This window comes from Cricetulus griseus, chromosome 2 (genome assembly GCF_003668045.3).
Source record: "Cricetulus griseus strain 17A/GY chromosome 2, alternate assembly CriGri-PICRH-1.0, whole genome shotgun sequence".
In the NCBI taxonomy this organism is placed as follows: domain Eukaryota; kingdom Metazoa; phylum Chordata; class Mammalia; order Rodentia; family Cricetidae; genus Cricetulus; species Cricetulus griseus.
Window position 1 is genome coordinate 395,050,701 of NC_048595.1, and position 220,756 is coordinate 395,271,456.

The 220,756-nt window shown below is 47.6% G+C and overlaps 10 protein-coding genes and 1 long non-coding RNA gene across 24 annotated transcripts; 5 read left to right on the forward strand and 6 right to left on the reverse strand.

Moving 5' to 3' along the window:
• The first annotated feature begins 598 nt into the window (after positions 1-598).
• On the forward strand, positions 599-19,603 carry Tex49 (testis expressed 49). The gene is made up of 4 exons (XM_027396462.2): positions 599-834; positions 14,804-14,926; positions 18,371-18,515; positions 19,079-19,603. Exons 1-4 carry the CDS (start codon positions 753-755, stop codon positions 19,125-19,127), a joined length of 399 nt encoding a protein of 132 aa, XP_027252263.1. The 5' UTR covers positions 599-752; the 3' UTR covers positions 19,128-19,603.
• Positions 19,603-40,373, reverse strand: Adcy6 (adenylate cyclase 6). Of its 3 annotated transcripts, none has more exons than XM_027396457.2 (22): positions 40,308-40,373; positions 33,876-34,734; positions 30,881-31,030; positions 30,369-30,490; positions 30,160-30,271; positions 29,917-30,044; positions 28,890-29,048; positions 28,663-28,804; positions 28,415-28,543; positions 27,839-27,864; positions 27,461-27,608; positions 27,105-27,202; positions 26,882-26,969; positions 26,550-26,666; positions 26,185-26,343; positions 25,721-25,899; positions 24,733-24,768; positions 24,520-24,649; positions 23,932-24,195; positions 23,080-23,284; positions 22,229-22,353; positions 19,603-22,029 (listed from the first exon to the last, which is right to left on the reverse strand). In XM_027396457.2, the coding sequence occupies exons 1-22, from the start codon at positions 40,346-40,348 to the stop codon at positions 21,904-21,906; spliced, it is 3,543 nt and encodes a 1,180-aa protein (XP_027252258.1). In that variant the 5' UTR covers positions 40,349-40,373; the 3' UTR covers positions 19,603-21,903. The 3 variants fall into 3 exon arrangements, with proteins under 3 accessions (XP_027252258.1, XP_027252259.1, XP_027252260.1); XM_027396458.2 differs by lacking the exon at positions 40,308-40,373 and adding an exon at positions 39,493-39,566; XM_027396459.2 differs by lacking the exon at positions 40,308-40,373 and adding an exon at positions 37,277-37,515.
• A 20,639-nt stretch (positions 40,374-61,012) lies between these two features.
• Cacnb3 (calcium voltage-gated channel auxiliary subunit beta 3) lies at positions 61,013-73,369 on the forward strand. 6 transcript variants are annotated; one of them, XM_027396469.2, is made up of 13 exons: positions 61,013-61,152; positions 68,636-68,758; positions 68,926-69,048; positions 69,474-69,589; positions 69,793-69,857; positions 70,067-70,086; positions 70,282-70,362; positions 70,495-70,553; positions 70,701-70,810; positions 70,982-71,133; positions 71,373-71,468; positions 71,561-71,710; positions 72,107-73,369. In XM_027396469.2, exons 1-13 carry the CDS (start codon positions 61,147-61,149, stop codon positions 72,419-72,421), a joined length of 1,416 nt encoding a protein of 471 aa, XP_027252270.1. In that variant the 5' UTR covers positions 61,013-61,146; the 3' UTR covers positions 72,422-73,369. The 6 variants fall into 6 exon arrangements, with proteins under 6 accessions (XP_027252270.1, XP_035296747.1, XP_027252269.1 ...); XM_035440856.1 differs by having other exon boundaries at positions 61,132-61,152; positions 68,621-68,758; XM_027396468.2 differs by lacking the exon at positions 61,013-61,152 and adding an exon at positions 62,116-62,269.
• A 702-nt stretch (positions 73,370-74,071) lies between these two features.
• Positions 74,072-98,236, reverse strand: Ddx23 (DEAD-box helicase 23). Of its 2 annotated transcripts, none has more exons than XM_027396463.2 (17): positions 98,084-98,236; positions 90,450-90,655; positions 88,445-88,555; positions 81,384-81,477; positions 81,108-81,173; positions 80,528-80,666; positions 80,048-80,181; positions 79,834-79,946; positions 79,468-79,611; positions 79,153-79,378; positions 78,739-78,884; positions 78,025-78,202; positions 77,169-77,411; positions 76,409-76,560; positions 76,091-76,199; positions 75,224-75,398; positions 74,072-74,916 (listed from the first exon to the last, which is right to left on the reverse strand). In XM_027396463.2, the coding sequence occupies exons 2-17, from the start codon at positions 90,653-90,655 to the stop codon at positions 74,693-74,695; spliced, it is 2,460 nt and encodes an 819-aa protein (XP_027252264.1). In that variant the 5' UTR covers positions 98,084-98,236; the 3' UTR covers positions 74,072-74,692. The 2 variants fall into 2 exon arrangements, with proteins under 2 accessions (XP_027252264.1, XP_027252265.1); XM_027396464.2 differs by lacking the exon at positions 98,084-98,236 and adding an exon at positions 90,765-90,911.
• A 5,496-nt stretch (positions 98,237-103,732) lies between these two features.
• Positions 103,733-110,986, reverse strand: Rnd1 (Rho family GTPase 1). Of its 2 annotated transcripts, XM_027396471.2 has the most exons (5): positions 110,701-110,986; positions 109,937-110,024; positions 107,150-107,259; positions 106,052-106,186; positions 103,733-104,747 (listed from the first exon to the last, which is right to left on the reverse strand). In XM_027396471.2, exons 1-5 carry the CDS (start codon positions 110,818-110,820, stop codon positions 104,502-104,504), a joined length of 699 nt encoding a protein of 232 aa, XP_027252272.1. In that variant the 5' UTR covers positions 110,821-110,986; the 3' UTR covers positions 103,733-104,501. The 2 variants fall into 2 exon arrangements, with proteins under 2 accessions (XP_027252272.1, XP_027252273.1); XM_027396472.2 differs by lacking the exons at positions 109,937-110,024; positions 110,701-110,986 and adding an exon at positions 109,245-109,513.
• A 6,227-nt stretch (positions 110,987-117,213) lies between these two features.
• Positions 117,214-118,376, forward strand: LOC118238256. Its single transcript, XR_004768048.1, has 3 exons — positions 117,214-117,346; positions 117,488-117,780; positions 118,007-118,376. It is a non-coding gene; the product is annotated as an uncharacterized LOC118238256 (long non-coding RNA).
• Positions 118,377-142,075: 23,699 nt separating this feature from the next.
• On the forward strand, positions 142,076-151,797 carry Ccdc65 (coiled-coil domain containing 65). Of its 3 annotated transcripts, XM_027396473.2 has the most exons (8): positions 142,079-142,326; positions 142,815-142,982; positions 146,680-146,849; positions 147,461-147,599; positions 149,080-149,277; positions 149,444-149,662; positions 151,091-151,258; positions 151,345-151,797. In XM_027396473.2, the coding sequence occupies exons 1-8, from the start codon at positions 142,195-142,197 to the stop codon at positions 151,654-151,656; spliced, it is 1,506 nt and encodes a 501-aa protein (XP_027252274.1). In that variant the 5' UTR covers positions 142,079-142,194; the 3' UTR covers positions 151,657-151,797. The 3 variants fall into 3 exon arrangements, with proteins under 3 accessions (XP_027252277.1, XP_027252274.1, XP_027252276.1); XM_027396475.2 differs by lacking the exons at positions 146,680-146,849; positions 147,461-147,599; XM_027396476.2 differs by lacking the exons at positions 146,680-146,849; positions 147,461-147,599; positions 149,080-149,277; ... (1 more) ...; positions 151,091-151,258; positions 151,345-151,797 and adding an exon at positions 143,375-145,627 and having other exon boundaries at positions 142,076-142,326.
• A 1,022-nt stretch (positions 151,798-152,819) lies between these two features.
• On the reverse strand, positions 152,820-156,441 carry Fkbp11 (FKBP prolyl isomerase 11). Of its 2 annotated transcripts, none has more exons than XM_027396477.2 (6): positions 156,210-156,441; positions 155,912-155,977; positions 155,348-155,435; positions 155,030-155,063; positions 154,591-154,661; positions 152,820-153,135 (listed from the first exon to the last, which is right to left on the reverse strand). In XM_027396477.2, exons 1-6 carry the CDS (start codon positions 156,336-156,338, stop codon positions 152,858-152,860), a joined length of 666 nt encoding a protein of 221 aa, XP_027252278.1. In that variant the 5' UTR covers positions 156,339-156,441; the 3' UTR covers positions 152,820-152,857. The 2 variants fall into 2 exon arrangements, with proteins under 2 accessions (XP_027252278.1, XP_027252279.1); XM_027396478.2 differs by having other exon boundaries at positions 152,820-153,075; positions 156,210-156,439.
• A 9,203-nt stretch (positions 156,442-165,644) lies between these two features.
• Arf3 (ADP ribosylation factor 3) lies at positions 165,645-187,119 on the reverse strand. Of its 2 annotated transcripts, XM_027396480.2 has the most exons (6): positions 186,929-187,119; positions 186,095-186,171; positions 170,363-170,603; positions 169,248-169,358; positions 168,917-169,041; positions 165,645-168,434 (listed from the first exon to the last, which is right to left on the reverse strand). In XM_027396480.2, exons 3-6 carry the CDS (start codon positions 170,508-170,510, stop codon positions 168,273-168,275), a joined length of 546 nt encoding a protein of 181 aa, XP_027252281.1. In that variant the 5' UTR covers positions 170,511-170,603; positions 186,095-186,171; positions 186,929-187,119; the 3' UTR covers positions 165,645-168,272. The 2 variants fall into 2 exon arrangements, with proteins under 2 accessions (XP_027252281.1, XP_027252280.1); XM_027396479.2 differs by lacking the exon at positions 186,095-186,171.
• A 9,295-nt stretch (positions 187,120-196,414) lies between these two features.
• Wnt10b (Wnt family member 10B) lies at positions 196,415-200,817 on the reverse strand. The gene is made up of 4 exons (XM_027396020.2): positions 200,744-200,817; positions 200,371-200,633; positions 197,769-198,142; positions 196,415-196,873 (listed from the first exon to the last, which is right to left on the reverse strand). Exons 1-4 carry the CDS (start codon positions 200,815-200,817, stop codon positions 196,415-196,417), a joined length of 1,170 nt encoding a protein of 389 aa, XP_027251821.1.
• An 11,974-nt stretch (positions 200,818-212,791) lies between these two features.
• Positions 212,792-215,699, forward strand: Wnt1 (Wnt family member 1). Its single transcript, XM_027396021.1, has 4 exons — positions 212,792-212,895; positions 213,544-213,797; positions 214,459-214,724; positions 215,211-215,699. The coding sequence occupies exons 1-4, from the start codon at positions 212,792-212,794 to the stop codon at positions 215,697-215,699; spliced, it is 1,113 nt and encodes a 370-aa protein (XP_027251822.1).
• The last annotated feature ends 5,057 nt before the right edge of the window (positions 215,700-220,756 follow it).

Consider the following 220,756-nt stretch of genomic DNA (forward strand, 5'->3'; position numbering starts at 1 on the left):
CTGACCTAGCCTTACATAATATGTTCTGTTCGAGCTTGAAAAACAAGAAATGCAAAATCTGGAAGCATCAGAACCAGGTACTCATGGTGGAATTTTGGGATTTCAGATTGGTAATTTAAAATAACTTGTTAAGTAGGTGGGGCATAGTGGCACTCACCTTTAATCCCACCTCTTGGGAGGCAGAACTGGCAGATTTCCGTGAGTTTGAGGCCAGCCTGATCTACACAGTGAGTTCCGGGACAGCCAGGGCTACACAGAGAAGTTAGGAAGGAGACAAGATGGCGGGCACTTGGGGGGAGTTGAAAGGAAGCAGTATAGGATGTGTATGACCCATGTACATTGTACAGATGGATGAAATTTTCAAAGAATAAAAAATATTGGTTGTTTGGTTTGGTTTGGTGTTTTTCAGGACAGGGTTTCTCTGTGTAGCTCTGGCTGTCCTGGAACTATCTGTACACCAGGCTGGCCTTAAACCCACAGAGATCCGTCTGCTTCTGCCTCCCGAGTGCTGGGATTAAAAGCATGAGCCACCACCACCCGCAGAAATACCTTTTTAAAAAGGTAATCGTACTTGATTCCTCAAGTTTCCTGGAATTATTTAGCCCACTCAATTCCAACTCCACGGTGACCTATAAATCCTGTGCCTCATTGGACAAAGCAAATGTCAGTCATGGTAATTCTTCAAGACATTACCATGGTTACTGGAACCCAGCACTATGGAGTAGACATTCTGAAAAGAAAGAGGCACTGAGATGGCTTTCTTCAACTTATATTTATTGGGATATCAGAATGCCCTTCGAGATAAAAAAAGAAGAAACACAACTGAAGAAACGGGTAAGGAGAATTTAGTGCAGTGGGATAAAGGGTCATGCATTTCCTAGACACTTCCTAGACATTTCCCTTTCTGGAAGGCTTAGAGATGTATCATTCATTTCAACTATTACCATAGTGAAATTTACACAGCAGGGACAGTAGCCATCCAGCTTCACTTTCAGCTATTTCATATTCTTATTAAGATATATAACTGGTTCAACCAAATAGTCTAATTGATTTAGCCAGCATTCACCACTCACTAATCATGGGTCTATGCCTTATGTTGGTGATTGAGGATACAAAGATGGATGGAAGAAGGCTCCTATTATTGTATATTAGTCAGAGTTCTCTAGAGTCACAGAACTTACAGAATGAATTGCTCTATATCTACATATATAAAGGGAATTTATTAGAATGACTAACAGGCTGAAGCCTGACTAATCCAACAATGGCTAGCTATGAATGGAAGTCCAAGGAGCTGCTCAAGCCCATGAGGCTGGATGTCTCAGTTGATCCCAAAGCCAGTGAAGAAACAGACATGCTGGGAAGCAGAGGGCAAGCAGGAGACGAATACATGAACCCTTCCTTCTTCCAATGCCCTTATTATAGGCTTCCAGCAGGAGGTATAGCCAGATCAAAGGTGTGCTTTACTACCTCAGGATCTGGATTAAAGGTGTCTGTCATCTGGATTAAAAGCCTGTGTCTTCCAGCCTCAAGATCCAGATCACAAGTGTGCCCTCCATTTCTGGACTGAAGTTCATTCCAGACATAGTGGAGTTCACAACCAAGAATAGCCATTACAACTATAGAGTAGCTGACTATCTGATGAGGAAGATAAATGATCATACAAAATTTGTAATATACATAGTATATGATTAAATTAAATATGGTCTTTTAACCACAAAGGAGTAAATATCTGATACTATAGGTTTTGGAAAACAAAGTAGGGAGAGTTCAGAGACATTCCCACAGGAAATGTCTCCAGAACCAAGTGTAAAAGGTTGAATGAAGTTTATCAGGTAAACAAGAAGGGAATTAGCACTGAAAAAGAAATAGAAATTTAGATCCATATTAAGTAAAGTCCAAGGACTTGGACACAAAAGAAAGGTAAAGTACTAGGAAACAGGCCTTAAAAACAAGGTCAAGGCCATTGCGTATGCTACCAACCTTGAGAAACATTTTAATTTTATAGGGAATTGATGAAGAATTTGAGTGTATATTTTATTTGCATTATATTTATAATGCCTGCCATGCCTCCTAGAGATGTTGCAGGATTTTTTTTATCACATTGTGAACCCCAAAATTGTGTTATTTACTGGAAAACCCTGTTTCTAGTTGTGTTGTGGCTCAGCAGTAGCAACACACCTTTAATCCAAGAGCTTTTTGCTTGAATATTATAAACAGGGTTAAATAAAGTCAACCATAGTTCAAGAGGCAGAGTAAGCAACCAATTGACAGGAAGTGAACAGACAGGCAGGTGGATCTCTGTGAGTCTAAGCCCAGCCTGGTCTATAAAGCTAGTTCAGGACAGCCAGGCTACAGAGCTAGTTCCAGAAGAGCCAGGGCTACCAAGCTAGTTTCAGAATTACAGAGTTAGTTCCAGGACAGCTGGGGCTACACAGAAAAACCCTGTCTCAAAACAACAACAACAACAAAATGGCACTCCAAATCACCAATAAACAAAAAAACATTAGGCACTCCAACTCATGGCACAACAATACAGAGAAATCACACCAGCTGTGGACAAACTGAGAAGCCATCAGATTTAGTAATACACCTGCAAGTCCTCAAGTAAGTAGTATTAAAAGGAAAAATCTTTCCCACATCAAGGATGGGAAAAATCACAACACAGGGTGTTAGGACCCTGTATAATACTATTTTGGATGGCTTTAAAATAGAAGCAGGAGCCGGGCGGTGGTGGTGCACACCTTTAATCCCAGCACTCAGGAGGCAGGCGGATCTCTGTGAGTTCGAGAGCAGCCTGGTCTACAAGACCTAGTTCCAGGACAGCCTCCAAAGCCAAAGAGAAACCCTGTCTCGAAACCCACCCCCCCAAAAAAAAAATAGAAGCAGAAAATGAAAAGATAAATTTCTTAACTGAAATTGACATAATACCAATTATAATTACTATCAGTCTGGTAATTCATATTTTATCCCTAATAGCCATAGTGGCTTTTTGTGCCAAATATGAAAAGTGGTTTGATAATTGTGGCAAATATGAAAAGTGTATTGACAAGATACAAGCCTTAAAAAGACTTATAAATGAAAATAAGAAAATTACTCAGACACAGACAGAGGAATTTAGACAAGAACCTACCACAAGATAAAACTGAAGAGGGAGGCAGGTCCCAGGTTATTAGAAAACCAACTTTAGGAACCGGGCATTGGTGGCACATGCCTTTAACCTCAGCATTTGTGAGGCAGAGGCAGGGGGATCTCTGTGAGTTTGAGTCTACAAAGAAAGTTCCAGGACAGCTAGGACTGTTAAACAGAGAAACCCTGTCTCGAAAAAACAAACAAACAAACAAACAAACAAAAACAGGCTGAGCAAGCCATGGGGAACAAGCAAGCCAGTAAGCAGCACCCCTCCATGGCCTCTGTATCATGATGTTCCTGCCTCCAGGTTTCTGCCCTACTTGAGTTCCTGACCCAACTTCCTTCAGTGATGGACTGTGATAAGAAAGTGTAGACCAAATAAATGCTTTCCTCCCTAAGTTGCTTTGGTCACGGTGTTTCATCACAGCAATAGTGACCCTGACTAAGACAGTCCTCTATGAGATGCTCCTATTTACCCACTCTGGTGTTGTAGCATCAGAGGCCAGAGCCTTGGCCAAATTGGTGACCTAGATAGAATTTAAGGCTAGAGTAAAGACTGGACTTCAAATAGATTACTCCTGCCCACTGCTTACTCCCCCCAGCTCCAATTTTATACATTCCAGCTGGCTGACCATGTTAAAGAGTTGCTGTGAAAACATGAGGAACTGAGTTTGAATCCTCAGCATCCATATAACACAATGAGGCAGAGCACAACTATAAACCCAGCATTGGAGGACATGGAGACAGGCAATCCGAAGGACTCACTAGCCAGCCCTCACCAGAACGGTGAGGCCCAGGTTCACTGAGAGACTATGTCTCAAAATATTGAAGTGGAGGGAACTGGAGAGATGGCTTAGAGATGCTCTTGCAGAGGACCTGGTTGGATTCCCAGCACTCACATGGCAGCTCTCAGCCATCTCTAATTCCAGTCCAGCAGATCCAACAGTCTCTACTAGTCTCTGCAAGTGCCAGACATACAAAAGGTGCACAGACATACATGCAGGTACATCACTCAGACACATAAAAATTTAATTTTAAAAGTCAAGGTAGGAGCTGGAGAGATGGCTCAGAGGTTAAGAGCTCCGACTGCTCTTCCAGAGGTCCTGAGTTCAGTTCCCAGCAACCACATGGTGGCTCACAACCATCTATAATGAGATCTGGTGCCCTCTTCTGGTGTGCAGATATACATGGAAGCAGAAATGCACATACTCACATGTGTGCACACACTTGCATACATATGTATATATCGAATACACACAGATACATGGACATATGAAACAGGTGTGGTGGCTCATACCTGTAATCCCAAAATTTAGGAGACTAGGCTGGAGGCCACAAATTCAAGGCCAGCCTGGGCTACAAAGTGAAGCTTGGCCAACAGACTGACCCTGTCTCAAACAAACAAAAAAGATATACAGATAATTTTCCAATTAATAATTTTCTTTGGTTTTTATTTTATGGGTATGAGAGCTTTGCCTATTTATACATTTGTGTGCCAGAGGTCAGAGGAAAGCATTGGGTTCTCTAGAATTGGAATTACAGACAGTTCTTAGCTACTGTGTAGTTTCTAGGAACTGAACCCAGGTCCTCTACAAGAGCAACTAGTTAGTGTTTAATAAGTAATTATTTGCTTTATGTGTAAGAGTTATTTTTATGAACATAGAGTGACTTTCTTCAAGCCTCATACATAGTTTCTCCAGACGTAGAATTCTAGGTTGGAAATTTTGAAGGGGTAGCTTCACTACTCTAGTTTTCAGTTAGATGCCTTTTTTTCCTGAAACTTCTTGATTTTCATTCCCTAGTGTTCTGAAATAGTGAAATGATAGAATGTAGTGCAGCTCTTTTGTCATGCATTGTGACAGACAGTCATGGTTCTTCCATCTTAAAAGCCCATGCTCTTCCTGCCTGGGGAATATGGTTTCCTTTTTTTTGTTTCCTCACTCCTACCTTTTTCAAGTTCTCATTTGTAAGCTATAAAATCTCCTGAGTTGTTCATCTAACTTATTAAATCTTCCTACATATTTTTATTATTACTTATTTGTTAGGCTTCTTCAATATCATCTTTCCAACTGTCACTGTTTACTATCTATTACTGTGTAACAACTTACCCAAAACAGACCTAAACCTAAAACATGTCTTTCCCCAGATTCAGAGTCAGGTCTAGGACAGCTTAGCCGAAAGCCTGTGTGTTAGGGTCTCTCTTACGGCTGCAGACAGGGTATCAGGAACAGCAATTATATGTGGCCAGTCAGGGCCACTGTTTGAATGGAGGCCAAAGCCTCTCTAGCAGTTAACAAGACAACTCAGAGTATCTCTGTATGGGCCACCCCATAGACTGCCTAAATGTTTCTAAGATAGATAGATAGATAGATAGATAGATAGATAGATAGATAGATAGATAGCAGATAAATAGATAACAGATAGATGATAAATACACACACAGAGAGAGAGAGAGAGAGAGACAGAGACAGAGAGAGTACACAAGTGGATTTTTATGATCTAGTCTCAGAAATACCCACTTTTATCTTTTCTATTGTACTGTTCTTTTGGTCTTAAATGTCCCTCTCTGAGCTCCATGGGCTTAAAGGCTTAGTTTTCTGGGTGGCACTGTGGAGAAACGACTGAACCTTTGGGGTGACTAATAATAGATCTTTAGCTCATTGAGAGTGCTCAAAGGGATTTTGGGATCCCTGTCTCTTCCTCTTTTGCTCTTTTTACCAATGGGTAAGTGGTTTTGCTACACAGTGCAACCCTGCCATAATGTATTGCCTCACCAAGAAGATACACAGCCAAGTAATCATGGATCAGAGCATCCAAACCTGAGAGCCAAAATAAAACCTTTGCTCTGTATAAGTTGATTACCTCAGGCATTTTATTACAGTAGCAGAAAATTAATTAACCCATCTTCTTAGAAGTCACTAAACCAAGCCTCAAGGGAAGAGGAAGTAAACACACCTTTTGGATAAAAGATTATCAGAAGGTGTCAGAGCATCTTGGCTTGATCATCACTGGAGTTTCATTTTTTAATCCGATCCCATCATAGATGGTTGTGAGGCACCATGTGGTTGCTGGGAATTGAACTCAGGACCTCTGGAAGAGCAGTCAGTGCTCTTAACCACTGAGCTACCTCTCCATTCCTTCTGTAGCTTCTAATTATCTAGGAGGTGATATCTCACTCAAGGTCTCTAGTGAAAATCTAAAAACTAGAGAGTGTCAAACCCTACATATGCTGCTTTTCCCCATACATACATACATAAACTTTACCTGTTTTAAATGTTTCTTTATACGTTCATACAGTAAGAGATTAATAATAACTAATAAGAATTAACAATTACAGCAATACACTATAATAGTTACTTAAAATTTTTTCTGGGATGGGTGGTGGTGGTGCACACCTTTAATTCCAGCACTCGGGAGGCAGAGGCAGGCAGGTCTCCTAGTTCCAGGCCAGCCTGGTCTACAGAGTGAGCTCTAGGACAGCAAGGGCTACACAGAGAAACCCTGTCTTTTCATGAAATGGTTCCGCTGCCTTTGTCTCGTGGTGCTGACATTTCTGTAGAGTACAGACATTTTGCAGAATGTTCCTTCATTTGCATTTGTCTGGTGTTCTCATAATTAGATCTGATCTAAGCCTTGGGTTGGGGGCTGAGAAGTGATGTCAGAACATCCAATCAGGAGACTCATGATGTTATTTTATCCCATTACTAGTGGTGTTAGCTTTGGCCACTAAAGGTTGTGGTGGCTTTGTACTGTGTCAAGTCACTACTATCCTTTTATGAGGAACAGTACTTTTTGTTTGTTTGTTTGTTTGTTTGTTTGTTTGTTTGAGACAGAGTTTTTCTGTTTAATAGCTCTGGCTGTCCTGGAACTTGCTCTGTAGACCAGGCTGGTCTCGAAATCACAGAGATCTGTCTGCCTCTGCCTCCCAGAGTACTTTACTGCTGGAGTAGTAAAGGTTACTACTCCACCACCACCACCACCACCACCACCACCACCACCACCACTACCACCACCACCACCACCACCACCCCTAGCGGGACAGTACTTTCTAGAATGATAATTATGGTCTCTAGAATGATAATTAATTATGGATTCTAGGATGATAATTAACTATGGATTCTAGAATGATAATTATGGATTCTAGGATGATAATTAATTATGGATTCTAGGATGATAATTAACTATGGATTCTAGAATGATAATTAACTATGGATTCTAGAATGATAATTAACTATGGATTCTAGGATGATAATTAACTATGGATTCTAGGATGATAATTAATTATGGGTTCTAGGATGATAATTATGGGTTCTAGGATGATAATTAATTATGGGTTCTAGGATGATAATTAACTATGGGTTCTAGGATGACAATTAATTATGGGTTCTAGGATGATAATTATAGGTTCTAGGATGATAATTAATTATGGGTTCTAGGATGATAATTAACTATGGGTTCTAGGATGACAATTAATTATGGGTTCTAGGATGATAATTAATTAATTATGGATTGTTTTGGAGACCATGCTGAGGAGCTCTCATATACACTCTACCACAGAGCAACATCTTTAGCCCCGGGTTGATACTTGAAGAAAAAGGAGAAAAATGTAATAAAAAAAACCCTTGGGAGAATAGGTGACTAGACAGACAGATCTATCTATAAATTAAGAATAAAAAATGGGAGCCAGAAAGACAGATCATGAAGAAAAGGTGCTTGCCTCCAGGCCTCACTACGTGAGTTTGATGTCTAAGGCCCACACAGTGGAAGGAAAGAGCAGACTCCCTCCATTGTCCTTTGACCTCCACACATGTGCAGTGTATGTGTATGTATGTGTGTGTACACAAATAAATATTGTTCCTGTTTCATTGTTGGTTATGGGTTTCCTACTGTGCATACTCTGTAAGTCCAGGTATGTATCTCCAGGAAAAAGCAAGGCTGCCCAAAGCTTCAGGCATCTACTGAGAGTCTAAGAGCATACTTCCTGCACATAGACAGGAAAGAATGTACTTCTACCCAAGCAGCCTGCCTGTTGTCCTGCCTGCCTGCCTGCCTGCCTGCCTGCCTGCCTGCCTGCCTGCCCTCCCTAGCTCTCCAACCTGTTCTACAAGCTCATATCAGCCACATTCTGCCTCAGCCCCTCAGCCAGCCCTTCACCAACAATGATGTAAGCGAACCTATTCATAGTCACTCTTCTTCCCCAACACTCGTACTACCGTGGTATATTTTTATCACAATTTTTCTTTGAAGGATGGGTTTTTTCCTTTCCTAGTGGGTGTGAGTGTATTAAACATTCAACTCAAAAGAGCTTCCTCCATGTTCCCTTGTTACAGTCATAATGAAAACTCACAGAGGTGAGTCAACCCATAGAGTCAGACATTCTCCCAGTCCCTGAACCCTTCCCCTTTTTTCCTCCTGATTAAAAGAACAATATAGAACTTGGAGAGGTGGCTCAGTGGTTAAGAGAACTGGCTGCTCTTCCTGGGGACCTGAATTCAGTTCCCAGCACCCACATGGCAGCTCACAACCATCTTTAACTCCAGTTCCAGGAGATCCCGATGTCCTCCTCTGGCCTCCATAGACACTCATGGTATACACACACTCAGGCACACACACATATATATATAAAAAACAAAAATAAACTTTTTTAAAGATATGCAAACCAACGAGGAAAGGGGATGGGGAACATTCTTCCATCTGTGGTGATGTTTTGTTTATGATCTAACAAATAAGTTTACTTGAAGTCAGAGTGCAAAGCTAGCCACAGCCATAGAGGCCAGGCAGTGGTGGCCACACTAATCCCAGCACTCAGGAGACAGAGGCAGACAGATCTCTGTTAGTCCAAGGTCACACGAGACTACAAGAAATTGATCCAATCGAAAAGAGAAACAGCTCACACAAAGGCGATCTCAGCACTTAGGATCCCACACCTTTAATCCAGGCACTAGAGAGGAATATAAGGAGGGAGGAGACAGGAGCTCTGTGAGTCTGAGGAGCAGTGCAGTTGGGAGCAGTCTGAGGTTTGGTGGATCACCCCTTTGGTCTAAACATTGGTAGAGGTAAGAACCCTCTAGTGGCTGGCTGCTTTGCTTCTCTGATCTTCAGCATTAATCCCAATATCTGACACTGGATTTTTATTATTAATTCCAACTAGAATTCATGCTACATTCATCTATCCTTAATGGCAGAGCCCTGCTTTCATCAGTGTGTAGTGTGAAAGAACTAACTCTGTGCAAATTTGCAGTGCTTCCGTTCCCTCACCTGTAAATGCAGATAACATCTACCTTCTTTGTTGTAGAGATTAAATACTATGAGCCATGTGTGATGATTGATGACTCATGCCTGTAATCCCAGCACTTGGGAGGCTGGGGCAGGAAAGACCGAAAGGGCAATCAGGGTATGCAGTGAGTTCAAGGACACATGTAACTTCATTATTTAAATGTAGAATATAAATGGACTGGTGAAATGGCTCGGTGTGTAAAGCACTTGTAAGGAAAACCTAATGACCTGAGTTTCAATCCCCAGATGGAACCCACATAAAAGTCTGGTGCAGTCAGTGCACCCTCCTATCGCACCCCTATGGCAGAGACAGGAGAATCTGTGGTAGCACATGGTTCAGTCAGCCTGGTGCATGAAGAGGTGAACAAGAGAGACCTTGTCTCTAACAAAGTGTAAGGCAAGAACTGACACCCAAGGTTGTCCCTTCACACACACACACACACACACACACACACACACACACGGGGGGGGGGAACAGAGAGAGAGGGAGGGAGGGAGGAAAACAGAGAAGGAGGGAGACACTTTTCTAATCCTGCTTGCAATGTCCTCTACTTAAGCTTCTAGGCTTCTTGGTCTCTCTGAGCTGCCTGGGTGGTGACAAGATATTGCTGGTAGACAAACTATGCCACTTGTCTACTCCAGCAGAGGGCACTATAGTTCTAGCTTTATCAAACAGGAGCACTTAATGGCACAGTTGAGCCAACCATGAACTTGGCCAGAGACCCTCTGCTTTTGCAATGTATAGAACAACCATGTGGAACTGTATCTAGAAAACCTAGACATACTTGTAACTGCTATGGACCACCAAATTTCATCCCCACGAAACTAGATGGGGAGATATTTATGCTAATCACAACCAGTGTTGAAACCTCGAGTGGGCCCACCTCCACAGTGGTGACGATAGTGACTTTGTCTATAGACAACAGACAGGCCATTTTTCCTACAAGGGCTCAACCTTTTCACACTGCTCTTGCCCAGTAGGGCTGGTCCAACTCACTGCAAGAGTGACAAGTCCCAGCCCTTCCTGCTTCCAATGCTGACTTTAAGAAAAACTCAGAGAGCTTGGGCTCTCCCTCTGGATCAAAGCAGTGAGGCCATATCCCTATCCAACTCAAGTCTAGGCAAGCAGACATGCTTGCTGAAATCCTCCACTCAGCTGTGCACATCTGTAAGGAGAATGATGTTTTTAGTCTAATTGTCCCTCTCTCCTGGAAGCCTCGATGGAGCTATTTTAAGGAGCAGTCAGGAAGAGTCAGTTCCCCAGAGCTACTCAGGACAAACTCATGTTCCTGCCACATGTGAGTTTGTGGCCTCACACAAATGACTAAACTTCTCTGTGTCTCTGGATCCTTTTGTCAAACGATAGAGCTCTACTTTATAGAGCTGTGCGGGGCACATTAATATTAGCAATCTTTATCTCTAGAAAATCCACTTTACCTAAGTAGTTTGAAGCACTAAGTCCCTGTGCTGCTCAGGCCCCATCTGTTCTCCCTACACTCAGAGCCAGCAGGCATGCCACTGAAGACACAAAGGCAAAGAACTGGCCCCATATGACAAACATAGCCAAGGATCTGGTTCCCTAGGCTCATGTCCACTTCTTCCCAAAGCACAGATAATTCCCTTGCATCAAGGAAGACAGTAAGTACAAGACAGCCCTCCAAACATACTTCAGCAAACCATCTTAATATGCCCAGGCCAATTTCAATGGTTAATAGTACCATCTGATATGATCTGTAGATAGGGGTCATTTTTCTTTTTTAAGTTATTTATTTTTATTTTATGTGCATTGGTGTTTTGTCTGTACATATGTCTGTGTGAGGGTGTCAGATCCCCTAGAACTGAAGTTACAGACAGTTGTGAGCTGCCATGTGGGTGCTGGGAATTGAACCTAGGTCCTCTGGAAGAGCAGCCAGTGCTCTTAACTGCTGAGCCATCTCTCTAGCTCCCTCACTTTTCAAATTAAAAAATTGCATACATATGTGTGGTCTATATATATATATATAGTATGCGCACATATATGTATGAATGAGTATGCCTGTGCTCACACGGAAGCCAGAGGAGGGCACCAGATGTCCTATCTCTACCTTGTTCCTCTGAGACAGAGTCTCTTGAACTTGGAGCTCCCACTTCTTTACTAGAATTGCAACCAACAGTGACCTGGTTTTTGTCCCCTCAGTGCTGGAGTTACAGACATTCATGGAGCTACATCTAGCCTTTTCATGGGTGTGAGGATACGAACTCTGGTTCTCGTGTGTTAACACAGCAAGGGATAGCACAGCAATCTAACACTCATAACTGCTGGGCCAGCCAGGCAGCTCAGGAGTCATTGTATTTTTATGTACAATACCATAGCATTTTTTCTCATCCTAATCTTGTATGGATTTCTAGTCAACTGCTATTACTGTTTGTAAACCAGCATGCCAAGACAATTGCAAATAATGTATTGGATACTGTCATCATTATGACCCAAGAACTTGGAACCCCTCAATCTAGAAGTCAGAGTTCAAGGAGTCACTGAGTCTGAATTCTTCAACTGGAAATACTGGACCCAACCAGCCTGGGTTCCAAAAAAAGCCTTGAGCCAAGTGGTGGATAATTGGACTCGAGGACCATTGATGGCTCAAGGACAGCCTATAGTACTGAAAACTCTGCCTCATTAATTAGGATGAGTGCAAGATCCACCCAGGTGCTCTCATATCAGCGAGGGTGTTTTCAAAATGCAGTCAAAGCATTAAATGTGGTTTTATGGAAAACCCCAACTTATGGCCCAATTCTAAAAGCAGCTATTTATAGTCATTACTAGTTCCCAAGCACCATTCAGGACAGGGCATCACCACCTGTGTGAAGAACTTCTGTTGTGTCATCAGCTCTCCCATCACAGCGGAATTGACTCATCATCGTGTCCTTTTTAGAGAACATTCCTCAGTAACCATGACATGTTTCTTTTTTGTTGTTGTTGGGGTGGTTCGTTTGTTTGTTTGTTTGTTTGTGTTTGTTTTCAAGACAGAGTTTCTCTGTGTAGCCTTGGCTGTCCTAGAGCTCTCTCTGTAGACCAGGCTGGCCTTGAACTCACAGAGATCCTCCTGGCTGGTTGATTAAAGGCGTGTAACACTACTGTCCAGCTTGGCATGTTTCTTACCCACCCTTGCTACCCTTCATCGCAGGCACCTTTTCAAACCTGGGCATTTTGGAGGGAAGCTATAAGTTACCAAGAATATCTCCCAGTTTGACCAAAAGAAAAATGAAAGACAAAATCAAACCAACCCAAGGAGCAAGGTATATGCTTGACTCAAGTGGCAGGCATCCAAGTGGGTGAGACTGTCGAGCAGACTCCAGACGTAGCTGCCATCCATATGGGAAGCTGGGAGCCTGCTGCTTGGACTCTTTCAAATAACAGAGAACATCATCTGGTTGTATCTTAAGCACAGTCTGATGCCTAAGGACCAGACGGCACTCTTGCTGTATCCTGCATTTAGAACCACAATTTACTCTCAACCCAGATCCAGACACCCACTAGAAATACGCCTGCTATTACTCTTCAATCCACCACTATTTGTCCATGGACATATTACTACTTTTACCTTGCCTAAAATTGATCAACCAGGCTCAAATGATACCATTTCCAGAAAATGACCCCTCATTGCTGGAACCTACAATTAAGTACAGATCATCACCTGCTTTAGACCAGCATCCCAGAATGGCACTCCCACAAAACTTTTGAGACCTCTAAGCCCTCTTATGTCTCCAGCTTCACAGAGGGGACATTCAAATTACACCTCACTCTGGAGGTGTCATATCAGTTATCAAACATTCAAGATTTCCTTTGGAGGACAGAAAGGAGAAGGGAGGATAGATGATGAATGAGTGAGGCCAGGGGAGGAAAAAGGGAAACAGGAGTTGGAAGAGAACACCACAACAAAAGAAGCACCCTCACCCTCCAGATGAGGCATCGATCCTCAAAGGTTTCCACTGATCTCATCCTTGACAAGTATTAAGAAGAAGGAAGAGTGAGATCTGAGGGGGTGGGTCAGAACCACGGCTCTGTGAAAACAGAACAGAGACACTTAGAACAGAAGATGAAGAGCTGGGTCTTCTTAGGGGCCTGGCTGGGAGAGAAGGGATAAGGGACCTAGTCCCTCTATATGGCATGGGTGATACATGGGTGGGACAACCAAAAGAAATCTTGGAGCAACCCTGGACAATACCCTTCTTTTCACCCCCTGACCAAGCCATGCTGTTCTACATCTTGAAGCTGTCACAACCCACTCCTCTTCAAGGTTCTGAGGTGCAGACAGACATTACTGCACTGGACATTAGGGCGGGCACCGCTGGCACCAAGTACACAGTTCTGTGTTCTGAGGGAGAAACAGGATGCCATGCTGCTGCTCCCAATCACCATAGCTAGCAAAAGCTCTATCTGCACCCTGCCCTTGCAACCTCTGACTCAGGAGGCAGAAGCAGGCAGATCTCTGTGAGTTCCAGCGCAGCCACAACTACATAGTGAGATGCTGTCTCCAAAGAAAATTTAAAATCTAGATGTGTTTAAGCCTATCCTGTTACACATTGCCTTGAGAGGCCAGGAGGGGGAGAGCTGTCATTTGTGACATGCCAACTCTGTTTTGTAAGTGCTAATTTCTGAAAATGATGAACACTACACAACCTTCCCAGCCCCCCACCCACCCCTGCCCTTCTCCATATCACCTAGCATTCCAGGTTCCAATCAACAGAAAACCTCCCTCACTCTCCTACACTTCTGTATTTTTTTTAAAGATTTATTTATTATGTATACAGTGTTCTGTCTGCATATATGCTTGCATGCCAGAAGAAGGCACCATATCTTAATATAGAAGGTTGTGAGCCACCCTGTGGTGGCTGGAACTCAGGACTTCTAGAAAAGCAGCCAGTTCTCTTAACCTCTGAGCTATCAATCCAGCCTACACTTCTGAAGCGCTAGCCATCCTGCAGCCTGAAGCACCTTCCTTCAGGCCCAGAAATTGCTTATCTTCCAGGATTTAACAAGCACTTCTCCTTTCAGCCCATTTGAAGTTCTACAAACATGTCAGTCTCGGGAGAATCTATGTCCAGATAAGAGGCCATTTTTTTTTCCCCTGCACTAGTTCTAGATATCTGTTCAGAATCCTGAGTCCAGTGGGAAGCCACTCAAAATCTGGGAGTCAGAGAGGAGTGGTGAGGGATTCTTGTAAACACTGAGTTCTTCCTCCCTCCACTTTATCTCAGCCTTGATAACTTGACTCCTGGGATGCTGAGAATTGAGTGTCTGAGTGTCTGGGAGCTAAGAAGGATTCCTGCTATGTACCTCGTTGGCATGGAGACCAGGAAATCAAAGACTAAAGTAGTCCCGTTTGCCAAATACTCAAAACAAACCTTCTCATTTCAGACAAGAAGGATGCAGTGTCCTGTAGGTTTCCCCCAATTGTCTCAGAAGATGGTAATTATTCCATACACCAGAATAGCCACTCAAGATACCATGAAGCTGTACGGAAGGTGTTGTTAAAAACATGTAAGTACCTTGGCGTGGGCAACAAGAAATAAGCCTAAGTACCTAAAGAATGACTAGGATGTCACATGGTGATTGGAAGAGGGGACACTGTGCTGTTTTATGTTCATACTCCCAGAATTGTGAGGACAATGACACAAAGCTGAAACAATTAAAGTACCTGGTGTATTGTCACACTGCACTTTGGAGGAGTAGAGCCAACACCAGTAATTTAAACTGAGCTTAAACACCAAACAAGTTGGGTGACCTTGGGGACATTCCTTTGGTCATTTAGCTTCTACCAACCACTTGAAAATGGGAGCTCATCAACTTTTTCCAGAAAAGAAAGTAGGACAGACTCAATGCATACAGTATCATGTAGGGACCTTCAGGGAATTGTGCTCTCTAAAGAAAGCCATTCCTGGGGCTGAAAAATGACTCAGTGGTTAAGAGCACTTGCTGCTCTTCCATAGGACCTGAGTTTGGTTCCCAGCACCCACTGGATGGCTCACAACTGCCTGTAATGCCAGCCCCATTCTTCTGGCCTCCACGGGCTCCCACAATGTGGCAAATACTCAACAGACACACATGGATATACAATTTTTTTTTTAAAAAAAGAGATCTTTGTGAGTTTGAGGCCAGCCTGGTCTACAAAGCTACACAGAGAAACCCTGTCTCAAAAAACCAAGGGAGGGAGGGAGGGTGGGAGAGGGAGAGAGAGAAAGAGAGAGAGAGAGAGAACACAATTCCTCAGACTACCCTCCTTCCCTCCCTCTTTTAGTAACTTCCAACTTTGCTTCATTAGAAAAGGACAATCCCTAAAAGAGCACGATCTGCATTCCATTTATGTAATATTCTTATGATAACAAAAGTACAGAAATGACCAGATTGCTGTACCAGAGGCTACAGAACAGCAACTCTGGATGTTTGGGAATTATCTCTTACAATTCTCATCTTGTATATTAATGTCCCAATTGTGGCAGGGTACTATGGTCTTATAAAATGTCACCTCTAAGGGTCAGGGAGTCTTCCCCAGTAGTATTTTTTTTTCCCAGTAGTATTTCTTATATCTCTGTGACTGTAATTACTTCAAATTAGCCCCCCACAGAAATGGGGTGGGGGGACCCAATGTCTTTTAACACATTTCATTCTACCACTGGGTTATACATATCATCAGCCCTTCTTTATAGTCTTATTTTGAGATGGACTTTCACTAAATTGTTCAGGCTTGAACTTGTAGTCTTCCTGCTTCAGCCTTCCAGGTAACTGAGATTAGAGGCCTGCATCACAGGTTAGGCCAAAATTAAACGAAAAACTTTTAAGATCAAAATAGGTAAAGATAAGAAAAGGGGTACTCAAATTATTTTTTCAGGTTATTTATTTATTTATTTATTTATATTATTATACAGTGTTCTGCCTGCAAGTATCCCTGCAGGCCAGAAGAGGGCATCTCATACAGATGGTTGTGAACTACCATGTGGTTGCTGGGAATTGAACTCAGGACCTCTGGAAGAGCAGTCAGTGCTCTTAACCTCTGAGCCATCTCTCCAGCTCCTCAAATTATTTCTAATAGCGAAAAATAATTTAGAACTTATGATTAACTAATAGGAGAACAACTAGGTAAAAATGTAACATCTTGTCAATGGACTAAGGACTTAATTCTCAAGACTACAGAGCAAACCAGAAATTTGATCTTAAAAATAGGAAAATTGGTGGGGCATGGCAGCTCATGTCTTTAATTTCAGTATTCGGGAGGTAGAGGTAGGAAGAGGATCTCTGTGAGTTTGAGGCCAGCCTGGTCTATAGAATGAATTCCAGGACAGCCAGGGTTGTTGCACAGAAAAGCTCTGTTTGCAAAAACAGAAAGGAAGGATGGAAGGGAGGAGGGAGGGAGGGGGAGGGAGGGGAGGGAGAGGAGAAGAAGAGGAGGAGAGGGAGGGAAGAAAACAGAGGAGGGGAGAGGAGAGAAAACAGGGGAGGGAGAGGAAGGGAGGGAGGGGAGGAAAGAAAAAGAGAGGGAGGGGAGGGAGCGAGGAGAAAAAAGAGGGAGGGGAGGGGAGGGGAGGAAGAGGGGAGGGGAGGGAGAGAAAAGAGAAAGGGAGAAAAGAGGAGGGGAGAAGAGAGAGGGAGAAAAGAGAGGGAGGGGAGAAGAGGGAGGGAAGGGAAAGGAAAAGGGAAAAAGGGAGGGAAGGGAAAGGAAAAGGAAAAAGGGGAGGAAGGAAGGAAGAGAAAATTTGCAAAGTACAGTAGCCCACATCTTTAATGCCAGCACTTGTTAGGCAGAGACAGGCAGATCCCTGTGAGTTTGAGGCCAGCCTGGTCTACATAGTACATTCCAGGCCAACTAGGGTCATGTAAAGGGATCCAGTTTCAAAGACCAAAGTTAACTAATTAATTAAAACTTTAGGTGGAAAGCAATAGAGGAAGACACTCAGCATTGGCCTCTGGCCTCCACACATACACAGAGAAAGGAGGGAGCACACCTGCACACTCATGCACACACTCATGCACCCGCGCGCACACACACACACACACACACACACACACACACACACACAAATACCCTAAGGAGATAGCTCAGTTAGGAAGGTGTTTATATTGCAAGCATAAAGACCTGCATTTGATCCCCAACGCCCACGTAAAAAGCCAGGTTCCAAAGTATACACTCATGACTCCAGAGCTGTGGAGGGACAGGTGTACCTCTGGGGCTGGTTGGCTGCCCTGCCAATGTGGCCTAATCATTAAGCCCCAGGTCCTAGTGATGGACTTTCTGGATGGCTCTTTGGGAACCTCTGGCCTCCACGTATACCTGCACATACATGTACCTGTATAGGTGCACCTTCACACACACAAACACCTTATACAATATTTTGAGCAAGAGGAACTTGATAACATCTATGTGTGGTATCTCAAAGTGGGGTGGTGTCACTGGTTAATTTCAGGGAATTCCCTAGAATAAGCAAAGGAAAGCATTAGTTCAGGCAAGGGAAATGAAATGGAAGAAGATGGTTCAGAAGAGGCACACACCTTTAATCCCAGCACTCAGGAGGCAGAGGCAGGAAGATCTCCTGAGTTCAAGGCCAGCCTGGTCTACAGAGTGAGTTCCAGGACAGCCAGGGCTACATAGAAAAACATTTTCTCAAAAAACAAAAACAAATGAATTCTACCACTTGAATCAGTAGACCCATCTTGTAGACTTCTCAATGGGTCTACTACTTATTTTTCTCACCATCTTGGCACATCCTAAAGGAGGGCTTACTTAGCAACAGGAAACACCAAGACTAAACCATCTGACCATGAAATGTGTGAGATGCTGGAATCCGGAAGGGAGGGAGGGTGTGGTGAACACATTCCCAGACTTCTGACACTGTTCACAGCAAGTTGCTGGACTGTGCTTTTCATCCTAAGACAGAAAAACAAGGGAGTCTGGAGAAATTCAATAACCTGCCTTTCTTTCAACTGAACCAGTCCCCAATGAGGTCTTCAGAGTCCCAGTGACAGATGCTCAGAACTTCAGCTTCTGGTGGACCCACAATCCAGGCGTGCGCCCAGAGGAAACAATACCATGGATCCGGACTCCACGCCATTGTCTCATTAAAAGCCCAATGACCAGGTTAGGCTGAGAAGGGTCAGGGTAGGAGACCAGAAGAAGTTCTCTCCTTCTGCACTGAATCCCATAGTTATGTTTCGGCTCCACATAAGAGCTGAGAATTGACCTGGGGTAGTGATGCAGCCTTTAATCCTAACACTCAGGAGGCAAAGGCAAGTGGATCTCTGTGACCTGTGAGTTTGAGCCCAGGTTAGTCTACACAGAGTTCCAGGACAGTTAGAGCTACATAGAGAGACCCTGTCTCAAAAAAAAGGCGGGGTGGGGGGTGGGGGGATGGTATCAGACAATAGAAGAGGTTTGAGTCTTATCAGGGAGAGTGGGCCTCAGACCCTGGGCAGTGTGGTCTCCAGTGTGGGTGACACAGAATCAACGTCTCCAGCATTCCTGTGGACTCCTGAGGATGCGTCTACTCCAAGCAGCATCCATCAGCAGCAGTCTCCCTTAGTGGTCTACTTCATCACCCTCTCCCATTCTGCGCAGAGGCAGTCCTGAGGACCATTTGTAAGGATGCACCCTTCCCTTTGGCCTGGCCGGGCTGAATGTGAGATGCTTCCTCTCTTTTCCAGATACATGGACCATTCTATTCTCAATGACAAAACCTTCACTCTATACTGAGGAGGGCACGCTTGCAGGAGAAGATGAAAACTGGAACGAGGGCAAGAAGGGGTGAAAATGGCCAAGTCTTCAAGTTGAGAGGGGGGAGGGGGAAGACTAGAGAAAGCAGAATAAGCCAACGGAACTAAAGTCACTTCACACCGGGTGCGGGAGGCAGTGGAGTTATTCCAGCGCAGGTGAGATTCCTGATGAGGTCACATGTTGGTATGAGAAGTGTGAAGGGGCTGGAGCACTGGGAGGACTGCCACAGAGGTCCTGACCTAAAGCATGACAAGGGTCATCTATCCTCATGGGGCTGAAGGGCCCCGAGCAGTTGTGCTCTCTGCAGCTTTATCCTGACAGGCAGAAAACCACAGGAAGCCATTAGATCACAGATGAAAGAGGGCCAGAGATCCAGGAGACAAGAGCTTGCTAGCTGCGCCAGGCTTTGTCACTTCTGACACAGACCCAGTGCCCAAACAGTTGCAGAGGAATAGGCTTTTTTTTTTTTTAAACAAAGAGTTTGATTTTATTGATATTTAAATATATTAAATATTTCACTGAAATACATGGTACACCACCCTCCCTCGCTCCCACAGTGGTTACATTATAAAACCAAAGCCCATGGCCTCCCATTACCCCAACTCCTCCACCAACCGGTGAGGAAAGGGGCAACGGTAACTCGGGAGAAGGCCATGGCTGGCACTGTGGTACAGGGAGCCAGGGTATGGACAGGCCCCTCCCACCTGGCAAGAAACTGACAGATCACCCAAAGCTGAGCTCTTCCCATTCTGGCTTATTCACTCCCACCCCTTCCTATCCAGCGAGGGAGATAAAGTTTTCTGTCTGGACCAGCTAATCTTCCCTCTTCTGCACCTTGGATAATCAAGCGCCCATTGGTTCATCAACTGAAACATGGAGATTGCTGGGAAGGCAGTACCAAGCCAGAAACCAGGCTTCTGCAGAGAACTGGTGGCAGAGGCATGAGGAAAGGCAAGAATACTGCCTGCCCCTTCGGTACCCCCATGAAACTTTCCTCTCTGCCTTGTCAGAGTCTAAGACAAAGTGGTCTCCAATCAAAACTGAGGCATATGCCTCCTGCTTAAATAGGTACAGACAGACAAACCAAGGCACCAACTAATTCAGGCCGAGTCAAGGAGGCTGCAGGAGTAAAAGGAAGGCAAGGACAGAAAGAGACTGGAGTCCAACCCTTGCAGGCTTCATGAGGATTGGGAGCCAGGACTAGAGTCTAGCCATGCTAGATTCAGGCTGAAGGCTTGGGAAAGCCAAGTTTAAATTTCCCAGGCTCCATCCCCTAGTACCAAAATATGGGTCCTCAGAGGGACCCCACACTACCCAGTCAGAAAGTATACCACACCCCAAGACACAAGCTGAGGAACCCAGGGAATGCCTGAGCTTCTACCTCACAAACCTTCAACAGTTCAAGTGCAAGGAACACTAGAAACTAAGCAGGTGCTTGGGCCCCTGCTCTAGGCAGGGAGACAGTCATACTGCACATGTGGCCCCCAAATGGCACTTAGGGATTTGGCACAAAAAGGACTCCTCTCCCCAGAGCACTCTTCATTTTGCTACCATACCCCACCCCACTCCTGTGCAACCTGGCCATTTCTCTCCATCCTTGATGGAGACCCTGTCTTGACAACAGAAGGCAGAGGCCCCCAGGAGAGAGGCAGCCCTGAGTGGGGATCTGAGGAGCTGGGGCACATGGACACACAGAGACCTAGAAAACATACACACACAAAAAGCAACATGCACACACAATTACACAAATGCACAGGCCCTCCCTAGTGCCGGACTTAGGAGGCCAGGTTTGGGGTCAGGGTCATCTTTTTTGGAACCCTGACTCTTTTCTATTTGGCAATACAAGGGGTAGAGACACTCCATGCCCCATTGCCAGCAGACAGCAAGGGAGATCTGGGTCAAAGGAGCCAACTGCAGCCACACTGGGGCCTCAGGTCAGTGTGGCACCATCCTCCTCCCTGGCCGCCTGCACTCTTCGGCACCTGCAGGTGAACATCCAGTTCCTGATCTTCTGATGTCCCCACACACAGGTTTGCTCTCTGGCTGGTCATTTTCACAGTACCAATGAGGCCAGATACCCCTGTTCCTGGAACGTGCAGGAACCGGGGCTAACTCTTCGCTATCAGAGGTCCCTTTGTTCCCCTTTGGGGACAGATCATGGGACTAGGATTTGGCAAATGGAAACATTCCCCTGAAATGTGGTCAGAGCTAGGTCCCCACAGCACCTCCTTCCTCTGCCTTGTGCCCAGGAAGGAGACTTGGCTGGGGCTGGGAATGCCCAGGACCAGTGCTGAGGACACAGTCAAGCAAAGGCAAGCATGGAATAGGCGTTCCTCATGCCTGCCCCAGGCTTTGTACAAAATAGTCCCCGGAAAAACAGGGAAAGGAATGACCCAGCCCTGAGCCTGTTGCCCAGACAGGGAAACAGTAGGCATAGGGAGTTGCCATTTGGCTCCCTCATACAAGAGGGCTACCTGGCTCCTGCTGTCCCCCTCTTCTGCTTCCAAAAATGAGGAGAGCAAACAGCCCCTACCCCAATTGAGAAAGTCACTTGGATAATCCTCTTGGTGTCCCCTCTTCCTTCGCCATTCTGAAGGCAGACGAACGTGGTCCAAGCACAACCTGCTGGGATGGCCCCTTTTGCTGTCAGCGAGATCTGGAGGCTCAGTGGCCCCTGCGGCAGCTCCACCCATTGAGCAGAAAGTCCACTCAATGGCCACCTTGGTCCCTTCAGCTGAATCTCAGCTGCATTCTGCTAACTGCTAGGGCCCCCATTGAGGAAGTAAGTGGTCATCTCCCCCTTGCCCTTCACCTTGACCACCCCTCGGCACTCCAGTTGGTAGCCCTTGGCAGCTAGAACCTGGTATAGGTCCGTGGTCACCTGGGGAAGTGAGAAGGGAGCCTTGCTTAGCCTGGAATCCTCGGTGATATATTGGCAAGCCCAGTAAGAGTTATCTATCAGGCTAATTCTCCTCCCCACAACCCTTCCCCAACAGCCATAGAAGACAGCCCCCTGCCCCTGCCCTGCAGACAGACCTGTGAAAGCCCTCTACCTCCACACTCCCCCGACATCCACTTACCTGTATTCGGTCAGGAACCCCTGTGCTGTCCATACGACTGGAGACGTTCACTGTATTTCCCCAGATGTCATACTGTGGCTTCCGGGCCCCAATGACACCGGCCACAACTGGACCCATGTTCAGTCCTGAAGCAGAGATAATAGCAAAAGTAGAGAGCAAGAGATTGAGGCTAGGATCCTCCAGGGTCCCTCCAGGGAGTCATCTTCCCTTGCACCTTGAGAAGGACCCAAAGGGAAAAAAATAAGTGGAAATTGGACAATTTTTCTGATAGTTTTAAAAAGGTCTGGGCGTGACTGCTAAGGTAGCTCCCTTGAGTTCAGACAACTACTGTTCTACATGCTGACTGTGTCTCCGTGCGCTCACTGCTCATATTGCTGTGCCCCTATCTTACAGACAAGATATTGGGGTAACTTCCTGAGCCAGTAAACAGAGCTGTGGGAAGTCAGGCCAGACTCCAGACCTATGCTACTAATCACTGCCTTCCACCAGCACAATGGAGAAGTACCTCTTCAGACTGACCACACACAGAGATAGCAGGCAGGAGGTGTTAGACAAACCTGCCTACTAGTCCTCCAACCTTTGCCAAGTTAATCTCTAGGTGTTATTCTCATCTTAAGGGGGGGGACACTTAATGTGAGAATTAAAATGTACTCAAAATATCTAGGACAAGACCCCAGCACATAGGAGACTCAAAATAAATGGTCTTTGTCATTAGTATCAAACTTGACACAAGGGTGCGAAGGAGAAACCCTAAGAAGTCCTGATGGAAAACCTGTAACCCTACCCAAGCCAGACCTTCGGCTTTACCCACGAACTGTCCCAGTAAAATGTGCCAAGACTCAGGCCCTCACCAATCTTCATCTGGAAATTGTTGAAAGAGTGTTCGTTGATATGTTTCATCTGCTCCATGAGCCTCATGGCATAGTCTGCCAGGGCAGTGATGTGGGAACGGCCCACCTGATCATAGGTGCTGGCATTTAGCCCAGAGGCAGCCATGTAGGTGCTGCCAATTGTCTTGATCTTCTCCAGCTGCCGGAATCTCTCCTCACTGATGATCTGGACAATGTGGGGAAGGGAAATCTGTCAAGCCAGACCCAGGTCTTTTCAAAGCTCACTCCTCGTCATTCCTTAGCGCTCTTCCCACTCCTCCCCTCAACAGCCCCACTGTTTTAGTGGGTGAGCCCCCTTCCAATTGCTATTCTCAGTGTAGGTCCAAGAAGCCAAGAAAACAGGCAGTTCAGGACCCCGGGCAAGGAGCTGGGTATGTGGCTTCAGAAGCTTGACTGTGATGGACCCTGCAGCAGAAATACTCTGATATGCTTTGAGGAACTGTGTCCCAGAGTGAGGGGGGGGACTTCCCTTCAGAACAGTGGACAGCCCATCACTGACCTGGGTGCTAAGAACACTTCCTCACATTTTGCTCTCATTTTCATGATTCAAGAGACCATCATGCTTGCTTGCAAATCCATATGGATTTGCCCACTGACTGCTGTCCCCCTCTCCAATGACATCAAATGATGCTTACCCTGTCAGCACCCTCCTAGAGTCTCATGTCCTCTTCTGACTTCCCATAATGATGACCACCTTGCTGCCTCTGACAGGGCAAGGGACACTCACCCCATCTAATCTATGGCTTTTTCACCCAAAGTCTGTTCCATCTCCCTGGTCCCCAAGTCTGCCAGTGCTAGCTGATGAGCAAGTACCTCATCAAAGTCGGCGATGATCTCATTGAGCAGCCGAAGGCACTCGACACCCTCATTGTTTGCCTCAAGTTCCACATAGAATTCAGAGAAGTTGGCAATGGAGGCAAACATAACAGCCACACATTCACATGACTGGTAGTAGAGCTCATCGTTGCGGCGTTCTCGGGCCAGGAAGTGGGCAGCCACGTCCTTGGGCAGAATGTTATGCAGCAACCGTCGGTTGTATGCCTGGAGCTCCTCCATCTCTTCCTTCTCCCCTGTTGCCTGTGGGCACCACATCCATCACCCACTGCCCAACAATCACAAGGGGTGGGCCAAGGCCTGAAGATGGGCATCAGAGGGAACCACGTGGAGGAAGAAAGGCACGAGCAGAGAAGGCCTAAATGACAGGCAAAGGAGTGAAGGGGCAGGTACAAGATGGGAAAGGGGACAGGAGATGGACACAGAGAAGGCATGGAACCAGGGTGGACTCTGGCAAGCTCAGGCTCAGGCTCAGCCTCAGCCAGGTAGCAAGAGATGCATTTCTGGCTTGGCCAAGGTTCGTGCCCCCAGAAGCCTCCTCTTCCCGCACAGGTCCATCCCAATCACCTGCAGTTTCCAGAGGAAGTCCAGGCGGGCAGTTGATTCCACCTGCTGTGCATGTAGATACAGTGCCAGGGCAAAGACCAGCAGAATCACAGGGGTCATATATTTGAGTGCCACCCTCCCTACAGCTGGGCTGAAAATAATCAGAGACCTGCTTGGTGTCCGAAGGGAACACTGACCAGCCTCATCCATTGCTGTCCCACGGCCCCCACTTACCAGTTCAGCCCATCAAAGGTCTCATTGGAGGAAGCCCTGGCAGGAAGATACAAAAGTCAGTGGATGCTGGCTGCTGTGGGGATGGGACTGGGGTGCACTGTGGGGGAGTCAGGGACTACATCTTTAACCCCGATCTCTAATCAAGCCTGTGGGAGGCACCTTTGCTCATATAAATGAGCTCAACAAGGGCAAAGGTTAGACCTTTCCTGAGTAGGTGCTCCTCATTGAGCAGCTAAATGGGCCAGGACAAGTTGCTTCAAACCCTTGTCAAACAGGGGTCAGACCTAAGTACCACATCTGAAAGATTTAGCGTGTGCCTAGGATGCTTAACATCAGGCTCTAGAAGTGTTTGTTACTGTAATCATCACCACTGCCCTGAGATACAGGTGATACTGACATTTACTGGTGAGAAAACCCAGGCTTAGAGAAGTTAACTACTATCCAAGGTTACAAAGCCAATGAGAAGCAGGCCTAGGACTCAAACCCAGCAGACTCTTACTATCCCCAACACAAGCTACAGCCACATATCACAAGGGGACAGAAGGGTGGGCTTTTTGTCAGAGTTCTGCCCGCACACAACTCAGTGAACTATATGTGGTAAACCAGGTGGTAGGGCACACTTTTAGTCCCAGCACTTGGGAGGCAGAGGCAGGCTGGTCTACAGAATGAGTTCTAGGATAACCAAAGCTATACAGAGAAACCCTGTCTCAAAAAAAAAAAAAAAAAAAAAAAAAAAAGAGGGCAGGAAAGCACCACGTAAATGGGGATTTTTTTTTTTTTTATTTCAGTTTAGCCTAAAAAACCAGGAATTTTACACAACTGGAATTTTGGGGTATAACTACCTGAGGTCACGTGTCATGAACTCCCCCCCCCAACTCCCCTTCCCTTTCTCCCACAAGTGAGTTGTACGTCCCAAGGGCCTCAGTACCAGAGACTCTGAGTCCCGAAGGGTTAAGGGAGGCATGAAAAGGGCTGACAATGAACTTACAAGCCATGGACACCAAGCAGTAGATCATAGTTGTCAAAGATGGTGGCCGGGGGACCCAGCAAAAGCAGCACCAAATAGATGAACCCCAAGACAAAGGTCATAGCCAGCTTGCCGATGCTGCTGATATGCAGGAAGACAGAGCTGGCCAAAAGACTCAGCAGCACATTCCCGACGAAGTACTGGGGAAGGGGTGACAACAGAGGTGGTGTTGGGTGACATCAAAGACCACGGCACCCAGAGAAGGAAGAACCCTGCATCCCCCTGCCTCTTAACCTCCCTCCACCACCTTCCAGCCCCGACTCCCTTTACAGTTCATGCTCAGCTACAGAGGAGGGGCCCTGGTTGCTCCTAGAGTTGGGGAATACTTTGCGTTCCCAGCTCTATGGTGCCATCACTAGGCCTGGCACAGAGAGGCGAGTAACTGTGCCAAAACAACCCCCTCTGCCTGAACACTGCTCGGACACCTCAGGGAAGCTGCAGGTGGGTGCGGCGCCCTCACACAGGGGAGCATCCAGTCCCAGAGAGTAATTGAGCTGTTGCAGGTGGCAGGCAGTGACATCAGCTGGTGTTAAATTCAGCATGCGGGCTGCGCAGGTCCTTATTGGGGTGTGATTACAGGTGAACTGCAAAGGATAACCAATGAGGGAAAGGGTTACAAGGGCCATACCCAGGTGCCTTATATTTGATGGACTAAGATTCTCAGGGATGACAAAAGAAAGGGGAAACAGAGTGAGAACAAGAGTTGCCCCACAAAACAGGTTCCCCAAAGGTTGAAAACACTTTCAGTTCTCAGAAAGGGCCTGGCATAGGGTAGAGATGGGAGAATTACCATGTTGGCAATGGCAGAGATGAACACAAGCAGAACTGAAAAGGTGCCAACTGCTGTGCTGTGTGCTCGTGAGCGGACAATACTGCGGGACAGACGTTGCAAGGCCTTGGGGAAGAGCTGCAATCACAAGAGACCAAGAGTTAGAAGTGACATTTGCTAAGAAGGAAGACCAACCAAGAGCAGGGTCTACCAAGAGACATGGCCTCCTCCTCCTCCTCCTCCTCCTCCTCCTCCTCCTCCTCCTCCTCCTCCTCTCCTCCTCCTCCTCCCTCCCTTTTCCATGGGAACCCCCCTCCTTCCCCAACAGTCTCAGGGAAAGTCCCCCTACTCACAGAACCACAGGAGCACACAGCACAGATCAGCACAGTGACCAGCAACAGCAGGAAGATACTGACATAGATCCCAAGCATCATGGTAGAGCTGCAGCAGGATAAGGCCAGGGGGAAATCAGCAAAATCTGGGCAGCCCTGTCCCATCCCTGGAACAGATCTGAGACCAGTGGCTTGCCCAGGTGTTTAGGAAAGTTCGGGATGTAGTGAGAGGGACGGGACTCACTGTGGAAATATGAGGAGCTGGATGAAACAAATGAAGCAAAAAACCAAAAAGGCACAGGCGACATAGGCTCCAAAGCGAGGATCTACTTTCCGTGAATACTGAGGGAAGACAGGAGAATGAGCTGAGCGCTGGGTCCTGCCCTGGCGGGGATGGCATGGATGGCAAGAGCAGGACAATCCCAGGGCCTTGTGGGGAACAGCTGGTCCAATTTATGAGTTCCCACCTGTGCCATGGTCTCTTCCCATCCCTAACTGGTCCTCCTGCTTCTTCAACTTGTGTTCAGCCTCCCAGCCAGGCCCTTCCTCCCTCTCTTCCTCCCTCCAACCCTCATTCTTTTGCCCTTGTATCCCCCAAACCTTCTTCTCAAGATCCTGTCTCTGGAAGGTGAGCAGGAACCGGCGCACGTGGTCCTTACGCAGTTGGTCGATGCTACGGGCATCAATGGCACGGCCCAGGAACTCGTCCACCTCATCTTCAGGGTTCAGAGCATCTTGGGCACCACGGCTGATAACAGGACACAGGTTTCACCAGGTGCATGAATAATGCCACATGATAAGCAATGAGAAGGGCAGGGACCAGGCAGCAGCCAAGGAAGGCTGTGTGAGCTACATGTGTGGTACCTGCTCCTCCTACACATTATAAGAAATGGGAAGTTTCAGCCCCCACAGCCCATCCCAGGCTGCAAATGCCTCTCCCTCCCTCACTGACCCGTCCTATCCCATAGACCAACTTACTTGTCTTTGCTAGAATCGTCAATGCCCTGGAGAAAGAAACAGAATGTGTGAGGGGGGAGCGGCACTAACGACAATCTCCTCCATTGCCTTCCCTATTCCAATACTAGGTCGAGAGTGTCCTCCCACACACTCTGGGAGACTTGGGGCCCATTGGGTGAAACTATTCCCCCTGCTTCCAACTTTAGAAAACATACATGGAATTGGCAGCTATAAGAAGAAGGGGGAGCAGGGCGTTGGTGGCGCACGCCTTTAATCCCAGCACTCGGGAGGCAGAGGCAGGCAGATCTCTGTGAGTTCGAGACCAGCCTGGTCTACAAGAGCTAGTTCCAGGACAGCCTCCAAAGCCACAGAGAAACCCTGTCTTGAAAAAAAAAAAAAAAGGAGGAAGGAGGAGAGGAGGAGGAGGAGGAGGAGGAGGAGGAGGAGGAGGAGAAGAAGAAGAAGAAGAAGAAGAAGAAGAAGAAGAAGAAGAAGAAGAAGAAGAAGAAGAAGAAGAAGAAGAAGGGGGACAGAACACTCCCTCATTTTGAGAGAGACCAAAATTTGAAACCCCCATGGTGCAGAGAGCCCTCTCACCATCTGGCGGAATGCCTTAGAGTCCTTGGTCCGGGAGAAAGCACGGTCAGGCGCCCAGCGTGGCATCAGTCCTTCCATGGAGTTGGCCCGTGTCCGCTGCAGCTTGGCCAGCATAGCTTTCTCCTCTTTCTGTATGAGCAACATAAACGCAGGCTCAGACGTGGAACCCCAAGAAGGCCTCTGCTAGTACCCCCCTGTTTGCTCCTTTCCCCCCTGTCCCTCCCAGAAGCCCTGCCCTGGCCCCTGACCCGTTTCTGGCTGGCGCCCAGGATGAGGAAAGTCTCGATACACTGCTCCTTGAGGTACGCGTTGCGCTCACCACCACGGCCTGGTTCCACCTCATAGTCCCCATTCAGGTACTGCAGTGTGGCCCGAGTGATGTGGATGCGACTGCATGGAGCCAGGAGGTTAAGACCTTGGCTCTACCACCCTCCCTCCCACCCACCCCTGCCACAAACTGGACACTTCCACTCACCCAGCTCGGCCCCCAGCCTCCATGTGGTTGGCCAGGGTCACATCGTTGGACCATACATCAAACTGCCATTTCCGCAGGCCAAGGACACCGCAGTGCACGCGTCCACTGTGGATGCCCACACGCATGTTTACATTTACACCTGTCACTTCACGCACCAGCCTGGGAAGATGCAACTCTAGATCAGCTCTAAGCTGTCTTCTCATCCTCTAGTCAAGAACCCAAGCTGAGGCCAGCAAGATGGCTCAGTGGTAAAGGTGTTTGCTACCAAGCCTGATGACCTGAGTTTGATCCCTGGGACCCACACATTAGGAGAAAATTACATCCAAGTTATCCTCTGACTAGAATACATGCACCATGGCAGGTTCATCCACACATACATACATACACAGAGAAGAGTGAATAAATAAATGTGATTTGATTTTTTTTTTTAATTCAAGCAGTGCAGTCAAAGATAGAAACAAGCCTGGACAGAAGCTCAGCTTTGACTAGACACAGGCAGGAGGCTACCTGGAGTTCAAGGAAAAAGGCTTGAGAGCTATGTCCAACAGGAGCTGCCACTGTCCTGCAGGACTGAGCTGTTGCCAGCTACAGCCTGCCAGCTGGCATTCTCTGCAACCGCAAAGCCCTACTGCTCCAGCTCCCTGCACCCTTCAGCCAGGGGTCAGAAGGAACACAGGGGTCACAGCACAAACTGGGGAAAGATCCATTCCCTTCCCCATTGAAAAATTCATCTCACCAGGCGTTGGTGGCACACGCCTTTAATCCCAGCCCTCGGGAGGCAGGGGCAGGCGGATCTCTGTGAGTTCGAGGCCAGCCTGGTCTACAAGAGCTAGTTCCAGGACAACCTCCAAAGTTACACAGAGAAACCCTGTCTCGAAAAAAAAACAAAAAACAAAAAACAAAAAGAAAAAAAATCCATCTCAAAGATAAAGAAAGCTATGAACACTGGGGAAAATTCCTACACATCAGAGTAGGCGCAATCTGGGAAGCCACAGGTCCAGAAGGACTGGGGAGGGGCACTACTTACGAGATGGCCTCGATCATGTCCACTCCCATCTCCACACAGCAGTGGGCGTGGTCTGCCCGGGCCTCGGGCAGCCCCGACACACAGTAGTAACAGTCCCCTAGGATCTTGATCCTCAGACAGTGGTTCTCCTAAAGGGGGAGTAGTGGAGGATCACCTTCACTCTCCTGATCACCGGGCACACCTGGCCCACCACCTTCAACCCCACCTCTGCCCCCACACACCCCACAACTGCAGCACCCTCACCGCAGCCAGCTTGTCAAACCGGGCAAAGAGCTCATTCAAGGTCATGACCAGTTCCTGCGCAGTGCACTGGGAGGCCAGGCTGGTGAAGCCCTCGATGTCCGCAAATAGGATGCTGTGGATAACAGCAGAAGAGAGATGGGCCTTCTAGCCCTCAAGGACTCTTTGATACCCGACAACCCTCTTGGCATCGTCCCCTACCCCCATTCTACCTGACATTATCATGCTTCTGGATGTAGATCTTATGGAACATCATGTCTTCTTTTTTTGTGTTGATGTCTTCTTTCATCTCCATGGCAACATGCTGGGGCAACACCGATAGCAGCAGCCGTTCCTAGACCAGTGGTTCCAACCACTATCCTCTTTGCTTTCCATTTTGATCCTTCTTGTTCCCTTCATATTACCGGAACCCTCCCATATCTCTTTGACCTGAGTTTTCCTTCTGGACCTTGGCCTGACACTGCCTAACACTGCCCTCAGAAGTCATCTATCCTAGCTCTCTTGGACCAATCTCCACTTAATCCCCACCCTCTGAATGCACTCCTATACACTCCCTCCCACCCTTGAACAGGACAGGAGCCCCAGGGGCTTTTGTGATGCACAGTTCTTGGGGACCACTCATACTGTGTTCCATAGCCACAGCATGGACAAGGTGACAGGTCTGATCTACAAGGTACTGAGAGAAAAGAAAAGGAATACCCTAGCTAAGGGAAGTGGCCCCCACCTGCTGGCGATTCTCATGCTGCAAGTGCAACCGGGCCTGGATGTAACCTCGGGTCTCCTGAAAGGCTTGGCGCTGAGACACTTCAGCAGGGTAGTGTGTGCAGATGCCGATGACATTGGTGCAGAGAAAGAGCACCACATTAGCACCGAGCTGTAGGATGGCACAGGTAAATGAATGGCCACCTCACGCACCCATGCACCCACACACCCACGCACACTAGCTCCTGGGCTCTCTCAGGACATACTTTGAGCAGGAAATGAAGTCCTGCATGATGTTTGTCCCCAAGCTGTTCCATCTCTGTGAAACACTGTTCTTCCCTACAGAACTCCAGATTCCAGCCTACCTATATTATTCTGTGACCAGAAAGATGAACTTTTCACGGCTTCAGGAGCAAGAATACAACAACCACAGCCACATAGGTTATGGGCCCAGCCCCAGTACCCTATAATCTCCCCCCCCCCTGCCCTGCCACAAACAACACTAACAAAAGACCTCTTCATGTGGTTCTCCCCACAGCACAGCACCAAGGAGGTCTGAGCTTCCCATCTTCTTCTGGGTGAACCAGATGAACCAGGACAAGTCACTTCCTCTCTCTAGGCCTCCATTTACTCAACTACAGCCCAAACAGGAGGAATAATATCTCTAAAGCCACCCCTGCCTTGGTCCTGCAGACTGACCAACACAGAATGACCACTGTTGGGTTTTGTTGTTTACTGTTGTTTGGTGGTTGAATTTTTGAGATAGGGTCTCACTATGTAACCCAGCCTGGCCTCAAACTCATGGCTATCCTCCTGTTTCAGATTCCCAAATGATGGGCTTGCAGGTGTAAGTTACTATAGCTGTTGTTGTTATAGTAGCCAGTTTGCTGGGCACTTGCAATGACTAGGATTCTAAGGATGTGTTCCATATACCAACTGATGGACTTCTTACAAGTCTATGAATGAGGTAACAGTATTCTACTCCACAATTGAACGAGTCAAACACAAAGGAACCCAGCTACTTGCCCAAGATCCCATAGTTGGTTATGGCTGGCATGAGACTCGAATCCTGGACAATCAGACTCCAAAGCCTGTGTCCTAACCCCACTGTCTAATATATTCCAGATTTCTGAAAGATCTTTCTCCACTGACCCTTACTCTTGAAGGCCAGCCTCAGAGCACAGGCATGGCAGCCATCAGCTCTACTAGTAGAAAGAACGCATGGCCACCCCTACCATTAAGTATGAATCTCCTCCTCCCCTCTCCCCTCTTCCTCCTCCTCCTCTCTCTGCCCTGCCCTCCAACTCTTACATACATACCTCTTCAAGGCCTCATGCCTAAGCCCTCACCCTCAGCATAGTCAGTCCCAAATCACCATCACTAGAACTGACTAGACAGCAAGTCCGAGAGAAGCCTGCCTCAGCGTTGCTGGAGACTCAGGGGTTAACATGGCACTGGGCCTCCACCCAAGCTGAATGGGGCAGGGCTATGGTTAGGGAGAAGGGAGGGAAGGCACACCAACTGCCCTGAACCAGAACTAGCCCTGCAGACTTGGACAGAACATTTAATCTTTGATTCCTTGGTGTAAAACTGAGGTCTGTCACTCCTAGCTCCTAACTCCAGCACTGACCCTCAGCTGCCCTTCCCAGTCCACGCAGCTCCCAGAGAGCCTACGCAGAGCTCCCCCTCTCAGTAGCAGGGGTGAAGAGGGGCCACTCTATCTCCCTTGGGGGCTTCTAAGAATAGCCCCCCGGGGGGGAGTAGGAGGGGGGCAATCCAGGCAACTTCCCTTCCTGGCCCCAGGAGCCCAAGAGGAAAATGTGAGTCACAGTGGAGGGAAGGAGAGTGAAGAGGGACTGAAATAACCACACACACCCCTATCTACCGTGAGAAAAATGGGTGCCAAAGCTCTAGAGGCCACCCCAGCCTAAGCAATGTCACTGCTCAGTGTGTCTGCATGGGTGGATTAGGAAGAAGAGCTCTTCCTAGGAACATGAATGAGGCTGCATTTGGGAAGGGGCTGCCCAGGGAGGCGACAAGCCCCTACTCCATGCAGAAACACAGGCCCCAAAGGGCACATGGGATTGTTTTCAGTTCCCAGAGGCTGAATGGGCAGCCGAAGCCACACAGATGGGCATGAGCAGCCCAATATTCTCTACCATCCCAGGAATGCATCTGCAGAGACCCCACGGGGTGAAACTGAAGCCAGGAACCTTGGGGAGGTAGGAGGTTGGCAGTTCCGGGCCTCCCAGGCTCAGCCTCCCCATAAGGCACTGGGCTGGGCCCTGGGCACCAGGCCAGCTGAGAGCAGGGAAGAGCCACACACCCACCTTCTGGCAAGTATGGCAGAAAGGGGGAAGGGAGGCCCCAATCCTAAGCCCTAAGCGTCTCCTCTAGAAAAGCAGTTCTTCCCAAACCGCACCGCACAGGCAGCCTAGAAGAGAACCTAGGAACTAGCAGATATAGGTCTGTCCCTTTAAGAGGTCTGATACTGCCCTGTGGGCACTTGCTGCACCACTAACTAGCTATAAAGTTACTTTTAAAAAGGTATGTTCTGTTCCAGGCTAAGACAGGCACCATGCCAGAGCACCCAGCTTCTCACCCCAGGAGCCTCAGGCAACTTTCTGTTTGTGAGGCCATCGTGGCCTATGGGCCACAGCCTTTGGCAAGGAGAAGGGGTCTCGCTTGTGGGAACATCACACATAACCACCTACAGCTGTATCTTGGAGCTGACACCAGAGCTTGAGTCTCAGGGGTCAACAAGAGGTCAGAGATGCAAGGCCTGCACACAGCATGTCTACAGACTATACTACCTCCCCTGACCTAGGCCAAAAAGCTGAAGACTGGCCTATCGTGACACACTACAGACCTGGTCCTGGGACTCTCCCACTGACACAAATCCCAATCAGAGGCCAAGCCCTGAAACCCCAGCCTGACAGACCTAGATGTCCCTATATGGTCTCCCTCTTCAGCAAGTCCCCTTCCCACTCCTACCCAGTGCACCCTACGGCACCTACCTGATTCCAGAGGAAGGGGTCATCACGGTTGAGCTGCCAGGCCAAAATCAAATGCAAGGCGGAAAGGCCCAGGCCACTGAGCACTGCGGCTCGCATGCGGATGGGAAGAAGCGTGTAGGTGATGTAGACAAAGAACACAGGGCACCAAAGGCCTGCTGAGGGGCTGCGTGGGTTGGCTGCCAGGGCACCCCCGACTTGCACAGCTGCTAGGATGCCCAGAACCACATAGCTCACCACCCACATGGAGTCCTGGCGAAAGCTGTGTCGGTTACACAGTATCATGAGTGCCACAAACAGGGTGGCGGCACAGGTCAGCAGGGCCACATAAGCAGGCTGAGGCGGGGCAGGTGCAGCGTGGAAAGCCAAGAGCACAGCTGTGAGTAACACGAGCACCGCCATGAGGAGCGTGAGGCTGCTCTGGTTCATCTGGAAGAAGTACCGCTGGTACAGACGCTCCAGCTTGGCAGAGCGGAACTGCTTAGACTGGAAAACCTGCACCAGACGGTGCCAGCAGGAGTGACTGCTCCTAGGCGATGTATCAGGTGCCACTTCAGCTGTCCCCACTGGTGTTGTCACCTCAGTGTCATCAAAACCCAAGGCCACTGACCGCAGCCCCAGCTCCATGCCCCTGCCTGGGCCAGCCCTCCTGAGGAAGGCCTCATCCTGCCAGGGGCACCGAGTGTGAGCCGCAGGAGTGGGGCTGGGTGGCTCTGCATCCTTCAGACAGCTCATGTAGCGGGGTGTGCAGAAGCCACCGGCCCGAGTCCCATGGCGTGGGCGCTTCTGCCCGTTGCGTTCTCCCCAAGCTGTCTTCCGTTCATCCACTTTGGGAACCAGGAGGCCACTAAACCATGACATGCTGCTGGGAGGAAGGGCGTGGGATGGCATTAATACCACTGTTGGGGTCACAGCCACCACAGTAGCTTATTTCCTACAACCCCGTTTTCCATTCCATCCCCCCTCACCCTCCACGCCCACCCCCGTCCCCCTCCTCCCACCCCCGCCAGAGACAGTAACATCCCCACTCAGCAGGTAAGGAACTGGGACAGACGGGTGGAAAGGACACAGCGGCCATACAAGGAAAAGAACCAAGATCCTAAGGGCTGGAGAGATGGCTCAGAGGTTAAGGGCACCCTTTGCCCTTCCAAAGGACCTGGGGTTCAATTCCCAGCACCCACATGGCAGCTCACAACTGTCTGTGAGTGAGATACAGGAGATGTGGACACCCTCACACAGATATGCATGCAGGCAAAACAGCAATGCCCATAAATGTAGATTTTAAAATTAAAAAGTAAGATTCTCAGCTTGACTGACCCCCAAAGCCAGTACACTTAATAATTTGCCCTTTCCCTAAAGTGAATACTGCTTTTTTTTTTTTTTTTTTTTTTTTTTTTTGAGACAGGGTTTCTTTTCGTAGCTCTGGCTGTCCTGGAACTCACTCTGTAGACCAGACTGAACTCACAGAGCTCCATCCATCCTCCTGACTCTACCTCCTGAGTGCTGGGATAAAAGGCAGGCACCACCACCACCCACTAGTATGGACTCCTTCATCACCACAAGTTCAGGTTCCCTTGTCAAGGACATAAGAACACATCCAGCAGACTGAGACTTGGGGACAGGAACCAACTAGTGCCAGTTGACCAGTGCCATTGGTGCCCCAGTGGGGCATGAACTTCTGCTTTTTTTTTCAGCAGAATTCTAAGAAAATCTTGGATTTCAATGTGACATCTTCCAATTTTTAAATGTTGTTAATTTATATATAGTAATAGTACACAGAAGCCAAATAAATCCAGTCAATTGAATGAATTCTGCTGTGAACCACCAATCGGTGGCCTCTATACAAAAAGCACTCTCTTTTCACATCCTTCCTACACACACACACACACACACACTTGCAGTCACACATGCACACACTGACATACACACATTCGAGAACACACACACACACGTTTGCAGTCACACATGCACACACTGACATACACATACACACATTCGAACACACACACACACACACATTTGCAATCATGCATGCACACACACTGACATAAACATACACACATTTGAACACACACACAAACACATTAGCAAGCTGAATCCAATTTCTCCCACAGGTCACAGCTCAGTGTTAATTCCTCAGGGAAGATCTCCCAGCCCCTCTAGACAGTTTCACCTCTGTTCATTTCCTCCATAGTACTTATTGCAATTTATAATTAAACCATTCCTTGTTTAATGTATGCCTCTGTTCCTAGGACTATAAGCTCTGTGAGAATAGAAATTACACATTTTTTGCCAGCATTTTATCTCCAGAGCCAGGTACTAGGTCTGGATAACAGTAGATAAAAAATGTACGACAAAAAAAAAAAAAAGACAGATAGGTAGGATGGGCATGGAGTGGAGTCCGGTAGTAGAATGCTTATCTAGAATCCTCAAGGCCTCGGGTTCCATGCCTAGTGTAACAGACAAATAGATGGGAAGGTGACAAGGAAGCTAGGGAACAGGGTAGTCAACATCCAATTACCGCTAATGACAATCCTCACCTTCCTCATTGCACCTGTCACATTAGCTGGTCTGCTGTTCCCCTGTACACTGAGTTCAGCCCAGTCTAGGACCCTGGTACTCACTGTTCCCAACTGGAACAAGAGCTCCTTCAGGTCACAGCCCAAGTCCCTTATCAGAGCTACTCTTACCAGCCTATTAAAATAGCAACTCCCTTTCCTGGGGCTCCCTATCTCTCTTCCCAGCTTTATAATTTTTCTCCCTCCATGGACCTTATCAGCAACGGCCATTCTATAATTTTTCTTATTTGTTCATTGTCTGTCACTCCTAACTGGAATGCCAACTTGTTGAAGGCAAGGATTTGGGTGGTTTTGGATTTGTTTTGTTTTGTTGTTGATTTTGTTTTTGCGTACTGCGGTGTCTACCACTCCTACGTGTTTGCTGACAGGATGGACGGCCGTTAGCAATAGTATATGTTCTCTCTGTCATAAACTTCCAAGATCCTTTCACATGCTTATTTTCATCTGTTCTTCGCCAAAAGCCTGTGAAACCACTCCTAAAAACCAGGGGTCAGGGGGAGAATGGGGCATATTTGAAAGAAAAACAAAGGGTGACATCCAGGACAATTTTCTATAGCTCACTCACATAGAGGCCCCTGGACAAGCAAATCGGTTTTAGATTCTAAATTTCTGGGAAGGACAAGCATTGGACTGAAGGGGATGACTCTATGACCTTGCCATGTGTCCTAACTGTGCCTGGACACAGAGATGAGCATGAAAGCCATGTCATCCGTGGATGACACCACCACCAGAGCCATGCCTCCACGCCTGCAGGGCAACCTGAGGGGCCCACTGAGCTGTCAGCACTGACATTTGTACTCACTAGGGAACTAGAGAGCAACTTACATAGCACCTGCCCCAGGTGGCCACAGATCCAGACACTCAGGAAAGAAGAACAATACTCCAAACAGCTGCTGGGGGAACCCAAAGCAGAACTTGAGCTGGGGACTTCTCTGCACTCCATCTCTGGGTCTCCCTCAGCCAAGTTCCTCCAGTGTCCCCTCTGTAGCCACAGGGTAGCATGCCCTTCAACTTCCTTATGCCAAAAGCACCATCTTGAAGGACAAATCAGAAGTATGACTTCTGGTCAGGCTGGCATTTGGAAAAGGTCACCAAAGAAACCCTGGCTCTTCAAAACACTTCACTGGAAGCAGGATCTCTGTCACAAAGCCAGGTTTCAAAGCTTAAAGTGATTTACCATCCTGCTGGGACAAGCTATCTACCTGCCCCTACCCTATGTCAGTTTTTTCACCTGAAAAGTGAGTGTAATGGTTCTGAGGAGAGACTCTAATACTCCCTGCCATGTCGTACACTGTAACTATTAGTTCTTCCCACCTTACAAACCTTTGAGTGCAAAGCTCTGCCAATGTACAAGAGATGGAAAGACAACAGTCATAAGCAAGAACATGTATTCCTCCAGCCAATCAGATGCCTGGTGCTATTAAGCCCTATGTCCCCTGCTGTCAGTCTCCAGAGCTGCTGGGGACAGAACACAGAGCGCACAGTTTCCCACTATGCACCCCCTCCCATTCTCTAGTCCCCTTCCCTCTCTTATCTCCGTTCCCCTGACCCCACTGGCCCAGGTCTCTGTTCCCAAAGGACCTGTTTCTGGCCATGTTCCCAGCCCCTAGAAGCTCATCCTAGCATCTGGTTCATACCCACAGAGGAAGGGGCAGACACTATCAGGGAAACATATGACCCTTCAAGAACACACTGACTCCCCAAGGGGATAGATAGCTTCAAAGCTCTGTTCAACCAACTGTGACCATCTCACCCTGGGCTCTACTCAGGCACTGCCCACCCTGGAGAACTTGCAGGGCTCTCGGCACTCCTCTACGCCACGCTAGTGTATCAGAAAGCCAGAAAGCATTGTTCCAAGCCACAAAACTTCTCTATAGTTCCCCCAAACCTCCCTGTTCCGGGACCCCTCACCATGAATTCCAAAAGTACAGACCATGTCCCTCTTCGGCCTTCAGGCTCTTGAGCCTAGTGCCTCTCTGACCTCCTCCTCCCCTGAGTCCTGGTCCCTTTGCTCTCTCTCACAGATCTGCTGCTCCATATACAATCTGCTCCCACAGCCAAAGCCATATCCATTTAGTGCCAAGTCCCACAGTCCCAGGCCCAGTTTCTCCCAGACCTCAAGTCCCTCCCAAACCCTGATCCTGCAGCCTGAGCCCAGGGTCTGGAAGCCAGGGCTTGGCCTCAAGAACGGCTCTGCCCACTCTTTCACCAAACCCTCTTCCTGGCCACCTCTCAGCCACCTCATCCCCAGGGTCTGTCTGCCCCCTTATTAGCAAAATGGTTTAAAAGACTTCAGAAAGTTCACATAGGAGACTATGCCCAGGGGAAGGCCTGACACTCACCATGCTGGAACCCAGCCCTCTCAATTTCCAGGCCTTTCCAGATGGAGAGGAACCTCCCCGGGGCCTGTAGGTTCAGCACAGCCTACCCCAGCTCTGGTTCTCTCGAAAGACCAAAAAGGGCTCCCATAACCAGCTCCAACTATACAACACCCTGTCAGGCCCTCTGGCTACAGAGTCACCCTAGGGACACAGGTACACGGAAAGGCTCTCCTGCCACCTAGTCCCACCTCTGGCTTTTCTGTCAGGCGGCTGGGCCTACTCTGAATAAAGTCTGCCCACACCCCACCCCACCCCTGCCCACCCTGCAACAGGCCTTGGTTGGGGAAGTAGGCACTGACACTACCCTTTCATTCCAAAGGTTAGGGTGAGGGCAGGGAAGGGGCCTCCCTCTCCTCCCAGCTCTGTCTCCCACACTCCAAACTCACTCCCCCATCCTCGATGCCAACCTCTGGGGGCATCTCCTCCCCTCGAGCATGCCTGCTTTGCTTCTCTGAGCAAGCCTGGAAACTCTGGCGAGTGCAGGAAGGAAAGCTCGTGGCATGGAAGAAGGGTGGAAGCCTCCAGACCTGCCCCAGGAGCTCCGGGTTCCCATCTCCTCCAGCACTTCCCTCGACCACTTCCCAGGCGCCCCGCAAACTGCCGAGACTCCCCCGTCCCCGCTTCGCTGGCCTCTCTTGGAGCCCGCTCCCCCACGCTCACCTGCCGGGGGTCGGCGCCTGCCCCGGCTTGCCGCCCCGCCGCGCCCGCCGCGGGCTCCGGCCGGCCGGCCGGCCGTCCCGCCGTCCTGCTCCGTGCCCGCGCGTCCCTGCTGTCCCGCCCGCCGCGCGGCAGAGCCTCCGGCTCTCGCCCCCTCCCTTGTTGTCCAGCGCAGCCGCCCTCTACCCCGGATCCAGAAGTCCCCTCCCCGCCGGCTCCCGGACTCCCCGCCTTAAAGGCACAAGCTCCTTTTGTCTGGGCACCCCCTCCCCCGCCCCAGAGGCGGGGGCACAGCTGCCCACTCCCCTCCCCGGGACCCGAGACGTGAGAGCCAGGCCAGAGTCCCGAGCGCCCCCTCCCCTGTCCGCTGCGTCTTCCCCGGGTCCCCGCCGAACAAGTGGCCACTGTTCTGGGCTTCAGACCCCGCGGGAGGGTCGGGGCGCCCGCCCGAGCTCCCGCCTCCACCCAGGGCGGCATCCTGCAGGGTGCCCTCCGCCCTCACCCGAGGGTCCTCGGAGGCCGGCGAAGCCACCCACTGGCTGCGAAGATGCCCGCCCCGCCCAGAGGGTCTGCTTCCTTCCTGTCGGGGTGCTCTGCGCCCCCTCCTCACCCCACCTTCCTCCCAGCCCCAGCCCCCACCGCTCCCGCTCGCCCTCCCTTCCCACGGCCGCCCGGCTCCCTCCGGCGGGAGTTGAGTTTAATAATTAATTAAGATTTCATTCCACAAGGCGCCAGGTGTGTGCGCCTGGCACCCGCTCGCCCGCACCCCACTTCTTTCCGCTTCCCCAACCCTCTGGGGCGCCCGGCCCGACGCAAACCTGCTGCGCCCAGAACCGGATCGGGCCGCGGGCAGGGGCATTCTCGGTGCCGCCCTCTGGCCCCACGCTCTCTGGGGTAGCCCTTCCCCCGCACCTGCCAACTGGCAGAGTCCCTCCCCCGGCACCTTTTACCCAAAGGGTTGTGCTTCTTTGATGTGGGGGGCTGGGGTGCACTGCCAGGTTCATGAACTGAAAAATTGTTCCGGGATGTTTATTCATTTCCCTCGCAAGCAGCTGCCCAAGTTACCTGGGAGATGGGAAAATCATGTGAAAGCTACTTTAACCCTTTGAGGAGTAGAGTGATGGAACCAGAAAGTAGAGAAGGACCCATCCGTTCCCCAGTCCCTCAGCCAGACCTGGCCTAACTGATAACCATTCTAGGTCCCATCTGGGGTTCTTAAACCCAAGACATTTGCGGTAAGGAGGCGGACCTTGCACTAATCCGACGTGTACCAGAAAGTCTGTGGATGCCTGGCATAGTGGCACACACACCTTTAATCCCAGCGCTCCGGAGGCTGAGGCAGACCGATCACTGTTAATTCCAGGCCAAACTGGCCTACATATAGAGTTCCAGGGCAGCCAGGGCTGCGTAGAGAAACTCTGTCTCAAAAACAAAAAACTACCATAGATAAAACATCCCTTACTGTCTTGGATTCTCACCAATAAAGTGGGTGTGATCCTCCTGGTCTTTCTCAGGGGAGTCTCAGGTTCAGATAGGAAAGTGCTGGTTGTCATGAAAATGACAATGGGAAAGTGAGGGGGGTGGGGATGGGTCAGTGACGACCCCTTGCATCTCTTCTAGACCGCCTGAGTTTGGTTCCCAGCGCTTATTCCAGCTCCAAGAGATCCAACACCCTTTTCTGGCCTCCCAAAAGCACTGGAACACTCATACACACAAATTAAAATAAACATTTCCTTTTAATGAGAAAGTGGTCATCTATTCTGCCATATGTGATTCTCAGTTGGTCAGACTGGCCAGTGACTTAACTTTTGAGGTCTCGCTTCAAGTAGCCAGTGCTTCCAACACTATCAAAATTCCCTTCCTGCTACTGGGCAGTGGTGGTGCATGCCTTTAATCCCAGCACTAGAGAAGCAGAAGCCAGTGGATCTCTCTGAGTTCGAGGCCAGCCTGGTCTATAGAGTGAGTTCCGGGACAGCCAGGGCTGTTACACATAGAAACCTTGTTTTGTTTTATTTTGTTTTCCTTTTGGTTTTTCAAGACAGGGTTTCTCTCTGTAGCCTTGGCTGTCCTGGAACTCTGTAGACCAGGCTGGCCTCAAACTCACAGAGATCCACCTGCCTCTGCCTCCCAAGTGCTGGGATCAAAGGCATGGGCCACCAACACCCGGCTGAGAAACCTTGTGTAGAAAAAAATAAATAAATAAAGTAATATAGTTTGGGATCGTGTGGGGAAATGCAATAGGCAATTGAGATAGAGAAATGTGGTCTAGGGGCTAGAGAGCTGGCTCAGCAATTAAGAGCACTGGCTGCTTCCCAAAGGCTCCAGTCTCTGTTCCGAGCACGTACATGGCAGCTCTCAACCAACCATAGCTCCTCTTCTGGGGGATCTGAGGGCCAGGTGGGCACCAGGCACACATTTGCTAAACAGACATCCATGCAGGCAAAATAGCCATACACATAAAATAATTTTTTTTGAGATAGGGTCTCTCTATACAGCCCAGACTACCCTGGAACTTGATATATAGGCCAGGCTAACCTTGAACTCACAGAGATCCTCCAGCCTCTGCCTTCCAAGTGCTGGAATTAAAGGTGTGTGTCACCACACCTGGCCAAAAAAAATAATTTTTAATTAAAAAAATGTCAGGGGCTAAAGAGTTGGTTCAGTAGCTAAGAGCACTTGTTGCTCTTTCAGAGGCCCCCAATTTGCTTCCCAGCATCCTTATAGCAGCTCACAACCATCTGTAACCCACTCTCAGGAGATCCAACACCCTCTTCTGACTTTGGGAGGCACCAGCACACATGTGTTATACGAACACACATGCAGGCAAAACATTCATATAGATAAAGTAATAAAACATAAATAAATATTTTTTCAACAGAAAGAAAGGCAGGTGATCTAGAATGGCGGTGCATTCCTATAATCCAAGCTGTCTGGAGGCAGAGGCAGGAGGATCAGAGCAAGTTTAGAATCTACCTTGTCTACAGAGTTGGTTCTCATGTCCCATCCCATGGGTCTCAGGGACTGAGCTCAAATCATCAAGCCGGCACCCAGTGCCTTACCGCCTTACCACTCAGCCCTACCACCAGCCCTCACTTCTTCTTCTTCTTCTTCTTCTTCTTCTTCTTCTTCTTCTTCTTTTATTTGTTTATTTATTTATCATGTATACAGTGCGTGCCAGAAGAGGGCACCAGATCACATTACAGATGGTTGTGAGCCACCATGTGGTTGCTGGGAATTGAACTCAGAACCTCTGGCAGAACAGTCAGTGTTCTTAACCCCTGAGCCATCTCTCCAGCTCCTTCTTCTTCTTCTTTTTTCATTCTTCCCTACTACAATTAAACACAACAGTCATGGAGTGTTCCAATGCTTTCCTGAGGTTTTTCTCAGAAAGCCCCGGCTCCACTTGGCTGTGGGGCATACAGTGAGCTATACCTCGGAAGGACCTTGCTGATCGCCAGCCTCCCTGACCAGAGCAATGTGAGAACTGCTGTTGTTAACCAGCATCAGATGCAGGGAATCTTCAGACCAGCAGGTTAGAGTCTGGTGTTTCAGTCAAATTGTCTGTCTCTGAAATGCACCAAGTCTGTTTGTAAAGGTTTGCATGAGGATGCTGGGTGGGTGGAAAGGGTCTCTAAGCATGGCTCCCAGGTTTACCCCAAGCCCTTCTGAGAAGCAGGACCCTTGGGTAGACTATGACAGAATGCTAACATACTGAAATAACCCAATACAGATGTGTGCTATAGCAGCTAACAGTCTAGACCAGCAGACGCCACAGTTTTAGGAAACAGTGAGGAAAACTTAAAATGGAGAACATCCTCTTCCTTTTCCTCTGAACTGGAAGCATCGGTTATTAGCCCATATTCACAATAGAACCCCAAGACCCAGCTTGTGGACCACGGGGTCCTGCCAAGCCTTGTAAGAAAAACCCCAGTAGTAACTAATCCATCTGGGAAGGGTTAACCCTGACAGAGAAGAGAGAGGAGCCAGATGGTCAGGATAGACTGTATCTAATACACCAGGTCCAGCCGAGTCTCCGTGATCTTCTCGGGTTTATAATGTGAGAGGGAGTTACTCTCTACCTCTAATTTTCTGAAAGAGGAAACTCCTACTTGGAGAATATATTGTATACAAATGCAAGCTCCATACAACTATAAGTGTACCTGGATAACGCTAAGTACACAGTGTTGAAAACAAGATAGTATATCACAGATAAGTTTGATTTTTCTGTGCCTTCCCTTATTTATTCAGGTACTAGCCAAGCTTTAGAACTATAAACAACAATTTTCTATCACTTCTGGCTTGAAGCTAAGGTTTCCACACACTTTATCTTTTGAAAGTATGAAAAATATAGGGGCCGGGGCTATAGCTCAGTGGTAGAGCACTTCCCAGCATGCACTAGGCCTTGAGTTCCACCCCAGCATTGCAAGAAGAGGACGAGGAGGGAAAGGGAGGAGGAAATATAAAATTCACCCACATTCATTCAACCCAGAAGACACACTGGGTTCATTTCACCACCCCTAACCATGATCGGTCAAAGGCTCAGTGTTTCCTTTAGTGCCCAGAAGTGGGGCAGGTCTTCGCCCAAAGTCAGTTCCACAGCCAGTAACCATGGGAACAGAATGATTAGCTGTCAGCTTTAAATTAATGTGAACATCTTTTCCTTATCCACCTGGACACCTGCCCCCCACTCACGCATATGAAAAATATTTGTTTGCCTACTGTGTGCTTGGCACTGTTTTGTTTTGTTTTGTTTTGCTTTCAAGACAGGGTTTTTCTGTATAGCCTTGGCCATCCTGGAACTCAATCTGTAGACCAGTCTGGGCTTGAACTCACAGAGAGCTGTCTCCCTCTGCCTCCAAAGTGCTGAGATTAAAGGTATGTGCCACCACTGCCCAACTCTTGGCACTGTTCTATTAATAGGTGCTGGGGCTATAGTAATTGAACTAAGCAGACAAGGTCACTATTGTTGTGGAGTTTCTCTTCCGGAAGCAAATGAGACCTGGGCATACTGACAAGCTCCTGTAATTCCAGGACACAGGAGGCTGAGGCAAACAGATGGAAAGTTGAAAAACAGCCTGGGTTAGATAGCAAGATGGCAAAAAAACAACAAAGGGGTCTGGAGAATGGCTCAGTGATTCCAAATGTGGACTGTGTGTGCTGATCTTGTGAGGACTTGAGTTCAGATCTCAGCACTCATGTCAGGAGGCTCAACCACCTGTAACTTCAGGTCCAGGGGAATCTGAAGCCTTTGACCTCCAGGGGCACCTGCATTTACACAAACACATCCCCATACACATAATCAGAAATAAAATCTTAAAAATAAACAAAACTAATAGACAAGAAGACACAATAAGCGCTAAGATCACTTTCATTTTTAAAAATATTTATTTAATATATATGAGTGACCTGTCTTTATGCACACCAGAAGATCAAATCAGATCTTATTACAGATAGGTGTAAGCCACCATGTGGTTGCTGGAAATTGAACTCATGTCCTCTGGAAGAGCAGCCAGTGCTCTTAACCACTGAGCCATCTCTCCAGCACTAGGATTTAAATGAGGAATGGATTTGATGAAGTGGCTGGGGAAGAAACCTATGTTGCACTGTCAAGAGCTGTCTCTTGGGGGAAGTGACATTTACATGGCAACCTAAATGATGAGGAGTCCTCCAATCAGAGCATCTGAGTAAAAAGCATTCCAAGCAGAAGGAACAGTTAATGCAAAAGCCCTCTGGCAAAAGCCTACTAGCTCACTGGGCTCTAGATAGACTAAGAAAGCCAGTGCAGCTGAAGAAGTAGGAGATGAGGTCAGAGGCAGGCATGCCCTGGCTGGCGCAGAAGCCCACAGCCGGGGAAGGAGTTTGGATTTCATTCAGAGTGTACTGAGAAGCCTTTCTGAGGTGTTAAGCTTGGAAGTGGCACATTCTGATTTATGGTTTTAAAAGATCTCGCTGGCTGCTGGGTGAAGAATGAACTGTGGGATGAAGGGATTGGAGGGTAACCACTTGGGAAGCTATTATAGTGGTCCAGCAGGAAGAATCGTGGTTTGGGCGAGGACAGCAATAGTGACTGTGGGGAAGTACAAAGACTCAAGCAATATGGCATTGGAGCACCCTATACCTGCTGTGGTTCCTTTGGCAATATTTATTCGTGTCAAATAATTATCAGCAAGCAAATACTTGTCAGACACCTACTCAGTGCCAAGCACCGTACTGAGAACTGAAATGCCAGTCCCATAGGAGAAGCTGCACTCCGTGTCCTTCTGCCCAAGGGCTGCAGGAGTGTGCCTCTCCCTGCTCTCCTTGCCCTGCACTCCAGTACTAAACTGGGTTGAACGGGCAGAGGTGGGAAGTGGGGTGTTTACAGTTGGAAAATTGATGCCATAAAAAAGAAGAGTTCAAAGTCCTCTCAGATCTCAGAGCAAAGACCAGGAGAAGCCAAGCTCCCGCAGTCAGGGGAGCCCCAAGCTCCCACAGTTAGGAGAGCATGTAGCCAGTGCCAAGAGAACAAAGAAGCCTCTTGCTACTCACACTGCTGTTTATCTTCTCTGAATTCCCACGGCCTGACAGAGCCCCACTCAATCCATATTTTCTCCACCTTCACCACTGGTTTTTGCTCTCTCGCCACACCCCACGCCCATGCCTTTGGTAAATTTGTTGGTCTCTTATGCCCCCTGGTGGCATATTGTTGGTACTGCTGCCCATAGCTGTCCCAGTTTCACTATTCAAGTTAATTTGAAGGCCTGGAAGGGAAATCTGAAAGAGCAGGAATGTCATTGTACTGGGGCACAAGACTACATTAGTTTCCTGGAACTGGAGGCAGAATCTAGCTCTCCGTCTACTCAGTACACAATGTCAGAATCGCCTTTTGTCTATGAGTTGAATAAACCATTTTGAGCTCTTGATTGCGAGTCTCAGTCACCTACCTAAATGTTCAGAGCCAAGCCCTGATATTTGGATGTTTCCACCAAGTGCTTTGCATATGAAGCTGAAAACATCAAGTAGGGCACTTGGAATCCACTGTGTCGCTGGTCACAGGAGCCTCTGCTTCTTTCTCATCATTCTGTTGCTGCTTGGTTTTCAAACCTGACACTGGCTTTTCCAAGCGCTGATCAAGTGTCTCACTATCATCCTGGCAAATGTCTCCCATACCCCTCTAGTTAGAGTCCAATTCTATTTTTTGCAGCCAAGAAGATGCCTGGGATGTTGGACAATTAGGCAAGTCTCTCTGAGCCTTCAAAGAAGGAACTCTATGACCTCGGTGTGCAAGGCTGTTAAATGAGTGTGGGCATTATATATCGCTGTGCACAGAATCATCACAAAATTAATATATTAAAACTGACATTTATAATTAAATGGTTCTGCCCATCAGGAGGTGGAGGATGACTTATCAGGATGGCTCTGCCTTAGGGTAACAAAATTACAAGCAAAGGGCCAGTTGGGGATTCAGGCTTGGTGGCTAAAAGGATCCAATTCCAAGTTCATGTCATAGCTGATAGGATTTAGTGCTGTGGAATATTGTTTTAACTACTCAAAGATTGTTACATTTGTTTATGCTGCAGAATATTACTTTAACTGTGTAAAGATGTGTTGCAATTGTTTCTGCTGCATTGTTTAATGATGTAAGGGTGTGTTACATTTGTTTCTGCTGTAGAAATTTTGTTTGTTTTTTCCAGACAGGGTTTCTCTGTATTGCTTTGGAGCCTGTCCTGAACTTGCTCTGTAGAGCCGGCTGGCCTCGAACTCACAGAGATTTGCCTGCCTCTGCCTCCCTGAGTGCTGAGATTAAAGGCATGTGCCACCATTGCCCAGTTACAAGCCCTCATTACAGACCGTTGTAAACCACCATGTGGTTGCTGGGAATTGAACTCAGGACCTCTGGAAAACCAGCTAGTGTTCTTAACCACTGAGCCATCTCTCCAGCCCCGTGGAATATTACTTTAACTGTGTAAAGATGTGTTGCATTTGTTTCTGCTGCATTTGTTTAATGATGTAAGGATGTGTTACATTTGTTTATGTTGTATTTGCTTCATTATGTAAAGATGTGTTGCATCTGTTTCACCTTGCCTTCCTAAGGCACTTGATTGGTCTAATAAGAAGCTGGACAGTCACTAGCTAGGCAGAAGAAGGGTATCAGCCATCAGCCAGCAGACACAAGAAGCAGTGAAAGTAAGATATACAGAAGAAAAGTAAAAAGCCAGGTTAAGTTAAAAAAAAAAAAAAAAGCTATCCAGAAACAAGCCAAAGCTAAGCTGAGCCTGCAGCAGGCTTTTTCCTTTGGGCCACGAACCAGCTCCCAAATCATGACACAGAGACTTATAATTAGTTACGAATGCTCACCCTTAGATGCCACAGAGAGCATCAAGTCCCCTGGAGCTGGAGGTACAGGCTGTCCTGAGCTGCTCTACATGGGTGCTGGGAACTGAACTTGGGTCCTCAGGAGGAGCAACAAGCACTCTCAACTGCTGAGCCCAGGATTCAGTTCTTTGCCATATGAACTGTAGTCCTTGTCATGCAGGACTTTCCAACATGGCAGCAAGGGAAACCTGTGAGCAAAACAGGAAGTACAACCTTGTAGACTAACCAAAAGGCCACCATGACTTTTCCTGTCTGCAGCAAATCACTAGGCCAACCTTGCTAAGGGGAATATCGGTATACAAGGGTATGAAACCAGAATGTAAGGGGCATTACAGCCATCTTGGTCTGCTTGCCACAGTAAAAGGACTGTGATCATTGGTCAGACCCTGTTCAAAATGCTATTTCCTAGATGAGTATTTTGGCACATGTCTGCAATCCTGGAACTCAGGAAGCTAAGATGGGGGGATCACTGTGGGGTGGATGGTAGCCTAGACAGCATATAAGATCTTATGTAAGAAGAAGAGTAAGGAGGAGGAGGAAAGAAGGAATACTTCATTTCCTACCTGGAGTCCTCAGAGCTTAAGTCCTTCCCAAATCTGAAACTGTTGCAGTGAGTATTCTTCTATTGCTGTGAAGGGATACCATGACCAAGGCAACTTAAACAAGGAAGTGTTCAACTGGGGACTTGCTTACAGTTTCAGAGGGTGAGTCCATGATGTTCATGGCAGGAAGCAGACAGGCATGGCAAGGGAGCAGAAGTTGAGAGCTTTACATTCTGATCCAAAGGGGGAGAGAGGGAGACACACATACACACACACACACACACACACACACACACACACACACACACACACAGAGAGAGAGAGAGACAGAGACAGAGACAGAGAGACAGACAGAGACAGAGACAAAGACAGAGAGAGAAAGAGAGACAGAGACAGAGACAGAGACAGAGAGAGACAAAGACAGAGAGAGACAGTCAGAGACAGAGACAGAGAGACAGAGAAACAAAGAGAGAGAGACAGAAAGACAGAGAAACAAAGACACACACACACACAGAGGGAGAGACAGAGACAGAGACAGAGAGACAGAGAAACAAAGACACACACAGACAGGGAGAGAGAGACAGAGAGACAGAGACAGAGAGACAGAGAAACAGAGAGAGAGAGAGAGAGAGAGAGAGAGAGAGAGAGAGAGAGAGAGAGACTAGGCCTGGCATGGGCTTTTGAAACCTCAGAGCCTACCCCCAGTGACACACTTCCTCCAACAAGGCCACACCTCCTATTCCTTCCCCAAAAGTTCCACCAACTGGGGACTAAGCATTTAAATGTATGAGCCTATGTTGGCCATTCTCATTCAAACCAGCATAAAATTAACCCCTTTTACAAGCGGGAGAAGTTGAAGATACAGCATACAGCAGCTGTATTGTTTGTTTGTTTGTTGTTATGCTGGGGACAGAACCCAAGGCCATGTGCATGGTAAACGAGCAGATGATAAGCATCTACCATTGGAACACACATCAAGCCTTGAAAATGATCATTTTGGAAACTACCCTATGGTATGGCTACGGCTGGATATGACGGCGCTTGCCTATAGCACTCTAGCAACTCAGAAGACTGAGGCAGGAGGATTGATTTTTTTTTTTTTTGGAAAAAAAAAAAAGCTAATAAAAGAAAGGGAGGGGGCGAGAGAAGGAGAGGAACTATTCCTGAAACACTTGGTGGTAGAATACCACATCCCTGTATTTCTCTTTAAAATGCTTAAAGCCATGAGAAGACAACAGGACAGTCCCTTTTGTTTCCCAATTCCCCTGACTAAGCAGCTGCTTTGGGAAAAATTAAAGTAGCTTTTTATCAAAAGTGATCTAAGAAGCTAGCATTATATGTCAGAGGCAAGAGAGAGTGAGAGGGTTGTTATTTAAAAGGCCTAAACTGGAGGTGCACGCCTTTAATCCCAGCACTTGGGAGGCAGAGGCAGGCGGATCTCTGTAAGTTCAAGGCCAGCCTGGTCTCCAGAGTGAGTGCCAGGATAGACTCCAAAGCTACACAGAGAAACCCTGTCTCGAAGAACAAAACAAAACAAAACAAAACAAAAAAAGGCCTAAACTGGGAGCTGGAGGGATGGCTCAGAGCTTAAGAGCACTAGCTGCTCTTCTTGAGTTCAATTCCCAGACTTACAACCATCTAAAGTGAGATCTGGCGCCCTCTTCTGGCCTGTAGGCATACATGCAGGCAGAACACTGTATACATAACAAATAAATAAATAGTTTTTAAAAATAAAATAAGAGGCCCAAATCCCACTGTATAACTTCCAGGTCTGTCCAGGATCTGAACACAGACACCAGAAACCAGATGTCCCCCTGCTCACATCCAGCATGGCAGAGATGTTAGGGGTCAGACACTCAAGACAGGATGTTATTTTCAATTGCTTTTGACCCAGATGAATCTCAGCCTTTACTTTAGGATATGAGTTCCAAGGGAAGGCTGGAGAAGGGGAGGACACTTTTTGGCTTGGCTCAGACAGAAGAGAGGGTTACTAACTCCTGAGAGGGAGGAATCTTCTAGAGGTGGACTTGTCCGCTGGCTTTTTGGCCGTAGGAAAAACTCAGAACAATGACTGCCTTTCCTTTTGGGGCCTCTCCAAAGTCTCCAGAGATTCCACCATTCTTCCTGGCAACTCTCTTCATTTCTCTCCTTCTGAGAGTAACACCCTGATTAAGAAAAATTCTGTGAGAGAGGCCTTGACCAAAGAACTAAATTCAACAGCACCAAAGCTGGACAAACTGAAATCATATGACCTCAAAGAGACTGAGTAAGAAAGACACAATGTCACCAAGGTGATATTTGTACCAGAGATGTTCAGCCTGAATCCAATCATGAACAAACAGACGGGGAGGGGCACTTCTAAGGCAATTGGCTGCACTCCAAAAATATCAATGTTAGGGAAGAAAAAAAGATGAGGATTAATAGTTTTAATGAAAGTAGAAGGACGTAACTATTACATAACGCTTGATCCAGGTTTGTTTATGTGTTTTGTGTGAGTAGGTATTTTTATCTGAATGTGTGTCTGTACACCATGTGCATGCCGGTTGTCCTTCTGGGCCTCTCTCTCTGGGAGGTCAGAAGAAGAAGTTTGTGTTCCCTGGAATTAGAGTTCCTGGCAGTTGTGAGCCACCACGTGGTTGCTGGGAACTGAATCAGGTCTGTCTAAGTAGGAGACTGAGGCAGGAGGATCACAAGGCCAAGGATAGCTTGGGCTATTTGCTGAGACTGTCTCAAAACAAATTTAAAGTTTAAAAAGAAAAAAGGAATGGCCACAGTGCTGAATAAAAGCTTTCCTAGCAACATGTGAGGCTCTGAATTCAAGCCAGGTAAGGTATGGTAGAGTATGGTAGGGTAGAGAAAGGGAGAAGGGGAAGGGAGGGGGAAGGGAGGGGAAGGGCCTCTCACTGTAAATGCATGGTGACATTAGGGAACCCAGTTGGTATTTGCTCTTACACTCTCATGTGGTTCTGCAGAAGCACACATCTGAAAGTGTCAGCAAGTGAGAAGACTCTGAGAGCCAGTCTATCTAGGCAAGATGTGTGTACAGTCACTGTATCTTTCTGGCCATTTCTCTGTAGGTTTAGAAATTATCAAGATGGGAAAATGCCAGGTTTCCAAGATTAGGTAGAAACATAAAGACACCTTCAATCCCAGCACTCGGGAGGTAGAGGCAGACGGATCTCTGTAAGTTCGAGGCCAGCCTGGTCTCCAGAGCAACTGCCAGGATAGGCTCCAAAGCTACACAGAGAAACCCTGTCTTGAAAAACAAAAACAAAAACAAAAAAAAAAAACATAAAAACACTCCAGGTGAGGAAATAACAGAGTGCCATGGTCTCTCTAAACTCCCTTCTTCCCATAGAAGTACAATTGGAAGTGTAGGTGAAATCCAGGTACAGGGTACCAACAAACCAGGGTCACTGAACAGTATTTATTTAAAAAATGATCCCATATTTGACACCCCCCCACCACCATCAATTTGTTATGGAAATCTTCGAAATTTTGTTTGCCTTCTTAATGTTTTTACAATTGAAGAGTATTTTTGGGGGGGGTTTGTTTGTTTGTTTGTTTGGGTTTGTTTGTTTTGAGCCAGGGTCAAATCAGGCTATCCTCAAACTGGCCATGTCTGATGATCTGGAACAGTCCTCCACCTCCCGAGAGCTGGAGTAATAGACCTCAGTACAGCACAGCAGGGATAGTTGAATTGATTTTCACTGCATGGGGTCATCAGAATATTTCTAGTGCTCACTGTATATCTGAGTCCTAAGTGTCCCCACACCACCCCCACACAAATAGACAGGAGGAGCTGGGAGTCCAGGGAACCAGGAAGCCACACAAGGGGACTGTAAAACTGTGGAGAAGCCCTTTGGAACTGGTAGCAGTTGCCTGGGAAGCAGGCAGAAGGATGGGGCTCCCAGACAATCTACACTTCAACCTCCTCTGAGTTGGCTTTTACTGTTATTTGTTTGTTTTAGGCTGGTATTTGTCTGTTTGTTTGGTGCAAGGGGTTAAATACCTCAAGTCAAGTGAGAGTTCATGAATTTCATTGTTTATTTTCATTCTGAACTTGATGTTAGGTAAAGCTATTTAGTTGTTTATTTCCTGTGTGTCTAAGAAGACATTCTGGACACAAAACAATGGAGTTGGGGGGGAGAAAGGATGAGAGGGTTTCTAGTGGAACCGCTGGTGTGGTGTGGTGATGGTGTGCACAGTAACATCCTGCACACACGAAGCCTGCACTGAGAGTGAGCTCTGACACAAACGTAGACTTCCCAGGAGGCGATACCTATCACTGGGTTGCTGGGAGTTGGGAAGGTTGTACAAAAGGCACAGGAACACAGGAAGTCTGTTCTGCTTAGTGCTGCTGTGAATTTTGTTGAATTTTGAGGTTTTTCTTTTTTTTAACACGTATGTGTGTGTGTGTTCATGTGTATATAAGCATGTGTGTGCATGTACCCATGGAGGGAAGAAGACATCAGATCCTGTGGAAGCCGGAGTTGTAGGCTGTTGTGAGCCGCCTTATACGAGTGGCGTGCTGTGAACTGAACCTAGGTCCACTGCAAGTGCAGCAAGGGTTTCTAACCACTGAGCCATCTCTCCAGCCCACAGCAAGGGTTCCTAACCACTGAGCCATCTCTCCAGCCCACAGCAAGGGTTCCTAACCACTGAGCCATCTCTCCAGCCCACAGCAAGGGTTCCTAACCACTGAGCCATCTCTCCAGCCCACAGCAAGGGTTCCTAACCACTGAGCCATCTCTCCAGCCCACAGCAAGGGTTTCTAACCACTGAGCCATCTCTCCAGCCCACAGCAAGGGTTCCTAACCACTGAGCCATCTCTCCAGCCCACAGCAAAGTTTCTAACCATTGAGCCATCTCTCCAGCCCACAGCAAGGGTTCCTAACCACTGAGCCATCTCTCCAGCCCACAGCAAGGGTTCCTAACCACTGAGCCATCTCTCCAGCCCACAGCAAAGTTTCTAACCATTGAGCCATCTCTCCAGCCCACAGCAAGGGTTCCTAACCACTGAGCCATCTCTCCAGCCCACAGCAAGGGTTCCTAACCACTGAGCCATCTCTCCAGTCCTTTTTGCTGTGAATTTTAAATTGCTCAGAATAAAATGTTGGCTTTCTGTTTTGTTTTTGGTGTTTGTTTGGTTTATGTTAGTGTGAAGAAGGATAACCAAGTGATAGATTCCAAGCAGGGAGCAAAGGGAAGCCTGAGGCTGTCAAGTCCTGGGGAAGATGGAGGTGAGGAAATTTGCCTTCACAGCATTGTTGGTCATGTTGGTTTTGTTCTTCAGTGCTGGGGGTTGAACTCAGGGCCTCGGCAAGTGCTAGGCAAGCACTATACTACTGAACAACACCCTGGCACTGCAGGGATGTTTTAAAGGTGAATAATAAATACATGATAGTGTCTCTCCCATTTCTTGTGTCTTCCCCTGCTGGGCAGCTGCAACAACCACAGGTCCTGCAGGCATCTCTACAAGGGTCCCCTCTGCGGCAACAACCTCTGCCTCCTTGGGATTCAGACACAGGTGTAACCCCATACTCTCTGTGACTTGAACCTCAGGGTTACTTCATAAAGAGTATAATGCAGCTAAAGATGAGCTATCCCTTTTCAAAATTAGGTTACAAAAAGCTTGTGGCAGGGGCTGGAGAGATGGCTCAGAACTTAAGAGCACTGGCTGCTCTTTCAGAGGTTCTGAGTTCAATTCCCAGCAACCACATGGTGACTCACAACCATCTGTAATGAGATATAGTGTCCTTTTCTGGCCTTCAGGGACACATGCAGGCAGAATACCACATACATAATAAATAAATCTTAAAGAAAAAAAAAAAGCTTGTGGCTTCTACTTGCGTCCACAAACTTCCCCCTCACCACCCCCAGGAGTAAGCTGCCATGTTATAGAGGAACTAGAGAGAGATTCAGATAGCAAGGAACAAATATATCCAGCCAATGGGCTGCCAGGACCTGAGGAAGGCTTGTCAACAGTAGAAAAGCCTGTCCACCATATGCAAGGAATTGGGCCTCTGAGGGGATTTATCAGCATTTGTAAAAGATACTTTGGGGTGAATTAGGTATTGACTAAGAATAGATAAAATAAAAATCAGCAAAATGTAAAGGTAAAAATTACTGAATGAAAAAAGACAATTGGGCATGATAGTACACACCTTTGATTTCAGAACTCAAGAGGCAGAGGCAGGAAGATCTCTGTGAGTTCAAAGCCAGCCTGTCTACATAGTGAGTTCTGAGACAGTGCTGTTACACAGAGAAATCCTGTCTCAATCCTCTCCCCACCCCAGGAAAAGGCAAATTCCAAACAGCATTTTCATTACAATCTCATTTTTCTAGAAAACAAAAGCATTAGTGTATGTGTATGAAAAGAAATAAATTTTATTCTGTAATTCCATTTCTAGCTCTATATCCAAGAGAAACATGTTCATGTGATTACCAAAAGACATATTCAGAATGTCCATAGAAACTTTATTTATTATAGACCCTATTGGAGTCATCCCTAAACAGAAGAATGGATAAATTAAATTGTGGGATAGTCTAAGAATAATCTACTGCAAAGTAGTAGACCACTCCAAGATACTGATGAGGACCAATCTCAGAAATACAAGGCCAAAGGGGTTGGAACGAGGATCCAGCAGATAGGAGTGTTTGCTGCTCTTGCAGAGGACCCAAGTTCAGTGCCCAGAACCCATTGAGGGGCTCACAACCTGTAAATCCAGCTCCAGGAGATCTAACACCCTCTGCTGACCTCTGCAGATGTCTGGACAAATACAGCATGCACACACGTACATATAAACAAAAAAAATTAAACCTTAAAAGATAATGCCATACATCCTGAGAGGATGGGTGCTGCTAAGAGGGAAGAGGCAGAAGGAAGCTTTTAGTGAGAAGTTAATGCCTAAATATTGACTTGCTTAAGGTTACACAGGATCAGAGTCATATACATAAATGCAAAAAGGCTACTAAATTGTGTGTTTGATATTTTCAGTTTATGCAATTCAATTCTATCTCTTTCCATTCAATTTACTTTTTCCTTTTTTTTTTTTTTTGTTGTTGTTGTTTGTTTGTTTTTCAAGACAGGGTTTTTCTGTGTAGCCCTGGCTGTCATGGAACTCACTCTGGAGACCAGGCTGGCCTTGAACTCAGAGAGAGCCACCTGCCTCTGCCTCCCAAGTGCTGGGATTAAAGGCATGTGCCACCACGGATTTACTTAAAAGCAAAACTAAAGTCCAGAGGCTGGAGGTGTAGGTCAGAAGCAGAGAGATTGATCTGCAACACTGCAAGAAGAGAAGAACCTGCCCAGATTGGAAATGTTAGCAGCAGTCATTTCTAGGTGGTGGGAATACACGTTTTGATTTGTTTTGGTCCTGAGCTATATTTTCTTTGAGGCGGGGTGTGAAACAGGACCCCACTCTCTAGGCCAGGCTGACCGGAAACCCATTATTGAACCCAGGCCAGCCTTGGACTTGCCGGTAGCCACTTACCTGCTGATGTCCGGACTGCAGCTGTAAACTACCCCACCCGCATCTGATCTTCAGTTTCCTTTTTTTTTTTTTTTTTTTTTTTTGCAACATATAGGCAACACTTGTATAATAATCAAAGGTTATTTTGAGAACTACATTCCAAATATTTGATTCATTCATGCTGCCTCGGGGTGGAAAGTCAAGAAACCTTACTTGCACCATTCCCGAAGGAGAGCGGGGTGTGGCCTCGCATAATAGGAATGAAGGGCTAATCGCCTTGGCATCTGGTGGGGGTGGGGGTGGGAGTGGGGGAGGCGGGGGAGGGGGTCCCGAATGCTGAGCGAGTGCGAGGAAAGTCCCAGTGGACCGAAGCATCCGGCCATGTGCAGTAATGGAAAGTAACCGGGAGTTGGAACTGAGAAGATCTGGGTCCGAATCCAGATCCAACTGTTGGTTAGGTGTGGCTTTTAAAAGTCATTTACTCTCAGAAGTCCCTCCGTGGCGGCTTAGTCACAAAGCAAGAGCTAAAAGTCCCAACTCTGCCCCTGCACAGGTTCTTTCCACTATGCACCACTTCTCCGGTTTCTGGAATTCCTGGTCCTCGCTCAAAAAGAGCAGTTTACACTTGGTGAACCACGAACACTCTTGTTCAGTTAGTTCTCACAGAGCTTTGTGACAAGCGATACTGCTCTTTCTGTGTTTTTCCTTGTGTGGCTTTTTCCTTGTGGCTTGCTTGGCCTTGAGACAGGGTCTCGCTCTGTTGCCCAGGCTGGCCTCACTTTCTCTAGCCTCTTGACTGGGCTTTCTAAATGCTGGAATTACAGGTATGCATCACTGTGCCCAGTTTTATTCTTTGCCCCATGTTTTGCCTACATGTATGTATGTTTATTACTTGGGTGCCTGGTGCCCTTGAGGGCCAGAAGAGGGCGTCAGGTCCCCTAGAACTGGACTTACAGAAGGTTGAGAGTCACTATGTGGAAGCTGAAAATCAAACCCAAGTGCTCTGGAAGATGAGACAGTTCTCTTAACTGCTGAGCTCTCTGGCACCTTTTCCCCTTTATTTTATTTTTGACAGGGTTTCATGTGAACCAGACAGGCCTCCAACTTCCTGTATAGTTGGTTATCTTGAACTTTTGATTGTCTTGCCTCCACGTCCAGAGTGCTGGGATTTAGGCATGTGCCACCATGCTGCCATTACTTAGGGCTGAGGATTTAACCCAGGGTTTCAGAGTCCCTTGTGCTAGACAAGCATTCTTCCAGCTGAGCCACAGTCTCCTCCATTGCCTTTCCCTTTCTTTTAAATTTTTATTTATTAATTTTGTGTAGGTACGCTTTGCCTACACATGTCTGTCATGTGCACACCTGGTGCCCAAGGAGCTCAAAAGAGGGAGTTGAATCCCCTGGAACTGGAGTTACAGACAGTTGTGAGCAGCCACATGGGCGCTGGGAATGAAACCCAGGACCTCTAGAAGAGCAGCCAGCATATTTTTACCCCTAAGCCATCTTTCCAATCTCTTTTTTCCTTTTTGTATTTCAAGACAGGTTTCTCTGTATAACCCAGGCTGTCCTGGAACTCACTCTGTAGACCAGGATGGCCTTGAACTCACAGAGATCTGCTTGCCTCTGCCTCCCAAGTGCTAGGATTAAAGGCATGCGCCACCACCGCCCAGCCTGGTCTTTATATTCCAAATGCTGCCTTCTTCCCAAGATTTTTCTGGATGGCCTTTCAGAGCCCCAATGTTTAACTTCCCACTTCTACACACACACACACACACACACACACACACACACACACACACACAGAATCTTGTGTGTAGGGACACACTGAAGCTGCACCCAGAGCCACCCTCAATGCCGTCACTGTGATGTCATCACTGTGCTAATTTCTTGTCTTTTCAAAGCCCAGACCCCTGGCTCTATAACCCCAGAGGTCTATAGGAATCCTAACCTGCAACTTCGGGCAGCCACTAAGTTCAGGGTCTTCCATTTCTAGTCCCCAGCCTGGGGCTGGAGAGATGGCTCAGAGATTAAGAGCACTGGCTGCTCTTCCAGAGTCCTGAGTTCAATTCCCAGCAATCACATGGTGGCTCACAACCATCTGCAATGAGATCTGGTGCCCTCTTCTGGTATACAGGCATACATGCAGGCCACTGTATACCAAAAAAAAAAAAAAAAAAAAAAAAAAAAAAAAAAAAAAAAAAAAAAAAAAAGGATTGGGGGTGACTGTCAGCTCTTTCAGTCCTAAGACTAGCTCCCCTCATCTGGATACACACTATCATCCTACCTTCCTTTCCAGAGAAGTTCTTCCCAAGCCCAACAGCCTGACTCCCCCACCCCTATCCAAGCCCTGCTCTTCCTGATATCCTGCCTCAGGCCTCAAAGTCCCTCACAGCAGTGAGACGCAGAATGAGAGGTAATGCTGGGCCCAAGAGGCAGCAGCAGCTCGCAGCTCGCACTACACCCTCTTCAATAATTCATTCTCCAGCAGGCTGCAGGCACCATGCCCTCATTCTGAACCAGAGATGGCTGCTGTAGCTCAGAGCCTTCTGTGGGGTGCCTGTCAGCAGCAGAGAGCTGGGAGAAGAACCAGCAGAATGCACCCAGCCTCTAGGTCTATGCTGCACATGGCCTGCTATTCTCGGTGAAAAGGGGGCCTGGGAGACACTGCTGCGGGGGGGGGGGAGGTAAAAAGAGTGCCTACACCCCACTCCCTGGAGTGCATGTACCAGGGTCCCAAGGTCAACGCCTGGCCTGGCTGAGCCTCTGCAGGCTACCTTTCTAATGGATGTCCAGACCCTCTGTCCCCTGACAGGTAGGTCTGAGCTGTCCCCACTTCAAGAGTTCTGCTCTGCTGGAACTGCCACTACTTAGACCAGTAATCTTAGTCAATATCCCTGAACCTCATCTCTCCAACCCTAGCTTCTCTGGCTAACCACTGCTGGTGTTCATAGAGCTTGTACACTGTTAGGGTGAATGATCTGAACTGACCCCACAGGTGGCAAGAGGATTTAGAATCCTAAATGTTAAGAGTGGTGCCAAGACATTGTGTATCGAGGAGGAATGGTGGTAAGGTCCAACCCATGTCAGGGACTTTTCTTTCCCATCGTTCCCTCTCCTTCACCAGGGACAGCCTGGATTCTACTCATTTGCTAGTCCTGTTCCAACTGCAATCCACTCTTTGCAAGTGGTCACCCAATGCATGCAATGGCATTTGAGGGGAAACTGAGATCAAAGACTACAACCAACATTTATAGAACCCTAGATTGTACCCAGCTGACTCAGACTCCGACAGACAGGAGCCTGGAGCCAAGCACCTCTGCCTACTTACTCTCCCCTTCCAAGCATGTACAAAAGAGATCCACTGTCTGCCCCAAAGTGGGCAAGAATTGGGTCTGGAAACTATAGCTTAATACTCACTCCCTCTCAGGTCCTGGCTTCGAGAGGGAAGGAGCAATCATTCCGGGCGCTGTCGGCAAGAAGCTCTTCAGACATATTTATAGCAAATGCTGCATCAGGGGATGGAGCCTAGAAGTACCTCAGAGCATCAAATAACTCTATAGGCTCTGAGGCGGAGCCCAGGGAAAGAATACTGATTGCAGCAAGAGAGACTGAGGTTTGATGCTGGAGGAACTTCCCCAGAGTAATATTTAGAGGTGACCATGGGAATTCCCTGTAAAAGTTAATTCCACAGAATTTTCTCAGGATTGGGCATCTCTTTGGGTCTAGTAGATACAAAGAAATGGATATGGTAGACCACTGGTTCTGTCCTGGTAACACCCAGACTTACAATACCAGGGTCACTAAGCAGAGTTGTCCACATTATGCCATTTGAAGAGGCAAGTGGAGGTTGAAAGCCATTTCTACATTACCAGGGCAGACTAGCCAGGATGGTTGGCAGGGGCCCTGCCCAGCACCCTTAGTCCTGAAAGGGGGGTTGAGGGGGGGACACGGACGACCTGGGACGGGAGCTCCAGAAATGTAGGCATGCTAGGAGCCTCTCTTAGGTAACCTGCTCCTAGACTCCTAAAAGACCTTAAGTGGGGAGGTAGACTGTGTGTGTGACCTGCCAATCACCTCACTGGGAGGGCCTTTGACAGGGACTTCTAGGGTCCCTCATCCGGTTCTGATGCCTACCTTCTTGGCATAGCAGAGACCAGGTATGTGCTCCAAGTCCCACAGTGTGGGTGAAAATGAACAAACGGGGATGTGGGCTGCCCCTGAGAGCCTCAGATTCCTTCCGATAAACTCGGAGAATTGATATTTTATGTTTTAAAGAGGTGGCCATGGCTTCTGGGGTGTAGGTTCAGGCAGAGGGAGGAGGGAAGCCGGGCACAATTTCTTCTCCTGTGAAAACTGAAGCGCCCCAAGGCCCAGAGGAGCTAGTCCATTAGCTGTGGTCAGCAGGGGAGGCAAGAAGGGAGGGGGATGAGCGGGGGGGGGGGGGGGGGTTGTTACTTCTCTCCCTCCAGGTTTTATTGCCTAAGCAAAACTTCAGTTCCCTCTATTACAACCCCCAACAAAAACAAAATGAAAAGAATGAATATCCTCCTACCCCTCCTCAAACCCGTGTTTCTTCTGAAGGGTTGATGCTATGTAAGTTGGGGTGGCCACATCTGTGGGCAGGAACAAACCTCACAGGAAGAGGAGGCAGTGGCCTCCCCAGGCACTTTCCAGGTTAAAGCCAGCCCAGGAGGAACCTGGAATGGTGTACTCTGAGAACGGATGCTCTTCCACCTTAGCTCTGTCTGGGATGGGACCAGTGGACAGGCAGCAGCAGAGAGGGAAAAACAGTCTCCAGAGATCTTCAGAGAATAGGGAAGTGGAGGGGAGGGCCCCAAGCCCCCTCTGTCACGAGAAAGTAGGTTTGAAGAAGGGCTGAGAAAGGTTTTGTTTTGGTTTGGTTTTTTCCGGTTGATGCTGAGTTGAAGTTGGAGACTTACCCTGGCCATTAAGGTCTCAGTTCTGTCTCCATGAAGGGTCTGCTCCCACCCGCCCCAGGCCCAGGCGCAGCCAGCCACCGTCTTAAGAACAGGGAAGGGTCCAGTATTGAAGGACCAATGAGAGGTTGGTCCGCTTAGAAGGGTGTGGGAAGCGAGCAAATTGGGATTACACCCTCGCATTCCCCCCTCCCCCGCCAGAACTTGGGCTTGTCCGCTTTGACGTGCCCGCCAGAGGGGACGAGAAGGGGTACTGACCCGAGAAGCAGTCCTGCGACTTTGTGCTCTCTGCTGCCCAGACTGAGCTGGGATGCTGCCTGGCTTGCCTGGGCTCCCCCTGAGACCAGGATGGAGGTAAGAGCAGTCTGGGGCTTTGGGGGGGTCACGAGTGTCTCTCAAAGGACCCCCACAGGGGTGGGGACAGAGTACAGCCTGGGGTTCTCTCCTGGGGGCTCTGGAGATGCGATGTGGCTCCTGGAGAGGGGGGAAAGGCTTCGCTGGGTCTAGATCCAGGCTGCGCCCTCTCCGGCAGCGCCTCCTGCTGGCAGGAGATAGCACGTGCGGCGGGTGCCGCCACCTGGAGGGCGGGTGCGGACACCGGGCCATCGAATCTAGGGGGCGCTACAGCGGGTAGGGAGACAGCCGCCTCACCTCGCCTTGACCTTCCCTCTGCCGGATCTGAGACCTGCGGCGCACTCACCGACACAGGAGGCGTCCCTGCTGGGCTGTCTCCCTAAGGATTCTGAGAAGCCACAGGGACGGGACCTGGAAGGGGTGGATGGACTTGGCATCCCCGGAACTCAGAGGGGCGTCTTGAGGCTTGGGCAAGTGAACCGAACACCAGCACTCTTCCTTCTCGGTCTGTTACCCAGCGGAGGTGGGGGCATAGTAGGGCCTTTCTTTCTGGGGCTCTGGGGGGGAAAGGGGGCACTAACTGCACCGAGCTGGAGCCTGGAGGGAGCCGAACTTCCCCCTTAAAGCCCCGGTGCTGCGTCTGCCTTTGAACCTTTCCCGCCCTCTGCCTGCGGTGGCAGAGCTCCACAGACCCAGTGCTTTCCGGAGACCTGGTGGAGGGGGAGGGGATGGCAGGGAGGTGGGGGTGAGGTGAGGGTGGAAGGACGGTGGGAAACACCAGATGAATAGGGAACTGGGGTGGTAGAGAGGAAAAGACTGGAGTGGGAAGGGACTGGACTGAAAGGCAAGGGGAGTGCGAGAAGGATTGGAGGAGGAGGCTAGAAAAGAAGAGGGGAGGGGAGGAGGAAAAGGGGTGGAACCAGGAGCTAGGAGAGGGAGCTGGTGGCTGGGGCTGGGCGGGCGTGGGGCGAGGCTAGGCGTGCAGGCTGGAGCAGTGTGCAGAGCCGCGGCTGGGTCCTGCTCCCGCCTCGGAGCCCCTGGCCCGGGGGAGGGGGAGAGGCCGTTAGCCCGGTCTATGTCTTTTTCTGACTCCAGTGCAACCTTCCTGCTGAACGAGGTAACCGCTGGGGCCCCCTCCCCAGAGGGGTGGGAGGAAAGCTCCGGCATTCGGGAGAAACTGCAGCACCGGGAGGGAGAGAGGGAAAACAGGAGGCGAGACCTTTGGGTGAGAAAGGAAGGGGAAGGTTGGAACTGGCGGCTCCTCTAAAATGTGCAGACAGGGCTGACAGAGAGATCCAAAAGGGGCTAGATTGGAAAGAGGGCTGTGTCAAGCTCCCTCTGTGACCCTCTCTGAGTTCCTTGGGGGGAGGGGGACAACCTAAAAGCTGGAATGCAAGTGGCCTCCACCTGGTGTATTATTCCTAGCTCCTGCCTCAGTTTCCCCGTTTAGTGCCTAGGAATTGGGATCTACCCAGCTTCCTGGCACACTAGGCTTCCCTCCTTGATCTTGCTGCCAGAGCTAGATTAGCATGAGGACTGGAATAAGCAGGTGTGACTGTAGTGAGGCATGAAGCAGGCATTGGGTACAGCTCAGAGGTATAGGTGGAGGGAGGAAAGATCAAGTGCCTGCAGGGCCCAGGGGATGCCTGTAGGTATGGGGAACTTGAACCCATCTCCTGGGGAGGTGGTTGGCATGGCAACGAATTTCTTGGAAGCAGACTTAGATTCGTTGTCCCAGCTGGGGATGGAGACAACAAAGTGTGAGGAAGGGCTGCAGCTGGTGGTAAATCCACAGCTACCTACAGTCCCAGGACCCTCTATGGGTGGCGAGTCCTTAAGGAGAAGAGATTCCAGATGGGAATCATCTCCCAGGAGAAGAGAGCTAAGAGGGTCTGACTCCTTGATACCTGAAAGAAAGGGACTAAAGAGACCACGAAAAAGAGGTACAAGGAAAAGACAGTGCTTGCTTGACAACACGTCTATTTTACTAATCCCTAACAACATGCAGGACTGGAGCCCTGAAAGCTGTCTGCCCCCCAATCTCAGCTGCTGCCCAGTAGCAAGGGCTCCAATAAAGTTGCCTGCCAATCTTTCTATCAGGAGACAGACTAGGGTATCATAAGATGAGCCCCCCTCTCCCCAGCTTTTTCTTGTCAAGGAAACAAGAAGATGAAACATAGGTGAGAAGCCAGCTGACTTGGGTGGTCTTCCTTTCCCCCACACACTAATAGATCTCATTAACCCTTGTAAATTGTGGAAGGGGTGGGCAGAGTCCTGAACTTACCCTCCTGGGTTTGAGGAACTAGGAGTGGAAAGGAACTGGACTGAGAGGGCGAGACAACAGGCATGGCTGATGATGTCCGTCTTATAACCTCTTGGGATGCCCAGGCAGTTGGTCAAAATTCACAAAGGCAAATTTTGGTGGGGGATGAAAAAAGGAGGGAGCTCAAATGGGGAGGGCTTCTGGGAGGACTGCACTCTTTTCCTCCAACCTCAACAGCCCTTCCTTTAAAGGGGGCTGAGTCTCAGAGCTAGGAGCATCCTGCCCACTTGACCCTTTTTCTTTCCCAATCTCAGAGTCAGGATCCCACCTTCTGCACGCCCCCCCCCCCGCAGCCATTCCCGTGCCTCCACCCTCTGATTTCATCTCTCCCTTTAGGCACACCTAGAGCAGCCCCTTTCTGCCCCAGTTCCCACGATGCCTTGGCAATGTCTGGCACAATCCTTGGCAGGGAAGTGAGGAAGAGAATCTCCTTAAACCAAGTTGGATGAAATCTGCCCGTGCAACAGGTGTGGGGAGACCTAGCCAGTGTACCCGAACTTCCCCCTTCCCAAGGGTCGGCCCTTTGCTGCAGCCCAGAACACAGAGGGCCGGGCACCTGTTGGGGCAGGAGCTGCTTTCATGGCACCTGTCTGGGATCTCCAAATGATCCCTCCTCAGTACCACCGTGAAGCTTCCTTTGGGAGTCTCTTGGACATGCAGGCAACCGACACTGCACTATCACCTGAGATCTCGCCCTATCTGCTGCTGGTCCCCCTCTAGCTCTCCATTTTCCTGTCTTGCGCGTCCTCTCTGCCTCCAGCCCTCCTGTCTCTCCATCCAGCCTCCCCGCCGCCCGCACCCTCTTGATTCTCTGCTGGGGTCGCGTCTGGCAGCAGCGGCTCGCTCCTTCCCCTCCCCCGCGCGCCAGCCCTTTGTTTCCCGGCGGAGCAGTTCCTGGGTTGCGAGAGTCCCGGTCTCCGCATCTCTCCTCGCCCCGCCTCCTCCCCGCCAGGATCCGCCCCGCCTGCAGCCTCTCCGCCCTTCTTCCCTGCCGCCCCGGCCCCAGAGGTGCCGGGGACCCACCTTCCCGGCTCGCGTGCGCCCGGTTCCGCGGCCCCGGCGTCCCCGCCGCCCGCGCCTTCCCCGGGAGGGGGGTCAGGTGGGCGGGCACTATTGTTGTGGGAGCCGGCGGCAGATTCCTCAGCCGCGCTGGCGCGCTCGGGGTGGGACCGACTGGGCTGGGGGGTGGGGAGGGGAGCGGTGATCTGAGCTGCGAGCAGCTGGTCTTCGCGGCTCGCTCCCTCCTTCGCGCTCGCGCTCTTCGCCGCCGCCCGCAGGGCTGCGCGGCTCGGTGGCATCTCGGGCGCGGCCCGCCGTCCTCGCCCCCGGCGCCGCTCGCCCCCCCCCACCCCGGACTCCCCCATGTATGACGACTCCTACGTGCCCGGGTTTGAGGACTCGGAGGCGGTGAGTGCCCACGGGGAGGGTGGGGGTGGGGGAGTTGAGATGACACCTCTCTCTTCAACCCTTCCCCCAGTTGAGGACTTTGAAAAACGCCTTGACAGCGGGGAGAGCGCGTAAGAGGGGGGCTCTCTAGGAAAGTGAAGATATGGGCTTTCACGGCCAGGTACTCGGGTGTGTGCACAGAGGGACACTGTGGGGAAAAGGCTCGAGCAGGTGGCCCCAAAGCATAGGACATCAGGGACAGAGGGAGGAAGGACTGAAGGCCCTGGCACCATGGTTTTAGAGGGAACTCAAGTAAATGACAAATTGGGAAACTGGAGGAACATTAGAGAGTACCAGTTTCTGCAGACAGGAATCCTAGAACTTGACAAGGGCTGTTACCCCTCTCTACCTGCCACCCCTGAGCATGGCCCTGACTATAGCCCAGCTTCTTCCAAAGGCCACCAGCCACCCGGGTGGGTCATCAGACTGAGTTCAGTCCCCCCCACCCCACCCCCAGCCCCTGCTGAGGATTCCTCTGAGCTCCCGCTCAGCATGGAGGGCCTAGGGATGAGGCCAGGGGAGCTCAGGGCATGGGGATGGAAAGGAAGCTCTTTGCTGAGAGAACCAGGCAACCAATAAATATTTAATTCTCCTCTTTGCTTTTATCTCCTGACCCACTGAGACAAATCAGCTCATTAGGCAGTGATTCCCGGAGCTCAGAAAGCAGAGTGTGCCTGGAAAGATGGGACAAGAGTGGGGAGCAGTTTCAGAGCCCCTTGGAGTTGCCAGTGTTCCCTCAAACCATGCCACATGAAGGCCTTGGGAAAGGACCACTACATGGCTTGAAAACATCCCTGATAGGATTAGGTCAAGTCTCCTGTCTCAGGTCCAGGATAGATGAGTAGTAAGGCCCAGGACAGGCATATGTCAGTCGATTCTGGGACCAGGCTCCTTCCGGGCCCAATTTTCCATGGGGCTCTGGGGCTAATTACATTGCAGTGAGAGCTGACAGATGATTTTCAAGGCTCTGGTGGACACCTCTTTCTGACAGTTGAAGGGACAGCTGGTGTAGCCTAGGATGCCAAGATGAGCTTGGGAACAGACCTCTCTGTGAGGCCGCAGGGCCTTGGGTGCTCCCTTCTCATCCCCGGTGAGAAGTTAGGCCAGAGACACTGACATGTGGATGCTATTTGAGGGCAGCCTGCTAACCCATTGCTCCCTGCTGACCCTCTGTTTCTTGGATCACTTCCCCCCATTTCGCTTCCTCCTGCCAGCTCCTTGCTCTCCCTGAGGCCCCCTCTGAAGCAGTAGGAGGGAGATCAGGCTCTAAATAAATCCACTGGGCTCATCTCCCTCCTCTCCTTCCCCCGTGCCAGGCAAGAGAGGAGCTGCAGCCTGCCCACACACTCACCAGGCAAGGGGGGCAACCACCAGGGCACTGAGCCAACTCTAGCGACTCCAGAATACTGTGACTTGGGCTGTTTGGGCATCGGGGAACTAATACCCTAACATGTTCTACAGGGTGTTCCTACCTTCATAATTGATACCAGGCCAGCATGGGTAATCCCTGAGGACATGGGAATTATGGAAAGTGGTTTCCCATTCAGAACACAACTACAACTTAGGGAGAGACCCTGTTGTTCTTGCCTAGCCAGGGTTAAGAGGCCATCCAGCCTAAATACGCCAGATAAAGGCATCCAGAACTAAATTAGGCTGAGAGCTAGCATCAGTAGAGGTCAAAACCACACTTCTCCCAACACCTGCTGGGTACCCAGGAAGTATCTGATACATATACAGCAGGTGGTCATCCTGCCTGGCCTCCAGCCTTTCTCACCTGCTGGTCTCTATCCCCATAGCCAGCTCCACACCCTGCAGCTAGCCCTTACGTCTTGGGAGTGAGGTCCCTCACTCCACGTAAAGGTTTTTTTCAGGGACTCATCTTGTTCTGCCTTGGCTGGAGAGATGTGGTGCAGCAGACAGCCTCTACTTGTGCAAAACAAAAGTCCTTCCCAGTCTGGTGGTGTCTTGAGCCTTTGGTTTACAATGACACAGTTCAGATTCCAGGGCTGGCAGACAACAGCCTGACCAGCCCTCCACACAGGCAGGGCTGGACAGAGGCAGGGTCAGCAGCAGGGAAGTATTTTCTTCTCCAAAGAGAGTCTGGCTTCTGCTGCCTGTGGGGTTACAGCCCACAGGGACTGTTCTTCAACCGGAACACTCAGAACACACCTTTTCCTTACACACTTCTTTTTCCCTTTTCTGGGCCGCTGGCAGTCAGAATTGAAGGAAGAGTCCCTCTGGGTAGCTGCACATAAGGAGAAACTGAGTCGGAAGATTCCCTTTTCCCTAACCCAGTTGCCATAACTTTCAGCTGCTTGTCTCAAAGTTGAACTCCCCTTATTTGTTTGGCATTTTCCTCAAGGCCTTGAAGATGAACTCTGCAACCCTTCATATGTACACTCCTTACCCCAAGACCCTACTATGAGCAGGACTCAAACACTGTCCTTGTTCACATTACCAAAGGCACCCCATCCCCAAGGTCCTGTATCTCAGCCGGGTTGCCTGGCACCAGTGCAGCCTCCCTCCAGGGCCTGCTATCCCCTGGGCCCAGGGGAAGGATGGGGAGCTACAGGCCAGGTGGTAGGTGTGATGGCTTCACCTGTACCTGGGGAGATAGCTTTGTATTGCTCTCTCGTTCCCTGTCGTCTTGCTGCTCACACCTGGCCAGTTTCCTAGCAGGTGTGGGAAGAAAGAAAGTAGTGTGGGTGTGGATGTGAGGGGGTGTGTGTACAAAGGAGTGGTAACTTCTAAGAGTCTGCAGCTTTGGGCCCAATCTTCACACTGCAAGGCAAGTGCTCAAACATTTAACAGATTTCAAAACCTTGTTAGAAGCCTGCTGTGGTTGGCACACCAGTATCTGGGAGGTAGAGGCAGGCAAATATCTATGTTTGGTCTATATAGAAAGTTCTGGGCTAGCCAATGCTACATAGTGGACCCTGACTCAAATATGAAGAACAAAAAACTTTGATAATCAGAGTCTTAGTGGTCAAATGGCTACATCCTGACAGGGCCAACCAGCGTGAGTGTGTGTGCCTGCCTGCGTATGTGAGTGCATGTGTGTAATCGGGAGAACAACTTTAGACATGGATTCCATGGATTTAACGCAGGTCATCCTGGTTAAGCAGTAGATGCCTTTACTTTCTGAGCAATCTCACCACCTCCTACCCCATCTGGCTTCTTTTTTTTCTTTCTTGAGGGTCTCAAGTAGCCCAGGATGGCCTTTAACTCCCTCTCTAGCTGCAACTGAACTTGAACTCCTGATCCTCTACCTCCCAAGTGCTGGAATTACAGGTGTGCACCACCATGCCTGGCTCTGACTGGCATCTCTTGGCATCTCTTGTAATCCTGCCAGTTGTCTTAAAGGGATAAGGTCCAGGCTGCTTCAGGCTAGCATGGATAAGAGGGTCTGGTTCCCTGGATTCAGCGCCATTTCAAATACATCATCTGTAGTATCTCCACCTTCCCTCTGCTTCAGAGGACACAAGCAGAGTGGGAGGGGGGAGAAAAAAGTGGAGATTCTGTTCAGAGTTAAGGTATGGATAGGTATGTGGAGCCAAAGGAACCCTGATCTTTGCACATGTGGACTGGGCCAGCCTCCCTGTAGCCTCAGAGACACTGGGAGGCACACAAGCAGCTTAGAGGGTCGAATCACCCCCTAGAAGGTGGAGAAGTGGCACCTATGTGGTCCCTTTTACACAGACTCTCCAATCCCAGGGTTCAGCTGATTCCTACACCAGCCGCCCCTCTCTGGACTCAGACGTCTCCCTGGAGGAGGACCGGGAGAGTGCCAGGCGAGAAGTGGAGAGTCAGGCTCAGCAGCAGCTGGAGAGAGCCAAGGTATACCTGCCGGCAGGGGGCCAAGCTGGGTGCAAACCTGAACAGGATCTTGGGTCTCCAGGGTCATGTCAGGGTGTGCTTAGGTGTAGAAAAGTGTGTGTGGCAAGCAAGAGGCTTCTCCCATGAGATGTCTCAAGGTGTCTCTCACTGATGATCAAATTTCCCAGCACAAACCTGTGGCATTTGCTGTGAGGACCAATGTCAGCTACTGTGGGGTGCTGGATGAGGAGTGCCCGGTCCAGGGCTCTGGAGTCAACTTTGAAGCCAAAGATTTTCTGCACATTAAAGAGGTAATCAACTTTATTCTCCCCAGAAGCCTACTCTAGCACTTAATTCTCCTGTTGCTGTCCCAGGCTCCAGTGCCTCTTTAGTTCTAGATCTAAAATAAGCCCCCAGCTCCTCCAGTGTCATCTGTTGTGCACACCTGTATACCCCTCATACATAGACCTGATTCCAAGGGTCTCCATCATTCTCAGCCCTGATCCTAGTTCTGTGTCTAAGTGGGAAGTTAGAGTAACCAGTGGTCTCCTGTGACATCCGTGATGCCACACTGCTTGTGGCTTGAACCCTGGCTGCACTGTTCTGAGATGTCATCATACTCTCCTCGGCCCTTCCTCTGCCTGCCTTCCTTACACCAGCTTCCCAGTCTTGCCTGGCTCAGAAGCCTGGGTGAGCGCCTCCCTCTCACAGCTCCTGATCATTCTCATCCATTCAGAAATACAGCAATGACTGGTGGATCGGGAGGCTAGTGAAAGAGGGTGGAGACATCGCCTTTATCCCTAGCCCCCAACGCCTGGAAAGTATCCGGCTCAAACAGGAACAGAAAGCCAGGTGAGGACAGAGTTGAAACTCAATAAACACACAGCCCAAACACATACACCTGACCACAGAACACAGCTGCACGTTTACACCGTGCAAGTCCACACGCACACGGAACATACAAGCTTGGCTGTCATAAAGGTAGTTACTGATTTGTAAAATATTAAGTAACTGACAGACACATTCATGTTTTATCACCCCCCTCCCTTCTTCAGGAGATCTGGGAACCCTTCTAGCCTGAGTGACATTGGCAACCGGCGCTCTCCTCCTCCATCTTTAGGTAGCATCCCCTCAGCTTACCCTCCTTGGGTAGATGGGCAAATAAGTCACAGTGGAAAGGGGTCCTCCTCAGTGAACTTTATGGGAAGGGGCTGATAGAGGGATTGGAAAAGCAGGGAGAACCATCATCTCCCCTGGGGAAGGGACTACCACACCCCCAGGGCCTTTTCCCTTCACCAACTTTAATCTTTTATTTCCTTTTCCAAAAAGCCAAGCAGAAGCAAAAGCAGGTAAGTCAGAAGGGGACCTGGGCCAGGGGTGGGGGCCATGGATTTTGGTTCTGGGGACCCTTCTGGTCAGTCACTGCTGGCATCTGCAGAACAGAGGGGAGGGGACCCAGAACTTTTGACTCTGTCCCCAGAGCAATCAGAAATTAAGTGGGCACCAAGACCAAGATTTTGTCTGACCTCCTGGCCATTCTGCAGGCGGAACATGTTCCCCCTTACGATGTGGTGCCCTCCATGCGGCCTGTGGTGCTGGTGGGACCCTCTCTGAAAGGTTATGAGGTAAGAAGTCTCTTCTGAGTCACCAGAAGGTTTCAAGGGCAGTGGGAAGTGTCTGTGTGGAGGGTGTGACCTCTACTTAGGGACACTGCCGCCTCCTGGAGTTCTCTGTCAGTGCCACACCCTCTCCCCCAGGTCACAGATATGATGCAGAAGGCTCTCTTCGACTTCCTAAAACACAGGTTTGATGGCAGGTAAGCTGCCCTGGACTGGAATGGAATGAGAATCAGGAAGAAAATAATTTCTTCCTCATGCCCAGAGCTGGTCTCCTCTCAAGGAGAATTAAGAGAGCTGGGGAAGGAGGCCTTGGGTTTGAAGGCAGCTGTGCCCCTCCATACCAGGATCTCCATCACGAGAGTCACAGCTGACCTCTCACTGGCAAAGCGTTCTGTGCTCAACAACCCTGGCAAAAGGACCATTATCGAGCGTTCCTCTGCCCGCTCCAGCATTGGTGAGGACTCTTGTTCCCACTTCTAGTCAGGATGTCTCCCTTCCTTTCTTCCCCCGCCTGCCCCAGGGCTGCCCTCTTGCCCGGCCCACTTCCAGCCCACCATATAGCAACCCTCAAAGCCCTGAATTAAGCAGTGGGCAGAACCCCTGGTGAGCTGCTCCCCTTCCTCAGCTGAAGTGCAGAGTGAGATTGAGCGCATTTTCGAGCTGGCCAAATCCCTGCAGCTAGTGGTGTTGGATGCTGATACGATCAACCACCCAGCACAGCTAGCCAAGACCTCGCTGGCCCCCATCATCGTCTTTGTCAAAGTATCCTCACCAAAGGTAAGTGAAACTGGAGTGAATTGGGGTCCCACAGAAGATGCCCCCTAGAAAATAGTGCACTTCTGCTTGGGCCCTACCTGGAGTGACCATTTCCTTTGCGCCCTTAACACCACACTGAGTCATCCTCACCTGCTACTTACTAATGTCGTACGGCAAGTTGGGTATGTGCCTAGTTCCTTCCAGGCCCAGCTCTGCCCAAGTCCCATGAGACTCTAGCCTATCTCTGCCCTCCTACTCAGGTACTCCAGCGACTCATCCGCTCCCGAGGGAAGTCACAGATGAAGCACCTGACTGTACAGATGATGGCATATGACAAGCTGGTTCAGTGCCCCCCGGTGAGTGCCTGGGTCAGCAGCACCTATTCCAGGGTGCAGGAGCTGCGGGGCTGCTGCTGAGGAGCCAACCTCCCTGTCTCCTTCCTCTCCAGGAGTCCTTTGATGTGATTCTGGATGAGAACCAACTGGAGGACGCCTGTGAGCACCTGGCTGAGTATCTAGAGGTTTACTGGCGAGCTACCCACCATCCAGCACCTGGCCCTGGACTTCTGGGTCCTCCTAGTGCCATCCCTGGACTTCAGGTAACCCTTTCCCGTGGTCACAAATGTGCAGGCTTATGCAAGGGATTGCTGAGCTGTCAGCTCTGCTTCAGCTTGCTCTACAGACCCAGGGCATGGAGGTCAAGAACTTCCTGATTGAAGAGCAGTGAATGAGATGGGCCTTCCAGGGTCAAAGGAAACATTCTCTCCACACCTTTCTCCCAGTCACTTTTTCAGGGAGAGCCTAAGTTTGCAGGAGCCCAGACTCCAGCTTTATCTGGCCCAGAAGAATGTCCCAGCTTACTTCTTCCTTGCACTATATAAAACAAAACCTGGGAATTGAGAATAGAGGGGGAAGAACCCCACCTCCCTGCCAGAGTCCTAGGATCAAAGGCCAGGTCTGCCTCACCTTACTCAGAGCTATTGTGTGGCCCCCAGAACCAGCAGCTGCTGGGGGAGCGAGGTGAGGAGCATTCACCCCTGGAACGGGACAGCTTGATGCCCTCAGATGAGGCCAGTGAGAGCTCCCGCCAGGCCTGGACGGGATCTTCACAGCGCAGCTCCCGCCATCTGGAGGAGGACTATGCAGATGCCTACCAGGGCCTGTACCAGCCTCACCGCCAACACACCTCGGGGCTGCCCAGTGCTAATGGGCACGACCCCCAAGACCGGCTCCTAGCCCAGGACTCGGAGCACGATCACAATGACCGGAACTGGCAGCGTAACCGGCCTTGGCCTAAGGATAGCTACTGACCACCTCCTGCCCTACCCTGGCAGGCACAGGCACAGCGGCTGGGGTAACCACCTCAAGCAGGTTGGAGTTAAACTGGCATTAGGCTGCCACTAGGTTCAGCTCCCACAACCCCCTGCCCAGCCCCTGGTCCAGGGCTGACTGTGGTCCCAAGGTTCTGGGAGAAGCAAGGGGCCCCCTCACCTCCTGGGCACAGTGACCCCGTAGGTTCTCATCCCAGGTACTAGCTGTGATCTGCATCCTCGGCACCTTCCTCACCTGCACAAGAAGCTGCCCCAGTGGGCAATGATCTCAGGCCAGGATCACTTAGCGGGGAACTTCCAACCAGAATGGATGCCCCTCTAATAACAGGAGAGTGGAAGTAATGGCAATATAATCTAAGCCCTAACAAGGTACTCCACTCACCTCACTGCCACACATCAGAAATGAAACAATCAGAGCTCAACATGGTGGCACTCATGTACCATCAGCTGGGGTGGGCATTTACACCTAAGACAGGAGCAGTGTAGGTGAGGCTGGACAGACAACTCACAGCGGAAGCTCTGGTAGAAAAAGGCCCTCCTCTCCAAACCAGGAAGCTTAGCATCTGGCAAGACTAGGGAACTGGAGCATGGTGAAGCCAGAAGCCAGCCTGGACTGCGGGGGAGGGAGGAACAGCTTCCGGCCCCTTGCCTTTCTCATTCATTTGCCCTTGCATCTGTCATTTCTGTTCTTTTCCCTCCATGCCTCCTGCAAGATCAGGGCTCCCTGACTCATAGCTGCCGCTTGTTAAGTTAGGGTTAGAGAGGATATTAGGACACAGTGGATGGCCCCCAGAGGCTGTCTGCCTGGCTACCCTTGCCTTATGGCTCTAGCGTGTGACCCACAGAGCATGCTCCATCGAGAACCTGCCCCACCTCATTGTCATCTCCAATAAAACACCATGCACAGTCCCTTGCATGTCTCTGGTATGTTGGCTTGTGTGGCTCTATATTACTGTGTGGCCTAAGTCTGCAGAGTTGAAGTATTCTGGCCCCTTCTCTCCAAGGATTCCTGGGAAGGGGAAACAGCAACTGCAAGAGGCACTGTATTTGTGGGCACACCACACCCCAAGCCCGATGTCTGGAGGGAGGGAGGTAGCAGTACAGAAGAGACTTGCTCTGAGAAGTGAGGAAGCATCCTAGTCAAAGCTTCCTACTGCCCCCGCCTCAGGCCAGAGGGCTCCACAAGTAGCTACAACTTGAATTCACATGCTTGCCTACCTTTGAGGGGCAAAGAAAGTATTTGCCTGAAATGGAGGGCAGGGCTCTGTGGTCCTCTTCAGACCTAACTCAGCTGAACCAGCCCTTGAGACCGCAAATGCTGACTCTTCTATCACTGCCATCTTACCATGAGCAAGGGAAACCAGGATCAGGCACAGGGTGGCTGAAGTGTGGCTCCAGGTATCCTGGACAAAGCCCCAAGTTACAGAGAAAAGACACTGAGATCCTGCTGCCATGCTTTCCCATCTGCCCTGAAGTGTCACCTACAGATAAATCTACTAGTGGAGAAACTAGGCCTTTCCTTCATTGCGGGTTTCTTTCATTTTCTCAGCCAACCCGTGTTCAGCCAATTCTGTTCTTGCTGACTTCTGTGGTTCCCAGAGAGAGGATTAGCCAGAACTAGACACAACCTTAATTAATATTCATGGATTTATTCTCAGAACATACAAACTTATCTTCTCAGAGAATAGAAAACAGAAATTTCACTCAGTGACGTATGATGGACACAGTCAGCTCATCCTGTCCCCATATCTAAAAAAGATTCCCTGGGGGAGGGACGCCTAGAGTGCACAGCACCCTGTGGCATAGGGCTGTGCACAGCTCTAAAGGCTCTCAACCTGTTGTCAGAGTGACAGAGAGTCCAAGGTCCACAATTCTCATGATGCCAGATCCCCTGGGTCAGTTAGGACAACAACGTATTGCAGTGCACAGTCACACATGTGCTGAAGGAAGTCCCCTCCAGGTGGCCAGGTGTTTGTTCAGGCTGGGGGACAGTGCTAGACAGCTGCCCTGTAACCAGGACAGCAGCAAGGCTGCAGGGGCAGAACTGGCCAAACCTGACATAGTCTGCTCCTCCTGCCTCCTACATCTCCCTGTCCCTATGGAGCCCACCTCACAGGCTTCCAGACCAGGGAATCCGATTGTTTCCTAAACCCCCAGAATACAAGAATAAGAGCCTGGAGAGAGGGGTGAGGGCTTAAAGGAGCAGGCACCCGCTTCAGGGCATGTCTTTACATCCAGTCAAGAGCTGTGTCAAGCGAAGATGGTCTCTTCCCTGCGCTTCTTGGTGAGGATGGTACCTGGCTTGTGCTGGGCATCTGGGTGATTTGCTAGCTCTGGAGGGCAAGATGACACTGGACTCTCTAGGATAGCTTGCTTCAGTTCATAGAACACAGCTGAGTCCTCTTTGGTGAGGAAGGTGATGGCTACACCACTCTTGCCTGCTCTTCCCGTGCGGCCAATTCGGTGAATGTAATCTAGGGAGCAAAAGGATGTCACTCCAAACCAAGCCAAATGTCCTGGTGAGTGGTATCCACTCCACCCATGTCCCACAGCCTCCATGGGCAAGCAACCCACCTCCTGCTGTCTACCCAGTGAACCCATAGTATTTGCCACTCTGTCTCCCATTCTCACTGCTGACTCATCACATGGCAGTGTCATCCTAGACACTGGGACAATATCATTCCAGACTACAATAGTTTTTCAGTGCACCCTGACTCTCAGGAGGAGTATATAAATAGTCTCTCCTTACCCCGAACTGAAGCCACCTTCACTGGTACTCACCTTCAATATTTTTGGCCATATCATAGTTGACAACCATAGACACGTCTTGGATATCAATACCACGACCAGCCACATCTGTAGCCACCAAAATATCCTTGGCTCCAGCCTTGAGATTGGACAATGCAAATTCTCGCTGCTCCTGGCCTTTTCCACCATGCAGTGTACAGGCATTGTACTGTTGGAACAACAACGGTGAGGTAGAACGCAATGGGCTCAGGGGAGACGGAAGGAAAGAGGGAGTGGGAAGGAGGAAGACGGGTGTGGGGGGGTAAAAGATAGAGCACAGGAAGCTAGAGAAGTTCAGTGAGGAAAGAACACGTGAGCTACAGCAAAAAAATGAAAGAAAACAAGGAGAGCTGCGGAGGGGCAGACAGGGTAGGGTGAAAGAGAGCAATCTGGTGAGATGAAGAGCCGGTGGGTGACAAGTTCTGAAGGAGAATTCCGGCCAGGGACTCAGCCTGGAAACCAACCAGGAAGATTAAGAACACCAAGAGCTGAGTGGTGAGGCCACCTTTGCCTTATTAACAGTTCAAGGACTGGTCCTCAGCACCTCCTCCCCTCACCACGCCCTCTCAGACAGCTCAGACCCACTCTGTCCCACAGCCTCGAACTCAGCCAGGGTGTGTCGCTCTGGCCCCACCCTATTACATGGAGACCCACAGGGGTTTTGGCCGCTGTTGCTGGAATAGAAGGGATTCCTAGTAACTGATCAGGTACTGCCTTCCTCAAACCATGCTTTTCTTTTGGTTCTGATTTGTTAGATGCTGCAGAGATTAAACAGTGAGGAGAGCTGACATTGCCCATTCCCTCCTTAGTGTCAGAGAGCAGCAGCACCAGGTTAGCCTTTGCTCTGCCTGCCAGACATACCCCCATCTTCTCAAGAGACTTGGCCAACACGTCACAACCCTTCTTCTGGTTGACAAAAATGATGATGGGTGGATCAAAACCTTGTTCCAAAATTGCGAGTAGCTTTTTCCTGGGGGAGGAAGGGGAAGAAAAATGAGATGCATAGTACCCCAGACCTAGTGAAACACTCAACCATAGCAATGAACAAACTCCAGTGTCCTCAACAAACAGAAGCTCCTCAGCAGCAAAGCAACCACCCCACAGCCGCCCCACGATGGAAAAAAATGTCAAACCAAAGTCCCCTTTCCACCCAGGGCTCCCAGCTCTGCTGCTCCATACCTCTTTTCTGATTCTGACATGAGGAAAACTTTCTGTTCCACTCGCTCATGGGGCTTGCCTGCAGAGCCAATGTACACCACAGCAGGACGCCGAAGATAGCTCCTGGCTAGCCGTTCCACCGCTGGGGGCATCGTAGCCGTGAACATGACTGTCTATAGAACAGGAGGTTTAGCCCTGGGCCCAGGCAGATGGAACTACATACCCTACTGTCACCACAAGCAGCTTGTCTCAGACTTAAATCACTCATGAGTCCTGCTATAAATCTGATACTTGTCACTTGGGAAACTGTTTTTTACCTTTTTATCTATGGAATGAAGGAAACATTTGCTACCATCTGTGATCCAGGTAGCATTGTGATTCCTTACTCTTGCTTAGCTTTTTTGAGACAGGATCTTGATATGTAGATCTGACTGGCCTGGAACTCACATGTAAAACAAGCTAACCTTAACCTCTGGCAATCTTTCTGCCTCCACCTCCTGAACACTAGGATTTTAGGTGTAAGCTACCATGCCTGGCACTCTAAATAGCATGATTCTCTAGAATCATCTTTCTAGGGTAAGCTAAATGGCTCTACCCCTGGACTGTCAGAACTGTACACAGGCATCATTAGCATGCTGGAAGCATGTGCACTAGACCCACAGAGGACTACAGTGGCGCTGTTAGCATGCTGGAAGCATGTGCACTGGGCCCAATCTTCACAAAGAGGGTCTGAAAACAGACTTGGGAACTGGCCCCACTTCTCCCAAAGAAGTTTCCTTACTTGGCGGTACTTATGTTTTCCTGACTCAAAGTTGGCCAACATCTTCTCTGGGTCCTCAGCCTCATCTGTGTCCGGCTTCTGGTTGCTGACAGGCATGTGTTCCAGGATCTTCTGCACATCTGGCTCGAAGCCCATGTCGATCATCCTGTCTGCCTCATCCAGAACCACATAGGTACAGCGGCTCAGCACCAGGTAGCGGTTTTCCAGCACATCAATGAGACGTCCTGGGGTGGCGATCACAATCTGGGAGATACAGTGTAATCATATATGGCCTTAGCAGGAGACTTCCCTCTTTTCTCCCTGCTACGAACTATCTACCCACTCAGCAGCAGACCTTCAATGCTAAGGAGGGTGGACCCCAGCCTCCAGTCAGATTTGCTACTTAAGGCTCCCAAGAACTGACATGAAGTCATATGCTACCTTCTGTTTCCTTCAGGAATGAATGGGGTTCCTGAGTAAGATCTAGGGGTTAGACAGGTGGCATAATCAAGAGGGACTTCCTTAGACAGAAAAGAGGCTAATGCTGTGGAAGGAGCTACATGGAGGGATTAGGCTGAAAGTCTACACAAGGATCACTCCACTCTCTTAGCAGACACTTCAAAGGATCTCTTCATCTATGGTTTGACTATGAGTAATAAGAACACAGGCTTTGACTATGAACCATTCCCTCCTCCATATGGCCACTGACAGCCATGTGGGACTGTAGACAAGTTACTAACCTCATCTTCATCTATAAAACAGTGTACAATCTATATCACTACCTATCCTCATATGGCTGTTGTGATGTCCATTAGTTATTAGCATTACTAACTAGTATATATTACTATATTAATTAATGCTCATTTGAAAAACAAACCTCACAACCCATGCGTAGCCTGAAGCCTTGATCTTCTCTGGAGATGCCACCAATGACAGCCACAGTGCGGATACCTAGTGGCTTCCCAAATTTGATGGTTTCTTCCTCAATCTGCTGAGCCAACTCACGGGTAGGAGCCAGAATGATGGCATAAGGGCCCTGGTCTGACTCTTCGATCCTGTGGTAAATGGAGCATCCCACAGGTTCATAAGGTTTGGTCTTGTCCAACCACAGCACAAGCAAGACAAAGTCACTCTTCAGGGCAGCTTTGGGAATGGGCAGGCTGCTGATCCCATGTCAAAATCAGATTACAAGATAACCAAGTTCTCCAGGGAGATCCTTGCTCTTTGATAAGATCTACTGGTTGCCTAGTATCCAACCCAGAATAAAGAGTTTCTGATTAAAAACTTTATAAATTTTTAAAAAGTAGCAGTTTGGGGAGGGGAGGCACACTGAAGGTATCAGAGGTAAGAGCCTTGCCTAACATGTATGAGGTTCTAGGTTTAATCCCCAGAATGGCACAGAACTGGGTGTGGTGGTTCACAGCTGTAATATCAACCCAAGGTGAGTGTCGAAGGCAGAAGGATCAGTTAAGATCATCCTGTTAAAAAGGGATTCAGGCCTTGCTCAATAAACAGCAAACAACCCCTACTGACTCTTTGGCTCTTCTTTCCTACCCACCAAATCCACCCAACTAGTAATGGCTGACCCTACCTGTCAATTTTGGGAAGTGTGGTGATCCAGACCAGTAATGGGATAAGGAAGGCTGCTGTCTTGCCACTGCCTGTCTCAGCCACACCAATGATGTCACGATTCTGTAGCCCAATGGGAATGGCCTGACGCTGGATAGGTGTTGGCTCCTATAGTGATCCAGAACAAAAGCCATGGGTAGAGAATCACATTACCTGGAATAGTGCTAACAGTGGGCACACATGCTATACCATGTACCTGAGACACATGGGAAAAGGGAACACAAGTAGAAACACAATCCCCAAAGGCCCACACTTCCCCCAGGGACAGAGAAGACATAGATAGGGAAGGAACAAAGTTTTCCAATTCCAACTATATTTACAGTCCTAGAATGTAACAGAGGAAGCACAGCTCTCCTGGGCCAATCTTCCCCTTTACCTTGTAGCCACACTTATCAATGACTTCCAAAATATGTGGGGGCAGAGATGAATCTTTCCAGGACCGGATGGGATTGGGGATCTTGCCACCTTTGGTGGTGATGCTATAGTCTTCCCGGAAGATCCTCCAGTCCCTGTCTGTCATCTCATCTAACTTCTTCTGGGACCAATGGCGGTCATCCCAGCGTTGCTTGGCTTCCTTCTTACGAAGTTTACGGAGTCTTGCCCTGAAGCAAGACAGATGAAGTGAAATCAGTACAATCCTTTCTGTAGACTCTTGCCCCCCCCCCCAATCACCCTAAATCCAATTACTCACTCCTCTTGCTCCTTTTCTTCCAGGGTTCGCCTCTTTTCCATTAGGTCTCCATAGAAACGTGACTGTTCTCGTTTCTGCTGCTTTAGGTCAATGCCTGCAATGAAGCCTCGCCCCAACAACTGCACCTGGTGCCGTTCTTTGTACCTGGGATGGAGAGACGGGGTAGAAAAAGGAACTGTAGGAGGCAAGGGCAGACTGCCAACATGCTCCAGTTCTCCACTCCAACCAGCATCTTTCCATGCCCAGAAAGCTGGGTGGATGCTAGTCTGTCAATCTCTTCCTAGCCCACCTTACTTTTCCTGTCATCAGCTCTTCCTAGGACCATCCAGTGTCCAAGACCCCGCTTGTGAGCACAAAGCTACTCACAGAGGGTTGTAGTCAATGGAGGTATCTTCAGATGCATCCCACTCAAAGACAAACTTTCGGTCATTGAGATGCCTTGTTCGGCGCCGTTTTTTGATGCCACCCAGATAACGTTCCTGCTCAGGGAGGGAACACAAAGTCCGTCAGTTCCAAGGCCTGGACCCAAGACCAGAGTGGAAGATAACTAATGCCTGTTTGTGGGGGCCAAGGCTAGCACCTTAATAGCGTGCAGTTCCTTGCTCTTATCCTTTTCTTCCCGGATCTTCTGCCTCCCTTCCTCATCCTCATTTCCATTGGTCTCACGCTCCATCCTCTCTCTACGTTCCCGACGCTCCCGTTCCTGAGGATCTTCTGCAGATCAAAGAAAGAAAAGTTACAAAAAGAGCTCAGTGGGAGGAAGAGGTTATAAAAGGAATCCAGCCAATAGGTACAAATGAGGAAAATGAGTGGATGCATGAAAGAAAAGGGAATCTCGGAGATGGTCCCATAAGTTTTTACTGTTTTTTCTTTTTCCAAATCCTAGAACAAACAAGTTCCGATCCTCCACCCCACCCTACCTTTTGCAATGGCTGGGGATCAAACCCAGGACCTTACATTCAGTAGGCAAGTATTCTACCCCTGAGCTACAGCTCCAGTCTATGTTTCTCTCTTTCTCTATGATTTCAGCCCCATCCTTTCTATAGGATAGAAAACAAACCTAGCATCTTCCTGCCCAAATCCTGGAACTGTTTTCTTTTCTTCCTCTCTTCCTCCAGCATCTTCTGGCGCTCTTCCACCTCCTGCTGCCGTCGCTTCAGAGCCTCAGCCTCCCGCTCTGCTTTGGAGAGGAACTTGGGCTTCAAGACAGATGGGAATGATTATCAAAGGGCCTGGGGCAGGAACAATCACATCATCCTATAGGAAGCCCCTAGATACTTGCTTAGATATTAGCTAAAGCTTCCCCTCATCATACTAGAAAGCAATAACCACAGACACAGTTGGGTGCCATGGCGAGAACAGCAGTTGCTTAGCATGGTAAGTAAGGTCTTGTGTTCAAGCCCCAGTTCCATGAGAAACAAACCAGAGGATAGATCTCTGGGGAGACAAGCACCAAAGAGAGGACTGTCTGTGTTAGGACATAAAAGGCATCTCCATCTAGAACAGGGGCCTCAGAAGACATCACTACTGCCACAGCAGCTGAGACTTATAACTTCTAGAGCTCTGAGGTTGAAGCTGCTCAGTCTGTGGTGTTCTGTTAGGGCAGCCAGAACATATACACCCAGACCCCAAACTCTTACCTTTGCCTCAGCTTCTTCCTCAGCCTTTTTCTTGGCCAGAAGTTCCTCCAGGGACAGTGGCTGGATCTGAGCATAAAACATAGAAAATTGGTTCAGAAAGATTCTCTCCATTAGCCAGGCAGTGGTGGTACACGTCTTTAATCCCAGCACTTGGATCTCTGAGTTTGAGGTCAGCCTGGTCCACACAGAGAAACACTGTCTTGAAGGAAAAAAAAAAGCTTCCCTCCCTTGAGCTGGAGAAGACAAAATACAAACAGACTCACGAGACTTCTTTACCTTAGGTTTCTTGTCACCATGCTCATCCTCATCGCCCTTCTTGGAGTCTCTGTCCTTTCGAGATTTGAAATCTTTTCCTCGACCAGGAGACAAGCTTTAAGGGAAAAAAAAGGAGAAGTGTCATAGCTTTCTTACCCTAGCCTGTGGATGAGACTCAAGCTGAGCCCCCAAAACAGTAGAGACATTTTCCTATTAGTCAAGACATGGTTATCCATTGTGTCCTAAAGCTCTCTTAAGCAAGGCCTAATCCCTCTGCCTGCTCTGAAACCTAACTATGCCCTCTTGTCCCCACTCTCTCTGAACCTCCTTCTGACTAACCCCTTCAGGGAAGTGGGTCTTCACTACTGTCATCAAAAGTTCTAAACAAGAGGCCAGGAGCAGCATCAATGAGAGGTCCGAGCATCAGGCCAGAAACAATGCCAGAGGGAGGCCCCAGCCTCAGGCCCAGGAGCAGTATCAGAGGGAGGTCCCAGCCTCAGGCCTAGGAGTGAGGGGCGACCACCAGGTAAGATGACAGCAGAGGTTTCCAGCAGTAGCTGCCAGAAACTATCGCAACAAGTTCCTCTGGCAAAGAGCACCTGTGTCCCAGCCAGCATCCACTGCCATTTCTTGTTTGGAGATACCCCACTGCTACATTGACCATTGGGCCCTCAGTCCCACCTACACTTCCAATGGGAGGAGCATCTACCAGAGCTGTAGCCCCACCTGCACCTCAAGGAGTGACCACCTGAGCCTTGGACCCACTTCCACCAGGAGGAGTGTTCATCAGAGGCTCTGTTCTGCTTGTGTCTGAAGGAGCAGTCAACAGAGCCACAGCCCCCAACTATACCAGTTGAAGAAAGAGAGACCCCCCTGAAGCACAAGCTCCACCTATACTGATTAGAGGAAGAGATGCACAGACAATAAGGTAAGAACACTCAACAATATAAAGAGGAATATAGCACCACTAGAAACTGGTGGTGCTATAACAGCAAGACCTGAATATCCCAATGCAGATGAAGCAGAAGAAAATGATCTATAAAGTAACTTTATGAGGATGATTGAGGCCCTTAAAGAGGAAATGAAAAATTCCCTTAACGATATGGAGGGAAAGAAAGACAAACAAAAAAAAATTGGAAGATATTGACAAATCCCTTAAAGAAAACCAAGAAAAAGCAACCAAACAAGTGAAGGAAACGATTCAAGACTTGAAATCTGAAATAGAGGCAATAAAGAAAACACAAACCGAGGGAATTCTGGAAACGGAAAATCTGGGTAAACAATCAGCAATCAAAAATACAAGCATAAACAATAGAATACAAGAGATGGAAGAGAGATTTCAAGCATTGAAGATACTACAGAGGAAATAGATTCATTGGTCAAAGAAAAATTTAAATCCAACAAATCCTTAACACAAAACATGCAGGAAATCTGGGACAACATGAAGAGACTGAACCTAAAAATAATAGGGATAGAAGAAGTCCAACTCAAAGGCAAAGAAAATATATTCAATAAAATCACAGAAGAAAACTTTCCCAACCTAAAGAAGGACATGCCTATGAACGTACAAGAAGCTTACAGAACACCAAACAGACTGGACAGAAAATAAAAAGTCCCCTGGTCACATAATAATCAAAATAATAAACATACAGAATAAAGAAAGAATATTAAGAGCTGCAAAGGATAAAGTCCAAGTAACCTATAAAGGCAGATCTATTAAAATAACACCTGACTTCTCAATGGAAACAATGAAAGCCAGAAGATCCTGGACAGACATTATGCAAACACTAAGTAAGGGACCCTGGATGCCAGTCCAGACTACTTTACTCAGCAAATAACCATAGATGGAGGAAACAAGATATCCCATGATAAAACCAAATTTAAACAATACCAATCTACAAACCCAGCTGTTCAGAAAGTACTAGAAGGAAAATGCCAACCCAAGAAGTCAGCTACATCCACAAAAACACAAGCAATAGATGAGCTTACAGCAGCAAATCCCAAAGAAGGGAATTTAACACACAGTGCCATTATCAAAAACAAAAAGCAGGTACTCACAATCACTGGTCATTAATATCCATTAATATAAACGGTCTCAATTCACCTATAAAAAGACACAGGCTAACAAAATGGATATGAAAACAGAATCCATCCTTCTACTGCATACAAGAAACACGCCTCAACCTCACAGACATTACCTCAGAGTAAAAGGTTGAGAAAAATTTTCCAATCAAATGGACCTAAGAAGCAAGTTGGTGTAGTGATCTAACAAATATCTAACAAAATAAACTTCAAACTAAAATTAATCAAAATTAATCACAGGCAAAATCTATCAAGAGGAAATCTCAATTCTGAACATCTATGCCCCCAAACACAAGGGCTCCCCCTGCATTTGTAAAAAGAAACATCACTAGGGCTGGAGAGATGGCTCAGAGGTTAAGAGCACTGGCTGCTCTTCCAGAGGTCCTGAGTTCAATTCCCAGCAACCACATGGTGGCTCACAATCATCTGTAATGAGATCTGGTGCCCTCTTCTGGTGTGCAGGTATACATTCAGGCAGACAGCTGTATACATAATAAATAAATAAATAAATAAATAAATAAATAAATAAATAAATGTTAAAAAAAAAAAAAAAGAAACATCACTAAAGCTTAAATCACAAATCAAGCCCCACACACTAATAGTGGAAGATTTCAACACCTCACTCTCACCACTGGACAGGTCTGCCAGACAGAACTTAACAGAAATAAGGGAATTAACAGCAGATATTATGATTCAAATGGTCTTAACAGACATCTATAGAACATTCCACCCAAACCCAAAAGAATATACTTTCTTTTCAGCACCTCATGGAACCTTGTCAAAAATAGACCACATACTCAGTAACAAAGCAAACCTCAACAGATACAAAAAAATTAGAATAACCCCCTGTATCCTACCGGATCACCATGTTAAAATTCAACAACACAAATTGCAGAAAGCCCACAAACACACGGAAATTGAACAATGATTCACTGAATCACCACTGGGGCAAGGAAGAAATAAAGAAAGGAATTAAAGACTTCCTAAATTTAATGAAAATGACAGACCACATAGCCAAACTTATGGGACACAAATGAACGCAGTGCTAAGAAGCAAGTTCATAGCACTAAATGACTACATAAAGAAGCTAGGAAAATCCCATACTAATGAATTAATAACTGAAAGTGCTAGAACAAAAAGAAGCAAACTCACCCAGAAGGAGTAGATGGCAAGAAATAGTCAAATCAAGGGCTGAAATCAATAAAATAGAAACAAACAAAAAACAGTACAAAGAATCAATGAGACAAAGAGTTGAGAACCTTTATCCAAACTAACCAAAAGACACAATATCCAAATTAACAAAATCAGAAATGAAAAGGAGGACATAACAAACTGAGGAAATCCAGAGAATCATCAGGTCTTACTTCAAAAACCTGTACTCCACAAAATTGGAAAACTTTAAGGAGATGGACAATTTTCTAGATAAGTACCACATACCAAAATTAAATCAAGAACAGATAAAAAACTTGGGTAGGGGGTGACACACATCTTTAATCCCAGCACTCGGGAGGCAGAGGCAGTGGATCTCTGTGAGTTCGAAGCCAGCCTGGTCTACAGAACGAGTTCCAGGACAGGCTCCAAAACAATACAGAGAGACCCTGTCTCGAAAAAACAAAAAACAAAACAGAACAAAAAATTCAACACCCCTTCATAATAAAGGTTTTAGAGAATAGGGATACAAGGAACATACATAAACATAATTAAGGCAATATACAGTAACTCAACAGCTAACATAAAAACTAAATGGAGAGAAACTCAAAGCAATCCCACTGAAATCTGGAATAAGATAAGACTGTCCACTCATCTATTGAACACAGTCTCTAAGTTCTACCTAGAGCAAAAAGACAACAAAAGGAGATCAGGGAGATACAAACTGGAAAAGAAGTCAAACTCTCACTCTTTGCTGATGATAGTTTACATAAGTGACTCTAAAAATTCTACCAAAGAACTCCTACAACTGATAAAACACCTTCAGTAATGTAGCAGGATACAAGATTAACTCAAAAAAAAAAAAAAAAGTCATTAGCCCTCCTATATACAGATGATAAATGGGCTAATAAAGAAATCAGAGAAACATCACATTTGCAATAGCCACTAATAAATATAAAATATCTTGGAATAACTCTTAACCAAACAAATGAAAGATCTGTATAACAAGAACTTCAAGTCTTTAAAGAAAGAAATTAAAGAAGCTATCAGAAAATGGAAAGATCTCCAATGCTCTTGGATAGGTAGGAACAACATAGTAAAAATGGCAATCTTATCAAAAGTAATCTACAGATTCAATGCAATAACCATCAAAATCCCAGCAAAATTCTTCACAGACCTTGAAAGAACAATACTCAACTTCATATGGAAAAACAAAAAACCCAGGACAGCCAAAACAATCCTGTACAATAAAGAATCATCTGGGAGCATCACCATCCCTGACTTCAAGCTCTAATATAGAGCTATAGTAATGAAAACAGCTTGGTAATGGAATAAAAACAGCCAGGTGGACCAATGAAATCAAATCAAAGACTCTGATATCAGACCACACACCTATGAATACCTAATTTTTGACAAAGAAACTAAAAACATAAAATGGAAAAAAGAAAATATATTTGCCAAGTGGTGGTGGCACATGCCTTTAATCCTAGCACTTGGGAGGCAGAGGCAGGAGTTCAAGACCAGCCTGGTCTACAAGAGCTAGATCCAGGACAGCCTCCAAAGCTACAGAAAATGTCTCGAAAAACAAACAAACAAACAAACAAAAACAAATAAAAAAGAGAATATATTCAACAAATGGTGTTCGTATAACTGGCTATCAACATGTAGAAGAATGCAAATAGATCCATATCTATTGCCATGCACAAAACTCAAGTCCAAATGGATCAAAGACCTCAATATAAATTCATCCACACTGAACCTCAAAGAAGAGAAAGTGGGAAATACATTTGAATGCATAGGCACAGGAGACTACTTCCTAAATAAAACACCAGTAGCACAGACACTTAGAGCAACAATTAGTAAATGGGACCTCCTGAAACTGAGAAGCTTCTGTAAAGCAAAGAACACGGTCAACAAGACAAAACGGCTTCCTACAGAATGAGATAAGATCTTCACCAACCCTAAATCTGACAGAGAGCTGATCTCTAAAATATACAAAGAACTCAAGAAACTAGACATCAAACTACCAAATAATCCAATTAAAAAATGGGGTACAGATCTAAGCAGAGAATTCTCAACAAAACAATCCCAAATGGTGGAAAGACATTTAAGGAAATGCTCAACATCCTTAGTCATCAGGGAAATGCAAATCAAAACCACTCTGAGATTCCATCTTATACCGATCAGAATGGCTAAGATCAAAAACACCAATGACAGCTTATGCTGGAGAGAATGTGGAGAAAGGGGAACATTCCTCCATTGCTGGTGGGTGTGCAAACTTGTACAGCCACTGTGGAAATCAGTATGGTGATTTCTCAGAAAATTAGGAATCAACCTACCTCAAGACCCTGTAATACCATTGTTGGGCATACACCCAAAGGAGACACATACACGCCACAAGGACATTTGCCCAATATGTTCATAGCAACATTGTTTGTAATAGCCTAACCTTGGAAACAACCTAGATGCCCCTCAACTGAAGAATGGATAGAGAAAATGTGGTATATTTACACAATGGAGTACTACTCAGCAGTAAAAAAACAATGACATCCAAAAATTTGCAGGCAAATAGACAGAACTAGAAAAAACCATCCTGAGTGAAGTAACCCACAACCAGAAAGACATATATAGTATGTTCTCACTCATAAGTGGATACCAGACAAAAAGCAAAAGATACCCAGCCTACAATCCACAACCCCAGAGAAGCCAGAACCTTTCCAGAAACAGATGAAAGCAGATGCATATAACTAACCATTGGGCCAACCTCCTGGAGTACAATTGAAGAGAGTACTCTTAACCACAAAAGCCCCCCTCCGGCCCCCCAAATTAAAAATTTTAAAAGATATTCTATTAAATTTATTGTGTAGCCTAGATAAGAAATTGAATGGTATAGTGAAGCAATAGAAATATTTGATTAACTGGCAAGCTTTTCAAATTAATTTATAAATTCTAAGAATAATCAGACCCTCGAGATGTGACCTTAATTATTTAACGTTCCAATTTTTTGTTTTGTGAATGGCGGTGGGTGCATGTGTGTTGAATGTGTGTGCATACATGTACACAGAGGTCACAGGAAGAAGAGCCCCAATTTCTACCTTTCAGTATAGTAGCTAAAACATGCCATGCCCTCTTTATTTTTCTTTCTCTCTCTCTTTCTTTTATTTTGGTTTTTCAAGACAGGATTTCTCTGAGTAGCTCTGGCTATCCTGGAACTAGTTCTTTAGACCAGGCTGGCCTGGAACTCACAGAGATCCGCCTGCTTCTGCCTTCCCAGTGCTGGGACTAAAGCCGTGTGCCACAACCACCCAGGGTGGATAGCACAATTTAAAGTGACATCTTTCAGATACCTGGTGGCTTTTTAGATGTGCCACCTTGATGGCATTTAAACAAGTGTTCTTAAAGTGAACATGAGATTTGAACTCCTTGATTTTCTTGATTGTGTAGGGTTTTCTGAATCAGGACAGTAGTCAATCATTTCCACAGGCCACAGGCTGCTTAAAGAAAGAGCCATTTTACTTTCTAAAGAAGATAAACGCTGAGCTAAACACAGTGGCTCATGCCTGCAATTCCAACACTTAAAGGCAGAGGCAGGAGGAGCAAGAGTTCAAGGCCATCCATAACCAGATAGTAAGTTTAAGGCAAGCCTGGTCTACATGGGAAGTTGCAGGCCACCCAGGGCCAGTAATATACTGATTAAATAAACAAACTAATGGAAAAGATACAAACTTTCTTTGTAAGTCCATTCTGTAGAAACTATCAATAGTATCTGCTAAGAGAAATCTACTTTTTCCCATGAAGCTGAGCTACAGAGTAGAAAAGATGGAAGCATCACCTAAAACCCACTCTGTTACCTGGATCTTTTTCGGTCCTTGTCCCGCCTGTGTCCATCCTTGTCACGGTCCCGCTCTTTCTTATTCCGATCCCGTTCTTTATCTCGCTCTCGTTCTTTGTGTCGCCGTTCTCTGGAAGATGAAAAATTTAAAAAAATAACTTGCTATTTCTAGAATTTCTTCCTTCACTGAGGCCCTGAGAAGGTTCCCATGTTTCTTTCTCCTTAAAGTAATGTTTAACAAACTGGAAAATACATTTCTCAGGGAAACTGTGAGGAAATTCTAGAAAGATCTATGTGTGTGGTGTATATAGATACACGTACCCTGTACACATGTGAGGAGGCTAGAGTTGACATCAAATGGTTTCTACCACACTCCATTTCATTTATGTGTGTTTGTGAGTTTGTGTGTGTGCATGGTGTATGCAAGGCAGTATGCAGGTGCAAGCACCCAGCATCAGATATCTTCCTCCACTGCTCTCAGCCTTAGACAAGGTCTCTATGATGGCTATACTTGGTTGTCACTGTGACCACATCTGGAACCAAAACCCATCTCACACATCTGTGCACATCTCACACTTTTGAGAGGGTTTTACTTCATTTGAGGTAGGAAGATCTACTTCTTATCCAAATCTGTGAGGTAAGAAGATCTAACCTAGGCCACACCTTCTGCTGGAAGTCTATATAAGGACAAGGAAGAAGGAAGCTTTTGCTGTTTGTTTGCTTGCTTCCACCTTGCTACCAAGTCCATTCCTTCAGTGACCTTAGAGTCTACTTCCTCAGGATTCTAGTATATAATGAAGACCAGTGGAGACACCTACCCTTGTGGATTGAACAACTACTGGATTCTTGGACTTTCTGTTCACAGCCAGCCATTGTTGGACTAGCTGGACCTCAGTCTGTAAGCCACTCTAATGAATCCCCTTTCTCTGTATATAGCGATACACTCTAAGTTCTGTTCCTCCAGAGAACCCTGACCACTAGTCTCACTGGACTGGAAGCTTGCCATTTTGGCTAGGCTAGCTGGCCAGTCAGCTGGTGGCACCTGCCTATCCAAGTGATTACTGGCACTCCTAGCTTCTTACTTGGATTCTGGGGATTTGAACTCAGATCCTGATGCTTACCACCCAGCCATTTCACCAAACTTTGCACCTTAAAAAGAGAAAGTTGTTTTATGTGTGTGTTTTCTTGCATGGATGTTCATGTACCACATGTATGCCTGTTGCCCAAGGAGGCCAGAAAAAGGTATCAGATCCCCTTGAACTAGAGTTATAGACAGTTGTGAGCTACCATGTGAGTGTTAGGAATCCTAGGAATCACACCTGGGTCCTCTGGAAGAGTAGCCAGTGCCCTTAGCCACTGAGCTGTCTTCCTCATCTTTTTTTCTTTTAAAACAGGACCCCTCACTGAATCTGGAGCTTACCAATTGGCTAAGATAGCTGGCTGACTATGCAAGCCCCAACTCACCTGGCTTTACAGGTGCATGCTGCCACACGTGGCTTCTTACATGTGTGCTCAAGATCCCAACTCAGGTCCTCATGCTTGCATAGCAAGCACATTACCCTCTAAGCCCAGGCTTGTAGTTAACAGCACACAGTTCCTTAGTAAGAGGTTCTTCCAGAGCACTGCTGTAGTGCTCTTCAGTGCAAGCTAAGATCATGGACTGGGAGAACAAGTGAGCCATCTTCCTTTCTTTTTCCTTTAAATCCATTATCCTTGACCTCTGTACCTTCACCTTATAAGCTCATGTACCACATTTTAACCTGCAGGAACTGGTCACTCAGCTGCGTGCCATGGAAACACCAATAACCACAACATCCAGGAGGCCAGGACAGAGGAACGCCATGAGTCCTGGTTCACTTGGGCTACACAGGGAGACTACATTTCAGAAAAAAGGAACAAGAAAACTGAAAGTACTTGCAGGTCCACCTGGGACAAGGTAGGCTACTATATGAAAAGCTGCTTAGTGCTGGAAGCACCAAATGTCTTCCCCCTTCCTGTGTAACAGACATGCAAAGTGACTTTACCTCTCTGTAGACTTGGAACGGGACCGAGAGCGAGAACGGCTACCTCCTCGCCGCCTATCCCGTGACCGATGCCGCTTCCTGTCTTTAGATGGGGAGGACTTCCGGTCTCGGTCTCTATCTCGCTCTCTATCAGGAGTCCGTGATCGCTTCCTTTCCTCCTTGGGTGATGCGTCTCGGTCCTTTTTGTCAGCCAGTTCTCCTGCCATCTGTGTGTGAAAGGCAAATAATTACTATGCACAGTTCAGTAAATCTCAAAACAATACATGCATTAGTATACCTACTTCATAGATGAGAGAACTGAGGCACAGTACATACCCTAATTGCTTGAGGTAACACTAATGCTAGATAGCAAGCCCATTCGAATGCTGGGATGGTTGGCACATGCCTTTAATCCCAGCACTCAGTAGGCAGAGGCAGGCAGATCTCTGTTCAAGTCCAGCCTGGTCTACAGAATGAGTTCCAGGACAGCCAGGACTGCTATACACAGAAACCCTGTTTAAAAAAAAAAAAAAAAAAAAGTCCATTCTTATTTGTTCCACGATATTGTCTCCCTGTGATTTCTTTTTATATATTCATTTATCCACTTGTTGAGGCAGGGTGTCACTTTATAGCACAGGCTGGCCTTTAACCCAAGGTGATCTTCCTGCCTCAGCTTCCCAAGTGCTAGGATTAGAAGCCATCACCACACCTAGGGGTAGACTCTAAATATGCACAACAAGTATACCATGTATTTGGAATTAAACTACAAAGAATTATTATTAAAAATATGTGCTAGAAGCCAAATGTATTAGCTTACACCTGTAATCCCAACACTTGGAAAACTGATGCGGGGCAATAATCACAAATTCAAGAGCAGCCTGGTCTAAGTGGTGAGTTCTAGGACTACTCTGGGCTACTGTTTGGTGTGAAAGAGAAGCATTAGTAAACACCATCTATTTCTACTTCTAGCTATCTATTAGATATGCTAGTCACCATTTAATATGAATAAATTTTCTTGGTCTAGCAAGATGGCTCAGGGGTAGGATGGGGACAAAGCTGCCTGATGCCAAGCCTGATGGCCTGCGTTTGAGCTCTAGGACCCACATAATGGAAAGAGAACCAACCCCTGGCAAGTAGTCCTCTGATCTCTACACATACCGTATGGCATGTACATTCCCTTTCTTTCTCTTCCTCTGCACTTATCTTACACACACACACACACACACACACACACACACACACACACACACACACACACAGGCCATAAAAGAATATATACATATCTCACTATGTAGCACCAGCTGGCCTAGAACTCACTATGTAGACTAGGATAACCTCAAAACAAACAGACAAACAAACAAACAAAAACACAGAAATCTGCCTCCTGAGTGCTGGTATTAAGAATGTGTACCTTCATGTCCAGCCATGAAAAGATTCTAGAAAATTCTCTTGAGCTCATAGGAAAAACATTTAACCAGACATTTGGATTATAACACATAGAGCTAGATGTGGTGACACACTTGTAGCTGTTATTCTTTTGTTTAAATTAGAAATAAAGAAGAAGGCGCAAAATGAGACATAAGACTATGAGACATATTAACCAGTTTATTATAGGCCCAGCAGAATAGAGAGACTAAGAGAGAAGAGGAACAGGGGTAATGGCTGACTGCCAAGGCAGGTCGAGAGAGAGAGAGAGAGAGAGAGAGAGAGAGAGAGAGAGAGAGGGTGGGAGAAGAGAAGAGAAGAGAGAAGAATAGAGAGAGAATAAAGAGAGAGCTTAAATGGGCAGGGATCTGTCTTTTAAAGGGGTCCTTTGCACCTGCCTGCAGATTTAGTTCCCATGGAACCCTGGGCTGACCCGGATACTGCCTGAGAGGATTCCGCCAGGTAACAGAGGCAGGCCAGCATAATGCCTGAACCTTTCAGTAGCCTATAATCAAGGTACTCAAAATGCAGCAGGCAGAGAACCTGTGCAAGCCTTTAATCCCAGAATTTAGGAGGCAGAGACAGGCAATCTCTGTGGGTTCCAGGCCAGCTTGATCTACAGACTCCCAAGAGGATTCAGGGCTACACAGAGAAACCCTGTCTTGAAAAACAAAAATAAATAAAATGCAGAGGATGATTGTAGTTCAAGACCAGCTAGGTTAGCCGAGACTACTGTCTCAAAAACAAGCAAAAAGTAATCAACACCATTTTTTAAAATAAAACGCTAGAGAAACAAAATATTCAGGTTTAAAGAAATGTACCTTTAGAACAGAGATTCTCAGCCCCCTTAATGCTGTGACTGTGTAATACAGTTCCTTATGCTGTGGTGACCCCCCAACCATGAAATTATTTTTGTTGCTACTTTGTAACTGCATTTGTTACTGTTATGAATCGTAATGTAAACATTTTTGGAGACAGAAGCTTGCCAGAGGGGTCTCAACTCACAGGTTGAGAACCACTGTTCTAGGGGCTAGGAAATAACTCAGTCTGTAAGATGCCTACTGCATAAGCACAAAGACCAGACCTGGATCCCAGTGCCCACATGGAAAAGCCAGGTGCATGCATCCATGACCCCTGTGCTATGAGGGCAGACAGGCGGTCTCTGCAGTCAATGGCCGGCCGGCCAGCCAGCCAGCCAGCCAGGTTCAATGCAAGACTTTTGTTTCAAAACATAATGTGGAAGGCTGGTGGGATGTCTCTGTGGTGAAGGTGCCAACTACCAAGTCTGAGCCCTGAACCTACATAGTGGAAAGAAAGCACTGGCTCCTAGAAGTTGTCCTCCGCCCTCCATACCTGTGCTATGGCAAGTCAGTATGTCTACACAAAAGGAAGAAATGTGAAGTGTCAGAGATTTTTAAATAAGTAAAATAGGTGACAGCTGATGTCAGCCTCTGACCAATGCACACATACGAGAATGCACATATCTACATACACACTGGAGGGGTCGGAAAAGTAGCAGCAGCTCTAGTTAAACAATGGGGAAAATGTGGTAAAGAGTACACAGGAACTCGAAGCACACTTCCTAACTTCCTAGCAAAGTGGAGTTATTCCAATATAAAGTCCCAACCAGAAGTCACAGGATGCTGCCTGACATTCTCTCCTCAGACCGTCACAGCCTGATGGCTGTCTGTATATCCTCCTCCTGAGAGGCCTGAGCAGGAATCTCATCTAGTCCCCCTACCTGATGTACACTGCATAGCACACTACACTGCCAACTGTTCTTGGACTACAAAAACTAATTCAGCCAGGGGTTAAAGAGACATGCAAGTCTGACATGATTCCATCATCATCCCTATGACTTAGGAGTTTATTTTATTCTCAAGTGAGTCAGCTGAAATATCAGTCTCCTAAACATTTTGTTGCAATTCTCCTTTCCCATGCCAGTAAGTGCCATATGCTTAAGAAGGGGAAAATGTTAAGGATGAGAAAACCAAAATGAACAAATAGCACTTTCTAAAGGTGAAGACAGCCTATTTTTATCTCATAATTAACAACAACAACAAAAAAAAAGACAGAATATTCCAAATCAGTACATCATACATTTCCCAGTATGTCTCTCCTCTTGCAGCCCTAAGAAAATAATCCAAAAGGTTGTTTTCTCTATAAAGCACCCTGGGCCTTGTTCATTCTTTTTTTGTTTGGTTGATTTTTGTTATTGTTTTTGTTTTAGGACAGGGTATTTATATATGATCCTGACTGGCTTGGAATTCACTATGTAGATCAGATGATCTCTAATTCACAGCAGCCTACCTGCTTTTAATCCTAAATGTTGGGATTAAAAGTGAACAACACCATATCAGGCCTCATTCTTTCAACAAGTATGTACTGAACACTCATATAGTGGGTCCTGGAGATGAGACAGTAAACACACAAAGCTTCTTCATTTATACAGTCTAAACTCAGTGTAGCACATTATTTCAAATACTCAGAATGAACACCAAAAAAGATAATAAAACAGGGTGATAGGAGATGGAGATCTGAACAAGAGAATGCTCAGGGAGAATTCTTAGGTTGACATTTACTGAGATTAATGATGGAAGAGACAGCCATCAAGATCAGAAAAAGAGTCAACAGACAGACAGCACTAAGGCACTGGGGCAACAACCAGCTTAGAATGCCTGACACTTAGAAGAAACTGAGGCTGACCCAAAGGGAAGCTAATTCCAGATGAGGTCAGTGTGAGGTCCACAAGATGGCTCAGGGGGAAAACATGCCTGCTGACAAGACTGGCCATCTGTTAGATCCTTGAGACCCACTTGACAGAGGAGACTGATTTCTACATGCTCTGACCTCTACATGAGGCACTGCGGCACACACTCTTCCCACACCACACAATAAATACACAATTCTTTAAAAGGTAAGATGGGGCTGGAGAGTGACTCAGTGGTTAAGAGCACTGGCTGCTCTACCAGGGGACATAGGTTTGGTCCCCAGCATCCACATGGTGGCCCACAACCACCTGTAACTCCAGGGAGTCTAACACCCTGTTTTGACTGCCTCAGGCACCAGGCACCAGGCACCAGGCACTCAAATGGTGCAGATATAAATGAACACAAAGCTCCATACATACCAAACAAACAAATAGATAAATAAATAAATAATTTAGATCATTAGACCAATGAGTAGAAATCAAATCATGAAACTATTAGAAACCAGGGGAAAGCCACTGGATTTCAACTTAAAACCAATGGAAATGCTTGAAGGGCTTTAGAAAGAATATAACACCCAGTATTACATTAGAAAAGAATTCCTCAAGTGACTTAGAATGCTATTACAGTACAGTGAGCCTTGTGCACCCATTAGTACCCACAGATCCAACCATGAATCAAAATCATTCAAGAAAATTCTATACTGAACTTGTAGATTTTTGTTTTTGTTTTTCGAGACACGGTTTCTCTATTGCTTTGGAGGTTGTCCTGGAACTCGCTCTGTAGACCAGGCTGGCCTCACAGAGATCCGCCTGCCTCTGCCTCCTGAGTGCTGGGATTAAAGGCGTGCGCCACCAACGCCTGGCTGAACTTGTAGATTTTTAAAATTACCATTCCCCAAATAATGCAAAACAACAATTTACAAAGCCATTTGTCATTTATAATTAATCTAGAAAATCTTTTAAAGTATGCAGGGGGATTATGTAGTGTATATGCAAATATTGTGACATTTTATGGAAGATACGTGAGCATATGCTGACTTTGTTATTCACCTAGGGTCCTAGAACCAATTCTCCTCAGATAATCACAAGGGGCAACTATATCTAAGCAGGAGATGACAGTGGCTTGTTCTAGGGATGCAAAAAGAGACAGGCATACTTTGGCAGTAGAGCTAACAAGACTTACTGATAAAGGGAAAAACTACAGAGGAGACACAAAGACAGCTCCTGGGGCTGGGGAGATAGCTCAGCAGGTAGGAGTGTTTTCTGTACATGCTAAATTCCCAGTGCCCATGTTAAAGCTAGACATGGTTAAATATACCTGTAACTCCAGGGCTATAAGGAAGGTGGAAGCAGGAGGCCATCCCAAGTTCAAGGGGAGACCTGTCCCGGGGGAATGAGATGATGGAGCAGGACACCCAGTGTCCTCCTCTGTCCCTCCCACAACACATATACTATGTATTCACCACTCATACACACACATACACAATTTACAAAAACAAAACTTCTTTTGCATTCTCTATTTGATGATAAAATAAACATGTTACTGTCAAAGTTTGGGGAAGGGATGAGATAGCGGAAAACAGTTCCTAAATGTACATACAGTTTGAGGAAACTACTGGTTTTTGTTACCATCAGTGAAGCAACCAGAGAAGACTAGGGAAGGAACAGAACAAAAGTGCCATTTTTGCCAGCTTGTGGGATATTAAGAAAGCAACCAAAGAGAAATCTGGAACTCTAAAGAGACACGGGAAGACAAAAATATGAGTACAGAGACAGCTGTTAAGTCATTGTGTCTTAAACATCACCTAAGCAGGCAGAAGAGGAGATCCACAGTGCAGCTCTAGCACACTAACACTGAAGGGTGCCTAGAAGAGACAAAAGAAAAGACTAGAAAAAAACAGCAGCAGGGATGGGGGTAGGGGTGTAAACTATAACAATGCAGAAGCAAAACACATTTCAAAGAGAGAATAGTCAACACAGAACCATTGAAGATTTGGGAGGGGAGGAGATGACTAGTGGCCTTCACAAAAGCTGTTTGAATGGCAGGAAAGGGGAAGAATACAAACTTGGATGGAGTGGGTCTGGAAGAGAACTGAAACTGACAATAAAAGCAAAATAAACTGTTAGGGTCCAGGGCAAAAGCACCTGAATTTCAACTTAATCTCACTGAGAACATTAAAAGAGCTTTTTTCCCCCCCCCCCATTAAAAGAGCTCTAAGTGCCGGGTGTTGGTGGCGCTCGCCTTTAATCCCAGCACTCGGGAGGCAGAGGCAGAGGCAGGCAGATCTCTGTGAGTTCGAGGCCAGCCTAGTCTTCAGAGCGAGTGCCAGGATAGGCTCCAAAGCTACACAGAGAAACCCTGTCCCGAGAGAGAAAAAAAAAAATTCCTGTGGTGACTTACAAGAAAGTGTGTGTGTGTGTGTGTGTGTGTGTGTGTGTGTGTGTGTGTGTGTGTGTGTGTGTGGTTTTTCCAGACAGGGTTTCTCTGTGCAGCGCTGGCTGTCCTGGAACTCATTCTATAGACCAGACTGGCCTCAGAGAGATCCACCTGCCTCTACCTCCCTGCTGGAATTAAACGTGTGCACCATCACCACCTGCCTGAAAACATTGCTTTTATTCTCTGTCTATTGATATCTAACTACAATATATATATATACATATATATGTATATAAATATATAAACTAGGAGAAATGCTAAGTAGTCTACGACTGAAATCTTAGCATTAGGAAGGTGAAGGTAGGACTAAGTTCAAAGTCAGGACAGACTAAGCTGCATACTGAGTTCAAGGCCAGCTTGACCTACAAGAGACCCTGTCTGCAAAACCAAAAATGCAAATATAGGCAATGATTATAGAAGACCCTGGCTGTGCTTCCCAGTTCTGCTGTAGGGCAAAGGCGAATTATTTTCATTTAACTGTTGCTACTATATGTAAGACTCGGTCCTAGGCCCTGTGGTAGTTACAAAATGAAATTCTGCCCACAGGAAGCAGAAGGCATGAGACACGCCAAGGTAAAGACTAATCAGATAAGTATTGCGAGAATCCAAAGTAGCAGTTTCTTTCCATTCGTAAGAGAGGATATGGAAGGATCCACGGAAGAAGTGTATCCTGAGCATTTGAAGATGAGGGTGAGGGTTAGAACTAATTTCCGGCAAAAGCAGTAATACTGGCGACGCCGTAGCGGGAAAGCACAGACTGGTTTCTGGAAGTACATCAGAGGTCCAGTCTGGTTGAAGTAAAGGATCAGGAATAAAGTCAGACTGAGGTATAGCAAGCGCGATGTCCATGGGCCAAAATCTTGGCTCATAACATCGTCCTGGAGGTGGCCTGTGCCCCAGACAGCCAACACTGCTCCTGGGGCCCGCGCCCCTTCGCTCCTGACCGCCAGAGCTTCCCGGGCTCGTGCCCCTTCCCTGAGGCGTTCTTCCCCGTCTGGACCAAGAAGCGGAAGCCAGGGCTATCTCCCCGCTCTCGCCCACTTTCCAAACTCATAGGAATCACCTCCGCCGCCCAACACTCACCACCCCGCGTCTGAACCGCCTAACGCGGCCTCAACGTCGCCGAGCAGTCGCCATCTTTCGCGTTTCCTGATCGCGGAGGAGCACCCTGGCCGCGCGGGTAGCCGGGAAGGCGAGTTCCTGGGCCCGCACCGCGCGAGCTGACGAACGGGCTCCAAAAACTACCAATCCCAGAATGCACGCGAGAGGGCCCCGAGCCACAAGGTCTTCTGGGTAGTGTGGTCCGCGAAGGTTCGGTTTCTGTGGGAGAAAGAATTTTCCAAGTGTTGTCTTCCCAGCCTGCAAGGTTCTCTTGTGGCTCAGGCTCTCTGGAATCTTCTAGTAGACACTGGAGTTAATCGCAGTCATAGCTGGCAGCGAGGGAATTTTTGCGGCAACAAGTAATTTACTGTTTTTTAAAAAATGTTTTTATAAAAATCGCGAGAGAGATTATTGCCTCCCTTTTACAGCTGGATGAACTAAAAGTTAGTTAACTGGAGCAGCCTATGAAGGTAGTACAGTTTTCATGGTAGAACTACCCCAATCGTAGGAAGGTATTTTAACAATCTTGAGCCCCAGCCCCAGTAGGGTGAATTCCTTAATGCTCCAAGCCCCCCCCCCCAATAAATAATAAACCGACATTCCAAAGACTTCCCAGGAAGGACTTTCTCCTAAACTCTTACTGCTGACTCAACATCCCAGATGGGACCCACGAAAATTATTTTCTTCAGGATCATTTGGGCTGTTTGGGCCACTTGTTATTGTTGGTTTCTTCCTTCAGGTTCTCCCTCCATCGGTCCACTGAATTTTTCTTCTAATCACATACCCACTTTCTTCCTTTTTGGTTCAAACTGCACCATCAGCACCCGCCAAAACAAAATGAAAGTTGTACCTGCTAAGATGGCTGAGAGAAACTGGGGTACCCAGCACTTCCTTAAACAACATTTCCCCATCAACTTTGCTTTAATCCCACAGAGTTGTTGGCCTGGTTTGCCTTTTTATTTGTTTATTTTATTTTTATTTAATGTGCATTGGTGTTTTGCCTGCATGAATGTCTGTGTGAGGGTGTCAGATCCCCTGGAACTGGAGTTACAAACAGTTGTAAGCTGCCATGTGGGTGCAGGGAATTGAACCTGGATCCTCTGGAAGAGAACCCAGTGGTCCTATGGCTGAGTCATTTATTTCTCCAGCCTCCAGTCTCTTTTTTTTTTTTTCACTCTATATATTCTTTCTGTTCTCAAACAGGGTCTCTGAATATATCCCAATCCAAAATCTCAGCTTCACAGACAGTGCTCTGTGTAGTTTAGGAGACTTTAGGAGAGCTCTAGTAACCTTATACATTGCAACTTCTAGCACAGGGAGGGCTCAGTCAGTCTGAGATCTATTGGGAATAATGAACACTAGAGGGCTCTCCACTCACAGACTGAAACCCTAATGCAAAAAAAAAAAAAAAAAAAAAAAAAAAAAAAAAAAAAAAAAAAACCCTACAGACCAAAGGTGGCTGGGAGTTTTAGAACCCTTCAGCTGTTGACAGTCTTCCTAATGCCAATCCCTTCCAGCTCTGGCTAGACACTTAGGCTGCTTGTCTTACTCAGTTGTCATATCAGTATGACATGGGCATCCTTTGGTTTTACTGATAAGGAGTGTGGCCTAATACCTATGCCTTCCAAGCCCACAAAGTTAAAATATGGAGATCTGATTTCCTCAGGTTTGTTTGATTTGAGAGTTCCTATCATTCCCTATTTTCAGAATACTATAATAATAATGATGATCTCTTTAGATTTGTTTAATTTTATGTGTATGGATTTGTTTGTTGTTTTTATTTATTTTTTGTTTTGTTTGGTGTGTGTGTGTGTGTGTGTGTGTGTGTGTGTGTGTGTGTGTGTACACCACGTTATACCTGGGACATAAGGAAGCCAAAAGAGGGTGTCAGACCTCTGGGACTGGAGTCACAGATGGTTATGGTTATAAGCTGCCATGTGGGTGCTGGGAATCAAACCCAGGTCCACTAGAAGAACAGCCAGTGCTCTTAACTGCTGAACCATCTCTTCAAGCCCTAAATGAACAATTTTTAAAGAGTAAATTGAGACTCAGAAAGATGAAAAGACTCATCAGTGACAATTCCCTAGTACTCTGTACTCTCTTGACACATGCAAGGAAGACACTGACCTTCAAGACACTTGTTGACTTTGCTCTTCTAGCTCTCTCGAAAACATTTATTCTTGTGATTAAGGACATAAAGACTAATGCGGGAATGTTTGTATTGGGTGTGTGTGCAATGAGTGTTCATGTGTGTGGGCACAGGCTTACCACTGTGGGAGGTCACATGACAATCTGTAGTCTCAGTCCCTACCTGTCACCTTCTTTCTACCTCCCATCTTGCTGAGGAGCCCTGGGATTTATAGACATTCGGCATATACAGCTTCATATGGGTTCAAGGATTTGAACCCATGAGTACCACTCATGTTTGCCACTCTCCAGCCCCCAGATTATATTTGGTAAGTATCAAAGCTAGTCTCCTATTTAGCCACATGGCTAATAATAAGGGGTATGTGCAATATGGTTAATAGTGAGATTTGGTTTGAATGCTAACTAAGTATGCTATTCTGCTTGTTATATAGTATACACATTAAATGCATATTATATAACATGCATATCATTAAAACATAATTACATAATATATTATATATACTGTATAATATGCATATTGTTGTATATTATATAGGCTTTTCTATTTCCTCACTTATAAAACAGAAATAAGAATATTCCTTGTCTTACAAGATGGGCTAGCAAGGCAGTTAAAAGTGCATATTCTGCCAGGCATGATGATGCGTGCCTGTAATACCAGCACTTGTGAGGTGGAGGTACAAGTATCAGGGGTTTAAGGTCACTCTTAGCTACTAAGTAAGTTCAAGGCCAACATAAACTATATAAGACCCCTGGTGGTGGTGGTGGTGGTGGTGGTGCACACCTTTAATCCCAGCACTTAGGAGACAGAGACAGACGGATCTCCCAGTTCCAGGCCAGCCTGGTCTACAGAATGAGTTCCAGGACAGCATGGGCTACACAGAGAAATTCTGTCTCAAAAAACTAAAAACAAAGCAAACGACCCAGATTGAACTCTTGCCCTCCTCACAAAATAAGTAAATAAATAAGCATATTATGTTGCCAGATACATGACAAGTGCCAACTGCTCAGGAGGCTGAGTTGAAAGGATCATGTAAGCCCAGAGTGTGAGTCCATTCCAGGCAATTCAACAGAGCACTACCTCAGAGAGAGCTCTAGAGAGCAAGACTAAAAGCGAGAAGCTGGGAAAGAGGAGAAAGGACAGATGGAAAGAGAAGCAAAAGAAAACATGTTTCAGTGCACATTTAAATGCCAGGCTTGGTAGGCAGACATTGTGGCACAGCCCTGCAATCCCTGCAATCCCAGCAATCCCAGCACTTGAGAGGTAGAGGCAGAAGGATCAGCTCAAGGTCATCTCCTGATATGTAGCAAGTTTGAAACTATCCTGGGTCTCAGCAGTGGGGCATGCTGGTGCATACCTTCGATATCAGCCCTCAGGAGGCAGATCTTTGTGACTTCCAAGTCACCTGTGGTTATACAGTGAAACCCTGTCTCAAAAAAATGTTCTAGAGCCAGACTTCCTGAATTTATATCTATGTTTGTTTTTGTTTGGTTTTTGAGACAGAGTTTCTCTGTGTCTCCCTGGCTGTTCTGGAATTTACTCTGTAGACCAGGCTGGCCTGGAACTGGGAGATCCGTCTGTCTCTGTCTCCTAAGTGCTGGGATTAAAGGTGTGCACCATCACGGCCCAGCTGTATCCATGTTTTAATACTCCACATGCATGGTTTGGGTATATGAATCTCTCTGGACCTCCTTGCCTGTATAATGAAATAGGTAATAACTGAAAAGCTTATCACAGAATATAAAGTGCTCTGACACATAGCAAGCATATAACAAATATTAACTAGTTTTGTTTTATGAGGTTAAATTTGATTATTTAAAGCAGATGCATAGGATGGGGCTGGAGAGGTGGCTCAGCAATTAATAGCATCTTTCAGAGGACCTGACTTCAACTCCTGCCACCCACATCATACATAGGGCAGCTCATAATTAACTTTTAACTCCAGCTCCAGAGGGTCTGATGCCTCTGGTCTCTAAGGGCACCTGCATTCACACATGAACACACCTATACACAGACACACATACACACATGAATGAAAATAAAAAGATCCAGGTGGGGTGGCACACACCTATAATCCCAGCATTTGGGAGGCAGAGGCAGGTAGATCTCTTATGAGTTCGAGGCCAGCCTGGTCTACAAAGCAAGTTCCAAGACAGCCAAAGCTGTTACACAGAGAAACCCTGTCTCAAAAAGAGAGATAGAGAGAGAGAGAGAGAAAGAGAGAGAGAGAAGAAAGAGAAAGAAAAAGAAAAGTATTTTTTTTCAAAAGCAGAGGCATAGTAACTTCTTTTAGAGACAAGGTTTTCCTACACCATACCCCACTGTCCTAGAATTCACAATTCTCCTGCCTCAGCCCCTCAAATACTGGGATTCCAAGTACGCACCATAGTCATAGCAACTTTTTTTAAAAAAGATTTTTAAATTTTATGCATATAGGTATTTTGTCTGTATCGCATGCATGCAGTATCCATGGAGGCCAGAAGAGGGCATAAAATCCTCTGGAACTGCATTTACAAACAGTTGCCAGTCACTGTGTGGGTGCTGGGAACAGAACTGGGTCCTCTGTAAGAATAAGAAGTGTTTTTAAACCTTGGGCTATCTTCCCCGTCCCCATAATAACTTTTAATTTCTATTACTATTCTATGAACCTTGGAAAAGAGCTATAAGAGATGTTAAAACTCCTGAGCTACCATCAATGAACACTAGAATTGGAAAATCAATAACAAAGAGCACCTCTCCTTGAACACAGGAAATGGTAACCCCAGGAGCTTTCAATGGGCTTTGAACTAGCCTATGTAGCACCTGCTGGGAGTGGGACTCAGCATCTTGAGCCTCTATTTGAGGTGAGCTTTCTTTCTTCTTCAGTGTCTGTAGGGCAGTGGTTCTCAACCCCTTAGTGGTCACACATCAGAGATCCTGCACATCAGATGTTTACATTGTGATTCCTAACAGTAGCAAAATTACAGTTGTGGGAGAGCAACAGAATAATATGGGTGGTTCCCACCAAATGAGGAACTGTATTAAAAGGTCTCAGTGATAGGAAGGTTGAGAACCACAGCTCTAGGCCAATTGTCCTCAACAGGAAGTGATTTCATCCAGAGGACATTCAGCAATATCTAGAGACATTTCTGACTGTGACAACTGGAGCATGCTACTCTCATCCAGAACCAGGGACACCCAGGCTGCTGCTGAACATCACACACTACAGAGGACAGCCCCTTACAAAAAACTATTCTCCTGTCCAGTGTCAGCATTCTGAGCAGCAGAAGCCCTAACCCAGGGCTAAGGAGCTCTTCTTTGACTTAGGAGGGTGTGAGTGGGATTGGGACAAGTGGGACAAGGTGCTAGGGAACCACGGAGACTGCCACTCGAACCTACAGAACAGCATTCAAAACAGCATTCCCCTGATCATCAGTTACCAAAAATCAAAGAACAAAAACAACCAACTTCTTCATATGTTATATTTCATTAATAAATAGGTTTTCTTCTTTAAACACAGAACATATAACAGATTGAAACACTCCCCCCTCCCCCCAATTCCAAAGACAAGTCTATAAAACAAATACCAACTGTACCGCCCTACGGGCAGGAAAGTCTGGTAACCCCCATCAGTCCTGCCCCTGCAGCACCACCACCCCCACATTCTGCAAGAGAAGGGGGTCTGGGGCTTCTCCCTTGGGCCCTGGGGACTTCGGTGAGAAGCATATGAATGTATGATGTCACCTCTCCATGACGCATGGGCTATGAAAAGATGAGGATTCCTTACCAGCTCTGATCAGCCCTTGCCCTCCTGGTTTCAGTTATGAAGCACCTGAGCTAAGCCCCCAAGGGAGCTGCCTCTGGGCTTTCCCACTGTCCAGTCCCCTGCCACTTCTTTAAGGGGAAGGGGAGGGCTCAAGGGCCCCTCCCATCCCCAGTCTGCACGGGAACACTGTATGGAAGAGGCATGACGCTGAAGATGAGGCCAGCATGTCCCCATCCCCCCAACACCCTTCCTTTCTCTGGAGTAGGGGGACACTGGGCAACTGCTCGTCCACAGCCTGGCTTGGGGTGTGATGGTTCTTGCTTAATGTCAGGCCCTCCTGCCAGGCCTGGCTTCTTCTTCCATCCCATTCCTGTCTCCTAAATCCTTACTGTGGCCATCTGAAAAAGTCACATCCAGGGTCTTAAACCATCTCATCCTCCCTCTTCCCGTGCCTCTGCACCCCAAGGGAGGAAGTGGGGGGGCTGTCTCCCCCGCCTCCGGCTCCGACTTCACATGATGGAACAGCTTTTGGCCTTTTCTTTCTTGAAGGTAGAAGAGATGAGTTCAGAGCGACTGGGGAGGTGGAGAAGCCGCTTGGAGAGGCTTCGGGCCGGGCTCTTCGGGGGCACTGGGCTAGGCTTGTTCAGACACACCATGGATGCCATCCGGAAGATGCTGTGGATACTCTTCTCTGAAGTAAAAGCTGAGCCCTCCAGGTAGATTTCTGCACCCAACTGCTTGGCTATTGCACAGCCCTATGGGAAGAGTGCGGTCATTAATACAGTGGTCTATAAAATGCCTAGGAAACACCATGACATCCCACGTGTCACTCCTCAGGGCTATTCCAGATGACATCCCAACTGCCAGTTATTCATAAAAGTGACTGCATGCCAGAATCACCTACAACATTTTAAAAAGAGTACTGATTTCAAACCAGGTACAGCAGGATGTCTGGGGATGGCATAGGCATTAGGTCTTAGGTCTTGGTACTGGTGATGGGACCTAGGACTTCATGCAGGCTAACCATGTATCAACCACACCCCCAGTCTTGATATTATCATTAAAAAACTTTTACATATGCTTATTTCGTGTGAGTGTCTGTGTGTATTTGGTATTTTAAAGAGTTCTCCCAGGTGACTCTCATGGGAAATCTTAACTGTGTAACAGCCCTGGCTGCCCTGGAACTCACTTTGTGGCCATCTGAAAAAGTCACATCCAGGCTGAAAAGGTCACATCCAGTAGACCAGGCTGTCCTCAGACTCACAGACTCACTTGCTTCCCAAGTGCCAGGATTAAAGGAGTATGCCACCACTGCCCAGCCATCAGACATTCTTACACTCCTATGTGCATTAAAAATTATCCTTGCAGCTAGTGAGGTGGCTCAGCTTGACAACCTGAGTTCAATCCCAGAAACATACATGGTGGAAGGAGAGAACCAACTCCTGAAATGTGTTTCTGACCTCCACACATGGGCATGGCACACACCACACACACCAGAAAAGTTAATAATTCATTAAAAATTATCCTTGGGTCTTGTTATAAAAATGCAGATGTCTATATCTTTCTCCTGGAGTTATTTTGTAGACATGGAGCTTGGAATCCAAAAATTCTATCATTTACTCCTCTTTGTTTGCCAGTTTTTGTTTTTTTGAGATTGAGTTTATTATGCAGCCAGGCTGGCCTCAAATTTGAAATTCTTCTGCCTTCAGGAATCCCTCCTGAGTTCTGGGATTACAGACTACATCCAGCTCTAACAAGTATCTTTAATGAGTCTGATGCATATGGTTTACAAAAAAAAGGAACCTTAAAAGCTGGCACACAGGAGAGGCTTGAGAGCTAACCTGCAGCAGGAATCTCAGTTAACAAGTATCTGCTACCCCAACCCACATGACAGTTTGCTATTTATAGCAGCCCCCAATATCAATTCTATCTTGTCATATAGAAAGAGTTTAATCAAGAGCTATATCTAAGCCCTCTGCTATAGCCTTCTCTACCTCACCCTCCAGCACATACACACACACACACACACACACACACACACACACACACACACACACACCTGCTCATAGGAGATGGGCGCCTGCTTCTGGTGGGAAAGCTCCATTAGAGTGCTCAGGTCTGTTCGCAGATCTGTCTTGCAGCCAATAAGCAACACACGGGTGCTGGGACAATAGTCCAGGATTTCTGTTCTCCACTGAGGGTTGGGGCAAGAGGGGAAGAGGAAGGGGAAGGGGAAAGGAGAGAAAGTCAGTGGCGGATAGATACTAGGAGAAGTCTGGCTGGCAGCATGGAGCACGTCACTCAGTATCAAAGCTGAGTCCTTGTCTGAGTCACAGTATCCCTGCTGCACTAATGACATCATCTTCCTGCCCATGAGGCCTTTGGTGGCACCAGTGTGCTAACCCAGGAGCCTGTCCCTTCAGTCAACAGCACAGTCACCAAAGGGAAACATGACAAGTCTCCCACTCCCTGCCACACAGGGAAGACATGGTCTGTCTTCTTTCCCCAGTCAAAAGGCAAACAAACCCAGGATGCCAGTGGGGGTGTGTGTGTGAAGCAATCTCTTCCCTGAGGAGCTAGGCAAGTCCCACACCACTTCCTGCAGGTCTGTCTCAGTGTCTTGTAGGCAGATCTCAGACCCAGGCACCTCCATCAGCTGATGACCCTGAACTGCCTGGGATCACGGTCCACAGAAGCTGCTTCTAAAACTCCTCACATTACCAGAGGATTCTCTGAGCCCTCAGTACATCCCTTTCTAGCTGGACCTCTGGAAGAGTAGTACAAGGTAAGGAAAAAGCAGAAGGCTGGGAGGCAGGAGACCCGGATTCAACCCAGAGCCACAGCTGACGGTGAGGCTTCTTCAACCACAACACTGCTTTCCTGGCTTACAGGCAGGAGGATTGGAGGACAAGGGGAGAAACTACAGATTATATTTTCACACCCCCCACCTTGCTTATGTTAGGGGAGCATTCACTACCAACTAAGATTCATCCTCAGCCCTATTTTATTTTGATTTGGAGAGAAAGTCTCACTAAATTGCCTGTCTTGAACTGGCTCCATAGCCCAAGCTGAACTTGAACTTAAGATCCTTTTGCTTCAGCCCCCACCCCCAGAAGCTGGATGACTACATGCACCCCTACCTCAAGCATAGCCTTACCTTTTTGAGTGCACTATCCATAGTCTCTGGACGGCTGATGTCAAAGCACAATAACACTGCATCCGAGTCGCTGTAGCAGAGTGGACGCACATTGTCATAGTAAGGAGACCCTGGTGTAAGGGGAGAAGAGCTGAGAGTGGGTCATGGTATCTTCCCTTCTCTACAGGCCTAAGCCCAAGGATCCCTGGGGAATGTACTTCTTAAACCCTTAACATGCATGTCCCACAGTGGTACTGCATGGAAGCTTGGGACATGACCACCTGCCAGAATACCATTTCCCTTGGTCCTAAAAGAGCAGAAAGCAAATGTGGGTAAAGTAAACTCGGACCCTGTCCGGGTTTCCCACAGTGGGTTTAATTCGAGATCTACTCATATTCAGAGTCCCAGAAGAAGCCCTGGTACCTTTGGAGAGACAAGGGTTTGTTTCTGGTACCCTTCACATCATCTAAGCCTGCCTGCTGCCCAGCCTCCGCTCCATTCTTCCACTCCAGGGTCTCCCAGGGAAGAAATAACCCTGCCTGTTACATAACTGCCTGCTCTGATTCCTTACCTCGGGGTCAGACCTTCAGGAGCTTATTGGGGCGGGCGGGAGGGAAGGCATCCAGGATTTATTTAGTGTTTTACTCCTTTACCCACCTAAGTCAGCTTACACTGAAAAGGGCAGAGGGAATACTGTGACCCTCACCCCTTAGATCTCAGGGAGGCAATCTCAAAGACAGGAACACTGATCAGCTGTGGAGTTAGTGTGAGAGCAAGATTTCTTGGTGGAGGGAAGGCAAGGGCCTTGGGGAAAGCAACCCTGACCCAGGGTTTGGTGGGGTGAAGACCAGGAGCTGAGCCTGGCCCCCTCCACCCTGAGGAAGGAACAGTAGCAGATTTGGAATCCAGACAATCCGTGCTTAGAATAGCAAGCAGCCCCTCTCCCTGTACTGCAATCACCATGGAAACTGGGGGGAATCCAAGCTGAGGTGGGGGTGTCCGTCATAAAAAAAAGAAGTAAGGGGGAGTTGGGATAGCTGCCTGCTCCTTCAGCAATCCACCCCCATCTCTTTTGGGGGTGCGGTGGGGATTGGATCACAGCAGCACTGAGGCAGGGGAGCGCTGCGGTACTGGGGGAGGGGGAGGGGAGTAGGTCTCCATTTTGGCTCCAAGCAATCCCCCTCCCCTAAGGCCAGCAACTGAATAACAGAGACAGGTTCAACCATGGCCCAAACGCCACTGTCCTGACAGGAACCTAATCTGAAAGAAGGGTGACTGACTGCCTACAACCGTGTGAAATGAAGGGATAGGGTGTGACCTGGGGTAGAAAGATCATACTTGCTGATACTCCATCATCTGGGCTTGGGATTCAAGGGCTGGGGGGGGGGGGGAGCAGAGAGGTTGGTAATGAAGAGATGAACCGCAGCAAGGTTCAGGAACGACTGGAAGGTGGGAGGGTACAGCAGGAGAAAAACCATACATCAAATCATGCAGCCACGCTGCATTCTGGTCCGATCCAGCCAGCATAGCACAGTCCAGGATAACCAGAACCCTGCCTCCCTCTCCTGGAACTGCAACGGAGGAACGAGTAGCAGCCTGAGGAATTTTGATTGTGGAGAGAGATAAAGAAGTAGCTATCATTTTCTGTTTACCCATCCCTCATCTCCAGACCTCAATACTGGAGAACAGGAACAAGGTTCCTTCAGAGAAGTAGGGTGGCATATTTCACACATGTAGAAAAGCCTTAGTGATTTACAATTCCTCTTCAAACTCAGCTTAAATATGTAAAAAAAATATTTTCTGGTAAAGCATGGATCTTCTTTTCTTTCTCATTTTGCTGGCTCTTACTCCTTAATTATGTCTGAGATAGACTTAAAAAAGAGGGACTGGGTAGAGAAAGTGGGAAGGGCTCAGAAGCAAAGCAAATGTTAGCTGAGCTCTAAGGGCTTTGGGTGGAGAGTGGGGAAACACTGACAACATTGCTTTCTACATTTTTGAAAGACGGGGGTGGGGGTGGGGGTCTCCAACCTCATCCCAGTACGGGTAGAAATGAAAACAACCAAACCCATGCACTCTCCTGGACACTAACCCCGATGTGACCATGCCCTACATTTACCATCTTCTCCACCCTCCAAAACATCGATGATGTATCGCTTCATCCCTGAGCCGCAGCCTCTGACGGGAAGGGCTGAGTTGCGGCAAGCAGACAGCAGTGGCCGGAGAGGGAGAGCAATATTCCCTCCAAAGCCGCCGGCGGCGGCGGCAGCGGCGGCGCGTCTGTGCCCCAGTACAGCTGCCTCTAGCAGCAGCCTCCTACCGCTCATTTAACTTTGCTCCAGAGAACTAAAGGCAGAGAGGCAGAGGAGAGGGAGAAAAAGAGAGAGAGAGAGAGAGAGAGAGAGAGAGAGAGAGAGAGAGAGAGAGAGAGAGAGAGAGAGAGAGAGAGAGAAAGGGAGAGGGGGAGGGAGGGAGAGATGGGAGGGAGGGAGAGGAGGGCGGAGAATGTGTGTATGTGTGTGTGAGAATCGGGAAGACCTGTCTGGTGCTCCCGGGAGTACTCAGAGGTCCCTTCCGCAGCCCTCTGAAAAAAATGGAACTAGACCAGAGAGAGGCATAAATGGCTCTTGGGGTTTGTTCACCACTTTCCCGAATCATCCAAGAGAGCTAGCTAAAGAATCTTTACATACCTTCCTTCTCTTTCCCGGCAAACACTTCTATCCTCAAAGGGGGATCCCTCCTTCCCCTAAAAAAGCAGCCGCCTCAGCTGGCCAGTGGAGTAGCATGGAGCCTTTGCAGCTCCAGTCTTACCTGAAGTATCCCAGAGGCTGAGCTCCACTCGCTGTCCTTCGGTCTCCAAACAGGCTGTGTAATTCTCAAACACGGTAGGTACATAGGTCTGTGAGGAGAGAGAAAACATTCGTACCCGGGCTCGCATGCCCTCAGAACCCCAACAAGAAGCCACTCACACATGCGCTGGAACACTAAAGCGTCAGGTGATGCAGAGCCAGAGGAGGGGGGTACACGGGGCAGGAGGAACTGTGTGAGACAGGAGGGAAGGACCTGAGGGATACTGGCCTTTGCTCCCCAGCCTGGGACAAGTCCCCCACATCCTGGCTGGTCAGAGAAACCTACATTCACATTTTCTTCTCGTCCCTAGATTTGTGTCCCATTTTCAGAGCCACAGCCAATTCTAATCTCCGTCTCCTGCCCTCTAGTCCCTTGGCACAGGTGATCAGCGGAAAGCAACAGAAGCCTGCTGCCTAGGGCCACCCTCACAGAGCTTACAGGAGGGCCAGGCAGGTACTGCGTCAAGAATAAAAGCCCAGGTTCTCCAGAAACCTCCAGGTCCCAGGAATGAAGCGAAGTGGGAGGGGATATAATGGGTATAGAGGTGAGGAGGAGCCGACCGGGCGACAGAAGTGGGTCAGGTCTCAGGGGAAGCAAGGCAGGGCAGTCCTCCAGCCAGAAGGCAGGCAGGCAGGGTGGGTCGGCCTGCGGGGGGGGGGGGACGGGGACGACAGACGGCTTTTCCGGGCAGGTGGGAATAGACCCCGTGCCAGCGGGTGGCTCACCTCGGGATAGCAGTCCTTCGCTAACACCTGTAACATCGCGGTCTTCCCACACTGCACGTCCCCCACCAGCACGAGCTTACATCTGACCACCACTGGCTGCAGCGCCCGTCTCTCCTTCATGGCTGCAGTCTCCAAGGGACTTGGACTCGGGTTCAACGAGGAGGAGGTCGCCCCCGAAGTATCCGCACGGAGACTGGGTGCCGGTTCCCTGCGTGCCTCCAACTGAGGCGGAGGCCGAACGGCCCCGTTATATGATCCAGGCTGAGCCAATCACAAAAGGAGGCGGGCTCTGCAGCGACCAATCCCTAAGGTGGGATCCCCAGCAGCAGCCAATAGTAAGAGACTCTGAGTCAGCGCCCTCTTCCTCCCTTCCCTTTCTGTTAAAGCTGCACCGTTGCTTCCTTCTGGAAGGGGATTCCCACGCTTTTTGTATGGCTGTCAGGAGGTCGGGAGGGGGCTGCGAGTAAAGCCAAGTGATCTTTGAATGTCCACGAATTAGTGTCAAAACCCATAAAGAGCTTTGGAACCAGAAAGTGAGGATTGTAGGATCTATCCAAGGAAGACAGCAGAATCTGCCTAAACTGTGGACAGGTGGCATCTCTTGGGGAGAGAGTGGCCCCAGGGACCTTTGACTCCTTAATTCTATTCCAAAACTGGTTCCACTTTTGGAATCTTCTAAAAAGAAGCCCCTACGGTCCCTCTTTTACAGCCCGACTCCCTTCCTCAGGGATCACCTAAAACAAATCAAGGAAACAAAACTACAGCTCTTGACCCAGAGATAGGCAGAGGAAACAAATGAAGGAGCCCTACAAAAAGGAATAGAAGAGAGACCAAACAAGCGGCTCTCTGCTTTCTGTTGGGCAGGGGCGGGGGGGGGGGCTTCTCACTCCAGGCCTCCTAGGAGCCGGTGTTTTGTTCTGTGGCCTGGCTTAGCTTCCTGAATGAATCAGGCTCAGGGCTAGTTCCAGGCTGATACCAGCTGACTCTGACGTACTAATGTGTGTCACCTGGTGAAAGTCCAGCCTGTAAGACAAGGTCTGGGCATTAGGGATAAGAAACAGGAAGACAATCTAAGATCGGAATAAGCTACCACACTGCCTACTGATCGTAGCCTTCAGAACCTCCATGGCTTCTGGGGACCCCTCTGCTAACTATGGAGATACACAGCTTATATAAGTCACTGGCTCTGGCAACCAAAGAACTCCAATAAGGCCTCCAGGGAACTGGGGACCAATTTTGGGTACATTGGAGAGCAATCTAGGGTCTGCCACCTCCCCTTCTTGTTTTGTTGGTATGGTTTATTTTTGAGAAAGGGTCTCACACTGGAACTCACTATATATAGCGCAGGATGCAATTCCTCCTGCCTCAGGCCTCAGGCAACAACAGCCCTGGCTCAGGGTTGTCTTGAAGTCCCTTCACCATGACAGATCCAGACCTTCTGGAGTAAACATCTCTCTCTCTCTCTCTCTCTCTCTCTCTCTCTCTCTCTCTCTCACACACACACACACACACACACACACACACACACACACCTTTGCCTTTAAGTCACAGTCATTGCTGCCTACCCCTTTTCCCTAAAATAAAGGACATTTCAAAGGCTTCTCAGGCCCATGGACAGATCTCTCTAACAGGACAGATCTCCTCAGGCTCAGGCTCACTGTAACAGAGAATGGAGTCATCTGGGAAATGCAGCATGGCCGATATCTCTCTAGTCTCCTCAGTGGTTTCCAGGCTTCTTGGTAGGCTCACAGGCTGCACTGTCCTCTGCCCTTGTCCTGCCCATCACTTCCAGGGATGGGGTCACCCAAGGGCAGGTAGTTCACCGTTAGTGGTTGTCCTCTTCTCCCAGGCTCTCTGGAATTTTCTTCACCTTATTTTCCCCCACACTTCATCCTCAGCTTTCATATACATTTTCACCTATGGAATTTGTCCCCTTTTTGTCCTTTCCAGCATCCTGATAGCTTCCCTGAGCTGCCCATAAGTGTGGTTTGGAAGAGCTCCAGGACAGCTGGGAGACTGGAGTCCTTCCCCACAGTGTGACCATCCTCGGTACCTGCCTTTCCCACACTCCGACCTATGTCTAGACCTGTCAGTGGGGTTCCTGTGTGTTCCTCCTTTTAATGATTTACTTATTTTTATTTTATGTACATTGGTATTTTGCCTGCATGCATGTCTACGTGAGAGTGTCAGATCCTCTGGAGGTGTTCACACAGGCATTGTGAGCCGCCATGTGGTTGCTGGGAATTGAACCCAGGCCCTCTGAAAGAACAGCCAGTGCTTTTAATCAATGAGCCATCTCTCCACCCACTCCAGCTCACTACCTCACCCCACTTCCACTTTATGTTCTCTTATCCCTCCAACTACAACCTGAGAAAGGTACACACACACTCACACACTCATGCATACATGCACACCCTTTGACAACCACTCCAAATGAACATTCAACACAAGTAACCCTGCTCCGATATGCAGGTAGCTGCCTCTGGCTTTTAACAAGGTTGCCATTCCTGAGCTGCTCTGGCATTGACATTCTGGGAGTGTGTGCCAACACTGATTCTTCCTGCATGACTGCATCTTAGCAGCAGATCTGTGATGGGGCAAGCCTCCTCTGTGGCTCTCAAGATGTGTCTCCAAAGCCGGGTGTGGTGGCGCATGCCTTTAATCCCAGCACTCAGGAGGCAGAAGCAGGAGGATCTCTCTATGAGTTTGAGGCCAGCCTGGTCTACAGAGTGAGCTATAGGAAAGCCAGGGCTGCATAATGAGACCCTTTCTAAAACAAAACAAAACAAAACCGAAGATGCATTTCTAAAGGTATCGTGTGGGTCACATGCTTAGGAGTTGTGGTGGGGAAAGTATATTCACCAGGCCCGAGTTCTGGAGCTAGCTCTGTGTTAGAATTTAACTAGAAAAGGGGTTTGGGGACCTTTGCTTTGCAGTTAGGTTCCATCCCCAACTTTTATTTTTGTTTGCTTGTGGTTTGTTTTTAGACATTTTCTCTCCCGGTAACTAGCTGGATTGGAACCGAGTGCTAGGGCCAGAATGGCTTGGTTTTGTTTTAGTTTTGAGCCAATGTCTCACCATAGCCCAGACTGGCCTCAAATTCATAGCAATTCTCCTGCCTCAGACTCCCATCACAGATTACAGTCATTCTCCACCATGTCCAGCAATATATATATATATATATATATATATATATATATATATATCCACCTTTTACTTATGGATGTGCTTGGGGAGGAGAAGGGCTCACTTAGGCCATTACATGGAGGTCACAGGGCCACTTGCAGAAGTTAGTTCCTCCAGTCCTAGGGATGATACTCCTTGAGCCATCTTACTACTCATCAGTTCCTGTCTTTGTTTTAAACTTCTTCACAACATCTTTATTTAAAACTCTATAGCCAGAATTTTAAGTTTATGTTTATGAGATGGATGTTCTCTCTTGAGACTAGGAACATTTAAAACAAGGTAAAAATTGAAAACAGTGGCTGAGCAGTGGTGGTGCACACCTTTAGTCTCAGCACTTTGGAGGCAGAGGCAGGTGGATCTCTATGAGTTCTAGGCCAGCCTGGTCTACAGAGCAAGGGTGGTTACACAGAGAAAACCCTGTCTCGGAAAAAAAAAATGAAAACATTAAGCCAGGGTGAAAGAAATCAGTTACAAAATACAATATATTATGTAGAATATACTATGTAGTTGGAATTTTCTTTGGGCCTCCACCTAGATCCCAAATAAAGACATGGAGACTTATTATTAATTATGAAAGATTGGTCTTAGCTTAGGCTTGTACCACTAGCTCTTTTAACTTAATTTAACCTGTTTCTCTTCATCTACATTTTGCCTTGGGGCTTTTTACCTTTCTGTATGTCCTACTTTCCTGCTTCTTCCATGTCTGGCTGGCTGGGCCCCGGCGTCTCCCTGTCATCTCCTTTTTCTTTCTTCTCCTACTTACTCTCCCTGCCCAGAAGTCCCTGTCTATACCTCCTCGCTCGTTATTAGCTGTTCAGCTTTTTATTAAACCAATCAGGTACCTTAGGCAGGCAAGGTAAAACATCGACACATCTTTGCATAATTAAACAAATGCAGCATAAACAAATGCAACACATCCTTACATTTCCACAACATCAACAAACGCACAGTTAAGCAAATGCAACATAATTTCACAGAGTTAAACAAATATCTGCCACAACATTATGATGTATTCACATGAAATCTTCAGAATAGGTAAATCCAATGAGATGAAGAGCAGATGGGGCCAGTAAGATGCCTCAGAGATTAAAAATTCTGCCAAAGAGTCTGACAACTCGGGCGTGTGCTGCTGTAGCTGGCCATGGCTTTTATATCATTTGTAGTTCCTATCATCTTTTTATTTTCTCCTTGAAACTTTTATGTTCTGATTTCCATTTTTTTAGCATTTTTATTTTATAAACTTTTTTTTTTTTGGTTTTTTTAAGACAGGGTTTCTCTGTGGCTTTGGAGCCTATCCTGCAACTAGCTCTTGTAGACCAGGCTGGTCTGGAACTCACAAAGATCCACCTGCCTCTGCCTCCCTAGTGCTGGGATTAAAGGTGTTCGCCACCAACGCCCGGCTTATTTTATAAACTTTATGACTAAAACAAAAAATCTTGCAAAAAAAATTACACACCAAAATTAACCAGACCAAGGCTGGAGAGTTTACTCAACAGTAAGAGCACCTGTTCTTACAGAGAACCCAGGTTTGAGTCCCAGAACCTACATGGTGGCTCACAGTCATCTGTAGCCCAGGTTACAGGCATCCTATGCCCTCTTCTGACTAGGTGGGCACCAGATGCACATGTAGTGCACATACACACATACGGACATACATACATACATACATGCATACATACATGCATACATATGTACATACATACCTACATACATACATACAGACAGACATACGTATAGACATACATGCAAGCACAATACTCATGTATAAAACAAAATAATTTTAAAAGTTAGCTACATCTTAAGTCTATATATACCTTTTAGTGAATTTCTAAAGAGTTAGAGCAGCACTGGGGATGGAAACTGTGCAGCTTCACATTGGATTTTACACTTTCACTAGTGGATGTATTTTTAGACACTCTCCACTAAAAATGAAAAATCCATGGCAGAGTTAGAACTAGAAAAATAGTTTAGCTTTATATCCTTTCCAATAACTCATGTCCATTATCTGCATTTGGTTCTCTGTCATCTCCTAGTACTTAGCCTTTCTTGTTCTCTTTTCTACATGCTATGTTGTACCCACAGGTACATTTGTTTACATTTACATATGCATATATGTATGTGTATCTATTATATATTCTGCTATGGTCTGCATTGGAGGGAGAACATGAGGTTATTTTTCTCTCTGAGATTAGGTGAACTTACTTAATATTTTACATCCTAAGTCCATCCATTTTCCTGCAAATTTTGTGATTAGCTTTTTCTTTAGAGCTGAATGGTATTGGGGGTGGGAGGTAGGGAATGTCACAGCTGCCTATGGAGGTCAGAGGAAAACTTGTGGAGGTTGGTCTTCTCTTTCTATTATGTGGATTCTGGGCATCCAGCGCAGGTTGCCAGGCTTGGCAGCAAGTGCCTTTATCTGCTGAGCCATCTCACCAGCCTGCAAGTTGTTGCTTTGCTGTTGTTGTTGTTTGGGTTTTTGTTTTGTTAAAGAAGCCAGGTGGGGGGCTGGAAAGATGGCTTGGTACTTAAGAGCACTGGGCGCTCTTCCTGAGGACCTGAGTTCAGTTCCCAGCACCTACATGGCAACTCACAACTGTCTGTAACTCTTGTTCCAGGGGATCTGACACCCTCACACAGACATAAATGCTGGCAAGACACCAATACACATAAAAATAAATAAATTATTTTTTTAAAAAGAAACCTAATCTCCAATATCCCAGGCCTGCTCTCCTCACCACTTAAACCCACAAGCTAATTCTTTAAAATGAATTTTATAAAAAGCCTTAAAGCATAATGATGGAAATGAAACTTCCCTTAGTTGAGTTAGAATTGGGGGTATGCTGTGGGGCTCATTCGGCCCCACAGTCCTCCAAGGGACAAGCCCCAGAGAACACAGTTTAAAATCACTAAACTGTGCAATACTCCTACAGATAGAGAGAGAAGGAGATGGGGGAGAGAGAGAACCACATGCTCTTTTTTGGGTTCTGATTACTGAGATAAGGTCTCATTCTGGGACAGAGGCATAATACACAAAGATGTTCTGGGCAGTAGCAAATAAAATTCACCCTGAATTTACCAGAGAGTTCACAAGCTCAGCACCTTTCCTGCCCTGGGAACTCATGCCAAGGGCCCCCAGGAACCTTCCACCTGTGTCTTCCAGGTATCTGAAGAGCGATATCCCTGAATAGAACTCAGGAGCTACAAGTGGGGAGTTGTCACTTCTCCTTATCCCAGAAGTCTCTGCCCTTTCGAGGAATAAACATGCAAGGGGCCTGCTGGGTACGTAGAGCACCAGAAGAATGGGGGATGGGGATCTGGTTAGGGGACCATCAGAGCTCATGGTTTACCTGAACCTCAGTTCTGACACAGGACAGGCAGAGGCGGGAAGATGTGGGATGCTCTGAAGTGCTTGAAGCATAACTGAGTACTGGAGAATCCTGTCAGAAGCAGACGGTGCAGGGTAGGGAGTAGAGAAGTTTGCCTAAGAATACCTTAAATACCATAAAATACATTTCACAGGCAAAGATGTGGGAGTTTGCTCCCCAGAGAAATATACTTACTCTTGTTTTCTTCCTTCCATCTTTTCCACCCATTGTTCTAGACTGTGAATGTCCTCTAGCCAAAGGCAACCAGCAGACACCGGCAAAATGCACAAAATTGGGTTTATTGACTCAGTGCAACATGGGCATACATCACAGAGAATATGGTACAACCAATGTTCCCTGTAAGGAGAGACTGGGAGTTTGAACTTAACTTTGATTATCTGAGAGTGAAACTCTGATTGGACTCTGTCAGAAAGCGAAGCATCACACTAAGTTGTATTGAGAAGGCGGTGGAATGAAGCAGGCTAAAGATGTGACTCACGGAGGAGGCTCAACCACACTAACAGGGCAGGTGCGTGTCTTCTTACTCCTGTGGCTTGAACATGTCCTTTTGTTTGCTTGTTTTTGTTTTTTGAAACAGGGTTTCTCTGTGTAGCCTGACTGTCCTAGAACTCACCCTGTAGACCAGGGTGGCCTGGAACTCACACAGCTCTGCTTGCCTTCTTCCTGGGATTAAAGGCATGCACTGCCACTGTCCTTGAATGTGTTCTTATGTTCTTATTTTTGCTTCTATTCAGATCTGATTACGGAAAGATCATCTTTCCTGTCTTCATCTATCATGGTCTTGCCTAATAATGGTCTTATGAAATGGCTTATGTTCAACTGGAGGAAAGCAAAACATTGCTCTGAGTGCCTGCCTGCCTGCCCAGTGCCCGGATGCCAGAGGCTGCACCTTTCCCCTCAGCCACTCCTCTGCTCTCTTTCCTGGGAGTTGGGCCTATTCCGGACATCTGCTGAGTCAGCAGATGGAAAACCGATCCAGAGGAGAATCTCCCAGGAAAACACCCTGAGAGAAATAGCACCGAGCTATGATGTAAATAAGTGATAGCATGCTGGGAGCTGCTTGGAGTAAGGGGAAAGTTCTAGACTCTAGAATCTAAAACACTAACATGGCTTGGAAGTAAAAGATAGAGGCCTTGGGAACAGTATGTTGGTGTGGCGTGTGTGTGTTTGTGTGTGTGTGTGTGTGTGTGTGTGAAGATAGGTCTAGAAGGAGAAAAAAATGAAAATAAGAATTGCATGTGGTGGCTTGTACTTGTAATTCCAGCTACCCAGAAGATTGAGGCAGGAAGATAAATGCTCAAAACCAACTTGGACTACAGAGACTACAGAGTTCAAAACAGTCTAGGTGAGAGAGCTAGACTCTCCCCCCCTCTTGTTTTGTTGTTTTCTTTTGTGTGCTGAGGATGCACCTCAGGTAGAATACTTGTTTAGCTGTACAAGGTACTGAGTTCAATTCCCAGTACCAGAAAAAGAGAGAAGGAAGGGAAGTGGGGGAAAGAGAAGAGGGGGCAAGGGAAGGAGAGAGAAGGGAGAGGAAGGGAAGGGAAGGGAGAGGAAGCCACTTGAGGCTGACCAGGAATTAGTGGGGAAGTACAGAATGTTTGAGGATGGGGCTGGAGCAGAATGACGGAGGTGCTGAAGACAGTGGTCATGAAGAAGCCTGTGTCCTGTCCCATTAGAGCTAAACTAAGGGTGCTACAGAGGCAGAGAGGGGTAGACAGCAGCCAAGGACACTTGGGGGTAGTCATCCCTGTGGCACCACAGGAGACTGGAGAACTGCACATGTTTGAGGCCAGCCTGGGCTACATATCAAATATTGTCTCAAAAAGAAAAGAGGTAGGTGGGGGCGGGGGGGTGGACAGGTATGGTGATTGACACCTTTAATCCTCAGGCAGATCCCTGTGAGTTTGAGGCCAGCCTGGTCTACAGAGCAAGTTCCAGGCCAGCCAAGACCCTGTCTCAAATCCAAAGCCAAAGCCAGGAGGTGGTGGAACATGGCTTTAATCCCAGCACTCAGGAGGCAGATATAGGTGGATCTTTGTGAATTCAAGAAAAGCCTAGTCTACAGATGGAGTTCTAGAAAGGCTGGAAAACTAAAGAGATACCCTATCTTAAAAAACCAAACCAAAATGAAAACAACTTCACAAGAAACCTTTGAACATCAATCTGGGCTGACAGAAGTGCTGTCTACCCTAGTCTGGTCATTTCATGCTGTGTCCATGTGTGGAAATGTCATACTACAGCCCATGGCTAAGCTCTGGAGTGAAGGCAGGAGGAGGCAGGAAGACTCACTCTCTGTGGTCTCTCCAGTCTGTCCAGCATGGCTTGGTACCAGGATCCAGACTGGGGCAATAAGAGGATGAAGACATGGGCACATCACAGAAAAGCAGGGGATCATGTGGGCAGTGCTTTCTCTGATGGAGTGTCACCAAGTATACAAGAACCTGGAACCTTAGTGTGTTTATTATGTACAGTATGAGAAAGAGGGCCTGGCTAGTTTCTGTGGGAGGCCTCTGTAGGGGAGCAGCAGTCTCCGGCTGCAAACATACTGAAAGGAGAAAGCTGTGGGAGATGTTCTCTGTATACTCTGTCAACATTCATATTCTGACCCTATGGAAGAAGGTTTTTCCAATTCCCATGAGTCTGAGGCAGCCTTGTCTGTCTTAGTCAGTGTTCTATTGCTGTGTAGAGACACCATGGCCTTGGTAACTCTTATAAAAGAAAGCATTTAATTGGGAGCTTGCTTACAGTTTTAGAGGGTTAGCCTATTGTCATCGTGGTGGGAAACACAGCAGCACTCGGGTAGACTCAGTACTGGAGAACTAGCTGAAAGTTCTACATTTGGATCCATCCTCAGCAGGAAGAGAGAAAATCTTTGAAACCTCAAAGCCCACCCCTAGTGACACACTTTCTCCAGCAAGGCCACACCTCCTAATCCTTCTCAAGTAGTGCCGCCCCTGATGACCAAGCATTCAATTATATGAGGCTATGGGGGGGGTAGTATTCCCATTCAAACCACCACGTTGTCCACAATACACATTTACTTAGGACGTCATTCCTCCTGACACATTCACTCAAGCCTTCCTCCTCTCCCACTTCTGCCCTTTACAGTGTTGCTTGATCGTCTTCATCTTTCTCCCTGACAGGTGCAGACAGCTACCATGCTTGTCCCACCATCATCCAGGCTTTTCCAAACCTGCCTATTTCTTTCAGCTCTAGTTACTTTCCTCCCCTGGTTCCTTCTTTTAAAATGTTCCCTGGGGCCAGCACCCAGGTGTACATCGTTCCCACAAAGCACCCTACTGGGTGGAAAAAAATAGGTCCATAGAAAGAAGAAGAAAGGGTTTCTTTCTCATCGTGTAACCATTTACATTTCTCTAGGAAACAATATTACTATTTGAGGCTCCAGGCTTGTCTTGGATGAGATGTACCTCTGTCAGCTGTATTCTGGGTCAAGTGGCCTTTCTGGGTCCATTTAACATTTTTTTTTCTTTTTTGCCTCTGAAAAAAATGTGTTTTTCTTCCAAGCAGTCAAGTTATACATAAACTCTTTAAATAAGCAGCTTAGAATTGGGAACTGCTTCTACAGAAGTATTTAGGTAACACTGAGTGGGAGCCGAAGGAATCAGAACAGAGTGGGCCTGCTCACAAGCTTCCAAGAAGCTGGTGAAGCAAAGCAAGAAAAGTGACCAAGTCAGACAAACCTGGCTTTAAATGCCAGCTTTGCCACTTTCTGGCTTGAGTGCTGTTTGGCATACCTAATATTCTCTCAGGTTCCTCTTTCTCATGACAAACATGTTAGTTAATAATAAAAGCAATAATGTAATTTGGCGGCCGTAGATATAGTTCAGTTGATAAAATGCTTGCCCAGCGAGCATGAATTCCAGAGCTCTAATCCCAGTAGCTGTGGTGGCTCAGACCTCTAATTTCAGCACACAGGAGTTGAAGCAGGAGGGTGAGAGGTCCAAGGTCATCCTCAGCTGCATCTACAGTGTGAGGTCAGCCTGAGCCACATGAGACCCTTGGTGAAATATGGGTGTGAGATGATTCAACATGGGCTTTCTGTTAAGGTTCTTCAAGTAATGGGCTTTTAAGAACCCCCCTTCCAGGTTAAATATAACATGTGTATATAAGTTCATTATAAAACAAGATACAAAAGCAAAAGGCATGTACTGTTAACCTCACAGAGTTGTCAGAGCATCAGGAAGAGGCTGTTTTTCTGTGGGCACTGTCTTGGCACAAAGGCACTGTAATGTTGGAAGGTTTTCTAAGTAAGATCTTTCCTCTCTTGACTGAGGTAAAGGCACCCATGGCCCACTGAAGTCCTTGAAGGTCTGTCTGATGTCCCAGTGTCAGGTCTCAGCCTTTAAAAAGAAACTCAAGGCAGAGAGCCAAGAGGAATACTAAAGGAGAAGTGGGATGAAAGGAAGGGCCTGAGTGTCCCCAAAGAGCACAACTTCTGCAGGGTAGTGTATCTGTCACCCATGGGTGTCCTACTGCCTCAGGCGACAGTGTATGTGGGACTGTTGTATTCTACTGGTCACAGGACTCAGGGGAACTCTCCTCTCCTGGGCTGTATTACTCAGCTCTTTGCAGTCTGGGCCTTATCGCTTAGCGGTCTGCCTTCTGGCCTCTTCTCTTTGTTTAACAACTTGGCTGGCTTTCTCTAGAAACAAAAGAGTTGTTCAGTTCTGAAAGGTGCTGAACTGCAGCTCACCCCTCCCCTTCCCAGGAGGGTTATGCCTCAGATAGACCCCTTCTTGGCTCTCAAAGGTCTCTTCAAGTATATACACACTTTCAAGTAGAGAGGGAGATTTTTGGTGTTGTTTTTTGTTTTTGTTTTTTTTAGTTGGCACTCCTTCTATTCCTCACCATGTGGCCCCCTCCTCTGTCAGCAATGAGGCCTCCTGAAGCTTCACTTGTCTAGGGGACAGCTCCTCTCCCTATTGTCTGACCAGGATTTGGAAGCTCTGGTTTCCATAGCAACCTCTGGGCATTTAATTAAGGGAGGAGGCCTTCATCTCTTCTAGGCTGGGCAATTCCAAATCTCAGCCAGAAAAGGATACCCTGAGGGGGCGAGGGAAGAGCGCTGTCCTCCCGAACAGCACAATTCAGGCTTCTCCCCAGAGCCCACAGAGGTTTTTCTGGCCCACTCCCTCCCACCTGCCACTCCTATCCCCGTTTCACCCCAGCTGGGAAGACCTCTCAAACCTACTCAGTAGAGCCTTGCCCCAGGATGGTAGATGTTACTAGGGGTGACAGACTGCCAAGAAGACCCCCTGCACAAGTATGCTGTGGATTCTTTCCTGGGACTATGGGGGAATAGAAGGGTGGGGGATAATTCAGTGGTCTTTCTATACAGGTTCCTTAACTAATGGGCTTAGGGACTCTTGGAAAAAAGCCCCTCCAAGTAAAATATAAAACGAGTATATAAGTTCATCATAATTTTCCCCCTGGGTTCTGGGTACCTAGCTTCTATCTGACCCTCAGAATGGACTGTCACCTCAGTGGCTGCCCAGCGCTGTTTGCTCCCCCTCTGGCACCTTTTAAAGAGCCTCTCTGAGCCTCCGTGTCAACAGCAAAGTGGAGACGGTATTTCCAAGATTGTTGATGTTTGATGGACATGTAGTTAAGTGTCAGTCATTGCTGTTAGCAAGGCTAAATGCTGGGATTACACAGGATCCATCTGCACCGACAGAGGAGGAGATGGGGGTCCAGAGAAGGTGACCGGGCTGGCTGACAGGCACCCCTCCCACCTCCTTGTTCCTTCTCTGCCCTGCCCAGGCTGCTGGAAAGTGCTCCTGATACTGATGGGAAGTCTGCAGCCTCAAGAGTCCGGTCACAGACACGTCACAGGGTGGAATTTCCAGGCTCAGGTCACTGAGTTCCTGAAATTCCTGAATTCCTGTCTAATTTCTCAGCTGCCGCTGCGGTCACTTCTCCCCACTTCTGGTCAGGTTGGCTCAAGTGAGTGTGTGTGTTTCCTTTTCTTGTATTTTTAGACTTCGGAAAAAATAATCACAGCTCACACAGTAGCACCTTCCTGGCTTCCACTTCTCAGGACTGGGTATTGGGGCATTTTTTTTTCTCCCCTGACCAGCCTTCACCCTGCTGCCCCCATGACCTATTGTTACATTCTGTTGAAAATTCCTCTGTTTAAATGGCTGTGGTGGCACAGGCCTGAAATCCCAGCACTCAGAAGGTGGAGGCAGGAGGGAGGGCCATATGTTCATGGTTATCCTCAGGCCAGCCTGGGATTCATGAGAGCCTGTCTCAAACAACAACAAAAACAAGGAGAGAGAGACAGAGACAGAGACAGAGAGAGAGAGAGAGAGGGCCAGGCGGTAGTGGTACACAATTTTAATCCCAGCACTCGGGGAGGCAAAGGTTCGAGGTCAGCCTGGTCGACAGAGTGAATTCCAGGACTGCCAGGAACAGAGAAACCCAGTCTCAAAAAACAAACAAAAAAAAAAAAAAAGGAAGGAAGGAAGGAAGGAAGGAAGGAAGGAAGGAAGAAAATACCTGGGGGCTGGAGAGATAGCTCAGTGGTTAGGAACACTTGCTTTTTCAAAGGCCCTGGGTTTGGTTCCCAGCACCCACATGGTGGCTCACAACAGTCTGTAACTCTATTTCCAGAGACTCAACACCCCTCTCCTGACCTCCACAGGCAACAGGAAAGCAGGTGGTACATAGAATACAGATAGGCAAAATGCCCAAGTGCATAAAATAAATAAATCAAAAAGAAAAAAAAAAAAGGAAAGAAAACTTCTGGTTTACTCCCACCTCCCATGCCTCTGCCACTCCCACCAGTCAACACGGACTGAAATATGCAATTGTGACTGCTTGTCTCTAGGTTTTAGATCTCATATCCCTGTGTTGTTTCCCTCCTAGAAACTCTCCACATTGTGGCATTTGTCCTCCCTATCTCTATGGTTAATGGCTTGCTTACTGCATCACTACCCTTTTTCAAAGCCAGTAACTGTGGAGTGGGACAAAGAGAGGACCCTACACCCATCAGATTGATTCTGGTGCCATCATCTGTAGGGAGACACCGTAACCACACCTCCTAAGGGCTGGCTACTGGTGTGCTTGACCACGCCTGTCAGGGCGTGGTCAAGGTGAGGTTAGGATGACACGTGTTAGGTTCTTAAGGGGCTCTCTGGCCTCCCTGTCTTGCTGCCTCTGGGCACGCTCTGGCTTGCGTTTGGCTGGTATTTACCTAAATAAAGGTGTCTTAAATCTACAAGCCTTTTCCTTCACTTGGCACCCATCGAAATCCACGGCCCATTCCGGCTCTTTGCAAGCCAGCTTGGGCCTCTGCTTTCGGCCAGGAAAGGCCGCCAGGCCCAGAAGCTGCGGAAAGCTTCTCTCCCTCATCCAGATCTCTGCAACACATCGGACCGCGGTATCTCCACCCACCAATACACATCCAAGGCATAGAGTTAAAAAGGTCTGAGTGAAGTCATTCCAGGCTTGCAGGAGCAAAGGGCTTGAAAATGAAACATTACCTTCCGAGTCTTAGGGTCCTTGGGACACAAGGCTATGTCTCCACTTTGTTGCTCAGTTCAGGAGCTGAGCCCGGCAACAGAGTTAGGGGCAGGGGTGGATAGTGGACTGAGAATCTTGTGAAAACACGAAATGGGATTTTTGCTATTCAGTAAAGCTGGATGAGGGAGAGAAAGTTCTCAAGGGCTGAGACTGTAGCTCTGATGGTAACGTGATAGCCTGGCTCACCCTAAGCCCTGGATCCCTACTGTCAACTGGAAGAATGGCTATAATCACAGCACTTAGGAGATGGAGGCAAAAAGGATGAGAAGCATACGATTACCTTTAGTTTCTTGGTGAGTTTGAGGCCACCCTGGGATGCTGAAGTGAAAAGAAAAAGAAGAAAGAGAAACCTTAAAAAACAAAACAAACAAACAAAACTCCTAAGTAATAGTGTTATTTGTTAGTCTGTAGAGGTGGCCCGGTGGTTTAGAGAGAACCGGGTTCTATTCCCAGCACCCACACAGTAGTCCCAGGGCATCCGATGCCCTCTTTTGGCCTCCACAGGCACCAGGTATGCACATTGTTCATAGATATCAGAGGCAAAACACTCATACATATAAAACACAAAATTTAAAAAGAATAACAGAGTTGGGTCTGGAGAGAAGGCTCAGTGGGAAAAGTATCTGCAAGCACAGTTAACCGTTTGATTCCCAGAAGCCTCTTGTCTTAGTCAGGGTTACCATCACTGAGATGAAACACCATGACTAAAGCAAGTGGGGAGGAAACAGTTTATTTGGCTTACACTTCCACATCACTCTTTGTTATCAAAGGAAGTCAGGACAGAAACTCACATCAGGAACCTGGAGGCAGGAGGTGATGCCGAGACCATGGAGGGGTGCTGCTCACTGGTTTGCTCCCCATGGCTTGCTCAGCCTGCTTTCTTGTAGAACCCAGAACCACCAGCCCAGTGCTGATAACACCCACCATGGGCTGGGCCCTTCCCCATCAATCACTAATTAAGAAAATGCCCTATAGGCCTGCCTATAACCTGATCTTATTGAGGTATTTTCTCCATCGAGGCTCCTTCCTCTACAGTGACTCTAGCTTGTGTCATTGACATAAAACTACCCAGCACAACATTTAAAATTCATATATATGTGTACCTGCACACACTTGAACATGCATGTACACTCACATGTGTACACACACATAACAGAGTTGGCTAGGAGGCCCTGGATAGGAGACCCAGGACACAAAGCAAAACAAAACATAATCAGCTGGGCGCTGGTGGTGCACACCTTTAATCCTAGCACTCAGGAGGCAGAAGCAGGCGGATCTCTGTGAGTTTGAGGCCAGCCTGGTCTACAAGAGCTAGTTCCAGGACAGCCTCCAAAGCCACAGAGAAACCCTATCTCAAAAAACAACAACAACAAAAAAGCAAACAAACAAACAAAAAAAAAACATAATCTAGGGCTCTCAGTGGCAATTTTACCTCTTGTCCTTCAGGTTGGGGACACCGAGGCTGGCCACCAGAACAATGTCTTTGAATGCAGCCCTGGCTGCAAAAATCCAGAACTGTGTTGAGGAAATAGAGGAGCCCAAACTGTGGCTTGTCTAGGGTCACAGGTTAGCAAGGCTTGGACCTCAGCCTGCTGAAAGTAGGGCCTTCCATCCCTCTCCTGAACTTAGGCCAGAGTCCTGGGGTCAAGAAGAAAGGGAGCCAACTGGAGAGTCCCAGTTTGCTTCAGGTTCCCAATCTCCAGGAAGGCTTCCTGGGTCATACAGGGAAACCATGAAGTAACATCAGAGACATTAAGAAACAAAAAGCTCCAGGAGTGGGAGAGCAGTTTACCTAAGGTCACCCAATTAGTGGTTCACAGGGACTGGATTCCAAGTAGATCACAGGCTGACATGTGTTCTCAGCCTGTTTGTCTGCAAGTGTCATAGCCAGGGTTTGAATCCAATCTAGCTGCCTCCAGACATCATGTTCTGAAACATTCCTTCTGATTCCACCCCACCCCCATCCCCAGCACTGATGAGTGGTGCACAAAACAGGCAGAGCATACAGCACCCAGGAAGTCCACTAGTGTGGTTGTCTTTGCTGGTCTGACTGGACCATTGTTAGTTCTCTGCCCTTCCCCTGTATCTGGTGCACAGGATTGTGGGTAACTAGCCTGACCTCTTTGCTCCTCCCCCTATGCTGACCCTAGGAGTGTGGAGTACATGCTGTGGTGTCCAGTCAAGCTGGAGGGGCTCCCGGCACTGTCTAGTCTTACACATTGTAGAGGGAATGCTGAGGCCCTAAAGAAGAGCAGGGTGAGGCTCACTTTTTCACTCCACCTAATCCTTGAGCTCCTGTTATGTTCTGATTGCTGTTCTAGACATGACACTAATGGGTCCCATGGAGTTCCCCTAATCAGAGTGGGGTAGAAAGACAATTGATAGGTGTGGTGAGATGGCTTAGCTGGCAAAGGTGGCCGCTGCCAAGCTTGAACACCTGACTGTGATACCTAGAATCTACTTAGTGGGAGCAGAGAAGGGACTCTGGAAAGCTGTCCTCAACCAACAGAAGAGCACTGAGGCACTTGTGTGCACCACCACCCTCAACATCCATCCGTCTGTCCATCCATCCATCCATCCATCCATCCATCCATCCATCCATCCATCCAGTGTAATAAATCACTTTAAAACAGAAAAACCGGCTAGAGAGATGGCTCAGTGGTTGAGAATACTGGCTGATCTTCCAGCGGACCCAAGTTCAGTTCTCAGCCAGCACGCACAGGCAGCTCACAACTGTCCATAACTCCAGTTCCAGGGGAACTGACACCCATGACAAAACACCAATGCACATAAAAAAAAAATAAGTTAAAACAAAACAAAACAGAAAACCAGTTGGCATAAAATAGGTAAACAGAAAGTGCAAACCAGAAAAGACAGTGACAAAGGTCATCTGCTGCTCTTTAGCCTGGGTGGCTGGACAAGTAATGTTAGCCCGAGATCTAAAGGATGTAAAGAAGTCAACAGGCAGCCGGGTGTTAGTGGCACACACCTTTAATCCCAGCACTCAGGAGGCAGAGGCAGGTGGATCTCTGTGAGTTCAAGGCCAGCCTGGTCTGAGCACTCAGAGCGAGTGCCAGGATAGGCTCCAAAGCTACACAGAGAAACCCTGTCTCGAAAAACCAAAAAAAGAAAAAAAAAATGTCAACAGGCAAAGACATTCTGGTAGAAGGGACAGCCTGTGACAATCACTTGAGTACGTACTTCATGTGTCAGAGCACACTGGACCGGGAAATCTATTTAGTATTTCCTGATGGTTTTTTTTTTAATTAAGTATTATTTTATATGAATGGGTGTTTTGCATATCCTGACAATTTTTAAATCTAAATTATTTAATTTTATGTATATTGGTGTTTTGCCTGGATGTATGTCTGTACACTATGTGCAGGTCTCACACCCATAAAAACCAGAAGGGGGCCACTGGAGGCCCAGAAACTGCAGTTGAAGATAATTGTGTGCTGCCATGTGGGTGCTGAGGGTTTAACCTAGGTCTGGAGCAACAAGTGCTCTTAGCTACTAAGTCAGCTCTCCAGCCCCTGACACTGTTTTTGAGACAGGGTTTCTCTATGGATCCCTAGCTGTCCTGGAGCTCCCTCCATAAACCAGGCTGGCCTCAAACTCACAGAGATCTGCCTGCCTCTGCTTCCTGAGTGCTGGGACTAAAGGTGTGTGCCGCCGCCACCGCCGCCTCCGCCTCCGCCGCCGCCGCCATTACTACCACCAATTCACTGACCATCTTTTTTTTTTTTTTTTTTTTTTTTTAACCAGAGTGCATTGCATCTAGTATTTCAGGCATTTCAGAAGATAAATGCACACATCTAATTATACACATCTCTGCCTTATTTAGTATCTATAATATATATTATATATATATATATATATATATATATAATATATATATTCTTTTGGCTCTTTTTGGGAGCCTGCCACCCAGTTCTCAAATAAACACACATGGAGGCTTATTCTTTCCTATGAAGGTCTCGCCTTAGCTTAGCTTTTCTTAAATTATCCTATCTATCTTTTGCCTCTGGACTTTTACCTTTTTCTATTTCTGAATATCTTTCTTTCTGACTCCGTTGCTGGTTCTGTAGCTGGGTGGCTGGTCCCCGATGTCCTCCTTGGTCTCTCTTGCTTGCTTCTTTCCCAGAGTTCTCTTTTTACACTCTCTGCCTGCCAGCCCCACCTAGCCTTTCTCTTGCCTTGCTATTGACTATTCAGCTCTTTATTAGACCAATCAGGTGTTTTAGGCAGGCAAAGTAACACAGAGTTAAACAAATGCAACATAAAAGAATACAACACATCTTTGCATCATTAAGCAAATGCTCCACAAAGCTGGGTAGTGGTGGCGCATGCCTTTAATCCCAGCACTCAGGAGGCAGAGGCAGGCGGATCTCTGTGAGTTCGAAGCCAGTCTGGTCTCCAGAGTGAGTGCCAGGATAGGCTCCAACGCTACACAGAGAAACCCTGTCTCGAAAAACCAAACAAACAAACACAAAAAACAAACAGAAAAGAAAACAAAAATAAAAAAAATTCTCCACAGCATAAACAAATGTAACACATCTTAAAATAATATTCTACAACAAGTGTTAAGGTGTGCTTTGGGTTGCAATCTAACATATATTCATGGGCAGGGGTGGCAGCTCTATTGGTGAAGCACTTGCTCGAAGGCATGAGAACCTGAGATTGATCCTCCAGGATTTGAGGATCCCTGGGACTCTCTGGCTAAGGAGTCTAGCCTTCCTGCTGAGATCCAAGCCAATTGGGGATTGCCTCAAATCAAGGTAGAAAGGGACTAAAGAATGACAGTGGAGGTTGTCCTCTGGCTTACACGCACAGGGGCACAAGTGCACCTAACACAAACACAAACACACACAACCTCTGCGTTAGTCAGGGTTCCCTAAAGGATCAGAACTTACAGAATGAAGATATCTGTATCTGTACAGTTCTATATCTATATAGAAACATATATGGAATGTTTTGGAATGGCATACAGACTGTGTTCTAGGTAGTCCAATAATGGCTGCCTACCAATGGAAGGTCGAAGAATCCAGTAGTTGCTCAGCCCAGGAGGCTGGATGTCTTAGCTGGTTTTTGGTATAGGCCAGAATCCCAAAGAACTAGCCTCTAATGCCATTGAAGGAATGGACTTGTCAGTGAGAGCAAGCAAAGAGCAAAAGCTTCCTTCTTCCATGACCTTTATATGGGCTGCCAGCAGAAGGGGTGGCCCAGATTGAAGGAAGATCTACCCTTTAATCTGGATTAAAAGTGGGTGTTCTCACTTCAAGTGATTTAATTAATTAAAAAATCTCACAGGCATAAAACCCACTTGGGTTTTGTTTAATTCCAAATGTAATCAAGTTGACAACCAACAATAGCCATCACAACTCCCTCCCCCTAGAAATCATGTATTCCTGTCTACTACTTTTGCAGAGGACCTGGGTTTGGTTCCCAGCTGCATGGGACAATTTATAACCACCTGTAATTCCAGTTCAAGTGGATCCAATGCCCTTTTATGGCCTTCATGAGCACGAGGTATGCATGTTTTATACATATACACATACATGCAAGCAAAATATTCATATTCATATACATATTTTGTATAATACATTATATTGTATATTTTGTGATATATATATATATATATATATATATAATATATATATATATATATGAAAAGCCAGGACATACCTTTAATCCCAGCACTCTGGAGGCAGATGCAAGCAGATCCCTGTGAGTTTGAGGCCAGGCTGGTAACAGAGCTGGTTCCAGGCCAGCCAAAGCTACATAGTAAGACCCTGTCTCAAAACCAAAACACAAACAGCTTCACAAGAAAATTTTGAACAGCCTGACAGTGGTGGCAGTGCATGCCTTTAATCCCAGCACTTGGGTGGCAGAGGCAGATGAATCTCTGTGAGTTTGAGGCCAGCCTGGTCTACCAAGCAAGTTCTGGGACGACCAGGACTGTTACACAGAAAAACCCTGTCTTGAAAAACAAAAACAACAACAAAGAAACTTTTAAACATCCATCTGGGCTGCCAGAAGTGCTGTCTACCCTAGTCTGATCATTCCATGCTGTCTGCATGTGTGGAAATGTCTTGGCTAAGCTTTGGAGTGAAGGCAGGAGGAGGCAGGAGACTCACACTCTGTGGTCTCTCCAATCTCCTTACCACATGTGGTCCCAGAGGGATGACTACCCCTGAGTGTCCTTGGCTGCTGTCTACCCCTCTCTGCCTCTGTAGCATCCATTAGTTCAGCTCTAATGGGACAGAACACAGGCTTCTTCAGCACTCTCTTCAGCACCTCTGTCATTCTGCTCCAGCCCCAACCTCAAACATTCTGTACTTCCCCACTAATTCCTGGTCAGCCTCAGTGGCTTCCTCTCCTTTCTCCTTCCCTCACTCCTTTTCCTTCTCTCTTTTTCTGGTACCTTGTACAGCTAAACAAGTATTCTACCTGACGTGCATCCTCAGCACTAAAAGAGAGAGACAGAGACAGAGACAGAGAGACACAAAGAGAGTCTAGCTCTCTTGCCTAGACTGGTCTTGAACTCACTCTGAAGTCCAAGCCTGCTCTGGGTAGCTATCTTCCTGCCTCAACCCTCTGAGTAACTGGGATTTCAAGCATAAGACACCACATCCCATTATTCCCATTCTTCTTTTTCTCCCCCCACCCCCGAGACAGGGTTTCTCCTTGAAACAGTCCTGGCTGTCCTGGAACTCATTCTGTAGACCAGGCTGGCCTTGAACTCACAGAGATCTGCCGGCCTCTGCCTCCTGACTGCTGGGAATAAAGGTGTGTGCCACCACCACAGGCTTTGTTTTTCTTTTTAAAGCAGGGTTTCTCTGTATAGCCCTGGCTGTCCTGAAATTTACTCTATAGACCAAGTTGGCCTGCGACTAAAGGTGTGAGCTGCCACCGTCCTGCCTGTATTTGGTTTTCTTTACTCTTTGGGGGCCTGCTACCCAGCTCCGAAATAATCACATGAAGACTTATTCTTACTTATGAATGCCCTGCCTTTGCTTGGCTTGCTTCTAGCCAGCTTTTCTAACTTAAATTATCCTGTTTCCCTTTAACTATGTTTGCCTGTGGGCTTTTTACTTTTTTTTTTTTTTAAAGACAGGGTTTCTCTGTAGCTTTGGAGGCTGTCCTGGAACTTGCTCTGTAGACCAAGATGGTCTCGAACTCACAGAGATCCACCTGCCTCCTAAGTGCTGGGATCAAAGGTGCACACCACCACCGCCAAGCAATCTTTCTTTATTCTTTTCTTTGCTTTATCTATATATCTTTTTTTCCCTTCTTACTCGGAGGCTGGCTATGTGTCTAGCCTCTGGCATCCTCCTCTCCTTTTCTCGCTCCTCCCTCCTCCCTAGATTTTTCCTCTTATTTATTCTCTCTGCTCACCAGCCCCACTTATTGTTTCTCCTGCCTAGCCATTGGTCATTCAGCTCCTTATTAGACCTTCAGGTGTTTTAGACAGGCAAAGTAACACAGCTTTACAGAGTTAAACAAATACAACATAAAAGAATACAACACACATCTGGGCGTTGGTGGTACATGCCTTTAATCCCAGCACACGGGAGGCAGAGGCAGGCGGATCTCTGTGAGTTCGAGACCAGCCTGGTCTACAAGAGCTAGACAGGACAGCCTCCAAAGCCACAGAGAAACCCTGTCTCGAAAAACCAAAAAAAAAAAAAAATTCCACAGCATAAATGAATGTAACACATTTTAAACTAACATTCCACAACACAAGCCCATTTTCATTGTCTGTTCTCCTGCTCCACCTACCTTCACACACACACACACACACACACACACACACACACACACACACACACACACACGCAGGCTGCCGGGCACTGTGCAGGCACTCAGAGCAATGTTTTGTTTTCCTTCTATTGAACATAAGCCATTTCAAGACAGGAAGGGGCTTATGAGGCATCCAAAGTCATATGAAATGTTTTTAATTTCGTGGTATATTCTTCCTGGAGGAGAATCTATATACTTTTTTTTTTTCATGATCTTAAAGGATCTGTGTGAGATGGCTCATCAGCTAAGCACACTGGCTGCTCTTCCCGACAGGGGCAGGGTTTGGCTCCCAGCACATGGCGGCTCACAACCATCTGTGATTCCGATACACTCTTCTGTCACCCGAGGCTCACATGTGGTTCACAAACACACATGCAGACCAAATACCCATATAAATAAAAATAATTGTTTAAAAAGATATGACACTCCCCCCTCAAAATAGGTTAAGAATCATTGTGCGTTCTATAAATATTTGTTCTGATTGACTGCATCTGTAACAGTTGCATACTCAATAAACACTGAATGAATGAGTAAACCTCCCCCTCATTAGGCTCTTTGTTTTTCAATGGGACAAAAACAGCAACAACCAAAAAAAAAAAAAAAAAAAAAAAAAACTCAAAAGACTGAGGGGGAAGTGTTGATTATTTCATCCCCCTATCCTGTGACCCCAAGTACCATCTCAGCGGGACCCACTACTTAAGACACACACTTCAGTGGCTCCCAGCACCTGCCAACACCCATCTCCTGTCCTGAAATCCTCAGACTGCGCCTTTGCAGCCTGTCTGCTGAAAATAACCCTGAAGCTGGGGGTGTGAGCGCTACTGCACTCTTCCGCAGAGGGAGATTCTGCCCCCTGCCGGTCGCTCAGCTCCTTTGACCCCAGGGGAGAACCAGGTGACTGACTTCAAGACCGAGGTCCCCATGCGGGAACGGAGGCTGCGAGGCAGAGGAGCGGTGGAAGGAGCGCATCCCCCACGGGATAGGTTTCCAGCCTGCGACCTGGCTTGAGTCTGGGGCGGCTGCGCTTCCTTCCCAGGATTCAGGTCTCCCAGGCTCGCAGTTTGGGAGGCCGGAGCGAGGCGCCTGTAGAGACGCATCTTGAACTCCAGGGAGATCCGGTCGCTCATGCTTGGCTTTCTCATCGATCCCTTTTCCCTAGGTCCGACTGGGACACCTTTCGATCCTGAGTCAATTCTCTGCATCGCCTACACTTGACGTGAGTGCGGTATACCAGCCGCCCCATCACCATGGAAACAGAAGCCTCTGCATCCATCCTAGAACACATTTGCGAAGCTATGAGAAAGATCTGGATTTGGGAGGGAGGGTCATAAAGGTTACTGAATAACATGAACCATGTGAAGATTGTTGGCTTTCCTGTCAAGACGTTAACGCTGTCGTCTCAGACCATCCAAACCGATCAACTTCTGATGGAGCCTTGAGCTAAACGTCCCTAAGCATCACTTCTCTCATCTGTTAAATAAAAATAATTGCTGCACTTACTTCACAGGGCTGTTGTAAGAATCCCATTAAGTAATGCACACTTAACACTTAAGTCAGTGCTCAGCACACAGTGAATGCTCAAAATGTAGTTATTCGACATCATTTCTGCATATTTATTATTTAGGTGTGTATTATTTCTGCTGCTAAATTGCTAGTCCCTTGATAATAGCGCCTTTTGGACCAGGCATGGAGGCACACACCTGTAATTGCAGCACTTGAGAGGCGGAGGCAGGGGGATCAGGATATATAAGGTTAGAGTCAGCTACATAATGTGTTCAAAGCCAGCCTGAACGTTAGATCCCATCTCAAAAAAAAATGAAAAAAAAATGGAAAATTATAAATTTCCTTTTCAGTCTCGTGTGTGGGTGAGTGTGTGTGTGTGTTAGTGTGTGTGTGTGTTGCACGAATATGAGTGTGTGGCTCAGATTGTGTACCTATTTTCAGAAATGCTGAGGCCAGAGCAGCACATTGGGTGTTCTCCTCCACTCTACTCTACTTCTTGCCTAAAACAAGGCCTCTCGGAAGCTGGAAGTCCAGCATGTTGGCTAGGCTAGCTGGCCAATAAGAGTTCAAGGCCTTCCTGGCTTCATGCCATGATACTAGGGTTACAGACATAATCCAGCCATGTCAGGCATTTTACTTGTGTGTTGTGGTTTGAATTCTGGTCCTCAAGCTTGCAGAGCAAGTGCTCTCACCACTGAGCATCTCCCTGGCCATCTGTTTGCTTTTCTTCCTGTCTCTATTTTGGATACCAAAATTCTAACCATGCTTGCCCTTCCACCCTGGGCTGTCACACTGTCTCCCTGAAGAGACCCCCCTTCATACAGAGTGCCTGCAGACTACTGCTGGCTTTCACTCGGGTCTGGGGAGTTAACCCTCAAGTGTGGGCCCCTGGACTTCACCAAAGTATGAGCAAAAACTCTTAACTGAATCCACAAATGAAAACATGTTCACAAGCCAGGACTGGCAGCCCAGGCCTGCCACTTTGGCTACGTGAAGAGGCTAAAACAGAAAGTTCAAAAATTCTAGGCAAATCTGTAAAGTTCTATCTTAAAAATAAAGAGCTGAGTGTGGTGGCATATGCCCAGAAGACAGAGGCAGGCAGATCTCTCTGAGTTTGTGGTCAGCCTGGTCTAACAGTTTGCTCCAGGCCAACCAGAGTTACATAGTGACACCCTGTCTCAAAGCAAAAACAAAAAGACTTTTAATGGGAAAGCCATATAATTATATACATTTATATTTTTATTTTGTTTTTGAGACAGGGTATTATGTAACTCAGGATAGCTTTGAGCTTTCTATGAATTTTACACTGGCCTTGAACTCTGAATCCTCCTGTGTCCAGCTCCCAGGTGCTGGCCTTAAAGATGTATTCCACCCCCTGACTTATGTGACAATATTAGCAGAAATTAGGGGAGCTCTAAATAGAGGGATGGCTAATGATCTTGAGTTAAAGACTCATTCTCATAAAGGTGACCGTTCTCTTCAAACTCACCTAGAAATTCACTGTGATTCCCTCAAACTCCAACTGCTGGAAAACGGACAAGCTGGTGCATGAATTTGTGCAAAAATGCAAAGCCCAAGGACAACCAAGAAGGTCTTTGAGAGGAACATGCATGCATCAACGACTATAATAAATCTCCAATACTGGAGACAGCGTGCCATGGGTACAATAATAAACAAATACCATCATGGAACAAATAAAGGACTTAAACACAAACCCACTCGAATATGGATTTTTTTTTGTTTTTAAAGAATTCCTTTTTTAAAGATTTTATTTAGTTATCATGTATACAACATTCTGCTTCCATGTATATCTGCACACCAGAAGAGGGCACCAGATCTCATAATGGATGGTTGTGAGCTACCATGTGGTTGCTGGGAATTGAACTCAGGACCTCTGGAAGAGCAGTCGGCACTCTTAACCTCTGAGCCACCTCTCCAGCCCACAATGGATTCTTGAGTCATGATGGAGGGAATAATGAAGAACAGCGAGGAAATATTCCCAAGGCACGGACCAAAGCACAAGGTCACATATTAGTTTTAGGTATAAATATAAAAGGCATTAAAGGCCAAGCTTTCATAATTAAAAATAAAGTTGAGATGATACTATTTTGGTCAGTCTGGAATGCTATAATAAAATAAAATGTATGTGGGATTCTTTATTGGGACTACCCGCTCCCCAAATAACCACAAAGAGACTTATTATTAATTATAAATGTTTGGCTGCTAGCTTAGGCTTGTTACTAACTAGTTCTTACAACTTAAATTAACCTATATTTCCTGTCTACACTCTACCTTGTGGTGGCACCTTTTTTCAGCACAGCACAGTTCATCTCCTGCTTCCTGGGTGTCTGGCTGGTGACTCAGCCTTTTTTCTTCCTTGTGCTCTCATTTTGTCTGCAAGTCCCACCTAACCTCTACCTGCCTAGCTATTGGCTATTTAGCCTTTTATTAAACCAATGAGAACAACGATTATTCACAGTGTACAAAAAGATTGTTCCATAACACACACACACACACACACACACACACACACACACACACACACACCAGAACAATAAAGCTTCTAGAAATCACCTAGGAACCAACCTTACTGGGTTTAAGAAAATGCTTCTCAAATGCTATACAGAAGGGTTATGACTTAGGTTGTAGCACTTATTGAGCAAATGTTAGATAATCCTGGCTCCATCCCTGGTACACAAGAGTAACAAAAAGTGAAAAGAGAAAGGCTAAATATTATGGCATGTGAATTAAATTTGTTAGTTAACAGTGAAAAAAATGAAAGTGGAGAGGAAATCTAGGGGCCAGAGAGATGGCTTAGTGTGTAAAAGGTGTCTGCAACCAAGCTTGGCCACCTGGGTTCAAGTCCTGGGATTGATTCCTGAAAACTGTCCTTGGACTTCCGTGTGTGTGTGTGTGTGTGTGTGTGTGTGTGTGTGTGTGTGTGTACTTGTGTGTAAAACACACATACTAAATACATAAATGTTTACAAAAAAGCTTTAGGCTCGGAGAAAAAGTGGGGACACACACTGATAAAGAGCCTATATTCAGTCCGTGAGGTGAGAGTTGATGGTATAGCTCAGCCTAACACATTCCAGGCAGTGGGTTCAATCCTTGAGAAAAGAAGAATGATAGACAGGCAGGTTGCAAGTTGCCCTCTGACCTTCTCACATTCACTGCAGCATGTGTGAGTGGGCACACACAGACACAAATAAATATAACAGAAAACAACAGAAAAGAAGTCAAGAAAGAGAATGGACAACCTCAAATCTGATCAACATAAAGCTTGCTGTAAAAGTGGGCAAGAAGCTCAGACAGACGTGCCACAAAAGATGTTCTAACAGTAAATAAACTTGGGAACGAGTAAGCTCAGATCTGCCTTCCCCGAACACAGTGCTTCTGCCAAAACCACCACCCATGACTTAGAGGATATCTCATCTACAGTGTCACTTCATAGCAAGCAAAGCATGGCACTGGATCGATGCTTATGATATTAACTCCCTTACAATGTTCCTTAATGATCTGAAGTTGCTGGCTGGATAAAAACCTTTCTGGTCTTTTGAAGACACCATTACAATACCAGGGAAGTGGTGATACCTTGCAGAGCTGAGGCAACATTCCCCAGCAGGCTGAATATGCTGGGTATCAATTGCCAATGTACATGCTGATTCTCCGAGAGCCAGGATTGATGGATCAAGAAATTAAGAGCTAGAAATAGGTTAGCATTTGGGAGGTGAGGCAGAAAGATCAGGAGTTTGGGGATATCCTTGATTACATAGTGAAGTCAGCCTGGGTTACAAGAGAGCCCCATCTCAAGGAAAAAAAAAAACATATATGAGGCTGGGGAAGGAAGGGAAAGGAAAGAAGGGAGGAAAGAGAAGAGAAGAATGAAGGATCTGGGATTGGGAGGGGAGCCACTAAGCACTGTCACCCCTGATTCCCTAACAAACATTTTTCTGTCCTCCTGCTCTACTGGCCTAGCTCTCTCAAGAGAGGCATGCTCCCACTGGGAGATACTCAATGACTTATGGAACTGGAAGTTGAAACTAAACCTTGGCCACTTTGGGCTCTTCATGACTTTGAATCAACAGACCAAGAATGGAGTTATGGTATTGTTGGAAACAATTCATCTTCACTAGCAAGGAGAAATTGATATACTACTCCATGGTGGAGATAAGTAAGAATATGTCTGAAATGCAGGACGTCTCTAGGGCCTTTCCTAGTCTTTCTGTGTCTGTGACTAAGGTAAGTGAGAAAATAAGAACAATACAGACAGGACAATTAATAGCCCAGATCCTTCAGAAATCCCACCAGATAACTGTGCTTATTATAGAGAAAGGCAAAGCAGAATGGGAGGAGGTAGTTATACTAAACAGGGACATAAGACCAGGGAGAGAGCAGAGGATTGAAAGTATTGCTGTTATGTTTGGCTACGAATGTTTGTATGTAAAAGTAGTCAGCATGATGGTGCACACCTTTAATCCCAGCACTTGGGAGGCAGAGGCAGGCAGATCTCTGTGAGCTCAAGGCTAGTCTTGTTTATATAGCAAGCTCCAGGCCAGCTAAGGCTACATAGAAACCCTTCAAATAAACCAACAAAATAATTATGGTTATAATAATACCATTATATAATTATAATTGTTAAATAATAGTTTTAGATGTATGACTGTTTGTTTGGCCTACATGCGTGTATGTATACTACATGAATACATTGCTAGAAGGGGCCAAAGGGGGCATCAGATTCCCTGGAACTGGATTTACTGTCATGTGGTAGACAGGAACCCAACCAGAGTCCTCTGCAAGAGTAACAAATGATCATTAGCCACTGTTCCAGCTCCTCAATGACTTTTTGTTGTTTGTTTGTTTGTTTAGACCACGTCTCTCTATACAGCCCTAGCTGTCCTGGAACTTCCTATTAGACCAGTCTGGACTGGAACTCACAGAAATCCACCTGCCTCTGCCTCTTGAGTGCTGAGATTAAAGGCATGCACCACCATACCCAACTCCAATGACTTTTAAAACACAATTTATCAGGATGGAGAGATGGCTCAGAGGTCGAGAAACCTTGCTGCTCTTCCAGAGGACCAGTTCAGTCCTCAACATTCATAGGTGGCTCATAACTGCTGCTATTTCCAGCTACAAAGGATTCAATGCCCTCTTCTGTCCTCTGCAGATACCTATACCTACTACTACTGCGCACGCGCGCGCGCGCGCGCGCGCGCGCGCGCGCGCACACACACACACACACACACACACACACACACACACAGAAAGCCTTATTTTAAAACCTACTAAATATATCAAGCTGTGCAACATGACTCCAGTTTTAGACCATTTTCACCAATCCACATGATCCTTCATGTACATAGACTATTAATCTCCCCTCCCCGGCAAAGGGCAGCTATCTTAGTTCACACTGCTAGGACAGAATACAATACACAGTGTGGCTTCAACAGCTAGTACTGCTTCTCTTAGTCTAGAGAACCAGAAGTCTATGAATATGGTGCTGACAGATTTGGAGTCATGGTCTTGGAAGGCTGTCTTCTTGTATATTCAAAGGCCTACTTGTCACTTTCTTGTCTTGAATATATTTAGTTTTGTTTTTAAGTGTGTAAGTGTTTTGCTTACAGTCACAAATATGCCTGGTGCCTGAGGAGGCCTGAAGAAAGTCTTCGATGGTTGTGAGCCACCATGTAGGCATGGGGAATTGAACCCAGGTCTTCTGGAAGATCAGCCAGTGCTCTTAAGCACTGAGCCATCTCCCAGTCTAGTCTCTTTGTCTGCTAAGGACACTAATCCAATTAAGAGAGCTCACCTTCCTGAGAGTATAAACAGCATTGCTTCCCCAGGCCTCCACCTCCTACTCTAGTTAGTAGCGGTTAGGGTTACAATCATTATCTACTTTCTGTCTTTATGGCTTTGTTTTTCTGAGTATCTCATGTAATTTTCAGAATAACATTGTCACTGCCAGCAAGAAATATGTCTCAATGATGTGGGCAGCAAAGTCTGAGGGATCTCCAGGGAAGAATCCCAGGCTGAGTCAGAATAAAGCAAAGTTACTGTACTGATTAAATGGAAAAACAAGCCAGCTTGGAAGACTGAGGTGCAGACGTGGAGAGAACAACACACCTGGCTGCCTGAGCCATGCTGGTGTGTGACTGGAGAGTTATGATGCTCCTTCAGCTTCCAGTATTCACTTAAAGGAAAGCACACACTGCTTTTTTGTTTTCATTACCCACAGAGTTTTGTCCTTGAAAAGTAGGCTTTTAAACATTTTTTAAGCTAGAAGAGGCAATTCATACCTTTGATCCCAGCACTGGGGAGGCAGAGGCAGATGGGTTTTTATGAGTTTGAGGTCATCCTGGCCTATATAGTGAGTTTCTGGCAATCCAGGGCTATACAATGAGATGCTGTCTCAAAATATTTTTTTAGATTTACTTGTTTTATTGCATCTGTTTTGCCTGTGTGTATGTATGTGTACCTGGTTCCCACAGAGATCAAAAGTGGGAGTCAGATCTCCTGAAACTTATGGACAGTTGTGAACTGCCACGTGGGTAGTGGGAGAGAATCCAGATCTTCTACAAGAGCAGCCAGTGCTCTTATCCTGTGAGCCATCTCTCCATCTCCAAGGAAACCACTTTAAAAGATTTAAAAACTCTTTTGTATATATCTGTGTTCATGCACAAGTGCAGTGTCCACTGGAGCTAGAAAGAGGGATTTTGATCTTAGAGTTATTGGTGGTTGTGATCCCAGGTCATCAGGGTTGGCAGCAACTCCCTTACACACTGAGCCTTCTTACAAGCCCACCTGTTGTGGAATTTTTTGTTTTGTTTTGTTTTTCCAGGCAGGGTTTCTCTGTATTGTTTTGGAACTCACTCTGTAGACCAGGCTGTCCTCGAACTCACAGAGATATACCTGCTTCTGCCTCCTGACTGCTGGGATTAAAGATATGCGCCACCACTATAAATATTCTGTTTATACAACTATTACTTTAACTGTGTAAAGATGTTAATTTTGTTTATGCAACATTTGTTTAATTATGTAAATATGTGTTGCATCTGTTTCACCTCACTTGCGTAAGGCACCTGATTACTCTAATAAAGAGCTGAACGGCCAATAGCTGGGCAAGAGAAAGGCTAGGTGGGGCTGGTGGGCAGAAAGAATAAAAATGAGGTGAGATCTAGGCTCAGAAAGAACAAGAGGAGAAAAGAAGGAAGGAGAGGGAGATGCCTGAGGTCAGCCACCCACCCAGCCACGGTGTAAGAAGGAAAGGACTTATAGAATAAAGAAAGGTAAGAAGGCCCGAGGCAAAAGGTGAATAAATTTAAGTTAAAAGAACTAACCAAAAAAGAAGCCTAAATTAGGCCGAGCAATCATAACTAATAAGAAGCCTCTGTGTCTGCCGGGTGGTAGTGGTGCATGCCTTTAATCCCAGCACTCGGAGGCAGAGGCAGAAGGATCTCTGTGAGTTCGAGACCAGCCTGATCTATAAGAGCTAGTTCCAGGACAGCCTCCAAAGCCACAGAGAAACCCTGCCTCGAACTCCTCCCACTCAAAAAAGAAGCCTCTGTGTCATGCTTTGGGAGCTGGGTGGTGGCTCAAAAGAAAAAGCCTGGTACACTCACCCAAAAAAAAAAAAAAAAAAAAAAAAAAAAGATTATGTGATTATGTGTGTAAGTGGTCTTGACCTGTTTCACGGAATCCAACACCCTCTTCTTCTGGCCTCTGCAGGCACCAGGCATGCCTAGGTATGCAGACATACATTGCAGCAAAACATACCCAAAACAAAACAGTAAAATAGAAAAAATATTTGAAGGCAAGAGAGAGGCAAAGGCAGGTTATGATAAAAGGCTCTCTCTGCAAGAACTGACTGCGGTCCTCCAGCCTGCAGGCGGCGCTAAAAAATAGAGCTCGCCTCCCAATTTCTCACTCCGGCCGCGGTCTTAGCGAAGGTCCTTGTTGCTAGGAGACAATGTGCATCGTTCCGCTCTGGAGCCGGGTGTCGCTGATTGCCTGAGTTCTCTTGGCAGAGTACTGAGTTTTTTGCCTGGACTCGGTCCGCCGCCCAGCCATGCCTAAAAAAGGCAAAAAGGCCAAAATACCCTTATCGGATGAGGAGCAGCTGCTTCTATTTCAGCAGAGGTTGTTGGCAGAGGAGGAGGCTGCCAAGAAAAAAGAGAGGCTGCTCACCCAGTTCTTGAAGGTGATGCTTGTCTGCAGTGTGTCTTGCTCAAACCCACCGCTCATGCGCTAGCGCCGTCGCCTGGGTCTCGTCATTGTGCCCGGCTCATTTACATCTCGCCAGTGCCTCCTTGATCCCAAAATACATGAGTTTCAGACAACATTGTTTTCGGCCTAGGGAATTCTCTGTGAAGCGTGGACAGGGGGAATGGAAATCTGGAAGTATCAACTAAGCTCTGGAATTAGGACAGTAGATGATGTCAAGTGTCCAAATTCAGCTGTCTTGAAAATCCTAATGTTCTGGAGTAGGGTCATTATAAAGTCTTCTATTCTGACTTTTCATCCTGAAGGAAACTCTTCCAAAGAACAAACGGGAGCCCCTGGGTGTTGGTTGCCAAGAGCTTTGGTACTTGAGAATACACAAGGGCTGGTATTTTTCAGGGTGGTATCCGTTATACCGTGGTAGAACTTTGGCCTTGGCTGAAACAGATGTGTTTATCCCTCACACAGGACAAGCTGGCCAAGGAAGAACACAACAGTGCTCTGAACCTTAATAAGATTAACACGCAGTGGAGGACGGTCCTAAGGGAGGTCAAGACTAGAGAGCTTCACAAGGACATCGAGATCCTCAGCCAAACGTTTGAGCGAGTGGTGGACTGCAAGGACAGTGTCATCAAGGTACCCCTCTACCCTAAGAATTCACGAGTAGAATGGGCCTTGTGAATTCATATTGTTTTGAAACAAGGTCATGTATCCCTGTACTGGTCTCAGACTCATGATGTAACTGGTGATGACCTTGAACTCCTCACCCTCCTGTTTTCACTTCTCAACTGCTGGTATTGCAGGTGTGGGCTACACAGCCAGATCTACCTAACTGGCCTTCAAACCTTCATGAGACAAGGCTCTGACAAGCTATCTGGCTAGGTGGATGGAATGATGGCATTTCCTTCTTATTTCCTAATGATTTTAGGAATGCCGGCTCTCCCATTCAGTCTTCAGAATTTAAGATTTATTTATTATTTGTGTGTATGTATGCATGTCTTTCTAAGTTTATGTTATGTGTACTGCAGGCACTCCAAGAGGCCAAAGGAGGCCAGAGGCCCTCAGATTTCCTGGAATGAGAGCTACAAGCAGTTGTGAGTTGCCTAATGTAGGCACTGGAATTCAAACCCAGGTCCTCTGAAAGAACTGTAAGAGCCATCTCTCCAGCCCTTCCCATTCAGTCTTGATGCAAACCAAGAATGACATCTAGTAAATATAGGGACCAGTCCCGGTGATACATGCCTTTATTCCTACTACTCAGGAGGCAAAGACAGGTAGATATCTTGGTCTATACTAAGAGATCCAGGACAGCCAGGGCTCTACTGGCTCAAAACACAAAAACAAACAAACAAAAAACAAAACAAAAGAGAAAAAAATTCACAAGGCCCCTCCCCGAGGTTATACAAGCAGAAACAACGCCTGGGGAGAAGGGACCCTCAGACCAGCTAAGCTGTGGAGCTCAGTGATGCAGCTTCTGTTAGCCATCACCCAGCTCCTCTAAGGAACCCAATAAACTAACTGGTTTACCAAAGTGGACGCTGGCAAAATCGTTAGTCTGGCTCTCTCTCTTCTGGGGACAGTGGATAATTGTTCCTGTTTCTGTAGGAAAACAACACAACACATCCTTAGCCCCCAGGCGATTGTCCCTCCTAAGCAAGAACAGTGTGTCAGTCTGTCAGTTGCCACTAGAGTCACCTGGGCCCGACTGGATTATCGTCACTTCAGCTGGCAGCCAGGAGCCCAGCTGAGCTGTTGACTACAAGTCACATGACCTCTCCATGTGCTTTGGGTTTCTCACAACTGGCTTGGTTTCTGGAGGAAGCATTCCCAGGAACAGGCATTCCAAGAGGCAGGAAATGGAAGCTGCCAGGCCAGAGAAAGGGCTGAGTTGGAACTGCCACAGTTCCAAGTGCCATTCTCACCTCTTCTATTGATTCCATTAATCATAAGGTTACTCAAATTCTCGAAAGTGGAAAAGAGAACTTTTTGCTCCTGCCCTCCCTCCTTCCCACTCTCCCATCTTCCTTTTTCTTTCTGGCCTTTCTCTAGAGATGAGTTTTTCTGGCTTCAAACTCATGATCTTCAAAAGATGTTATTTTTAAATTATGTGTATGTGTCTTGTGTGTGGGGATGTACATGTGAGTGCAGGGAGGCCAGAAGGGGGCATCATATCCCTTGGAGTTAGAGTTGCAGCAGTTGTGAGGCACCTGACTTCAATGCTGGAAACTGAACTCATGAAAAGGAGCAAGTGCTCTTGACCTCTAAGCCGTCTCTCTAACTTCTAAACTCCCAATCATCTTCCTTCCCAAATGCTGGGATTGCAAGCATGTGTCACTAGCCAAACCAGACTCTATCTTTGGTGGAGGAATGACAAAGTCCCATTGCAGAGAATTGTAGGATGGGAGTGTACTCATCTTTGCAATATAGTCTGTCACAAGAAGCCACTTCCTGCTGGCCCCTGAATCACTCTGGCATGGCTTGATTGGTTTTTGATAGCATTTTTGCTTTTTGTTTTGTGCTTGTAGTTAGTACTGGGGATCAAACTCTAGACCTCACCTATGCCAGGTAAACATTCTACCACTGAGACACATTCCTAACTTATAAAATAATTTTGCTGTGTATTGTGGTGCACACCTTTAATCCTAGCATTAGAGAGGCAGAGGCAGGCAGTTCCCTGTGAGTTGGAGGTCAGCTTGGTTTACATAGTTAGTTCTAGACCAACTAAAGCTGCATAGTGAGATACTGTCTCAGTACACACACACACACACACACACACACACACACACACATTTATTATACATATCACACACACATACACACGTCTTGTTAAGTACCCAGGCTGCAAACTCATTACATAACCCAGAAACTTTGCAATGCTCTTGCATCAGTGCCCTGGTATTATGGGCGTGCATCACCATGGCTACTTTGCTAATTTGTATAAGAAGATAAACTAGGTTCAAGTTATTTTCTGCCCTCAAACATCCAGTTCCCCAAGGATACCTGGCTTTTTTTAATGGTGGGTGGCTCCACCAGTGTAAATGTTTGTGATCCACAAGACATTGGCCCACTTCACACTTACTTAGAAAAAAATATTTTCATTTTATATCTGAGTGTCTGCATATATGTTAAGTACACCATATACATGCAATGCCCACGTAAAGGGCATTGTATCCCCTGGAACTGGAGTTACAGATGGTGGTGAGCCAAGACTCTATGTGGGTGTTGGGAATCAAACCCTAGTCCTCTGGAAGGGCAGCTGGTGCTCCTAATTGTTGAGCCATCTCTCCAGCCCTCTCTGATGCTATTCTTTTTAAACAAGGTTTTACTATGTAGCCCTGGCTGTCCTGGAACTCTTAGTGTAGACCAAGCTAGTCTTGAATTCACAAATACCTACCTGTCGCTGCCTCCTGAGTAGTAGGAATAAAGGCATGTATCACCGGGACTGGTCCCTATATTTTCTAGATGTCATTCTTGGTTTGCATCAAGACTGAATGGGAAGGGCTGGAGAGATGGCTCTTACAGTTCTTTCAGAGGACCTGGGTTTGAGTTCCAGTGCCTACATTAGGCAACTCACAACTGCTTGTAGCTCTCAGATTCCAGGAAATCTGAGGGCCTCTGGCCTCCTTTGGCCTCTTGGAGCGCCTGCAGTACACATAACATAAACTTAGAAAGACATGCATACATACACACAAATAATAAATAAATCGTAAATTCTGAAGACTGAATGGGAGAGCCAGCATTCCTAAAATCACTAGGAAATAAGAGGGTAATGCCATCATTCCATCATTTCATCTACCTAGCTAAACGTGTGTGTGTGTGTGTGTGTGTGTGTGTGTGTGTGTGTGTGTGTGTGTGTTTGTGTGTGTGTGTGTGTAGGCTAGAGGTTGTCATCAAGCATCTTCCTCGCTTGCTTTTCACCTTATATTTTGAGATTGGAGCTCACTCACCAAATTGGGTAGGCTGGCTGGTCAGTGAGACCTAGGACCCTCCTATGTCTACTCCCCCAATCCCAGGATTACAGGGGTGTCACCACACCAGACTTTTGTTTGTTTGTTTTGTTTTGTTTTTTTGAGACATGGTTTCTCTGTATTGTTTTGGAGCCTGTCCTGGAACTCACTTTGTAGACCAGGCTGGCCTGGAACTCATAGAGATCCACCTGCCTCTGCCTCCCAAGTGCTGGGATTAAAGGTATGAGCCACCAATGCTCAGCTCACACCAGACTTCTGTGGGTGCTGAGGACCCAAGTGATCCCTCTCCCCAGCCACTTGAACCCACTTTTATCTTCTCACGGATGCCACTTGGCCAGAACAGTAATTCTCTCCCCCCTGCCTAGTCTCTGGCTAAGGACTTGACGGAAGCCGAGGAGCAGTATGCCCATGCTCTGCGTAGCCACTTGCACAATGTTGACCAGCTCTTGGCTCTGCAGCGACGACGTCTCAGCCTCCTGGAGGAAAATTACAACATGGAGCTAGAGGTCCTAACGAAAGAGTTTGAGACAGAAAGGTATGGGACCAGAGAGTCAAGAGACTGGCTCCAGGGGAGTTTCCAGAGCCTATCCCCAGTACCCAGGAGCCTCCTTCCTAATCGTAATCCCAGGCAGAGAGGGTCCAAAGTTCCTTGTAAATGAATTCTGTTTAATCTTACAGCCGCAGCTACCTGGACCCCTGCCATGTTCCTGTCTGTACCTCTAATCCCAACTATCAAAGTTCTATCCATCCAGCAGTAGACAGGAATGGGAGAGAGGTTTCACTGTAAACTTACTTTTGGTTTTGTATCATATGAAGGTATTACCTACTCAAAAATCAAAATATTCTTATTCATTCTTTCTGGAAAAACAAAACAAAACTTTCCCTCCCTCCCTGCCAGTCCTTAAAAGTTTGTACCATCCATAGTTTTGTTTTCATTTTTTAAGACAGAGCCTCACTGTGTATCATTGGCTGCTTGGAACATATTATATAGACCAGGCTGCCCTCTAGCTCACAGATACGTGCCTACCTCTGCCTCCCAAGGGCTAAGACTAAAGGAGTGTGCTGCCACACCCGCCCATTCATAGTTATATTACATATTTTTTGTTATTTTTGGTCCACATGCTATATCTATCATGTCTCCTATAGGAAGACAATCATTGACCAGCATGAGAAAGAAATTCACTACCTACAGGATGTCTTCATGGCCATGGAGCAAAACTATTTAGATTCTGAGTATGAAAGCAAGCTGGAGTTCCAGAGCATGTGGGATGATCTGAAAAACAAGGTACAGGAGGAGAATGGTGGACAGGATCTGGATAAACATGTTGAGACCATTTAGGGCAGTCAGAGCTAGGTGAGAGCCCCAGAGCCAACAGTCAATAAAAGTCTGTTGCCACTGAGGTGTCCATGTGCTTCTTTGTGATCTTGTGAAAACTGCTCAGAAGGCAGGACTGTTCTAAAATGTTATGAGAATACATTTTAAGGGAAAAAACAAAACCAAACAAACAAAAAGCTACCCCCATGGCCAACAACAAAAAAACCCAGAGATCATCCTGGCTTCACCCTTTTGTAATGTAGATTAAGAAACAAATCTAAGTCGGTAGACTCTTAATTCTTTCCATTGTAGAGTTTACAAATCTAGTCGACATGCTGAAGTTTGGGCATAGAGTTCTTGGTTTAACTTTAAGTAATCCATTAATTTACTTATTTTTGAGACAGCATCTTGCCGGGCGGTGGTGACACATGTCTTCAATCCCAGCACTCGGGAAGCAGAGGCAGGCAGATCTCTGTGAGTTTGAGACCAGCCTGGTCTACAAGAGCTAGTTCCAGGACAGACTCCAAACCTACAGAGAAATGCTGTCTCAAAAAATCAAAAACAAACAAACAAACAAAAACAAAAAAACAGCATTCTTTCTTTGCCCAGGCTTACCTTGAACTCACTCTCTATGTGGTGGAGATGACCTGAACTACTTTTTTGTTTTTACCTTAAACTTCTGATCCTCCTGCCTCCACCCAAGTGGGGTAGCAGACAGGCACTATCACATGCAACCTGCTTCAACACTAGGGAAGCCCTCTACTGTAAGCTCCACCCCAGCCCGCGCTTCTAATTCAGCCAGTGTTTTACTTTACAGTTTGAATAATTTCCTACATGTAAAAACTGAAAAGATCTCAAATGGAAATCCAAACTATCAGTTTCCCTTTAAAAAGCTAAGAGATCTGCACCAGGCAGTAGTGACACACGCCTTTAATCCCAGCACTCGGGAGGCAGAGGCAGGCGGATCTCTTGAGTTCAAGGCCAGCCTGGTCTCCAGAGTGAGTTTTAAGACAGCTAGAGCTACACAGAGAAACTCCGTCTGGGAAAACAAAAGACAAAAAACAAAACAAACAAAAAAGTTAAGAGATTTGCAACACTAGGCCTTATTCTATTTGTTTGGTTTGGTTTGGTATGGTTTTGGTTTTTCAAGACAGGGTTTCTCTGTAGTTTTGGGAGCCTGTCCTAGAACTCAATCTGTAGACCGGGCTGGCCTTGAACTCACAGAGATGTGCCACCACCGCCCGGCTCCTCATTCAGTTTCTAATTGGCATCATTCTCATGGAGCTGGGCCCACCCCCATGCCTTCCTGTCCAGATCACCAGGACTGCACTACGAATATAATTCACTAAACAACAATCCAAATGGTTCCTGAGGGGTAAGGTTGCCGGCAGGGGTGAATAGGCAGTATAGGGCAACTCCTACCATTTGGTGGTTGGGATATGTTTCCTAGACTTTAGAAGAGAAGCACTTTCTTCGCCTACAACTGGAGAACATAGTAGAGGACCTATGGAGAAGATTCCAGGATGCACTCAAGAACTACACTGATGCCACAGAGGACCGGAAGATTGCCTTTGAGACTCTGAGGATGAAGGATGAGAAAAGCTCCAAAGAGATCGAGATACAGATGAAAAAAATCCAGAAGCTGCAGGTCGGTGCTCAACTGGAGACACTTTTCAGTGTTCCATCTGTCCATTTCTCTCCCAGAGTCTTTTGGATCTTTCACTAGTTGGGTCAAGATGACAGACTCTGCACTTAGTCCCCAGTCTACCCTTTGACCCGTCTGCCTTTGTCAGCTGCCTCTACTGTCCCTCTAGGAGGCCATAAGTTCCCTGAAAGGGAAGATCGTATCCCACAGCCGTGAAAGTGAATGGCAGAACCACTGTGTCCGCAACGACAAGGAGCTGGTGCATATACAGCTCCGAAAGCTTAAGGCCCAAAGGACGCAGGTTCGGGGAGTGTCCCAGGAGAACTTAGTCAAACTCACCCTGGAAAGTAACACCACCCTCAAGGAACTGAAAAAGGTCGTGGAGAAGGTAAAAGGGAGAAGGCAATGGGGACAAAAACCAAGAAACCTGGCTGGAGGTGGAAGGGATTCAGGAGACTTGGGGTAGGGCTACCTCCTCCTTCCTCATTAAGTGGACATTTGTGTTAGCATTTTTTTTTTTTACTCCATTCCCCCCCCCCCAATGAATTGGGTTTTTCAGCTTCCAGAGCCCCCACTTTGCTTTGCCGAGGGTCTTTTCTCTGTGTCTGATGCATGGGCATGTGTTCCCTCACCCCCAATAAATGCCCTCCTCCAACTGCTAATCCTGTCTGAAGCACAGGCTGGCGCTTGAGATTTCTCCACTGCTACCTGCTGGGCTTCAGGTTTTTCCCACCTTTTAATTCTTTAACTGGCAAAGGAAATACAGTCAAGACCCCTAGACTGTATTATTTCCAAACTGAATCATTTTGGGGGCTTGTCTCTGGATTTCTTCTGAAGACAGTATCATTTTGGGACTTAATCTCTAGATTTCTTTTGAGAACTATACCAACTCATCAAGATGCTGTCAGCCATATGACAAGCTCCAAAGATATATGCTGTCATCAAATGGTTGTCTTATGCTCCAAGTCATTACCATTGGTTTTTATTGTGGACTCTTACATAGACCCTCCTCTGAGGCTGACCCCCAATGTTGACCTTTTGTAAGCTTGAAGCAGCTGAGAGCAATGTTTATCACCCCCAAACACCCTAAGAGCAGTTAGGGTGACCTCTGAGACAGGGGCTAAGGGATAATGAAAGTCCAGGAGTTGAACAGACTCCCCAGGAAGCAGACAGACAGAAAGGAGGAGGAGCCATGGCTAGGTAATAAAGGAGGTGAATTTTCAAGATGGCCACTTCTTCTTCAACTTCCTGACTAAAGGGAAAACGTTTATCTCCCACCAGCAGGCCCCCTGCTGATGGCTTGGGCTTAGGAAGTTCAAGGCCTGATCAGGACATGTCACACACAGTTGCAGACCAATCAGCCATCCTATGGGACTTCAAACTGACCAAGCCTAAAGTAGGGGAGGAAGACTCTTGAAAGCTTTACAATCCCCAGATCCCTAGGAGAGATAGAACTTTGCAGCTTCCCAGGCTCCCCCTGTGTGTGTCCACTGCTTGTGTGTTTCCTCACCCCAGTAAAGGCCTTTTTTAACTGGAGGAAAAAGAAAGGAAGGAAGGAGGGAGGGAGAGAAGGAGGGAAGGAAGGAAGGAAGGAAGGAAGGAAGGAAGGAAGGAAGGAAGGAAGGAAGAAGAAAGGAAGGGAAAAGAAGAGTAACAATGAGCTGTGTTTGTGGTAAGAATGCAAAAAGCTGGGATAGTGCTTCGCTTATGGCAGGTGCTGCATCAAATGGGCTTCTGGCTGACTGAGCTGCTCTCCTGGGCTCAAGCAGGGGAACTATCTTGTTTTCCCTAAAATGCCTCTTCACACTCCCAACAGGGTGAACAGATCCTTAAGCTTGCTGAAATATGTAGGAAATTTGAAACAGAGGAAGAGAAAGTACTGCCTTTCTACTCCTCAGCACTGACTCCCAGTGAACAGGAAGAAGTCTCCGAGAGACAGAATCTGACACAGAACCCGGAAGACCTCACAGAGGAGCTGGCCAGGGTAAAGGCCGGGAGGGGAGGGTGGGGGCTGGGCAGCATGTACTGAAGGCTGCATCACCTGCCTCCTTCCTCCACCTCCCCTCACAGGCTATGGTGGACTATTCAGGGATGGAGAACTTCTGGAAGAGATACAACAAGGTGAAGCTGGAGGTGCTGAGTCTCCAGCACAGACGCACGCAGCTGTTAGACATCAGCGGGAAGCTGAGGGAGCTGCTCAAACAGTACCTGGACGGGATCTCAGTGAGCGATGAGGTGCTGAGCCAACTCAACCCGCTCTTTATAGTAAACCACAGAAGCAACCTGCCCCAGCTGTCCACCCCTGCCCAGCCAGAGGACAGAAGGCCTCCAAAGACTTACAACGTCATCGAAGCAGCCCATGTTGTCTCCCGTACCCTGTGATCCAAGGATGAACCTCTTTCCAAACCCCAGAGACTGAGTGCTTTGCTGATTACAAACTTAGGAGGCTCCTGATAGTACTCTGGTTATTGACTATCACTATCCCATACAGTATAATCAATAAATTATTGTTTTTAAATAATACAACTTTTTTCATGATTTATTTTTATGTGCAGTGGTGTCTCGCCTGCATGTTTATCTGTGTGAAAGTTGTCAGATCCCCTGGAACTAGAGTTATAGACAGTTGTGAGCAGCCACATGGGTGCTGGGAATTGAACCTGAGTCCTCTGGACGACCAGCCAGTGCTCCTTAACTGCCGAGCCATCTCTCCAGCTCCAATAAATTATTTTTAAAAATTGTAAGTTCCTAAAAACAAAACACACAAACAAAAAAACCAGGGTCTCATGTAGGCCTCAAACCCCATATGTAGCCGAGGATGACCTTGATCTTTTGTTCCTTCTGCTTCCTCTGGGATTACAGGTTGTAACACCGAATCAGTTTTATTGGTGCTACCAACTGAGCTCAGGTTTTTGCAGTCTACCAACTGAACCTTATTCCAGCCCTTGTGAGATCTTTATTGTCTTTGCCATATTGAAAGACACAAGGAACATTCAAGCCCCAGGGAGAGAACGCCTAGGCCTTTACTAGGTGAAATATGCTTCCTCCTCAGCATCATGGCAACATGGAAGCCAAATATACACCCAAGGACCTAGAGGCAGATTCAAGACCACCTTCCTGGGGTAAATTAGGACAGCAAGAGCAGGCCAGAGGAAGAGGTGCTCCAAGACCTCCAGCCGCTCAACCACAGGAAGGTCCAGCTCCCCAGTGCTCTTTCTTCTACCCAAGAAAGTGGCCTCAAAGTACTGGGTGAGCAAGGTGTGTTGGTACACATCTGTAACTGCAGCCTAGCCAGGAGGCTCACAAGTCTAAGGCCAGCTTGGGCTACAAATGCAAGACCCCATCTCAGAAGAAAAGGGGGAACCAGAGAGATGGCTCAACAGGTGAAAGGCTCATTTCTGTAGTGGGATGAGCTCAGTTCAGTCTCTGGACCCCACCTACAGTGGAAGGAGAGAACCAACTCCACACTGTTGTCCGATCTCCACATTCCAGCAAACATGCAAACATACAATAATAAGTAAAAAACGAAAAGAAAAAGGGTGGTAGTATCAAGTGAAGAATACAAAGTTTTGTTAAAGGTCACTATTTATTTCTTTTTACTCTTGTTTCGTTTCTCTTCTTTCAGCTTCTTTTTGGAGACTTTGGTTCTGCTGGACTTTTTATATAGGTGATACCCGATCAGACCCAGGAGTGCCGGCACCATAGCCATGCCCACCAGAGGCAAAATGCCCTTCAGCAGCTTTTGCCAATAGTTGGCTCGAATCAATGCAATCAGCTCCACATCATACTGTACCACTGCATCCGCTGGAGAGGCAGAGGGCAGGGGTAGTGTTAGAAGCTGCACCACTGCATCCACTGGAGAGGCTGTGTGGGATGGGGGAGGGGCGCATAGGATTGCTGTGATTTATCCAGAGCCCTGAATTGAGATTAAATCAGAGTAGGCTGCAGAAAATAAGTGTGATTATGGCCATTTGAAATGTGGGGTTGGACTCCCTCAGAAAAGGCAGACAGGGTTAGGAGCAGGCTAAGAACACTCATGTTGACTTTAACTACAACTAAACATGTGGCTTGTGATTAATGACAGGAAATCGATCACAGGAAATCTGTGGATGGGAAACATGCAGGTTCTTCCACATTGACAAGTGAGCATTTAGTATTTTATTTATTTAAAGATTTGTTTATTTTTATTTTATGTATATGAGTGTTTTGCCTAATGTATGTCTGTGTGCCATGTGCATGCCTGGTGTCTTTGGAGTAAGGAGGGGGTGTCAGATTCCCCAGGAACTGGAGTTCCAAATGGTGGTGAGCCACCATGTGGGTGCTGGAAACTGAACCTGGGTCCTCTGAGCCATCTGTCTGGCCCCACAAGCAAGCATTTATGTGTGACAATCCTCTGTACTAAACAGACCCCATTTCCAAACAGCCACATGGGTAGGATTTTGTAGGGCTACAATTAGCTGGAATAAGAGCAGATATTCTTAAAAATTCCAGCAGCCGATGAGCACATACAAGATTATTAGAGTATTTTCAAAGAAGGGCTGGAAAAGAAGAGAGGTACGTTTGAGGAAGCCGGTGGACAGGACTCAGTTTCAAACAGAAGCCAATAGGCAGCACTGGGGGGGGGAGTTGCTAAAAGTTTTGTTGTTGTGTTTTACTTTTGAGACAGGATCTCACTCTAGCCTCAGCTGTCTTGGAACTCACTCTGTAGACCAGGCTAGCCTTGAATTCACAGAGATCACCTGCCTCTGCCTCCTGAGTGCACAAGCACACCTGCTTGTTAAGAGAGATTTCACTTGGTCCTCCCTGCCCTCTTTTCAGGGCTCCCTAAAGGCCAGCACTAGTATAACATGTTTCCAGAACTCTGTGGAATAGATCACATTTTACCTAATAGAATGGGTGTTTTACCCCAAAGCTAGAAATCCCATCTTGGAAAAATCTGTCTAATCTCAACCCTTCAGAACAGGTATCGGCAGTAGTACATAAAGGTAAATTCTAGGAGTCAGTCATCAGGGCACCTCCTTACCAGCTGTGTGAGGGCTCTCAAAGTCGCCCTTTGGTTTCTTTTGACTCACTTCAGTGTAGGCAGCAAGACCCATAGGGCTCAAGGTATCAAAAGTTGCCAGCTGCCTATGGTTGAGTCAAGTGGTCCTAACAGGTTAACACTAAAGTGTCTTTAGTCTCAGGTAGGCCAGAAGGAGGGGGCCCCAGCTACTCCTTTGCTCAAATTTGATATGGACTTTCTCAACTTCTAGACAGAACAGTGTGTGTGGCTCTCTGGGCTCTGTTTTGATGAGTGGGAGAAAAGACCTACTCAATTACCTGGGATAGACGGTGGGTACCCTCGCTTTCCATAGGCCAAGTGAGAAGGAATGACTGCTCTTCGCTTCTCTCTGAGGGAAGGAATGAGAGTCGCAGGTGGGAGAGTGGTGAGCTGCCAGCCCTGGCCCAGTGCCACCAGAAGTACCTCCCACCTCAGATAGTGACACCAAAATGTGAATTTTCCCACTTAACAAGTTGACCAGCAATGGAACCAATCACTCTACACACCTCAACTCCTCCTCCCCCAAATACCCACAGCCAGAGAGGTGCCCTCAGCTTTCTTTGGATGCCCTCATGGGTCCCTCTGACCTGTACCTTCCCACCATGAAGTCAGGGGCCCTTTATTCTGCAATGTCCTGCCTATGGGATCTGCAGGACGGCAGAGAAAGCTTCCACCCAGGCAAAGGGGTAGTCAGGCTCGCCCCCTCCCGATACTCACCCCACACACATGTCCAGCAGGCTCTGTTCCAGACCTTGAGGAAGAAGACAACTGAACTAGAAGCTACACACCACCCAAGAGGAAAATACTCCCCACGCCACCCAAGAAGAAAGTCAAAGGCTCCCAATTGAGCTTTACTCCACTTCTCAAACTCTTAGCCCTCTGTGATGTGTGGGACACAAGGAGAATTTGAACACGAGGTAGCCAAAGATCCTTAGGGTCGTACTCATTCTAAGAGTCTTACCAGCGTAACTTAGATGGTCAAGACACTAAGCAAGGGCTTAGGTTAGAAAGAGGACAAAGGCACAGGTCACATACCTGGAATCACCTGCTTTTGGCCAAGTTCTATAACCAGAGGATCTCTGGTCAGAGATGTGTCAATAATGCGTCCATCTACCAAGCTTCCCTGAAGACAAAGAGCCAGAACTAACCCCACCGTTTGTGCCATCAGACAGACCACACACAACTGGGACCACCCGGGTGAGGTGGCAGCAACCCTCGAAAACAGCCTTGCATCCTGTCCCCCTCTCCCACTCCCATCCCCACCCCCGTGGGGCGAAAAGGAACAGGAAGCCCCAAGGGGCTGACACTTCTAGGAGATCTCTCCACCCTGCATTTCCCAGTGCTGGAGAGAAACTGGCGGGAAAGCAGGGAGGAGAGAAAGAAGCAGACCAGAGGCCACCCAGACTCCCGTCCCCACGTGCTAGCCGAGGAGAGAAAGAAGCAGACTAGAGGCCACCCAGACTCCCGTCCCCACGTGCTAGCGGACCCTAGGGTTCAGTCTCTCGCACAGCCTGCCACGTGTCCAAGCCAAAGCTGACGTGTTTCTCATACGGGCGCCGCCCCCTCCCAGACCACGCCCCGGCCCCCCAGGCCCCTCACCGTGTAGTGTATGTGGAGCGTGTCTCCAAAGGCGGCGGATTCCGTACACGATTCGGGGGGCTGTACCTATGATCAGACTACAAGGGTCAAGGCTGCTGCTCCTCCTAAGACCGTTTCTAACTACATCGAGACCCAGCACCGTCTCCCCCGACTCAGTTCCAGCACTTCCTCTCCTCTTCGTTCACAGGTTCATTGAGAGCCCCGTGCTCCCCACAGCCCTTGGCTGGCCTTGAAGGGTGGCGGTGGCGGGGGTGGGGGAGTAGGAGGGGATGGGGAGGTGGCGCGACAGTCTCCTCACCAGGGTCTCCACTTGGAGGGTCCGGACAGGACTTTCGGTTTCTGGCCCGACCTCAGCCCAGCACACCACCCCACTGAACAGAAGCAGCAGCAGCAGCCGGAGCGGCCAGAGCAAGGGGCGCAGGGACATGACGGGACCAGGTCAGGGGTGCCAGGCAGGACAGGCTGTTCGGGTGCAGGCGACCAGGACGTGTTCCCTCAGCTCCAGGCCAGACTGGTATGGGCGGGTCGCAAGGAGCGAGCTCCTCCTCCTGCTGCAGCCCTCCCCCCACCTTGTCCCCACCTCCTGGAGGGAAGGAGCAGCAAGCAGCATTCCCTACCCTGTGATCCTAGCGACGGATTCCAACCCACCCGTTAGCCGTTCAGTCCCATGACGAGGGTTGGGCCAGGTGACAGCACCTATTTGCCTTTACCCACTGTAAAGGGGCATTAGTCTCTAACCTTATAGTCACGGGAGGTACAATCGTTCCCATTTTACAGCTAAGGAATATGCCCAAGGTCATCATGCCAAATGGTGACAAGACAGGATCCAAGCACAAGACTCCATTTGTTTTTTTTTTGTTGTTGTTTTTTTTTTCTTTAAGATATGTTCCCTCCCACTAAGCAGGCAGAGGCAGGTGTCCAAGACAGCCGGCTCTTCACCTTTCCTGGTCGTTCTGCTCTCGGTTTCGTCCAGAAAGGGGGGGGGGGCTGGAGCAGCCCCCCCTCCCCGTCTTGGAGGGGTATCTTCCTGTAAAAAGGGAATCCGTCGCTCACCTTTTCCTTCCTGTTTTCCCTCAACACCCTTTTCACAACAGCAGCTTGCCCAACGGTCTTGTGTTTATGCAAGGGCTTCAGTTTTTAGAAGGATTTCAAGTAATTTTAGGCGGTCTTACCAGTTTCCCTTTTCATGATTTGAACCCTTCCTGAAAACCTAAACTGTGGCACCTAGACCCTGGCCACTCAAAGGCTGTCTCCGGTCGGTTCCATACCACACTCTTCTTGGCTCACCGTCCTCTTTAGCACTGATACTGTTCTCCGCCACAACTCCACCTTGTCTGGTCAGCAATTCAGCCTACACACACCCAACACACACACTTCCTCTTATTTGAAACAAGCTGACTCTCCTGCCCTGGCCTTTCTGATGGCTCTTCACTATTGGTACCGAGATCATCTCATCTTTAATATCTACCCAATCTCCCTCGGGGCTCTCCTTCCCCAGCCTCTCCAGTGCCTCCATTTCTAGGACTACTACTCTAAGCTATCATTTTCTCTGTTTTGTGGTACCAGAGATCAAGTCCAGGCAAATACCACTGAGCTAATGTCCCTTATCCTAGGAATTATTTTTTTAAAAAAAGAAAAGAAAGAAACTCATTGTCAGGGGCTAGAGAGATGGATGCACTTGCTGTTCTTCCAAAGGATCAGAGTTCAATTCCCTGAACCTGTATCAGATGGCTCAAAAATGCCTATAACCTTGCCAGATCCAAGGGTGCCAACATCCTTATCTGGCTGCCACAGGTACTCACACACATGTGGCATACAGATATACATAAATACATATAAGCACAAATAAACCTTAAAAAAAATAAAACCTCACTGCCAGCCGGGTGTGGTGGTGCACACTTTAATCCCAACACTCAGGAAATGGAGGCAGACAAACTCCTGTGAGTTTCAGGCCACCTAGGACTACATAGTTAAATTCTGTCTTAAACAAGCACAAACCCAGAGAACCCTCACTGTACAGTGGGGTATGGTGATGCACACCTACAATCCCAGCCTATATAAAACCCCTTCTCAAATATTAATTAAAATGACAGCCAGCAGGAATTCCTGGGGTTGAGGGAATGCTCTCTATATGGGGTTACATGGATGTGTGCATTTTTAAAACCTACCAGATGTATTCCTAACATCTGCACACGTGGCTAGGGCTGTAGCTCAGCAGTAGAATGCTTGTCTAGAGCTTAATCACCAGTACCAGCAGCTAACAAGACATAAATGTAAGCACTGAACACATTGTTTTAGACTGCTTGGAAGGCACCAACCGAGCTAGGAACCATGCCAGTTCATGCTCTACTCCTCTCGACTATCAGCCTCCTCCCTTCTTTCTGTACCCAGAAAGTACACAGGATGCGTTATGCTGTAGCAATCATATTGGGACATAGTGATGGAAGGTGGGTCCTAGATGGTGAAGCACCAAGGTGGACAGCTAAGTCTTTGGAAAGCGGAGACCCACCGTGCTAGTCCTTTTATGGAGACAGTTCTAACATATTTTTGTCTTTTAAAGGTAAGCCTCCCTCTTTACACCATCTGTACACTGCTACATGCATTCTATATGTCACCTGCCATGTCACCAAAAGCTTACACAGTTCCACACTGCCCTGTAAATCAAACTGACTCCTTGACATGCCAGTTAAAAGCTTGTCACCCAGCCCTCCTTTCCCGAATGGGTCATTTATTAAACTGAAAAGCCTTTTTCTAAGAAGTCCAGGCCTGTCAAGGGGTGGTGGCACACACTTTTAATCCCAGCACTTGGGTGGCAGAGGCAGGCAGATCTCGCTTTGGAGGCCAGCGTGGTCTACAGAGCAAATTTTGAACTTGGGATCCTCCTGACTCAGACTGGTAAGTGCTGAGATAATAAATGTGTTCAACCACTCTTGGCTCTGAAGAGAGGGAAGCAGACAGAGCCTTGTGCCTCTCACTTTTGTATCTTCAGTGTCCATGCCTGCCACGAAATAATGTGTATTACTTCATCAGATTTCCCTGCTGCTGGACTATGGTCTGGCTTCAGATGAGCCTACCTACCATGTGTTCTCAGTTGGCCCCCTTTATCTGGTCCACACCCTCCAAGATGTTTAACTGTTTTCAATTCCTAATTCTCTTAGCTGACTTTCCCTACTTCTGAACTGAAGCATACGCTACTTGTTTAGTTATTGTGCATGCCTTATTTCTCTTTTCCATTTCCCCCAAAGAGCCAGCACATTGATAGACAAAGTATATCGTGCCTAGACCTCCCTAGGGACTAGCTGCACAATACTGGACAAGTTTTTCATTTACCTTTTCAAGCAGGGTCTCTTGTAGTCTGGACTGGAGTCAAAGCAAAGTTGCCTTAAACCCTCTTTAAAAATTATTTATGGCATGTGTTGACAGATCTTTGACGAAGTTGAAGACTAGATAGTCACAGCTAATATCCCCTCTTATCTTAGCTAGAGCATATTAGGTACAAGCGTTAGACTTTCCAGAATAGAACAGCTATTGGAGTAATCTCTGTAATATGGCATTTACTCTTGGCTTGGACATCTAGTATGTTTCTTAATTATGTTGCTCTTGGTGGTTGTATAGGTGTAAATTTTTGTTTATCCTGGATTATACTTGATATCTGTTACCACTGTATATAGTTTTGTGTCAGGTTTAAAACCCTTTTATTTAGACAAAAAGGGAAAGTGTAGTGGCATCTTGTTCCACCAATAGATTTGAGATACCAGCCTTAGGGTGTGGCTTTGGTGAGCAGACAGATGCCATCCCTTATAAGAAAGAGGGGCCTCACTCTCTTGGGTTGTGGTCTGAGCATCCTGCATCACAGAATCCTGCGCATCCAGGAGCAGAAGACGGCAACAGCTATTTACCTTCATTGTGTGAGTGTTCCCCAAATAAATGCGTTATTCTTTATTCGGGCATTCGTGGACTTCCTTTACCATGCCTTCAAGGCATGTGCCATGGTATGTGTAAATTATTACGTGTTTACAGGTAGGCATGTGCACAGTATGTGTGGAATCAGAAGACAACTTGGGAGAGCTGTTCTACCATGTGGTCAAGTAGTCTGGCTTGGTGGCAGGCGTCTTTTCCTATGGAAGACCTCACTAACAGCCTTGAACTCTAGTTCCTCCTCTGCCTCCCAAGTGCTGGGATTATAAGCATTCAAACCACAACCAGCCAAATGTTTTATTTTTTTTCTTTTCTGAGACAGGGTTTCTCTGTGTAGCCTTGGAGCCTATCCTGGCACTCGCTCTGGAGACCAGGCTGGCCTCGAACTCACAGAGATCCGCCTGCCTCTGCCTCCTGAGTGCTGGGATTAAAGGCATGTGCCACCAACGCCCGGCCAAATGTTTTATTTTTAATAAGTTGTTGAGAAACCACTTAAAATTACTATGAAAATCTCTAAGACAAATATATAAGCTTCAGGTTAAGAAGTAAAATATATGTGATATGAACTCATATTTTAACTCCTCCCCAAATATGTGTAGGTGCATATATTCAGAAAAAGAGCAAGGGCTGGGCTGGGGCGCAGTTCAGTAGAATGCTTGCCTAGCATGCATAAAACCCTGCATTCAACCACAACACTGCATTAACTGTGCTTGGTGGCATACACCATAATGCCAGTACTTGGGAGGTGGAGAGGAACTAGAATCCAAGTCGTTCTCAGCTACATGAGTTCATAGAACAGCCTGGGATACACAAGACCCTCCTTCCTTCTCCCTCTGCCCACCCCCCATCTTGAGACAGGGAGTGAGAGCCTGGCAATTGTTAAGAGCTCTCTAAGCATTTCACTGTGTCCCTGTACCCTGCCAAGCAGCGTTAGTTCTGGTGTTTTGTTTTGCTTTGAGACAGGGTAGCCCTGGCTATTGTGGAACACAAGCTATGTAGATCAAGCTGGTCTTGAAATAAAAAAGATCTGCCTGCCTCTGCCTCCTGAGTGCTGGAATTAAAAGTTGTATGCCAGCCGGGCGTTGATGGTACATGCCTTTAATCCCAGCACTGGGGGGGGTGGGGGAGGCAGAAGCTGGTGGATCTCTGTGAGTTCGAGGCCAGCCTGGTCTCCAGAGTGAGTGCCAGGATAGGCTCCAAAGCTACACAGAAATCCTGTCTCGAAAAACGAAAAAAAAAAAAAAAAAAAGTTGTATGCCACCCAACCTGGCCAAAGACCCTGTCTCTTAAAAAAAAAAAAAAAAAAAAAAAAAAAAAAAAAAAAGATGCACCCCAATGGCTGAGGATGGTGGTGTTAGGTTTTCGGATGAGTGGGAAGAGTAAAGGGAGCAGGTACAACATGGTGTTCCATCAAATGTATGCCCGAGATCTGTTCATACTTATGTATTGTCTAGATCACTGACAATAAAAGCTGCTTGGTCATAAAAAAATATGTGAGTGAACAAGATCTGAATCAATACAAGACAGGGGCTCTAATACAGTTTCTCGTGTTGTAGTGACCCCAACCATGTATTATTTCATTGCTACTTCGTAACTGTAGTATCTGATATGCAGGATATCTGACATTCGACCCCCAAAAGGGTCATGACCCACAGGTTGAAAACTGCCACGGTAAGAGACTATGTAGAAGGCGAGGGTGCTACCAGAGCCAATGGAGCTCTGGTAGAAGAGTAAAAAGACCCTGTAGAGGTCTCGAACTCCATGAAGAGGTGAAATTTGAGCTGCATCTTAAAGTAGTATTTGCTTTGCGCTTTTTGAAGTCTCATGTAGCCCAGGTTGGCCTCAAGCTCATTATATAGTGAAGGCTGACCTTGAACTCTAGCTCCCCCTGCTGTCACCTGCAAGGACTGAGATTATATCACAAGCTCTCATGCAGCGTTGGTTATGAACCCAGCCCTTGTGTAAGTGAGCACTCTGCCACCAGAGCTCCATCCCTAGCCCCTTACTGTGGGGTTATTACACACGTGAGAAAAGAGGGCAAGTGGAGGGAGGGTAAGAGCTGGTGCCAGAGAACCTGGAGTACGGAAGGCAGTGGAACACAGTGAACGCAGCTGTCCTCGAACGGCACACAGAAGCAGTGGCTAAATGGAGCGGTGGCACACAGGCAGATGGTGGTCTGGATTCTGAGGCTCTGTAAGGCGCGATTCGAGGGAAGTGGGAAGGAAAATGTGAGACTATCTGAAACTGAGGGGCTTGGCCAGCTGGTGTATCTTTGATCTCTGAAGAAATTGGCAAGTTCCAGGCCAATGGGGCCACAGATGAGACCCTGCCCCCACCTCTACCCCCCCCCACAAAAAAACCCAACCTACTGAGGGCAACTTACTGAAATGCCCCAGGAAGGGTCAGGGAAGACTCATTTCCGTTGGACTGAGAAGGAACTTAAAATTATGATTCTGAGAAAGGCAGGAAAGCTGCCTAATGGCACAAGTGGAAACCACACCCAGAAAGGCCTGAACCTTGAAGTGTCCAAAGTCAGTGTGGCTTATTCAGGTCACCCACATGGTAGCCAGGTGTAAGCAGGGCACTGGCTTCCCACCACCCCCTCTGTCACTAGAGACTGAATCAAGGCCTTACTGTGGTTTTTGTTTGTTTGTTTTTTCCTGGTACTGTGGATGGAAGCCAGAGCCTTGAAGGTTAGCGCCCAAATCCTGTGGCTACTTTAACCAAGAACACTTACCACTCCATCCATGCAAGATGTGGCAAAGACAACACATATTCACCTCTCATCTATAACCTGTAGCAATTGGGTCTTCTTTGCTGTATTTGTAAATTCCTGTGGTTCAGAGCCTCAAGCTCAGCCTTCTATCCCCCAACTCTCTGTATATAACCCTGTCCTAGGACTGCCCCCACCAAGACAGCTCTTTTGTGTACTCAGCGATCAAACCCAGGGCCTCCCAGCAAGTGGTCTAGTAGTGAGCTACAAGAATGGAGGAGTGGGGACGGGGCACACGTGAAAGACTTAGTCCAAAAGCTTTTGCCTTGTCTGACTGCCAGCTAGCTGGAAGGAAGGTGGCTCTGAGATGGGTTAGTGGGAGGAAGCCTGTGTAGAGAACTGCTCAGCTCTATGCACAGGGCACAGCAGTTTTACCTCCAGCGTCCTCTCCTCTTCCACACTTGCTCTAACTGAAGCCCAGATGCTCCCCTAAGGCTAGCTGGCAGCCAGAGTGACATACACACAAGCAGACACTTAACCTACTAGCTTTGACAGACGACAGTCCTGATCCAACTTCCTCACTGCCAGACCCTCACTGCCTTCACCAACTTTGTTCTCTTTACCATGCTCAAGGTTTCCACTTCCTTAGCCCTAACCCTCTGCACCTTTCTCAAGAGTTCAGGGTCATTCTTACCCATTCCAGCAACTAGGGTCAGGAAACCCAATTAGAGAAGCCTGCGGAAGGAAAGTATTTGGATTCTGTCATTCCCCAGTGACCTCTCCAGCTGCTGGGTTAGAGAGGGAACCAAAGATGGTGCTTAGTGTTATGATAGCCTGTCCAGGGCATCACTCCCTGTACTGAGCAGCAGGAAAGGTGGGGTATCCTCCTTGGCCATTCCCAAGATTTTAAAAGATGCCAGAGCATCCTGAAGTAGATGCCCAGCTCCCCCTGAAAACAGTGGTTTAACCCATTTTCAACAAATGCCTAAACAGAGAGAGCAGTATGTCTCTGCTCACTTTCTATTCTACCTGAATGTGTGTGCTTGAACTGGAGGTTAGGTGCAGGAGCCCCCAGAAACTGCAGACACTACACCAAAAGGATAAGAAACACATCCCTGTGAAGGGGACAGTTTTGTCTTTCAGCTCACCTAAGCCCACTTCCCCCGTGTTCACTTTGGAAGCTGCCTTTCCCAGATGACTCTAAAGTACTATCACTTGGATCTGGGTTCTCTGTCAAATTATGACAAACGAGTCACGGGAGGATATCTACCTTAAGATACCTGGGCTTATCTTTAGGTTCACTGCCCTCATCCTGTATTCCCTCAGAGCTGATAGGTTTGGGCAAAAGCCACAGACAGAGGGCTCCTCTAACTCCCTTGAATCACAGGAAAGAACCAGTCATCCACTTCTCCAAGTTGTTCTGGTGTTATCTATCAGTCTGTCACTAAACTGAATTGCTTTTTATTATTTACTTTTTGGGGGTGGGGGGGGTGGGAGAGGCGGTAAGAGAAACATAGACCAGGGTGGCCTCAAACTTTCAGAGGTCTTCCCACCTCTGCTTCCGGAGTGCTGGGACTGCAAAAACACCCAGTTGCTATTATTATTGTCCTATGAAAAATTACAGCTGAGGCTAGGCTCACAGGCACATGCCTGTAATCCAGCACGTGGGGAACAAAGGCAGGAGGATGGTTACAAATTTGAGGTCAGCAAGGCATGCAGTGGTGACACACAATTTTAATCCCAGTACTTCAGAGGCAGAGGCAGGTGGATCTCTGTGAGTGAGTTCCATGCCAGCCTGGTCTACAGAGCAAGTTCCAGGAGAGCCAGGGGTACACAGGGAAACCTTGTCTCAAAAACCAAAATAAGGAAAAGAAAATGCAGTTCAGAAAGTGATCTATTTATTAATAAATAAAGAACTTAGAAAGATGTTCCTAACTAAGAACTGAGGGAGCCTGGAGGAAGGACAGTGAATAACACTTAAAAACACAGGGCTGGTGAAGGGATGTGTGGCTTAATGGCTTGGAAGCCAGAGCCATAACAAACAGCACTGGTTCTTGAAAGTGATGACTCGGTAACGAGAGAAAGGCTGAAAGGAAAACGAGCAGGGAAAGAAATGGGGAGGAAACTGCATGTCAGTTAAAAGTTCATAATAGCATGTTGGACTTGAACTCAGTACTGAAGCAAGGGGCAAGAGGGAGGGGCTTCCCTGCTCACCACCCCTTTTCTCTGGGAGGAGATAGACAGTGATAGCAGCAGAGGAAAGAAAAGTGGAAGGAACAGGGGAATGTCAGCTTCACAGAAAATCTGTGGCGTTTCTGGATGAGGCTTAGCACTGACATGGAAACCCACATACCCCAAACACAGCTAGCTGTACAGGGCATGGCACTGACACGCAGACCAAGTTTTTATACTGCCCAGATGTTTGCTCTTTGTGCTTACTCCCCAAATCCAGGCTTAGATGGGTGAGAAGACGCCAATCTATGCACAGGGTGGTCATCTTCAGACTACACACACCTAATTTCCAGTGTTGGAAAGATCTAAGGCTAGAGGAAGGAAGGGGTTCTCCAAGTTCAGGGCCCGCTAATGGCTTTAGTCCCTGAAGCATTGGTTCCCACCCTTCCTAATGTCATGACCCTTTAATACAATTCCTCATGTTATGATAACCTCCAACCATAAAATTATTTCATTGCTACTTCATAACTGTCATTTTGCTACTGTTATGAAACATAATATAAATATTTGATATGCAGGATATCTGCTATTCAATCCCCGTGAAAGGATCATTTAACTCCCACAGGATTCTCAACCTATAGGTTGAGAAACACTGCCCTGAAATCTATCAACAGGTGGTAAGCAGAGCTAAGTTCAGGGCTGAGCCCCTCAGATTCAGTCAGTCACAGAGCCCTCATGCTCTGGTGCTTGGCTCATTTAGACGTCCTTCTGGGCGTGGTGAGAAGAAGGACTTACAATCAGTGTTCCCAACAAGCTTCAGCTTCTCCACCCACTGAAGATGTCCTCCCACCTCTGCAGAAAAGGAAAGGGACCAGTAATGGGGCGTCCCGCTGCCACATAGCTGCCGCACAGCATGAAGGGCTCCTCCAGAACTGCATAAGACAAGTTTAATTGCCAACCAGGGTCACAGTCATTGCATTATCCCACATTTTTGAGCAAGGAAGAGAAGGTGAGTTATTAAACATATACAGTCTACATTCCAGAGAAAGGAAAAAGAAAAACCCACTTCATAACTGCAGATACCACTATAACATCACAAACTTTGGAGGCGGAGGGAAGGGGGAATCCCCAGAAAGCTGGAACAAGGAAGATCAAAAATTAAACCAACTTGAGAAAAGCAGGAGAGGGGATTTACAGAAATGGAATGGAACTTCCAACCCCCAAAGACCTGTTAGGTGAATGGGAATATAGAAAGTGCTCCCCTCCCCAGGAAGTAGAGATGATACCAAGATGTTACTGCCCCCTGCTGGACATCTCTGGAGCAGCACCAAGGCAACATCCAAGGCTGCTTCACCCTGCTCAGCCTCAGGTTGGTCCCAGGAGGCTGAGAAAAACAAGATGCTAGGGGAGTGGGTGGAAGAGTGGAAGGAAACCTGCAATATACGAAACCTATTTGGAACTAGCATCTAAGAAGGGAAGGTCAGAAAGCATGGCAGAGAAAGAAAGTCCTCACCAATCACAAAGATAGAGAAAATCAAACAGAAGACAAAAACAAGGAAAAGAAAACCAGACAGGCAACGACAGTGAATGAACTGAGAAGGCAAAGCAGAGTTCATAGAGTGGCAACAGAGGTGGGAAAAACCAAGAAACAGGAAAAAAAAAAGTGTGGAGGGTTGTGTCCGGAGTGAGAGTAATCCATTTTAAAATGAAACAGAACTCCCGGCACCCCCCCACCCCATGTACACATCAAACACACACACACACACACACACACACACTCTCTCTCTCTCTCTCTCTCTCTCTCTCTCTCTCTCTCTCTCTCTCTCTCTCACAACACAACCACGTGGCATCTGGGGTTTAGTAACAGCACTAGTGCACTGAGGGACACCCCTGGAACCTCTGGGGGTGGGGTAGGCTGGGGAACTGACTTGCCTGCTGTACACAAAGCTGGCAGGAAGCCTGGCCAGAGTGGAGCTCAGAACAGCCCTGGGAAGGGGTCCCTCAGCCATGCTGGAGAGGGCCCAGGGTCCTGACCTTGGCAGAGAGGTTATGGCTGATGGTTGGGAGCTCAGGGCGCAGCCAGCACACACAGGAGCTCACAGAGCAGCCACAGCTTCACTGCAATGACTATATCAGGATCCAGGTCAGAGCCTCAGGAACAAGCACCCCCTGCAAACCCCCAGCAGCACCTGAACAACCTGTGCAGGATGGAGGCAGGGCCCTGAAGATCACTGTCCCAGTACCAGCCACACACCCTCTAGACCTATTCAGGAAAGTGTTTGAGAGCTGAGAAAAGCTGCCAGGAGAGGGCATCAGGGACAGTCTGAGCCCCGCCAACAGCAGAAAATCATCTTTTAGCTGGTCCTGCATGAGAAAGAGACTAGAGCATAGGGGTTGACACTGAGGTCTGCTATGTCACCCCCACTCCGTGGCTTCTCGTCACCTCACCTGGTCAGTCCTCAGCAGCCCAGCAGACTACTAGGTGAGAAAACCTGACAAAGAACAGATGGAGCCACCCAGTCCCCAGGGTCAGAAGACTGAGGAAGGTACAGCACAGCAGAAGCAGGACTGCTCCATGCCTTACCTTCTCCTAGTAACAAGAACAAGATGGAAAACAGATCAAACTCCACCCTTTGGCGTGCAGGGCCCACTAACCCTATCCCTCTGAGCTCCTGGGGAGTAGATCTTATAATGGTGGAGGAAGACCAATACAACACTCTGGACTGATGAAAGTGAGTGGGTTACTCTCTCCTCCCTACCAAAGAGGCAGCGTAGAATGGCATCTAATCCTTAGGAACAGTCATCTAGAGATAAATACCATTTCTTGCGATCATAAGGGTGGAGAAGAAATATAAGGAAGACGGCTGGAGTCCACCATCTGTCCTAACATCCAGGACCACCACCTGTGGAGAGGGAAGCAATGGGACCCACCCACATTTCCTCCTTTATCTTACCACACAGAAGGGGCAGATGACAGGCGCCATTGGGCAGTATCCATCCTGGCTGCAAGCCCTGAGCTGCACTCCACTCCCCACCCCACCCCACCCCCGTCCCCACATATATATATCTCTCTATACACGTATATACAGGCGCACACATGCACGCACACACAGAGAGGCCCGTGCAATTTCCATGTAGAATAGGAGAGGGTGTAGGAGGAAAGGAAGACAGGGAGGAGAGTGGCCAGGGAGACAGGGAAGGGACTCAGATGCCAAGGGCACAGCAACCAGTGCCAAACAGCAAACAGAGAGAACACCCCCACTCTTCCTCCTGAAACCCAACAGGGAGACCACCCCATGAAACCATAACAGCCTCATTTGTTTTAAATCCAGTAAATTGGAATGACTCATCATCAGGACAGCGGTTGGGGACTGATCGTGTCAGAGGACAGGGAAGGAGGAAGGGAGGCACAGGAGGCAAGGCTCTTTCTGGGCATGTAGACATGACACCCAGGACCTCGACCACACTTTCAAGAGGAAGGATAGGGTAAACTGGGGTAGGGAGACAACAGGTATGTGTCAGGAGTGGGTGGGGTAGTCAGATAGGGCTGCCTGGCTCTCACTTCTTGTTTTTGAGCTGATTGGCCAGCCAGTCCAAGCCTTCATACAGCCCGTCCCCGCTGGTAGCACAGGTGGCCTGAATGTACCAATTGCGGTGACGCAGAGAATGCAGCCCCAGCTTGTCTGTGATTTCGGCAGCGTTCATAGCATTCGGCAAATCCTGCAGTACAAGGGAGACACACAGATACTTCAGGGTCTTCCACAGCCTTCTAGAGCACCCATTTACCAAAAGGCACACACACGGCCACCTTCTCCTTCATCTCAGGATCTGAAGGGACTACTCTAGGCCTAGCAAAGTAGACAGCTATTCCATGAGGAGTGGCAGGGTTATGTATGTGTGAATCAGACAGCCAAAGAATCAAGTCTGACAGGGGCAAGGCCAGTTCTGCTATAGTGCACCACAGGGAAGATAAAAACTCTGAAGAGACATATCTACTACGTTAACCGAGGACTAAAACGCTGCTAAATACAACTGGGCTTGGGAACAAGGAAAGGGACATGAAGACGCCAACTGCTTGTACTTCCCCCACTACCACATTTACAATAGTAGTCACGGACCTTCCCACACAATGACCCCCAAGGCTCCACGGTACCTATGGTCAGGTTGCTCTCTCCCAAATGAGGAAAAGGGAGACACCTCACCTGTTTGTTTGCAAACACGAGCAGCACAGCATCCCGGAGCTCGTCCTCTGCCAGCATCCTCATCAGCTCCTCTCGGGCCTCATTTACTCGTTCCCGGTCATTGCTGTCAACCACAAATATCAAGCCTAGAGAGGCAGAGAGAGGATGGGACATACAGAGATAACAGATGTCTCCTCCCCCATCACCACACCCTCCAACCACATGCTCCCTTTTCTCCACTTCCAGGAGCTGCATCAGGGCAAGGACTGGCTACCCATAACTGAGGAAGACAGTCATGCTCTGCACAAACCCAGCAAAGTAATGCCAATCCCAGGAAGTTTATCTGCCATACCTTGGGTGTTCTGGAAGTAGTGTCTCCAGAGGGGTCGAATCTTGTCCTGGCCACCTACGTCCCATACTGTGAAGCTGATATTCTTATATTCCACTGTTTCCACATTAAACCCTTTGGGGGGAAAAATGTCAATGGCCACTGGCCTCAAACACCAGACCTACAAATAGTGACCCAGTGAGTTTACTTCCATTTCTCTCTTCTCAGCTTTGGACATGATACCAACGACAGAAAGCTTAAGGGATTCTAGGATTGGTAATCCTTGACCTGGATAGCCTAAAAGAAAATCTAAAAGAGCTGGAAAATGGGTCAGTGGTTAACAGCACTTGTTTTTGCAGAAGACTAGGGTTCAATTCCTAGCATCCACATAGCTCACAACCATCCATAACTCCAGTTCCAGGGGATCTGACACCCTCTTCTATCTTCCACAGACACTAGGCAAGCATACATATGGTGCTCATACACACATACAGGCAAAACACAAACACACATTCTCTCTCTGTATCTGTCTCTCTCACACACACAGAACGAAAACCTAAGAAATCAAAAACAATGAAGTCTGATCAGTAGGCTCACAGCTGCCTAGGTAATGGGTAGTGTGAACCAAGCCTCTCTCCATTCATTCAGATTCTGGTTCTCCATTCCATGAAGAGACAACTCTATTCTGTCCCTCGGTCACTAAAATGCATCTAAGCTAAGCTGTGTGGGGCTGAGAGGCAGAGTAAAGAATAAGACATGAGTACAGAGCTGGAGGCCCCAAGCCTCAGGATGACGACCCAAAGCCCCATGTTTGTAGCAAATGTTCTGCCCTGAGCAGGCAGGTCTTAACCAAGATCACCACTGAAGATCTAAACCAAAGCAATTCCAGGCCTCTGGCAGGAACATCAAAGCCCTTCACCTGCTTTCCAAACAACACAGAGAACAAACCAACTCTAATGCCTGAGGGCAACTGCTGAGTGCCAGGCTGCGGAAGTTCCCGCACCAGGAGGGCCAGGGCAGGTGGGCAAACGGCAGCTCCAGCACCTGCTGGTAAGTTAAGCAGACACTGTCTCTGAAGCCCACGAAATGTGTGGACTTGCCTGGGAAGAAGGGGCCAGGTGGGAGCCAGCTTGCCTTACCAATGGTGGGGATGGTGGTGACAATCTCCCCCAGCTTCAGCTTGTACAGGATGGTGGTCTTCCCTGCAGCGTCCAGGCCCACCATCAGGATGCGCATCTCCTTCTTCCCAATTAGGCTCTTCAGAAGGTTTCCAAAGATATTGCCCATGATTCCAGTGGCTGCCTTCTGAGGTCAATGGGGCCTAGGTAGGGGCAGTGGTAGTCTGGTTTTAGCCTGGTCCCTGGTATGGAAAGCTTGATCCTAGACAAAGGAAACACAAAGTCCTTACCATCATTTGCTTGTAAGAACTTCAGATTCATAGAAATTGCCAAAGTCATAGCTGGAGTTCATTCACTCCTGGCTGAGCACCAGGAGGGACTATGAATACTGAGGCCCACTCACACACACAGGACTGAAATTCTGAGAGCACAGGCAGAGAAGGAGACATGTAGGACCCTTGCTATGCCAGTGTGACCTACTGCAGCAACTCTAGGGAGGCTGATTATTTCATCTTTGCAGACTTGCACCTAAAAATTGACAAGGTTCTACCTGGTGATTTCTGAAGTCACCTCAGTTCTGATGTTGTTACACCCAAAGCACTGTGAGCCTGTCCGTGCCTCACCCTCCGCCAACCTTACCGAGACTTCTGAGAAGAGAGTGGAATGAGGAGTGGCTCTCTGTGACTGCTGAAAAGGCTCAGGCTTGCCAGGTTCCCAAGGTTCAGGCTCTGCTCTAGTCAAGAGCTGGTTCCTTCCCTGCCTCTAACTCTGTAATTCGACTTTCCTTCTGCACCAATGTAAATGAGGAAGAAAAACAGCAGGCATGAACCCTGAAAGAAGCTGAGCTTTGGCACTCTCTTATATTTTTGGTTGTGAACCTAGCCTTTAATGGCTATGCCATCTCTGCAGCCTGAGCTTCGCCACTCTCAACTACTGCAACTTGTGCCCTGTCGATACAACTGCATACTGCACTGGGGGGAGGGGCTTTGCTCTCTGCGGCCCACCCAGGGAGAGCTGTTCCTCAAGGTCACCTGCAATGAGGTGACCTCTACCTCACCCCTGCATCTTCCCTGTCCCCTTCATCCTGTTTTCCACAAAACAGCCGGGGCAATTTTAGAGGCCAAATCAGGTCATGTGGTTCCTCTGTTCAAAACCTTTGGTTGTTTCAAGTTCCCTTTTAGTAAACCCAAAAGCCCTTGCAGTTTTGGGTTCCTAAAACCTACAACAATGCTTGGTGCCATTCAACAGTTAAATTAACTCCTAAGGTCTCTATTAATCCACCTCCAGCTCCAACAACCCAAATGCTCACCATGACATTATTGGTATACAGCAGACACCTAACATACACCTGCTAGGTGGACAAGGAGAGTGGGAAGAACCACTGCCAAGATGTAAGACACCAGCATGCCCATTCCAGCCGGTGCCACCGACAGAGCTCATGTACGGATGCATTCCTTCTTTCCCAGTCACAGGACAGCCACAGAACTGTGCATCTGAGACACTTGTGCTAGCTCACACCCATGATCTCCTCAATCAGGAAGTGGGGTCAGAAGAATCTTAAGTTCCAAACCAGTTCCACAACAAGACCATCTCTCAAACCAACCCTCATCCAAACAAACAAAAAACTTTTTAAAAATGTTCTATTATTTTTGTATTTATTTATTTTACCTTAGGTATGAGTGTTTTACTTGCATATATGTCTGCAACATATGTGTCCTTGAGCCCACAGCAGGCATCAGATTCCACTGGAGTTATGAACGGTTGTGAAGGGGGCTAGACTGATGGCTTAATGGTTAAGAGCACTGGCTGATCTTCCAGAGAACCTACGTTCAATTCTCAAGAACCACATGATGGCTCACAACCATCTATAATGGGATCCAATGCCTCTTCTAGCATGTGGACATACATACAGACATATGTAAAATATGTAAATAAATAAATCTGTTAAAAAAAAAAAAAAGAAAAAGCTCACCAGTTGTAAGCTGCTATATGGGTGCTGAGAAGTGAACCCAGGTTGTCTACAAGAGCAAGTACTCTTGACTATTGCGTCATTCTTTAGCCACCTTAAAATGTTTACACTAGGGCCTCAGGTGCCCAGGATGAACTTGATTACAGGTGTGGCCCACCACTTAAAAATGCAACACTCAAACAATTTGAAGTGAACCACCCTGCCAGCCAGTTCTCTGTGCTTCAGGAGGCACGTGTCAGAGGCAGCTTATTCAGCAATCACCATATGCCAGCTGCTGGCACTCTAGCAGCACACACACACAAACCTAGAAGAACAGGTTAAGACAGAGTGCATCTAAGCCCAGGAATGTAAAGGGTGGATGGCAAAGAATCCAATTTACAAGGTAAAGCATCAAAGTCTGGTCAGAGTTTAGTCACTTTTTTCAAAAACATCTTCAGGCTTATTTTTGTTCTGTTTTGTTTTGTTTTCCCTACTCATCTGTAGCAAATTCCAGCCCAGCGGATAGATGTCAGATCAGCAGCCCCTGCAGACTGAATACAAGGTTGTCCAAAAATAAAAAGAAACAATGAGTGCAATAGAGCCTTTCATCTTCAGACAGCTCCAGACACCCACTAATGAGCCAGGTGTGGCTCTCCCAAGAGGTTTCCCAGATAAGCCCTGCCTCTGACCCATGAAGTTCATACCCCAGAGACAGGGCTTGGCTCAACTTTAGGGTTCACCTCAGCCATGTTGCCTACTAGCCATCCTTGCCACCCTTCCTGCCCCAATTATCCAGTCAGGTCTAGGACTCTTGTGCATTCCTAGGGGAAGGCAGGAAGGAGCAGGGGTGACAGGAACACTTGTCCAGCTGCTAAGATCAGGTCATGGCAACCGTGGCAACCTCAGGCACATGGACTTCTGGTACCATGACCTCCACAGAAAACCTGCAAGTCTGGGGATCAAGCAAAGAGGTGGTATTTGTTGAAGGTCTGTTATTAGGCTCTGGCTGAAGTCTTAAACTTACATCATGCATTTCCCACTGCCCTTCATGACCAGACTAGCACCAATTACATGACAGTGAGAATAACAGCTGGAAGAGAAAACTGGCAGCTAATACCTGGTTCAGAGCCTCTAATAACCCTTTGCTCCCATTCTCTGCTCAACTGTCATACTGAAGTTACGACTCAGAGCTGACCGAAACTGAGCAATGGAGACTCTGACTCTTAGCGGTGGATCACTCGGCTCTAGTGTCGATGAAGAATGCAGCTAGCTGTAATTAATGCAGCATGTATTACCTTGTGAAGTTTGCTTTCTTATAAATTAGCACATACTCGCCTTCCCAATTAAAATGTAATCCCTACTGCAAGATCTATATCCTTTACTTAATAGGGCCTGCCTTCACTCCCATGACTAGCTAGATGACTGAGATAGCCCTGTATCCTTTCTTCTGTCCATAAGACTGGTACCTATGTACTACTGCTAGTTGATCAAATGTACTGTCAAACTGGGCACGGTGGTACATACCTGTGGTCCCAACACTTAAGACTCAGAGGCAAGAGGATCAGAAGTTCAAGGCCACCCATAGCTACCAGTCAAGTTTGATGCCATTCTGGGCTATAGGGGTTCTTGGGGAGGGAATAGTCAAGAATGAACCTCCTACCAAATCAACATCCACTACATTTCCATGCTCAGTGCCTATTGTCATTGTCACTATATACCCAGAATAAAGACTGGAAGGAACACTAATGGCAATAAATCCAGGGTGATGGACAAGCCACAAGAGACATGATGCTGCCTGCTAACCACCTTCTCCCAAAGCTAGCCCATGCCTCTTTCAAAGGTCCTGGAAGACAGGAAGACAAGGTACCCAGAAGGGAAAGGAGAAAAGCTGATGATGGCAAGGGTAGAAATAACCTAGAGGAAATTGGGGTACCAAACAGACCGGGCATAGAAAGCTGGAGGTGCTGCAGATGCCAATGGAAATGTGTGCATTTAAAAAAAAAAAAAAAAAGTTAGCAAGCAGTGGTGGTACACATCTTTAATCCCAGCACTTGGAGGCAGAGGCAGGTGATCTCTGAGTTCAAGGCCAGCTTGGTCTACAAAGCAAGTTCCAAGACTGCCTGAGCTGTTACACAGAGAAACCCACAGAAAAAATTTAAGTTAAAAAAATTATATATATATATATATATATATATATATATATATGGGGGACTGGAGAGATGACACAGTGGTTAAGAGCACTGACTGATCTTCCAGAGGACCTGCACCCACGTGGCAGCTCACAACTGTCTGTAACTCTTGTTCCAGGAGATCCAATACCCTCATAAAGATATTCATGCAGGCAAAACACCAATGTACATAAAACAAATAATTTGGAAATTTTTAATTTAAAAATTACATACGTATATATGTATATTTTTAGATTTTCTGTGGTTTTAGTTTTTTTTAGAGTTTGTAGAGTTTGCCTGCATGTGTGCATGTACACCATGTGCATGCCTAGTGCCCAAGGAAGCCAGAAGAGGCATCAGGTCCCCTGGAACTGGCATTACTGATGGTTGTAAGTCACCACGTGGGCGATGAGAATCAAACCCTGGTCCTCTATAAGAGCAACTTTTAACTACCACTTCTCCAGCCTGTGTGCACATTTTTATTTCTAGTGCAGGCAGATCTCTGTGAGTTTGAGGCCAGCCTGGTCTACCCACCGGGTGAGTTTCAGGGCTACCTAGATAAACCCTGTTTTGAAAATAAATAAATAATTAAATAAATAAATAAATAAATAAATAAAGGGAGGGAACCTAGAGCAAAACTGGTGACATTTCCCCCCCCATTAATATGCAAATGAGGGTCTAATTAAGTATCTGATAGCTACTAAGCACTTTCCTGAGCAGCCAGGGTTTATGACTCCCTTTTAGCATAACTGGAAGCTTTACTAAGCATTCCCAAGGAGAGGCTAGCTAGCTTCTTTGACTTTTTCCATCCCTCTCTGCTATGTACCAGGAAATAGTATGTGTCCCTGTCACTGGGTTAGTGGCACCTTTTAGCAGTGTGCCAAATCAAATCCCTGGCTATAAAAGCAATGATCTCCTCTTTGGTTGGAAACCTTAGCCTTTTTAAGGGCTGAGCCACCTCTCTAACTCTATACAACTCACTGCACCAGAATGCACTCCTAGAAAAAAACTGCAGGTAAGCTGGCCATGTATCTCAGGTTCCTAGCATATATGAAACCTGAGTTTGGTCCCTAGTACTTCATAAAACCAATCACGGTAGAGCATGCCTGTAATTCCAATAGTCCTGGGAGGTGGATGGACTGGGTTAGAGGCTAGCCTGGGGAAGGAGAACCTGTCTCAAGAGAAGGAGAAAGGAGGGAAAGAGGTGGAAGAGGAGGGCAAGAAGAAGGGAGGAGAGAAAAAGACCAGGAGAGACAAAGCCTGGACTGTCCCTATATTCCCAAGTTACTTCCTTTCACCACAGATGGTAGGTACCATATGTGGGATAGGGCAAAACAGTCAGGGTTCATCGACTGCTGGAAACCAGGGTACCAGTTAAAACAGAAAAATACGAGACTCAAGGTGAATAATGGACAGTAGTATTATCTCTTAACAGAGTATCTTAATATCCTTTTTACATTCAGAAGTTTTTGTTAATTGGGGGTAAAAATAACAAGAGCTACAAAACTGTGCTCCAGTAAGAAGTGGAGAGCTGCAGTTCAATCAAGCACACTGACATCCTCACCTGAGCGCCACATCCGCTCCCACTCCTCTAGTCCCAGGAAAGGCAGCACTTGCTGTGACTGGCTACTCAGCTATAGCAAGAGCTATGTATTCTGCAGAAAACATGCCTGTCTCAACCTTAAGGGCATTCTGATGGTCACAGCCCAGTTGGCCAAATAAACTCCTCCCATCTGATTCCAATGTTGGAACCAAGAATGGATCCTATCAGAGGGGGCAGGCTTTGAATCTGGCACCACCCTCTTTTTCGGGGACCAGAGGAAGGCAGAAGAACCTTTCAAACTCTCTGCTTCCAGGCAAGATAAAATAAGAACAACTGTGTTCCCAGGTAATTTTCAAACTGAAGTATCACTAATAGAAATGCTATTTGAAACACTGGTAACCAAAAGACCAACAGTTCAGGGCACGGTTAGTCTGCATTTGTTTCCAAGATAGTTGGCTGATGAAGCGGTAATATATTTTTAGGTATTTTGTTTTTGTTTTGAGACAGGGTCTCTCTATATAGACCTGTTTGGCCTTGAACTCACATAGATCCTCCTGCCTCTGCCTCCCAAGTACTGGGGTTAAAAGTATGTACCACCAAGCCTGAAGACATCTGTAAATTTTTTTGTCTCAAGAACACTTAAGTCAGAACAAAAGAACTGACTGGTATCTGATTAGTAACATCTAAGATTTTCAAAGCCAAGAAATCACTTCTTTTGTCTGTTATCAGTGTTATCAAAAAGTACGGAAGAGGAAGGATGAGGAGACTAGGAATGAACTCCATTGTAGAGTGCTTGCCTACCATGCAGAAAGGGCTGGTTCAATCCCAGGACTTCAATCAGAGGGTGCAATGACACACAACTATAGTCCCAGCACTCTAAAGATGGAGACAGAAATACCAGAAGTTCAAACTCATCCTTGGCTCTGTGTGGCTTTGTAGACCAGGCTGGCCTCGAACTCACAGAGATCCGCCTGCCTCTGCCTCCAGAACACTGGGATTAAAGACGTGCACCACCACCGGCTAAAATCAAGTTCTTAACCAGGGACTGGAAGTAGTTAGGGTTCCCAACACCCATGCAGCAGCTCACAACTCTCCTAACTTCAGTACCAGGGGAGCCTACGCCCTCTATTGGCTTCCATAGGCACTGCACACACATGGTACACTTATAAAGATGCAGGCAAAATGTGCCTATACATAAAAAAAAAAATAGTAAAAAAAAATTTAAGTTCTTGTTAACAAAAGATAGCAACAGAAGACAACATAGATTTGAATTCACTGGGCACTGATGTTACATACTTTTAATCCTAGCACTTGAGAGGCAGAAGCAGGAGGACCTTTGTCAGTTCAAAGCCAACCTGTTCTACATAGCAAGTTCTAAGACAGCCAAGACCACATAGAGAGATCTTGTCTCAAAAAACAAAGAAGAAAGAGTAGAAAAGCCAAAGATGACTTATGAATGACTTGATGGTGGCAATTCTTCAGGCAGGAAAAAAAAAAAAGAGGGATAGATCTAGTGAGGATGAAGATGTTTGCTTTAAAATTTAATAGATTCCTTAAAAATTTTTAGTTTAACCTAATCCTAGATTCCTTAAAAATTTTTAATTAACCTAATCCTATTTCTATAGGTGTCGGTATGTGCATGTGAGTGAAGGCATGGTGGCCAGAAGAGGACATTAGATCCCCTAGATTTGGTGTTACAAGATGTTGTAAGTCATCTGACATGAGTGCTAGGAATTTTGGGTCTTCTGCAAGAGCAGTCTGCGCTCTTAACCATTGAGCCATCTTTCCAGCCCTTTAAACACTAAATTTTGATGGGCAAAAGTATGAAGTCCAATAACCAGGGGTAACCTGGGAACTTGGAAACTACCTATGCAAAAAACCACTGAAGCTTAAAGGAACCAAGATGGCCACCTCTTCCCCTTTCTTCTAGTCAAACTCCCACTTCTTTGTTTAAAACTGGGGAGACAGCTGGAGAGATGGCTCAGCGGTTAAGAAGAGCACTGGCTGCTCTTCCAGAGGTCCTGAGTTCAATTCCCAGCAACCACATGGTGGCTCACAGCCATCCCTTTGAGATCTGGTGCCCTCTTCTGGTGTGCAGATATACATGGAAGCAGAATGTTGTATACATAATAAATAAAACCTTAAAAAAAATAAAGGAAAAATAAATAAATAAAACTGGGGAGACACAATACGAAATGTATTTCAGTAAAGATGGCTCTTCCTCAGCCCTAGGGAACAGAAAATGACCTGGGTAACATGTGGAGAAGTTCCCTGGGAGCATCTAAGAATGTTTTCTTCAATGCTTTTTTTTTTTTTTTTTTTTTAAATAAAGAGTAGGAGTGCTCTCTTGTCCAGCCTTCAGTTGATATAGTAAGTAGAGATGTTAAACTAGGGGTGGCAGCTCACACTGTAACTCCAGAACTCCAGAGGCTGGGGCAGGACAACTGTCAAGAGTTTAAGGAATAGCCTGAACTACAGACTCTGTCTCAGAGAGAAAACAACAACAAAATCAGTAAGTGTTAGGGAATGGTTCAGTCACTGAAGCACTTGTCTTGAAAGCACAAGGACTCAGGTAGAGCCCCAGAATCCACATAAAACAGCCAGCAAGGGCGGTACACACTCATAATCCCAAGGCAGGACTCATAATCCCAAGACAGGAAGGCAGAGACCATGAAGACCTTGACTCAACTGTCCAGCCAGTCAAGCCTAACTGGTGAGCTCTAGGCCAAGAGACTCTGTTCCCTGTTTCAAAAGAGACACAGTCATTCCTAAGGATACTCAAGTTTTACTTCAGCCTGCGCACTTGCTTGTGTGGGCAGGCACCCCCCGCCACACACACACACACACAGTGTGCATACACCACACTCCCGTGCAGAAAGGAATGGGGTAGGGCCAGATACATGTCCCAGCAGGTCAACATACTTGCCAACCTGAATTTGAACACCGGGATCCTCGAGGTTATCCTGACATTGACATGAGTACCATCCTATGATAGTTGCCTTCCCCCACATACACAAATGAATGTTAATTTGAGGGGAAGCTTTTGAGACAGGGTTTCTCCTGTCCTGGAACTTGATCTGTAGACCAGACTGGCCTAAAGGCATGAGCCACCTGGTCCACCAGGCCTAAGGGACAATTTAACAAGTGGTTCTTTTCTTCCACCACATGGGTCCCAGGGCTCACTTGGGTTGTCAAGCCTGGTGGCAAGCACCTTTACCTGCTGAGCTGTCTCACTTTTGTGCTGGTTAGTCAGCTGACACAAGCTATCATCATCTTTGAGGAGGTAAGCTCAACTAAGGAAATGCCTCCATCAGACTGGCCTGTGGACAACTCTGTGGGACACTGTGTAGACTGATGACTGATGTGAGAGATCCCAGCCCACTGTAGGCAGTGCCACCTCAGGGAAGGTGGTCCTGGGTCATACAAACAGGCTGAGCAAGCCATGGGAGCAAGCTAGTAAGCAGCTCCCCTCATGACCTCTGTATATCTCCTGCCTCCAGGTTCCTGCCTTGAATTCCCTTCATGATAAACTACAAGTGGTAAGATGAAATACACCCTTCTTTCCAGTTGCTTTTTGTCATGGCTTTTATTACAGCCACATAAAGGAAGACAGCATTCTACTTTCTGTATTTATAACTTTAATACTCTACCTCATGGAGAGTAGTAGCTGCCTTTTGTTGTTTTTGGTTTTTGTTTTTTCCAGACAGGGTTTCTCTGTATTGCTTTGGAGCCTGTCCCGGAATTCACTCTGTAGACCAGGCTGGCCTCGGACTCAGAGATCTGCCTGCCTCTGTCTCCAGAGTGCTGGGACTAAAGGTGTGCACCACCAACATCTGGCTAGTAGCTGCCTTTTTTATATCTGGCTTTTTTTTTTTTTTTTTTTTTTGGTTTTTCGAGACAGGGTTTCTTGTGGCTTTGGAGGCTGTCCTGGAACTAGCTCTTATAGACCAGGCTGGTCTCGAACTCACAGAGATCCGCCTGCCTCTGCCTCCTGAGTGCTGGGATTAAAGGCGTGCACCACCAACGCCCGGCTATATCTGGCTTATTTTATTCATATTTCTTACTACTTTAATAAGTAGTAAGACATATGAGATCCTTTCTCAAAAAAAAAAAATTCAGTTGGGTGTGGTGGCACCACCATGAGTTTGAATTTAAACATATAGCCTAAAAACAAAAGAGACAGACAGGAGAGGGAGGGAGGGAGGGGGGAAATCTTTATTAGACCTCAACTGTTCCATAAAAAAAAAAAAAAGGCAGAAACGGCTGCCAGGAAGAATAACAAGAGACATCACTGGATAAACCAATTGATGAGACTGATATCAGGGCACAATGAGGAAGATTGTTACCAACAGGGGGTGGGGCTGGAGTGTCCTTTAGTGGGAGATCACTTGCTTTCCCATACCTGAGGTGCTAAAGAGATAGCTCAGCGTTAAGAATTCTTCTGCTCCAGTAGAGGTCATGAGTGAGTTCCCAGCAACCATATCAATTAGCTCACAACCACTTGCAACACATGCTCCAGGGGGCTTACACCCTCTTCTAGCCTCCTCGGACATATGCATACATGTGCTACACACAGAGAGAGATCCACACACATACACATACACTTTCTAGAAAGGATATATGATGAAATCCTAGGTTTGAGACCCAGCATTAACACACACACGCCCCAAAAAAGGTTAAAGGCTAGTGAAAGGTCAAATTAAATTAAGACCCAGCATTTAACAACCCTCCCCCCAACCCCGCCCCCAGAAAAGGTTAAGGCTAGAGAAAGGTCAAATTAAATTAAGACCTTAGGTAAATAAAAATTATCTATTGTATGAGGTAATCAGTAATGGCCCTGGGGTAGTGGTTGTGGTTGTGTTCAGGCCTGAGTTAGAAACAAGATAAAACAGAGAAGACTCCAGTACAACCAAATCTAAAAGAGGTCACACTAAACAAGAGGTCACACTAACAACCACCTTATCTGATGGAAGCTCATACTTCTGGGCAAGGATCTAGGTTTTTCCAAATTCAACCCTCAAGTGAAAACTCAGTACATAAGCACACACGGTCAAGAACCAAATGTGACCCAGCACTCAGGAGGAAGGTCAGGCAAACCCATCTGGGTTCCAGACCCATGCCCTTGCTAAAAAGGAATGATCTAGTCAGATACTAAAACCAAATGAAATTACCTATTTTCCTCAACATCCTGAGGCATTGTCCTGACCAAAACTTTTCAGCCTATCCTATTCTTTTAGGGTTTTTTTTTTTGGGGGGGGGGGTTTCATTAAACAATTATTTTTTAAAGCTAGTTATGGTGGCACCTGCCTTATTTTATGTGTGTGGTGTTTTGCCTGTATGCGTGTCTGTGCACCATAAGTATGTCTGGTACCTGGCAAGGTACCAGGACAGTTGAGAGTTGCCATGTGGATGCGGGGAACCAAACCTGGATCCTCCAGAAAAGCAGTCAGTGCTTAATGCTAAGCCATTTAACCAGCCTCTTGCTTTATTTCTTACAATCTGAGCAGCTTACAACTCCTCCCAAGTCCAGACATTCTATGACTATTCCTATCTCCAGCCAAAACATTTCACATTCATCATTATAAAAATCACTTGGGTAGTTAGTAGAAAGCCTTAATAAAGACAATCTGGCCCCTGGTACAGGTCAATACAAAGTGCACAGTGAACAAGTCAAACAGAAAACTAGAATCTGGACAAGGCCAGGTATAGCAGCACGTAAGAGAGATACCCAGCAATTCAGAGCACTGGCTGCTCTTCCAGAGGACACAGATCCAATTCCCTGCACCGACATGGTGGTTCACAGTCATGTGTTAACTCCAGTTCCAGGAGATCAGATACCTTCTTCTGGTTTGCTCATGTACTGTAGACATGTGGTGCAGACATGCAGGCAGCCAAACACTGACACACTATAATATATATATTTTTTAAAGAGTCTAAAGAAACAGAAAAATGTGGTTTATTCATGCTTGTCTGTTTCATTTTCCAGAGATAAGGCTTCGAAAAGTGCCTCTGATGCATTACAAGTCAGCTGGAGACACCGGTCACAAAGCCAATGGATGCCTAGGCAGGACTCCAGGTGACTAGAACCTGTAGACCCATCAGCTCAGGTTTCTAGCTGCTGTCCTAGTTATCATTTCCTGTGTATGCCGTAATAGAGAAAAGGCTGGGAATTCCTGCACTGACTATGAACTCTCCTAGCTCTGCAGGGGCTATGCCACAGTCTTTCTGTCCTGGCACAAAGCACTAAGGCTGACCTGGAGCTAGAGACTAACACACTTTCTGCAATGGTCCCACTGAGGATTACAAAACATTTGTAGCACTGAGACAGAAAATAATCCACTTGTGACCCCCCCAGTCTTCCTCCTGAATGTGACAAACTGGAGATGTAGTAGTTTCCCATGTTCTCAGAGCCCTAGTGTTCCTTGGGTGGGACCAAGAGGCTGCCAAGACACCAGGCATGGTGTCTAACTGTCATCATAGCACACAGGAGCCAGTATCAGGCCACTGTGTTCTACATTACAAATTTAGGGCAGTCTGGAATACAGGCAACTCTCAAAAAGGGGGGTGGGCAGAGATGGCTCAGCAGGTAAAAACACTACCAAATCTGAAAACCTGAGTTCAATACTCAGGGTCCACACTATGGAAGGAGAAAAAGGGCAAGTTGTCATCTGACTCACGCACGCACGCACGCACGCACGCACCCACCCACATTTTGCAGAGGACCCAGGTTTGGTTCCCAGCATCCACATGGTAGCTCACAGACATCCATAACTCCAGCTCCAAGGGATATGATATCTTCATCTGACCACAGGTACCAGGCATCACACACACAGTGCACATACAGACATGGAAGCAAAACACTCATATGAATAAAAATAAATGTTCTAACATAACTTTAAAAAAAAAGCTTCCTGGGAAGAGACTACACACAGACAACAGTTCTAGATCTGTCTCCACTCTCGACATTTCCATACCCACCCACTTTTCTCAATAAAACATTTTATATATTAGATTTTAAGGTTTTACTTAGAGTGAAGTCTGAATGTTTCATTTTTTAAAAAAATTACAGGAAGGGAACATAGCTCAGTTGATAAGAGTGCTTGCCTGGCATGCTCAAGGCCAAGGTTTCAGTCACTATCACTGAATAAACTAGGGGAGGTTATGCACACCTGCAATGCCAACACTACAGTGTGGGGGAAAAAGGACCCTCAATTCAAAGACAGCCTTTGCTAGTTTGAGGCTAGCCTAAGCATCATAAGACCCCCGAAAACACACACACACAAAATTTTCAATAGAAAACAAATGCTCTTGCATCCTAAATTCATTTTAAATATAAACATTCACAATTAACACACATAAAGTAATAAAACGGTATGCCAAGGTCTTACCAGCAATGGGAGAGCTAAAAGGCACCTGGAAACCCTGCACACTCAGACCCTTCTTGAGGAATGTGTCGATAATAGGGGGTCCCTTCCAGTCTTAAGCCACTCCCTCCTAGTTTACATGGTGTAACAGATCCTTTCTAAAAATCAATAAGAAAATTATAGCACATTGCCAGGCAGTTGGTGACACATGTCTTTATTCACAGACAAGACAGAGAAACAGAGAGAGAGAGAATATTATAGAACATCCACAAAAGATCACACCTTGGACAATTCTTTCCCAGACAGAATATGAAGCCTTCACTTAAAAGAAAACAAAGTTTGTGCCAGGTGGTGGTGGCACATGCCTTTAATCCCAGACTCAGGAGACAGAGTCAAGCAAATCTCAGTTCAAGGCCAGCCTGGTCTACAGAACAAGTTATAGGATAGCCAGTGCTACAGAAACCCTCTTGAGGGGAAAAAAAAAAGAATGGAGGAGAGGGACTGAAATGGTTTAGTTGTTGAGCACAGGCTGCTCTTCCAGAGGAACCAGGACCAGTTTCCAGCACCGACATCATCTATAACTTCTGTCCAGGGGTCTGACAGCTCTTCTGACCTCCAGCTCATTCCTGCACACACGTGGTACACAGCACACCGGAGCCAAAAAACCAACACACAGAAAATTGTAGAAATGCTCAAAGATTTACTTTTCCCCCCCTGAGGAGTCTGTATATCCCTGGCTGTCCTGGAACTCACCCAGATCCATCTGCCTGTGCTTCCTTAGTGCTGCAAATAAAGGCACCTGGGGAGCGGGGATTAAATGTGCATGCAGGTGGATGCAGGTTAAAGAGGAAGAGACTAAGCCTTGGTCACCTGGAGCTGGAGTTAAGAGAGACTTATAAAAATGCCCAATGTGGGTGCTAGGTAGGAACAATTGCTGAACCATCTCTCTAGCCCTTAAAAGAGTAATTACACTTTCATTTAGTGTACATGTGGGCAGGTGCACACCATATTACACATGTGGAGGTAAAGAACAACTTCTGAACAGTGATTCTCTTTCCAACTTACTCAAACTCAGGCCTTCAGGCGAGGCTTCAAGTAACCTTACCTGCAAGTCAGTGGTTCTCACCCTTCCTAACACTGAGACTCTAATACAGCTCCTCATATTGTGGGGATCCCCCAACTATAAATTATTTTCCTTGCTATGTCAGAACTGTAATTTTGCTACTGCTACGAACTGCAATGTAAATATCTGTTTTCTGATAGTCTTATGAAATCCTAAAAAGTCTCAACTGGAAGGTGGAGAACCACTGTGTTAAGCCTACGCTCCCACTGGTCCCTGAAGCCTTCATTTTGTTTGTTTGGGTTTTTTGTTTTGTTTTAAGGTAAGGTCTCAGTGCCTGAAGAAATGGCTCAGTGGTTAAGAGCACTGGCTGTTCTTCTGGAGGACTCAGGTTCAATTCCCAGCATCCTCATGGCAGCTCCCAACTGTCTGTAACTCCAGTTCCAAAACACCAATGCACATAAAATAAAAATAATTAAAAAATAAAACTGCCTCCCAAGTGCTGGGGTTAAAGGTATGAGCCATCACCACCCGGCAACAAACCTAATTTTAAAGAAGTTTCTTGTTCTCAATAGAGATTGCTCTGTCCTTTAATCCCACTTCCTCTCTTCATAAATACTGAAATGGGAGCAGATAAACGCACACTAAAATATCACCCTTAACACCTGATAAGATAGACAATTGCTTGTCTATCTCTAAATATGTCAGGTTTTTTTATTTTGTTTTGTTGGCGACAGTCTTGCTACATAACCCAGACTGGCCTAAACCTCTATCCTCCTGCTGCATCTCCTAGTGCCGAGATCTCCTCCGTCCCTTTTCCTGAAACTATAGCTAGAAACCTTGCTGATTGCTATACACTCCCATCCCTTTGTTCATCTTACAAAAGAAAGACTCTTGAGTTCAAACCCAGCACGTCTCAAAATAGCCAGTAGGGGTCTGTTGTGGGGACCCACACTGTAACCTCAACACTCAAGAGACAGAGGCAGCAGCTGTAAGTTTGAGGCCATCAAGGGGACTACCCAGAGATATCTTGTCTCAAAGAAAAAAGAAAAGAAGGGAGGGAGGGGAAGAGAGAAAGAAAGGAAGGAAAATTGACTGTGCAAGATGGCAAGACATTGAATGTGATACAAATGGGAGCCTTCCTTTTCCAGCTGCCTCCAAGGTCAATGATTCATTCTGTGCAAAAATGAACGAGTGATTCGAGCCTTTCTTAAAACGGGCTTTAACAATTTATTTAAACAGGACACAAAAGACCACCACCTCTGGCCACCGCCCATCCTGACACTACCCCCAAACAGGCCTAAGACAAAATGGCAGCAAAGACAGTCTCCATCTACCTGACTGGGGACAGATGCAGGTATGCAGAGACTAGATTCTATCCTGTTGCAATGAGTCAAGCAATCAGACTCCGGCAGCAGATCTCCTCCCAATAAAACTTTCATGCCATAGACCAAGGGTGACCCAATCCAGCGTCCGTAGAGATAGGTTTTACATTACCTTTCTCCTCACCCTCATGACCTTACTATTTTCTTCTCATTCCTGACCACATTCTCCTCCATCAGGCCCAGAGACCAGCAGTAACAGAACTCCCAAAACGAACAAGTCTCTCCAAAAGAGAGTCCACCACTTAACTAATCAAGTGGGGCTGCGTTTTAATGGGGGAACTTTACCTCCCCACCTCCCCCTTCCTTCAAAGGACTGGCGTAAGCAAGGGCTTCATTTTCTGTTCCGGGAATCCTGGTACTTCCTAGAGAAAGAAAGCGGATTGGAAGACACAAACTCAGGGCCAGTGACAAGATGCTCCCTCCTCCGATGAGACCGCCCCCGCTACGCCTGGGGGAGGAAGGCCCCACCTCTATCCTCCAAGCTAGCTCAGGTCCCCCTCCCCCTTCTCCAGCCTCCTCTCTCCACCCTCTCCCCACCTGCTGCCCTCTTCCCAACCTGCCCTTCCCAACACCCCAAAGCAGGGCGCAACCTCCATGAAAACGGTGGGCAGCGGTGCCCCACCAGCAGGCCCTGATACCAAACCCCGGCTCCCATGCCTCACGACGGGCGAGGGAGAATATAACCACAGCGAGGCTTTTCTTTGGTCCCCCCACAGCTCAGGCGGGGGAGAGAGGGGGAAAAAAGAAAAGAAAAGAAAAAAAAAAAAAAGGGCAGCATTCCTCATAGCCCTTCAACAGAAGGAAAAGATCCAAACAGCCACACCGCCCCCGCATCACCTCCCACCGGTCAACTCGCCTCCCCCTCAAGCTCGAAAGCTCCACCTCTGCAGCCCAGGTCGCCCCCTCCTCGGGCGAGGCGGAGGACGGAGCCCGCGTGCGCCCCCCCCGCCCCCACCCCGGCTCGGCGTCCTTCAGCTGCGGGGGCAGGAGCGGGGCTGGGGACCACCGCCCCCCGCCCCTCGCCCGGCAGGAGGGGCCTCGGGCTCCTCGGCTCGCAACCCGACCCAGCCAGCCTCTTCTCCCCTGCCCCGGACCCGCCTTCCCTCTCCAGCTCCGAACCTGTTCCTGCGCCCAGCGCCGCGGCTGCCACCGCCACCTCCGCCCCCGCAGGCTCCGCTTGGCTCTCGGGCCGCTGCCTCCCGCTTCCCCGAGCCGACCGTGGCGGCGACGCTGGTCCGCTGGCCCGCTCCCCGGCTCCCCTCCTTCCTTCCCTCCACCTAGCACCGGAAGCCGCGACGGCGACAGGAGATGTGCGGCGAGCCCCCACCCCCAGTCCGGGATACTTCCCACCTCCACGATCGCGCGAGAAGTGCGCGGTAGCGAGCGGCAGTTCTCGCGAGACCCATCACCATGGCAGCGGCTGCAGCAAAAAGCGGTCGGGTGCTGAAGCAGAGCCTGGTGTGGGGGCTGGAAAAGGCTGAGTGTGGAGATGAGGCTGTGGTGTGGGGACCGAGGTGCGGCTCCCAAGCTCCGGGGCCTGGCCTAGAATTGAGGACTGAGACCACATTCGGGCCGCGCTAGAGGCCCGACCTGAACAAGGGAGTGTCTGGGGTTTCTCAGGCTGAGCCAGCGGTGGAGTGTGGATGCGAAAACCTTTGTTGACACCTGCCCCTACTCCGGTCTTTATTTCTAATAAACACGCAGCACCCCACCTGCTGCTGCTGCTGCTCACTGATCCCTAAGGATGGTTTCTCTGAGGTCTGAATCGGGAGATCGTTTCTCATAATGGAAGAGGGGAGAGATTAATGCATTTGAGATACTGGAGGAAACGTCTGGAATCTGGGTCGTCTAGGAAGTTGAAAGACGAAGGGCAGAAATGTTAATTACCCAGAAGCAGGTCTGATGAAGTCTCTTTGGATGAGTAGCCGAGGACAAAGCACCCATGGTCCCTCCTTCCTTCCTTTAGACTCATTTTTCTTTTAAACGTGATGGAGACGCTGCTTGAGACTGGTTAGAAGCTATATTGGAAGCTGCACTAGAGGGGCCCTCACTAGTAAAACTGAACACCGCGTTCTTTTTTTTTTTAATTTTATTTATTTATTTTGTATACTGTGTTCTGTCTGCATATATGCCTGAAGGCAAGAAGAGGGTGCCGGATCTCATTACAGATGGTTGTGAGCCACCATGTGGTTGCTGGGAATTGAACTCAAGACCTCTGGAAGGACAGCCAGCGCTCTTAACCGCTGAGCCATTTCTCCAGCCCCCACCACATTCTTTAAATGCATGTCATATATGGAAAAACAGCTTTTCCCTAGAACCTGACCCAAAATTATTGCTCTTATCTTCTTCTGAGAAATAGGCTGGCCAAGTGGTGGTGGCACACACCTTTGATCACCGCACTCGGGAGGCAGAAGCAGACAGATCTCTGAGTTCGAGGCCAGTCTGGTCTACAGAAAGAGATCCAGGACAACAAAAAACTACACAGAGAAACCCTGTCTCAAAACACACACACACACACACACCCTGAGCAAATTGAGAACATGGGGAGAGGGGGGAGGAAGCTACGAGAGTGAGAAGGGAAGAAAAGGAAGGATACAGAGGTCATGAGGAAGCAGAAAGGTTGAGTCAGGTATAGATTAGAAGAAAGGACATATGATAGGTAGGATTTTAGTTGGGGGGGTGGTAGGGGAGAAAGGGAGGGAGAAGGGAACTGAGATTGTCATGTAATTCAATCTTGTTTGTAATTCAAATATATAAAAAATAAAAAAAGACTGAAAAAAGAAACACACACACACAAACACACCAAAAACAAAACAAAAAAAACCACAAGCTAGAGAGTCATTACAAGAAGAGGGAACCTCCATTAAGAAAATGATTCCATCAGATTGGCCTATAAGCAAGCCTGTGGACTGATTTTCTTTGACTGATGTGAGAGGGCCTTGCTCACTGTGAGAGGTACCACCCCTGAGCAGGTGGTTCTGTGTTGCATGAGAAATCAGGCTGAGCAAGCCAAGGGGAGCAAGCCTATGGGCAGTACTCCTTCTCCGGCCCCGCTTTAGTTCCTGCCTCCAGGTTCCCACCCTGACTTCCTGCCAGATTCAGTGATGGAATCTGCAGTCTATGAAATGAAATAAACCCTTCCTCTCCAAGCTGCTTTTGGGCATAAGGTTTTGTAACAGCAAAATAAACCCTAACCAAGACAGAAACTGATAATAGAAGTGGGATAATTGCTGTCACAGACCTAACCATGTGTTTTGGGGGGAAGGTTGTGATGGCATTTGAACTCTGGGCTGGAAAAGCCATTGCTCACTGAGAGCTCAGTGGGCTGTTGTGGGAACTTAAAAGATAATGCTGAAAGCAGTGCAGACAAAGGAGGTGTGGCTTGTAAACTTACAGGGAGAAATTTGAGAGTCCCTTAAAGATTCTATGCTTGATATTTTCAATTAAGAACCAGTGGTGGTGCCCGCCTTTAATCCCAGCACGCAGGAGGCAGAGGCAGGTGGATCTCTGTGAGTTCGAGGCCAGCCTGGTCTACAGAGTGAGTTTCAGAACAGCCAGGGGTGCACAGTGAGACCCTGTCTTAAGATGAACAAAAAGGAGAAGAGAACAGCATCACTGAGATGATGAGGTGAAATCTACTAGTGTTTTCTCAAGGTCAGCAAGAATCTGAGGTCCAGGGGGCTAAGACTGTACCTCACGCTATCAGCAAGATTTGATAACATGTAAGAATCTCCAGTCTTAAAGTCTGGTCTTGAAGGTATACAGGCGTCACAGAGAGTAGCTAAGGCTTGGCATTGTGAGAGGCCATCGGTGAAGGTTCAGCCTTCACTGCAGTAGAAGCCCCAGGATTGAGGCTTGGCATCATGTGGCAGGATTAGAGAATCCCTAAAAAGAGCCCAAGAAAAACTGTGTGCATCAGAGACCTCAACATTTTGGAGGTGCCAGTACCATGGGACAACTGCCAAGGAGAAATTGAGTTGGCCTGAGCCAAGGAGACAAGCCAGCAAAGTTGGAGAAATGGAGCTCTTGGGGCCCAGAGAGTGGGGTCCCAGTTGTCAAGCACTGAGTCTCTTTACACTCTTGGACTTTGGCTTTGTAATTGCCCTGGTTTTTCCTTCTTGAAGTATACAAAAGTATGTAACTCAGAGACTTTGGAGTTTTCCAGAGATTTTGGATATTTTAGAGAAACTTTGAACGGTTTTAAAGATACTGGATTGTTTTAAATGTTTGAATTTTTTCGGAGGGGGGGTTTCGAGACAGGGTTTCTCTGTATTGTTTTGGAGCATGTCCTGGAACTCACTCTGTAAATCAGGCTGGCCTTAAACTCACACAGATCTGCCTGCCTCTGCCTCCCAAGTGCTGGGATTAAAGGTGTGTGCCACCAACACCAGGCACATTGGAATGGTGTGTGTGTGTGTGTGTGTGTGTGTGTGTGTGTGTGTTGTTTTGTTTTTTGAGACATGGTTTCTCTGTAGCTTTCGAGGCTGTCCTGGAACTAGCTCTTGTAGACCAAGCTGGTCTCTAACTCACACAGATCCGCCTGCCTCTGCCTCCCGAGTGCTGGGACTAAAGGTGTGTGCCACCACCGCCCGACTGGAATGTTTTATATCATTACATTAATATTAACATGCGGTATTGAAAGCAACTGAGAAAGGAAAGGTTCTAATTGGATAATGTGTCAAGTTGACAAAGGGTCAGTTGTACCAGCTAGTTTGATGTCATCTTCATACACAATACAATCATTTGGGAAGAGGAACTACATTTGAGAAAATGCCCCCACCAGATTGGCCTGTGGGCAAGCCTATAGGACACTTCTCTTGATTGATGATTGATGTAGGAGGGCCCAGATCACTGTGGGCAGTGCCACTTCTGAATTATATACGAAAGCAGATAAGGGCTGGAGAGATGATTAGGAGGTTAAGGGCACTGTCTGCTTAAGGACCCACATTGGATTGCCAGAACCCACATGGTGGCTACAAACCATCTGTAACTCCAGTCCCAGGTAATCCTATGCCCTCTTCTGGCTTCAGTGGTCACTTGTATACATGCAGTACAGAGACATACATGTTTAGCTTGCCTAGCAAGCACAAGGCCTGAGTTTGATCCTCAGCTGGGGGTTGGGGGCAAAGAGAAAATGACATGTAGGCAAAACACTCAATACTCATAAAAACAGGTTAAAATTAAGAAAACAGCTGAGCCACCCATGGTGGTACACTCCTCTAATCCTGGTCCTGAGGAAGTCAGCCTGGTCTACATAGCAAGTTCTAGGACAGCCAGGGATCCATAGAAGAGACCCTGTTAGCCGGGCGTTGGTGGCGCACACCTTTAATCCCAGCACTCCGGAGGCAGAGGCAGGCGGATCTCTGTGAGTTCGAGGCCAGCCTGGTCTCCAGAGCGAGTGCCAGGATAGGCTCCAAAGCTACACAGAGAAACCCTGTCTCAAAGAGAGAGAGAGAGAGAGAGAGAGAGAGAGAGAGAGAGAGAGACCCTGTCTCAAAAAAGAAAGAAAAGAAAAGAAAGCAGGCTGAGGGACTGGAGAGATTGCTCAGCGGTTTTCTAGAGGACCTAGATTCAATTCCCAGCCCCCACATGGCAGCTCACAACTGCCCTTAACTTCAGTTACTTGGGGACCCGACACCCTCACAGTATTGCACATAAAAAATTAAGTAAAATAAATTATTAGAAGTTTTTTAGTTAAAAAACTAAATAAAAGCAGGCTATGGAAGTCATGGAGAACAAGCCACTAAGTAGCACTCTTCCATGGCCTCTGCTTCAGTTCCTGCCTCTAAGTTCTGAGCTCCTGCTCTGACTTCCCTCAGTGGTTGCATTTGGTAATGGTGTTTATCACAGCAATAAAAACCCTAAGACAGCTACACACTCATATGGTGGGTCCTGAGACATACCTTTTATGTGACTATTGCCCTTTCAATTTCTTTCCTAAAATTTTCTAACCACACCAGGCTGTATACTCCACACTCACCACCAAAAATATACTTTATAACCACTCACCCCACTCCCCAGTACCCCAACCACACCAGCATGCCTTGTAGAACAACAAGGAATTGGAACCTGTTGATGAATGGAGACTTTAAATCCTTCATGGTTGTGTGCCAGAGTGAAAGAAAGATTAAAATGGCTGGTAGCTTCATATGGCTAGGAGGGATTCTATTGAATTTGGAGGTGATGGATGGGACAGGAGAATCTCTCAGATCTGTCATTCATCCTCCTGGAGTTGGAGAAGAAAGTGCCATTTGTAACATCAGAAGGGGTTGCCCATGGCACAAGTAGAGCTAGGAAAAATGCTACCTTGCTGACAACTAGCTGCTCCCTGCCACTCTCCACCTTACTAGCCACTTGAGAATGAGTGGAGCACATTGCTCATCCAGAGTTAAAGGAGCCCCAGCAGCCTAACACAGTTCATCAGTCTCTCCTCCCTCTGGCTGCCACTGGAGCCCTGTAAAAGCTGAAACTGTAGCCACCAGCTCTGTGGGTTGCCTACTCCCACCCTGTCACTGACCCCAGGCCTGGGCCTCAGCCCAGTGCTTGTGCCGGGAGGGGGTGTTGGCCTTGCTGACAAAATCCAATTGGAATTTGTCAAGGTTGTGGTTTGGGGCTTAAGTTTGCCACAGAGTGTGTGATGAAAGAAAAGGGAAAGCTAGAAAATAAAGGGAGCCAAAGGGACTACAGATGAAGGAAATAGGAAAAAGTTAAAATACTCTGGCCACAACTCCATTGGAGAGTGAGTGCTTCCTCCTGAAGGTAAGGCAGCCCCATTTTGGATCCTGTTATCCTCAGTCTATCCAAGCCCATTCTCACTTCAGTCCCCTCTCTGTCGTTTCCTCCTCTCCTCATCCACACATTGAGTTAGCAAGTGTATGACATCTGTTGCCATGGAGCTGAGAAGATGGTTCAGCAGAGAACCCATGTCACGAAGCTCACACCACCTAAAACTCCAGTTCCAGCAGTTTCAAGACTCACTGCGGACACTCACACATGCACATAAATGTATTTATGTATGAGTGTTTTGCCTAAATGTATGTCTGTGTGCCATGTATATGCCTAATGTCTATGGCGGTCAGAATAGGATGTTGGATTCCTTAGAACTGGAGTTACAGACAGTTGAAAGCTGCCATATGGTAGCAGGGAGTCAAACCCAGGTCCTCTGCAAGAGCAAGAAGTACTCTTAATCATGGAGCCATCTCTCAAACTCCCCCAAAATTTTGTTGTTGTTTTGTTTTTGAGATAGAGTATCTATAGAGCCCTGGCTATTCTGGAACTCACTGTGTCAACCAGGGTAGCCTTTAACTCACAGAGATCTGTCTGTCTCTGCCTCCTGAGTACTGAGATTAAAGGCATGTCACATACACACACACACACACACACACACACACACACACACACGCACGCACGCACGCACACGCACACACAAAGAAGTTTTAAAGTCACCATGGAGTACTACCTGATTCAGCACTTCTTAAACTCTCCTGACCCCCCAGAGCTGTCTCATCTGACTTCAAAGAAATGTGAGCAGTGGGTATCTCTATTGCCTGGAGAAGTGTAGGGAATTATTGCTACATTCCCTGGAAGCATTTTGGTGTTTTTTTTTTAAATATTTATTTTTATTTTCTGTATGAGTGTTTTGCCTGCACGTATGCCTGCCATGGGTGTGCGGGAGCCTGCAGTGGCCAGACAAGGGCACCAGATCTCCTGAACTGGAGTTACAGATAGCTATGAGCTACCATGTGGGTGTTGGGAACAGAATCCATGTCCTCTGTAAGAGCAGCAGGTACTGTCTCCACCTCCCTGGGAGTATCTTATGCCCCCCACCCTCGCGCTAAATATGCAGGTGTTCTGAAAGTGTGCTGCAGATCCTTTGTCTACACTGCATCTTTTTTAAATGTATTCTTTTTGTTGTTGTTTGTGATTAAAAGCATGCGCCACCACTGGGCAGTGGTGGCGCATGCCTTTAATTACAGCACTCTGCGAGTTTGAGGCCATCCTGGTCTACAGAGAGAATTCCAGAACAGGCTCCAAAACTACACAGGGAAACTCTGTCTCAAAGGAAAAAAAAGAAAAAAAAAAAAAAAAAGCATGCACCAGCACCTGGCTGAGGTTTAGTTATTCTTATTTTATGTGCATTGGTGTTTTTCCTGCATATGTGTCTGTGTGACGGTATCAGATGCCCAGGAAGTGCTCTTAACTGTTGACCCATCTCTCCAGCCACCCCTACCCAACCCCCACATTGTATTTGAGACAGGGTTTCTCTGTGGCTTTGGAGGCTGTCCTGGAACTAGCTTTTATAGACCAGGCTGGTCTGGAACTCACAGAAATCCCTCTGCCTCTGCCTCCCGAGTGCTGGGCTAAAGGCGTTCAAGACACCACCGCCTGGCCCCACATTGCATCTTAAAATGTTTCTTTTTCAGTTACAGGGAGAAATTTGAGAGCCCCTTAAAGATTCTACGTCTGATATTTTTATTGAAAACCACTAGAGTAGCCTGTGTGGTGCATGCCTTTAATCCCAGCACTCAGGAGGCAGAGGCAGGAGGATCTCTGTGCATTCAAGGCCAGTCTGTTCTACAGATCAAGTTCCAGGACAGCCAGGGCTACATAGAGAAACTCTGTCTCAAAAAACCAAACCAAACAAACAAACAAATTTTTCTTCTCAAAGATGTTGGGCTAGATGTTGAAGAAATATTTCTGTTCTTTTTAGGTATATCTGAAAAGATAAGGGAGGGACCAGCAAGAGGGTCCAGCAGTAAGGGTGCTTGCCAGCCAGCCTGAAGACCTAAATCCAGTCCCTGGAACCCATATGGTAAACGGAGACAGCCACAGCCGGCTTCTGCAAACTGTCCTGTTACTTCCACTTGGGTGCCTGCCATGCCTGTATCCACTGACATGTGCACTCACACACATGCTCCGTGCACACACCCACAAATAAATGTAGAAAAAATGTAAAAGATAGAGGAATTATTTTACTTGGATTAAATACAAAAGAAGAATGAATAAAGAACAAAATATATATGCAAATAATTCAATGGCAGAGAATGTTACTTTTGCTAGAAAAATCTCATTTTAGTTGACCCTGACAGGGCCCACCTGGAATCCCATAACTCAGGAGAACAAAGGCAGCCTACATAAATAATTTTCATTTGAGACAGGAATCCCTTTCGTGTTTTCCCATCAGTTTAGCATGTACCCCCAGATTCTCTGGCTTGGACTTAGAGACAACCGTACCTGTTCTTCTAAGTTCACATACATCATTAGGTGACATTTTAAGACTTGAAACTCCCAGAGCAGATGTGACCTTGTATAGGAGAGGGGTCAAAGGATGACAGTCGGAGGAGCAGTCTCTCTCCTGCACACCAGTTTTATGACTGGGGTAAACACAGCTATACCCATCCAATTACGTGTGGTCTGTGTCTGCTTTTGTCCATCTCCTGCCCATAACTATTTTGAGTCTATAACAGCAGAATTGAGTAATTATGGTAGAGATGAGTAGTTGACATAAAGACCACAATATAAATAGTCTTGTATATTTAACATCTAGCCCTTTGCAGGAGAAAAAAAAAGTTGCCAACATTTTTTCTAAGTAATGATGAAGGTGATACCCGGGGTTGGGAGTTGAGGGCTCTGGGTGAATAGGGCCTATGTACATTTGGACCTATCCTCTCGCCCAGAAGCCCACCCTGGTCTTACAGACTAAACATCTGAACCCAGTCACTGAGCATCATTTCAAACCCTTTGTGGAAGTCAGCAGGATATACATAAAAAGTCACAGAGTACAGGAGTGTAGGTTTCACATAGGAAAACAAAAACAAAACAAACCACAGGCTGCTACCTCAAGAGTGGCTAGACATATCACCATCTGCATCCACCAGCAACCAGTCCAGTAAGTTAATTTATTTTAGTTTCAAACAGGAACCAAGACCATGTCTCAGTACAATAAATTATCCATTCCCACCCTTCCTACTGAAGAAGAAAGAAGAGCCTCCAGGGGTCATAGCTAAAATCTTTCCTTCGGAGGGGCCCTCTCAACAACAGAATGGAAGAACAATTCCCTAAGAGCCTGACAAGACAGCCATCTGAGGACTCAGATGAGAGTTCCCTGCAGTGCTCTGTCCTTTCCAACTGAAAACCTCTCATTATTGTCACCCATGGTCCCACAAGAAGAGGTTCTGGGTTGTCATGGAGGAGTTCGAGAACTGCAAATAGGAGGAGGTCTCTTTCTACATACAGGTCTTAATGACTCCACCCGATGCCTGGTGGTACCCTTCAAGGAAGACGAGTGGCCAAATGATAGCCTCCCTATCTAAAGGAGTATAAATCTGGGCCCGAGACCCCTGGGGTTGATAAGAAGGGACCAATACAGTGCATTTAATCCTAGTCCATTCGGATGTTTAAGAACAGAATATGATGACTACTTTCCCCACAAAAGGCTGCTCATCACAGATTTCACCTGACCCTACTCTCCACAAAGCTGTTTCCAGGAAGATGCTTTGAGCTTCCAGGGGCCATGATTAACCTTGGGTAGAAATCAGAGCAAAAGGCTGAAAAGGAGCACCCATCACGCAGTGTTCTGCCCTAGTCCCAAGGTGAGGCTGGCCTTCACTTACACACATTGACCCATTCTGTGACCTTGCATTCATCACACAGCACGTAGCAGCACCAGTGGAAACGGCAGTGGCAGCGCTCCACTCGTGTCTGCCGGAGCACATTGTGCCCACGGCCACAGCACAGGCTGCCACAGCCATCCAACAGGCGGCTCGTCTTGTTGCAAGCCCGGCCTCTTGTGCCCGGTGAGCCCACCGTAGGGTCTCGCTCGCAGAAGTCAGGAGACTTCTCAAAGTAGACCAGCTCTCCTGAGAGGCGACGGGGACGTAGGCGGGGCTGGAAGGCTCCAGAATTGCGGTTGTGGGTATCGATGAAGATGGCTCTGCCCAACCGCTCCCTCAATGCTGCCCCAATGGCCCGGAACTCTGGAGCTGCCCTCCAACAAGTCTTGAATTGGCAGCTGCCTGATGTGCCATGGCACTTGCATTTCCGCTTCAGGTTTTCAGTTACCACCTAGAACATCAGAGCAGCAAGAAGGGTTGGGGCGGGGCCACCACAAATAAATAGCACAGGGACACAGGAGGGGAAACGAACTCAAGAAGGGAGGAGTAGACTGTCAGGAAAGTGAGCCACAAGCCCAAAGGCCTCCTTCTGTGAAGGGAGAGCCACCAGGATGTACTCATCTTTGATCACTAGCATTTCTAAATCCCAGTCCAGTGTTTTTTTCCAGAGTAAACACTGATAAAATGGGGGTGTAGGCCAGAGGGCCCCTAGAGTCTGTAGGGAAGGCAACTGTTGGAACAGTTTCTATGCAATGAGCTGAGTACTAGGCACACATAGAATATATTATATGTGGGGGCTGGAGATGTGGCTCCATAGTTAAGAGCACTGGCTGCTCTTCCAGAGGACCCGCATTAAACTCCCAGCAGCCACATGGTGGCTCAACTAACTGTCTGTAACTCCAGTTCCAAGAAATCCAATACCCTCTCTTGGTACACAAGTAGTGCACAGACCTACACATGCAGGCAAAACAACCATACACATCAAATTTTTAAAAATGATAAAATAAGATACTGTGTGCTAGCTCAGCCTTCCTATACGGTAAGTACCATCAGGCAGCTTCCTAGAGATTCTAAACATGTTTTGGGTGGCTTACTAGTGACAAGCTTGTAACAAGTGGTGATCACTCATCAAACCTCATCCTATTATATCACTCTGTGGAGCCTCTCAGGAGCGCAGGAAAGAGAGAGAGAGAGACAGAGAAAAGTTGGGCTTGGTGGCCACACCTACAGTCACAGCACTCAGACTAAAGCAGATTCTGAATTTGAGGCTAGCCTGTACCACATAGCAAGACCCCATCTCAAAACAAAACAGTAAGGGAGACCCAGGACATGCTGAAGACACATACCTGGCGCCCCACCCTGTTGTTATGGATTCTCATTCTTGCCTGGATGTCCCTGGGAGCTTCTCTGGAATCCAAAAAATCCCGAGAGAACTTCTCTCCAAAGTCCATGTCGTGGTTACAGCCACCCCATTCCCATGTGTCCTGGGGGCTAGGGCTGGAGTCTGAGCCAGGGATAGGGCTGGGCTGTGAGTGTGGAAAACTCTTGCCCCGAGACAGTGCCTGAAGCTGCAGCAACTTGGCCCGGAGCCGGTCCTGTTCACCACTACCCTTCCAGCCACAGCCACAGCTCACCAGCTTGCCCAGGCTGCAGGCTGTAGCTACAGCGTGCATGACCCCAGCAGCCAGCATGGAGAACGAGAAAGCACTCTCTCGGAAACCTAGGGAGGAAATGAGTGTAAGGTAAGGTTGACAGGCAGCTGAGGGAGGAAAGCAGGTGTGTATGGGGGGGAACAGCCACCCTCCAATATAAATATCTATACCTATATCTTTATGTAGAGAGACAGATCTATATAGATTAGGTATAGATATTTGAGAGAGGGTCTTGCCATGTAGCCCAAATTGGCCTTGAACTCTTGACAAACCTCCTGCCTCAGCCTCCCAAGTACTAGGATTACAGATGTGAGCCACCACCTTGTCCAGCCAATGTCAGAAATTTCTAACTGAATCCTGACTCCATCGTTTACCAGCTGAGCCATTTGGAACAATGTCCTTAGACAAGAAATATCTCCAGGTCTCAGTTCCCTCAGCTATAAGAAGAGACCCGTGGGGTCAAGGTATTGTTAAGGCCAAACCTCCTCTGCAATCTGTCATTTTGGGGTGTGGATGTGAGAGAGCCTAGAGCAGTGGTTCTCAACCATCCCAATGCTGAGACCCCTTACCACAGTTCCCCGCAACCATAAAATTATTTCATTGCTATTTCATATCTGCAACTTTGCTACTGTTATGAATCATAATATAAATATCTGATATGGGACCCCTGTGAAACAGCTGCTCATCCCACTGTGGGAGCCCCACCCACAAGTTGAGAAACATTGGCCTAGAGAGCCCTGGGGGTTCCCAGGGAGTCCTGAGGACTTTTGAAGGTGTGTTCCAGGAGTTCAACATCTAAAAGCCTGAGAATTTCCCCAACCCTGCAAGGAGCTTAGCAAGAGGTGGGGAATAGATAGGGGGACCTTTGGTTTTAGGATTCTCCCCTGACACTTTATTCCATGAATCTTTTTTTTGGGGGGGGGTTCAAGGCAGGGTTTCTCTGTGGCTTTGGAGGCTGTCCTGGAACTAGCTCTTGTAGACCAGGCTGGTCTCAAACTCACAGAGATCTGCCTGCCTCTGCCTCTCAAGTGCTGGCACCACCACCACCCAGCTCGATGAGTCTTTTAAACAAGCTACCATGTACTACCACAGTAACAATCCTAATACTCCAGAACTGCCTACCCCCTTCCCAGGTTCTAGTTTTAGATTTGCTCTTCAAGATTGCCCTTTATGTTTCTTCTAACCTGCTATTACCTTATAAAACACTGGAAGGAGGAAGAAGGCCACAGTGATTTTCCCCAAGGCCCTTTTTTTAAAAGGTTGGCCTCTTCGTTATGTTTTGGGGGTCACCAAGGAGGAGGCTCCAGTATGACAAATCTTTCCCAGGCTTAGAGGGACATCCTCACCATTTGGGTGTCAAAACTTTCCTCTACACCAGGCCCTGCAGAGAAGGAGGGGTCCTTCTCTCTGCTTTAAGCAAGGGCTCTTTGGAGTGCTGAGATGAAAGACAGTTGGAGGCCAGGCGCCTCTTACCAGGGAATCTAGGGCTCCAGGGCCAGCCTCAAGATCCCCCAACCATCCAAGGGTGAGGCTGTTTGTACACGTCTTGGGAATTCCCCTGCAGATGGCAGCTGCCTATTAACCCTGTAGTCCCCAAAGCACTACCCTACCCTGGACTGAGCCCCCTGGATCTTTCCTCCTGGGGGAGTAAACTCCAATTGAGCCCAGGGAAAGACAGTGGAGCCTCCCAGACCTTTCCTTCTAGACCAGGCCAGCAGTGACCTGTTCTCTGCCCCTCCAGCCATTCCTCACCTGTTCAGGTGAGGGACACCTGGGGCCCCCACAGCACAGAGGAGGGGGCTGCTCCCCAGCTTCAAAGCCACCAGGGTCTTTGTTCCCAGCTTTGGCTCCTGGGAACCCCAGCAATTAGGGGAGCAGGTTTAACCCTTAAACGGTTGGGGGCGTCACCCCACCCCCGCTGAGACTCTGGGGACACCAGCCTGGGCTTGTCTGGGTGGAGAGGGAGGGGAGAGAAAATAGGGGGCAGAGGGGGTGTTTGAAGCTTCTTAGGTTGGGGGCATCTCTTGTTCACAGGTGCATCCCGGATCGAGCTGGGCAGAGGCAGAAAAGGGAGGCCCTAGGGTAGGGGAGCAGGGACCCAGCTGCCTCGCCAGCAACGCAGGTGGAAGGCAGGCAGGCAGAGGCCCAGACGGGTGACCAGCTGAGCGCGGCTCCTGGGGAAATTCCCGGCGAGGCCCCTCCCGCAGCCGCGAACCGGTCCCTTCCCGCCTCCGCGCGCCTCGGCCTGCCCCCAATCCCTGGGCGGCAGCACAGCCAGCCACCCCGTCAGGCTCACCGCGCTTGAGGATGGCGCTGTGGTGCGGCAGCCGGCCGCCGCCCTCCAGGGCCGAGCAGTTCCAACGCTGGTCGCGCAGCTGGTGCTGACACTCGTGAACCGCGATGTGCAGACCTTGGAGCGCGGACGCCGTCACGTCGGGGCTGCGTAGGCACAGGCCCAGCTGCCGCTTACTCAGGCCCGACAGGGTCAAGCACACGGTGTTGGCCGTCAGCGGCGGCTCCCCGGGAAGTTTTAGGCCCAGGATCTCATTGCTCAGAGCCCTGAGAACAAGGGACAAGGCGTCTTAGTGTCCGTGGTCTAGTCGCACGACCTCCAGCTACCCTCTAGCCCAGGCCGGTGCCTTTTCCCCAAACTGGAAAAAAAAGCTCACCGAGTGAACAAAGCCAAGAACAGGAGACCCGCGAGGCCCAAGGGCGGAGGCCGAGACCCGGGCTCCTCCAGCATGTCGAAGCCCGGAGGCTCCGGTGGGCGAATCAGTCAGCGCCTGCAGGACAAGGGATATCTGATGAAGAATAGAATGGCTTCCTGGAACCGAGGGATGCGCTAGTTCGCTTCCCTGAGCCACCAATGTGGCCCCACTGACTTTTCTCACCCCTCCCTAGTGTCTGGGTTCTGGAACCCTTCAAAGAGGAAGAGTCCAAGCAGCTCAGGGCCCTCCGGAGTGCCCCTGGAGTCCAAGCCAGTCAGACACAACTGGGACACTCACATGCGGACCCTCGATCCCTCCTCACCAACTGTTCCCTCCTTGAGGGCCCCACGACTAATTTACCCGCCCTTACAGGGTGAGAGGGAGGGACCCGAAGGGGGTTCCCCACCACCTGAAAGGGTGTCGCCTCCTCATGCTGGCAATACCAGGCAAGCTAGGTTAGAAGGGTCCGAGACCAAGCGCTTTGACCCACTCTCTGACCTTCACGCACAAGAGGGGAAGAGGTCCAGGTGCATCAAAGGTGACCAGGGAAAGCAGGTGCCCTCCGCAAAGTTAAGTCCACTTCCCCATCCACCTCCCTTTCCCAACTACACATTCCGACTGCAGAGCGCCACCCGTCTGGTCCCCACGGGTGCCACTCCGATCCCCACCCCTTTGCTGTAGCCCATTGCCCTCTAAGTCCGAAGGCACCCCTTTATTCTGTAGGTACCTTTAGCGATATCTCTGGCTTTCTTGGCGTGTCTGTGCTCTTGAGGGTGGACGCTTGTCTGACTGTCTGTCTGTCTGCCGGCGTGCCTGTCTAGTCTCTTCCCACCCTGTTCTCTCCCACCCCATTACCTCCAGCGGTTCAGGTGCAGAATCCACAACGCTCCCTGTCGGGTCACTTAGGCTCGGCTAGAGCGGCTTAAACCGTGGGGAGACTGGGTCGGGTTCGGCCCCCTCGGCAGAGCAGCATTCTTCCAGCGCTGGGCCACTCCTCTCTGCCGCTTCTCCAGCGTCGCCGCGGCCGCCGGGAGGAAGGGAGGGAAGAAGTGAGGGAGTGATCGAGACAGCAAGCGAGCGAACCCGCGACAAAGCACCGGGGGCTTTGGCTCGGCTCGACCTAACTCACGGGTGGTTCTGCTGGAGCTGACGGAGCTGCGGCCCCTCCCAGAGCCCGGGGCATCCCCACCCCACCCGCACCCCACCCCCTGCCTTGACCAGGGGAACGGAGCCGCTCCCCCCCAAACGTGTGTACACACACACACACACACACACACACACACACACACACACACACACACACACACACCCTCCCCCGACGCTCGGGATCACGATTAGCCCCACTTGAGGGGAAAGTTCCTCTCACCTGCTCTGGGGTCGCCGAGGCTGTCTGAAGAGTGCAGCGACCCTGCCTAAGGAGCCAGGACCTGGCCCCAGGGGCAGTATCTTTCATCTTTTTTCTTTGCCTCTGTTTGTCCACCGAGAGTAGGTGACTGGAAAGCCCCTTTAACACTCTGAGGATAGAGCCCGACAACCTTCAGGTTTCTGACGGTCTCTTGTAGAGCCCACGAGCCTGTGCGTACGAGGGCACTAAGAGCCTGCTAGTGAGAAGCCACTGTACAGCTTGGCTCCCGCCCACCTGGGAGCCACAGGCCTGCCCCTTGGGAGGGGTCAGCTTTGGCCTCAGACTTTGGCCTCTTTCAAAAGCTTGGGTAACCCCAAAGATCTCCAGTCTGCCTCTAAACTTCCCTTCCCTTGTAGGCATTCTCTCCAGGGGTCGCCTAACCGGAATTCCCGAATTAACGCTTGAGATGACCCAAATTCATACTCCATGCTCGCACATTGCTTCATAAGCATTGTGGGAGGCCTTGGAATCCCAAATGGAGCCCAACTCCAGGACAGCCAGAGAAGAACCTAGTCTAGATGCGTGCCGGCGGAGGCAGAAACGCCTTACCTCTGGCGGCAGCGAAGGGGTTAGGTGCTACCGCACTCCCGCCTGACTCACCCTCCTAGCTCTAACCACTGCGGACTATTTTTTGCCAGAGAGGGGCCCCAGGCTTCCCAACCACCCCCAGCCCCTGCCAGACCGCAGCCCCAAGCACAGCAGGCTGGCCCTGTGCACCCAAGGCACATCAACTCAGAGACGACTCCCAGGAAACAGGAGCACAGGGCTGGTACCCACAGCCACAGCCACCTCTTCATTGGTGGTGACAAGCAGCAATGCTGGGCAGTCAGCCCCGGTCTGCATTCTTGCAAGTCTTGCCTTGTGCTGGAGGGACACCACTGGCTAGGTGTCTAAACAGTACAGGGCAGGTTAGGTCTGCAGGGCTACTCACTGAGTGCTGGGGAGGAGAGGGTGCTAGAGCCTGTATGCTAGACAGCTTGGAGCACCACAGTATGGCACTCTTTCCGATTCCACTGCCTCTGGAGTAGGGTAAGATGATCCAAGACCTCCTGGACCTCCTTCTCATTTAGGGGTAGAGGACCAAACCATGTATACCTTCTAAGGTGGTTTCTGTCCTGAATCCAGGATCATCACCACTGTCCCACCCTTCTTCCTGCCTGTCAGTCTGGGACTCACCCAGGCCTCTTGAAGGATATTTCCCAGGCCCTTTTCTCCATCAGCATCTCATGGACATGGCTGTGGTCCCATTCACACTTTGGATTTTATTTTGTCTTGTTCCTATTCGCCCCCTTTCTGGTGTTATCCTTGACTGGCTCCAGCATTTAGCCAGATGTAACAAAGGAGCTAAGGCAAACTGGGAAGTGGTGGCCACATCTTTAATCCCAGCACTTAGGAGACAGAGGCAAGTGGCTCTCTGTGCGTTCAAGGCCAGCTTGGGCTACATGGTGAGCTCCAGGGCAACCAGGACTATATAGAGAGACTCTATCTCAAATAAACAATAATGATAATAATGAAGGGGCCAAGGAAGATTAGCAGCCAAGGGTTCAACTCAGTGACCTAGGGGCTCCCCAAATTGGACTGTCCCAAGCCCAAGAGCTCACTCTGAGGTTCTCCCTTTCTGTTTGATAGAGTCTACAAGCAGGCAGTGGGTGGCCTGAGCTGGCCCACGGTGCCCTCCTGCCGACCGTCTGGCCTGAGCACTGACCCACAGGCAGCTAGAGGGCGGTGGGACAGGCGGGGCCTGGAGAGGGCTGTGGGTGCACACCCATTGCCTAATACCCCAAGCACGCAGCCAGCTCCAAGAAAGGGGAGGGGCAGGAACCAGAGAGACCTTGACAAGGGTTGGGACCAAGACAAGAGGGGGAAGGAAAGGGGGCTGCCATCACTGCAGGGCGGAGATGGGAGCAACCTGGTCCACCTTCCTTTTGATGAGAAAAGTTGAGGGCTGCTCTTCCCCTCATGAGGATGGAGAGTGTAGCAAAACCCTGTGGGAAGAAAATCCAAGCCCTGAAGGGTGGAGGAGTGTCAAATAAAAGAGTGGGGGCCTCTGGAGATGGGGGAATCAAGCAACTGAGGCGGTGCCTAAAGCCAGGCTACACTCGGGAATCTCCTCCTCCCCCTCCCCTGATGTTTGCCTTGGCTGGGGTCTTGGGTGACTCATCTGTTGCTAAGCCGCTGATAGGGGCAGCCAGCCCAGGGAACCCAAATTATAGGCCCGGGAGGGATGGATGCGCCCGTGGCGGTGAGCTAACCGTGTTGCCTCCCTCCACCTCACCGGTCTTCCATTGCAGTACCGAAGGCCACCACCCAGAGGCGCCAGAGATGTTGCAGACAAACATCTCCTCCTGGCTGGACTACAAGGAAGCCCCCACAATCAACAGTTAGCCCCAACAAACCTTGTGGAGCCCCCTAGGGGATTTCACCTCCTTGTCTCCTAGAGGCCCATGGATGGGCTGCCCAGCCCCAGCCCAAAGGGCAGTGCCTCTGTCTGCCTGCGCTTCAAAGTCGTGCCCAAGAACTCTGAGCCCTGGTCCAGAGCTTTCCGTCTAGATCCCAAGGTCTAGGTAAAGCTCCCTCCCCCCATCCACCCCCACCTCTCTCCTGTACCTATTCCACCCGGCCTGTTTTGCATTTCTACTTCAATCCTTTGAAGTCTGCTGTAGCCAAAAGTGAGAGAGAGAGAGATCCAGGTCACATGCACCTGTAATAAGAAGCTGAGTCAAGAAGATCAAGAATCCGAGGCCAGGGGGCTGAGACATGATCAGTGAGGACCGCTTGTTGCCCTTGCAGAAGCCCTAGTTCAATACCCAGAACCCACATAGTGGCTCACAGCCATTCATAATCCTAGTTCCACGGGATCCAACAGGCATGAGTGTGGTTGGTGCATGTACACGCATGCAGGCAAAACATTCATACTATAAAGAAAAATAAGAAGATCTAATAAATAAAAATTTATTTATTTAAAATGAGAGAGAATCCGAGGCCAGAGCTAGGAGTGGCAGCCCATGGGTCATGCCTTTAATTTGAACACGGGATAGGCAGAGGCAAATGGACCTCAGTGAGTTCGAGGCTACAAGGCTAGCCTGGTATACATGGTGAATTCCAGGCTAGCCAGGGATATATAGTGAAACCCTGCCTCAAAACAACAATAACAAAACTCTACGGTATCTAAGGAAGAACATTCCAAAAGACATAAAGTTACCTAGAACTTGAGAAAGGAACATGCTTGGTATGGTCAAAGGATCAGAAAGGTCAGTGTGGGGGACTGATTCACAAGGGGAAAATTGGCTGGGTAATAAATTGAAGAATCAGGAAGATCTAATGAAGCCTTGTAAACCACTGTAATGATTTTTAGCTTTTGAATGAGATAAGGAATCATTGGAAAGATTTGATCAGGGAAATTAATTTTTTGTTTGCTTTTTAAACTGTGTGTGTTTTGTAGGTGTGTCCTTGGAGGTCAGAGGTGCTGGAGTTACAAGGCAATTCTGAACTGCCTGAAGTGGGTGCAGGGAATTGAACTCAGGTCCTTTGCAAGAATGGTATATGCACTTAACCACTGAGCCATCTCTCCAGCCACAACTTCATTTTTAGAATGGATGGTCTTTACTGTTAAGAAGCATACTGTGGGATGGAAGGGAAAAGCATGGAGAGTCCTTAGGAAGAAGTGACAGTGGCTCCCACTACCACAGAACAGCAGGGGGATGAACAGGGATCAGCTTCTCTGTAAACTTCACAGATTGAGGGTTTGCTGATAGCCTAACACAAGGTGTAAAACACATAAGCCAAAGGTTGATTCCAAAATTTAAAATTAAAAGATTATATATATCCAGATGGTGGTGGCTATACCCTTTAACCCCGGCACTCTGGAGACAGAGGCAGGCAGATCTCTGAGTTTGAGGGCAGCTTGGTCTACAGAGTGAGTTCCAGGACAGCCCAGGCTACAATAAGAAACCCTGTCTCCCCTCCCCCCTAAAAAAGGTACATTGTTACTTTATGTGGATCCTTTACCTGACTGTCTGTGTACTGCATGTATGCCTGGTGTTAGTACTCAGGCATCTGTAATGGCCTGCCCTTGGGGTCCTGACAGGATATGCCCTCAGCTGCAGCTACTAAGAGCACCCACCACCTGTGCACATTCACTATGGTCCCTTTTAAAAGGGCCCCGCCCACCTCCTCTCTTTCTCTCTTTCTCTCCCTCTCTCCCTCCTTCTCCCCCTCCCTCTCCCTCTCTTCCTCCCTCTCCCCCTCCCTCCCTCTCTCTCTCTCTCTCTCTCTCTCTCTCTCTCTCTCTCTCTCTCTCTGTCTCCCCACACACACTGCTCTTGTCCCCAGGAACTGGTCTCTGCCTTCCTCTCAGGCCCCTTTTCTGTTCTTTCTCTCTCCTCTTCCAATAAACTCCTATGCGAGTCCTGTTGTATGGTGTGACTTTTCTTTGTGGTATTTTTTAAATTACAATACCTGGTGTCTACAGAAGTTAGTCTTGCTTGGTTCCAAGGATTTTGCTCTGAAGATGAAAGCCAGGACTGTCACCTACTAAACTGGAAATGACTGAAGAAAGAACAAATTAAGAGTTTATTGGTGGACATGTGAATTTCAAGGTGCTTACTTAACTGTTAGGTATACATCTAGAATTTATAGCCAAAGTTATAAATTAGGAAACATGGGGACTGGAGAAATGGCTCAGCGGTTAAGAGCACTGATTTTTCTTCAGAAGGACCTGGGTTCAACTCCTTCCTAGCACCCACATGGTGATTATAACCATCTGTAACTCCACCCCCAGGCTATGTAATGACCTTTCTGGACTTCAGGCACACAAGTGGTGCACAGACACACCCATACACATTAAATTAAGAAAATAGGAAGGTGGAGCCAGATAGTTTGCCACCTGAGTGAAGAGACTAAGAAGACCAGTTTAAACTGGGAAACTGGGAGTATTTCAGTTAGCATCCTTCTTCCTTCCTTCTTTCCTTCCTTCCTTCCTTCCTTCCTTCCTTCCTTCCTTCCTTTGTTAAGTCACATGTAGCCCAGGCTAGCTTCAAACTCTATATATAGTTATATGACTTTAAATTCCTACTTCTCAAGTGGTAGGATTACAGGTGTGTGGCAGCATACCTTCCTTTATATTTTCTTTATTTTTACTATACCCATGGTACAGCTTAGGACTTCAAATATACTAGGTAAGTCATGTGTGTGTGTGTGTGTGTGTGTGTGTGTGCATGATGTACACATACATATGTGTGCACATGCAGAGGCCAAAGGTCAAGGTGAGATGTCTTCCTCTACTTATTTCTGCCTTTTTCTTTTTAATTTTTCATCTTATTTTTAATTTTTATTTATTATTAGTGTGAGGGGTGCTGAGTGTGCACTATGGTGAATACCTGGAGGTCAAGGACAGTTTTGTGAAGTCAATTCTCTCTTCTTCCCACTTTGGCACCAGTGGTCATAGATGATAAGGTTTCCCTGTTTTCCTCCCCTATAGAATTACACCAATATTCAGATCAAAAGAGGTATATGACACCAGGCCCTGGTGCCACACCCCTTTAATTCTAGCACACAGGAGGCAGAGGCAGGCAGATCTCTGAGTTCAAGGCGAGCCTGATCTACAGAGTAGGTTCTATAACAGCCAGGGCTACACAGTGAAACCCTATCCTGAAAAACCAAAAGAAAAAAAAAAAAGATGTATGTGATTCAGGCCCCAGTGGTGAGAAATTTCTTGGGGACAAATTCAGGTTACCCATGTATATTGTTCATTCCCTTGAGTCATTTTTGTGGGGCACTATTGGCCGAAACTCCTGACTTTTAGAATTCTGGACCATTCAAAATTATCCTTCAGGAATGAATCTTTGGAGTAAGCAAGTATACTAGGCTAATTGGGGCCTGGAAAGGACATAACAAACACTCCATCAAGCTTCATTTGGTTTCATGTAGATCTCATTTTAAAACATTTACACCCAGTGAGAGTACTCAGTGAACAAAGGAACTTGCTACCAAGATTAATGACCTAGGTAAGTTCCATCCCTGGGACCTATAAATGGAAGGAGAGAAGCAACTCTTACAAGTTGTTCTCTGATTATGCGTGCTATGACATTCTCTCTCTCTCTCTCTCTCTCTCTCTCTCTCTCTCTCTCTCTCTCACACACACACACACACACACACACACAATGTGATTTTAAAATTTTAAACAGTAACTAAATGAATATATCAGTCATTTCTTCCTTAGAGTGATCAATGGGAAAGCCTGATCAATTCTGGAGTCCAGCTCTTTGGGATCAGACCTGGGTGATCTAGACAGACCTCATACCAAAAACTAGAAGAGATGGAAACAAAAGGTCCAGGCAAGATCTAAAAATTATTTTCTTTCTGTGTCAATTCTGAAAAGGGACCCCAGCCTGCTGCAGACTGGCAAACACTGAGCCATTGATAGTTAGAAAGAGCCTACATAGGCTTTGAGTTAAAAATACTCTGGTCTTTCAGGCCTGGTGCAGCCTCTAATATCCACTTTGGAGGCAGGGAGATCAGAAGCTCAGGACAGCTTAGACTATTTCTTGAATTTGAGGCCAGCCTAGGCTGCATGAAGACCTAATCTCAACAAATAAACAAACAACAAAACAAAAGAAGCTAGAAAGATGGCTCAACATTTAAAAGCACTTGCAGAGGACAGAGGTTGAGTCCCATCTGCAACTCCAGTTCCAGGGAATCTGAAGCCCTCTTCTGGCCACTGAGGGCACTGCACACACATGGTACGTAGACAACTTGCAGGCAAAATACTCATACACATTTTAAAAAATTTAGACAAAAAAGACCCTCCTTCCTCCATAACACCGAAAGAGAAAAAAATAACCACTGGGTTTGCTTTTGATTTTGAGATAAGATTTTACTATATACCCCAGACTGGCTGTGCAGGAACTCACTTTGTAGACCAGGCTGGCCTCAAACTCACTCTGACTCCCAAGTACAGTATTAAAGGCATGCACCATCACTCCTAGCCTCTCCAAGACTTTTTAATCCTCCTGCCTCAGCCTCCCAAGTTCTGGAATTGCCAGGAATGTACCACCATGCAGAGATTTATTTGCTATATTTTTCATTATTAATTTGTTGTTGTTTGAGGTGGGATCTTGTTGTCTCAAATTTGGAGCCATCTCTTTATATCAGGACTTCCAAGTTCTGGGATCATAGGCATGCTCCACCATGCCTGGATGGTCTGGTTTTGTTTGTTCATTGAATTGTTTACATTTATTTATTTAGAGTGTGTCTATACACATTTAGAGATGAAAAGTTTTTAGAGTCAGCTCTCCTTTCATTATGTGGGTCCCAGGAATTGAACTCGGGTTACCTGGCTTGCAAGCAAGCACTTTCACCTGCTTTTTATATGTATATAATGTGTATGTGATTGTACATGTATGCACATTAACATGTAAATGCCCTTGGAATTGAGAGAAGATAAAGTTGGAGCTGGAGTTATAGGCAGCTATAAACTGCCTGACCTGGGTGCTGGGAAACAAATTCAAGTCCTTTGGAAAAGCAGCAAATTCTCAATTCTCTCTCTCTGTCTCTCTCTGTCTCTCTCTGTCTCTCTCTGTCTCTCTCTCTCTCTCTCTCTGTCTCTGTCTCTCTCTCTCTCTCTCTCTCTCTCTCTCTGTGTGTGTGTGTGTGTGTGTGTGTGTGTGTGTGTTTGAGTCAGTGTTTCTTTGTGAAGCCCTGACTATCCTAGAACCCATTATAACCAAGCCAGCCTTGAACTCACAGCTCATCATGCCTCTGTCTCTCAACTGCTAGGGTTAAAAGTGTGTGCCTCATGGCCAGGTGGTGGTGGCGGTGCACGTCTTTAATTCCAGCACTTGGAAGGCAGAGGCAGGTGGATCTCTTCGAGTTCAAGGCCAGCCTGTTCTACAGAGCGAGTTCCAGGCCCAGGCCCTGCTTCTGTGTTTTGAGAATGTCTCCAGCATGCCAGATGGAGGAGGATAACCTTGAACTTCTGATTGTCCTGCCTCCTGAGTGCTGGATTTGCAGCTGTGTGCCACCATTCCTGCTTTTCATAGTCCTGGGAATCTAACCCAGGGTTTTTTTATGCTAGGCAAACACTCTACTTCAGTCCCTGAGGATATAGCTTTAACATTGATCCATTTATTGGCTGGGACCACTGCTTCATCAGTTGTTTTCTCTCTAAAATGGAAGAGAGGAAGACTATTAGAACCTCTGGGGTTGGGGTGGGGGCTTCTCTGTGTGGTAATGGGGCATGGTAATCAAGTTGGCAGCACCCCCTGTATCCCACATAGGGAAAGCAATCTGGAAACCCTAGGCTACAGTGTCCCTGAAGATAATTGGAGTCTCTGGAAAAGAAGTGTTACAGACACTGGGGAAGAGAATGGGAAAACAACAGGGTTTAGGGGGAATGCAGAAATTTGGAAGAAAAAAATCCAATAAAAAGCAGAAAACACATGGGAAGCACAAATTTGTTAACCCTTTTTTGTTTTGTTTTTTGTTTTTGTTTTTGTTTGTTTTGGTTTGGTTTTGTTGTTTTTTTTTTTTTTTTGAGACAGGGTTTCTCTGTGTAACAGCTCTGGCTGTCCTGGAACTTGCTTTGTAGACCAGGCTGACCTCGAACTCACAGAGATCCACCTGCTTCTGCCTCCCGAGTGCTGGGATCAAGGGAGTGCACCACTACCGCCCAGCTATTATTAATCTCTTAAAAAAAAAAAAGTTTGGTTACAGACTTTGATAATCCCCCATGGAAAGCCTCACCTTCCTTGGGGAGAGGGTTGGGGGTGGTTTTGGGGGATTGGTAGGGGGCATGGGAGGATGGGAGGGAGAAGGGGGGATTGATATGTAAAATGATTGTTTCTAACTTAAAAAAAGATTTGTTTTAAGTATGTGTCAGTGTTTTGCCTTTGTGTATGTATGTGCACCTGTGTGGTTGGTGCCAGTGGGGTTCAGACAGCACCTGACTCTGGAACTGGAGTTACAGGTGTCTGTAAGCCACCAAGTGGGCAGATATGGTGGTACAGGCCTGTAATCCCAGCAGTCAGGTGACCATCAAGGGTTCTACATATTAAAATTCTATGTCAGGTAGAGTTACACAGCAAGATCCTGTCACAAAACCAGCAGAGACAAAAAACAAACAAACAAAAAACAAACAAACAAAAAACCCGTGCGGTTGCATGCTCCTTTCAGGAAGCATTCTTTCTTCCCAGACCTCATCATTACCTGACAATTGCTCCTCTGTTCCATCCTTTCTGAGCCCAGTTGCCAGAGAAACTGGCCTGGCTCATCTTCATGACTTCCTCCGCTAATGACATGCAGAGATTGACACACACATAGAGTGACACACCATTGGATGACACAAGGTACCCAGAGCGACAGAATGACACATACATGCACATAGTTAATCTCCCACACACACACACACACACACACACACACACACACACACACTCACCCACCCACCTGCAAACACAATCCCAGACGCTCCATTCTTGAGTCAGGCTTCTGGGCCTCTTTTGTCATAGCTCCCACCTCCTTCCTGATAGCTGCTTTTAATGGTGACTGTAGCATAATGACTTCATGATCTCCCTGTTCTGAGCCAAATTACAAAATCATTTGGAAAGGGCTCAAAACGTCCTTCTTTAGAAGATCCTGGATACACCAATGCACAGGAGCGTGCACCTTCAGAACTAATGTGTATTTCCTCTAGACCTCACATTGTGACACACAGATGCTTGCACGCTCCTAGCCCACATAATGCAACCTACTGCATGGTTATAAGTTTCTCTCTACCACCAGCTCAGTTTGGTCAGCCTACCCCTACACCCCACGCCCGGGAATCCCTGACCACAGCTCCACCCATGCTCTGTCTCTCTCTTTTCCTTCTCTGTCCGCTGCCACCGTCGGGGTTCCTGGGCGAGGAAGCATCTCTGCAGAGTCACTGCCCAGAACCACAGATTTCATCCCGCCATTCAGAACAAGGAAGAAAAGGGACCACAGCGCAGGGAGGCGGTGTGAGGGGGGGGGGGAAACGACAGGGTGACATCGAGGGGACAGCCCCACCGCGCGCGTGGGGAGGCAATTCAGGCTGCAGACAGGTTGTCCCTAAGCACTTTGTCTCCGCGCCCCCTGGCGGATGCTGGTCCCCGACGGGCTCCGGACTCGAAGAGTGAGGCCGGCGCGCGTGGGAGGCAATCCCAAGGGGAGGGGTCGGCGGCCAGTACAGACCTGGAGGCGGGGGCCACCAGGCAGGGGGCGGGGGTGAGCCCCTGTCAGCTTTTTGCTCAGACCGTCTAGAGCCACAGCCCTGCTCGCTAGCTACTCATTGTCTGTGGCCCTGACCGGTGCGTCCTGGTGCCATAGTGCGGCCCGGAGGGGCAGTCTCTTCTCGCCCTTGCAGCCAGAGCCGCAACTATAAGAGGCGGTGCCTCCCGCAGTGGCTGCTTCAGCCCAATAGCCAGGGCAGCAAACCATGCTGCCTGCGGCCCGCCTCCTGAGTTACTAGAGCCAGCCTGCGAACTCTCACCACTGCCCTCACCGCTGCGTCCAGTCCCACCGTCGCGGGCAGCAACCAAAGCCGCCAGGAAGAACTGCAGCACAGAACCAGCAAGGCCAGGCAGGCCATGGGGCTGTGGGTGCTGCTGCCCAGCTGGGTTTCTGCTACGTTGCTACTGGCACTGACTGCCCTGCCCGCAGCCCTGGCCGCCAACAGCAGTGGCCGATGGTGGTAAGTGAGCTAGTACGGGGTCGCCACTTGTCCTGGGGCACAGAGCCAGGAACCGGCCCTATCCAGCTCCCACGCTGCGGGCATCACCAACCCACAGACTCCCTCCTGCACTATGACTTCACCACATCCAGGGTGCTCTCATCTAAAACTAACCCAAAGACCAGCTCAGCTGAAGTGGGGAGAATCATTTGCAGGCAGAAGCCCAGGTACACCAGGCTCAGAGCCCACCCCCATCTGATAGAACCCTTCCCCACGGAGCTCCAGGTCCAGCCTTACTTTGGTGGGTACTCAGGTGTCCCTGGGGTCTTGAGCCAAAGTACCAGTCATTGGCTTGGAAAAAAGGCGAGAAAAAGATTGGATTTCTCAACATTTCAAGGTGGGCAAGGCTGCAGGTTAGGATCCCTCTCCGGAGCCGTCTTGAGGGAAGATGAAGAGCTAAGAAAGGCATGAAGGGACTCATAGTGCCTTCTCTGCCCACTAGGGCTCCTGGGGCTCAGTTCTACCAAACTCAAGAGCTGGGGAGCTATTATTGATCCTCTGCTGATCTCTCTAAGGCACATAGATCCGGGCAAGAACAGGGTTGGTACAGCCCGCATGGTTAATGTGTAGGCTCCCTTCCCCAGACTGAGCCCTTATGCGTCCCACCAGGGGCATCGTGAACATAGCCTCCTCCACAAACCTGCTAACGGATTCCAAGAGTCTACAGCTGGTACTAGAGCCCAGTCTGCAGCTACTGAGCCGCAAGCAGCGGCGACTGATCCGACAGAACCCGGGAATCCTGCACAGCGTGAGTGGAGGGCTGCAGAGCGCAGTGCGAGAGTGCAAGTGGCAATTCCGAAACCGCCGCTGGAACTGCCCTACCGCTCCCGGGCCCCACCTCTTCGGCAAGATCGTCAACCGAGGTGGGTGCCCAGGAAAGCGACGCTTCCGGGATTAAGGGAAAAGCAGGGTCAGCTCTAGGGCATGGGCGGGCGAATGCAGGGAAGATGTCTCAGATGTCACAGGGTTCCGCGATCAAAACCTGCGCTAACATAGGTCAGACTTCGGCTCCAGGTTCTTTCAAGCCATGCATTTTGGGCGTGATCTTTAATTTTTCTGAGCCACTGACCTACAGAAAGGGAATTCTGGATCATGGGCGCTGAACGACAGTTGCGCTTCTGCAGCCTCCCTCAAAGGTGCCTTGGGAACCTGATCGCAGAGGGCCGGGGTTGTGCTCCTCACTCAGCAAAGTTTGCACAGCTAACACGGACCGAGAGTTTGGTTTGGTGGAGATCTTGGCTATACAGAGTTGATTTACTTGGGATATCCTCTTTGGAGCTGTCCCACTTACGTTCTAGACTGTAGTCTCAGAAAAGCAAAGTGAGGAGTGCGTTCATGCATTCACTCACGCGCACCTGCTTACTCTATGAGACCTGGAGACCAGCTTTTCAGCACTTAGGCCTGTCAGGACTCCAAGGGTCGAGTCCCGGTGGTGGATTGTAGGGTACCAAACCTTCCAAAGAGGGAGGTGCTGACCCGGCCCCACGTGTTCTCTCAACTGGTACGGGGTTACTTTATCCACAGGCTGCCGGGAAACAGCATTTATCTTCGCAATCACCTCCGCTGGGGTCACACATTCGGTGGCACGTTCCTGCTCCGAAGGTTCCATTGAGTCTTGCACCTGTGACTACCGGCGGCGCGGCCCTGGGGGACCCGACTGGCACTGGGGAGGCTGCAGCGACAACATCGATTTCGGCCGCCTCTTCGGCCGAGAATTCGTGGACTCTGGGGAAAAGGGGCGGGACCTGCGCTTCCTCATGAACCTTCACAACAACGAGGCAGGGCGCACGGTAAGTTGGTAGTTGGTATGTCCGGCTGTGCGGCTGTGCTGTGCGCTATGCGCTGGAGCCAGTTGCAGGAGCGGGGGTGAGGTGGGGAAACGGTCCAGGATAAGGTCAGAGGCACACGGAGAGGGCTTCCTGAGGAAGTGGGAGTCTAGGAGGAAAAACAGGAGAGGGCAAAGAGATCCCTGATCTGATGACAGACTGGTTTAGGTTAAAAAGCTAAGCAACACATACGATGTATTGCTATGGTTGCATTGCACACTTTTGAAAAGTAAAACTGACTTGCTAGTGTGGAGCAGAGTCTGGTGTAGTGACCACATTTCAGCAGGCCATTTCTCACTTCCCCTCCCCTGGGCTTGGTTACTCCAGGACCTTGGCTTGGTTTCCACAGCATCCACACGATGGGGGTGGGGTGGGGTGGAATGGTGGTGGTATGTGGATGTTGGCTTTGACCCGTTCCTTCCCTCCTTTCCTCCTTCCCTCCTCCCCCAGACCGTGTTCTCTGAGATGCGCCAGGAGTGCAAATGCCACGGAATGTCCGGCTCCTGCACAGTGCGCACGTGTTGGATGCGACTGCCCACGCTGCGCGCTGTGGGCGACGTGCTGCGCGACCGCTTCGACGGCGCCTCCCGCGTCCTTTACGGCAACCGGGGCAACAACCGCGCTTCGCGGGCGGAGCTGCTGCGCCTAGAGCCGGAAGACCCCGCGCACAAGCCACCCTCCCCTCACGACCTTGTCTACTTCGAGAAATCGCCCAACTTCTGCACATACAGCGGACGCCTGGGAACAGCCGGCACAGCCGGGCGTGCTTGCAACAGCTCTTCTCCCGCGCTGGACGGCTGTGAGCTGCTGTGCTGTGGCCGGGGCCACCGTACGCGCACGCAGCGCGTCACGGAGCGTTGCAACTGCACCTTCCACTGGTGCTGCCACGTCAGCTGCCGCAACTGCACGCACACGCGCGTACTGCACGAGTGTCTGTGAGGCGCTGCTCCTGCCCCCGGGAACTCCTTCCTTTCCAGCTCTCCCCTGAAAAACTCGCTGGCACTCAAAGCCCACCCTAGCACCTCCAGTCACAATCCCGAGGTTCATAGCAACCCATCTGTTCCCACCTCCTACCTGGGGGCTCCTTAAACCACTTGTCTGAGACGAAACCTATTGCCATCCTGAGGGCCCTGCCCCAACCTACCTCCCTCCCTCTTTGTGGGAGACCCCTTGTTGCACTGCCCCCTACGTGGCCAGGGGATGAGAGAAGGGTTCCTCTTCTTCTGGGGGTGGAGGGGGTCAGCTATGAGGTGTTGTAGTCCTTGCTGTATGTGTCAGTGACTTCTCTATCTCATTCCCCCTTTTCTTCCATTCACTCCGAGTCCCCACAGGCCCCTTCCATTCTCACCAACACACCTGAGGCCTTTTCCCTCCCACCCTTAGCTGAAGTCAGAGGTTCCAAGGTGAAAGGGCAGCTGTGATGATGTGGGAAATGAGGTTAGGAACCGCCCCCCCGCAGAAAAACCTCCATTCTGATATGGAGCCACTGAACAGCTGTGAACCATGCCTCCCTCAGCCACCACCCACCCCTTCCTGTTCTGCCTCCTCATCAGTGTGTAAATAATTTGCACTGAAACGTGGATTCAAAGCCACGAGTTTGGTTATGTAAATAAAACTATTTATTATGCTGGGTTCCAGCCTGGCTTACAGAAACCACCTTCACCCTTATTCCTCTGTTCTGCCCTCAGCCCTGTTGTTTCCCAACCTTTTTTCTTCTACTCGGTTTCTCAAGGATGCCCTTGCCCACTGGGTCAGTATTTCCTTCCACTGTAACTATTAGTGGTTCTTCGCCCCCACCAATGTATCTTTCTCTGAAGAATAAAATTGCTATTTTTAATCAATGACTCCGATCCTTGAATCCAGAGCACAGCATGGTTTACAGTGCCCTCTTCCCCTCCAGGATACTTACTTTTCTTAACCAAATACATTGTTGAAGAGATATATTGTTGAAGAACTCTTTTCCCCAGCCCTGAAAGACAACCCTGAGATTCTGACCCTTGGATGACCCTAACTGGGGCCACTAGGGATCCAGGTCTCCTGAGAGAGATACTTGCCCAGGAGCCAATATAGGGCTCTTGCCCTATTCTAATAGCAGTTGGTTTTGTGATGAGGACTTGATGGGGACTGAACAGACCAACAGTCTACTTCTCCTACCTGAAAGAGTTGGGAAAATAGCTACAATGAAATGATGGTTGTGGCCATGTCCTAAAAAAAAGAAAAGAAAGGCCCAAGCAGAAAGGATGTTCCTGAGGCAGATGTCCTCTTTTCTGGGCTCTGGGCATATCTCCCACACACTTGTATAAGACTTATGAGTGCCGGGCATTGGTGGCCCACACCTTTAATCCCAGCACTCTGGAGGCAGAGGCAGGTGGATCTCTGTGAGTTTGAGGCCAGCTTGGTCTCCAGAGCGAGTGCCAGAATAGGCTCCAAAGCTACACAGAGAAACCCTGTCTTGAAAAAAAAAAAAAAAAAAAAAAAGACTTATGAGCACTCCAACTCTAGCCCTGAGGTAAGGAGAGATCCAGGTATCAAGTCATGGGTCCTAGACCTGGGACAGAAAACTTACAGACACTAGCAGGAAAGAAAAAAAGGAGCAGAAAGAAGGCTTTAGCATCCAAACAGGAGTGAGCCTTAGTAGCACAACCAAAAAGAAATCCAAGAATGATTGGTTCTCAACCAAATCATTAAGCTACCACCTCCCACAAAGAATCAGAATGAGAGAGAATTCCTTTATTAACAGTACCTGAAAGACACCTCTGCTCACACAGTCACAAGTCAGTAGGACAGAAAGCCTGCTCACACTACTCAACCTGACTCTGATCCTATCTTCCTGCCTTCTTTGTCAAACCATAACCTTAGTCCTGCCTAAGGGAACATTAATCCTTCCTAAACTCTATTGCCTGTTTTTCACCATAGTCCCTTCCCTACAAAAGATGACCAGAAAGATAGCAATGGAAGCTACCAGAACACACTCATCTTTGCAAAAGCAATAACTGGTCTCAACCAATTTGAGAGTTTCTTTCTCTTCCCAGAATCCTTTGCTGTCTTTGCAGGCTACCATCACTCCCTGGAGGGTGTGAACTATGACCCCAAATTGGTTCTGAGCTCTGCCTATGCGTAAGGAAGTAGATTCAAGGCCTGCTCAACCCTGCAGTGACATTCCTTTCCCTTTCTTTCCATTGGTAAAGCCAGCACCATCTCAGTTCTGAAGAGTGGATCCAACTTTGAATAGCAGGCATCTAAAAGGCCCTGGGTTTCCAGTGAAGGTCTTCCAGCAGAGAAGAGTCAAACCCAAGGGGAACTATTAGCTCCCCAATTATCCCTAAGTAAGAAGCTATTGGGCTGTCCCAGGGTGTGTGTGTATGCATACATGCATTCGTGTGTGTGTGTGTGTGTGTGTGTGTGTGTGTGTGTGTGTGTGTGTAAGCTTGGGCCAGGCCATCTCCAACCACCCCCATCTAATTCCTAACTCCAGGAATTGGAGTTTGTGGACCTGAAAACTGGGGTGCTGAGCTGAGCTGACTTGCAGTAATTGGAAGAAAAGCTTCCCCCCCCCCTTTTCCCTCTCTCTGTGAATTCTTAAATAGGTATTCAGCATATTTCTGATCTTCTCAGTCTCCATTGGCTTGACTATTAATTGGGAATAGTCATCACTGTCCTTTTAAGCAGGTGATAAGGTTTAAATGAGACAGTGTTTGTGATGGCTTGGGTTGTGTGGACAATTACTGATACCTTTTCTGTATCAGCCATATGTCAAATGCTGGCAGTATGGTGATGTACAAGCCAGGGATCCAGCCAGGGAATCAACTATACCAACAAACACTGTCAGCATTGTGTGTGTGTGTGTGTGTGTGTGAGAGAGAGAGAGAGAGAGAGAGAGAGAGAGAGAGAGAGAGAGAGTTACAGGGAAAGGCCCTCTGAATGTACAAGGAATCTGAGGACAGAGTCCAGTACCCCAGCCTTCAGCACAGCAAACAGCCTTCTCATACAGGGGCTGGAATTTGGAAAAATGCCGCCCTAGTAAAATACAGATTAAGGCTGGGTCCTAACAGAATGCACAAAATAAAATGAAAAGCTTCAACTAAAAGGGCTGGAAGTATAACTTGACAGTAGAGCATGTGTGAGGACCTGGGCTTGATCCCAGCACTTGGTGGAGGTGGGGGTAAAGGGGCTGTGGGATCTAGAAGCATAGCCTAGAAGCTGAGTGTTATCTGTGTTGTCTGTGCTGCTCCCACTCTGAACTGGTGAGGGCAAGCCTAGAAAGAATCTCATGGCCCAAACCCTGAGGGAATGTGCCTGAGGAACCTTCCTGCAACCTCCACCCTCTTCTGATCTTCAGGTACCACACAAACACACACCAGGGGGATCTGGGGCTGGCAAGAAGGACCCTGGATAAAAGCTGACCTCAGTAAGTATGCAGGGACTAGTCCTGAAATATCCCAGGGGTGGTGGAAAAGCTGAGAAGACCGAGACAGCAGGCTGAACAGTCCCTGGGGGGTCAGCAAGCCAACTCCATGAACACCCAGCCACTAGCACCTTGGAAAAACCCTGTCAGTGGGGCTGCAAATACCCTAGGGTCCAGCCCCCTTCCCTATGGCCCCAGGCAGGCTCAGTCCTCTCCTCCGGGCCCAAGGGAGAAAAATAACAAAATGAGGAGAAAATAAGCTGTTTGGCTGTGGTGTGAGCAGGAATATCCATGCAGAGCTGCCCACCACTCACCCTCACTCACTTTTTCCACACCCAGCCAGGGCCCTGCATGAGACAGACCACCCCCTTGCCCCCTCCCCCGTCTGGGCTAAAAGCAGACACACTGGGTTGGTGAGAGAGCAGCAGGTTATAAATATGCCCAGGGAACTGCCGCCAACTCGCTCCCCTGTCATCCCCTGGGAGGGGGTGGGGTGGGGTGGCACCTAGGGAGGAGCCAGGGCTGCCCTATTCCCTGAGGCCAGGGAGGAAATGGGACATCCGAGCAACCACTGCAATATCTATTTATCTATCTATCTATCTATCTATCTATCTATCTATCTATCTATCTATCTATCTATCCCTTTCCCAGGTGAATGCACCACTGACACTACAGGTACATTTGGACATTTTTTATCTCACACACGGGGTTCTCCACCTTCCCTGCTATTGTGGCCATAAGTCGAGCATGAAAAGGCTCAGCAGGGGGCACCTAGAGTCACACGGTGCAACCCTAGGGCTGTTTCTTTTCCTTACACCCTTAAGAAAATAGCTCAATCATTCATTCATTCATAGTTTAGTCATTCATTCATTCACTCACTCAGCAGGCATTTCCCGAGGTGTGCACATACAACTGCTTTCACAAGTGCACACACATTCTATTCCCGTGTGCTCGAAACAGCTCCAGCCTCGCCTGAATCCGGGGTTCTCTGCCTTTGACTTGGTGGCCTTTTAGGGGAGGTGAGGTTGGCTATCTAGCATAAACACTGTCTCAGAGTTGGTCACATGAGGAGCTGGGGAAAAAGGGCTGAGAATAAGACCCCTCAATGTGTTGCCTCCTTTACTTTTCCTGCTAGATAAGATTTTTCTCTTCCCATTTATCTTCTCCATGACTGCAGTATGCCAGCACGCAGGACGGGAGAGCCGTTCTGAGGATGCTGAGGGCACCGACACAGACACTTGCTCACTTGGTAAGTAGGTGCCCATCTAGGCAAGAAGGGCAGCCCTCCTCTTCCACGACTGAACCCCTCCCTTCTCCCTCCTCCCTATTAATCCTCGGAAGTGAAGGGGCCGTCCCTGGCGGCCCTTCAGCCCTATTGTGGCCCCTCGCCCTCCTCGGCTGGCGTCTAATTAACTCCTCCTGCCCCTGGTTTTGTGTGCCCCCCTTACTCCACCTTGTCGGCCCCGCCCCTCCGCTCGGCCCGCTCCCCCCGACGGACATTCCTGTCAGGCCGGGCCAGTGTGCCAGGGCAACCAGGGCCAGACCGAGGCCTAATCCCCCCTCCGCCTGGCCGGGCTCAGGGAGCCCCACT

Bases quoted from the DNA above. Each gene is read 5' to 3' on its own strand.
- Ddx23 (XM_027396463.2), bottom strand. From the start codon at position 90,655: ATGGCAGGAGAACTGGCTGACAAAAAGGACCGAGACGCATCACCCAAG. The intron at 78,203-78,738 runs GTAGGGTCAGCC...CATTTACCACAG, and splicing joins ACACTTCCCAAAATTGACAG to GATCGAAGAGTCAGACCAGG. The intron at 75,399-76,090 runs GTATGTCTGGCA...TTGTTCCAACAG, and splicing joins AGTCTCTTGAGAAGATGGGG to TACAATGCCTGTACACTGCA.
- Fkbp11 (XM_027396477.2), bottom strand. From the start codon at position 156,338: ATGTCCCTGCGCCCCTTGCTCTGGCCGCTCCGGCTGCTGCTGCTGCTT. The intron at 154,662-155,029 runs GTGAGTATCGGG...TCCTTCCCTCAG, and splicing joins CTGCTGGACATGTGTGTGGG to AGAGAAGCGAAGAGCAGTCA. The intron at 153,136-154,590 runs GTAATTGAGTAG...CATCCCACACAG, and splicing joins GTACCCACCGTCTATCCCAG to CCTCTCCAGTGGATGCAGTG.
- Wnt1 (XM_027396021.1), top strand. From the start codon at position 212,792: ATGGGGCTGTGGGTGCTGCTGCCCAGCTGGGTTTCTGCTACGTTGCTA. The intron at 213,798-214,458 runs GTGGGTGCCCAG...CTTTATCCACAG, and splicing joins CGGCAAGATCGTCAACCGAG to GCTGCCGGGAAACAGCATTT. The intron at 214,725-215,210 runs GTAAGTTGGTAG...CTCCTCCCCCAG, and splicing joins ACAACGAGGCAGGGCGCACG to ACCGTGTTCTCTGAGATGCG.
- Tex49 (XM_027396462.2), top strand. From the start codon at position 753: ATGGCTTTCTTCAACTTATATTTATTGGGATATCAGAATGCCCTTCGA. The intron at 835-14,803 runs GTAAGGAGAATT...TTCTCATTTCAG, and splicing joins AAACACAACTGAAGAAACGG to ACAAGAAGGATGCAGTGTCC. The intron at 14,927-18,370 runs GTAAGTACCTTG...CAACTGAACCAG, and splicing joins GAAGGTGTTGTTAAAAACAT to TCCCCAATGAGGTCTTCAGA.
- Cacnb3 (XM_027396465.2), top strand. From the start codon at position 64,838: ATGTATGACGACTCCTACGTGCCCGGGTTTGAGGACTCGGAGGCG. The intron at 69,049-69,473 runs GTAATCAACTTT...TCATCCATTCAG, and splicing joins ATTTTCTGCACATTAAAGAG to AAATACAGCAATGACTGGTG. The intron at 69,590-69,792 runs GTGAGGACAGAG...TCCCTTCTTCAG, and splicing joins AAACAGGAACAGAAAGCCAG to GAGATCTGGGAACCCTTCTA.
- Arf3 (XM_027396479.2), bottom strand. From the start codon at position 170,510: ATGGGCAATATCTTTGGAAACCTTCTGAAGAGCCTAATTGGGAAGAAG. The intron at 169,359-170,362 runs GTAAGGCAAGCT...TTCCCCCCAAAG, and splicing joins CACCACCATCCCCACCATTG to GGTTTAATGTGGAAACAGTG. The intron at 168,435-168,916 runs GTGAGGTGTCTC...CTTGTACTGCAG, and splicing joins TCGTGTTTGCAAACAAACAG to GATTTGCCGAATGCTATGAA.
- Adcy6 (XM_027396457.2), bottom strand. From the start codon at position 40,348: ATGCCCCTGCCCGCGGCCCGATCCGGTTCTGGGCGCAGCAG. The intron at 27,203-27,460 runs GTTTGGGGGATA...GTCTTCCCTCAG, and splicing joins GACAGGATCTTGAGAAGAAG to TATTCACGGAAAGTAGATCC. The intron at 26,970-27,104 runs GTGAGTCCCGTC...ATCCTGCTGCAG, and splicing joins CAGCTCCTCATATTTCCACA to CTCTACCATGATGCTTGGGA.
- Wnt10b (XM_027396020.2), bottom strand. From the start codon at position 200,817: ATGCTGGAGGAGCCCGGGTCTCGGCCTCCGCCCTTGGGCCTCGCGGGT. The intron at 200,634-200,743 runs GTGAGCTTTTTT...CCTTGTTCTCAG, and splicing joins TTCTTGGCTTTGTTCACTCG to GGCTCTGAGCAATGAGATCC. The intron at 198,143-200,370 runs GTGAGCCTGACG...TTTCCTCCCTAG, and splicing joins CAGCGCCATCCTCAAGCGCG to GTTTCCGAGAGAGTGCTTTC.
- Ccdc65 (XM_027396473.2), top strand. From the start codon at position 142,195: ATGCCTAAAAAAGGCAAAAAGGCCAAAATACCCTTATCGGATGAGGAG. The intron at 142,983-146,679 runs GTACCCCTCTAC...CCCCCTGCCTAG, and splicing joins GCAAGGACAGTGTCATCAAG to TCTCTGGCTAAGGACTTGAC. The intron at 149,663-151,090 runs GTAAAAGGGAGA...CACTCCCAACAG, and splicing joins TGAAAAAGGTCGTGGAGAAG to GGTGAACAGATCCTTAAGCT.
- Rnd1 (XM_027396471.2), bottom strand. From the start codon at position 110,820: ATGAAGGAGAGACGGGCGCTGCAGCCAGTGGTGGTCAGATGTAAGCTC. The intron at 110,025-110,700 runs GTGAGCCACCCG...CTCTCCTCACAG, and splicing joins CGAAGGACTGCTATCCCGAG to ACCTATGTACCTACCGTGTT. The intron at 104,748-106,051 runs GTGTGTGTGTGT...CTCTTCCCATAG, and splicing joins CGCCCATCTCCTATGAGCAG to GGCTGTGCAATAGCCAAGCA.